Here is a 288358-nt window from a genome sequence, read left to right as displayed (position 1 = left end):
TTCAAAGGGAACAGAAAAGAAATATCCCAAAATCCTTGTTTTGAAATGTGTGTAAATTGTTTTAACATTGGGACTGAAGAAGGTTAAAGACAGTAGTGTGCAGACGAGGATGCAAACACACAGGCACACAGATGAAAATCCACCTGGATCACATATTTATGTCAACATTAATAAAAAAAGACAGGTTTTAAAGACCCAAGGCACAGGTAAACGCTTCCTGGTTACAGGAGGCAGACAGAAGATTGATTTTTCATACATTCATTCATTTTGTTTTTTTCTCTCGGGAATAACAGGGTTGCGCTTGGTGTGTGTTTTTATTCCTGTTTTATGCATGTGTGTTTGTAGATTGTGACAAACAGGGACAACAACATTGCATGCGTGAGTGTGTGTGTTATGCCCTTGTGTTTTTGCCAGTGATAACAGCAGAAATGTGGGCAGTTTACTGACATAATCAGCTAATAAACAGACTAATTATTGTGACACATCTGGAGGATAAATTGAATGGTTTGCAGATTAGTGGAGGAGAATGGCTGCCAGGAGAGGGAAGTGCATTAGCACAGCTGCCATGGATAATAACAACGCATGGTGGTTTGGGATGAGCAGTGCTGAATTAGTAATATAGAAGTGAGTCATCTCGTCAGTAACATATTGGTTTCTAGAGCGGTGAATGCTCTATTATTCATATTTTCTGATGAGGAAAGGAACAGTAAATGTTTATTTTATCAAATTGCCTTTTCTCCCTCCTTCCCACAATGTTCAGACAGCAAAGTGTGCTGCAAGTCGTACAGTACTGATTGAAATGCAGATTAGTCTAAATCCCTTTCAGACTCCACTCAGTACCAGATGTTGGGGAGGAAGTTATTCTAAGTGCTCTTTATGCGTTTCCAGAATCACTGCTGCAGAATAGAGGGGAGTCACCAGTGTCAAAGGTCATTTAGCTTCCTGAATGTGGCCTGTGTAATTAAGGAGAAAATCCAGTCTCACTGCAGTGTCACTGAAGGAGCCTTGCGGTGATAGTTCCACTGTGCGAGTGTGTGTTTGTGCGTCTATCTGTGTGTTTGTGCACATGCCATGAGGCAGCAGTGGGGGTGCCAGCCTAGTTGCCATAGCAGCCCGAGATGTGCTCTGGACCCCTGCCTGAAGAGTAAAACCACTCACACACATGTACACACGCACAAATTGAGCTTTTAAAAACACTGTAACCCGTAACAGCCGGGCATTAAATGAAACCAAAAAAAAAAAATCAAAACAGTAAAATATATCTGTAATCCTGGAATTAATCCAATTGGCTGCTGCTCACAGTGATAATGGACAGATCAGGTAAGGTCGACACAATTTATCTGATGCACTTGACCTGGATTTGTCCAGTCTCTGCTGGTGGAGAGTTAAAACCACTAAGCGTACTGTATGAATATTTTCTATTCTGGTCTAAATATAGGCAAAGAGGAGGCCCCTCACTCTTATATGTGCTCCACTGCTGCTTTGCTATGCCATCAGCCTCAAGTGGAAGTGTAGTAAAGAAAGATATAGTGCAGGCTGTAGTAATAATGTGACACGTACTGTCGCCCTGGTAGCTGCAAGATCAACATGTACTCAGTGATACTAGCATTATGCAAATAAGCCTGTTGTATTAAACACAGCTTTCAAGTAGTAAAGCATCTTTGACATCTTCGGCTTCATCTTTAAGGCTTTTAGTGTCTAAATTCATCACTCTGTGTTTGTTTTATGTGACATATTTTAGCCACATTTCAACAGAATCATGGGATTTATGGTACTGGACTCCTGACCTTTCTCTTCCTGACATCATTTTTATTACAGAAAGCCTGAAGAACTGGAGACGCGGAGTTTATAAGAGCTCAATCGAACTATTATCTGTTATCATACTCACAATGAACAGTTAAAAATAGAGCCAGAAAAAAAATTCTTTATCATTTTGCATGCTCTTCTACCTTGTTAAAACCTTGCATCTGCATAGGCCATAATGAAATTCAACCACTGACTGATTTGGTAATTTTTTTAATTTAGGTATATATGAAATAAACTGTTGAGTCATTTAGAAATTCACCCCTGTGCAGTTGTCATAAATGGCAAAATTGGCTGACCAAAACGTTTTTTTTGTACCAGGCTGGAAACATGTTTATTTCTGCTGCATTTTAACATTGGAGTCTATGGGGATTCACTCCCTTTTGGAGCCAGCCTCAAGTGGCCATTTGAGGAACTGAACTAAGTATCAATAAGTATCAAACAGGGGTTCTTATGTATAAAGTAATTTGCCTTCCTGCATCTTTACCTAACTTTTTTCATAGTTACTTTGAGTTTAATTGTCATTATCATGCACATCTTACAAGAAGAAAGAATGATTTACATATTCCTTTCTGTAGGACCTCTGTTGCCAAATTCTCATTTGTTTATCAAGGTGTTAGACATAAAACATCTAACAGAATCATGTTCCTCTTTAAATACTTTTAAGACCAAGCTCAAAAATCCCTATAGATGTTTGTTTTGTTTGTATTTTGTTTGTATTTTTTTATTTTCATCTAGCTATGTAATTTAAGTAAAGTATAGTTACTTATAGGTTTAAGAGGGAGGGTTGCGTATAAGCCCTTTGGGCTTTTTGATCTTTCCTGCATTTTCTTTTACTGATTCTTGTACTGTTATTTCCTAACGATTGTATGTTTTTTAAGTGCAAACAACAATAAATAAAATAAAATAAAACTGCAGTTAACATTTATCAGTTGGAGGTTGCTGCTTGGCCAAGACGTGTGGCAAGATGCCACTAAAGCTCAGGATTTGTCCCACATTCCTCAAAAAAAGCAGAAATGTAATCACATTAGCTTTATGGAGCACCACACCCCGTGACTACACACTGCACTGCAACTCTGCTGTGTGTTTTGGGGAGTGTGAATCAAATTGCATCATCATAGCATCAATTTGCAATCAAATTGCAATCAATTTTGACTTTTTCTAGCCCCAAATGTATTTGTTGCAAGTCCCCAAACTTTACAGAGATGCACTACTTAATCACTGTATTCTGAGTATTCTTATTAAGTTGCCTATCATAATTATTATTGCTTTGTGTGCAGATCGTATTCAGATAATTTTACCTGTAATAATGCTTTCACTGCTTTACCACTGATGTGTAGAACTCTAAATAGGAAATATTACTGTGGCAATTCTTTGAGGATGTAATAAAATATAAAAGAAGCTGGAGATTTATTTTCCTAAGGCACATTATCATCACCTGCATGTAACACTGCAAAATAGTTCAGTGTTACGCACATAAATATTGTATTATCATACTCATGAATATTCATCACAACAACAAAAAAACTTTTTTCTTTTTCTGTTTCTTGACTTCTAAGCAAGAGGCAGCTCTCTAACCTCTCAGGAGTTTTCATCTTCACATTATGCAAATACAAAAACATTTCCACTGTTTCTGAATACATTTTTGAATTCCAAAAATGACTACACATAAAGAAAGGTGTACATCCTATCCACGACCTAGATGACTGTTGTGTTGTGACTGTGTTTGTGTGTTTAATGAAGCAGTGACTGGTCACCTTCAAGCTGCCAAAAACAATCAAAGTAAAACTTTAACAAAGTACACAGTGATCTTTTTTTCATTATGTTTACTGCCTTTTTCATCTACTTGATGTCTAATGGCATAAAAACAGAAAAAAGGCCACCGCTCATGCTGCACAAACAAGCCAGCGATGTCAGAGGCTGGAAAAAGAACAAAAACACCACCAACATGTTTGTTCTCTTCAGTAAAAACCTGCGACCATTAAAGCTGATATCCTTTTGCGTCAGGGCTTAAATATGTGAAACCATACCACTGGAGAGAGGCGGAAGCTGCCAACTGTTTAATGGTCTTTACTTTACCAGCAGTTATGGCTGAGTATTACATTAATTTGACAGTGATATAGGGATGTCTAAAAATGCTTTAATGGTGCTTAGTAGGAAACCCGAGTCTCTGCAGTGATGCTCATTAGACACACACACAGTGCCAGCACCAGGTGAGTCACCAGTGGGCTTTTGCATCTGCTCCATATTCCTTTCTAAATACAGTTTCTGTCTTTCTATTTCTCCACCCATCAGTTTCTTTTCTCGGTTGCGGTCTCCTCTGGCTTCCCCAGCGCTCAGTCACCACCTACACCATCCCATCTCCTCCCTGCGTTTCAATTATTTCCTCTTCTTCGTCTCTACCCTGTTCATGCATTCCCCCCATATTTTTTTTCTGGCTTCTCCTGTACGTCTCAGATCCCCTCCTCCTTTCCCACTACTATCCTCCTTCCTCTCTGTACTTCCTCTCCTTTGTAAGGACATGACAGAAGACACCTCCAACATGAACTGTGAGGCCGACTGTGTTAATATTTCACACGCTCTTCAGAGCTGCTAATGAGAGAACCTTTATGAGTTAATGGTACAAACGAGAGAATAGATTTAACTGTCAGAGCAGTACTGTCGTCTCAGTTATTTGCTGTTCACGTTAGTGCTATCTTTTGTTTGTCTTCTGCTGCAGCTGTATTTCTGTTCTGGAAAATTGTATCATCAATCAAATTAAAGAACCCATTTTCACCTGCCACCGACAGATTTGTATGTGGATATCTTATCTGAATAATAAGAAATTAAGGTTAAAGGGGTATTCTAGCAATTTGGTATTGCACTTCCATTATGTTCAGTAGGAAATAATCAAAATTGAAGCAGCAAAGACTCAGATTGATGGATGTATTAGAGAACTCTGCTGCTTCCAAGCAGCAACCTCCGAGTGTTTTCAGTTCATCAAACAATGGTAACATTTTTGTCTTGTACGGTGTTTTGTTGGTCCAAAAGACACTCTAAGGCAGGGGTCTCAAACTCAAATTACCTGGGGGCTGCTGGAGGCAGTATCAAAATGACCAAAAAAAGACACAAAATGACCAAAAAAGACACAAAATGGCAGGAAAAAAAACTAAATTACTTAAAGAAGAAATAAAATGACCAAAAAAAGACACAGAATTACCAAAAAAAGACACAAAATAATTTAAAAAGACACAAAATTATTTAAAAAAGACACAAAATGACCAAAAAAAGGACTCAAAATGACCAAAAAAGTAATTAAAGGGACCTTCCACACACAACACGGTAAAGTGACATTCATATAAAACTCACATTAAACTTTCATATCAAGGTGGGGGCCACAAAATATCGTCACGAGGGCCGCGAGTTTGAGACCCATGCTCTAAGGGCTCAGCTGTTCATTTTGAATGCTAACCAAGCTAGCTAGCACTAGAAATAGCTTATAACATAGGTTCCTTCTGGCTCCAGATTCATCCCGCCATTCGCTGGCTGCAAAAACATGAAACTGGCAACAGTCAAAACACAACATGGTGTTAGCTAACGTGGACCAGCTCTACTCATCCATCCATGCTGAGATCTCCTCTGCTAAGGATGCCTACATGTCCCATAATGCATCTTAATAGCTTATTTGCTTAGACCCTCCTTGCCTTGTAAGTGCACGTCTTGAAAAAAACACACCTATGTGAGATAAGAGTGATGACATCATTCGGGTTGTTTTTTAGACATCAGAAAGCTCATCCAGTATTAAAGGACACATTATACATCTGACTGAATGCAGCTCCCAATGACAAGTAAAGTATATATTCAATCAGTGTGGTGATATGTTGGCACATTTCTTTCTTTTCCAGATGATTTTTTGGCAGACACAGACAGGAAACATGGAAGAGAGGGGAGTATGACATGCAACAGGTCCAGCTGTAATTCAATTGGGCCATTACAGTTTTATGCTATATGTCCTGCCCACGAGACCTTTAGGATGCCCCATTTGGCCTCTTTCTTAACCCTTAATAGGGCACTCATTGAGATACTTGCAAATTCCAAATTTCAACCCTAGAGAATATTGGAGGATATTACATACAGCCAGAATGTTTAAAAAAACATACGAAAATAATATTTTGAGAAAAAAAGTTAAGAGGTTAAAGTGGCAAATCTACAAGAAAAAAATGTGTAGATTTATGAGATTTAAAGTGGTGAAAAAGTTGTTTTTTTCCCACTTTTTTCTCGTAAATCTGCGACTGTTTTCGTGCAGATTTGCCACTTTAAATCTCATAAATCTGCAACTTTTTTTCTTGTAGATTTGCCACTTTAATCTAGTAAATTTGCAACTTTTTTCTCGAAATATTATCTGAAGTTACCAAATATAGTTATTTGCCTGATAAAGGGTTAAAGGAAAAGAAGTACTAACTAAATTACCATGTGGACTAGAAACAGCAAGCCTGGCTCAGTCCAACGGCAACAAAATCCACCTACAAACAACTCTTAAGATCACTAATTAACATTTTTTTAACTGAAGTGAAAATTCACCCTTCAACAGGAGTTCATGCCCAAAACTGGACTACTTTTTGAGTAAAAATGTCAAACTATTCCTGGCCAACAAGTTGAAAGGTCACTTAACTCTGCCTCTTCCTACCATCTCGGCACACAACTCTTTCCCTCGCACACTAAAAATATACAGCAGTATATTTTCCCTTGACCTCAGACACACCACGCTTTTTGACATTCTGCAAGCTCTGCCTACCTAATTTGCAAACTGAGATCTAATTGCTATGTGGGCATAATGGAGAAAACAAAAAAAGCTTATTTATAGTAGGTGTAAATGCTAAGGCCTGATTAAATGTTGATATTCAGATAACGTACAGAGATTCAGACACCATACGTTAATATGAATGCAGACAAAAAGACAACAGATAAATGAATACAGATACAGGCACACATACACAACTCTCTCCAGAATAAAGCATCAAACACATTTTCCTGTTGATCGTGCATCGAAACTCGCACATAAGGGGGGAATTTATTATTCCTATCTTTCTTATGGGATTTTTGTGCTAGACTGAACTGTTGAGGTATGATGAGGTCTTTTATGATGTCTCCTACAAGTAGTTTGTGTAAACAAATTTAAAATTTTAATCAAGCATACAGAAGTACAAATATTAAAAGAGTAAGGAGGAAAACAGCAACTCATTTGATTGGATTAGATGTTCAAGTGTTTGCAGGCGATGAAAGGACAGGAGGAGCAGAGAGACAGAGAGGATGAGAGACTCGTGGGAAATTAAGACATCCTGGAGGTTCGTGGACGGATTCATCCATGGGTGGAGAGCGAGTGAGCGTGGGTAGATTGACAGAGAGGTCACACAACTAACTGTGTGTGTGTTTTGTGCTTTGTGTGCGTGTTTGTGGTCTCTGAGTGGGACTTATCCGACTCTTAAGAGTCAGCAAACTAAAAGCTTTTTCTCCACACACACACACCTTAACGTCTGCATGCCTTCACTACACACAAAGTACAAATACTGTACACCGTGGCGTGCAGCACACATACAAACACACACACACAGCTGATGTTATAGTTGCTGCGGGAAGATGTTTGGTCTCTGTCCTCATTAATAAACTACAGTGCATGCATGAATGAGCTAATCTGTGTGCGTGTGTGTGTGTGTGTGTGCGTGTGTATTTGTGTAAATGAGAGTTAAAAATAAATGTCTGTGTATGTACTTAGTGTCTGTGTCTCTGTGTCCATTTGTGTGTCTTTCATTGTGTGCTAATGGATGTGTGTACCAACCATAATGATTCACACACACACACACACACACACACACAAACACATTCATGCAAGTGGATGTGAATTTGCATGTGTATGCCTGTGTGTATAAATGTACTGTATGTCTTTATGGACATGTGCAACTGTGTGCGTGCATGTCCATCTGTGTGACTCCTTGTGTGTGTGTGTGTGTGTGTGTGTGTGTGTGTGTGTGTGTGTGTGTGTGTGTGTGTGTTAAAAGTTTAAACGCCCCCTCCTGTATTTCCTGTCTCTGCAGGCATCATCTGCCTACTCAACCAATCAAGGGGAAGCATCCCACATCTTTCTTAACGAGCCAATTAAATTAGTGCTGCTGAAAGGAACGACCTCAGGGCACTAACCCCCCTCCTCCTCCTCCTCCTTCTGCTTCTCTCGTCTTCTTCTCTCTCACTTTAATTGCTATTCCCCCTCTCTCTATCATCTTCCCATCTACAGCCCCCTTGCTGTTTGTCTTTCTTCTGCTCTCTCTCTACCCTCCATCCTTTTGTCTCCTTGTTTGTTCACTCGACTCTCTCTCTGTCTGTCTCACCTGGTGTTTCTCTCCTCTCCTCTCCAGCTATCCTGCCCCTGTGTCCCTTATCCATTCTTGAGTTTAATTGGGCTCACTGACAATAGGAGACACAAAGACACACAGAGGTTTTTTTTAAAGTGCTCTTTTTTGTGATTAAAGTGAAGCAACCAGTTGGTCGCAAATTGGTGGATAGCTTTAAAGTTGCTTTAATACAATGTTAGGCACTTTATTTTGAGTATTTCCATGTTAGCCTTGACAGATGCACTGCAGCAGAATAGATGCTCATGTTATTTAGAGCAGTAGTTCTCAACCTTTTTGAGTCGCGACCCCCAATTTAACATGCATGTTGTCCGCGACCCCCACTCACTGAACACAATCTCACAGCTGAGATCACCCAAAAAAGAAACAAAATGACCTAAAAAAGGAAACAAAATGACCAAAAAAGACACAAATTCACCACAAAATGACCAAAAAAGACACAAAATGACCAGAAAAGACACAAAATGACCAAAAAAGACAAAAAATTACCAAAAAAAGAAACAAAATTACCAAAAAAATCACAAATTGACCACAAAATGATAAAAAGAAGACACAAAATGACCAAAAAACACACAAAATGACAAAAAGAACCACACAAAATGACAAAAAAAGACACAAATTGACCACAAAATGATAAAAAAAGACATAAAATGACCAAAAAAAGACACAAAATGACCAAAAAAGGAAACAAAATGACCAAAAAAGACACAAATTGACCAAAAAAAAGATACAAAATGACCAAAAAAAAGAAACAAAATGACCAAAAAAAGAAACAAAATGACCAAAAAAATCCCCGAAATGACGAAAAAAAAAAAGACATGAAATGACCAAAAAGACTAAAACACATTAACACATGAACACTTTAACACAGTGGAGACAGAGCTGACTTCCAAAATGATTTGGCGACCCCCAGAAATCATCTCGCGACCCCAATTGAGGTCCCGACCCCAAGGTTGAGAATAGCTGATTTAGAGAACAGACCACAAATAAGACAAGAATTAGCTAGCTTGTGCACCATGCGGTCCCTCTATTTCTGATTGGTGCATTGAAGTATGTGACATCACCTCTACAAACAAGTTACAATCTGATATTTTGTGCATTTCATTTTTGTAGCAAGGGAACATTTTATGTGCCACAGCAGCACGAGCTACACTGTAAAAAAAACAACCTGTTGTTTTTACGGTAAAAAAAACGGCAGCTGGTGGTTATCAGAAATTTACCGTAATAAATATGGTGCAACTTTTTTTTATATTAGGGTAAAAAGTAATTGGCACAGCTGATTTCACGTTTAAGATTGCCATTTTATTCCATATTTTACTGTATAAATAAAAAGTTTTTCAATCAAAAGAAATGCTGTTTTGACATATTACTGACAAGAAAATACTTTATAAATGCTGCATAAATGAAATATTTTACCATTAAATACAGTATATTTTTGTTAGAGATATAGTGTTTAGTACATTTAACAGTTAGAAAAAGTATTTTTACCAAAAATAAATGAAAAAATTACAGTGATGGATTGTATATATATTACAGTATATTTTGTTGCAGTGAATTTTACCGTGGAGAAATGTATAAAAAAAAACTGTAAAAAATACTGTTTTGGCTGATATACGGTGTTTCATTGTTACTGAAACGGAATTTATCATTTTACGGTCTTTTACTGTCATGGTTTAGCAGTTTTTCACCGTAAAATCTACAGTCATTTTTTACAGTGTACAAACAAGTAACAATCTGATTTTTTGTGCATTTTATTTTTGTAGCAAGGGAACATTTTATGTGCCACAGCAGCACAAGCTAGCGGTTATTTATCTTTCATTAGTTGGCTTCAAGCAGCATATTACTGAGCACACCCTGCTGTTGGTCACAAAGTTCCTTAGTTATAAAAGTAAGATGATCAATTTAATTAATCAACTTTGAGTGTGGTTTCATGTATGACATACAGTTGGGAGAAAAATACTGCCAGAGCAGCTTTAAGGCTAGCTGGCACAGACTGTTCAAGTCCCTGAAACACCATTTTCTCAAGAGATATTCTCTGATAATGGTGGTGGAGAGTGCTGTCTGTACAACAGGGCTTCAATTTGGGGTGCTATCTGGTGATTTATTTCATTTTCACACTCATCTAACTATTCAATCACCTCTTGTGCTGCTTGTTCTGGTTTCACCTTCAATATGGCACCCATCTTTAAATTATATGTATGTTATGTAGGGCTGGGCGATATGGCCCTAAAAGAATATCACGATATTTCAGGCTAATTTTGCGATAACGATATTCTTGACGATACTACCAAATACTTAAAAAGATATAGAAAATATGATTTTTTTAGTCTGTATAAATAAATAAAAATCTAAAATGTAGTGTGAAGTGCAAATCTCAACAGTTGCCAAATAAAAAAAAATGTACTCTTGACTCTAGAGTATGAGAAAATAATAAAAATAACCATTTAGGGGTTCCGGGGGCATATTTTAATGACATTTTGTAAAGGAGAATAAAGGTTCTTGTATGTTTTATTTAAGGCATCTTATTTTGACAGTCTTCTTGTAAGTTCTGTGGTGGATTCTCCTAACACACTATGCTCTTATTTTGAAAGCTGTGAAAGATGTGTTTAGCGACAGGGAGTAAGTAGCTTTTTGTGATTAAAACAACTTTAACCACTACATCAAGAAGTAGGAATGTTGCCAATATCATGATATGCATTTTTTTTTAACCATAAAAAAAATATACCGATATTATCGTGAACGATACGATATGGCACAGCCCTAATGTTATACTAAATAAGGTTTACAGAATTGTTAAGTGTCTGGAGCATGGATTTAAGCATCTTTTAGACAATTTTGCTCGATGACTATAATGCCTGATGCAAAGAGACAGAAAAGCTCCAGTTAGCAGCAACCGTGAGGGACAAATGCTTCTGTAATGAAGGAGAACAGAGGAGAATGGTGAGATTTATTCCACCCAACAGGTTGGAAACAACTCTGTAAACAATATCTCTCAGTATAAGCAGTGACGTGGAGCAGAGCATCTCAGAACAAACAAGTCTTCACATGTTGAAGCAGATGGAGCGCAGTGGAACACCAAGCCAGATAAGCTAAGTAGAAGATAATGAGAAAACAACAAACACACCATCATCACAGTCCTGGTTTCTGTTCAAGCGTGCTGATAGTCGGGTGAAGAAACTGGCATGAATAACATAAATCAGTGACTCCACCATGGCTTGTGTTAGCGGTGCATGCTGCTAGAGACGGCGTGGAATGGGCTTTCACGTCCTAGCCCTGGTAGTGTCATTAAACACCACAGTGTAGCTTTTGTAGATTTTTAAATCTCTTCTTAAAACCCACCTCTTCTCGTTGGCTTTTAACACCACGTAGGGCAGGGGTGTCAAACTCAAATACATAATGGGCCAAAATTTTAAACTTGAATAAAATTGCGGGCCAACATTGAACAAATAAACCTTTTAATATATACCAAACATGTTTTGTTTTAACATTAAATATGGAACCAGCAACGCTTATAAACATACAATATATAACTAAATAGTGCAGACATGCAAAATCAAATTTCAAATAAAAAACACATCAATGTCATTAATTTATTAAAGAAAAAAAAAAGAAAAATCGTATGCCTCTTTTCTATTTGCATCCTTCTGATTTAAATATCAAAATAAACTTTTTCAACAGGTTAATAAATTCTGCCTTTCTTTTCTCCATTTTTGGGAAGGGGTAGCTGGGAGACAGCTCTAGCTTGAGGTTGCTATGACGACTGTCACAGAGGAGCGTTTCTGGGTCCTGTCCTGATTGACGCGCCAAAACAACAGCAGGGCATTGTGGGATTTGTAGTATTAGCTGTAAATGCACCATATAATACCGGCGGGTCAGCTTTTATAGTACAATAATAATATAATAATTTGGTATTGCCTCGTGGGCCAAATAAAAGTACACTATGGGCCAAATTTGGCCTGCGGGCCAGAGTTTGACACCCCTGATGTAGAGTGTTGATTTTATGTTGATTTTATGATTTTATGATTTTATGTTTTTATTGTATTCATGCATATCTTATTGCATCTTACTGATCTATTGTTTACTACATCTCTTTGTATTGTGTTATGTATTTATTGTTTGTGCAGCACTTTGGAAACCTTGTGTTTGCTAAAATTGTGCTATATAAATAAAGTGGATTGGATAAGATTGTTGCAGACCAGTTGAAGGAAGATAACGAACGACTTCAGCAATGCCTTTTACAGTGTTTCTCTTTAGGTTTTTTTTCTGAGGATCCACTTTTTAAATACCAAAAACCATCAAGACCCAATTCGCCTTATCTCTAAATCATGAGAGGAGTGAATTTGTCCATAAATGCACGTTCATCATGACTCTTTTCACTGCCATTTCCACACCATCATATATTATATTGACTAGGTAAACCTGCCATTTTGAAGGGATACATAATTTTGATAAATCACAACTTAATAATTAAATTTAGGCAAAGTTAACAGGCTCTTATTTTTCCTCTCATCAGTAAAACAAACATATTATATATGCTGTAAGATTCAATGGCATAGCCTAGTGTAAACATCAGAATATCAACATTCAGTACTATTAAAAAAATGATTCTTTTTGAAAGTTTTTTGAAATGCTCATGACTATTACCCCAAAAGGTAGTGACCTTGTGTTTAAGTGAAGCTATTGTTATCGAACAGCTAATCAATTCAGTTCAAACACAATTAATATATAACCACATCAGGTCTATTCCACATCAAATCCAATTGAAATTGTGCAACTTCATATGGTGACCCAAATAAAACCTCCTGTGACCCAGACCCAGGTGTCAACACAATATTCAGGACAGGAAAATGGACATGATCTTTGAAACATATGCTCCCAAAATCTGCAGAAACTGAACCATGCTTTTAAGGTCATTCGTGACTAAGGAGCAATAATGACAAACTATGTTTAGCAAATTACCGGAAAACTAGTTCCCACTCTTCATGCAAGAAAACATCTGTAGTGTTTCCATGTGGCCTAGATTGCCAGTGGGAAGAAACCACACAACATCACATTTTGTCACTAGGTATTCAGATCAAATGTTGTGCTCCAGATCTAAGAGGGGCCATTATATATATTTAAACAAGACCACTTTAAAAGCCTGGAAGAGGACTCCTCCAGGCTGTGCTGCTCTCTAGACCAGCTATTCTCAACCTTGGGGTCCCGACCCCAATCGGGGTCGAGGGATGATTTCTGGGGGTCACCAAATCATTTAGGAAGTTAGCTCTGTCTCCACTGTGTTGAAGTGTTCAGGTGTTTTAGTCTTTTTGGTCGTTTAATGTCTTTTTTTGGTCATTTTGTGGGTTTTTTTTTTGTCAATTTGTGTCTTTTTTGGTCATTTTGTGTCTTTTTTGGTCATTTTGTTTGATTTTTTGGTAATTTTGTTTGATTTTTTGGTCAGTTTGTGTCTTTTTTTGGTAATTTTGTGTCTTTTTTTAGTCATTTTGTCTTTTTTGGTCATTTTGTGTCTTTTTTGGTTATTTTGTTTGATTTTTTGGTCATTTAGTGTCTGTTTTTGGTCAGTTTGTGTCCTTTTTGGGTCATTTTGGGTCATTTTGTGTCTTTTTTGGTAAATTTGTCTTTTTTTGGTCATTTTGTGTCTTTTTTGGGTCATTTTGTGTCTTTTTTTAGTCATTTTGTGTCTTTTTTTTTGGTCATTTTGTGTCTTTTTTAGTCATTTTGTGTCTTTTTTTAGTCATTTTGTGTCTTTTTGTGGTCATTTTGTTTCTTTTTTGGGTGATCTGAATTATGCGTGTGAGATTCTGTTCAGTGAGTGGGGTTCGCAGACAATATGCATGTTAAATTGGGGGTCGCGACTCAAAAAGGTTGAGAACTACTGATCTAGACTGATCTAACTGGACCAAAGTGTCTTAAACCAAGACAGCAAGCATTTCTACTTCTATTTCATAGCGTTTATAAATGATCTTATTGCCCTGACATGATGTATCACATATGATAAGGAACATGTTAACATGTCCATACTGTCTCACTGGCTTTTTGCAATGCTATGCTGCAAAAAGAAGATAAGGATATAATTATATATTGCAGCGTTTGTCACCCATTCCTCCACCAGAATAAGAATTAAAGAGGCAAGCAGTGAGCTCTGTCCAGGATTTACAGAATAGCTCTTTTCTTACAAAGATCAGAGGGAAGTTCAATATAACTTGATCAGAGTGTGACTATAATGACTCTGTTCCGAGCAGAAATATAAATAATGAATATGTGATTTGATTTAGCATGGTAATGTAGAGCTGAGGCTAACTTTGTCTGTGAGACAGAAGAAATGCAGAGAGAGTTGGAGGACGACACTGGATTGAATTTGTCTTAATTAGCATTAAACTGTGAGAGAGACACATCAGTAACATCTACAGCTGTCTGCCATAATTGGTTCACTTGGGACAATGGCTGTTCACCCACTGCTACACACACACACACACACACACACACACACACACATTAGAAAAACCATAAGTGGCTCTAAATGTTAACAGAGATGTCCTAAGGTTGAAAGCAGCAATTACTATAGCTTTCAGAGACATTCCTCTCACATACAAACACACATATGCATGTTTACTCACCAGTCATTCAGCAGCATTAGTTACCGTAGTTACAACATTATCTACAGGGAACACAACCAGAGTTCATCCCATGTGTTTACTCTGGGATAAAATCATTCTAACTCAATAAACAAAAACTGGTTTTGCATTTGACTCCACATCAGAGGCGCAACAAAACAGGAATGTGGAACAAAAAACAGACATATAGTGTACATGAATATACAAACATCAACCTGGTCTCACAGAAATCCGTGAAATAGCCACAGATTTCGCTTAACTCAAAATCCGTGGAATAGCCACGGAATCGCTCAAATTTCCGTGAAACTGACACGAATTTCGCTACAATGCAAGTTACTGACAGTCATATCCCGTGGCTATTCGTGTTCCAAGTCACGTGACTTTCAAGGTCCCGGCGGTCAGAACAAAAAACATGGCGGACAGTTCTCTCATTTTTAGTGAAAAATCAATATTTTGACTTAGTTTCTGCATAAAAATGGATTTTGATCACATTTCTAGCGAGAAATATATGTTTTATTTTCTAAATATTCACTCAGTGAATGTACATAATCACTTTGTGTGTTGGAATAGCCACGAGATATGATATATTAACTTGCATTGTAGCGAAATCCGTGTCAGTTTCACGGAAATTTGAGCGATTCCGTGGCTATTTCACGGATTTTGAGTTAAGCGAAATCCGTGGCTATTTCACGGATTTCTGTGAGACTATGTTGCAAACATAGACAAATAGGGCCAAAAGTCATATCCCATTAAATTTAGGCTGAATAACGATATAGGATATATATCCCAATATATAAAGTGAGAACAAATGTTCAGTCAAAGTCAAATATGACACGTCACAAGTAGTTTTATTGAAACCGTTTATTTAAGTGAACATAAATACTGTATAACAACAGGAGTACCTTTTTTTTTTTTTTTTTAATCAAAGCTCCATAAAGTGCACATTTAAATAAAAAAATATCTTAAATAAAAATAGCATATTTTATAGCCTTAAAATCTATGAAATAAAATAGACCAATCTTTTTGTGAAATAAATATATTTAAATGACAAAAGAATAACGAACATTACAAAATAACTAAATATGACAAACACTAGTAAGGGCAGCATTTATATATAAAAGGGGGAAAAAAAGAACTATATCGGTATATCCGATATGGTCTAATTCCATATCACATTTAAAAATATATGGATATATCACACAGCCCTAACACACAAACATGTAGTGCATACAATCGGCCATATGAAAGACTAAAATTGTCATTTCTTTTGATAATATTAAACATAAATTTGCATGAGAAAGGTGCATATTGTAAAAAGTGTGAGTATTTCCATATGTGTAGCTTCACACTTGTAGTACACTACATTCTAGAGGCAAATATTGCACTTTTTAATCCGCTACATTAAGCTGACAGCTTGAGTTACTTTATATGTTGAGATTTAACATGAAAAACATGATAAATTTAAAGTGATTAAACATTTTTATTAATCAAACTACATAACAGCAATAGTAAATATTGGTAGTAAAATGCTGTAAACATAAATGAATCAAAAATAATCATCCAACAACATATAAAACATATATATAACAATCTGAGTAATCTGCAGAATAATAATTTACTTTTGATACTTTAAGTACATTTTGGAGTCAATACTTTTGTACTTTAGCTTAAGTACCATTTTAATGCAGGACTTTTACTTGTAATGGAGTAATTTCACAGTTTAATATTAGTACTTTTACTTATTAAGACATCTAAATACAAGATCGGACGGCCAAAATGCTAAACTGGATGCCTCAGAATGGTCGCCAAAAACAATTGTGTGACCTCACGGTGGCTACGTTCACTTCTTTTATGCTATAAACACACTTTAGATATGGCCAGACGACACTTCCCACTTAAAGCTGGTATCTTTCATGTATTTTAGTCATTAAATAATTAATATATCCATGTCGCTGAGTACATCTAACACACTCTACCATCTTCCACATACTCAGCTACTGAGGAATGTGGATCAGTGTGTCATTGCTTGTTGGCCTTCATCTATCTTGGATGAATGAATTCCAGCTGCTTTACTAAAAACACTACATCTAATATAAGTTAATTTATCTTTTAATGCATCAAATTCGTTGTATCACACTTGGTTTTCTACTTTGTGGTATTGTGAACTTCTAGAAGTTCAGTATAAAATACATACAATGAAGATCTCAATCTGTTCTTTTCTCTCTTTCTCCCTCCTATGCACACACACACACACACACACACACACACACACACACACACACACACACATTCTTGTTTTTCTATCTTTGTGAGGGCCCTCATTGGAATAGTCAATTCCCTGGCAAGGTTATAATAGTTTGGGATTTTTCATTAGTTTTTTAATTTTTGTTGTCAATTTTTGTTTTCAAATTCAGTTAGTTTCAATTACTTTTTAGACTGAGTTTGCTAGTTTTAGTTTAGTTTTTATTAGTTTTAGTGTTAGTATTAGTTTTTTGTAATGGGGTATTTTTTGGGTGGGAGATTAAAAGAGGTCACAGTAAATTTTGCCTTTATTTCCTTTGTCTTGTCCATCTTGATTATGTATGAAAAAGTTGACAAAGACGAAAACGAAGGACATTTTCACTATAATTTTAGTTAGTTTTGTAACCACACAATACAGTTTCAGTTAATTATCATTATCATGTAACCTTTAACCCTTAAAACAAAGTCTGAAATATCAAAAAAACCTTTAAAGAAGTGAGGACCGGCAAAATGTCCTCACTTTGCAAAAATGTCCTCACTCTGTTGGTTAAAAATGTGTTCTGGTCCTCACTATGTAGGAAGAACAAGAACACACACACACACACACACACACACACACACACACACACAGCAAACACACCATTCCATTTCCACTGGTGAAATAATGCATATTTGATCTGAAGTCACAGAGTTATGAATTATACACAGAGCAGCCTACACAGAACTTAAAAGCTGCTCTGTACGTGTGTGTGTGTGTGTGTGTGTGTGTGTGTGTGTGTGTGTGTGAGGGAGAAGGGAGCTGAGAGCACCGTCATAAACATAAAACAAGCTAAAGTCTGACTGACAACTGAAGGACAGACTTTGTGTCCTTTCGGCTCTGCTGCTTCAGGTGAGCAATATACTGTATTAGCACAATGTCCAAATCCAGCATGCATCAATCCCTCCCACTCTACATTTACATTATAACTTCACTGTGAGCTTACTGAGGGAGGTGGAACTGCACAAATAAATCCTCATTTTATAATATTCTGTAGAAACAGAATCTAGGGTAAAATAGGGCTGGGTGATATGGACCAAAAGTCATATCCTGATATATTTAGGCTGAATATCGATATACGATATACACTACTGGTCAAAAGTTTTAGAACACACCAACTTTTCCAGAATTTAATTGAAAATTATGCAGTTTAATGTCTCAGTGTACTCTGAAATGAATGCACATTTGCAACATTTCAAATTCTTTATTGAGCATGATAGTGTTTTGAAAGTAAATAAAAGATTCAAAATCACATTTTATGTTGGACTAAAGGACTAAAAAAAAGACACAAAATGACCAAAAAAATACACTAAATGACAAAAAAAGACACCAAAAGACACAAAATGACTTAAAAAAGAAACAAAATGACTTACAAAGACATGAAAAGAATTCAAAAATGGACAAAATAGCCCAAGACTCCATAGAGTTAAGTTGTTAACCCATTTCTTGTTCCCTGAAAAAGGCCTACTTGTATAATTATGAAATGTACATTATTTTCCAGTTTTGGTTAAGCTTACCTTTTTTTATTTACCTCTGGCAGTTCACCACTTACCTTTGTACCCTTTCAAGCTGTTCATTTGACTTGAACTGCTTGAATTTCAATAAAAAACTGGAAAAATTGGGGTGTTCTAAAACTTTTGACCGGTAGTGTATATCCTGATATTTTTATCGCAAAGTGAGAGCAAATGTCAAAGTCAAAGTCAAATATGACATGTCACAAGTAGTTTTATTGAAACCGTTTATTTAAGTGAACATAAATACTGTATAACAACAGGAGTGCCTTTTAAAAAAAATCAAAGCTCCATAAAGTGCACATTTAAATAAAAAGCATCTTAAATAGAAATAGGCTATGAAATGAAATAGCCCAAACTTTTTCTAAAATAAATATATTTATATGAGAAAAGAATAACGAACATTACAAAAGAACTAAATATGACTAACCCTAGTAATGGCAGCTTTATATATAAAGAAAGAAATAAAAAATTGATCTATATCGATATGTGATATATGGTCTAATTCCATATCACATTTAAAAATATTTCAATATATTTTTTATATCGATATATCGCCCAGTCCTAGGGTACACTGTAAATAATAATCTGTTTAATTTACGGTAAAATACCGGCAGCTGTTGTTGCCAGAACTTTGCCGTAAAAAATACAGTGAGTGGGTTTTCTACTGTAAATTTAAATGCAAAAATCAGCAAAACCTGTAATTTAGAATGAATAATCCTGTTATTTTTAGGGTCATTGTGTCATTGTGACATCATGGTAATTCTCCATTAATTTTACATGGTAATGTTATATTTTTACAACAAAACTGTGTGTTTTCTACAGTTTTTGACAGTAAAAGTTAAAGTTTTGTGCTATTCTTTGATTTACAGTAATTAAAAGTGTCTACTACAGTGATACACAATTTACACCCTATTTGTGATGTCATTTGACAGTGTTTTACTGTCATTTCTACAAACACTTTTTACAGTGTAAAAGAAAGCTGAAGTTTATATGTTGTAGACATTAGGGGTTAAAATCAGAGAATTGTGTGTTGGTACTGTTCCACTGGAGCATCCACAGGGAGAAAAAACACACAACATACATCCTGTGATGCTAAAATTTTGTTCAAATCGTTGTATCATAATGGATGGAGAGCTTTATATTGAATTATAATTGTTAAAAATCGAGCAGTTATGTATTTGCCAATTACAAAAAAAAGAAAATCCAAGGGATTAAGCACTGTATTGCAAATTGAACAATAAGCTTTCCTCATTTAAAGAAAAAGCCCGGCTGTTAATCTTCTTATCACCTCACTGTTGCTTTCTGCTTCAGACGCTGCCTCTGCTGGCCCTTTACTGAAAAAGTAATAACTAGAAACAGGCTATGTGATGATGATGGACAACTCTGACGAAACATAAATTGTGCATGAGTCCGCCATGAGCAAAATGTTCTCAATAAAATCTAATGTGAGAGCAGTGAAAGCTCTTTGTACATACGGAATAAGATTTCTGCGGGACACTGATATCAATAACCATCACGATGAAACAGGGGTTCAGAATTAAGCTGGGGCAATAAAGGCAGAAGGCAATAAAGAAGATGGTAATATTTCCTTCTGGATGGGAGTGTTGGGGCAAATCCAATGAAGACAACAGCAGATAAATAACACACAGTTGGTAATTTACTATGTGTAACAGTAATATGGTAGTAGGAGTGTGCCATATCGTATCATTCCCAATAGTATCGGTATATTTTTTTTATGGTTAAAAAAAATGCATATCATGATATTGGTAACGTTCCTACTTCTTGATGTAGTGGTTAAAGTTGTTTTAATCACAAAAAGCTAGTTACTCCCTATCGCTAAACACATGCAGCTTTCAAAATAAGAGCACAGTGTGTTAAGAGAATCCACCACAGAATTTACAGGAAGACTGTCAAAATAAGATGCCTTAAATAAAACTTTATTCTCCTTTACAAAATGTCATTAAAATATGCCCCCGGAACCCCTAAATGGTTATTTTTATTATTTGCTCATACTCAAGAGTCAAGAGTACATTTTGTTTGTATTTGGCAACTGTTGAGATTTCCACTTCAAACTACATTTTTAATTATTTATACAGACTAAAAAAAATGTTTTTACTTTTTAAGCATTTCCTAATATCGTCAAGAATATCGTTATCGCAAAAATAGCCTGAAATATCGTGATATTTTTTTCGGGCCATATCGCCCAGCCCTATATGGTAGTCACTGTACTGTAGTAGTTGCTGCAGTAGATCAGCACAAGGTCGTGTTGGATCAAATGAGGGAATTCTTCTCCTTCCAGATTACAGAAAATATTTCGGGATGTGTCACCCCAATGTATTAGGTGTCAAAGTGAAGAGGGAACACTATCCCACTTATTTTTTTCGTGTCATAAGCTACAACCATTCTGGTCATCCTTGTTTGAGTTCTTCACTAAGGCCCTTAATCATCCATGTAACCTGTTCACCGTGTTGTTTGGAGCGGCTAATCCAGATAGTGTAAAAAGTAGTTATGAAGCTAAAGCTATCTCCCTTTCAACATTGTTAGCCAGAAAGCTAATTTTACAGTTTTGGAAATTGTTATGACTGTGGTCATATTATACTTAATGTTTAGCAAACTGCATTTGTATGTGTGCCCTGTGTTTTTGTTTTCCTTTTTTTGTATGCAGATTGGGGTGTGCCATAGCCACGGTGCGATTGGTGGAGAGGTTCCACATCTGGTCTGGGATTGGCTGCAGCCAGAACCACATGGTTTAAATGGAGCCAAGATGGCGGCCGCCGGTGGCAGCAGGCTCATTCCTCATCCTCCTCTTCTCCCAACCGGTTCACACCTTTTTGAGTTAACTTGTGGTTTTGGACTTAATTCCCTTGTTTTGAGCAGTAAGGGTGGGTTGCCAGGTTTTGTTTCTCGTTTTCTCTTGTTTAAGTAGGTAGGGAGGTAAGATTTTGTATCTTTTGGTTTTTCAGGTAAATTTCTTATTTTCAAGATAGAATTGTTTTGTTTGTTATTTTGGCTTTAGTCCACCCCTAAATTGAAGAATATTTGTATTTACTTAAGTTTTTCTTTGTAAATAAATATTTACCCATTCTTCAAACCAATCTTTGTTTGTGGCTACTTGGGAGATGGGGAAGATGGGGCCTTTTCATGTTGTGCTCTAGGCCCCCTAGACTGGAGCATAACAAAATCTGAAAGGGCTCCTACGTTTGAAATGTGGTTGAGAGAGCTGGGAAATGTTTTACACTTGGAGAAAATCAGGTACATCATATCTACTAAAGAGGATATCTTTTTTTTAAATATGGCAACCTTTTCTTGATATCATGTCTAAAAACTGAATTAGTGTTATTCTGTTGCTGTGCCATTTATATTATACCCTTGTTTTGTTTGTCTAATGTCAAAAACTCTGTCAAAAAAACCCAAAACATGTATTGTTCTGTGTAGCTCCACCATTTATCTCTAATTTGTATACATAATTTGTATATATTTTTCTGTTATGAAAACAATAAAAATAAATACACAAGTGAGGGAATTCATATTTCATAACTTAAACAAGCATACTAGTAGGATGATCAAAACTATTTAAGGCAGCTCAACACAGGTGTTTCATTTATGATGCTTCCTGTTGTGACAAGCAGTCTTTTCACAGCAGATATCTAGACGTGTGATAGTAGCAAAAGCAGAGGTGTTGCTAATACCGTGAATGATGGCTCTATTATATTCAAGTCATGACAGTTTGGCAGTAAGCCAGCATGCAAAATGCCAGAACCCTATTCAGCAATCATTCATTTTAATATTTACACCTGTGCTTTTCCTTCCACCTGTTATCTCTACCTGCATCTGTCAGAGGACGACTGATGGATCGCTTTGTAGTCTTGTGATTTTAATGTTTTTCACTGATGTTTTTTCTTCAGTATATGTCATTAATGCTACCTATACATCAGAAGACTTTGAAAAGATTTGGAAAATACTCCCTGAAAACTCTACACTGTAAAAAATGTCTGTAGATTTTACGGTTAAAAACTGCTAAACCATGACAGTAAAAGCATAAAATGATAAATGGGTTAATTCAGTTTCAGTAACAATTAAACACTGTAAATGTATACATCAGCCAGAACAGCATTTTTACAGGTTTTAAATTAAAACAAATCAAAACATTACTCTATTACTGTAAAATACATTGGCACCATATCTCTAACAGAAATATACTGTAATATTTAATGGTAAAATCTTTAATTTATGCGGCATTTATAAAGTATTTTCTTGTCAATTATATGTCAAATCTTTTGATGGAAAAACCTTTTATTTATACGGTAAAAAATGGAATAAATGCAATCTTAAACGTGAAATCAACAGTGTCAATATCTTTTTACCGTAATAGTAGAAAAAAGTTGCACCGTATTTATTACGGTAACGTTCTGGCAACCACAGCTGCCAGTTTTTTACCGTAAAAACAACGGGGTTTTTTTTTTACAGTGTAGGCTCACACCTGCTCACATCTAAAGACAAGTGTTGAGAGTTTCTAGTCTCACACTGAGATTTTAGACAGACTGTGAATCCTGCAGGGTCACTATTTACAAGACTACAACTAGATTCTTTTAGCATTTTTTGTCCTACCATGCAATTTTCATCCAATCATGCTCGTAAACACTGACTAAATGGAGGAGAAGCAGCTTTTGGCTCCAGCTGCTCTAGTGTGTGCAGTGGTTTGTGTTGAAAAAAAAAAAAAATTGGAGGAGAAGACGCCACAAAATGCCCCTCACAAAGATGAAAAAGACTTTCTGTTTTCCTGACATGAAAAGTTGACTATTTTACAGTGAAAATAGATTTAAGGAAGAATAAAGGAAAGGAACATTTAGACATAAATTCATGATATACATTTATGTCCAATTTAATTATAATTTATTTAATTGAATACTTATATTTATCAGCTCTATCAACTTTCATCTAGTTAATCATTAATTATTTATTACTCATTTATGTATACATTTATTTATACATATTAACTGGGTCTCCTTACTGGCCCCCAAAAATCTAAATATATGACATCACTATATTTTTATTTAGGACTGAGCATACTCAGTCCGAGGACCGGGACCTTTCCCCCGCTCATCTATTGGTTGGTGAGTGTAAGACTAGGAAAAGACTGATATGAAACAGCGAAGATGACGGGAGCACCTCCAGTCATAATCCAGTCACTGATAATAACCAAAATCATTATCCAGAAAACCATGGAAAATGTCTAGATATCAGCTCTTAAATTAAACTCTTACGAGCTATTTTTGTAGTTATCATAATATTTGTCCAAATAAATGTACCTTTCCTTGTACCAGGCATTAAAATGAACAAGAAATTGAGAAAATTAAAGGTGGTCTAATAATGTTTTTGTACCGCTTTTTAAACTGGATGACGCTTGGACTTCAGTGATGAAGTTTTAGAGAGGACATTATGCTGACACGGACAACTTGTATTGGCAATGAAAATGATTTCTTCAGGGTGTGAATCACCTAAACTGAAGGACTTGGCCTGCTGACAGGAGGACAGAGCAGAGGCCAACAGAAGAAAGGATGATCAACAGCCGCTGCAGCTGTTACCAAGCCAAGCCTGTCAAGTGTAGATGGAAGAAGTGATCATTTAAGAGGTTGGAACACTTTTTAAATGTCTTAAAAAACAGACAAACACAGAAACAAGTGACTTCAGTTCAGTTAGCAAAGGAGAATCATTCATCCGTTGAAAAAACTTATCATCTAGAACATATTTGTAGGTTTTTTAGAAAACAACAAAATGCTAATGAGATGTGGTTGTTAGTTAATAACAGTAAGCCCAACAGTAATTGTGCCAGTTTTACTAGCAGTGGACAAACTAGTAGTTGTAATCATATGGAGCAGGCTGTTTATGGCCATGTGTTACAATATTAAAATATGTTGACCCAACTGTGCTCAACATGTTTTTTTTTATAGAAAGTTTTCAGCAACTTTCTTCCAATAGTTCTCTGTACAAAATACATCCTGTGCAAATGATTTATTACTTCAGCAAAGCATGACATTTTTAATACTTAGCAATAAGCTTCAAAGTGAATAACTTTACCTTAAATATTATGTTTTCTTCTTCATATTTGCTCTGCTGCTGCCTACACACCTTTCTCCCCGCACTAAAAACATTCTGTTGCGCTTTTTGATCCAACAAATTCACCTTCAAACAACTTCTTTCTTCTTTTTGCTTCTATCCTTTTCACACACTGTATCTCTTTACAAGTTTAGTAAGTCTTCTCCTCTCCTCCCTGCACTGATTCAGCCTTCCTTCTCTCTCCCATTTCTTTGCTTCCTTAAAAATATCCTCAATCACTCCTCTGTAATTCCTCACTCAAATCAGTAAAAAATGAAACAGCGGATTACAGACACTGTGATCCTCTGTTTAATCCTCAATTTATCCCACAGGTCTCAACCGAAGGTGTCCATTAAAGGAATGCCTTCAAATGTTTTCGATTAAAAAAGGAACTAAATGCAAGCAAGCCATTTTCTGAAAATCAGGAAACTGTGAATTTGTCAGTGTGTGTGTGTGTGGGTCACTCTGTCTCACATGCTGTGTTCAAAAATGCTGCCCTGGATGAGAACATTGTTGGTAACACTTTCTATGAAGACTACACCTATAGTGCATTATGAGCGCATTCATAGTGAATTATAATGCTCATTATAATCAATCATAATGCATTATGACTGCATTCATAAACACATATAAAGCTTCATGATGCACTATATCAACAGTTATAAATATAGCTTATAATGACTTATAAATCCAAGTGTCTTATGAGTGCTCTTGACTGGTTATAAACTACAGGCTGACTGATGAGGCTTATAATACATTACAACTACTCATACCCCTCTATACACACACCTCAACAATCAATTGTTATAAGGGCTCATAGGATGCCATAAGTATAAATAAATGATCAATGTATGCTTTAAGTAAAGTGAGGTTCATATAGACGCATCTATAATGCAGCATAGCTAATCGTGATGTTTCATTGTTGGCGTTAAGTAAAGTGTAACACATTTCATTTGAAATTTGATATCAGCAGATATCTATTTTTAGGTCCTCCATCATGCTATATAAGCATTCTACTGTAAAGCCGAGCATGTTTAGCCTGTGTAATAATGTCTCATTGTTCTCTAATGCAGCTATTCTCAACCTTGGGGTCGGGACCCCAATTGGGGTCGCGAGATGATTTCTGGGGGTCGCCAAATCATTTCGGAAGTCAGCTCTGTCTCCACTGTGTTAAAGTGTTCATGTGTTAATGTGTTTTAGTCTTTTTGGTCATTTAGTGTCCTTTTTTTTGTCATTTTGTGTCTTTTTTGGTAATTTTGTGTCTTTTATTGATAATTTTTTGGTCAATTTGTATCTTTTTTGGTAATTTTGGGTTTTTTTTGGGACATTTTGTGTCTTTTTTTTTTGTCATTTTGTGTCTTTTTTTGGTAATTTTGTTTATTTTTTGGGTAATTTTGTGTCTTTTTTGGTCATTTTGTGTCTTTTTTTAATTTTTTGGTCAATTTGTGTCTTTTTTGGTAATTTTGTTTTCTTTTTTTTGACATTTTGTGTCTTTTTTGGGTCGTTTTGTGTCTTTTTTGGGTCATTTTGTGTCTTTTTTTTGCTAATTGTGTTTTCTTTTTTGGGTAATTTTGTGTCTTTTTTGGGTAATTTTGTGTCTTTTTTGGTCAATTTGTGTCTTTTCTTTGGTCATTTTGTTTCTTTTTTGGGTGATCTGGACTGTGCGTGTGAGATTGTGTTCAGTGAGCGGGGGTCACGGACAACATGCATGTTAAATTCGGGGTCGCGACTCAAAAAGGTTGAGAACTACTGCTCTAATATTACAGCTAACACCCCTGATGTTGTTGTTGTTAATCCAAATCACAGAGAGGAGTTCATTCTGGAGGTCGGCTGTACCTTTGATTACAGCCTTGAAGAGGCCTTCATAACCAAAGTGCTGAAATATCAGCAGCTGAAGCAGACTAGTTTTTATATTTGGTAGTCTGGAGCATGTGCACAAGTTGGTTGTGAGGGGCCTTCAGATGGCCTGAGGGCCCCTCTAAAGGAAGAGCTACACAGTTAGCGAGGTACCGCTCAGTATCGACTATTATTGGAAGCCGCTCAGTTTGAGGAGACGATGTTTTCTGTATCCTTGAATGCTTTTTATCTGATCTGTATCTCATCATATATGTAACTGTGTTCAGCCGCCCAGGCACCTTGGAACTGACAGACTCCTATTGTCAACTGCACTGGCAGTATTTATGTCCCTTGTGCAAGAACCCTTGTACTTTTTTTATGTGGGCAAGAATAAATATTTCAAATGTGTGTGTGTGTGTGTGTGTGTGTGAGGCGGCTTAAATCCAGTCATTTTCTCACTGTATACCCTCATCATTAACCTGACTCAAATAACTGTTTGCTGTAAAGCGACACAAAGCTACTTTTTTATACACACTGCTCCAAATAGCAGCGAGAAATAAGTGCTTGGAAAACTGCCTGATTTAAAGATACCAAAGGGATGAGAGAGGCAAAAGATGTACTGGAGCAGTCTAGAGGCAAGATGACGTGCACACTTAAAATGAATGCATGTGCACTTTCCACACAGACACTTTTATTTATAAAGTGTCACAACGTATGTGTGAATTGCTGAACATTTTCTTTGGAAGCTAAATCTTTTCAGCACATTATAGTGTCACTGGGAAATGTTAACGGTTTTCTACAGTCATGATTTAATTCAAGTGTGAGTACTGTATAAAAAAACCCTGCTGTTAGAATACATCACCAACAACAGAACACATCTGGTTTACATCCAAATAAGGTAAGACAGGCATCTACTAACATCTGTTTCATTAAGTTTCATCATATTTAGAGATTTGTTTGTCTGGGCTCAGTTTTATCTGGGTGGAGCCATTACTTGCTACTTTTTTATTTTGTTATCAAGCTTTTGGCTGTATAGATGGCAATGTCTGTCTGTTTCACCACTTTGATTCAAACTCTCTCAACCACTATTGGATGGATTGCTCTAAAGTTTAGTTTGACATTAATGGTCTACAGAGGGTGAATCTCACTGACTTTAATGGTCTGCTGACTTCTTTCTAGCACCATCATGAAGTTCACAGTTTTGGTTTTGAGTGGTTGTTGACCATGTTCTTACCCTCAAATACGACCCGCAGGAGCTTTTGCTCAATTAGTGCCCCCTACTGGTAGCCTGGGTTTACCCATGCTGCCTTGCACACTCAATTTTGTTTCGAACTGCAAGGCAGCATGGTGTCCATGGCCGATTCTTAGCTCTGCTAAGATGCAAAGCTCTCTTTGGATCTAGCTGTAGACAGTGTTCTAGATAGTTTATATTTTAAATATTATATATTATTATTATATTATTATTATTATATATTTTAAAAGAAGGGATGTTTTAGCCTTGCTTTCAACAGGATTTGGCAAAAGCCTAATCTACCAACTAGCCCCGTTAGTGGCTAAGCTAATGGGGTGTAGCGATTGGCTAAGAGCTACGTACAGGCGCTTATGATAGACATTCGTAGCGGCCAATAAACGACTCTGGATGATCGTAAACCACGCCTCCTCTATGGAAAAATGAATAGGTGGTCTCCAGACTATATCTCATTTGTGATATAACATGTCCTCATACTAAATGTAGCGGTTTTAAACACTGTTTTAAACACATGGCTAACATTGTCAAATGGTCACAGTTTGGATAGGTTTAGGCAACAAAACTAGATGGCTTAGGCTAGGGCTGGGCGATATATTGATGTAACTTAGCCTCCACCTTGGCTTTCTTAATTATTACTCATTAGAGGGCACTGCCTAGCAATTAATGTAAATATGGGTCGTAATAAGCTCCTGGTACAAGCGGCTGTTTCTTGTGGGAGGACAGTCTTGACTGAACAATAAAGTTTAAGTAAAGAAAAAAAAAGTTTGAGACAATAACTGGGACAGACCATGAACCAAAGTTTTTTTTCTTGCAGCATTAGCATGTTAGCATTGTGAGCATATCTGCAAGCTGGCATTTAGTGCAACGCTCCTCTGTGTTTAAATATAACCTAAAAGAGCTGCTGGCATGGCTGCATAAAGTATCTATAAGTCCTGTTGGCTAGCTGTAAGTTGACATCACAGCTTCTATAACAACTCCTGCAGAAGGCGTAGCACTTGTCTCTGAAAAATTAAGCGTCATGCCGACTAGAAAGATGAAAGGACAAAAAGGGTGAGGACTCGGAAAGTGGATAACAAGAGAAAAAGAGGGGGAAATAAATGAAAGAGTGAAACTAAGACAGGCGAGAACTAATCCCATTTTCCATCTTCCTCTTCCTCATTCCCTTTATCTTGACTCTCTTTGATTGTAACCTCCTCAGCCCAGCCACCAACCCGTCCTCCCTCTCCCATTTCTCCCCCTCTCTCTTGAAACTCCCCACTGCTCTCTTTTGTCTGAGGTTAAATGACCCCACTCAGTACAAAAGCACCATCAGGCGGATGAGATAACCTTTTAGTCCATCCTTTTAATCTCTCACACACACATCCGCTCTTTGTCTATGTATTTCTGACTCCCTCTCTTCTCCATCAGTCTCTCCAGTCTGTGTGTGTGTGTGTGAACGTGTGACTCAAATTTCAAAGTAACTAATAGAGGAGACTTCAATTACAAGGCACCCTGTGACATTGCTGCTCTCTCGCTCTCCAAGATAAATTAATGTTCGTGAATATTACATTAAAGGAACACTCCACCGTTTTTTCATATTAAAACATGTTATCCTCCTAAAAAATCTTCTCCACTCAGGAGTGATGATATTACTGCGCCGAGTCGAAGTACTCCCAAGTGCTATTCCGCCATACATTATAGTTATCCTTTTTACCCGCTTAGAAAAGCGCCACGTTTTATTTTGTGTCGCCATACTTGGTCGTTTTACTACTCATGTAGCTGTATTTAAATAGGGAAAACGTGGAGGAGTTTGGTCGCTTCTAACTGTCCATCTGTTTGGATCCTAATGAATGAACTGGGCTAAGCTAAGTGCTAGCCAAGTGGCGCCGCGCGCCAGGGCGATTGAGTGCACGCATTGAGACGCAAGAGGTCTGTATCAACTCGTCTTACTTGACCAAATAACATGTTTTAATATGAAAAAACGGTGGAGTGTTCCTTTAAACATGTAAGTAAAAGCTTTTTTCCTTCACCTCGTTGCCTGTGCTCTCCATCTCCTCCACAAATAGATCGTAGCTTCTGGTTTTGCAGGTGCAAGGTGCCTCGGTAAAGTGCTTGTGTCAGAAAAATATTTAAGTTATTGCGATCCTTGTTGGAGCTCATCATCTGCTAGTCTCTGGGCAGCAGTACAAGCCTGCGATCATACTGCTGGACTGTTGGTTCAGCTCCCTGGTGTGAGTAAGTGTTGTGTGTACAGTTCATCGCCCCCTCTCGCCAACAGACATACACACTCATTCATGCATCACTCTGTTCTCCTGCAACGACTCAACTCATGGTGACGTTTACAGAAATAATAAAAGGAAAGAAAGGAAGGAATGCACTATAACTATAAAACCTTACAAATGTCTGCAGCCACCTCAGTGACCCTGTGAGGCTGTAAATATCTTGACGGGTAGATGGAAAATGAACTGACTTAACACTTCTGGTCCTTGCCACAACTAGGGCAAAAATGTCAAAGTCTGGCCTGAGGGTTGTTTGATATAGAAGGCAGCGTCTCAGTACATTGGACATCTTGTCAGTTTGTCAGGCTCACCTTTCATCAGTCAAAAATACGTTTCTGAGCCTCAGCTGGAGGTAGCCAGCCGTGCTTTGAGCTGAGTGCTGATGTATTAAAGTCAAACAGAAATTACATTTAGTCATCCCTTTTTGTAGTCAAAATGTTGTGTTTTTTTATTATCAAAAGGTAAGAAATTACTTTGGAGAATATCAGATATGCACATTTTTGTATCTGCTGGATTGAGGGGCATGTCGGGGTCTGTCTTTGATTGACACCAGTGGGAAAGTTGGCATTTTCAAATGAGATCTAGTCTGGAAACCAGCCATTCATTTCTCCGTGGAGGAGGTGTGGTTTACGATCCTCCGGAGCCGTTTATTGGACGCTTAGAATGTCTATCAAAGCGTCTGTAGGTAGCTCTTAGCCAATCGTATCAGTTAAACCAGATGATGTATGTAGAGCGACAGAAATTGCTGTTTGTTGTGTGTGTGTCTGTGAGAGAGTGTTGCTGCTGCTTTGCTTCTCCAGTTCTCGCTTTCTGCAAGATTATTTATTTTCACGCTTTATTCCCCCTCATGTCATTCAGCCTCACATCCACTGATTTTATGGGCAATAAACAAGCTGCTGCGGGCCTCTCGGCGGCTCCGCTGTCCCCCGGCTCGTAGAGAGATCACCGGCGTTATGGTAGCTACCGTAATGGCAGTGATCTGGCTACGAGCCGGGGGACAGCAGAGCCACCGAGAGACCTTTCGCCTTTCAACTTTCGCTCTAAACTATTTAAAACACCATCTACAGCTAAAGAGAGCTTCGCGTCTGCTGCAGCCATGTTGGATCCGTAAGAAAATTACAAAACTACAAGCTTCCAAGTGCCGAGTAGTATGCGCCATCGTCTTGCTGTCCCTCCCCGCTCTGTGATTGGATCCCTAAAACAGGGCTAAGAAACCTCCCTGGTTGCCAGACCGTCTGGAGGTTCGAAATGAAATTCAAGCGTGCAAGGCAGTATGGGTATACCCAGGCTAGGGGTCTACGGGAATTGAATTGATTCTGGAGCCAGCCTCAAGTGGCCATTCAAGGAGCTGCAGATTTTTGCAATTCTGAATTAGCCTAAATTGTCAGCCCCACATGTTGCTGAAAACTGAAGTGACATTTGTTGGTACATTATTTCCTCAGTGCCACTGCATGGTACCGGCAACTCGACCCAACTAAACCCGCTTGGAACCGTTCTGTTTCATGCTGTGGTGCTAGGACAAACCTGGTCTCACAGAAATCCGTGAAATAGCCACAGATTTTGCTTAACTCAAAATCCGTGGAATAGCCACGGAATCGCTCAAATTTCCGTGAAACTGACACGGATTTCGCTACAATGCAAGTTAATGACAGTCATATCCCGTGGCTATTGGTTTGTTCCAAGTCACGTGACTTTCAAGGTCCCAGCGGTCAGAACAAAAAACATGGCGGACAGTTCTCTCATTTTTAGTGAAAAAATTAATATTTTGACTTTGTTTCTGCATAAAAATGGATTTTGATCACATTTCTAGCGAGAAATATATGTTTTATTTTCTAAATATTCACTCAGTGAATGTACATAATCACTTTGTGGTGAAGATCTCGCCAGAAAAATATGACTGTCATTAACTTGCATTGTAGCGAAATCCCTGTCAGTTTCACGGAAATTTGAGCGATTCCGTGGCTATTCCACGGATTTTGAGTTAAGCGAAATCCGTGGCTATTTCACAGATTTCTGTGAGACCAGGTTGGCTAGGACAGTCACACTAAGAGTCTGGTCTTCATTGACGGGGACAAGTGATTTTTTTTTTTACGCAGGTAGTTGTCTGTAATATGTCTGTGTATCTCTTTATGACAATATTGGATTTAAAGGATTATTGCATCAATATGATGAGGTCAGGTATTTAATCCAGTGAAATACACAGTCCCATCTGGTTATTTTATCTCTAAATCGTTGCTCATTTGAACTGAAAAATTGACCTATAAAACTCATAATATGTATCAATATCATTATTAAAAATTACATAAACCGTTTGATCCTAACACTCCTTGTGTGGACCCACTAAGGACCATGCAATATGTGCAAATGCAGAACATTTTATATTATTATATTATAATATATATATTATACATATTATTCTTCACTTTCATACAATACCAAGCAGTTTATGTACCATATATGTGTTTATGTAGTATTTGTGTCATTCTTAACTGAATATAATGATGTATTTAACTTTCTTTAACATTTTCACTTGTTAATCTTTTAACTTTTTAGTGTTCCTACTCCTAGATGTTAGCCAATAATGATATTATGTAGATGGGGAAACTTTTCTGGAGCATCATGAATAATGCACCTGTTAAAATAATGGAGAAACATCAGAAAGTGGATATATGCTCTGGAGATATTGATGTGATGAATTCCTTCTGTTCTGCATCATCTCATCAACACACTTAAAGACAAACAGTCATTTACAATCACATTTTTGTTCCTCATATCAGCCTTTTGTTGATCCACTTAAGACCTCGGCTCATCCGTATCGCTGCTGAAATATTGTGTACTTCAAATGTTTTTCATTTCCAGTTGGAATATTATTACTGTTTATCTCAACCCCGACTGTAATTAATCACAGGGATTACAGCAGCAGATCTGTGACCAGGAACTGGAGATTAAAGGATGAAACCTGCGTTATGAAATTTTAACTTCATCTCTGCTGCGAGGGAGTTTGTATACAGTGTGTGTGTACACACACACACACACACACACACACACACACACACGCTCACTCACAGCAGCGACGGGCTGACGAAGACCCTTGCTGTGTGCATGTTTGTGTGTGTGTGTGTGTGTGTAAACATAATAAAGGATGCTACTGGCCAGTCTTATGTAACAACCCTGTCGGCCCTGATGCTAAATCGTCGCCATGGCAACAGCGTTAGCTGCTGCACAGCTTTTCTCTCTCCGTCCCCTCTTTTTTGCCGGCCCCTCTCATTCTGCTTCATTATTCTCTGTCCTCACCTTTGTTCCTCCCCCTTGTCGTTCGTCTGTGTTAGTTTTAATTCAATATAAATGGGGTTTGATGAAATGAAATATGTGAGGGCACTCTCTCTCTCTCTCTCTCTCTCTCTCCCTCTTTTCTCCCCCTCCAGTCTACTTTCCTGACTTCCAACTGATGTCTCTCTCCTCACCCTTCCTCCCCCATGTCTCAGTCCCTCAGGTCTCTTTCATCACTCTCTCTCTCTCTCTCCCACGTCCACCCACCAGGTCTCTCTCTCTCCCTGTCTGCTCCTCACTCTCCCTATATTCCTCATCTGGCCCCATCGCTGTCAATCCATCTCTCTTTAAACAACAGCTTAATTAACGGATTAATTATAATTTTAACAGTTTCTGCCTCCTCTCCTCTCCTCTCTCTCTCTCTCCCTCCCCCCTGTCCCTGTCAATCCCTCGCTCAATCTCCCTGACTGACAATGTGATACATTTAATTAGCGGGAGATAAGACGCCAAATATTTCTCTGCCTGTTTTCCATTCTCTCTTTCTTCACTTCCATCACTTTTCCCTCTCCCTCTGTCTCACACTTCCACCCACCATCCTTTCTCGTTTTTTGTCTCGCTATTAATCTCTCAGCAGCTCTAATCTCTCCTAACACACTTTGTCATTCTTCCTTTCCATTACTAATCATGGATAGATTAATATATAAGAGATTTCCTAATTTTCTCCCTTCTCCTAATTTGCACTGCTCTTTCCCTCGCCCTCAGACCTGTCAATCTCACATCTCACTAACTGCAAGATAATTACCAGAAATGTAATTTGTCATGATATGGTCGTCTTTTTGTCCCACTCCTTTATGCCGGTGTTATGTTCAGGCATCAGGATGTCTGTCAGAGAGAGAAGCAGAGCAGTAATGAACAGCATGTCCTGTGATGTAGTACGTGTTAGTGCATGTTGGGAGGAAAACCTCAAAGAACATCTGAGAAGTACTGGCTGATTTCTTCACTTTTCCTCTCACTGCTTGCCTTTGTCCAACTTCTCACTCTCCTCAATATTCTTTTCTATTTTGCTCTTTTCAAACCTGAAAATTGCTCTTCTCGCCTCGGCTCTTTCCTTATTTATGCTCCACAGAAAAGAAGCAGAGAGCAGCCCAGGCAGGAGCAAACTATGTTTACAGTATAGTGTGAAAAGTGTAATCTCAAGGAAGAGAGCCAGTGTGTACTGTATGCTATTCTACAGACTGGGCTGAGCGAGTTTTTACAAAACTCTTAAGGCTGGGCGATATGGTCAAAATATTCGATCCAAATATAAGTCATGTTGTATCTCAGTAGGAATATATGTAATAATAAAGCATACTTTTTGTAGTTTAATAAGTACAAAGACTACATGTTAGAACTTCAAAATAAATCCTCAGTTCATACACTTCCATGATACAAAACAGTGTCTCTATAGTTCGCTCCAACCTTTACCCCACAGTGAAGCATCACAAGGTAAAGTGTGTGTGTCGTAACACAATTCGCCTGCTAATTTTCCAACGTCACGATAAAAATATATATACAAAAATTACGGGCCGGGACTCGATTAAAAAAATAATCTAATTAATTCGAGGCTTTGTAATTAATTAATCGAAATTAATCGCATTTTAATAGCATATAAATATTTGACCTGAGAACAGTGAGAAGTCATTTTTTTCACATGGATTTTTAGTATACCATTGAATATTATTGATTATTATTATTTTGAATATAATTTGGATAAATTATACGGCACTATCCTGTAAAAATCAAACAAATGATGAACTGTGAATAATACAGTAAATAACTGTAGATTTCACAGCAATTATTTACAGTGTACACTCTACACTAACATGAGTGCAGAGTGAATGAATCTCTACTCTAGATTATCTAATGATGTAAAAAAAAAAAAACTTCCATAAAAGAGGTATTAAACAACCTGTGTGACCTTTATCAGCAACCAGGGAGAGTTGCAACAGCACTGGCAAAACAACACAAAATGTTTTTTTCAGTAAACTCCCTAATTACTGTGGAGATCAACAGACATGTCTAGTTTATAGAGAAAATCATCATCTCTCTTTCTTTCATGTAGTTTGATAGCTTGACAACAAGAAAAAAGACTAAATATAAGACATTTCCTTGCTCAATATCTCAATATCTTCACCTTCTACACGTCTCTGAAGGATGCAGAAGCAATTCGAGGCTCTTCAGTTACATGCAGCTCATGTTCACTTTCTCAAAAATGTAAGCAGAGTGTGCTGGTAACACCGAGATACCACATGGAGACAACAAGTGCTGTGATTGATGAGTGTGGGCAGTTTCTGATGCCAGTAGCGGGGTTTCTGTTCCACAGTCCACATGTCCTCAAAGATTTCAATGTTCCAGACAAACAGGAGGAATAACAGTCGGATATTATGTTTCTTATTATTGATTTAAAAAACATCTACAGGCAGGCTACACAAAGAATGACATCATCAAGGTCGAACCCTTTGTTGGACTTCAACAACAGATTTTCCTGATCAGAAAATGGACAAATTAGATTAGATTAGATTTGGTGACAGTTAGCATGTTTAAAGCAGCTATTCTCAACCTTGGGGTCGGGACCCCAATTGGGGTCGGGAGATGATTTCTTGGGGTCGCCAAATCATTTGTTTTAGTCTTTTTGGTCACTTAATGTCTTTTTTTGTTCATTTTGTGTCTTTTTCGGTCATTTTGTGTCTTTTTTTGATCATTTTGTGGTCAATTTGTGTCTTTTTTTGGTCATTTTGTGTCTTTTCTGGTCATTTTGTCTCTTTTTTGATCATTTTGTGGTCAATTTGTGTCTTTTTTGGTCATTTTGTTTCCTTTTTTTGATCATTTTGTGGTCAATTTGTGTCTTTTTTGGTCATTTTGTTTCCTTTTTTTGATAATTTTGTGGTCAATTTGTGTCTTTTTTTGGTCCTTTTGTGTCTTTTTTTGTTCATTTTGTGTCTTTTTAGGTCATTTTGTGTCTTTTTTTGTCATTTTATCTCTTTTTTGATCATTTTGTGGTCAATTTGTGTCTTTTTTTGGTCATTTTGTGTCTTTTTCGTCATTTTGTCTCTTTTTTGATCATTTTGTGGTCAATTTGTGTCTTTTTTGGTCATTTTGTTTCCTATTTTTGGTCATTTTGTTTCTTTTTTGGGTGATCTGAACTGTGCGTGTGAGATTCTGTTCAGTGAGTGGGGGTCGCGGACGACATGCATGTTAAATTGGGGGTCGCGACTCAAAAAGGTTGAGAACTACTGGTTTAAAGAAGCAGGAGGAGCAGTATGTGAGGATGGGCTGGATGATGCTTCAGTATAGCAGAAGGAGAAGATGAGGGGAAACATACAGTCCTTTAAGTTTACATATTGCAGACAGAAAATCAAGGCACTTCACCCCACTGATTTATATCATCACAGAATATATCATCACCTTAAACAGCAAGCTGAAGAGTAATCTGCTATAAGAGGAAATTAATATGCTACTGTACAAAAACCCGAATTACTTAGGATATAAAATGTCAAATTAAGCAATGGAAATACAACAGTCAACATGTTAAATCCCACCCTGAGCTTTAAATCAATTCCTCCACCGGAGGCTTCTGCAGAGAGAGAGTGAATCCACCTCAGACCCCTGAGGCACATACTGTCAGCATCTGGAGACTCTGAGGTCTATTTTGTGTGTGCATCATCAATATCTCAGTAAATTTACACTCCAGCAGAGTAGCTGTGATTATAGGTAAATGTCACACATCTTACATAATGCCGGAAGCACCGAATCTCATTAACAAAGCACCGGTAACTATGGCAATGAGCATCATGGGCGACCCCCGATGTAACTTATGCTAAAAAGGCCAAGAGGTTGCTATGACAACTGCGAGGAAAACAAGAGGGAGAGAGGAAGAAAGTTGGAGCTGGTTTCTTCTTCATATGTGCACACACACACTCACAAAACACCTCAAGGCTCACACACACACAAACAAAACAATAGGCAGGAATTAATTTATGATAAAAAAAATAAAAAAAACAATTAGCATGTTAGTTTTCCACTGCCAGTCCCTTTCTATCATCATCATGGTCTGCTCCAAGTCCACCCCCCAGCACACACACACACACACACACATTCTTGTCCTTCTATCTTTGTGAGGACCCTCATTGGAACAGTGAATTCCCTTGCAAGGTTATAATAGTTTTGGATTTTTTATTAGTTTTAGTTTTAATATTGTTGTGAATTTTGTTTTCAAATTCAGTTAGTTTTAGTTAGTTTTTAGAGTGAGTTTGCTAGTTTTAGTTTAGTTTTTATCAGTTGTAGTTTTTTTGTAATGTGGTATTTGTTGGGTGGGAGATTAAAAGAGGTCACACTAAATTTTGCCTTTATTTCCTTTGTCTGATCCATCTTCATTATGTATGAAAAAAGTTGACAAAGACGAAAACGAAGGACATTTTCACTATAATTTTAGTTAGTTTTGTAACCACACAATACAGTTTCAGTTAATTATCATTATCATGTAACCTTTAACCCTTAAAACAAAGTCTGAAATCTCAAAAAAGCCTTTAAAGAAGTGAGGACCGGTCGAAATGTCCTCACTTTGCAGAAATGTCCTCACTCTGTTGGTTAAAAACGTGTTCTGGTCCTCACTGTAGGAAGTACAAGAACACACACACACACACACACACACACACACACACACACACACACACTCTTGTACTTCTATCTTTGTGAGGACCCTCATTGGAATAGTGAGTTCCCTAGCCCCTTACCCTAACCCTTAACCTAACCTTCACCATCACCACTAAATATCCAACCCTAACCCTAACATAAACCTGATTGTAACCTTTAACCCTAAAACAAAGTCTGAACTCTCAAACAGGCCTTTAAAGAAGTGAGGACCAACTAAAATGTCCTCACTTCTCAAAAATGTCCTCACTCTGTTGGTTAAGTCAAGTCAAGTCAAGTCAAAGTTTATTTATAGAGCACATTTAAAAACAACCTCAGTTGACCAAAGTGCTGTACAGTTGTTAAAATAGAATAAATCATACACAACTGGGTATAAATAAAAACAATAAAAAGAATAAAATACTAAAAACAGTAAAAACAATAGAATAAAATAGTAATAAAAACTCAATCCAAAACAGAGTTAGAGATACAAAAGACAAATAAAAGGGTAAAAAAGAAAGCCAAGGATTCTTGCCTAGCTGGGACTGAACGCCAAGGAGAATAAATAGGTTTTTAATCATGTTTTAAAGTGCTCAACAGACTTAAGGTTAATAAAAGTGGTACGGTCCTCACTATGTGGGAAGTACAAGAACACACACACACACACACACACACACACACACACAGCAAATTCAGATAGTGTTGATTAGGAATAACATCTGAACATTTTGTTCTGCTGTGAAAAAAACCCAACAGTTCTATCCTGTCATCACTTCCTGGAAACCCCTGATTTTTCTCTTTTTGTTTTTGTTTTGCTGTCTCTCTACAGTACATCACTCCATCTCTAACATCATCTTCATGTCCTCTACTGAGCGTAAATGCTCTGCAACACGTGACCTGACCTGTGCTCTCTGTTGCATCTGCGCCTCGCCGATCTATTTCTGTCCGGATGTATCACAGAGCGTGGAGGAGCCTGTGTATTCCCCGCGGCCTGTCTGCACCTAAATATCTGACAGCCTTCTGCCAACTGTGTGCGCTAATTAAAGACAAAGAAGTGAGAGAAGTGTCTCCCCTCATCTTTTACTAATAGACCGAGGTATTATATGCCGTAAGACAGATCATTTATTGCAACACCTGCCCAGTGAATGAAACCAACTAGAGTTACCTTTAGCTGCTCAAGCATGAATTCAAATACATGTGCTTCATGCACACAGCTCAAGAGAAAAATAAAACAACTTTGCTGCAGAGGAAGACATAATCCAGGCTCAGGCCAGAACCCAGCAGGGGACTCTTTGGACGACGGATGATATTAAGTTAGGAGATTTAAATCAATTAAGTTAAGTGGATTTAGAAAATGGATGGTTGGATGTAAATTAAATGATTCAGTCTTAAATAAAACAAATAGATACATGAAGAGTAGAGAGGTCATGTGAGGTTAAATAAAATTAGAGTATAATCACAATTTGACACTTTTCTCTGTGTTTTGTTTCTACTGCACGTATTTAACTGAGTGTTAACATACAGGTATATTTACTGTATACACTACCCGTCAAAAGTTTTAGAACACCCCAATTTTTTCATTTTTTATTGAAATTCAAGCAGTTCAAGTCAAATGAACAGCTTGAAAGGGTACAAAGGTAAGTGGTGAACTGCCAGAGGTAAATAAAAAAAGGTAAGCTTAACCAAAACTGAAAAATAATGTACATTTCAGAATTATACAAGTAGGCCTTTTTCAGGGAACAAGAAATGGGTTAACAACTTAACTCTATGGAGTCTTGGGCTATTTCGTCCATTTTTGAATTCTTTTCATGTCTTTGTAAGTCTTTCTGTGTCTTTTGATGTCTTTTTTTGTCATTTTGTGTCTTTTTTTTGGTCATTTTGTGTCTTTTTTTATTTTCAAAACACTATCATGCTCAATAAAGAATTTTAAATGTTGCAAATGTGCATTAATTTCAGAGTAGACTGAGACATTAAACTGCATCATTTTCAATTAAAATCTGGAAAAGTTGGTGTGTTCTAAAACTTTTGACCAGTAGTGTATATCTGAAGAACTATGCATTAAGATACAATAGATGGGTGAATAAAAGCCAGCACTAATGATTAGCTGTTATTGATTAATCTAGCGTTTATTTTTTTTTAGTAAAGCAGGAATTCCCAGTGTTTTTCCACATGCTGAAGGTGACATTTTCAAATAGTTTCCATCCAACAGTCCAAAGCTTAAAGATTGAATATACAACATAAACCAGAGGAAAGCAGCCAATACTCTGCCCTTTTATCTTGAAAATGTAGTTTCATGATTAATCAGTTATCAAAATAGTTACTTTTCTGTTGAGCGACTAATCGATAAAATGAACAACTTGTTGAAATAGTCAAGATAGATAGATAGATAGATAGATAGATAGATAGATAGATAGATAGATAGATAGATAGATAGATAGATAGATAGATAGATAGATAGATAGATAGATAGACACTCAGATGGAAATGCAGACAAGACGGTAAAGATGTGTTCAGGCCATACATGAAGCTAATTTTTGCCTGCTAAAGCCAGCAGCGATAACGTTTTTTCAAACCCAAACTGTTCCACGACTGTCTCATTGTAAATAAATACTTCCTTCACAATCAGAACGCTAAATAACTACACTACTAAATGAAACAATAGCCAGGGGGGTACAAACATTATTTAAGCTTCTAAACAACTTATTGGCGCTTTAAGATTAAATCAAACTTCCCTGCAGCGTTTTGTTGCAAGCAAATTGTAATTACTGACGGATTGATGGAGTCTGCAAAAGGAAACTGTAATATTTCAACACAATCTTGAGGAGAAACACATGCAAATCTGTCCCGTCCCTGTGCCGAGTCCAAAAAAACTGTGACTGCAATTTCTATCTCCTGAAGGACTTGCAACAGTGTTATCAGCTCTGTTATGTTTCTCTTCATTAGATTAGGACGAGGACAACATTTTGAGTCCAAATTGGAACTTAATCAAGTACAGATAGTACAGATAGAGATTCAATCAAAGTGGGAATTCCTCTGTATAGCTAATGAAAAGCAAGTCTGGATTAGAAATGTTGTACTCTTCCTGTTGGAATAAATAAACACATTTTGAGTTTTTAGTCCTGTGGGAGATAAAAATGCAACATTTCTCACAGCATTCTATGCATATGATTTAAACATATTTAGTGCAATAATGTGCATTTATGATCATGGAAGCTACATAATCACAAACAAAAATCAAACATCTTACATGAGACAGGTCAGAAAGATGAATTGATTGATTGATTGATTGATTGATTGATTGATTGATTGATTGATTGATTGATTGATTGATTGATTGATTGATTGATTGATTGATTGTCTATATTTCGAACATGCAAGCAAGTAAAAAAACAACAAAAAACAAGTTTAAATATTAATAGATGAATAAATAAAAAAATTTAAAAATTAAAAAAAAAGAGAAAACAGACACTTTCTGCAAGCTCGAAAGGGAGTAGGAAGACGTAAAAAAACTTATCGAGTCCTACCCCTTAACAGGTCTCTCTCTCTATATATATATATATATATATATGAATAATCAATATAGTCACATACAAATATTATAAACAATTATATATACTATAAACAATTTATATTACATTGTAAATACCTATACATGTATATTGTAAATTACTATATAAATATAAATATTATAAACATAAATACAATTACTATGTGTATTACAAAACTACAGTCTACATATGTCCATATGTCCATGTTACAGAGGCTTTTCTAAATTTCTGTACTTTGTGAAGATGATGTGAAGATGATGTCTTCATCAATTCATCAATTGTTTCATCTTATGACTGGTGTATATGTGCAACAATCTGCAGTCACAGACACAAAGGGAATTTCTCTTGACTTGTGATACAGGAGTGCTTTTTATTTGTTTCCTATCAATTAGACAGCCTTGAGAAAGAAACGGAGGGAGCTGAGGTGGTTTCATCCCACTGTATCAATCAATGGAACACAGGATCTGTTCCCACAGTACTGACGACGTACACAGACAACCACCCACCCACACATCAGACCGCACAAACACCAAAACACAAATGCACTTATCAAAGTGGTTGCTGCCTCGTAACCCTACAAGCAGACACACAGAAAGACGAGTGAGAACTTCTGATTCTTCGTTTGGCAAGAAAAAACAAGAGCACCTGAAGGAAAATCACAAGGGTGATAACAAAGCTGGGTTAGGTAGGTGTAAAGATTTTTTTTTAGACAGGTTTGAAATGAAGCCAAACACTGGAGCGGATTGATGGAAGTGTCATAATGAGACTGAGGACTCCAGCCCAACAAATAAACAGAAGAAGAAGAGTGTGAGACTTGTCCAAAATGTTTCCATATTCTGCCAAAGTGTATCCAAAGTTTAAAAATTGGATGGATGACTGGAAAGATAGATTTCTGCAATTCTTTCGGATATCCATGAGTGCTCTGGCAGCAACAGTACACATGAGAAAATGAGAGATAACGAGAGGGAAGGCGGCCGGACTAATGGGCTTGTTAGCGTGACATAAATGCCAGAGCTGCAAAGGAAAAACAGGCTGGTTTTTTTTCTATTTTGTAGCTTGCTAAATGATCCAAAATTCCTCCGGGGCATCAGGGGAGCCGTCTAATCTGATGTGGAGGAAACATTTAGCCCGAATTATGGCTGCTCAGAGGAGATTTTCCAACAGATTTTTACCTTTACTTGCTCTTTCCACAAGAGCCACTTAAATGTTTCATCAGTCATGTTTAATACATAATTAAAAGGTGCACTGTATTTTTTTCCCTTTGTGTGGCTTTTATTTAATCCATTTTCAATATAAAGTCAACTAAATACATTTGAAAAAAAAGCTTAAACTCTCAACTAAAATCTTAACTAAACATATAAACACCAGAAAACTTGGATGTTGTGACAACTTCAAAGACGCCTTTCTAGCTTTTTCTCACAAGCTTCCAAAAACTGATCAATAAGAAAGCACACACACACACACACGCACACACACAGATCCCTAGCTAATTATTTCTTTGAACATACAGAAGAAACACGCACACACACAGATTGGTTTGTGTGAAATCTCCAGAAATAGCTCCATTGTGCCCCAGTCAATCAGAAAACAAGCACCCAGGCACATAAACACATAACAAGTCTAAATCACACAAACACTCCTTCTCCAAAAATAAGCCCATTATGTCCTAATCAATCAGATAAACAACAAAGCTGATCAATTCTATTGATGTTGTTGTTGACAGCATCGCTCAATTAGCCGGCGCGGCTCACCAACCAGAGCTTTCCAAATTATGCTTGTGTTTTTATCACCTAAAGCCTGCTTCTCTCCCCTGAGAAGAGAGTTCTGGTGTGTTTAAATGACGCCGAGATATGAGTGAGCGTGCGTCAGACTACACAGAGGGCAGAACACTTACTGCTTTCCATGTGAGAACAAACATGTGTTTGCTGTAAAAATAAAACAACAACTCCTTCAGAGCAAAGACAACCTGCATTTGGTTTGATGCCAGCTTGTTAGCTTGTTAAGATGTGGTCAAATAAAAAACTGTAGGTGAAAACATCTGGTTTCACCAATAGTGTGTCAGGATATACAGACTTTTAGCAACATTTTTACAGTAACATTTAGGAGGTTTAGCCAAACAACTGTTGTTTTTACGGTAAAAAACTGGCAGCTGTGGTTGCCAGAACTTTACCGTAATAAAGACGGTGCAACTTTTTGTAATATTATGGTAAAATTATATCAGCACTGTTGATTTCCTGTTTAAGATTGCCATTTTATTCCAAAAATTTACCGTAAAAATAAAAAGTTTTTCCATCAAAACGCTGTTCTGCCATATAATTGACAAGAAAATACTTATGATGCATGAATGAAAGATTTTACCATTAAATATTACAGTATATTTCTGTTAGAGATATAGTGTTTAGTACATTTAACAGTGAAAAAAAGTATTTTTACAGTATATTACAGTATATTTTTGCTACAAACACCGTGCCAGTGTATTTTACAGTGGAGTAATGTTTTTTGTTTTTTTTAAAGTAAAATTAAAAAAAAAAAAGTAATGTTTTGGCTGATTACATACATTCATACATTTATGGTGTTTCATTGTTACTGAAACTGGATTAACCCATTTATTATTAATATGGTCTTTTACTGTCATGGTTTAGCAGTTTTTCACCGTAAAATCTACAGACATTTTTTACAGTGTGGGTAAAGCTGAAGTATCCTAACTCTGGACACATATCTATCTTCTCAAATATTCTTCACTGCCTATTTATAACTCCCTACATGGTCTGTGTATAAAAAACGTATTTGTCTTTTCAAATCGTAGTCACATAAGGAAAATATGCCTATTTGTTTGGTTCATTATCTAGGTTGTATAATGAAAATAAAAAAAGGAAGTCCAGAGTTGGGGATGGGGACCGCTCCTCTTCAAAATAAGAGTCGCTGGTTTTGACATGTGTTCGCTGCCTGTATGGAGCGCTTAGCTAAATAAATAATTAAACAAATAGTTAAAATAATGAACCTAAAGAATAGTGAACATATTAACGTTAGTCAAGAATGATAAAGGCTGACAGATCGTGAAATCTATTTGTGATGTACATTCAGTTATCTGATTGATCAGATATCAAAGTAAAATAAACAAAAAAAATGATATTTCTACAGACCTTTTTTAATACTTTATACCGTCTACATTATAGAGTTTTAAAGATGCTACTATAAGCTAACAAAAAATGGACAAAAGTGCATAGCAAAAGTGCAACAAAAAAACTTTAATTAACTTCATAAATGTATTAAATTGAAACAGGGAAGGCTGAAATCAGTGTTCATAAACCAACATGGTCTCACAGAAATCCGTGAAATAGCCACGGATTTGCTTAACTCAAAATCCGTGGAATAGCCACGGAATAGCTCAAATTTCCGTGAAACTGACACGGATTTCGCTACAATGCAAGTTAATGACAGTCATATCCCGTGGCTATTCCAACATACAAATTTGATTTGATTGATTATGTACATTCACTGAGTGAAGATTTAGAAAATAAAACATATATTTCTCGCTAGAAATGTGATCAAAATCCATTTTTATGCAGAAACTAAGTCAAAATATTGATTTTTCACTAAAAATGAGAGAACTGTCCGCCATGTTTTTTGTTCTGACCGCTGGGACCTTGAAAGTCACGTGACTTGGAACAAACCAATAGCCACGGGATATGACTGTCATTAACTTGCATTGTAGCGAAATCCGTGTCAGTTTCACGGAAATTTGAGCGATTCCGTGGCTATTCCACGGATTTTGAGTTAAGCGAAATCCGTGGCTATTTCACGGATTTCTGTGAGACCAGGTTTCATAAACCTAACTTAGGCTTAGGCTCCACTAATCAATACTTTTATTTTAATAATGGATCAATTGACTAAGTGTATCCATCCTAATTCTACACTTAGGAAAAAAAAACGCTCTGGGTTGCTCTTTTAACCAATCACAATTGTTGTAGGCGGTGCAAAGCCTAAGACCAAACAACAGTTCAAAATAGATGTATGTGCTGATACGCACGTCTATATCCTGTGAGTCAGACCAACAAACAGCTGGTGAACACAGCATTGTGCAGCATTTGGCAGCTTCAGAGCCATATTTTTATTCAAAACAGCCCAAAGCAGAGCTAACAGGAGACTTATGACTGTACTTACATTCCCCAGGTGGCCAGAAACACGACTCCAGATGAGTTTATGTTGCTCCGTGTCTGCTGGATGAATATAATAAGCAAAGGTTAATAAACAAGTTTGCCATTTTGAACAAGGTCTTTTTATTTAAGATTTTCACATTATACAAATTACAAACATAATACAAACAGAAACTAATCCCTAGTTGCCCCCCCCCACCCTCCCATCCACCAGACCTGTACCGCTAAATCAAAGACAGTCATTTAATGTACTTGTTGATAGGGTGAGTCACGTAAACAAAAATAATGGAGACAGAAAGAACATATGTGAGACTACAAGTAAGAGGTTAACATGTATTACAGGGTGACATTTTCTGCTTCCATTTGGTCCACAACATCCAAGAAAGGCTGCCAGGTTGCATAGAATTTCAAAACAGACCCTTGGAGAGAGTATCTTATTTTTTCTAGCTTCAGATGTTGCATAGTATCTCTAATCCAATGGGAGTATGAAGGAGGAAGAGGGTCTTTCCATCTGAACAAAATCAGTCGTCTGGCCAGTAGTGTGCAAAAGGCCACCACATTAGACTTAGAATGATTTAAATTCACAGCCTGTGGGGTGATACCAAATAGAGCAGTAAGAGGGGATGGATAGTTTGCCATTTTAACTAAAAAATATGGTAACACTTTATATTAGGGAACACATATTCAACATTAATTAGTTGCTTATTAGCATGCAAATAAGTAACATATTGGCTCTTAATTACTCATTATTAAGTAGTTATTAATGTCTTATTCTGCATGGCCTTATTATAGAACCAGTAAGCCATTAACTTTATGAGTTATGATCTTAATATGCTTTACTTTGTATGGACTTTATAAGTCTCTACATAGCGGTGAACGAAACCATGGAAACGGCAAATAGCACCTTCTCCAGACCTTTGACGTGACTGGTGGCTCCTTATGGATGATTGGATGAGGATTGGTAGATTATAATTATGATTATAAAAGTCCAAACAAAGTAAAGCATATTAAGATCGTACCTCATATACAACAACTTCCTTTCTTACTTCTAATAAGCAATAATTCTGAGGTTATTGAGGGAAAACTCTTAGTTAATGGCTTACTGGTTGTATAATAAGGCCATGCAGAATAAGGCATTAATAACTACTTAATAATGACTAATTAAGAGCCAATATGTTATTTATTTGCATGCTAATAAGCAAGTAATTAATGTTGAATATGTGTTCCCTAATATAAAGTGTTGATAAATGATATTTATATATGTCAGCCTTGTGTTTACAGCTTATTTCCACTGCAGGTTTAATATGGGGTGATACGTAAAACATTTAAAGTCGCCTCATATTTGCCAACATGTGATGTGTTTATCAAACTAAGACAAGATTTAAGTTTTACTTATAACACTCACTGTTGTTTCTCCCCATTTTGTTCTAACAAAACAGTCAAGGTTGATGTTATCAGTTGTGTGTTAAAGTAATCAATACTGCCACAGATCAAAAAGGTTTCAGTGTCTGCTGGGGAAGATAAACAGACAAAGAGAAGACGGAAACAGAAGAGAAGTTAGAAAACTACATCTAATCAGAGAAAAATACGAGCGTATGTGAATGTGTTTGTGTGTTTTATGACACATGAGTACAAAGGTCGAAGGTTCAATGATCCAAACGTGACTCGAGGTGCCAATGCACACACACACACACACACACACACACACACACACACACACACACACACACACACACACACACACACACACGTTCTTGTACTTCTATCTTTGTGAGGACCCTCATTGGAACAGTGAATTCCCTTGCAAGGTTATAATCGTTTTGGATTTTTCATTAGTTTTAGTTTTAATTTTGTTGTGAATTTTTGTTTTCAAATTAGTTTTAATTTGTTTTTAGAGTGAGTTTGCTAGTTTTAGTTTAGTTTTTATCAGTTGTAGTTTTTTGTAATGGGGTATTTGTTGGGTGGGAGATTAAAAGAGGTCACAGTAAATTTTGCCTTTATTTATAAGTTGACAAAGACGAAAACGAAGGACATTTTCATTATAATTTTAGTTAGTTTTGTAACCACACAATACAGTTTCAGTTAATTATCATTATCATGTAACCTTTAACCCTTAAAACAAAGTCTGAAATCTCAAAAAAGCCTTTAAAGAAGTGAGGACTGGCCGAAATGTCCTCACTTTGCAAAAATGTCCTCACAATGTTGGTTAAAAACGTGTTCTGGTCCTCACTATGTAGGAAGTACAAGACAACACACACAAACACACACACACACACACACACACACACACACACACACACAGAGTCCTAGTCAGTATAGGTAATCTTCTTAGCAATCACAAGGTTTGACTGTTGGAACAGAACAAAGTTCACATCATCAGCAGTAACAGAAGTGGTATTTCTACCAATGGCAGCGAGAGAGACGGGAGCAAAAGAAACCTAAAGAGACGGGAAAAAAAGAAGAAAAGATCACAGTTTTTTACTTCTGGGCTGAACCATCCACCTTTTCTCCCTGAGGAATTACTCTGTGGATTATCTCACTCCCTTCAGCAGTAAAACTTGATGTGACACACTGACACTGGCTGAATTTAAAACTTTTACGTTTCAAAGTTATGTGACTGGAATCGCAAAAACACCACCTTTGACCTCCACTCAGCTCCTGGCTACTGGAGACGATTTCACATCAGAGAGGACGTAGATATCTGCCAGTAATTTTCATCCACAACCTGAAAACTGTAAGTAAATCTATTGATATATACTAATAACTTTATATCTGATTAATCGAACAATAATCGATGATTAAATCAATCGTCAACTATTTTGATAATCGAGTAATTGGTTTGAGCAATTTTTTAAAGCCAATAAGTCCAAATTCTCTGATTTCAGCTTCTTCAATGTGAATATTTCTGGTTTCTTTGTTCTTTTATGACAATAAACTGAATATCTCTTTGGTTTGTGGACAAAACATGAGATTTGAAGACGTCCTCTTGTGGTTTGGGAAACACTGATTGATATTTTTCAACATTTTATTGACCAAACAACTAATCGATTAATCGTTTAAATAATCAACAGATTAATCGATTATGAAAATAATTGTTAGTTGCAGCCCTAATAAAGATAACACCTTGATTCTTCTACACTTACTTGTAGAATAATGTCAAACTAACAACATGATTTCCCAAAGTCTCACATTGAATGGTAAATCCTAATTTAATAGTTTTTTTTTTAAAGGAATAGTGGCTCATTTACCATCATCTTTACAATGCTGATACTACTTGAGTTGTTTAAATCTACACTAAAACATTGCTTTTTACTTAGTAGCCTCTTGCTATAGTGTATTCTTACAAATATTTGTAATTGCATGTTTAATGTATGCTGTTAAAACAACTGTTATGTGACATAAAGGCTAAGAAACCTTTACGTTTACATAGGGCTGGGCGATATGCCTCTAAAAGAATATCACAATATTGCAGGCTATTTTTGCAATAACGATATTCTAGACGATATTAGGAAATACTTGAAAAGATATAGAAAATATGATTTTTTTTTTAGTCTGTATAAATAAATAAAAATCTAAAATGTAGTTTGAAGTGCAAATCTCAACAGTTGCCAAGTACAAAAAAAATTACTCTTGACTCTTAATACTAATATAATTTTATATTTATAATAAAAAACAACCATTTAGGGGTTCCGGGGGCATATTTTAATGACATTTTGTAAATGAGAATAAAGGTTCTTGTATGTTTTATTTGAGCTATCTTATTTTGACAGTCTTCTTGTAAATGCTGTGGTGGATTCTCTTAAAACACTTTGCTCTTATTTTGAAAGCTTGACTGATCAAGAAGTAGGAACGTTGACAATATCATGATATGCATTTTTTTTAACCATAAAAAAAATATACCGATATTATCATGAACGATACGATATGGCACACCCCTACGTTTACATTTTTTTAAGCCCAGTTTTAATCTTGGTGCCTAGATGTCTTTAACCTTCACATCACTAAATGAATGCTTATTGAAGTGTTCTCTGATGGCGCCTCAGGTTTTATATCAACACGTTATTCCTGACTTCTCTCCATTTACGTCCCCCTACAGCAGGAGCAGCATGGAGGTGCTGAGTGGCCCCTGGGCTGATCTGGCTCTGCTCCTCCGACAGACCTTCAAGCAGACGGGCGGAGAGACAGACGGCTTTCTTCTTCTCTGGCTCTCTGGCCTCGTGCTTTTCCTGTCTGTCTGTCTGCTGCTGCTGCAACTGATTATGTACCTCAGCTGGAAACTCAGACAGGGTAAGCACGCCATTAACTTCACTTAGCTCATGTCCACACCACTTGTTATGTTATATTTACAGGATTACAGGATTTAAAAGGTTGTACATACATTAATAGATTTAAAAAAATGTATAAATGCAGAAAAAATTGTCAATATGTACTAGAATCTTAAACTGATTGTTTACGATCAGTTGTTTTTTTGGTCTTTTGTTTTTGAGATGATAACATGTGCTTGTGTGGGTTTTTGTTTGTTTTTGTCTTGTTTGTTTTTGTTGTTTTAAGTGTTTTGTTATAATCAAAGTTTTGTTGGTGTAGGCTACTGAAAATCCATTGAATGTGATGTCAGACCATCTTTTTTTACTTTTATTGTTCAAGTAGGGGGCAGACAAACATAAGAAATGTTTTCTTCTTGCTGCTCCTTTCTAATCATGAAGGTGTAGAGTGTGTCTCTGTACACATTTTGTTGTCCACTTTCATGAAAGGAACAAAATAAATAAATAAAAAAAATAAATAAAAAATATTTACTATGGTGCTGTGGAGCTGTAGGGAGATACAAACACTCCACCACGTAGGGCTGGGCGATATGGCCCTAAAAGAATATCACGATATTTCAGGCTATTTTTGCGATAACGATATTCTTCACGATATTACCAAATACTTAAAAAGATATAGAAAATATGATTTTTTTAGTCTGTATAAATAAATAAAAATCTAAAATGTAGTGTGAAGTGCAAATCTCAACAGTTGCCAAATACAAAAAAATTTACTCTTGACTCTAGAGCATGGGTCTCAAACTCGCGGCCCGCGGGCCAATTGCGGCCCTCGTCATGATATTTTGTGGCCCCCACCTTGATATGAAAGTTTAATGTGAGTTTTATATGAATGACACTTTACTGTGTTGTGTGTGGAAGGTCCCTTTTATTACTTTTTTTGAGTAATTTTGTCTTTTTTAATAATTTTGTTTCTTTTTTGGTAATTGTGTGTCTTTTTAAAATAATTTTGTGACTTTTTTTAGTAATTTATTTTTTTTTCTGTCATTTTGTGTATTTTTTGGGGTCATTTTGTGTATTTTTTGGGGTCATTTTGTGTATTTTTTTGGTCATTTTGTGTCTTTTTAACGTAATTTTTTAACGTAATGTAGTGTTTTTTCAGTCATTTTGTCTTTTTTTGTAATTTTGTGTCTTTTTTTGGTCATTTTGATACTGCCTCCAGCGGCCCCCAGGTAATTTGAGTTTGAGATCCCTGCTCTAGAGTATGAGAAAATAATAAAAATAACCATTTAGGGGTTCCGGGGGCATATTTTAATGACATTTTGTAAAGGAGAATAAAGGTTCTTGTATGTTTTATTTAAGGCATCTTATTTTGACAGTCTTCTTGTAAGTTCTGTGGTGGATTCTGTCAACACACTGTGCTCTTATTTTGAAAGCTGCATGTGTTTAGCGACAGGGAGTAAGTAGCTTTTTGTGATTAAAACAACTTTAACCACTACATCAAGAAGTAGGAAAGTTGCCAATATCATGATATGCATTTTTTTTAACCATAAAAAAAATATACCGATATTATCGTGAACGATACGATATGGCACACCCCTACCACCACGTTGTAAAGATTCCTGCATGCAAATGTACACAAAAGAGGATTTTTTTTTATTGCATACTATCAATCACTATCCTACCACACACCATGTCAGAGTCAAGAAAATATTCTCATTTCATACCAACATCCACAGCAAAATAAAACATGAAGTGCATCATTGTATCTGCAAACACATGCAGACAACCAACAGTGCCTTGTAGGAGTTCCATATTCAGTCTTTTGAACAATACCTGACAGCTCATGTCGCCCACAGGTAGAAAATGTCAAGAGGCCCGAAACTAAGCTACACTCTAAATAATGAAAAACTTCCACAATAGGCTCCAAGACTTTAGGATGTTAGGATGATAACAAATTTGACTATGAGGATACTGATCAAGATGATGAGTTATCCTGGCCTGGTTTGTGTGTATGAGGTTGTGAATGTGTGAAAAATACTGTAGAGTGTGTGTTAAAGAGGGTAACTGTGGGTCTCAGTGTCCTCAACGCATGAAAACATTGGATAAATTGCTTTTTCTTTCATCTGCGTGTGTGCGTGCACTGATAACAAATGATATTTTGATAGGTCAGCTTGACCTCTTTGTGCTTTGCTTTGACACTAATACAGATGCAATCAAACGAATACGCAAAGGGGGACACTTTCATCATCTGCTCCCTCTATTACAGCCCTATAAATTGCAGTTCTGTTTCTCTTTATGTCTATTGTGTGCAGCCAGGGTAAAGGGTGTGTTCATGGTGACTAAAATATTGAATTTGAGATGAGGTCATCATCACAAGGAGCTGGCAATTTGAACTTTGAGGGTGTTTCCACTACAGTCCAATACCTGGAATGAGGCGGGTCTCACTCGCCGAAACGGCCCTAATTTGAATACGAGCCGTCCGGGGCGGGCTTTTGACGGGACTTTTTTCGGCCCTGTAAAAAGCCTGGTTGCTGATTGGATGGAACGCTTGGCAGGATGTGACATAGTACTCGACGCCAATCCAATCCAATCCAATCCCCTTTATTTGTATAGCACATTTAAACAACACAAACGTCTCCAAAGTGCTGTACAAAAAATCAACAATAAAACAAACAATTCCATATACCAATCAGCAATAAATAATAAGTGTATAAATCTAAAATGATGCCATACATAAAACAATACAATCAAACAGATAAACATAGTAAAATAAAATAAAAGACGTAGTTAAAAGTAGTAAAATAAATAAAATGAATAAAAGACACAGAGGACCCAAAAAAGAGACGCCACAGCAACACACGCCATTTGTAAAAGCTGGCGAAGCAGTGTTCCAAACTTAGCGACTTTGTTGCTATATTTAGCGACTTTTCAGACCCCCTTAGCAACTATTTTTCCAAAAAGCTACTGGAGACAAATCCAGCGACTTCTTCTGGTGTTATTGGAGACTTTTGGAGACTCGTTCTTACTCTTCTTAACGAGCGGCGGGCTGCAGCTCGTTAAGAGGAGTAAGAAGAAGTCGAAGGGGCACAGTCCTCCTGCAGCAGTCTCTCCCAGCTGCAGTCACAGAGGAGGGGATGTTAACCACTTAGCGTCCAGTCTGCAAATTGCAAACAGGCTAACAGCTAGCTATAGTTAGCTCTGTAGCAGTACAGTGTGTATGTGCTAACAGGCTAACAGTTAGCTCTGTAGCAGTACAGTGTGTATGTGCTAACAGTTAGATCTGTAGCGGTGCAGTGTGTTTGTGCTAACAGGCTAACAGTTAGCTCTGTAGCAGTACAGTGTGTATGTGCTGCTGCTGCAGCAGGTGTTCACTTAGCGATCTCTGCTTGTTTACAACAAGCACCAGACACTGTGCACAGTTAGCGACGCTGTGCTTAATTAGCCATGCTGCTTTGTTTATGATCAGCTGCTGACGTTGTGCACAGTTAGCGACAGCGGCCACAGTTGCATTTCCCTTGTTTAATCCGTCGGTATGTGATCAGTGTCGAAACTAAACAATTACGTGACGGTAGAAAACCATACGTCACCTCTGGAGTCTCATAAGTCCCTCTGGGTTTTTTTTGTAATGGAGACATGCAGAGTGAGCGGTGGCCACTCTTCCCCCTAAAGGAAACACGACTTTTGTATTCTTTTGTGACCTGTTTTTGAAGATTAAATCGGGTTAGGGCTTGAATTGGTGGGCATGTATCTGTGTGTGTTTGTGTGGTGTGCATCATCTGCTGTTAATTCTGATGCCAATTATAATCAATTACAACTAATCTTAAGTTGAAGTTTGTGGTCTGTCACTGGTACTTGAAATGAAAGTAAACTTGCTAGTTAGCTTGCTATCAAGTTTTGCCGACTTCATGAGAAATATGTCTAAAGTTGCATTGAAGTTGGGTAATTGATGGGTAAACTACCACAGAATAACACATTTAATATAAACTCACTCTAATGTGGTGCTTGTCCTCCCTGCTGCATGTTTCCAGTTGATTTTTGTGAGGAGACATCCAACCATGGCCAAACCACAGGGGGAACTCTGGAGCTTGTAAAACATTAAAAGTCATTCTTTCAAGTTTGTAATAAGAAAAGGCCTATTCCCAGCAAGGGCAAGTAAACAAGATTATAATTTTAACTAAATAGTTAAAAACAATGGGTCTTAAACTAAATACCTTTACTCAAATAAATCAATTTAATGTTTCTCCATACTTCTACTCCACTACTTCTCAGAGTTAAAACATTTACTTTTCTCCACTATATTGATTTTGAAAGCTTTAGTTGCTAGTTACTGTGCAGATTTGCATCAATAAAAATATAATCAACTGACAAATGACCTGCTTTATGCTGCAATATCAATTTAGTAATGCATTCAAAAGTATAATTCAACAATATTGATAATTGTAAAATATATAATTCTGAAATAGGCCATTCTTTTACCTTTGGTACACCGAGTATATTATTATACTAGTACTAGAAAACCTGATTTAGTGTTACTTTACCGTTAACATGTGAATGTAGGACTTTTTACTCATAACAGCCTATTTTTACACTATGGTATTACTTCTTCCACCTCTGCTTGAAACTTACAATGAATTGTTATATTTAGTAATGATGAGCTACATTGGTTACATTTTGAGAGCGTTAGCTCTAGGCTAACGTTAGCATAAAATGTGATTAAAGTGGATATTTATCAATTTATCTATTAAAGTAAGTTAGAAACCTCGAGTTTTTGTGGTAGCCTTCTCGTGGGGACAATTTATTTTCAATACAGCTTAATTTATCTAACGCTACATCTTAGGAATAAGTTTAACTAGATGTTTTATTACCTGCAGTAGGTTTCATTGCACACCTGTAGCAATCACCAACTGCGCAAAGTACGCATGCGCAAACTGTACCTGACGTTTGTGAAGGCTTCCTCGGTAATTTAAACCAATTTTACCCACCAAAGTGCTGTTACATAAGTTTAAAGTTGAAATTGAGGTGGAATGTGGTTTTTGTGATCTGCACCCTGAAACTATCTCACATTTATTTTGGTCTTGTGAATTCACATACAAACTCTGGAAGGACATTTTGTATTGTATGCACACTGTTTGTTAACAGAAACATTTTCACATATTTGTCATATTTGGCTGTTTTGATTTCAAAAAGAAGGATGATGATGCATATTTTCTTATAAATGTAATTTTTCTTTTTGCCAAATACCACATACACAAATGCAAATGTTCAAGTAAAAAAACAAATTTATTTTTGTTAAAGTCAGAGTTTGAACAGTATATCTCAACTCTCTCCTGTCTACAAAACAAAAAAGCTGTGAAGAATGCCAACATTGCTAACTAAACATTTCATGTAATTTTTTAACCAACATATAATCGTGCGTCTATTTAATTTATTATAATTTTTTTTGCTTCATTCTTTTCCATTAAATTACTCTTGAATTTTTTATATAATTCATTTGTATTTAATTTTTATTTTTCTGTAACTCATTTCTTCTTCTTTGTAACTGTGCAATGTATTGCTGTTTGATGTAAAGAAAAAGAAAAAGAAAAAAGAATTGTAAAAAAAAACAGTTTTGCAGACCTTAAAGGTGACTGCTCATAAACTATGACCATCTAAATTATTAATCAATTACTCATTTAAACATCCTGAGGAGAAAAGCTGAAACATCCTCCACAACTAAAGCAGTTAATAGCATACTTCATGTTGCCTTTCACCAAATCCTGGCTAGCAAAAAATATTTTCGGCGAAGTGTTTTTATAGGACTATTAAACATGTACCCATAAGCAATGTTTACCATAGTACAGGTATGTACAGTAAACACTTTGATATACTATGGTAACATAATGCCAGGGTATTTGCACCAATGTACCATCAAAATGTTATTTTGTCTTTAAAAAAAACCCAAAGTACAGTTTGTATTTTGTTAGCCATGAATCTAGACTATGTTTCAAACATTGCTCTGAATTTCTTTTTTCCTTCCGTCCACAGTTGAGGCTGATCTGTCAGGGTTTCCACAGGACAGAAACGCCATCTCCAGGCAGCTGGACAGAAGTACATACCGGAGGAGAAGAAGTGTTGGGTGACACTCTCACACACTTCATCAATAAAATGGACACTTTTAACCTGCTGAAATAAACACAGAAGCTGTATCACAAAGTCAAGGAAGGATCCTCAAACAGCTGAATGTGAAGGATATTACGTCATCTACATCCGTCCGAGGACTGTCCTAATGTCCTAAAATCGTCCAGAGGACAGAGTCCTTCTTCTGCCCAAATTCCAAGGATGCATGTGTGTATCCTCCGGCCCCGCGTACCCATAATGCCTTGCGCACAGATATTTAAAAATGGCGAGCGCAATATGAATTTAAATATTTAAGTATTTTCAGTTTGCACTGAATATTTGTTAGCACATAACTGACAAAAGTTGTGTTCAAAGTCAAGCAAACCATATCCACAATAAAATGCCAGAATATTTATAGATATAGATAATAAATATAATCTTGATACATTTGCTAAAGTTGTTCATTTAATTGATGCCGTTATTAATTCATATTTATGTGTCAGATGATGATGTACTATGTGCCAAGTTAATATGCTGCTATGCCATTCAGAAGGTCATACATTTGTTTTTTGTATGAACAGATCGACAGTCCGCTATTATCTGTTATTGTTATTTATAAATAACTGTTATTGTACTGTAAAATAAAAAAATAAAAAATCACAGAACACATCTGCATGGTAGGTTATGCGTCGCTGATTTTACGAAACTAAGTAGAGGCCAAATTCATCCAGGATCAGTGAAATATTCAGGTTTAATCCACTTTGTGGCTTTTACTTGCTAAATCGTGGAGATTCAACCTTAAAGCATCTTCTTCCATTTCCACCAATATGTGTCAGAGTGCTGATGCCAAAGACACATCATGTCTGAACTGGTTTAGAAATTGCGGCGCTGAATTTAAGAGGACGTCCAATTACACAATGATGCACAGCTGCACACTGAAGGCTGCTCCACTACCAAGTAAGGATCCTCGACACTGGGATACAGCCTTTAATGCTTGTCTCCAGCAGGAAGGAAGAAAAGTTATTTTTATACAAAATTATTTGTCTGTTGTCCTCAAAACCCTCTAGAAAACCCTGAAATGATCAAGTCTCTAACCTTCTCTAATATTATGAAGCTATGCATTTCTTAGAGCTGAATTTATTTATTACCCTCTTGTATAAGCCTGTGAAGATGTTTGAGAAATGTTGTGTACAACTGCACACTTGCATTTAATTATTAGACTACACTTCAAAAAAGGTGTCTAAAAACCAGATAAAAACCCTAAATCTGAGGAAAATTATCTTGCTGCATGGACAGATAATTTCACTTGACAGGCTTTCTGAAATTAAGATTATTAAATCTATAAATAAGCATGTTGTACGCTTAAAATAAGAAATTAACTCTTAAAACAAGATAAATTAAAGCTGCAAGCAGCGATGAACTGGCCCGAGCAGAGTGCACTGACAATTATTTGTCAAATAAAAAAGCCTTTAGATTTAGAAGTGTTAGATAATTTATCTTGTTTTAAGAGTTAATTTCTTATTTTAAGCGTCCAACATGCTTATTTTTAGATTCAACAATCTTAATTTAAGAAATCTTGTCACTTTTTTGCAGTGTACCTGGGTGGAAAATACTAGACTCTGGTTAGTTTTATACAGTGGTGGAAGAAGTATTCAGATTCCTTACTTAAGTAAAAGTACTAATACCACACTGTGAAATTACTCCACTACAAGTAAAAGTCCTGCATTCAAAACTTACTTTAGTAAAAGTACAAAAGTATCAGCATCAAAATGTACTTAAAGTATCAAAAGTAAAAGTACTCGTTTTGCAGAATGACCCCACTCAGATTGTTAAATATATTCTCAATATATGATTTGATGATTATTATTGATGCATTTATATAAGCAGCATTTTATTTTCTCAAAGTAGGGCTCATTTTAACTATTTAATATACTTTTATGAGGTCTAATTTAGAAAATGTCACTTTAAACTTTAAACCAATCATGTTTTTCATGTTAAATCCCGATCTGAAAAGTAACTAAAGCTGCTGGCTGTATGTAGTGGAGTAAAAAGTACAACATTTGCCTCTAAATGTAGTGGAGTATAAGTATAAAGTTACATAAAATGGAAATACTCAAGTAAAGTACAAGTACCTCAAAATTTTACTTAAGTACAGTACTTGAGTAAATGTACTTAGTTACATTCCACCACTGGTTTTATAAACATTTACACGCTGGATTTAAGGATTTAGTCATTAAATAAACCAATAAATGAATAACTGATGTGACAAACAGATTTCAGAGTATAACAATCCTTTATTTAAACAGTGTTACACAGGGGAGGAGTGGCTGTGTGTGGGGAGACACAAGACATTAAGCTGCTAGATAGAAAAACCCTACCAGTGATCATTGGTTGGCTAAAGAGGGAGCTGTGAGGCAGCTGTGGTTGGTTTTCCAAAAGGTTTCTGTTGGGAGTTAAAATACAAATGGTGCTGGTATTAATTGACACGATCCCATCTGTGTTACAAAGCCTGAGATATAACTGTAAATAAGGTAGTCTAATCATCATTTGCTTATTAAAACATCCACATTATCAGCCTCATACAGAAAGAGATGTTATTATTGTTGGTTTTTCCATGTAACATTGCCCTCCATACTGTTTTTTTTATATATCTTAATAAAAGTTACTTGTAAAAGACATTCATTTGTGATCGTGTTTTTTGACTAACCTCAGATAAAATTCAGCTATATTAACATTTTGGAAAACCAGTTTTGGCAGCCACCTCAAAAGCTCCTGTGATTGGTTAAAACAGAGCCCAGACCCCCGAAAAGAGGTGCAACCTGGTGCGAAAAGTACAAAAAGAAATGGTGACAGAAATTTTGATTTGTAGTGGTGTTCCTTCAATGTCAAAAACACTGTGACAGTATTAAAATATCCAATAAATCTCACAAGAACTCCAACCTTTCAACAACTAGATCAGTTTCACAGAGAAAAGACGACAAATTATGAGAAAGTCTACAAATATTGTTGTTGTGATGTAACCGGTGCTTTTAAAGTTTTTTTTTGTGGAACAGCAAAAGTTTCCAAAGCTGCCTCGTTTGTTATTTTAAATGTTTTTCTGCTGCTTTGTCTCTTTGTAGGAGGGTCAGAGGTTAAAGCTTCCCCTCATCTGGAATGTAATTTAACTGCATAGTAGAGGTCAGACCAGTGTTTCCCAATAGAAAGCCTAGACTGTCGTTACCACCCCGTCGCTTTTATTTCTTCATTAAAAAAAAGATCAATGAGTCCAATTCAGATTGCCTGTATGTCCAGTCAGACTGGAGGGATCAGACAGATCTAGGCAGGTACAGGTGGAATGTTTTGACATCAATCTGTGGCACTTCTTTGCTTACAATCAGTTTAATTTCAAGAGAAATTTTGTTTTCCGCAGCTCACACTGAAAATCTGTGTCCACTAAATGCGTTAGACCGAGCGCCTCGTTCTAACCCATTTAATGCCACCAAATATTTACACAAAGTCACATTTTTGTGGAACATTTGGGTAAAAAGGACACTGAAAAATGAATAAAACATCACGAGATTCCATTTAGGGGGTTTCAAGAGCACTTCAAACCCTCGGATACGCTTCCCTTTAAGCTGCATTTTTACTGGTGTGTTGTAACCGTTTCTGTGTGTTCGGCAGATTCAGTGTTGTGTTTTTATCAGTTTATGTAGGCCAAAAAAAATGTATAAAATCACTTTTCAGAATAATATTTGGTTGAGGTGAAACAGTTACAACACAGCCGGCGTCAGGTCGAAGACAGTCTTATCTAGACGTACTGTATGAGCCGAGATAATCTGTTATCTACACACTCTCAAACCAATCAACACAGTAGCCTTCTATCTAGACTCGCTCAAGATACTCTTGCAAGATAAAAATGTGTGAAGACATGCTGAATTTAATCCCAGATCTTGCTGTATCTAGCAGGGTTTGTTCGCATTATCTATGAAAAAGAAGCTGGGAGTGAAATTAAGTGCTGAACTATGACGACAAACAGGCTCTGATGCAGAGTTAGCAAAACTTGTAGAAACTCCGTTATTCTGAATTTGGGACTGAACTGGTTTTCAAGTACTGCGTGTCCTCATTTGGTACCTGTGCTTGAGTTGCAGATTGTGTATTAAAGGAACACTCCACCGTTTTTTCATATTAAAACATGTTATTCGGTCAAGTAAGACGAGTTGATACAGACCTCTTGCGTCTCAATGCGTGCACTCAATCGCCCTGGCGCGCGGCGCCACTTGGCTAGCACTTAGCTTAGCCCAGTTCATTCATTAGGATCCAAACAGATGGACAGTTAGAAGCGACCAAACTCCTCCACGTTTTCCCTATTTAAATACAGCTACACGAGTAGTTAAACGACCAAGTATGGCGACACAAAATAAAACGTCCTGAGGGGAGAAGATTTTTCAGGAGTGATGATATTACTGCGCCGAGTCGAAGTGCTCCCAAGTGCTATTCCGCCATACATTATAGTTCTCCTTTTTATCCGCTTAGAAAAGCGCCACGTTTTATTTTGTGTCGCCATACTTGGTCGTTTAACTACTCGTGTAGCTGTATTTAAATAGGGAAAACGTGGAGGAGTTTGGTTGCTTCTAACTGTCCATCTGTTTGGGTCCTAATGAATGAACTGGGCTAAGCTAAGTGCTAGCCAAGTAGCTCCGCGCGCCAGGGCGATTGAGTGCACGCATTGAGACGCAAGAGGTCTGTATCAACTCGTCTTACTTACCCGAATAACATGTTTTAATATGAAAAAACGGTGGAGTGTTCCTTTAAGCCTTGTCCTAAGAATATTAAACCTCACTTCAAGATGCAAAATAACATGAGTGAAACTTGCCCCTGTTAGTTGGCACCACACAGCGCCACGTCTATCTCCCAATTACCTTTCAGTTTACCGCTCCTCTCTCCCAATCAAAAGTCTGCTCCCTTGCTTCCCTGTGGCCCAATAGGAATGGCTAGTGTCGTACAGTGGGCGGGCCCAGGGAGAGCGTTTAGCTAATGAAAAGCTGCATTACTGCTCCCATCTAATAACCTTCATTTTTATCTGTACAGAACGTCGAATACACCAGCTTTAAAGTCAGTTCATTTTCAGTCCATTTAGTAAAAATTAACTATAAAATACAGTAAAATATATCACAAGGAATCAACTCCACCAGCATCATTTGGCTTCTTCAGCTTAATTTATGTCAAACCCACTGAATTAAGATTTCTTTAATTCCCCCCGACTGTAATGTAAAAGCCTTCTCTTCTTAGTGAAAGGTGAACTGAACTGAAAATGAACTCACTCAGCCGCTAGTCAACACACAAGGAATGTGGATGAATAAGAACTATACTTACAGAAAAAAGACAGAATCATTAAAAAAAAAAAAAAAACCTGGTTGATTGTTTTTGACTGCAATATTTTAAGTTACAGCTCCCTATCTTCTGTAATTGTTAGTAATAAAAAAAAATGTGCTGGTTCTACAATTCATCTGACTGTGAATGTATTTTAAGACTGTTTGATTTGAAAAAAGTAAAAAAAAAGAAACGATCACAAAAAGACCAGGTTGTGTGTCCCTGTTTGTTTTTTTTTGCAGTCCTATTTGTTATTGTAAAAATGTTGAAATGACTGTATTATAATATGTTACCCTCTATTTACACTGTCATGAAGTGAGAGGGAGGGAGCTGTAATTTAACAAATTACTTTTTTTTTTTTAAGGAATGCACCAATACCACTTTTCCACTGTTGATACAGTACAAAACTTCAGTTTCAAATTCATTATTTCAAGACTAAAATCAAGATAAAACGCTTTCTCTCTTTGAGATCACCAGCGTCTTTTTTATCCGTGAAAAAAAAAAGAAGCAACATTTCTTTAATTTTTATGTGAGTGATTGCATTACTGGTTATTTTAGTCTCATATCTGGTGAGGATTGGTTATCAGTGCATCCCTGCAGCGTTTAAGTTTGCGATACATGACAGACTCTATCTCTCGTTTTGTACAGTTAAAAGAAAAAAAAAAAAAGCACTATTAAAAAATAAAAACACGCTACAAATGTTAAGCTAACAAAGTGGTTCTTTTTTGTTCCCTCAGAAAGAGTGAGGATGTTATTTTTCTTTTTCTTGGTTTTGGAGTGAGGGGATTTAAATGCACCACAGACATGTAAGAAAGACCGACTGGGAAGAGACCGGCGACTTCTCTCCATCTGTCTACCCCGTTCTGTTCTTCCTCTTCTCCTCTTCCTCTTCAGTCAGTCAAGGTTGGTTGTCGTAGGGTGATGGAAGTCGTTCAACGTCAACAGAGAAAACAGTCACGATGGGCCCTTCAGCTCTGGGGACAGAGAGGTGAAAGGTCAGCCTGGCTGCTGGGACGAATGGCTCAACATTTCTCTAAATCAGGGGTTGGTCAACCTGTGGCTCCAGAGCCTCATGTGGCTCTTTAGGCCGCCTGCAGGGGCTCCCAGTGGCCGAGACAAACAAATTATATATACACTACCGGTCAAAAGTTTTAGAACACCCCAATTTTTCCAGTTTTTTATTGAAATTCAAGCAGTTCAAGTCAAATGAACAGCTTGAAAGGGTACAAAGGTAAGTGGTGAACTGCCAGAGGTAAATAAAAAAAGGTAAGCTTAACCAAAACTGAAAAATAATGTACATTTCAGAATTATACAAGTAGGCCTTTTTCAGGGAACAAGAAATGGGTTAACAACTTAACTCTATGGAGTCTTGGGCTATTTTGTCCATTTTTGAATTCTTTTCATGTCTTTGTAAGTCATTTTGTGTCTTTTTTTGGTCATTTTGTGTCTTTTTTAGTCATTTTGTGTCTTTTTTTGTCATTTAGTGTCTTTTTTTAGTCATTTTGTGTCTTTTGGTGTCTTTTTTGTCATTGTGTGTCTTTTTTTGGTCATTTTGTGTCTTTTTTTAGTCATTTTGTGTCTTTTTGTGTCTTTTTTTGGTCATTTTGTGTCTTTTTTAAGTCATTTTGTGTCTTTTTTTGTCATTTTGTGTCTTTTTTTGTCATTTTGTGTCTTTTTTTGGTCATTTTGTGTCTTTTTTTAGTCCTTTAGTCCAACATAAAATGTGATTTTGAATCTTTTTTTTACTTTCAAAACACTATCATGCTCAATAAAGAATTTTAAATGTTGCAAATGTGCATTAATTTCAGAGTACACTGAGACATGAAACTGCATCATTTTCAATTAAATTCTGGAAAAGTTGGTGTGTTCTAAAACTTTTGACCAGTAGTGTATATTTTTACATTAAAAATGTAATTTATCAATGGTGTAGTAGATCAAAAACTATTTGTAATCTCCAATTGTAAAATTGTATAGCCTTTTTACAGCATATTAAAAAAGTTTTGACATTTAAGTCAACTAAAATGTGCTTCATAGCTTACAAAAGTCTCCGGTCCGTCGCTTTAACCTTTAAGTTTTGCCAATTTTGAGTTTAGTTTTGAGTTCCCCTATAGACTAGCTTTCAAAATCATATTAATAAATGCTCAATATGACTATTAATAAGGTTGGTAGGCTAATTTAGACTCATGAGGCTGTTTAATTTTCATTTTAGGCTCAATATAAGCTCCATTCTGCAATTTTTTCTCCTTTTTTTGGCCATCAGTGGCTCTTTAGTTAGTAAAGGTTGCCCCCCCCCCGCTCTAAATATTTCCTTTCAGCCACTGCCTACCTTTCCTAAATGTCATATTATTTTCTCTTTTGCATGTGTGATGGAGGCTGATGGTTTTAGCAGCTTCATGTGTGGGAGTTTTTTGTTCCATTTCATTCACTTCAGTTCTTGCCTTCAGTAAATAAACCACTATATGCCCCCCCCATTGTCAATTACGACCTCAAACATTACTTTCACGATGAATAATAATAATAATAATTAGTTACTATTATTATTATTACCTGAGTTCAGTCAATCCTCCTCCTCAGCCAGCTCAGTTTCTTTATGAACCACCACTCTGGTAACAGACATGTCAGGATGTTGCTCTTTGGCCTCCTTAATGGCCTGGGCCAGTGCCTGCAGTAACCACGGCAACCACACAGTGGCAGCACCGAGCACAGCGGGCAGAGGGGGACGTGGAGGGAGGAAAATGGTGGAGTTAAATGAAAAATTAAATAAGAAGCAGAACGAAAATGACAAGAATGCTGCTGGATTTACGATCAATGTGACTTGTGCTATTTTACTTCTGGATGTTTACTGGGGAGGTAAACTGAATGAAGTAAAATCGCTTCAGACACATCAACTGGAAAAAGATTTATTCACAATAAATCACATTTCCAACTCAAAATAAATGTAAATCCAGCAAATCAAACAAGACAAGGCAACTTAAACAAACCAGTGGACGAGGGATCATGCATAGAGATCCAGATCTGAGCAAAATAGTTTTGTTTTTTTTTCAGATATTTGACCTATTTTGAGTGCGCCACATGCATTTAAATAGACTGTGCAACTCAAGTAGACACAGCATCCAGGTCTAACAATTGAAGCCAATACACAGTGTCTTTAGTACAAAAATAAGCCTGATCGTAAAGAAGTCTATGAGAATATCACCCTACTTCTCACTTGATAATAAATCAAGTCAGTAAACATTTTCCGAATTAGTTTATTGTCTTAAAACAGGCCGAGCAGAATTGTCTTTTTACTTTTGATCCCCTACAATTTAACGAAAAAGGTATTAATAGTTAATACTAACACTGGGGAAGTCATTAGAATGTAAAGATCCTCCAATTAAAGCAATAAATTGTGTACAGAACTAACAATTGTCCATGTAAATGCACAATACTGCTCTAACCCAGATGTTCTCAGTGATGCTTTAGCCTGAAATTTTCAACATTTCAGGGACAAGAAAAAAATATCTTTTTGTCACTGTGGACATCTGACATTTAAAGACAAAAGACAGAAACTAACCAAGACAAGCAACAAAATCAGACACAGTGTGGCATGAACGAAAAGGTTAAGACACCACTTTCTAGATGGATGAATAAGTGCAGATGCAGCAGATCACAGCAGCGAATGAGTGGATTCTGACTGGGACTAAAGGCACGTGGACATCTCAATTAAGTGATTCAGAAATCAAAATGTGTGTTCAGACTGCGAACAACATGATAGACATGTCACCAGACATACAGTTGAAACCAGAAGTTTACATACACTATATAAAAAGACACATATGCTTTTTTTTCTCACTGTCTGACATGAAATCAGACAATCACTTTTCCTGTTTTAGGTCCGTTAGGATTACCAAAATTATTTCTATTTGCTAAATGCCAGAATAATGAGAGAAGAATTTTGTTAGACAATTTTTTATTAATTTCTTCAAAGTCAGAAGTTTACATACTCTACAAAATCCTTCTCTCATTATTCTGGCATTTAGCAAATAGAAATAATTTTGGTAATCCTAACGGAACTAAAACAGGAAAAGTGATTGTCTGATTTCATGTCAGACAGTGAGAAAAAAAGCATATGTGTCTTTTTATATAGTGTATGTAAACTTCTGGTTTCAACTGTAAATTCTCTTAAATGGATACTTTGTGGTTTTTGAAGTGGAGTTGTATGAGGTACTTATACATAGTTAGTGTGTTACCTTACCTTCATCTGATATTCATGTATTGAATGTCTAGAACATGTTTTCCTTCTGCCCCCGTCCACAGCAGCACATTGCTTCTCCAAAGTGGGAGCCATCTTTTTCCTTTCATTTAATATTGTTTATTATTACATATCATATAATATTATATATATTATATACTGTATTATTATTATATACCGTCTAGTCACTATAGCATTGGTGCCATCATATCATCAGTATAATTACCTTCATCTTGTCAACCATCCTACCAACTGATCTGCTTTTTTTAACTTCTTAAGTGTCCTTCTTCTGTTCTATTCTGTGTTTTTTTCTATTGTTGTTTTTATTTATGCTACCTCAGTATTTTATTTTATTCTATTGTATTTTATTTTTTATTGTACTTGAATACCGGACTGCTGTGACAACCAATTTCCCTTCGGGGATGAATCAATCAATCAATCTATCAATCTATCAATCTATCAATCTATCTATCTATCTACTCTAGCTAATACACTGACTATTAATAAGTACCTCATACAACTCCAATAAAAAAACCTGAACTATTCCTTTAATAGTTTAATAGTTCCTTTAAGCCTAAGGAACCAGAAATATTTTGCTGTCAGTAGTCTTCAGCAGCTGACTTCATCATTTCCCCTAAAAAATGTTTTTCAATTCTAAAACTAAAATGTAAACTAAAACATTTGGACCTGGACTAGTGGAACTGGTTTACATATCTGCAAAATGACACCTGCCAGCTTTGGTCAGAATAAAGCGACCCATCGACCGAGTTGCTAAAATACGAAACAAAGCGCAGGGAAACGCTGTGAGACTGGAAAACTGACCTGGTCGTGGTCGATGTCACAGTCGCCAGTAATGACGATGCGTTTCTCGATCCTCGTCTCCGATAGGCCGCCCTTTAACGTCTGCAACAAAATGCATGACAACAATGCTTTGATGCCTGTTATAATGGGTTAATTGCAAACTATTAAGGCCCCCCCGTATTAAGTGCTGAGTGGCTAATATTGTCACTACAACATGTTAAAGCACATAAGACAGAAATATATTGGCTGAAATATGTGCCCCCAGAAACTGAATTTGAATTATTTATATTTGAATTGCTTAACTTGAATAATTGCATTAAAAAACTGAATTTGAATCACATAATTTAATTTGTATTGTTCAATTTGAATCATTGCATTGAAAACTGAATGTAAAAATTGTAATTTGAAATTGAATTCCTTAGTTTGGAACTGAACATTTGGAAGTTCTCACAATTTAAATTCAGTTCGCAAAATCCAATTAAAATTTTCGGCGACGAACATTTGGGTAGTTAAGGCAGAGCAATCGAGCACAGAAAACGGAGGTGCTGATTGGCCGGAGAGGCGCTCTGTGTATCTGCGCTCGATTGCTCTTCCCTCAACTACCCGGATGTTTGTGGCAGAAAATTGAAATTGAATTTTGCGAACTGAATTTAAATTGTGAAAACTGAATGTTCAGTTCCAAACTAATACATTTAATTTAGAATTTCAATTCAGATTCAAATTATGTAATCCAAATTCAGTTTTTAATACATTTAATTCAAGTTAAGCAACTCAAATTCAAATATAAATAATTAAAATTCAGTTTCTAGTGGCACATATTTCAGCCCATAGAAATATCACAAAAAAAGAGAGGCTGGCAAGGAGTAGGGCGCCATAACCTAATACTGTATAAATATATATTATACATTGGTGCTAGTTATACCTTGGTAATGTGTGTGGTTGTGGTAGTACACAGAGATTCAGATGTGATTGTCTGAGCAGTCATCAACACTCCGGGCTCCCCATCGCCATTACCATCCAACTGGTAACAGAGGAGACAAAAGGAGATCATTAGCCCTACATTACCATTAGAGTATCCCCCATGGATGTTTGATGTTCTAAAAAAACTTTTTTACCACAAACTTTCTTAACATAATTTCCCTGAGGAATGATATTATTGGCGGCATGCACTGTCTCTAGGAAGGAAGCTTTTTGGGACATGCTCTCAGACACAACACTAATGAGCCTCAAAATAATGACAAACTCTAAATGTTCCACACAAATACAACATGAATGATGAAACACGAAAGGACAAAAAGAAACAAAAAAAGTTTCTCCCTGTGTTTCTTAAGTGTGCACCTGTGCAGCTTCGTATGTGATGGTCTTGGTTTCCGTATGTACGATGGGCACTTCTTTTGTAGCTATCTCAGTTTTCTGGGCTGCAAACGTGTCTGATATAGTCACCATTTCTGTCTTTACCACAGGTGGCTGGGGAGGGACGAGAGAGAGAAGTGAGGGGGGGAGATTAATACAAAGAGGGTTAAAACCTGAGACAGTTAAGGGAACAAAGAAACATGTCGCTATCTATGCACTAGCTTTAGAAACTCACTACCAAAGACAATAAATATATAGAGCTTTTATATAAAAGGTGCTATATACGACATTCTGATCACTGATATAGTAGCAAATAACTCCTTGCTATGTAAAGATATACTGGAGTAATCTGTGTGTGTGCTGTAATCATGCATATATAAAGACAACTTGATACAGTGTTGGAGGCGGGGCCCTGTTCATTCCTATGAAAGTTTGCGCAATAAGCATACTTCTGTGTGCAACCAAGATTCCAAAAAAGCTTGGACGCTATGTAAAACAGAAAAACATGGAATTCAGGGTGTATTTTGAACATAAAATGCACTGTTGTTGTACATTTGTCAATTGAAAATTTCATAAAGGATTAGCAAATTGTCTATTTTATTTGGGTTTTAGCCAACATCACAACTTTTTGGAATCTGGGTTGTGCACGAGAGACTTCCGCCAGTTTACCTCGAGTTTACCGCTCCGCTAACTTGAATAGGAATACAATGATGTAGTAGTGCAGCTCTTCTAAACTTTAAAAATGTTGTCAGACCGAATGAATCAAATTCTTACAGTGAAAAAGTAATTTCATGGTGGTTGTTATGTTGAAAGTAAAATAAGCTGTGGCTGGGGAGAGGGACGTCTGGAATGCCCTGCTTATCCTGCTGCCCCCGCGACCCGGCCCCCGGATAAGCGGGGAAAATGGATGGATGTTATGTGATAATATCTGCTTATTTACTCTATTCCAATGCATTTCTAAGGGAAAAGTCTTTTTGGGCCCAATGGCATAACATGATGGGAGTTGAAATTCCACCAGCTGGCCACTATGAAAATTGGCTTCAAAGCTCTTGGTTGTCATCTACATTTCTCTGTCCTTTGTTGAGGTAACTGGACTGGCTGTGTGTGCGATCCCGGACCAGACTATGATTGTCGTATATGGCACCTTTAACTATCAGTTAAATGTGAAATGTGGGTTTGTGTATAATTATAACCAATTTAAATATTTTTTGTATTGAAAGGGGAGTGATGCAGTAGTTCCACACACAGTAGATGTATAATACACAATTCATGCGAGTAAATGCAGTAAAATTCATGCAAAAAAAGAAAACAAAACCTTCTCAGCTCATGCGAGTCAACGTCACAAAATGCAGAAAACACAACAGCTACCATCAGCAATGTACAAGCAAACAGCTACAACGGCAGCACAACTACTGAAACGATCTTTTGGCGTCAACGTGCGACTCGGAGAATGACAGCACAAACATGCATAAAACATGAGCCCATACAACAAGCAAATGACTGGCGAACAAGACGGCCATTGATATGTAAACGGCATGCAAAGATGACATTCAGATGAGCGGGTGGTTGGCAATGATGATTTCCACAATACCGTTACCATGGTGACCGTGACGAGCCAATTAAAACACCAACAGAAAAGAGAAGCATCACTGCCAAACACGTGGAAGACACAGAAACACACACACACACCGAAAATATGAAACGTGGCATGCGGAGCACAAAGCAGATAAACACCTAAAAGCATCATGCATTTCCCACTTAGGCCCCATTTACTTCACAACACTGACATATGATGCAGAGGAGGAGGCAGTAACAGCAACACTATGTGGGGCAGGAATGAACTAGGCATGTTGATAATGGTGTGAAGTATGAGGAGAGATAGGAAATCAACATAAAGACTGAAATTATTTGTGAAGTGGATGGTAGCTTGACACCAACACCAACAGACCAAAACACTGATAATGAATCTTATCATTAAAATGACTCCTCAGTCTGTTTTAACTGTACTTGAAGGCTTAAAGGGAGGTTTCACAGGGCACACATGAGTGTGAGGATGTACATGGGGCTTAAATATTCACGCAAGCAGGAAGGAAACCGGCACTGTGGTAAGCAGGAAGGAAGAAAAGAAGTGGGTGTTTCTACGGTTGGTAGGAGGGATCAAAGCCCCGGGGGAAGCTCCGCACTCGGCCCAGTCAAGACTTTACCTCAGAGCAACAAATAACCTGTGGCCGGGCTTCTGCTTCGACCAGAGAGGCTTCTCCGTTCATTTTAGGCTCTTCCTCTTCCTCTGCAGGGGCGGCCGTGTCGGTGAAGCTCTCCTCCGGCAGGCTGTGACCGTTAGGAGCTTCTTCAGGAGTCATCATGGGATCATCTGTGCTCTCCTCAGCTTCTTTCAGCTCCTCTACATTCCTCATCTTCTCCGCTTCCTCTTTCCTGGGCTCCTCTTCCTCTTGATTCGTTTCCTCTACAGGTTGGCTCACTTCAGCTGGAAGGGAAGGAGCAGACATGTCCTGCTCCTTCTCCTTCTCCTCCACTTGCTGCTGCTGCTGCTGCTCTTCCTCCTCCTCCTTCTCCTCTGGTATCTGACAGATGGATACGGAGACATTTGGATGGTACTCGGCTTCTTCTTCGCTCTCGCTCTCCGATGAAATGCTCTCCTGCTTTGCCGCTTTTGCTTCCTTCTCCGCTACCACTACTACTTCCTCTTCCTTCGCTGCCACTTCCTGCTCCCTCGTTTCCTGCTCTGGAGCAGGTGGGCCAGCAGGGGAGCTGCTTGTAACAGTGACAAGTCCTGGTTTGGGTGCTATGGAAACCTCTTGGACGACAACGGTTTCTTCGATTTCAACTTCAGTTGTCTATACACACGCACACACACACACACACACACACATGTACACATTGTGCACAGACACACGCAATGAGGTGCACACACACATACACAACAAACGCATGGGGACAAAAAAAAAAAAGATAGTTGAACATAAATAAAAACGGCAATGAAAATAATACAATACACAACAAAAATCAGGAATTAAAAAAAGAAGATGAAGATGTTCAACTGTGGACAAAGAGGCACAAAGAGAGTGAGAAGAACAACTATGAAGACAAATGAATAGGCAAAGAATGAATGGGTGTGGCTGGAGCATGACATTTCATGCTGCCAGTGAAAAAAATGGAGATACGAAGGATGAAAAGCGTCATGAACGGAGAGGCTGAGTGGATTAATAGAAGAACGTTAGGACCACCTTTGCAGGTTCTTTGGTATCAGAGATCGTGTTATCAGGAGCAGCTGCTTCCGTTTGGGGCTCGCTCTCCTGCGTGACAGAGAAGTTACCATGACAATCATCAATCACACACAGCAGCAGCACTGACATCATAATTGTTAGCACTTAACGTCATCCACGGCAATACTGAGATGCTTGTTATGACAGCACAGGGGAAGGGTTGATTATGTTAGTTGGATTCTCCACCTTCCTCTCTCTCTTTCTCTGTCCCTGGTGGACTATCTTTCATGCACATTTTATTAGTTATTTATATACAGAATCATTGCAGCAGGCAGTAAAAGAGACGGGATGAAAGCATTAAAACAAGAATAAAAATAAAAAGATCCATGGAAGATGGATAAAAGAGAATATCCCATCAATAAACACAGAAGCTTATCTTAAAGATAAAAAGAGAAAAGAAGCGAGGCACTGAAGTCAGCAGTTTCTTTGAGGTGTTGATGCCCGTAGAGAACATGGAAGACCCAAAAACTATAAAAGAAGTCGACGTAGCTACTGTGACATCACACACTGGTTCGTGCACAACTGTTTGGAAGAGTTTGGCGCCAGAAGTTATTATATAGCATGGTTAGCCTTTAGAAGAGAAGCCAATGTGGAAGTGCCTTAAACATGCATTATTTCTACTGGCCAGCAGAGGGCGACTCCACTGGTTGCAAAAAGAATTTTGATTGTATAGAAGACTTTTCACTTGATTTATTACCTCAGTAAACATTTTCCTATTGAGTTAATGGTCTCAATCACTAGTTTCAAGTCCTCTTCAATCCAGAATGATGTTAATTTTGTAAACAATGCTATTGAGAGTAAAATAGTCCCTTTCAAAGTGTATGTATGAAATCATAAAATTTCATTGTAACATTTTGGTCGCCTAAAAATGTCTTGTTCAACTTGTGTATAGTTATATTAAAAGGGCACTCCAACGAGTCGAATGTTCGTGTTGACTTATGTGAGCACCTTGCTAACCAAGGTAGCTAGCTACTGTTAGCTATTAAACTAGTGTCTTCCTCTCCGTCTCCACTCTTTCATCCAAATATGGTCGCTTTCTCGTTCCAAAACCAATAATACGACAGTCAACATGTAAAGTAAAGTAAAGTAAAGGCTTATGAACTGTAGTCCACAAATCAATGGGTAATGTCATGGTTGATACATCCATTAGCTACACTTTTCAGCCCAAGAAGCTACGTCCACTTCTAAAATAACTGTTAATGGGCATACAATAAGGCATTTACTTTAGACCTTAAACTTTCTTGAGTGCCAATTTTAAAGCTTAGGTTATAGAAGTCAACCCATTATGGTTTTCCTTTGTTGTTTTGAAGCGTGATGCAAACTGCCGCTTCAATACCTGCTGCTTTCTACTGTGAGTTTTTCCTAAAGGAGCTGGTAAAAAAGAGCGATTTTTTGAAAAATGGAGCTCATTGTTACATTTGCATTCAATCCACTCACATTATTACAATCACAAAGCAAACAGAGGACGTCCCAACATCCACAGAATTCACAGCTGTTAGTTGGTTTTGATTAGATTTACCATGCCCATTATTCAGGATGAATGGTTCCTGATTCTACCATTCATCCAGCATCCACAGCAGGCATTATGGACAGCTCGCATCTCTTTAGTGCAGTTTGTGAGCACATGTGGCAAGCATCTTTAAAAAAAAACTGATGCATTAGGATGTCTGAATTTACTTTCAACATGTGAGCTGAAAGTAAAGCGACTCCTAAATGTTCAGTAGCAGCACCTCAGTGGCAGAGAGTGTAGCGGTTGGGGGGAAAAGAAGCAGAGCGCTGGCACTGCAGACAGCAGTGGAAGCAGGAGAAGGAGATGTGGTTATATCAGCATCTAGAGTCGGTTTGAGAATACTGCAGCCAGATGGAGCTGAACAAAAGCCTGCGGAGTGTCTACTGAAAAGTACAGAAGCAATCTCCTCCTCAAGGCTCTACAGCAACACACGCACAAAGAGGAAGAGAAACAAATGGGAAGACAGAGAAAAGAAATCCCAAAAAAACAGCATTAACACAGCACATAAAAGCACACAAACAGAGGAAGTATTGCATAAGTTAAATAAAGAGCAGCCATGCGTTTTATCTCTACCTCTTGTTATCGTTATATAACCCAGAAGAGAATGAATAAAGAGTTTTAGGACATCAGAAACCATTAGAGTATCACATCGTAGACAGAGCAGAATAAAACCCTCGTACTGTGGAAAATATACTTGATGTAGAATGTTGATGCGAGCCCAGCTGAAAAGAGATAAAGAATAGGAGCGGAGCAACAGTGACAGTTCTTACAGAAGAATAAAAACCCCACAGAGTCCATCAAGTGATGAGTGAGTGTTAAATAACAGGTCATGAAAACCCCCATCGTTGTGAAAGCATCAAAGCAAAAAGCCCACTTAAGAGAAAGAGAGGAGAGGACTTTTGTTTCTTTGCAACAAATTGAGTGAAAACACGTCTGACGCACTGCAATTATCTGCAAAGAGGGCATTTTAACCAAACAGTGAAATGCCTCATGTTTCCCCTCTGACACAGAAACATCCAGACATCCAGACGTACCACTTGCTGTTGCTGTTGAATACGTATCGTTGTAGCGGGAGAGGAGGTGAGACGTTTCTCCCACTGGTTGGGCTGAGGAGGAGAGGGAGGTGGCGCCTCCATAAAGGAGCGTTTTAGCTCGCTAATGCTAGCTTGGTGTTTCAGAACGTCTTCTTGGGTCTTATCATGGTCCTGATGAGGGAGTGGAGGGGGAGGGAAGAAGGGGGAGGGCGGGGAGGGGGAGGGGAGGGAGAGTAAATGAGATAAGTATGGATGGTAGGGAAAAGAGTGGTGGGATCATTTAGGATGGGTAGAGGAGATGAAGGACGAGGAAAGAAAAAGAAATAGATAGGAGGAAGAAAAGATGAATGAAAATAGAAATGGAGTAAGAAGGAGGTTTAAAGGTTAAGATGGCAGGAGGAAGTGACAGGAAATTAATAAGGAGAAGGAAAATGAGGAGGAAGGAAGGAAGGGAAGGGAAGGAGAGAGGGAAAAAAGAGGGAAAGGAGGATAAAAGGAGAGCAGGATGGGGTAGGGGAAAATTCGGTTCAACATGTCATAGGAACATTAGTCTGTCAATCAGGAGGAAGACAAGATAAATGTCATGTCTCACTGGAGCCTCGTTTAAGGGGTCTGAAATGTCAAATCTGGATTTATCATGCGTGCTTTGTACAAATCTGTGCATGCAAATTTGAATGTTTTTAATTAGGCTGCAGTGAAACATGGCCTCTCCATCTTGTTGAGGAGTTTTTCCTTCAAATCAGGCCAGGGACAGCTGTGCAGACTGCAGAACATGGAGCTGATAGTGGTGGTCAGACTAGACTGCTTTGTTTCTCCTTCACTGCATTCCTATGTGACGGTTTAGTTAGTTCTTTTTAGTTAGTATATGTTCCCTTTTCTGTCTTTTGCTCAGAAATTACAGGATACAATCAGAAACCTATTAATGTATAGAGAAAGTGGACCATTCCCCTCAAGAATCGACTAATTTGACTTCAAATTAAGCAGAATTTTCCTCTTCTTCTGCATGCCGTAAAGAAAATATGTTTCTCGTCTTTCAACTCCTCACTGTAGAATACATCACTATCAGTCCCACGGTGCAGAAAGAGACGTGTTGTTTTTTGTTTTAGTACGTTATCAAACCACGCATCACTCGGCGCTGGCAGCCAATCACCAGAAAAACATGAGGAAAGCTCCTCGTATGTGTTAGGGAGGCTGGGTTAGTGGGGTTAGACGCAGCTGCCTGGCAATAATCAAACTCTTTGATCAATTAAAGATTGGAACAAGATACAAAACATGTCACAAAACAGCATTCAACATGCACAGAGCATGCATAAAAGTCACGTTCACACACCGCTGAGCCCATTCACAAAGCAGCCATTGTGAACACTCGGCCTGGGACATTTTTGACTGTACTGCTGTGTGGCAAGATACACATCAAATAAATATTTTGCATTTCTTAGATCCAACACTGGAAACATTGTAGTTCCCTTTTGGTGCACGCACTCAGCTCAGCACTGGTATGCACGGTACAAGACATCAGTATGGGGAGTTTTCAGGGAATTTTGGTTTTATGCAAAAAAAAACTTGCACATTTTAGGACTGCTGCTGATGTAATAACTGTTAAGTGTTGCAGACCTTCTAATGAATACGTCTAAAGCTGCATTAATCTCTTTTTTGCCATATGGTGGCAGAAATTCACAAAATCAATTATCTTTCATTTTCAAACTTTTTAAAGTTGCAGCATTCCTTACATCAGTGTAACTTCCTGACCAAGTCAATATGTAAGTGCAATATGCATTTTTTCCATCAATTTACAAGGGAAAAATCTGACTCAGATCTAATATTCATAATTGCAGCTTTAAGAGACATTTGTTTTATATTTAATTTATGACACCATTCTGTGTCACATTTCTGAGCACGTGTTCGAACTGGCTGCCATGTGAAATAGGACAATTAGCACTGAAGCTATTTAATACCAAAACATTTTGAAAAAAGGAAATAGCTGAAATTGAGTGTAGGCTTGATATACAAACATCCACACACATAAACACACGCAGGCATGCAACAGAGCCTGAGAGTGCGAGAGGGCAGCAGTCTTGTACAGTTACAGTACAGTACGAAGGAAGTTGTAGTTCTGATGGCGTCAGAGTACACAGAAACATGTAGTTCTTATATTCGGCCATCAGACGACGCCAGTACCAACCTCCAACATTAAATTACTGTGCCTCACATAAATATTGTCCCCATGCACTCTCATTGGACTCTGGAAGGCAGACATACAGCAAAAAATAATAATAATTTTAAATAGAAATAAATTTAAATATAAAACAGGGTAAAATAAAGAATATATAACAAAATAAACAATATATATAAAACACAACAAAAATAAATAAATAAATAAATTAATAAATAAATATCTGGAATTAAAAAAAACATTGAATAAAATTAATTATAATTAGGGAAAAAAATCATTATTAAATAAATAAATGGAGAAAAAAAAATCAGAAGCAGGTGTGTGGTGACACGGCCAGCATGTCTCAAATTGTGATGAACACTGGAAGATGGGTACAAGCACAAATGAACAACATTCTGATATTATTTATCAACTGTACCCATGTAAATGAGCCCAAAGCAGCACCAACAGACATCTACACAAACCAACAAACCCCAATGTGCTTTCAGTGAAACCCACAAAACAATAATGAACCACAGATATGAACCACAAACCAAACTGAAACTGAAACCATGAGCCACAGCAGAGCAACTGAAAGTGAGGATTTTGTGTGAAAGTGCCCATTCAGGATCAGTTTTTACACTCAGACCCAATCTAGAAACAAAGGCTATTATTGGAGACATATCTATAACTTGATATTATCAGTTTTAAATGAAAATATTCAGATGTTTTTGTAAGTACAAATTCCAGATTGGGTCTGGAGTAGCTGAGACATTAAAAAACTGACTCTGTATCATGATGTTAGGGCCACTTCACCCTAAAGGAGACAACAAACCAAACCAACGCATGCCGAGAAAACGATTGACAGACCAAGTAAAACAATCAAACGATCAATAATTATGTGTGAACCTGAGAGAGGGCGAGCTCACTGGCTCCAAGTGACTGTTGATGGGGTAAAGTCAGGGAGAGAGTAAGGACAGGTTAGGTTCACTGCATGCGTGCTCTACCACCATTAAAACCACCTTAGCTAAGTAATATTTTATTTTTTTTAATGTCCTGAGAATTTGCTAAGCATGCTGGGTAAAGACAGACCCTACAGACCTGGGTGGGTGTAGCCTCCGCATCACCAGGGCTTAAGTCCACCTCCTTAACCTTCAATGTCGTTGTCATAGCGATGGCAGTCATGACAAAATGAGCAGGGTAGGGGCACGAAGAAAGAAAAATGTGAAATGGATGATGGGAAAAACTACTCGTTTCTTCCCCCCAGTAACCTTGGTGTCAGGGAGCACTGCTGCTCCACATAGAAGGAGTCTGAGAGGGTGAATAAAGGGAGGCAGCAGAGGCTATGGACTATTCTCACACTATATTACAAAAAGTCAAGTAGATTTCTGTCACATGACACACATAGTTAAGTTTTTTCCTAAACAACTTTTTTGGAAAACATCTTACGAGTCTACAAAACTGTGTTTAGAATGTGTCCAGAAGCAATTCTACAACAGGTAAAATGCTACCGCTACTATAGCTCACATGTAGGTTTTTAAGACACAAATGCTACTTCGTGTTCAAATAGGACGATTAAGGATCTACAGGTATTAAAGGAACACTCCACCGTTTTTTTAATATTAAAACATGTTATTCGAAATGTATGGTGGAATAGCACTTGGGAGCACTTCGACTCTTCTCCCCTCAGGAGTGATGATATTACTGCGCCGAGTCGAAGTGCTCCCAAGTGCTATTCCGCCATACATTATAGTTATCCTTTTTATCCGCTTAGAAAAGTGCCACGTTTTATTTTGTGTCGCCATACTTGGTCGTTTAACTACTCGTGTAGCTGTATTTAAATAGGGAAAACGTGGAGGAGTTTGGTCGCTTCTAACTGTCCATCTGTTTGGATCCTAATGAATGAACTGGGCTAAGCTAAGTGCTAGCCAAGTAGCTCCGCGCGCCAGGGCGATTGAGTGCACGCATTGAGACGCAAGAGGTCTGTATCAACTCGTCTTACTTGACAGAATAACATGTTTTAATATGAAAAAACGGTGGAGTGTTCCTTTAAGTGCTGAAAATGTGACTTAAGCTAGGTTCAGACCACAGGCAAATCTGATGCATTTCTCAAATCAGATCTTCAAGACATTTCTGTGACATCACTAACCTATCTGCAAGGGTTGCAGTGGTAAAACCATAGGCATTATTAACTATGCAGCTACACTGATGACGTGGTCTGGACATCTGCAACAATCACAGTCCATGTGTTTTCTTGCTGTCCAGACTTTGTAAAATGACTCTGGATACAATCTGGATACAATGTGGACATGGCGGCGCTGGTCAGAGTGACTGTAACGCTAAGGCCTCGTTCAATAAGCTGTCTGTCTTTTGATCACATATTTGTTCTGTTCCTTGACATATTTGTTGTGCCATCTGCATCCACAGCTTCATTTGACCAGGAAAACGCTAAAAGGCCACCACAAAAATGTCCTTATACTACGAACAACAGACAGGGACTGAGGAAGGAACCTTGGGGATCAGTGTAACACTGTTTACTCTTTACTTTCATTAGTAATAACATACAAACCAATAAGCTTCGACTGCTACGGGACTGAGCAGGTTACTGTATCTACCCCAGGTATCTACCTGTATGTACACTTATAACATCTAATCTACAACTAATCTTTCAGTGCCGCCCTTTCTCTGCCATAGACTATAAAAGGAGTGGATGTAGCCGCCGAATCATCACTTACTGGTTCGTGGACAGAATTGAAGCCTCAAGTTCGTCATTTTGGCCATCTTGTTTTTTTAAGTCAGAAGTGACAATATTTGGACATTATGCAGCCACGCCCTAAATCATACCCTACGTTTGTCTATTAAACTCTTAATGGGGCAATAATTTACAAAATCAACATAATACTGTATTAAAAAGGACTTGAAACAACCAATTAAGACCATAATGCCATTAGGAAAATGTTTACTGAAGTAATAATGAAGCAAGAAGTAGTGTCATTTTCTCATAGATTTCTATACAATCTGACTTTTTTTTTTTTTTTTACGCCCCCTGCTGGCCATTACAAAGAATGCAGGTTTAAGGCACTTCCACATTGGCTTCACTTTCCAGCCCCGGAGGCTACATCCACTTCTTTCATACGTTCTATGTTTTCTGCACGAATAAAGCAAAATACAGCAACTGACACTTCTGTCAAAAATAAAATTAGTTTCTCTGCTCAAGTGCTTGTTTAACTTGCTTATTGCCAATTTATATAATTATGTCACTTCATTTGATGAGTGTGACATTTATCTGCTGGAGATGTCTTTTTGAGAAAAACAACAAATAATGACACGTTTTAAAGACCGAAGCACATTAAGTGGATCAAACAACTCATAAACATCTTCTCCACATCACTTAATCACTAAACTCTTCCCTAACAGTCTCTGTACAGTATTTATACATCTTAACATATCTAATAGCTTTTCTCTATATTCACAATATAATAATATTTACTCTATTTGTTTATCCTTTATAAGCTCTCTGGGATTTAATACTTTGTTTAATCTTACTTATTCTAATCTTTGTTCTTTATTATAAACAACACAGTGGGGTTGGCAGGGTGCAGGGGTGGTAAGCCAAAAAGGAAATATCGGGTAAACAAGGTGGTGGTGGCAAGGCTGAATGTACAGACGTACAGTTTAAACATTAAAGCATGGAGGAGGTAAAGAGGAGAGGGGAGTGGGAAGGGGTTTCTGGGTGTTTTGTGTGTATTTATGCAGCAGGATCGCACATCTCTTGCGTCCAGCTGGCGCTGGTGTGGTGCCTGATGCGTGGAGGCGTGTGTGTCGGAGTGAGAGGAGAGCTCATCTGGTCCTCGGACTGATCGTTCGCCGTTTCGGTGACGAACATTGGCAAAACTGCCTTTCTCTGACTGGAGACAACGTTCTCTAGGTAACACAGGGTCAGGCCGAGGGGTGTGGCTAAAATCAGGGCTAAGACTAAGGACTGGCTCGCTGTCAGCATCACGGCCAGCAGGAAAACGACGAGCAGGGAGGGGAGGAACAGAGGGGAAGGATTCAAGAGGTAGCGATATATGGACGGGGTTAGGTTAGAGCAGGAGAGGGAACAGAGAGAGGAGAAAGATGGGAGGGAACGGAAATAAGAGTGCAGAGAAGAGAGAGAGGGGAGGGAGGACAAGGAGGAGACACATGGAGGACAGGGAAGAGATGACACTGTGGGCAAATGTGTTGGGTGACCAAGAACAGCAGGAACTAAACTAAAAGCTTTAGTGGGCAGATAAGTTGTAATAAATGCCACAAAACAAGTTAATTTTAAAGCCAAACTGTTAAGAATTTGCCGTAATCTGCGCCTAAGGAAACATTTGGGGACACTGAGAGGCAGTGTTGGTTGGAGTTTGGACACGGTGGGAATAAAAAAGCTCAGTTTCTTTGTCAATCCTGAAAAAAGCTTTTTGGGGAGACACCTGTTCCCATTCGTCCCCCAGAGGGAGAGAAAACTCAGCATGAAAGAAACATATTTAACCACACCCCTCAGAGAGAACCAGCTCCGCCAATTTGGTAATCCAGCTGTTGCTCTGCTTTCAGCCTGCAAGCCCTCCTCAACGCCCAAAACATCCAGACTGCATGTTTGAGAGCTTGTGATCGGGGAAGAGGTGGGAGGGATTTGTGCCAGGTGTTCAAGATCAGCCGACTGCTGGTCGGAGAAAAGGGAGAAGGTGTTTGAGGGAAGGGCCCAGAGCGAGTGGGAGGCGGTCGCGTCGTCGATGTGGTCGTCGTCTTCGGAAATGTCTGAGAGGCCGTGGTCGAGCTCAGAGATAGTGTCGAGGGAAGGGGGGAGGGAGGAGAGTGAGGATGATGAGGAGAAGGAGAGAGGAAACATGAAGATTGACTGATGGAGGTGGAACACACAGGAAAAGGAGGGAAAGGACACGACATAAAAAGTAAAAAGAAAAAGTACAGAGAGAAGAAAAAGTGGGTGGGAAAAGACAGGAGAATCCCGCACACACATATCCACAGAGTGTACAAGCAAGCAGTGGAGAAGTGAAATAAGTTAAACATCAAATCAAAACAACCGTTGCAATGTGCATTCAAAGTATCATATCATTTCATTTTTTTCATGAAATGATGGTAAAAATGACAGCAGGCAAGTGGTGAAATAAAAAAAAGGGAAGTGTGTGAATGAAAAAAGAGAGAGGGAAAGAGACATAACATTAGTCAGTGACACCAAAAATAGGTTAAAAAGTGAACATAGCAGGGTTGAGCACAGTGCAGAGAACAGTTGTGTGCAGAAACAGTGTCAACAGGGAGCCACCACCGGACCAGAGGTCAGTTTACAGTGCTGGGGAGTGAGCCGGGGCAGAGAGGAGGAAGGAGGAAGTGGGGAGGGACAGGAGGACGCATGCTTTCTACATATGCAAAGAAGTGGCCAGTGTCCAACCAGTGGACAGAGATCCCTGCTAAGGTTTAGGACACAGAAGACGTGGAGTCAATATCATGTCAGATCATGATCAGCTGGAAGCCGATAAAAGCTGCTCTAAAGTTAATCAATAGTTTACATTTTCTGAAACTGTTGTATGAAGTACCTGGGGGGCATGCTGACCGCCATCCACTGTATGTAATACACTGTAGGGCTGGGCGATATATATCGATATGAAAAATATATTGATATATTTTTAGATGTGATATGGAATTGGACCATATTACATATATCGATACAGTAGTATCGGTATATAGTATTTTTTTTTTCTTTCTTTATATATAAATGCTGCCCATACTAGGGTTAGTCATATTTAGTTATTTTGTAATGTTTGTTTTTCTTTTCTCATATAAATATATTTATTTCAGAAAAAGATTGGCCTATTTTATTTCATAGGCTATTTTTATTTAAGATATTTTTTTAATTAAATATGCACTTTATGGAGCTTTGATTAAAAAAAGGTACTCCTGTTGTTATACAGTATTTATGTTCATTTAATTAATTAAATAAATAAATAAATAAATAATAAGTAAATAATAAATGTGACATGTCATATTTGACTTTGACTGAAACATTTGCTCTCAATTTGCGATAAAAATATTGGGATATATATCGTATATCGATATTCAGTCTAAAATATATCGGGATATGACTTTTGGTCCATATCGCCCAGCCCTAATACACTGACTATGGATAAGTTCCTCATACAAGCCAACTTTCAATGATTCAAAGGAAACCATTAAAATGCAGATAACCGCAACATTCATCCATTAATCATTGAATGAAGAGGTGAAACGTTCTCTGGCAGTCTTGTCGGCCTGCATACCCTTACACACATATTCAGTGCTTCAGGACACAAAAATAAGGATGCCTCCTGGTTCTACAGGAGTCAAAGTTAAGTATCTAAGTTATCCTGTGAAAACAGAAAGAACATTATAATATGACCCTCATCAGCTAGGTGATTTTAGGTCTCAGTAGAAACCAAATAAAAGCACTGTGTGCCTAAAAAACTGTACTATGCATGGGCTCATTGTAGTCTCATATTAGTGCTGCATGGTTCTCCATGTGCTCATTTACCAAACCAGGAAGAATACATGATGTTAAAATGTTACAAGGACACAAATCTTGGACTTTTAGCCACTCAAAGGGCCAGTGAGCGATAAATTAAGCTAAGAGATACTTGTTAGCGCTCCTGTGGGACAATATGGCCTGCCAGTAACAATCAAAAACCCCACAAAAATAAAAACAATTGCAGTCTTACATTGTTTTTGTTCTCTCTTTTCTTCTTTTCCTTTACATATAAATGAACATATCCACACATGATGAAAACATCACACACACACACACATGCAAACACACCTTAGAGTCAGAGTGGAGCTCCAGGTGGGGCTCACGTCCGTTCTCAGATGTGGCTTCAGTTATGCTGATTGCTGGTGCTGAGGAATCACAAACAAATTGAATTGATTAAAAAACAAGCTGAACTTTCCACTTCTCTATAATTTAACAATGCCAGATTCCTCCACTGGCAGCTTCTGTGTGTACTTGATCATTTCAAGATCACTGGTTTGTTTTTCTTCAGGGACAAAAAACTCTGTCAGACTGTAGCTCATGTTGTAGTTGTTATTGCCAGGTGAACGTTTTGTTCTAGTCCAAGTAAGAAAAAAAAAAAAGAAAGAAAAAGAAATCATGTGGAGAAGTTAACCCTCTATGGTACACATTATGATGCCAGTTAGGAAGAGAATGTTTGGAGTGTTTTTTTTGTCTTAAAATAGACTAAATAAACATAATCTGAAGAAATTTTATATATGTTTTTTTTAAGTTTCTGGGGTTTGTTGCCTGTTGCCATGTGTCAATTATAAAACTAAATTGCATGAAACTATCGAAAATGAAGGTTTACTCACCTATAAGTAGACCTCACCTATTTCCAGATGGAAAAGGGCAACAAAATGATGTTTTCAGTGCTTTTTTTGTTGCACAAAAAGGCAAAGCTGTTTACTTTGGAAAAGTCTGCAAAGAAGGGTTTCAATATGGCCTCCTGGAGGTCTTGTGTCATATTAAATCATTGGTAGTGGTTCCCTATACTCTTCCCTCTTTTTAAAAGTATTGCATCACTGAAAAACATACACTGTAGAAATTTGACAGGCCAAAAATGGATATGTTGCCTGAGGGCAACACCGTACTATAGAGGGTTAATAGATTTAATTTGAGATACAAGAGCAACACATTGACAAGGATATTGTCCTGAAGTGGAACAATGTGTCCAGCAGGGGGCAATGCAAGACAGTGGAATCACCTGACACTGAAACAGCAGTGCACAGCTGCATAAAGTGGGACCCCCAAGCCGAAGCCAGAAAACCACAAAAAAACGGTGTGTACTTTTTTTTTTTTTACAAAACATGTATAGAAAATATGTATTTGATGTGAAAATGGCTCATTTAAAATATTAATCAGCAGCAATCTTCTCTGGAATTTATGAAGATATTAATCCAAGTTAAATTGTGAGTTAATTGCAACAATTATTAGATTAATCGAACAATAATCGATTATTAAATTAATCGTCAACTATTTTGATAATTGAATAATTGATTTGAGCAGTTTTTTAAAGACAATAAGTCCAAATTCTCTGATTTCATTTTCTTCAATGTGAATATTTCTGGTTTCTTTGTTCCTTTATTACTACTAATAAACTGAATATCTCTTTGGTTTGTGGACAAAACAAGATTTGAGGACGTCATCTTGTGGTTTAGGAAACACTGATTGATATTTTTCAAACAACTAATCGATTAATCGTTTAAATAATCGATAATGAAAATAATCGTTAGTTGCAGCCCTAGAAGATATTAGTCCAAGTTTGATTGTGATCACTGCCTGCCGTTGTTTGTATGTTCTGTATCCACATACTGAAACTCTTTCATTGTGAGGGTCGATTTTTCAGTTACGATACACGCAACATTCTTTCTTTTAATCTCTTTCTTTCTCTGTCTCTCAGTGTGTGACAGGAAACATATGCTGCAGCTATTTCCTGTATCTGGTCAGACACCAGCATTTCACATCCAAACACACACACACACACACACACACACACACACACACACACAAACCTTCCATGACCCCACTTCCATCTGCCCATCATTTTTCCACTCTCCTGTCCATCTTTCTATTCATTGAGTGTCTTTTAGAATGAAGCTGGAATTACTTCTTTCTGGATTTCTTTGTTAGGTGTAAGTCTAACGGTGTGTTCAGACCGGACGCTTAGCGAATATTTCGCGCGACTAGATTACATACAAAGTCAATGCAAACACGCGAATAGACGCAAATTTTTGCCGGCGGCGCGAATCGCGGGTTTCGCGCGACGCGAATGTCTCGGCGCGGATGAAACAGCGCGAATTCGCGTGAGTTCAATAAATTCAACTTTGCCGAAATATTCGCGTGACGCTGTGTCGGGACAGCCTATCAGCGTTGAGATTCTGGACGACAGTGTCCGAGATACATACATGAGAGAGAGGAGAAAAGAGGCAGGAAGGAGGAGTGGGTCGGCAGAAGGGACAGGAAAAAGGTGGAAGTACTCTGCGGTCCTCTCTCCGTGCTGAGTGCGCCTCCGGATGATGTCACTCACCCAGACACGACGGCGTGTTTTCCGACGTATCTCAGACTTCCAGAGCAGGTACAGGGACGCTATGCTTGTCATGATGTTGATGCTTGTTGATGACAGAATGAAATGGAGGCAATTATTCTTGGGCGAAAATACGCGAGTAAATTCAACAACTCGCGCGAGTAACGCAACGCGAAAATTCACTACGCGTCCGGTCTGAACACACGGTAACTCTGTGTGTGTGTGTGTGTGTGTGTGTGTGTGTGTGTGTGTGTGTGTGTGTGTGTGTGTGTGTGTGTGTGTGTGTTACCTCCATCCAGACTGCGGCTGATACGTTTGGATGAGGTGCGTTCAAAGCTGGGTGCTGGTCGGTCTATGAGGGAGCTGGCCATGCGGGTCTGGGCCTGGGTCCGCCCGCTGTAACGGAACTTGGAGCCCAGGGTGAGGAAGCGGGCCTTGGTGGGAGGTTCTGGAGCATTCAACCTACACACAAGACACGCAGATAGATAGAAAGTGAGTTTTTAAATTCTGCTCCTCTGCCTTGTTTCCCCATCTTCCTCTAACTTACAAAAGTTGTCAAGATCATGTCTATAAATCATACCCTATGTGTTTACAAACATATTTGTTTGTATGAGAATATAACAAAAATTTAGCCAACATGATACCAGACTGAACAGCAAGGTTTCCACTACTATTATAAGTAATGGGGTCAGCAATTCAGCATTCTTTAAAAGCACCTAAGGCGAATGAGCAGAAATAAAATATTAACCTTTTCCAAGGAATGAATGACTTGATATCCCCATGCCAACATTTGTTATTGTTTTGGTTTTGTTATCTTAATTAATTCATATTTTATTCATTTAGGTGTTTTTTCCCCACAATATTCTTAAGAATTAAATTAATGAATTGCCCTCTGAAAAGGCTTGCTTTCTTATGCCATTATATAACCATTATATCACTGGTCTTAAAATGACAATAATGTGGTGTATCTTTTTTTTTTCTTCTTAAAAATTACCTTCAATCCAACAGTAAAATTCCCCATGCATGTAATGTTTCTTCATACATACAGTACAGGCCAAAAGTTTGGACACACCTTCTCATTCAATGTTTTTCCTTTATTTTCATGACTATTGACATTGTAAATTCATCAAAACTATGAATGAACACATGTGGAATTATGTACTTAACAAAAAAGTGTGAAATAACTGAAAACATGTCTTATATTCTAGTAAGCAAAGGGTGGTTACTTTGAGGAATCTAAAATACAAGACATGTTTTCAGTTATTTCACACATTTTTTGTTAAGTACATAATTCCATATGTGTTCATTCATAGTTTTGATGCCTTCAGTGAGAATCTACAATGTAAATAGTCATGAAAATAAAGAAAAACGCATTGAATGAGATGGGTGTGTCCAAACTTTTGGCCTGTACTGTATATCAAACATTGAACAACTACATTCTTTACATTTCATGATGTGTAAATTATATAAATGTTATTCCTTCATTAAGCACATAGGTTTCAAAAGTGGCAGACAAAAAAAAAAACCCCAAACATGCCTGTCACAATGACAGCTAGGGGAAAAAGTTAATTTCAGACCCTGGTAACAACTATCTGAGCATGTGCAGGAGAGGCAGCAATGTTTCCAGGCAACTCTTCCCTCAACAGGATATTAAAGCTCATTCCTCTCTTCTCTTACACACCAACACAAACATGCAGACAAAGCACACACTCGCGATACCTACAAACACATCAATGATGAGCACCTGGGTCATCTTTTGTGCGCGTGTGTGTGTATTGGTGTGTATGTGTTGCCCCGGGCATCAGACTGGTTAAACAACCACGAGATACTCTCGACTTATTCTCTGCAAAGAAACTCAGCCTTTTGTTGAGCCTGATAAAGCACACCTTCCTTTATTGAACATTATCTCGCAAGCTGTTTTATATTTAATACCCTGAACTACAGACTGGATATCCCTGAAGTCAATGGCTGCTTCATAGTGTGTTTCTACCTGAAGAAACTGTGGTTCTCCACGCAGACTTTCCACAGCCTTTTGGCAGATCGATGATTCTGGAGTTTGAATCCCACCGTGCTCTCAAACTGCTCCGTCTATCGAAAAAACACATGCAACAAAAATTAAGACATCTTTAACAGAATGTTATGAGCACTGCTTCATGTTTACACTACAGAGAATCATTTCACATGCACAGGGCTGACAACATCTTAATATATACAGTACAGGCCAAAAGTTTGGACACACACCTTCTCATTCAATGCGTTTTCTTTATTTTCATGACTATTTACATTGTAGATGCATCAAAACTATGAATGAACACATATGGAATTATGTACTTAACAAAAAAAGTGTGAAATAACTGAAAACATGTCTTGTATTTTAGATTCCTCAAAGTAACCACCCTTTGCTTACTAGAATATAAGACATGTTTTCAGTTATTTCACACTTTTTTGTTAAGTACATAATTCCACATGTGTTCATTAATAGTTTTGATGAATCTACAATGTAAATAGTCATGAAAATAAAGGAAACGCATTGAATGAGAAGGTGTGTCCAAAATTTTGGTCTGTACTGTATAGTGTCCGGGTACACACCTCTCCTGGTCTGATCTTAATGTAGAAGTTGTTCCTCTTGTATGAAATCTTGAGTATTTTGGGCCAAGCGAAACGATTTATCCGGAGCCTGTCTTTATAAACCAGGAGTCCGTTGGCGCACACACCTAGCATGATGTCCACGCCCTCAGAGTCCTGGAAGAGTGAAAAGAATAAAAACCACAAAATGTCTTATTTAATCATTCATTTACTCTGTGAAACATCTTTTCATGCCTCCTGTTTGTCTAAAACAGATCTTACTGTACATCAATTGATTTTTAAAGTAGTCTGCTCGGGGTCAACAGAAACTCAGTTACCACACACACAAACACTGTCATCCAGTACAACTCTAACATGGTTAGCGGACAGAATAACTCACTGACAAAGCTTTTAAGTCCAAGGCCATGTGGTAATGGCATGGGAGGTATTGATTACATTCGTAAATTTACACAGGAAAAATCTGTTGGACTAATGGAGCATGCAATATGTTGATAATGGACAGTTTGACTGGGGCGCCCAAACATGTCACATGGCCTGGACATGCTATCTGCTGCTCATCGACCTCTATGCTCCTGGTACATACACTTTAGCACTTTAGCATTTTAGCTTGGAGACGCCAACTAAATGGATGCAGTAGGGGAAGCATTTTCCATTTGCTTCTTGTGTGCATGTTGTTGAAATTTAAAAGTTACATTACTCAACATATATTTGACTTGTTGGCTGTGACGCAGGTTGAGGACATTTTTTTCTGTGTTTTTAGTTAGGGGAAAAGCCAACAAGTGTCTGATTTAACCATAGTGTGGTGCATTTGGGCAGGTGTGAACACTGCACCCATCCTGTGGAAGAGGTCTGGGTGCAGTCCTGAACAACACAATTCTTCTGCGATTTGTTAATGAGGCGGAGTAAGGCTGGGCAATAATTCAATACAATAACTTACCGTCTGTAATTGGCACCTAATCGTGATACATTTTTTTTGGAGAAATTGTGAGAGAAACTGACATCGTCTAATTAAAAAAAACAGTTGGGCTGGGGGATATGATAATACATATCACCTAAACAATATAAAAAATGAATATTGTATAGAATTCTCTATAATGTTTGTATCGTGGAGCTTACAAAAACATGCTTGTAGTGGTTTCATATCGACAATTTATTAAGCAAATAACCAGAAAACAAATGATATATTTGAGATATATACTGTTATTGAGATATGAAATTACCTATATCATGATAGAAGATTCTGGTGATATCGCCCCGCCCTAGTGGGGAATGTGATCAGACCTCGTTCTGACCAAAATACCGGCTGTGCCTTGTAAGTTTCAACTACAGCTCTTTGTGCTGCTTTGTGTTGTGAGATGTGGTAGTAGTGAAAGCAACAGCTTGCCAGAGACCTGTATAGCAATGTTCCTCTCACAGAAATATGCACTAGGACCGTCTTCCTTTATTTAGAATACAATAGCCTTTATTGTCATTGCAAAGAGTAACAAGTACAAGTACAACAAGATAAGCCTTTAACTTTGTTGATTACGCCCCAGACACGTTTGTAGCGATGCATTATGGATCGCTTGGATTTTTCCCTTTGTGAAAAGTAAAAAAAGGATATGTTGCAAAATAACACCCTCAAGCATCTTTTGTCTCAACATGAGTAAATATGTCCTGGTGTTTGCAGGTAAAAAAAACAAACAGTATTACCTCTTACATAAAACCACATCTATTGGTTTTTTCCCCTCAGCTGTCACCCTCTTGAACACTACACAGAGGTGACCCACCTACTGTTCTGTATATGCCCACATTAATGAATGTTTTTGACTATTTATGACTATTTATTACCATCCATTCATCTACCTGCACTGCTGCTTACTGTACATATCTCTACTGTATATATTTCTATAACTGTATATATCCTATAGCATATTCAATTCATACCTGCACTATATTTATACTGTGTTCATATGTAAATACCCTGCACTTTACTACTCTGCACTTAGATGCTAAACTACATTTCGTTGTCCTAGTACTTGTACTCTGTTCAATGACAATAAAGTTGAATCTAATCTAATCTAATCTAAAAGCATCTCATCTATTACAAAAATTTAAATTGATGATCAGGTGATTCAAATGTATTACAATGGTTCAGATGTGTTGAATATTATTCTAATACACTTAGGAAAATGCATTTGTGTTTGTTCAGTGTGATTCTTGTAATATAGTATGACATATAGTATTAGATAGGGTCCCTTGCGTGCCTTTGGGTCATGAAACTTGCACAGAAGATGAATGGCAGTGGCCAGAAATAGAGCAGCCCCTTGAATTCCCGCAACTTTGGTATGCGAGAAAAAAAGATTTGTAACATTTGAAACGCTCTCTCTGCTGCTCTCATCTTTCCCCCTGGTTCTCCCTCTGTGTTGCAAACAAGTGGAGCATGCCCTTAAAGGGCACTCGCCCCTTTTTCTCTTTAAAGAATCTGTCCCCATCTCACTCCAATCTTATCTCTGCTTTGTCTTTTCTGTATGCACAATCCCACATCCTCTCTTTCTATTTCCAGACTCTCCTTCTCTCTCTCTCTCATGCATATTTCCCCCCATTTTTTTTTTTGTCCGTCTTGCACAAAAATACCCAGACGCTCATGGAAACATGCACGCACTCTGCTGATGACCCGCTATCCCAGCAAGAGAGACTGGCTGTTCCCATGGCGATGGCCTCCCTGAGTGTTTGCACAGCTGACACGCACGCACACAGATGCAGTGACACAAACATGCAGACACTCTTTCCACATCAAAGAAACTGTGCTAATCCCCTGATGTCAACAACAATGCAGAGGAGAGGAGAGGAGAGGAGAGGAGAGGAGAGGAGAGGAGAGGAGAGGAGAGGAGAGGAGAGGAGAGGAGAGGAGGATTCACTCATTTATTCATACCTTAGCATGGTGCAGATCCACCCCGTACATTGACAGCTTCTTGGCATTTTCTAGAAACTGGATGTCGGCCTGTGCTGGTGTCATTCCCCTGAAAACACAGAAAACCCCAGATTACTATAAACATTCTCACATTTGTATTACTATAGTGGCATTTAATAATTGTCCCAGACTACTTTTGACAACATGACCCTGTTCTCTCTGACCTGTGAGACTTGTGGAGTTCAAGAATCTTCTCCTCCATCTCTTTGTTCTGATTGGGCGCAAAGGTCAGCTGACTGACGTTGTCCAGAGGACGAGGCTGGTCGGGTTCATAGTCTCCAAATTCTGCCTGGAAGCCAAAAAAGGAGAAAACCGATTAATATAAACTGATCCATAAATCAGAGACACATAAGCAGGAAAAGACACACACAAACCTGTTGTATAGGGTTAGGATTATAACTTTACCGCTTCATCTGGTTGCATTTTCATCAATCAATCATCAAGTGTACTCATCAATATGTTATGGCTACAGACTCTCTCTCCACCTCCCTATACTCATATTTTAAGTGTAATTAATTTGCCAAAAAAGAGACAAAAACACCATTAACAAATTTAAAGATGAATTTAACTGATACCATAATTTCTTCTAATTTTCTATAGATTTTGAGATAACACCATCATAGTGACTCCTATAGGCCACAATAACTGTGTAGCAATAATGTGTACTGTAAATTAAAAACATTTCTCAAACACACTTTTTTAGGCTTTTATAGAGCATTTTGCCTTATATTTAATTAAAAAAATAGACAAAGACAATGTAGTTTATGTGTCTAAACTGATCAACTTAGTTTTTCAAAAATATACCCTGAATTTGATGCATTCTGTTTATGATTATATACACATCTTCCCAGATGTTTAGAATCAGGGTTGTAAACTCAATATAAACCATCTTGTAAGGTGCATACTGTAACATACTGTATTGAAGTGTGTAGATCATGGGTCTCAAACTCGCGGCCCGCGGGCCAATTGCGGCCCTTGTGACGATATTTTGTGGCCCCCACCTTGATATGAAAGTTTAATGAGAGTTTTATATGAATGGCACTTTACCGTGTTGTGTGTGTCCCTTTAATTACCTTTTTTGGTAATTTTATGTCTTTTTTAAAATAATTTTGTGTCTTTTTTGGTTAATTTTGTGTCTTTTTTAATATAATTTTGTGTCTAAGTAATGTTGTGTCTTTTTTGTCATTTTATGTCTTTGTTTTTAAAGTAATTTAGATTTCTTTTCAGTCATTTTGGTGCCTTTTTTGTAATTTTGTGTCTTTTTTTGGTCATTTTGTGTCTTCTTTTTATTATTTTTGTGTCTTTTTGTAAGTAATTTGGCTTTTTCTGTCATTTTGTGTTTTTATTTTAGTAATTTTGTGTCTTTTTGATACTGCCTCCAGCGGCCCCCAGGTAATTTGAGTTTGAGACCCCTGGTGTAGATGCTGCACTTGTAAAGGCAGTGCAAGCAAATTGGCTTTGTATTATCAGCTCTATTTATTGGCTATATGGCCAGATTCTATATCAAACATAGCACAGACCAACACTGAATATCCATACACAGAGTATTCTACCTGCAATGTGTATGAGCCCAGCAGAGCGTTAGTAACGAAAGAGCACGGCAGCCGCCCTGAAGCCACATCTTCACGGAGCTGCAGACACAACAGGTACCTACAAGAGAGAGAGAAAGGTTGAAAAAACAGGCTGGGTTTTAGTTTAAACTAATGCTACTCAAAAAAAAACTTGTTCTAAGCTGTTCTTTGAACTGAAACCGCCTCCTTTGTTCATGATAATAATAAAGCGATCGGAGCAGCCAAAGTGCCTCCTGTGAGGCCTGAGCACAGGGTCAGCTGGTGCGGATTAAATGTCCTTGTTGGTGCAGTGTTTGTTGTAGAATTTTCTTAGTATGCTGGTGCACCGGTTTGTTGGCATAACCTGATGTCTAATCCTCACTATGACATACCCAACCTCGGTTGCATAACGCGTGTTTGCTGCTAGCGAATCGCCCAGTGGTCGTGTGGATTAACGACAGTGTGAGCTGTCCCCTGTTGTAAACCTGCTGTGGAAAAACTCATTATGTGAATGGAGCTTCTGTGTGAATGACTAATTCAGACACCTCAGGGTGCTTGTAAATGTATCATCCTGGCTGCAGAAAAATGCAATTCAAAGTCACTTTGGTGGGACTTGCTGCTGACATGGAGGCTTAAAGCCCAGTCATCCAGTTACAGGGCTTCTCTTCAATGGGCAAACATATTGCCCCTGGACAATAATGTGTTTTAACAGGTTGGTATGGTTCATTATAGAGTGAAAAACACTGAAAAATCTAAAATGACAGGCATTCATTTCTAATTATGTATGGATAAAAACAAGAATACAATCTGTGCTAAACCCTGTGAGTAACAGATACACGATTCTGTCTTTCCTAAAAAATTCCACAGTGTTGGAGGAGAAACAGCAGTTACTGGAGCCACACAGTGCAGCTCAGCTGTTGGTACTCGCCTAGGTGAGTGTATGCATATTGGTGAGTGTGTGTCCTCGTTTAGCCTTTAGCTAGAAGCTGTTCGCCCCATTAGACATACACTCCAACCTAAATGCTGCGTGCTTGGAGCATGCCCGCCCGTGTTTGTGTGTGTGTGCATGCATATGTATAAATATAAATGAATTAGCAATGTGCACAACTTGTGTCTGGTTTGCATTTTATTTTGATAAAAAGATTCACACAATGTGAGGGTAAAAGCAGCTGATGTAGCTTTGGGAAAAAAAAGTTTTTGGTGCAATTTTATTTATATTTTGCCTCTGAGAGATGCACTGTGAGTCAGAATTAGTTTGTTTTGATGCAAAGAGTTGTACATTAGCAGGAGTGTAAAAACATGGAAGTAAAAGCAGTGCATACTTAATGTTAAAGTGCAATTAAAGTCCTGGTAAAGCAAAAATATACAGTACAGGCCAAAAGTTTGGACACACCCATCTCATTCAATGCGTTTTTCTTTATTTTCATGACTATTTACATTGTAGATTCTCACTAAAGGTATCAAAACTATGAATAAACACATATGGAATTATGTACTTAACAAAAAAAGTGTGAAATAACTGAAAACATGTCTTTTATTTTAGATTCCTAAAAGTAACCACCCTTTGCTTACTAGAATATAAGACATGTTTTCAGTTATTTCACACTTTTTTGTTAAGTACATAATTCCATAAAAGTGTTCATTAATAGTTTTGATGAATTTACAATGTCAATAGTCATGAAAATAAAGGAAACGCATTGAATGAGAAGGTGTGTCCAAACTTTTGGCCTGTACTGTATATGTTATCCACACACCACAGAACACACTGCCAAACTTGAATCAGAAAAAAAAGTGTAAAAAAAAATTGGTTTTAAAATATTTTAAAAATGAGCAGTATAGTGCTCAGAAATTCTGGGGGCGATGAAACCTGATATCTGATATCCAACTTCTCCAGTAACTGACTCCCCTTCTCTCTCAAAATACTCCATCCAAACAAACTACGGAGAATAAATCCCATGTCATTCACCCTACTGCTATCAGGCTGTCTAATTATTCAATAATTTACAGAAGAGCCAACAGACTAACTGAATTTCCCCTCACGGATAAATAAAGTCATTCTGATTTTGATTTGATTGATGTGTTTGTTTTTAGCTTCATAAAATGCTCCAGAATCAGCACGTATGTTAGATATAACTTCAGACATTGTAATCTTCTGTTGCTATGACCACTGACATGAGTTAGCGTTAGCTTTAGCAAACATGTAAGTAAATGTATCAACGTTAGCCACTGTTGATAAAGACAGTTTTCATACAACTCTCTGATTTAACTTTACCCAGACTTTAACATTTTGTCCTTGAAATCAATGAATAATCATGATAGATAACAGTGATCTCAAGCCAAAACTAAATAGCCCTATAATACAGGTTAAAGTAAACATTGGTATATTGCTAACGTGTGTGTTTGTGTGGCGTACCTGGTAATGTCTTCAGTGAGCAGTGAGGGGTCGGGAGGGTAGAACTTGACGTTGAATGCAAATTGCCAGTTGTTACCTGGAAAAAGAGATTATTGTTCAAAGAGATTACAGAAAACAAAAGAACATTACATACCAGTAGATTAACTGCAGTGGAATATGTACAGTTATTAGAAAGAGAAAAACAGAATATCTGCATTAAGATCAAGGTTGTCTTTGTTACTATGGGATTCCATCCACCCGTCTGCCAATCTCATCCATGTATGTGTGTGTGTGTGAGACACAGAAAGTGGGTGTGAGTGAGGGCAACTAATGCAAAACAGATTTTAGACAGTGCTAAGCCTGGTACATTATGCATGCACGCAAACACACAAATACAGCAGCAGATCTGCTATTGCATAACCTCATTCTGGCCTCATCCAATACCAAACTGTAATCTTCATCATCAGGAACAAAGGCACGCAACCTCTCCATAATATCTTCATCATCGTGTCATAATGTGGTTTCCTTTTGGGTTTCCTTTCAATCATCATTTGGATCCAATTTCCTATTCTCAATGGCACAGGAGGCCATATTGCACTGGCTGCCACCTTCTCTCTCTACACCAGGGGTCTCAAACTCAAATTACCTGGGGGCAGCTGGAGGCAGTATCAAAATGATCAAAAAAAGACACAAAATGACAAAAAAGATACAAAATAACCAAAAAAGACAAAAAATGACCCAAAAAAGACACAAAATGACTGAAAAAAGACAAAATTACAAAAAAAAAGACCAAATTACCAAAAAAGACACAAAAAGAAAGAAACAGAATATAAAAAAAAAGACACAGAATTACCAAAAAAGACACAAAATTATTATTTTTTTAAATACAAAATTACGGAAAAAAAAGACACAAAATCACAACAAAAAAAAGGAATTAACGGTACCTTCCACACACAACACGGTAAAGTGCCATTCATATAAAACTCACATTAAACTTTCATATCAAGGTGGGGGCCACAAAATATCGTCACGAGGGCCGCAATTGGCCCGCGGGCCATGAGTTTGAGACCCATGCTCTACACCCTCTCTGCATCGCTCGGCTCCACCTAACAACACACAAGCATGCACACACACACGAGGGAACACACACTCGATATACGATGGAGATCACGTCGTCTGGAAAATTCCATCCGGCAAAAGCTGACATCACATTGGGTCCATTTCCTCTTCAAAGGTCGCACACAAGTCAACGTATGCGCACGTGCACACACACGCAGCACATACACACACACACACACGCGCGCAGCACACACACACACACACAACACATACACAAACACACGTGCAGACACAGAGCCATCACAGCTGCACCCCAGAGGAGCAGGAAGTGTGCACAACAATGATGCTCTCTTACTGTAGAAGATGCAACACAACAAGTTAAATATGCATTTCCCACTTCATGCTGATGGGTTTTTATTCGTATTCTTTCTAGGGCTGCAACTAACGATTATTTTCATTATCGATTAATCTGCCGATTATTTAAACGATTAATCGATTAGTTGTTTGGTCAATAAAATGTTGAAAAATATCAATCAGTGTTTCCCAAACCACAAGATGACGTCCTCAAATCTCTTGTTTTGTCCACCGACCAAAGAGATATTCAGTTTATTGTCATAAAGGAACAAAGGAACCTGAAATATTCACATTGAAGAAGCTGAAATCAGAGAATTTGGACTTATAGTCTTTAAAAAACTGCTCAAACCAATTATTCGATTATCAAAATTGTTGACGATTATTTTAACCCATTGAAGCCTGGAAAGCGGATACGTTGTTTTGTAGTATTTGTATAAGCTCTCAAATACTTTATGAATTTCATTTCTATCTGCTACAGAGGCTGAAAAATCTATTATTTAGTAGAAGCGTTGACACTTCTGCTGAATTTCCAGAAAAACTTCAGGTTTTAGGGGCTTATTTTAAAATCGGCCAGAGGTTTTACAGGCGTTTTAGGCGTCAATGGGTTAATAATCGATTATTGTTCGATCAATCAAATGATTGTTGCTGCTCTAATTCTTTCCATAGCTTCTATTTTTGTTGCTTTAACTTGAGAAATGAAGCTCCGTTTCCTGACCTATCTGTGATAATAGATGTGTGTTGGTATATGAGATGTGTCCGGGAGCCAGATTGAGTTAGTATGTTCTGTTGGCAGCGTTAAGTGCTTTGGGAGTCTCATGTGACCGTTTCATCTTTCTACACAACCACGTGCCACCCATCAATCCGCCCCATGACGCATAGATCACACACATACTGATATATATACACATTCTGTCCCTCACTTCCCTACATCCACTACACTCTTATTGCAACATTTTATCCTTTTTATGCACAGGTTATTACCAACTACAATTTTTTGGGTGACTTGTTCCTTTAACCTCTGAACCCCACAACCTAGCAAGTTTGAAAAGCCTGTTTTCTTTAAAAACTAGAAAATAAATTCCAAAATTACTTTATTTTTCATAGCCAGAAACAGAAATAATTGTTGAATTTTCACATTTCCAACAGCCCTTGCATCAACTGTGAGTGATAAACTCTGAAAAAATAATTGAGACAAACGTAAAAAAGTAATTTCTCATCAGGGTCAGTTTATTCTCCATGTCTCATTTAAATTTACGCAAAAAATAAACTGTTTAAACTCTCCAGATGTTGTAAAAAAAGATAAAAATCTTTGCTCCTCGGCGCAACTAGGAAGCCATGAATGATTTGGCTGAGACAAACAACCTTGTCACAAAAATTCACCAAAACGCAGAGCAGAGAGAAGACGACAAGAGAGGTTATAAAAATGGAAATAGTTCAAGATGTGACGCATAATAGAAACACCTGTGGGCTTTGCATATAGATTAGATTTTACTCCAGTTTTTGAATCCAACTGTTATTCTGCAGAAACACACATTCTTGAGTTCTCCCTATTACTAGACATGATTGTGCTGTTTCCATAAAAGGTGCAGGACTTTTAAATGGGTTGAAATCAAGGTCAGAGTGAGTAAAATGTAGCAGGAGCAAAAAAAAAAAAAAAAAAGTAATGTTTAAGTAAATTGATGACTTGCATAAAACTGCAGGAATTTGACTATAAATTTTAAAACAAGCCTGCCCCTATGATGCTATACTTAAGCACAAGCAGCTGCTGTTTACTCTATCGCACAAACTGAATTTGCTACAAATGTACCGTGACAGTGCACAGACAGTATCAGCGCAGTGAAACACCCAACACCATAAAGCTTGGTTTGATTGTGGAGAGAACATGTGTGCTGCGGTTAAACATTAACAACAGCCACACGCACTGAAGAGGTCTACTGCCTGGACTAAATCCAGACTCTACAGGGAAACTCAGCGCGACCCCTTGAGTGAGAAGAAATCTTGTTCTCATTATCCGCCAAAGTGACATCTTAGAGGGGGCTCGCATGCGTGGATAAACATTTCACTGAACAGATATTTTCTTGGAGCTGCGTCACTGTGGACAGCTAAGATTTTTGGGTTCAAGTTTCATTTTTATTGGCCCTTTGTCTTATTCTGATAACTGACACTTCAGCTTCTTGGAGGAAAGTTTTCCACACTTATTTTTTAACTTTAGTGATGTCACATATTATATCAGCTCACTCATCTGCCCTCAATGCAGCTCATTATGTATTTTATTCTGATCCCATCTTAACTCTGATTTTTTTCGACACATTTTTGTATCCCATTCTTAAGCCATGATGCCACAGACACAGAGAGCAGACACACCCACACAGCTCTGGTCATAGTAAGCTGCATTGTGGGCAGGAGTCTAGACAGAACCTTCATAGTACTCTCCCCGCAAAATAAACAACACAGGGAAATCTATAGATACATACTAATTTAATTTGTTGAAAGATGCCCTCCACTTTAAAATTGAAATCAGATCCTTTCTTGTAATTTATTGTCTTTCTTGTATAATAAAGGAACTGTTCTCCTTGTTACAGTTTTGTTATTCTGCAGAATGTTCACTGTTCAATGTTAAGAAAATCCAATAAATATATATATATATATATATATATATATATATATATATATATATATATATATATATATATATATATATATATATATATACATATATACATATATACACATAATTTTTTTTCTTTTTTTCCGATAATTATAAATGTGATGTGTGTTAAATGTGATGTCTTTACCAAAAAAAAAATCTGTTAAAATTATTCTTGCTTACCAGGACATCTGTGGATGGACAAAATGTTTCAGAACAACAGCTCTTGTTTATTTTCTTTAAACTTAAGCATTCGAGAGACTCCCAGTTAGAGACATTAAATGGATAAACATCAGTTTGTTTTCTTTTTGAGATTTTATAAATACTCAATAATGTAAAATTGCATATCGTCAAAACAACTTTAACGATATTATTGTAGACGATATATATCGCCCACCTCTAACTGAACAAGTTAACGTCAACAGTGCAACAATAGAATAAAATGGGTTTTTCTTATGTTCATGTCTGACCTTGACTATGCTGACTTGTATCCGTGCAAAGTTTGTGACTAGAGACTGTTTTTAAATTCATGTCATCATTAAAGTCCTTCTTTTTCAGGTGACCATTGCAAAAGCTCTATCTAAGATCTTTGTATCACAGGGTGGTTTAAGACAGATTTAAAAGCACCGAATGTGCAGCAGCTTTGAACCTTCCAAAATGATTCAAGAACCCATAAAAAACTTTCAGTTACAAATGTTTAGGTTCCAGTCCGGTATGTAGTGACGTAGAGCGGTGACAGCCGAGTTTACGCTGATGGTAGTTTAGAGCAAATTGGTGTCAAACCTGTTATTTGTGTGATGCTATGTCTGTACACACACTGGCAGAAATGTCCAACTCACATGATAAAGCCTCTCTCTCAGACACTATAAACATTCAAACACACAGAAAAATGTACACAAATGAACACATGCAGCCAGTTGCATATGCACACTGCTCACCCATGAACCACAGTTACACAGCCACAAAAACACAGGCATGCATGTTCACCACACACACTGTGGTGCTTACACTTACAGTCTGCACACACCCAACTACCTCACATATACTAATTCTAAAATAACACTTTATGGGCCAAAATGATATGTTTTTACTAAGCCGTTCTCTTAAAAGTGTGACTGCAAGGACTTAAGTTGCGTGTTAAAGTCTGTTTTGTCTTCTACACTGTAGAAGTAGATGCAAGACAGAAACAGCAAAAGTAAGTCATGCTCTTCTTGATGAAAAGTCAGCGAAAGTTATTGGCATTCTCTTCAAAAACCGTCAAAAATATTAACATAGGACAGCAAAATATAATAAACAGGAACAGGCCAATCACAAATGCCTAAAAAAATCTAATTTGTCAACAAACGAAATGAAAAACTCCAGAAACAGCAAATTGATTAAACTAGATTCAAACAAGGTCATGTTTGTCATTGTGCTTTCAGATTGTGGGCGTCAACACAAATGGAGGATGCGGTTTTAATTGTTTCAGGGTCCATGCATGCATTCAAAAACAAAACAAAGCTTTAACCATGCTGGTTGCTTTGCACACTTGATAGCTGTCCATCAACAAAAGCTGAGATGCCCCACCCTGCCCTGCTTTTATAAATGAACAATGTCCTTACAGGCGCTGATCGCAACAAGTTGATAAAGATATTGATAAATAATGCAGCAGAGTTATCACACTTTGGTAACCTCTGTTACCACCGCTGTTGTGGTTTGGTTTCAAATGTCTCAAGCTTTTGTTGGACGTCATTGTGAGGCTGATCATTTTTCCTTTAATACGGAGATACTTGAACTCTTTTATTAAGTCAGTATTTATATTTAATGACTTTTGGCTGAGAAGCTGGAGCCCTTGTATTATTTGAAACATCTTGTTAAGGATGGATGGATGGATGGATGGATGGATGGGTGGATGGGTGGATGGATGGATGGATGGATGGATGGATGGATGGATGGGTGGATGGATGGATGGATGGATGGATGGATGGATGGATGGATGGATGGATGGATGGATGGATGAGTGAGTGGGTGGATGGATGGATGAGTGAGTGGGTGGATGGATGGGTGGATGGGTGAATGGGTGGATGGGTGGATGGGTGAATGGATGGATGGATGGATGGATGGATGGATGGATGGGTGGATGGGTGGATGGGTGAATGGGTGGATGGGTGGATGGGTGGATGGATGTATGGATGTATGGATGTATGGATGGATGGATGGATGGATGGATGGGTGGGTGGATGGGTGGATGGATGTATGGATGTATGGGTGGATGGGTGGATGGGTGGATGGTTGGATGGATGGATGGATGGATGGATGGATGGATGGATGGATGGATAGATGGGTGGATGGATGGATGGATGGATGGATGGGTGGATGGGTGGATGTATGGATGGGTGGATGAACTCGATGGATGGATGAGTGGATGGATGGATGGATGGATGGATGGGTGGGTGGGTGGATGGATGGATGGATGGTTGGATGGATGGATGGATGGATGGATGGATGGTTGGATGGATGGATGGATGGATGGATGGATGGATGGATGGATGGATGGCAAAGATGAAAACCTGAATGCAGCTTGAGTGTAATTTCAAAACAAAACTTACTGCGTATCTGTCTCTTGATTTCCTTCGTGGGATCCAACCAACACTGGAGAGAGCGAGATATAGTGAGGCAGAGCAGAGGAACGTTAACTTCTATCATGACAGTCACAAGACATTATACAGACGTCCATGTCTGGAGTTTCTACATGTGTACACTACTGACTGATTTAACATACAGTACATCCTGTGTGTGCATGTGAATACCTACCATCTGTTCATGGCTGTCCTTGTATGACAGTCCAAAGTAGTCTTTCTCCATTAGGTTAAGGTGCTCGCAAACCTTAAAGAAAAGGTACTGGCCCTTGGCACGTTTCTGCAGTGAAATAAATTCAAACACAAAGATTAGAGTTTGCACAATACTGTACATTTCAATGGGCAAAAACATATTACAAGCTACAAAAAAATGTTGTCAAGTTCAAATGTCATTTGACAAGCTTGACAGTACCTATTGAAAAAAGTTCAAAATCTCATTTTGCATGGTCTGGTGAGACACTTATAGAGTTCCTATTCAATTCCTCTATCAATGCATCTCTGTTTCTTCTGTTTCATTACATCTGTCTCATTATTCTCTTTCTCCATCTCTCCATCTGTCTCTTGGCAACACATTCCTTCATAGGCCCGATGGGGGCCTTAGCTATAAAATCCTCCTCACTAAACTATGACAATGACATTTAGCACACATCCATGCATGCGATGCACGAGCGTGCACGCACGCAAACACATGGCGGCGCCCTTTAGACAGACAGAAGGTCAGACAGCGGGTGGAAAACGGGAGAAAGATGAGAAAGAATGAAATAATTAATGTTCATTTCTTTTCAGTTAGTCAGAACACCCTCAGTCTAACACTGTGCAGACACACACACACACACACACGGTGGCATTACACAGACAGAGTTGCAGACAGGGCAGAGAGCGTGGTGAAAGTGGAAGGAAAGAGGATGAAAGAGTGCATTTTTCTTCTTGTCCTGAAAGCATCTATGGTATTTTCCTATACTTGGTCAAAGACATGCGGCACAATCATGCACTCACAGTATAACTGCATTCTGAACGCCCAAAGAATGTGACAATTTGACCTTTGAGGGTGTCTGTGTCTGTGCCAATGTGCCCCCAAGCAAGGCACTACCTAAGAACAACTGTCACAAAGAGGTGGATGTCTATCAAACAGAAATTGTCTCGTGTGTATCTTGTTTTTCAGTCTAAGGCAGTAAAAGCTCTGCTCTAATGCAACCGTGCCTAATATATGCAAACACTACTTGACTCATGTCTGAATCATAATAAGTTCTATGAAACAGTCCTTAAACCGTGTGACACTACAATCCTGCTGAAACCAATACTAATGAAATTCTTAGAAACAGCATTAAGACCATGTGACACTAAGACTCTCCTTTGAAACCCACCGAGAGGCAAAAAACGTCTGGACGAGATTTTCATTCAGGGCATTACAACTAATAAAATATGCATTAAGTTATTACCCTGGAATAAATTTGATGCGGTTAATAAATAGGACAGATGGATGATAAAAGAATTGATGTGGAGTTAGAGTAGAAAGTGGTAAACTGGTCTGTGTGTGTGTGTGTGTGTGTGTTTGTGTGGTATTGTATGTGTGTGGTATTGTGTGTGTTGGAGGCCTGCTGGGCAAAACAGAAAATTTAATCTCTGGAATGCATTGTGCATCTCTCCCTCTCTAGCGACCTAACTATGCCAGTGTGTGGACGGTGGGATAGATTGATTTGTGTGTGTGTGTGTGTGTGTGTGTGTGTGTGTGATTTGCAGGACAATAGCAGTTAGTCGCAGTATCAGCGTTTTCTGTTGCGAGACAAAGCAGCTACTGTTTAAACGGCCGTAGACACACACAGGCACGCTGTTGGGCGTTGGCAAACTGTAGATTGGGGAAGAGAGGTTTGAGCGTGGTAAAGTTGCTAGTTGAAATCCCTCAAATGCTCCCTATTCTGTTGAGGGGCCCTTGAACCAGGCACTAAACTGTTAACAGCTCCAGTGGACCTGGACTGTGGCTATTCTGGGAGTGAGTGAGTGTGGGAATGTGAGGAGGGGTACTGCTAAAAACAGCATACTGCTTGGGAAACACAAGTTATTAACCATAAATACTGTAATAATGAGAAAAAACACTCATCTTAATCAGATAATTAGCAACAGGGGGAGACATTCCTGATCAAATTATTTTAAAAACACTTATGGAATCACTTCTATTTGGGGAACTCCAATAAATCTTTTAATCCCCATTTCTATGAATGTTTACAACAGAGCTTTTGACACCAGCAATGTGATGCTGTGAGTATCTGTATGAGTGTGTTTGAGTGTGTGTAGGGGAGGTCCCGGCCACGTGCTCTTTAGGGAGTAACAGATGCAGAAAAACTAATCTGGTGGGACCCCCATAATCTGCCAGGTTTGTGTGTGTGTGTGTGTGTGTGTGTGTGTGTGTGTTGTGGTCACCAGACAAGCCCCTGTAGCGTGCTCTGCTTTGCTCTGCATTTATCCCCTAAGCCCCGCCCCGCACTATGTGAGTGGATGCTTCTGCCATAACTGCACTTTGTGTTTGTGTGTGAGTATGAGTGTGGGGGTATTTAACTTTCTGACTCAGACACTCACACACACACACACACACACAGATCTGATCCTATTAGCAATTACATCATTGACACACTCACGTGTGGCCGACTTGATTAGCAAGAGAACAAAAGACGGACAATGTGTCCGTCCTCTCTGTCAGTAGCTTGTTATATCTTTCTAAAAGACAATGACAGTCCGTTGGTCCATTGGTCAGTCAGTTGACTGACAGTTGGTTTGTTGTTCCAGACCGAAAATATAATAACTGTCTGATGAACTGTATTGATTTTGCCATTAACAAATGTAAGTGAGTGTCTAATTAGTCACTCATACACTGACATGTCCATATCAAATACAGAAAATCTGATTGTTAGAGGGACTATTTTATCTTGCACCATGACACCTTTCATGGAAAACATTAAAGTGGAGAATTACAAACATACTCCATGTTCTAACATTCTTTAATTTCATGCACATCAGCCAATAGAACAAACATTTCTCCACCTATTTTCTTATCTAAACAGATGTAAAACTCTTGTGCCTCACAGGGACAATGTTTATTTACTTTTTAATTTTTCAATAATTTTGGCTCTGTCTATGCATATGGTATAAATGTTCAACCTCAAGTTCAAACTCAACAATTATAATATGTATATTCAACTGTGTAGCCAAAATATAGACACTTGCACAAAAAAAATGTAAGACAAAAATGTCCCCAGTGAGAATCCATTAAAGAAGTCGTTTTTGATGCCATGGCCCGTACAGCATAAGATCATGCATTATATGTTATCTTTCGATCTAGAGTCCTGGCTTCAAATTGTAGTTTTTACTATTGTTCAGGCGACTGAGGCAATTTCTCGTTTCTCATGAAATAATATTCATCCATATCATTTTAAAGCTGTTTTAGGAAGGGTGCATTTAGGTTACAAGTAGGAGTTTTATTTAATCTGATCTACAAAAATAAAAAATGCTTCAAAATTAGTGCTGTTGCTAATCATCAACATACAAGATTTTAATAAGAACCCTAGTATTAAGCATCCAGAAAATATTTAAAGATTTGTGTTGTTTAGCAATGGCATTATGTAAACAAAAACATTAAAGGGCATTTAAAGGGCTCTAAAAAGTTAGAGGGCAAAAAGGTGCATGTTAGTTTGAAAGGGAGGCATCTTCCTCCTTTATGCTCCACATTGTGTGTGCGCCTCCTCTGAGTGTTGTGGAAGTCTTACCTCCACCTCGCAGGTAAAGTCGCTCCCGTCCAGGAGGGTCACGTGACACACCACCAGCTTCATCTTGTTCTTCCTCACCAGACGAAGAGGAGACTGGAAAATTGAGGTCTGGCCTTCTCCTCCTCCTCCTCCTTCTCCTACTTCTGCTTCAGCCTCAGCTTCCACCTCTCCTTCCTGCTCCTTCTTCTGCTCCTCTGCTCCCTCTTCCTCTGCTGGCACTGTAGTCTCCTCAGGACTTTTCTCAGGACTCTCTTCCACCTTCTCCTCCTTTGCAGGCTGGTAGAGTTTGCAAGGTGCCAGAAAAAAAAGGAGGAAAAGTAAGTCAAACCACAATGTCCTCTAAAAATCTGTAACGCAGGGAAGAAAATCTCAAAAAAACTGACTGTTTGTCCACAACAGGGAAGGCTGTTTTCTCCCTCTCTCCTTTTGTAATTCCCCTTCTCTTCTGAATTTGCTCTTAGAAACTGCAGGCGTTTCTTTTGGCCTGATTACTCAAAAGTTGATGTCACTGGGTGGGCCTGAGTGGCTTAATGTGATCACTGGATGGAACAGTTTATGTGTGTGCATGTGTAAGAGGGAGAAAGGCTTTGTGCGTGTGTGGGTGTGTGTCTCTCCCTCTCTTGGCTGAGCAGTAGTTTTCAACAGTCTGCATGTGCTGATGTGACTGTCAGTGTATTGTTTCACTGTTTGAGCGTTGTGAAAGAGGCTGTCTGACGCTCCAACAACATGTAATCGCTGAATATCTAGTCAATATTAAAATGAGTTACTGAATAAAGCATGTGGCTGACGGTCAAAGGAGGACATTTGTTTAGGCAAAATACTACACCAGCTTAGCGTGCACAGTGGTTTCACCTTTATGATTATGAACACATTTGCAACAGGGCATAACACGCATACTGACATTATGGGACATCAACACTACAGTTGTCAATGTGGTGTTACTAACAGCCTGATTTGAATCTAATATGTGCTAATAAATAAGAATAGTTACTTGTTTATGTCCAGTACACTTTTGTTAAATCAGAGTAAACAAAAAAAGAAGTCATGCCTTTCTACTGCTGCAGCATACTTTCACTGTCAGTGATGCTCCTCTTCTTGTTCAAAGGAATGGTTTGACATTTTGGGACATTCACTCATTTGCCTAACTTGCAGAGAGTGGCGTGAAAAGGTCAATACTACGCTCATGTTTGCTCAACCAGCAGACTCCAGGAAGTGACTGTGCTCGGCCAAGAAACAGTCCAATAAATCTGGGTCAGCTACGTCTCACTATCTGTGTGCATTTTTTAATTTTTGTAAGTAAGCACAATGAAATGAACCTAGATTTTAGCCAAGTTTAGTTTTTTATGCTTCCCGAGGGTTGCAAGCAACAATTATTTTTTATTATTGAATAATCTGCTGACTATTTTTATTTAACACAATCATAGATTGGTCCAGAAAATATTGTCTGCTTCTCAAAGTCCAAGGTGTCTTCAAATGTTTTGTCAGTTCAAAACCCATAGATATTCAGCTTAATATGATGTAAAATATGGAGATTTCATGCGTTTCTCTGTTTTATAACATTTTCTGCAACTTTTGCATGAAAAATCACCATCTATTTTAAAAATGTAGTAATTATTAGACACTGTCAACTAATTGTTGTGGCTCTACTTCCAAATGTTCCTCTCCCTCTCCCTGCCATTTAATAACTCGTATTTCTGGAGAATGAATAGTCATGCCTCAACAAAAATGAACATGATTTGTGAAGTTGCATGCAGACTAGTGGTAGACTTCCTGTCTACTTTATCTTCCATTATGTGCACTAAAGGGGAGAGATTAAAGCTTGTATGACCAATACCTCAGTGTCTGCGCTGGCGGTGGAATGAGACTCTGCTTCTTTTTCCTTGACTTCCTCTGACTTTACTGCCTCCTTCTCTTCCACTTCCTCTGCGTGACCGTTTACTTCTGGGACAGGCCCGTCCCCTTCCTGTGTCACCTCGTCAGCTGCTTCTTCTGTGGTCGGCACCTCCTTGGTCGGGGAGGTCTTAATGGGTCAGGGGGAAAAAAGAACAGACATTGTAACCAAAACAATCATTAATTATAACAATTATGATTAGAAAACAAAAGGATTGCTGCTTGATGATGTACTCATTTTACCTGGCTCTGAGACTTTTGCTTCTTAAGCCATGTTGGCAGGTATCGACCTATTCCTTTTCCTTCTTTCCCCTCTTTTTCCTTCTGCTTCTCCTTCTCCTTCTCCTCTCCCTCAGCGTTGGTTGCTTCCTGGGTTTCCTCCGGGGCCGTCTCTGATTGGTCCGGCTGAGCGGCTGACTCCTCGGCTTTCTCCTTCACCTCTGTCTCAGAGCCCGCTTCTGTTGTCATGGTGACACGTCAACCTGCAGATCGAGGGAGGAGAGCGATGGAAGAGCTTTAGATTTGCTAAAAAAATATTTTTTAAATGATATCCTTGAAGAATGATAGACTTTTGTTTTGGCTGCTGGTGTATCACGGAGAGCTGGAGAAAAATCAGACTGCCTGACTGAATTTGGCACAAATATAAATCTTTCATGGCACGCGATTTGAATTTTAGTCTGGTGTATCTTTTATAAATGAGCCACACGGTCTCATGGTTTTTCTTTCAGAATCAGAATCAGAATTACTTTAACAATAATTGTCTTTGAGAGACAGAAAAAAATCTCTCTGGAAATACAAAATTTCCTTTAGTCATGTCATGTAGGGACTACAACATAAATATTAAACATATTTGGGTTATACAAGTCATCTGATTGTGGCCCTTTGGCTCACAGCTGGCTGTTAGTACATGAGCTCATGGCTGTTTGAACCATTAGCCATTAGATTGGAGTCGTCCAAGTCTCTTTTACACAAGTACATAAAAAAACAGTTTAGGATGTCATTATGTCACATAATGAGTTTCATCTGGGTCAACAGCTGGTTAAAAGAAGTCACACACACACACACACACACACACACACTGAATGAGGGGAAATTACTCAATTCTTAAAATCTGAGTCATTGGTTTTACCCCGCAGCTGTGGTCAACAAGCTCCAAACACACACACACACACACACACACACACACACACACACACACACACACACACACACACACACACACACACACACACACACACACACACACACACACACACACACACACACACACACACACACACACACACACACACACACACACACACACACACACACACACACACACACACACACACACACACACACACACACACACTCTCACTCTTCAACCCAAATATCTTTGGCAGCACTGTCCACACACACCCTATCAATGCAACAGACATAGTTATCCAGCATGACATTAATTAGTTGATAACACTACATGACCACGACACTGGTCTCGAGGGGAAGTTGAGGTCAGAATGTCAGAACCTGCCTGCATCTACCTTACATACACAGTCTGTTTTGGTCTGTGTGTGTGTGTGTGTGTGTGTGCGTGTGTTACTACACGAGCAGCTTGAGGCTGAGGGTTAAGCATGATTCATTCATCCACTATGAAGTCATTGTTATCCACTGTCCTTTCACTTGCTCGTAATCTTTCTCTGCCTGTTTTTCTCCCACCATATCTCTCTGGCCGTCTCCCTCCAGTTCTATTATTCATAACGTTGTGCGCATTTTACTTTCTGACCATCTTACCGACTTTCTCTTCTCTGCCCTGCCACATTCAATAAGAGAGGACACACACACACACACACGGTGCAGCAGTGGTGTGTAGGGTGGGGGCGGGAGTAAAAATAGAACAGGTCTCCTTACGCATGATCGGCTAATGAGGCAGGGAGGAGAGGAGGGGGGTGGATAGAGAGGTGTGTATGTAGGTGTGTGCAAATGCCAGAGGCAGTGTAATGCTGTTTGTGTTTGTATAGATAAGGAGAAAACGCATCAATACTTGATTCCTGTTAAAATGTTCACTTTTATCAGGTCATGAATCTATTTTTCAGCCGGTGTGGCTGTTTGTCGGTCAGAAGATCATTCAGTCCATCACTTCAGTCTAGGGCTGGGCGATATATCCATTTTTAAATGTGATATGGAAATAGAGCACATCGCATATATCGAAATAGTTCAAATTTTCTTTTTTTTAAGAAAATATTAATGCTGCCCTTACTAGGGTTTGCCATATTTAGTTCTTTTGTAATGTTTGTTATTTTTTTCTCATGTAAATATATTTATTTTGGAAAAAGATTGGCCTATTTTATTTCATAGGCTATTTTTATTTAATATTATATTTTTTTATTTAAATGTGCACTTACTTTATGAAGCTTTGATTTGGAAAAAAAGGTACTCCTGTTACAGTATTTATGTTCACTTAAACGGTCTTCAATAAAACGACTTGTCATATCTGACTTTGTCGCATAAAAATGTCTTGTTCATCATTCACTTTTACTAAAAGAAACTACGGAGTCACCTGTTTAATTTTTCCGGTAGTACATTTTGCTTAAAGCCTGTGTTTCCGCTAGCAAGAATTGGCATCCCAGTTAATACCATAGTTAACATGAATTATAGATGCACCTTGCTAAGCAAGCTCAATAGCTAGTGCTAGCATTAGCTGATAACTTAGCTCCAAATATGGTCACACCTGGCTCCTACATCCACTTCTTTTATTCAATCTACGGTCCATACTGAACTATCTCAACAACTATTGGTTGGATTAACATAAAATCAGCTCAAGTCATCATTCATTCCCAAAGGATGAATCCTAATGACTTTGGTGTTCCCTTGCTTTACATCTTGTGCCACCAGCATGTCAAGACTTTCACTTAAACAATGAAGTAACTTCACATCTACACACTTTTGTATCCATGGTGCACAGCAGGATGGATTCTAATGACTCTGCTGAATTTGATCTGTGTGGTACTACCTTGGCACTGAGCAAAGTGTAGCTGTACAGTGCAGGCATGATGACACTGTTGCATAGGGTTTTAAACATGCAGGAATTTGGAAATGTTTGTTGTGTGCAGGATGCCATGTGTGCATGGGGTCCAAATAAATATTAAATCAATGGGAGCCTATTTTTGTTCCTGCATATGAGACGATGAATGTGGGTCATGCCCAATCTGCTCCTTCATACTTCCTTTAAGTAGACTCATCAAAACAGGTCTGTTACTACCTACTTACTGCAGAGCCCACTCCTCTGAGACACTGGGTTTCTCAATGGACTAGCCAGCAGCGTATCTATGTGTGTGTTTGTGTGAGTTGGCATCAGAGTGCGGCTTTTTTTGCAAGATGTTCGTCACGGCCTCTTAGGCCTGCTTTAAACCGGCCCCTCTCTCTCTACACCGGGAACCTTGTTCTACCTCTCTCACAACTTTCTAACTCACCCTCTCCTCTCTCTCTCTCTCTCTCTCGCTCTCTGTCTCTTTCCATCCTCTACTCTCCAGCCTGGGGTGCCTCTTTCTCTTTTTCACTAAATCTCTGCACTCATCCCTCTCCTCTCTCAATCCCTTTCTTCCGGGCCCCCTTTCAATCCCCCTCCAATCGTCCCCCCTCGACCCCTCCTCTGCCTCTCTTCTTCCCACAGTCCACATAAACAATTGCAGTGACATTATTACAGCCTCTCTTCATATATATACACATATGCACACAGGGAATGGTTCATGGCTATTAAATCATCTGCTAAGCATCTAATGTAAGTCAGTGTTTGGGAGCTGGCAGCCATCACTGTGCAGTATTTCTCTATGTAACTGTAACATGCTTTCAGCAGACCTGTATGAAAAGCATTGAACTATTGCCAGACGTCAAAGTATCTCTTTGTCTAGAGGCAAGTACTGTACAACTCATGTGTAATCTTTTTTACACTCAATTAGCAGCGTAAGTAACCCACTTTTCCGAGGCAAGAAAATCCTGCAGATTAATGATAAGACTAAACTCAAAACACAGCTAGTGTTGCCAATTGAATTACACGAGGTATTTCTGTGTTTATGTACATGATCTTTCTCTCCGTCTGTTCCTCTCACTTAGCATATCTGCACTCATTTCCTCATCTTATCATTATCTATAAGCTTACATATTTGCTGGCTACTTGGCACTTGAAAGCAGCTTATCAGTATTTATTTTAGTTTTTGGTTAGCATTCTTTAATCTTATTATTTGCTTAACTCAATCAGATTAGAATATGATGTTTTCTTGACACAAATTCCACCTGCTGTTGCTATTCAAAGAGCAGCTGTTGCACATGACTGTCACAGCAAAGATGAAAAATTAACTTATACAAGGATTGCCAGTGGTGGGACTCTTTATGGTTCATAAACAGCTCCTTCAAGGCTTTACTGCTGAACTACACAAACCAATCATATAAACGGTTAAAGGAACTGTAGGACACAGCTAATGGCCTTACCTATAGTTGCTTCTGATGCTCTCTTTTCCCCTGTAACTCCTTCCCTTTTGTCTCTTCTCTTCACTTCTTTTCACCTCCTGTTTCCTTTCTATTTCTTCTCACTTTCTTTGACTCTTTTTGCCTATATCTGCCTTTCCTTCACTCCCCAGCTCTTAGCAAATGCCTGCCCTACAAACCGTCATTGCCATTTTCTCTCTTTCATCCTCTCTCGCCTCTCCCTCGGAGCTCTGCGTCTGCTTCCCTCGGGACTATCGCTCCGAGAAACAAGGGCAGAAAAGGAGAGGGTGGGGGGAGAAGTGTGTGAATAAGAGGAGCAGAGTGGAGGCAAATAGAGTGCTGGAGGAAGAGAGATGGAGAGAGGTGAAAGATGGATGGGTGAAGGAGAAAGGAGAGAGACCACACCTACTGTGCATGCCCACTGTGCCAGATTACTAATGGATACAAGCATGGACAATCTACAATCCCTCAGAGAATCTCCACAATACTGAGCCATTACCTCACAGTCTTGGCCTGCGATATTTCGCAATAAAATTTTTCCAAGGAAATTAAAAAAAATACTGAATAAATAACCTATCAAACAAAGACCTTTCAGATGATAACACAAGGCAAGACCCACCCATCATATTTTTCTATTTTGCTGACTTTTATATGTACTTTTACTGACCGGATCGCTGTAACGAAACCCATTATTGCACAAACACAAACACTAAAGCTCTCCCACTTACGACTTTATTGCTGTCAGTCTGGCTTTTAGGGGTTGTCGTCATAGCAACAACAACTTCCTGACCTGTGGCTGAGAGATAAAATTTTATGGAGGGGCAGACACAGGAGAAGGAGTGCAGAAGTCAAGAAAAAGAGAGAAAAAGGAAGAAAAGAGAAGTTCACTTGCTGCCTTCAGTGGTTGTCACATGTGTACATTATTACTTTCCGATTAAGCAGATATCACAAAGATAAACATATCGGCCCAGCCTCGCTCTAAAAGGGGCAGAACGGGGGCAGAGAGGGGAGGAACAGGTTTCCATGGCAACGACATTCATGGACTACAACAATAAATCCCCATGGAGACAAGAGATTACCACAGCAAAAATACAGATTAGTGGACGAGCGTAGAAGTGACAATAGAGATTATTACCGTGCCTAAACCCATTTCAAACCGCATCAGATTTACCGCAGATATTATTACATGCTGCTGGACCTACAGGAACTGCAGCAGCTCTCATCTATGTCAATACACCACACCCACCAGAGAAGAGGGCTTGGCTTACAGCAGGCCTGTAAATGATACTTGTGATACCTGTATCTGCTGTGTGTCAGTAGTATTTGTAGCTGTTAACTTGCTCTGTGTTTTGTCGAGCTATTTCATGCAGAGCTACAATAAGTAGTAAACTCATTGAAAAGCCTTGCAACAGAAAAAGAATTGCCAAATACTTGTAAAAATGGCAGAAAATACTGTCTTCTGCCTCTCAAATAGAAAGATTTCCTGCTTTTCTGTTTTATATCAATGTCTTTGATATAAATGACTGAAGAAGCAATAAAAGCATCACCTTTGACCATGAGGAACTGAGATAGACATTTTCACTATTGCTATCCAATTAATGGATCAAACCAATAATCAATTAGTCAACAAAATAACTGGCATATTAATCAGTAATGAAAACAACTATTTGTTGCAGCCCTAATTTTTATGTTCACTGTCAAGTTTAAGGTACAAAACCATTAAACCAACCATTTAAACTTAAAATACAATAGAATCTATCAAGACAATTAAGCAAAATACAACTACAATCACTGCATGACTCAAATTGGAAAACTGGTGAACTATACACAAAACTATTTACCAAGTTAAGGGACAGCTAACAGCTTAACATCCTTCTTGTTTAAATTCTAATTAAATCCGGATGTCATTTCAAACCTCAGTCCCACCTATAAATGCTCCAATTGGCTTTGTTGCGTTTCCAAATGAGGAAACAGCCAATCATTCAACATAAACTTCTTAATCACCTACTAAAATTTGAGATGTGGGCAGTGATTTAGACGTCTGGAAGCAGGCTAACCAGCCCTGTGTGTTAATGTGGCAACAGGTGGTTCTATACCATAACATTACAATCAATGGCTTGGGTATCAGTACTAGATACCTTGAAAGTATAGACTGAAAAAAACCCTGTAGCATTGAATCTCCAGTCAAACAATACCTGCATTTGTCCCTTTTTGGGCCCACATCAAGAAAAAAAAGACTATTTGTATGGTTGTGTTGATAGCCAATCACCATAAGAATTTCTCAATGAAATGTGATGTGTGATGTGTGATTGGCCCACTTCTGTAGGAGCCTGTACAGCCTGTGGTGTAGTGAACTCGAATGTGGTGTATTTTACAGAGCTGGTAAAATTATTGAATGAAATAGAAAAAAAAAAAGGTATCAAATGAAGTACTCTCATGTAGGGCTTGGCGATATATCAATATAAAAGATATATCGATATATGTTTAAGTGTGATATGGAATAGGACAATATTGCATATATTGATATAGTTCAAATGTGCACTCTGATCCTTTATTTAAGATATTTATTTTTTATTAAAATGTGCACTTTATGGAGCTTTGATTCTTAAAAAAGGTACTCCTGTTATACAGTATTTATGTTCACGTAAATAAACGGTTTCAATAAAACTACTTGTGACATGTATTTGACTTTGACTGAACATTTGCCCTCACTTTGCGATAAAAATATCAGGATATATATCGTATATCAATATCCAGCATAAATATATTCGGGTATGATTTTTGGTCCTTATCGCCCAGCCCTACTTTCATGGCTTCTGTATCATTTCTATGGCACACAGGGTGTACAGTGTGTAGTTCTTTCAGTTTCAACCACATGTAACACAAACTGTGAAGACCCAAAAAACAACAAAAAACAATTGAAACTCACAGTTTTCAACAAACATCAGCCGTACTGCAGGGTCTACTTTTAAAACTTGATGAAATAGAGGCAAAACAACCATTTTATCCCTACAGCTGCATTGCTTGCCGACAGTATGAACACAATTAATTGCTGTTTGTTTGTGTCACACCACGGTCCACTTGATCGAACATTTCAATCGTTTTAATTGAGCTCCAAAGACTGTTTCTGGCAGTTGGCGTTCGCTGATCGCAAAAGGGTTCAACTTAACTAGATCATCGATTGGCTATCATTCAGTTGAAACTAATGAATTAGAAATCCAACCCAGCAGATCGCACTGGGACATCCCAAATGCTGAACAGTGACGCAACAAGCTAACAGCTTTCCAAACTATTCCGCCAGAGTCCAACAGCTGACGGTCACTGAGCCCCAGTTTGGTTTTGATATAACCGCACACATACACGCAATCCTAATCTGTGCTGTTCTCTTGTACGATCCGCCCATCTGTCACGCAATGACACATGCGTACACACAAACATACCAAAACACATGTAAACACATACTGAGGAAATCACTGATAAGCGCTCCGGCTGTGGCATTGTGTTGTCAATCAAAAATAAAATACACACACGCATGCGCACGTTCACGCGCACAGACTGCTGGTGTGAAAATTTTGAACATGCCTGTCCCTTTACCCTGCACTCTGACCCTCAAACTGAGGATTACACAAAGGATAATCCCTGTGTGTGTTTGTGTGTCCGTCTGTCTGCCCGCCTGTCTATCCACTCATCTCTTCATCTTCCTTTCCGTCTGTCTGCCTCTCGCCGCTACACCTGATATCATCACTTCACACATACACTGGCACTAGTGTCTCTTTGTTGCCTGCAGTTTGAGCTAAGCAAATGAAGGGTCAGCTCATGAGGCGGGCTTAAACAGCCAAAACCATGTCATTACTTCTGTTAACATATTATTACCATTAGCTCATAACTGCTATTGTCAGCTGCAAAACTATGCAGCAGTAAAACCATTGAGTTTTAACACCAGGAAGCTCTGTATTTTAAGAATCCTGGGAGGGAAAAAAAAGAAATGTATTAGCAACTACTAACATTGAATACAATCAAATGTATTTTATGAACCCTATCTCTCTTTCTCTGTGTGTGAGAATAATGGGTTAGCTCATAACGACTATTGTTAGCTGCTAAACTCCCCTATTCAACGATTAAAGCAGTCAGGCGCGAGAGCCCTGTCTGTGTGAATGTGTGTGTGTCCATGCATCGTGTGTGTGTGTTTGTGTGTGTGTGTGTGTGTGTGTGTGTGTGTGTGTGAGAGAGACAAAGAGCGAAAGTATGGGTGGGTCACACGAGTGCACGAGAGATCAGATACAGTTTGCCGTGTGTGTGTGTGTGTGTGAGAGGGAGTGAAACAGGAAAGGAGAGGAAAAAACAAGCAGAAGGGAGGAGAGAAGTAAAAAGGAAGAGAAAGAAAGACAGTGAAAGTTGTGGTGAAAACAAATGGCTCGTGGTGATCTCTCCCCGAGTTGCGGTGGGTGTGGCGTTACTATGGCAACGAACATCCCATAGAGGGTGGTAACAACAGGTGCCTCGGCAAAACAAATGACTTCATGGTCATCAAAGCTCATTACAACAACTGCCTGGAGAGGCAAGTTGATACACATGATGAAGTGAAGAACATCCTGCTTCTCTGGCACTGATAGACTGTTAGCACACTGTCAAAACAAGGGATATTTCTATTTTTAGAGCAAGCTGGATACATTTATGAACATAAAATGAATAGTGATTATTTTGTCTGCCTTATTCAGCCTAATATTACTGAAAGCGCATAACAAATAAGGAGTGGCACACAGTTACTGGCATTTAATCATCAGTTCTGCAGGTGATTGATTGATTACATTTTCCATTTGGTTCCCAATCATAAATTAAAGGGAATCTATATGCTTTTTCTCATTTGGTGTCAAATATATAATGTTATAGTGTTTTATGTTCATATTAAACATGGACAAAGTTACAAATAATGCAGAAACGTATGTAAAAAATTCATCCATGTGCAAAAACTTCAGGCTTCCGACAGTCTTGAACGCACCGTTTCCAACTGTTTTTTTCTTCTCTCAGCCAAGATACATGGAAGCTGCCGAGCTTTGGTGCCAATTTGACATAAACGGGCGCAAAATGACTCCTTTCAACATCAGAATTTTATTAATTTCGTCCGATAACACCTAGAAAGCCTAGAAGAGCCGCACAATTAAATCCTTTTATTATGCTTCATGTATGTGGAGCTCTAAGCAGAATATAGCTGGCATTAAAGCATGTAAATGTGTTCTACTAGGAACCCAAAACACATCCTGAACAGGTCTCCTTTAAGTCAAAATGTCAGGAAAAAGGAAAACCCTTTTTACAAGTTGAGTAGAGAGCTTTAATAGGCTGTGATGGATGATGGATCTACAGCTGAATCTGTAAATAGAATAAAAATGTAGCAATGTTCTGCAACGATGCAATGGTGAGACTGTACAGCACTCCAACTCACAGCTGCCTGACATTAATTTAAAAACTACTAACCTTAACCTCTAACTCTAAAATTAGACATTCCCCTTGTGGACACCATAAGATGTCCTCATTTTTAGAACATCATCCTGTTTTCTCAATTACTGCGAGGCCAAGTCGACTCTGAAGTCTGGACACATCATCATGATGTGAAATATGCTGTAGCAACCAGCTCTTCTCAACAGAACAATGACATCACCAGACAGCTTATTTAGCTGAACTCTTATCCGAGTATCAGTTAATCCCAGACCAGCGACCTCTGACCCCTGACCAGGAAACAGGATGTGTGGCAAAGGGGCAAACCCTGCTCCTGTTTCACCCCGTCTCTCCATCTTTATCTTCCATTCCCCCCCATATGTCTCTGTGTCTGTGTCTTTCTCATTAGGAACCTGTCAACGTAAAAACAGGAAGTGACTGACTGCAAAACATCCGTACACTCATGTTTTTATATCTCTCTCTGTACATTTGTGGATAAGAAAAACTCACATGAGTTCCCATACATACATGCCATACACTGTAAAATATGTCTGAAAAACTGCTAAACCATGACAGTAAAAGTCCATAAAATGATAAATGGGTTAATTCAGTTTCAGTAAAAATGAAACACCGTAGATGTATATATCAGCCAAAACAGTATTTTTTAGTTTTCTTAAAAAATGTTTTTAAATACATTACTCCACTCCGCTGTGTTTGTAGCAAAAAAAATATACTGTAATATATATACAAGACATCACTGTAATTTTTGCATTTATCTTTTGTACTTTTGTATCTTTTGTATCTTTTGTAACTGTTAAATGTACTAAACACCAGATCTCTAACAGAAATAGACTGTAATATTTAATGGTGAAATCTTTAATTTATGGGGCATTTATAAAGTATTTTCTTGTCAATTATATGGCAGAACAGTGTTTCTTTTAAAGGAACAACTTTTTTTATTCATACAATAAAAAATGTAATAAAATGGCAATCTTAAACGTGAAATCAACAGTGCTAATATCATTTTAGCGTAATATTAAAAAAAGTTATACCGTATTTATTACGGTAAAGTTCTGGCAACCACAGCTGCCGTTTTTTTACTGTAAAAACAACAGGTTTTTTTTTTTTACAGTGTACATACCACATCATGGCATACAGAGAGCCTGCCCCTTCTACTGGTTATCTAACATCTGTAACGTAATAGGTTCTCATAGTTTTGACCGGTGGGAAACACTGTAGTCTGTTGACCCCGCCTTCTGCCCCTTTAAACACATTAACTGGGTTCTTTACACAAGATGTTTTACAAACTTCACAGCTTTTTAAAGGCTTCTAATAAGAAGTTAGCTCTTCCCACCTACTCTCAACCCTCCTGCCACAGACACCCCTCTCCTCTCACTTCCTTTTCCTCCCCTCATCCCTCCCTCTTTACCCCACCTCCTCTGTGTGCGCCACTTATTCTCTTCTCAAGCCCTTCCCTGACTTTTGTGATGTCCCAATGAATGAACCAATGACTGACTTGTCGACACACGATGAATGAAGTGAATTAATGAATGGTTTAATTAATTAAATGAGAAATGAATCCATCAGTCATTACGCAGTGAATGAGTCAATTTATAGTTGTTTCTAGGGGTGTGCCATATCGTATCGTTCACGATAATATCGGTATTTTTTTTTATGGTTAAAAAAAATGCATACCATGATATTGGCAACGTTCCTACTTCTTGATGTAGTGGTTAAAGTTGTTTTAATCACAAAAAGCTACTTACTCCCTGTCGCTAAACACATGCAGCTTTCAAAATAAGAGCGCAGTGTGTTAAGAAAATCCACCACAGAATTTACAAGAAGACTGTCAAAATAAGATGCCTTAAATAAAACATACAATAACTTTTATTCTCCTTTACAAAATTTCATTAAAATATGCCCCCGGAACCCCTAAATGGTTATTTTTATTATTTGTTAATACTCAAGAGTCAAGAGTACATTTTGTTTGTATTTGGCAACTGTTGATTTCCACTTCAAACTACATTTTTAATTATTTATACAGACTAAAAAAGTATTTCCTATTATCGTCAAGAATATCGTTATCGCAAAAATACTCTGCAATATCATGATATTCTTTTAGGGCCATATCGCCCAGCCCTAGTTGTTTCTCTATTTTTTATCATTTTGCAGATCTGACTGACTCATTTTGATATTATGAACTTGTGTCAAGGACAACCACACTATAGAAGGGTTCTGACATCAAGTATCAGTATTTTTAGCACAATATTATCCATTATTCTGCTGATGTAAACCATAGCGCCAACATTTCCTCCTGTTGATCTCTACGATGTGGCCTTTAAAAGATGAAGGCTGTGCCACGTCCTGCCACTCTCTGTTCAGCCTCTCTCTGTGAGAATGTGACCCTACGCTGATTAATCTGTTTTTAACTATGTTTGGCCCCCTTCCAGAGCAACAGGCCCACGCTCTCTCTCTGTTTTTTATTCTATCACTTCTTTCAGAGCTGGTCACTTGCTGTGCAAGACAGTTTGGCCTCTCTTTATCCCTCTCTGAAGTAAAATGTTACCCTTCAACACAAGGATATTCTATTCTCCTCTAATAGACCCTCTTGTTTAGCAAAACAACATGACTACTGATCTCAACACAACAAACTATCAAACTCTATTCTATTTAACTCTTCTAAGCTTGATGGTTCATTGCAATTAAAGTAATATTAACTTGGTTTAATATGAAAAGCAATTTACATGTATTAATCGCTTTGTACAGCCAATATGTCAACGCATTGTAATGTAACATAGGCAACTGAGAGAGACTGAGTCTCAGTATTTATAACACCTGTGGACTGATTTCTATGTGAAGGACTGTGGATGGTTTCGCCTGGAAGATCCAATGGATGTGACATTTATGTGTGATCAAGTGTCCAGTTCTGTTCAGCTCTTCTACAGCTCCAACAATGTGCAACACAAGCTAACAAAATAGCAACAAAAGACCAACCACAACACAGAGCCGAAGACAAAGTCAATGTAAACATAAAATTAAGTTTTATCTAGTGAAGCCTGTCTGGCGGGGAAAAAACTAGGATCAACACCCTGGGATTGAATTTGATTTGATTTTAATTGAATTTAAGTTACCTTTGTTTGGTTTCAAGGAATCAAAACGACCCAGAGTTGGGATCTTCCATGAGGAAGAGTGCTGAGCTTGTCTTTGAACTTGCTTGCCTAGAATAATACCATCAGTGTATGTATGTATGTGCTAGCTTGCCTTATTACTTCACCAGCTAACGTGACTCATGACAGTAGAGTGTTGATTTTATGTTGATTTTATGTTGATTTTATGTTGATTTTATGATTTTTTGATTTTATTGTATTCATGCATATTTTATTTTGTGCGGGCAGTACATTTTACATTTTATTTTATTTATTTTTATCCCATTTTTAATTTATTTTATCTTATTGCATCTTACTGTTCCATTGTTTACTACATCTCTTTGTATTGTGTTATGTATTTATTGTTTGTGCAGCACTTTGGAAACCTTGTGTTTGCTAAAATTGTGCTATATAAATAAAGGGGATTGGATTGGATGACACTACCTTATGCATTATGACAGTGTTGATTTTATCCACAAATAAATGATATAACAGTATAAAACAACGGTGTATAACAAGTGATTGCTTTCTACTAGACAAAAGCAATGCTAGGCAGGGGCAGCCAACTAGTAAACTGTAATTAAGCTAAGCTAAGGCTAGCCTGGCTGCAGAACCATAGCTATGCTACATGGATCTGGCGTTAGTTGCTGATAAAGTAATTTTCAAATGGCAGGCTCAGTAGTTTCATGAATACCACTTCAATACAATAACAGTTTTTACAATCTACACTCTTTCACATTTAAGTTTTCTGACATTTAGCTGACCCTCTTACCCAGAGAAACTCCCCTCCCTCCCTCCTTCTCCCTTTTTGTCCCCTTCATCACACACGTCCTCTACATCTCCATCCCCCTTTCACTCCCCCCACCTCGCCCTGTCACCCGCCCTCCTTCCCTCACTGTCTCTGTAATAAGCTGAACATTGCATTACAGTTTCCATTCATCCGTGCCTCTCTGATCTTCTCTGCGTGAATACGAGTCCTGTGGTGCCCGCTGGCCGAGCTGCTCTGAAAGCTAGAGGCTAATACCCGCCGGTCACGGCTGAGTGCTACACTGTACAATATGTCCACCTTTAGGAATTGTTGCAATGACCCTCTGTCACTGCAATTACTGAGGAGATGAATGCTTTGTATTGTGATATGGACACCTTGATGGACTAGAAGATGAGGGTAAAAATGTGCTAATCCCCACTGTAACCAACTGGAATTCAGAAAGAAACATTTGTGATAGTTTCAAGGATAATTAAGTTTTCTCTGTAAATGCTTCTTAGCTAAAAACACAGTCAGTACTATTCATTCAAGCCGATGTGGGACAGTAGGACTATCTGTGTGTGCCTGAGTTGATGTGACGTGTTTTGCTCCTGTTGAACCGACAGGGTCAGGATGAAAACACACACATGCACACAAAAACACACACTCAGGGATGTTCCCATAGCCTTTCCGAATGGTTAAGCAATATCTCTCACTCTCTCTGTCGCTCTCACTCAGTCTCTCTCTTTCTCCTCTTGTGTCCGACTCTTACTCACTTCCTCTCTGCTTGTATCTGTGTTCCCTCCTTTCCCCTTTTGTAACTCCATCTCTAGTTTCCTATTTTTGTCTCCCTGTGTCTCTTCAACTTGCCCTTCTACCCTTCGCAAGGTGAGAGAGAGGAAAAAGTACAAATAGAGTACGGCACATGAATTTGTAGTGTTTCCTTAGACCACTGGAACACATCAAACACTTAAGAAGTCACAAGATATGAAAGATAAAAATAAAAGCAGCATGTTTCTGTTGCATGTTCCCATTTGACTGTGACAAATTAACAGCTTTAAAGTATCACTGGTCTTACTGACATTGGTTTGTTTGTTTACCAGCCTTTATGAATTCTAAACATTTGGATTGGAAAACACTACAGAGACCCAAGTGACTAAAATGACATTAAAAAAACATAACTTCAAGAAATACACAGATCTCTAAACGAATGGAGCCGCATGGCATTTTGCATGAGAAATCATGCACACACTCTAACCCAGAGTTAGTTCCAGCCACCTTTAATGAGCAGATTCTCCCACCAGAACAAGCAATTAAGGCTTCTCATTAGTGGGTTTGACAGAGCTGCCACTGTTCTACACATCCTGAGAGTCTGAGAATGAACATGGCTCTGATTATTATAGATAAACTGTACACGCGGGAGAGGGGGCCTGGCAGGAAGAACTCACCAGAGTGACAGACGTGCTCACTGGCAGATTTCACTTATAGCTTACCAAACCTAAAGGCTTTATGTAAGAAGTGGATATAGCTACGGTTATGTCACCCATTGGTTTGTAAACTACTGATTGTTTTTTAGGAACCAGAAGTGATCCTATTGCATCGAGAGGGTGGAGTTGACTGAGAACCAGAGGATACACTGCAGGTCCAGTTACACCAGCAACCTGACTGCACCTGGCTAGCTGCTAACAAAGTTAGCTTCCATGATTCAAGGTAAAGGTGCCATGGATACACATTGCTGTGCCTCAATCTTGATTTACAGGTCACCATGGTAGTGACTGTCAATCACAAGTCTGCCCTGCTATAAACTATATCTTATTTTATTGCATATTTTACTTTCAATGGGGCCATAATCTACTAAATGAACATCATGTTGTATCGAAAAAGACTTGAATATAGTGATTGAGATCATAAACTGGGGTAATAAATCAAGTGAGTAGTAGGGTCATTTTCTCATGGTCTTCTATACAATCCGACTTCTTTTTGCAACCAGTGGAGTCGCCCCCTACTGGTCTTTAGAAAGGGTTTGGGTTTAAAGCACTTCCTCATTACCTTCACTTTTCATACCTTGAGGCTACATCCATTTCTTTTAAACAGACTACGACCAAACAAAGATCAAGTCCTTGCTGCTAATGCTGTGATAAATATATAACGTTCCAATGCATATTATCTATGTTACTGTTGCTGTATATCAGGGAAGCTTCAAGCTATACAGAGGTGGGGGTTTTACACCTATATGTGCTGCTGTGCAAAATAACCTGAATACGAGTAAAGCAATACCATGTCGCATAATAGCAGCACTGAAAATAATACCTTTGTAAAGCATGTGATATTCACCTGCTGTTAAGACTCTGCAGGAAGAGTGGTGAGAGAGAAGTGAGGCAGTTGATCGGTTTTTTGGTTCACCTCTCCTGAGGTGTTGCTGATCGGATTATTTGTCTCCACCCTAAACTATTCTCTGGGAAAAACGTGTTGTAATGCCAAAGGCAATCTTTAAAAGTTGAAGAAATGAATAGAATTGAAAGACAAGTCTCTATAAAAAATGATCTGTTAGTAGGTCTCAGACTCATTCTTTCATTCATGTACTGTAGCTCGCTGGCTGTGTGTCTGGATGGATGATGACTCTGTTATGCAATTTGTTCAATTCCACAGGGCTTCCACTCAGCTCTTAGAGAGCTTTAGATGCTGCCGACTTTGTGCAGAAAGATTATAGTGTTGTCTCCATATTAAAACAAACATAGCTACAGGTTAACATGGAAAACAAAGCTTATTTATATAGAAAAATCACCTGTACTCTACCTTTAGTTTATACCCATCATTAGAATAAATGTTTGATTTGGAAGTCATTTGAGGAGAAATGTGACATGGTGATAGTTTTGTGCTCATTATTGATGTAAAACAGTTCAGTGAAATTGTTACAATAACATATTTTGAAACATTAAAAGGAATTTTTTTGCAGTTCTGAAGCCCTACATCCAACACTACAGTCTGTGACATTGACCCTGCACTGATGTCCTCCACTTCTATCTAACCTAGCTTCCTTTCCCTCAGAGGAAAAAGACAGCAAGGTCATATGCACCAGAGCTGAGTTGTGCTGATTAAGGTAATGAATGGTTGGCCTGGCCCCACACACACACATATGAAGACGGATAGAGAGAGATTTAAGGGTGATTGTTAGGAGCATAGCCCTAATATTAGTCTGCCTGTGATGTTCACAGTCACGTTGAGCTTGAGGAGTAGCAGACTGCATTAATTCTGACCGTGGCACCAAACTGACACTGATTTAATTCATCAAAATTGAATTATGTTGATGCATCAAATGGGTTTGCCAATTGCCACTGACATTTTACACGTCGTCAGCACAATCTCGGCTCAGTCCAGCGTGTCTGTCAGTTTGTCGGCCTGCCCGCCTGTGAACTAGCTGAACCCTTGCCATCTGTCACACAAAGTATGACTTCTAAGGCTCCGCCTGGGAAATAGACACACATGTTAAATCCTGTGTACACACCGTTCCGTCTGCAAATAGTGGCAAAACGTTTAAACAGAAACTGTGGTGCGGTCAAGGGCAGACCCATGAAAACTGAAAGAAAATTTCAACTTCAGCAAACTTAAAATGTACTTTCACCCATTAAAATCAACAACTTGCTGCACAAATCTCCCTCGCATGGTTTGGTTAACATCATCTTCTAGTTGCATGATCAAAGTGTAGCTTACGCAACACTTAAACTGACCATTTGAGACATTTATCAAGTAAAACAGGGTGCTGATTACATCTTGAAGATTTAAAGAAGCTTTCCTTTTCTCTGTTTCACATCTCCGTAAGTTGAATAGTATCTTTTCTGGATGTCAAACAAAATACAACTTAATAGCACATTAGTTCTGGCTCAGATAAGTTGATATGGGCAGTCCTCAACCTTTAGAATATATTTAAATAGTAACAGACTAACTGCTCACGAATAATACCATTCAACAAGTTTTATGAATCATTAATTCGGGTAGAAGCTATTAACCCTTATGTACTCCTAAAAAAAGTATAACACCCATGCTCCTCTGGGGTCAAAAAGGACCCCATGACATTAGACTGGTTTTAGGACATGTAGAAAAAATGTAATTTTTTTTCACCTTTATATATAATTTTCATATTTTTTTCATTATTATTGGTCAATTTTAGTCAAATATCGATGTTTGGATGTCAGCAGATATGGAATGTGTTGGTCATGAGTTGCCTTAAAAAGGTGGAAAAAAAGTTGGTAATATTTTTTTTCTATATGTCCTAAAACCAGTCTAATGTCATGGGGTCCTTTTTGACTTATATTATCTATAAGTGATGCAGAGGGGCACATGTGCTGAAATTTTCAAGCAATTGTATGAAAGTTAACCTATATTAATCGTATGTTGAAAATGATTTGGGGTAAAAAATAATTTAAAAAAAAGGACCCCAGGAGTACAGGAGGGTTAATATGTCCCACCTGGGATGAAAACCACCTCCTGAATTAAGTAAACCGGACTGCATTTTGGGGCAGTCTGTGGCCTAGAGGTTAGGAATCGGGCTTGTAACTGGAGAGTCGCTGGTTCGAATCCCGGTACTGATAGGTCTAGGACTGAAGGCCCTTGAGCAAGGCACCTAACCCCCCTCCACAGCTCCCCGGGCGCAGTAATGTGCTGCCCACTGCTCCTTGCATGGTGTGTTCACTTGTGTGTAGAAAAGGATGGGTTAAATGCAGAGGTTGAATTTCCCCATTGTGGGATTAATAAAGTACTCTTCTTCTTCTTCATTTCCCAGAAATCTTTGTAAACACTTTACAGAATGAAATAATATGAAACGCATTTATAACAAGTAGACTAGATTACTGTAATGGTTTATTCACTGGAATCTCCAAATCAAGCATTCAAAGGTTACAACTAATTCAAAATGCAGCTGCACGTATTCTCACTGGCACCAAGAAATATCAACACATCACACCCGTTCTTAAGTCCTTGCACTGGTTACCCGTTAGAACAAGAATTGATTTCAAAATACTGCTCCTGGTTTATAAAGCACAACACGGCCTTGCACCTCAGTACATCACAGATATGCTCATCACCTACACCCCAGCAAGAACACTTCGGTCAACAGGCAGTGGCAACTTACTCATCCCTCACACCAGATCCAAAGAAGGAGAAGCAGCTTTTAGTGTTTATGCCCCAAGAAAGTGGAACACCCTGCCTGACACAGTTAAACTTGCCACATCAGTAGCCATCTTTAAAAACAGATTAAAAACCTATCTCTTCTCTACAGCATTTGGTTGAATTGTGTGCATGCGTGGTTGTGGGAGTGGGTGCACATGTGTGAGTAAGTAAGTGTGTATGTGGTGAATATGGAATAGCTTGTCTACCTGCACTCTTCAATTAATTTGTAATCGATTTTTGTTTGATTTTCTGTGTTTTTTGTTGTTGTTGTTGTTTTAAACTGTAATTATGTGTATTGTGAAGCACATTGAGTCTGCCTTGTGCATGAAATGCGCTCTATAAATAAAGTTGAATTGAATTGAAACGAATAATTTAAAAACCATGAAACAACGTTTTCCAGTGTTGCTATTGCTGGAGGAAGCACAAGGGAAACGGACACACGACGGACAAACAACTGATAAAACGGATTAAAGTGAAATGTGGTTGTGAACACGCCTTCAAACAACATCTACTAGTTGTTAACTAAAGGTAGGAAACAGCTCAATCCGTCCCACAAGCAGCGGGGCGGATGTTTGAACTGTGTTTGAACGTAACAACTAGGTTAACATGATTAACTCACCTAACATAGCGGGGGGGTTCACCTACACCAGGAAATACAAGACGAGCTCTATTCATTTAGAAAACTGCTTCCAAACATGTCATTAATGCTGTTTGTACCTAAGCTAAGTGCTTCTGAGAAACCTTTGATGCTAACCACATAAACCAGCCGAGGCAGATCCGGCGGGACATGAGGGTAGTTAATGTGATGATAACGGGGATAATGTGAGGAAGAGAGGCGCCATGAGCAGCAGCACATCCACGGTAAGACTCCACAAACGGGTTTCAGAAGCAAGCATGACCATTGTTGGACCATTTCACTGTTCCTGGTTACTGTGGTTGTTGCTGCAGGTTGTGCACTTACATATTTACTGCAACAAAATCGACATTAGAAAACGCGAAATACACGAAAAGCATTGCCGCAGTCGCTAATGTATACATCACGTGGTTTAAAAGGTGGTTAAATTAAACGTTACCTGTTGTGTTTTTTCAACGATGCGTTTGGGGAACTTTTCCAAGCGTGGCCTCTCGCTCGGTTCTCCTCCAGAAAATAGCGTAGGTCCCACTATCTCAGCCTCCAAAAATCTCTACTACAGTCCACACGGGAAATCTGGCCGCAGCTCAAAGCAGACGTGTCTATCATTCCAAAGACCCGCCCCATACAGTGAAAACATCGTTTAGCGGCCTCTCATTGGCTAATAGGGATCAACTGTATTCAATCCTAAAATATGATTGGTCGCCCGGGCTGTCCATTCGCGTTGGAGGGACGTTCGATGCAGATGTGGCAGTGCTAGCGTGGCGAAGCAGCTCCCTCTAGAGGCTAAATGACATCACTGCAACGTGGTGTTTTTTTTTTTTTTTATTCATTCATTTATTTATTTTTTATAACAAATAATAATCACATGAAGGATTTAAGGAGGTCTTTAAACCACTGTATGGCCATAATTAAATAAAAAAAAAATATTGAATGTTTTTACAGTCTTTGGCCTCCTATTTCTCTCTGGCTACTTTATTTCACCTATTTTTAAGGTTTTCATTTATATTTTATTTACTTATATTAATTATTGATAGAAGTTGATAAGGCTCTTTTTTGTGTGTTGTCTGCTTTGATTTTGCTCACCATTTTTTCAGAAATTTAAGAAATTGGACACATTGGTGATTAATTTACAGTGTTATACAGTTCATTGCTCCAATATTAGCAGTTTAATCCCAACCTGGTGCCACCTCAGCATTTGAAAAGCACTGCAGTGCAGTAATATGAATATTTATGGTCAGTTGTCAGCAGTGATCCCATGATGAAGCTATCTTTGGTGACAGTTCTAAGTCACAGTATTTATATTTATAGATCTTAATTTCTGAGCACTTATGAAAAAAAAGTATAAAACTGTTGACATCCATGTTTAAAATTCTTGCTTAAAATATTTGATGCTGATGGAAACATTAATTGATGATTTAATTATGTTGAGTACTCAGCATAATCCTCAGATACCTCAGTTATTCTTTATCTGAACACACACAAAGGACACACTGGTCATGGCATATCATAAGGCATGGCCACTGCCACTGCACACATACACACCTCTTACATACTGCATATACCAACACCCACTCCTAGATTAGAGAAGCTCAAGTAATTGGCTTATAGCGTAAGGCAGCGTGGAGATTTGATATCCAAAGAAGAGGAGTAAACAACCACATAAGAACAACATCTATGTATAGGAGAATAAAACAAGCAAATGTAAGAGTGAGTGAAATGTACTGATTAAAAAGGTTTTGACAGAAAACGCAACAGAAAAAATCACATTGTGCAGCAGGCAGGGTGTGTTTCAGTAGACTCACCATTAGTAGAGCAGCACAGCACGGCCAGTAGAGCGAGCACACACAAACAAACACAGAGCAGAAGAAGAGAAAATCAGACATTTCTTTGAACCCTGGACACATATACATGTTTAATTTATGAGCTGCATTTGCACAGTTGCACATCTTTAGATATAGTTGTAGAGCTGCAACAATTATTAGATTAATCGAACAATAATCGAAATTAATCGTCAATTATTTTGATCATCGAATAATTGGTTTGAGCAGTTTCTTAGAGACAAAAAGTCCAAATTCTCTGATTTCAGCTTCTTCAATGTGAATATTTCTGGTTTCTTTGTTCCTTTATGACAATAAACTGAATATCTCTTTGGTTTGTGGACAAAACAAGAGATTTGAGGACGTCATCTTGTGGTTTGGGAAACACTGATTGATATTTTTCAACATTTTATTGACCAAACAACTAATCGATTAAATCATTTAAATAATCGACAGATTAATCGATAATGAAAATAATCGTTAGTTGCAGCCCTATATAGTTGCAACTCAAGGCTCATGATGAGGAATAACAATTTAATGCCACGCAAATTCTTTAAATAGATCAAATCGGTTTTGTGGACTGCTTGGTTACAGTTGCATGATCCTTACAGTACATTATGACAACACACAACAGATCTCCTCTCTGGCGTGACAGCAAACAGACTGCTATCAGTCTAATTATATTGACTTAATATCCACATGTTGTGAGAGTGAGAGGAAACACACCCACACTGGAACATTTAATCACACAAATAATACAGAGCTGAGTGAATTTAGTTCTCCTCCCTGTCCTGTTCATGACATCTTCCACCCTTCAGCCTCAGCAGTCCTTAAATTGAATTGCAGGGCGCACAAGAACAGCTCGACCTTTATCAGTCTCAGTTTGGACCTTAATTAAATCAACACAGGGTGATATCACATCATTTACAGTGAAAATGGGAGGGCATTTTCCAGAGCAAACCTGAAAACAAAGGAGGTCTTGTACCTGTAGTGTTTGTGTGACCTCACACAACCACACATGAACTCCAGAGCAGTGATTGTCTGTTTAAAGGTTTTTTTGTAGCCTGTATTTCGTGCGGATGCAGTTATACTGATACCGGTTCAGATTTCAGGCCGATACTGACTCAAATTACAGGAACGGTATTGGTGACATTACAATGGGACCTATCTAGACCGTTTAATTATGTATTATTATTATTATTATTATTATGTATAATAAGAAACAGTTCTGTTATATCCATTTATTTATTTGTTACATTTTGTTTTTTAAAGTGTAGAAAGCAATGTTTAAGTAAACCCTTATGTTGTCATATATACATAAAATAATTCCACACAATTAGGCATACAGCTTATCAATTAAACTCCTATATTGGATTGGTACTTATTATTAGTTGATACCCAAAGTTCAAGTATTGGTCATAATATCTGGAATGAAAATGTGTGATTGGTGCATCCCTTGTATTTCCTTTTTTGACGAGACTTTTTTGAGTCATTATTTTTTCTACCAATTATTTTAAAGGCCTATCATATTCAAGTCCTATTCATCTATCCTAGTCCAATATCAAGTCCTATCAAGTCCTAATATTTAACTTATATATATATATATATATATATATATATATATATATATATATATATATATATATATATATATATATATATATATATATATATTATTTGTTAATTACATTTTTTTAAATATTCAGGAACTGTATTGATTAACAGTGAAACAGTCTCTTGTTATGTGTGTGTGTGTGTGTGTGCATGCGTGTGTGTGTGTGCGTGCGCGTGTGTGTGTGTGTTTGTGTATGTTCTGAAATGCACTTTTCAATCAAAGTAAAATTATTATATATAATTAAGTGACATACACGAAGTGGTCCCTGTATATTTCTATCTTTATCCCTATCTTGACAGGGGTCATTGGCTGGAAAAAAGAGGACAGGACCTCTTTCTATTAACAAAATATAACATTTAGAACACCAAAAAGGTCACAGTGAAGACACTATGGCAGAAATATACTTCAGAGCTACCCTTATATGCTGCTATAAATCTCTAATGACATAGAGCAAAATAGAAAATGATACCTGATTGTCAGAGGTCCCATATTGTAAATAGTTCCCACACTGAGATTAAGTCCTGACTCTTTACCTAATCAGCCTGACCTTACCTACGAATCTCTTTCTCGCTGCTCTCTGCTGCGTATCTCCACGTCCTCTCCTCTTGTTTTGTCCTCACATGACACACAACAGTTGCCTTTTTTCCTTTTGGTGGACGTCTCACAGAGTCCTCGCTGTTAACCAACAGATTGTTCTAGTGTCGATAAACTAACAGGCTTCACAAACACAGCGCAGGGAGCTCCAGTAGGCTGGCTGTGTGTGTGGTTTCCCATGCAGGCATGAGATCAAGCCAGTGCAGATTCTCTGGAGGATTAGCAGCGAGCCCTTCTGAGGGGAATTACCCTGACACAGGCCATCTGGACAGCAAAACACTGCCCACTGGACCAACTATAGTCCTGCCAAGTCTGATGGAACAGTCAGATATCGCCCAGTCATTCCTCTACTCTGACCCAAGAACAGCAGAATCATTCAGCCTTGTAGTCCGGTTCAAGACACCTTCTACTCAGTGGGTACATAGTGACCAAATGCATGTTTAAAGGGACAATTCACCCCAAAATAAAAGCAGGAATTATTTCTCTTTTACCTGTAGTTACCTGTAGAGAAGACATTTTTTCAGCCAGTATCTTCAACACTTTCAACTCGCACCAAAACATTATAGACAGATACAATATGTGTTTTTGATTTTCGGGTGAACTGTTCCTTTAAATCGAGTGGGTTAAAGCAAAATGCATTGTATGTGTGATTTGCACTATTTTTGAAAAGTTGTATGTTGATTTTAGCCAAAATGTAAGTTATTTAATTTGATCCAAAAAGTAAGTTATTTAATTTTATCCAAAAAGTAAGTTATTTAATTTTAGCTAACAAGTAAGTTATTTAATTTTAGCCAAAAAGTAAGTTATTTAATTTTAAATGTAACATCTCTTCATGGAGCATACTTTCAGACGTTATGATTAAGTTATTCATGATGATTTACTATGAGTCAGAGCTTCATGATATGAGAGATTAGAGATTGTGGTCTAATATTTTAGGATTAAGATTATAAGGTTACAGTGTTCTACAGTGAGGATATAAAAAATATCATGTTTTTATGTTGTATTCTTCCTTTCTTAGCTTTCACAGTGCGTTCATGGCATTAATTTTCCTTATCATTAAAGGGAGAGTCAGCAATTCTGGATTAAGATTGTTGACATTTGATCAAAAACAAATACACCCCTCCTGTCACTGCATTTTCCAAAGCCCCGCCCCCCAAATAGAAGTGAAGGTGGGGTTTCAAAAAGTTTACTTTTAATCCGCAATTTATAGCCACATAACACCAGTATGCAGAAAAAGTACATGCACCAAATACATATAGTCATTTTAGCCCTTCAGACTCCACTACACTGGAAGAATCATTTACATTTATATTTATATTTACATTTAGTCATTTAGCAGACGCTTTTATCCAAAGCGACTTACATGAAAAAAGGGGAACAATGAAGGTCTAGTGCAATAAGAGCCGTTAGTGCAGCAATAAGTGCTAGTGACAATTCTTTAAGGAGTAGAATTGTCGTGTGGTGCTAGGAGAGAAGATGCTCTCTGAAGAGCTGAAGGTCTTCAGGAGGTTTTTAAAGGTAGAGACATATAACATATGAAATACACCGCAAACCACAAACCCCAGTTTTTATAATACAAACCACTATGAGGTTAGCAGGAGAAGACATGCTTATTGCTCATAAAAAAAAAAAACTGCTAACTAAGTGGTACTTAGTCTAATGCAATTATCGTAAATATCAGATTGCACAGTTGCATACAGTGCGTATAAATACACAGACACATGCACAAATGTAAACTAAACTAAAGACATGCACACGCTAAACACATATACAAGTGTAACATGGTAGTTTACCTGACAACCAGTTGATTATCAGATGCAACAAGATGCCTGACCGGACCCAGTATTTCCTCGTATGACTCCACTTCTCTTGCTCGCCTAATCTTCACATGTGTGGAACAAATACCAAGACACTGAACAAATACTTCACTCTCAATTCACACCTGTTTGTTTTGTGTAATGTCAAACATAAACTCCCTCCTTCTCTCTCTCCCTCTCTCCCTCTCTCTCTCTCTCTCTCTCTCTCTCCTTTGTGTGTTGTAACTCTACACTGCAGGATCAGGTGTCAGCTAAGGAGGAGAGGAGGAGAGAGAAGGAACTTATTAAAAAGAAGCAACCTGATGGACGGAAAAATATAAAGAATACAGTATATTTAGAAGTGAGGTAGGCATGGAATAGAAAGAGGAGCTTTTTGTTGGCTGCACCCATGGGTGGCACCTCTTATTACTGGCAGGAAAGGGTACAGGGTAATAAAATGATAGTTTACTCTGAAACTTGTTCTTCAATCGTCATTACACACATGCTTCAATATTATCCATTTTGTGTGGGTGTGTGTGTGTGAGAGAGAGTAAACAGTCATAGGTGTGTCTTTTCTTCAGAAAGCTTTAACAGAAAAATACACAAAAGTTTGTGTTTGTCTTGCAGGATCACATGTGTGAATAGCAACTGTCTAACACAGCAGTGTAATCTATTACCAAACATACCAAACAACACAGAAGAAAACTCTGTTTTCATCAGTATATTTGAACCTACCTTAAATGCTTAGACAATGATTGCTAGATGTCAAGCAATCAGTCATAGTTACAGTAATACATGGTAGCAAAATGCAGATCTGACTTTATATTGATATGATTATTATAGCCAATATAAGTCACAGAGCATTTGCAGGTTATTCTGTGAGTGAAAGCAACATGCATGAAAATAAACACCAAAATATTTTAAAAGTAAATAATAAAAAAGCGTAATATGAGATTAACTCCAGTTAGGCAACAACCTTTGCTGCTGAAACCTGTGTTCATTGTCTTGAACCTTTTGTACACCTGCCATACTGTCTTTAACACCTGACAGCAACCAGAGTAAGTCAGACACTTTGCAACCAGGCGGCAACCTCCGGGTCTGAGCAGGGAGGCAAACCAGGAAGTGCCTTAAGCTGCATTCTACTGAATTCCAGCAGGGGGCGCTAAGTGTGGCTGCAAAAAATTCTGTCCATTCATTTCAGTGCAAAAAAAGAAAACTTCTCACTTGATTTATTACCTCAGAATTTTTTTTAGGACAACGCTATGGTCTCAATTGCTCGTAATAAATCTCCAAGACAATTTGATGTTAATAGTGTAAATAATGGCCCCATTTAGAAGCAAATAATAGATAAATAATCGTATGATTTGGGGCGGGGCTACCTTTGATTGACAGGTCACTAACAAGGCGAGCCGTCGTCAGGAGAGAAGCAGAAAAATGCGTATCCACGGCAACGTGTCAATAAAGTTATATATAACGTTATATAGATATAAAAAAACGACGTTTAGCGGTTTGGTCTCATAACTTTGACCCTTTCACTGTATTTTCACTTAATGACGTAGTAAAAAGTAAAAATGTCTTGTCCAGCGTTTGGTTGGACTAACAGACACTCTAAGGAGTCGCTGTTCATTTTTCTGAGGTGTTAGACGATTTGTGTGTCTGTCTGTTGTCTGTCTCTGTGGACGTAAGTCACTATCTATGCGTGTGTAATTCACTATCTGTGTGTGTGCCCTCTCTGTGCATTTATAGATTAATCATGCAAGATGCTTTGCTACAATGTTCATGTGCTAATATTGTTATTAAACTATTGGTAGACTAAATACATTTACTCCATCTGCTTACACTTTCTCTGCCTTATTTAGAGTAAGATTCTATAATGACAAAAAGATATATTTTATGTGGATATGTTTGTTGCAAAATGTGTGTCTCCAATAACATCTCTGCAAGTCCTATCAAGGCAGGAGTTTGTGTTTTGAAAGTTTGTTCCAGGTCAGGTCACGGACATGATGTGCTGAGCAGAAAGATAACTGTCTTCTCTGCTCGGTGACATGACGTGTCCACGTATTGAATAAACTGACAAATCAGCGGATCGAGAGGAGGCACCTTCTCAGAAGATCAACCTACATTTTTGAGTAAACCTCAGTTAGGCTATAAAACTGTGTTCAAGAGAAAGTCGACTGGTTCAGCCTCATGGACTCACCAGCCTAATGTCACGTCAGGGACGTGTGGATTGAACCCAGAGACTCTGTAAACTGCACATTTCTTGACATATTGTAATAAAATGAAGTTAAACTGAGAACTCGGACGTCTCCTGCTCATCATTCCCCATCAAATGATTGGCGCAGAGAAATAGGTGAGGATTTTGTGTTGGAGTCAGATAATTTAATTTGAAAGGTTTCCTCAAGAGTCAAGGCGATACATTAAGCTCTGTCTCCCTCTGGTGACAGAAATTATGCAAGAAACTGCACTCAGTCTGACAATTCCGCCACTCATAAGTAACCCGTACTTTGCATTATACTCTATTTTGATATTGGCCACTTGGAATTCAAGGAATGTGCAAAACTCCACAAATGTTCTCAATGTTAGTACATTTAAAGCAGCTCTTGAGGAAGATACAGATACAGACCCGCTGCATCAAGTTAGCAGAAGGTGTTTCTTTTTTCAAAATAAAAGTTGTAATAGCAGTATCAAAGTCTTAATTTGTAATAAGTAATGTCTGAACGGTAAGGTATAGATCCTCAAATATCAGAATCAGAATCAGAATCAGAATCAGAATCACTTTTATTGTCACTGTACCTGGGTACAATGAGATTAATAAACACCATCAAGTCAGTGCGAGAGACAATGTCTCAGAAATAATAATAATAATAATATACAAATAATATACAAACAGACATAAGGTGCACACTTTGAATTGCAGTAGTGAAAAAAATAAATATGGTCCATATACATGTGAGATATTGCACAAATACACACTTAGGACACTTAAATAACTAATGGCTGTAAATATTATCTATACTATGTATACTACTGATACTACTACTACTACTTCTACTATTACTAATAATAATAATAATAATAGTAATTATTATGATGATGATGATGATGATGATGACTTTATTATTATTATTATTATTATTATTGTTGTTGTTGTTGTTGTAGCAAACATTTCAAGGCAATCTTTCGCATTTAAGTAGATGTGGTCACTTGTATTAGACTCAACAGTTAGCTAATCAATCATGACTTTATCTACTTTTTTTGGCCATTGGTGATTTAAAAAAAAAATTATCTTGGAGAAGTTGTTGAACAATGCTTACCATGAAACACATAGCTCATTCATTTCGTTTTTCAAAAGAAAAAAACAGAAAGATAGATAGGAAGTCGATACCCTTATTCTGAAGGAACACGACCGGAAGTCTCAGATACCGTTAAAGTGGTTCACAGCTGAGGAGCAATGGAGGAGTACCAGGCAGAGGAGGAGGTGGGTTACTACTGGAAACTAGTTATTACATGTATTATACCACCTAGAAACAACACTCAGACATAACCAATTAAAATATAATTCATGCTTTCTTAAGGTTGTAATGCCACACGTGGTAAATGTTAGCTTTAGAAGAGGAGCAGCCATGTTGAGCGGCTAGCTAACACTCAGCTGTTGTTTCTCTCCAACAGACTGCGTTCGTCGTTGAAGAAGTGAGCAAAATCATAAAAGAGGTAAACAAACACTACATTGATTCATGTATTTCAGTTGATACACAAAGTTTATCTACACTGTAGCGCCTCATTGTAACCGTTAACTTGGACTCGTTATGTTTAGCTACCTGTTGGTTGCTAAGGACACTAAGGGTTGTTGCTAGGCAGCGTGCATACAATGTAGCCTACTGGTAGAGTTTATTCCATCCAACACATCAGTTATTATAAATATGAAGATTTTTTTCAGATCAATTTATGCAGCATTTAGCTGGTTAAGTTGTATTATATGATGCATTCACTGCCCTACAAAGTCTAACTGCAGTAACTACGAAAAAGGTAAAACTGCTACAACCTTCTACATGTATTGATGATGTAATTCTTATGCTCAAAAATCATGATTTATTTGACCTTTGACCCCAAAAATGTAGTTACTGCACTCTGGTTTTGCCGAAAAAGGTTCTAATAGTAATGACAAACAGAGTGCAGTAACTATAATGTTGTTGTCTTCTTTATGCTTTTATATTTTGTTTTCAGCAGGGCCGGTTCTAGCCCATTGGCTGCCCTAGGCGATATTGAGATTTTGCGCCCCCCTCCCCGAACCACATCCATTCCATGTATTCATTCTGATATAGGTACACTATGTTATATGTATTATGCTGTACACTAATATTTGATACATGAACTACAAGCAAGGTAATGGTCTCAGAACATTTTTATTTTTAGAAACTTTGGAACTTTACCAACAACAACTGAATTGAAAATACGAAATAAATAAATAAATAAATAAGAAAACACAGATCTTCATCAAATTAAGAATGGCAAAGACTGAAAATAAATAAAATGTAGACATACAAATGCAATAAAAATAAACATAAAAATGAAATTTAAATGTACATTTATATTTGATACATGAACTACATACAGGCAATATAATGGTCTCAACATTTTAATTTTTAGAAACTTTGACGAGTGACGACACCCATGCACGTATCATATTTTATATAATATAATATTACATTTTCATTCGAAATATGGGTTGGGGCATGTTCATTTAATTCAATGAGGGTTTTATTGCCCATGCTTTTTTAAAAATGTTTTGTTAATCAATGTTGTTAAAACAAAGATGTATGCTTAAGGGCGCCACAAGGGGGCGCCCCCTGCCAATTTGGCGCCCTAGGCAGCCGCCTTGGTGGCCTGTAGGAATAACCGGCCCTGCTAGGCAGCGTCCATACAATGTACTGGTAGAGTTTATTCCATCCAACAGATCAGTTATTATAAATATGAAGATTTTTTTTCAGATCAATTTATGCAGCATTTAGCTGGTTAAGTTGTATTATATGATGCGTTCACTGCCCTACAAAGTCTAACTGCAGTAACTACGAAAAAGGTAAAACTGCTACAACCTTCTACATGTATTGATGATGTAATTCTTATGCTCAAAAATCATGATGATTTATTTGACCTTTGACCCCAAAAATGAAGTTACTGCACTCTGGTTTTGCTGAAAAAGGTTCTAATAGTAATGACAAACAGAGTGCAGTAACTATAATGTTGTTGTCTTCTTTATGCTTTTATATTTTGTTTTCAGTGAATAAACATTTTCAAATTGATTTTGTTATAAATTTATTTAAAAGTGTTTAACAACTCTATTCAAAGATGTGTGTATTTTAGATTTAATATTATAAAGAAATGTTATATTTTAGTCTTAATATATTTTCATCTCACTTTTTTACTTCGTCACTATCTAGATAATAATTTCCCTTTCAAATAAACTTATAATTTTTATTATTTTTATGTTTAAATTAGTATATATATCAAAAGCAGACTGTGGTAAGTGCAATTACTGCTTGGTTTTCAGTTGGATTTTGTGGTTTTTATATAATTATTTCTCTGAAATAAAGCAACATTTAAATCTAACTTTGTCACAAGATAAAACAGACATCAAGGGGTTCATTTTTAGTTATAACTTAATTTTGACCAAAAATTTAGTTACTGCAGTTAGACTTTGTAGGACAGTATACAATGTAGTCGTAGAGTTTATTCCATCCAACAGATTATTATAACGATTTTTTCAGATCAATGTATGCAGCATTTAGCTGGTTGAGTTGTATTATATGATGCGTACAGTATTGACTCAAAAGCCACATGGAGGACTTTGCTGTTGTAACGGAAGAAAAGCATTCACTCAAGGTTCATCTTAATTTGCAGTGTAAATTAAAATGATTAAAATCACCATTAGCCATAAATAACAATTCAAAAAGCTTCAAACAAGTTTTATAATTTAAAAATGTCCCACGTTAAACAAAATGTAATCCTTGACAATTTTGCTATGATTTTTTTTAAACTTTTTTTTCTTGGCTGATTATAGTCACTCTGTACTTTGATTTCGGGCTGGGCGATATGTCGATATAAAAGATATATCGATATTTTTAAAAATATTATATGGAATTAGACCATATCGCATATATCGATATGGTTTTTTTTTTCTTTCTTTATATATATAAATGCTGCCCTTACTAGGGTTTGTCATATTTAGTTCTTTTGTAATGTTTGTTATTCTTTTCTCATATAAATATATTTATTTCAGAAAAAGATTGGCCTTTTTTACTTCATAAGCTATTTTTATTTAAGATATTTTTTTATTTAAATGTGCACTTTATGGAGCTTTGATTAAAAAAGGTACTCCTGTTGTTATACAGTATTTATGTTCACTTAAATAAACAGTTTGCTCTCACTTTGTGATAAAAATATTGGGATATATATCGTATATTGATATTCAGCCTTAATATATCGGGATATGACTTTTGGTCCATATCGCCCAGCCCTACTTTGATTATGTAATACCAATTACATGTCAATCATTATTATATATAATTATATAGCTGTATTATTGTATCGTCTATTAAAAAATATAACACTGTGTGTGTTGATCAGTTCTTATTAATTAAACTCCACTGTGTTTAAACTGTGTTCTGCAGTCAGTAGAAGCAGCCATAGGAGGAAATGCCTACCAGCACAGCAGAGTGAACCAATGGACCACCACTGTAGTGGAGCAGTGCCTCAGTCAACTCAGCAAGCTGGGGAAGCCTTTCAAATATATCGGTACATGTGCTGCTGCGGTAAAAACTATATTATTCTGATGGTTCTTGGGCTGAGAAGTTAAAAGACAGCTGTGTGTTTTCCCACAGTGACCTGTGTCATCATGCAGAAGAACGGAGCCGGTCTGCAAACAGCCAGCACATGCTTCTGGGACAACTCTACCGATGGTAAAATACAGTAGACATGTTGTTAATGTGATCTTCTGGTAACACTTATTCAACATTAATTAGTTGCTTATTAGCATGCAAATAAGGAACATATTGGCTCTTAATTAGTCATTATTAAGTAGTTATTAATGCCTTATTCTGCATGGCCTTATTATACAACCAGTAAGACATTAACTAAGAGTTTTCCCTTATGATCTCAATATGCTTTACTTTGTATGGGCTTCATAAGTCTCTACATAACGTCACTGGTAGACTAACATTGGTGCAAAGTGACCCACTTCGTAGAGTAATGATTGACATTACAAACTACCAATCCTCATCCAAAAGGAGCCACCAGTCACGTCAAAGGTCTGGAGAAGGTGCTACTTGCCGTTTCCATGGTTTCATTCACCGTTATGTAGAGACTTATAAAGTCCATACAAAGTAAAACATATTAAAATCATAACTCATATACAACAACTTCCTTACTTACTGCTAATTAGCAATAATTCTGAGGTTATTGAGGGAAAACTCTTAGCTTACTGGTTGTATAATAAGGCCATGCAGAATAAGGCATTAATAACTACTTAATAATGACTAATTAAGAGTCAATGTTACTAATTTGCATGCTAATAAGCAACTAATTAATGTTGAATATGTGTTCCCTAATATAAAGTGTTACCAATGTTCTTTTTTTGTTCTCTTAGACACAACTAATCAATTTGCTCTTGAGCTTTTAAGTGATCCACTTTCATAATGTACCTTGTTGAATTTAAATGTTACAGAATTGTTCTTGTGTTCCTCCTAACAGGAAGCTGTGTGGTGAGATGGGAGAACAAGTCCATGTACTGTATCGTCATTGTTTTTGGGCTGGCCATCTGAGCCAACGACCATGTTTGAAATGTACAGGATATTGTGGATTTTTCTGAACAAGTATGTTATAATTGGTCATGTTGGCCATATTTAAATAAACAGCTATGGGTTTTTTATATTAAGTGCAATTGATTAAAACAATATTAACTTGTATATACTTTGCTTTATTTACATGTGACATGACAGAATGCAAAATGTACAGCTTTTTATCTCTTGAAGCAACAAAAATTGCAACAACCATCAACACATCAGGACCCACAACAATCTCATTTAACCACCAAGCTACATTCACACTGCAAGAATCAAAAATGTACATTGGTGTCAACACATTAACACTTTTCAGATTGCAGCTCGTTTAGAGGAAATGTAAAGACAAGGCACCATCTTGATTAGAATACATGATATACTATTTTGTAAAGAAAGGAAACACATTTGTTTTGGCTGTTATAAGTCCAGTTCTATAAAACAAAGTAAAGAGCAGCAAGTCTCACATTGTAAGCAATAATAAGGAAAGTTACAAACGAAAAAATAATTACTTAAAATGTGTTCTACATAAGGCAAAAATATATTTGGCCAGTTGTATGATTGCAGTTTGTTCAGGGAAAGTAATGTGTAGCGCCATAAATCAGTAGTCCATTTACAAGTCGTGTAAAATCCTTACAATTCATCAAAAGCCATTCGTCCATGTAGTCATATAGTACAGTATCAAATGCCACGTTTCAGCAAAATAAATTAAACAAGTGCAATTACAAAGCTACTTTCCAAGGGAAGAATTGGCAAAAGAAGTGGTAAGAGTGAAGTGGTATCTAAGGCGCTCTTTGTATTTTTAATAACATGTCTGAGAAAAATGAGAATTTGTGAATACTCAACACCGATTTGGCACTTCCCAGTTAATCACTAACACATAAGCTTCCTTAAACTTCTACCACCAGTAAAATACTCAGCTTGGTCAGATATATGCATCTTCATTTTCCTCAGACTGTCAGCGAGCACAATGGAATGGCAAAAATAATACAGTGCATAAGAGAGAAAAAAGTGGTTCAACACAAAGCATTAAAAATAACATCCTTTTTACACAAACAAAAAAAATCCCAATTAATATTAGCACTTCTCCCGATCATTTCTTACTATCAGGTTGTGTAGAAATGCTGGTTCTGAGGGAAAGAGTTTACAAACAGGTAAAAACTTTGACCATTGTACATCTGAGTTAGTTTTCAATGAGACTGAAAGCATGAACACTGAAGACAAAAGTTTGAGCGGCCACATGCCCCAACTTTCAGTAAAAGTACAGTACATTCAGAAGTGTGGGAACTTTTTTAAAAATATAGTTATGTACACTTGCAGTTCATCATTTCATATTACCAATGCAAGTACTCCTTATTTACACATACACATGAAGCTTTGTTGTTTTGTATTCTCATAGATTCCAACAGGGGACACGAAGCAGGAACAAGTGAGTCAGATCTGCTCAGTCGCTGTCGGTCTCATCCTGGTACTTGGCGGTGGCTTTGATAGCGCGTCCGTTTTGTAAAGGCATGTCCTCGTAATCACTCCTTCACAAAGACAGAAACATCAGCTGGTTAATGACGGTTCACACTGGAAGGAGTAACTAACTATTCACAGGGAAGCTTTGGTACTTTTCAACCAGGACTATTTTCTGGGTCTAGTTTTGCTTTGGGCTTAAACGTAATCCTTCAGTGCAATATGCAACTTTAGGCTACGTTTACATGAGGATGGTCTGAACAGAAGACCCAAAAGTGGCGTCGCGTCTTCACTTTTTATTCCACGCTTAGACGAGCGTTTTCAGGAGGAAATCTGCGTGCTGCTTGAATGCATGCCAGCATCACTTAAAGCCATAAGAGCATCTTTGGGCATGTGGAAGTTTTCACGCCACGCATTTCCATCAGCTACTCCTTCCACAAAGTTCTCCTCCATCACTAGATCTCCCAGGTCTCGTTCACAGCCGTCTGGCTCGCCTCCCACCAATTGCTGCATCCAGAATGTGATGGAGGTAATTCCAGATCCTTCTCTGTTCACTAATACTATCTGTACATATCCTGTACATTTGGTGGAAAGACTCCTGTAAGTTTATTAGAGCTGCCAGAGCAGCTTGAAGGTCCCACGCATGGAAATAATCCCACGTTTGTTTATTTCCCTCTACTGGAGCATGTATGTGACGTTAACGCGTACGTGAGCAGAGTTTTGTGTCTTGGCAGTATAGACGGACATGCTACGGCGGAGCGGATTACAGTTTTACATCCTGGAAGGAGGTTTCAGATTTTTACGTTTTTAAGCTCCAAAAACGCTGTCATCGTCTAAACGAAAGGCACTTCCCATAAAATATTTTGTCGTTTTTACCCGCAAGCTTCCTCGTGTAAACGGGGCCTTAATGTACACTGAAATCGACTAAAATTGCTTGTTTTTGCCACAATTAGGCTCAGATTTTCTGTCTGACAACATTATGAAAAGAAACCTATTGGGCATGAGTCATGATTTTCAAATGTTCAAATAGTCATTAAATCATAAGTAATAAAAATTGAATAATTTATGGGACTATTCTCATCTTTTTAGCACGTTCCAACTGACATTAACGCTAAACATACTTAGAAACACAGCCTCTGATTGGTCGACTGACTCAACCTAAGGCTTCATGGACAACTAACAGCAACAGTGTAAAAGAGGCTAATGATTGTTTTCAACATAAACATTAATCCTTATAAGAGAATAAATTCAGACGGATTAATCATTTTAAATTAATTTTACAAAATTATTATTCCTTTTACAGACATGAAAAGTGGGAAAATAAGGTCCAGGTTGAAAAATAGCCCTTGAAGTAAAAAAATGCTTACCCGTATATTACTTCATCATCTGAGTCATTTAGCATGGAGAAAGCAGGGTTATCCTTCAACTGGGAATCTGTGAAATTTATCAAAACCAGTTTGGTTAAAACATTCATTTATCATCTTCATCATCTACTGAATAAAAAAAACAAAAACTGCTGTTTTACTGACCATAAAGTGCATTTTTGGAGGGGGAATACACAAATGCCAGTGTGTACAAATAAAAGTTGAGCAGACCATAGAATGATAAAAATTCAGCTGGTAAGTTTGGAGTTAAGGAATCATTTCTCACTATTTAAGACATCAATACAGAATCTCATTAGAAAAAGAGAGAGGAGATAAAAATGTGTACATAATAGTTTACAGTCAAAGAAATGAGAGGAATCGCTGAAGGTTGAAAAACAGAAGAGAAAGTGAAAATAGTTTAAGTTCCTGTCTTTCTTTCATTTCTCAGGTTATACACATATTTAAAAAAAGTTTACATGTGGCATTATTATATATGAAGCTGATAACTTGTAATGTAAATACCTGTAATAAAGTTATAATAAAAAACATGGCATATCAAAATCAAATATGATTTGAAAGGATATAGTTTTGGTAATGAGTTGACAGTTCAGCCACAAAATTGTCCTGGAGAGCCTTGGCACCAAACCTCAGGTACAGGATGACCATGCTGCAGGAGAAACAGCAGCAACAAACACAAGGTTGAATTAACTGTGAAGAACCTTATCAAAGAATTACAAAAAAAATTGAATAATGTTCTTTTAGGTTTTGTTTAACACACCTTATGACAAGGACCACAAACGTCAGCGCTGTCAGAAACCTGAGCCGGAGATCTAGAGGTTGAAAACACAAAGCACTTTAATGTCATTACAGTAAAAGCAGCTGACTTGAATTAATGATTTAATGTGACAATGAGGCTCCAAAGCCTGTTTTGCCATTAAGTGTAGCAATAGCATATTCAGAAATATAGTACATTTCATAAATCCAGGTAGCCTATAGGTAGGTAGACACTAGCTATAGGCACACTAGCGTCCACGCTAGCTGCTATATGTTTAGCATTGAGGTGATACTGTGCTGCGGTGATATGTGAATTCCTTGTTGCCTAGCAACACAACCATGCTCTTATGGACGCTTCCATCCGTTGGTTTTTAGTAACTAAATGTCCCATCATCCACGGGGCCAACCAAAGGTCTCATCAGCTTCTTCCTTCATGTTCACTGTGGTTTGTTGTTGTCTCAACTCATCAACACTAGTTGGTGCTCCAGTATAATCGGTCCCCCTGAAACTCATCCAGTGAGAAACGTTCCGCGGTGCAAAAATAAGTGCGATTAAAATGCGTCGATTTTTTGAACGCATTAATTTTTGTTTAATTAATTAATCTTAATTAACGCGTTAAAGTCCCGGCCCTAGTTTAAACATGTTATTAGTAGTGACATTTCGAAGTGTTGTAAGTGTTTTATATTGCTTTTGTGTTGGAACTGGAATCAATAAGATGTGTGAATCATTGGGGAGTTTGTGGCTGCTATAATGCAGCTGACCACTAGATGTCCCTGGTAGGGTCTGTCTGTCTTTGAGGCTTTGAAGCTTCAAATCTTTGTTTCGATACAATCAGGAGGTCGTTCATTTCCAGCTGCCATAAGACTGTACAACACCAGCACAACCTGAATGTGTTGTAGTTTTTCTTTCTTTCTCTTCTGCACATTTTTGCATATAATTTGCACTCTGCACACTCCTCACTTAATTTGCACTAAGTTGTATATAGTATATTGTATATTGTTAAATGTCTTTTTCTTAGATTGTTATTTTTTATATTTATCTTAAATTTTGTGTGAAATTTGTGTGGTCGGCTGTAACAAAGAAATTTCCCCACTGTTGGATTAATAAAGTCAATCTAATCTAATCTAATCTCAGGCTCCGTTTACACGAGGACGGTCTCAACAGAAGACACAAAAGTGGTGTCACGTCTTCACTTTTTATTCCTCGTTTAGACGAGCATTTTCGGGAGGAAATCTGCTGCATACGGTGACGCAAAAGTGTGTGAAATTGGATTGTATGCAGCCAGGCAGCATCACTTAAAGCCATAAGAGCATCTTTGGGCATGCAGAAGTTTTCACGCCACACATTTTCATCAGCTACTCCTTCCACAAAGTTCTCCACCATCACTAGATCTCCCAGGCCGTCTGGCTCCTCCCACCAATTGCTGCATCCAGAATGTGATGGAGGTAATTCCAGATCCTTCTCTGTTCACTAATACTATCTGTACATATCCTGTACATTTGGTGGAAAGACTCCTGTAAGTTTATTAGAGCTGCCAGAGCAGCTTGAAGGTCCGACGCATGGAAATAATCCCACATGTTTGTTTATTTTCCTGTACTGGAGCATGTATGTGACGTAAACACATACGTGACGTGAGCAGATCAGATCAGAGTTTTGTGTCTTGTCAGTGTAGACGACGTATTTTAGCGTATTTAAGTTTTCCACTTTGGAAGATGGTTTCAGATTTTTGCGTCTTTAAGCCCCCAAAACGCCGTCACCGTCTAAACGAAAGGCACTTCTGATAAAATATTTTGTCGTTTTTACCCGCGAGCGTCCTCGTGTAAACGGGGCCTAAGAAGGCTCAAAAGCTTCACAAGGCTTCATCCGCCCATCTCTAATTTAACGTAATGTAATGAATCTAGTCCAGAGAGGTGTGTGTGGTACCTGAGTAGGGCATGTTCTTGAGTTCAGAACAAGCTCTGACCACCAGGAAGACCAGGTACAGGATGTAGAGGGCAACGACTATCAGGAAGAACACTTTCATGCCCTGGAGAAAAAAAAAAAGCATGGGGTTTTATTAAACTGTGGTGAAAACAAATGAAACAACACTTTAGCATGAAACATACTATTAAACATAACAGTCTCACCTGAAAGTTCCCTATGTCCACTTTATACTGATAGGTAGGGTCTTGGAGTTCATTAACCCTGCAGATTTAGAAAGAGAGATTTTTTTCAGTCCTGTTGCAGTTCACAGTGTGAATGAGGCTCCTCGTGGCCAGCGGGGCCAGACTTACGTTTGCCAAATGCCCAGTGTAACAGCCGAGAGCCACAGAAGACCCACAATGATCAGCTTCGGCAGGTAGAACGTCAGACATTTCCTCTCACCCTGTGGAGACGACAGGAAATACATGAAATAATGCTTTCCTCTCAAAATGAGAGGAAAGCATTAAGGAATAGTAGAGGAATGAATCAGCGTATCGGACCCACGATATGATTTTATCCCGATACGATTAGAGCTGCAACAATTAATCGATTAATCGAACAATAATCGATTATTAAATTAAACGTCAACTATTTTGATAATCGAATAATTGGTTTGAGCAGACAGCTCTTAAGAGCTTTTTTCACCTTCTTCAATGTGAATATTTCTGTTTTCTCTGTTCCTTAATAACAATAAACTGAATATGTCTTTGGTTTGTGGATAAGGGATTTGAGGACGTCATCTTGTGGTTTGGGAAACACTGATTGATATTTTTCAACATTTTATTGACCAAACAACTAATCGATTAATCGTTTAAATAATCGACAGATTAATCGATAATGAAAATAATCGTTAGTTGCAGCCCTAGATACGATATTATTGCGATTTTAAGTATTTTTGCAATATGGTGAGTATTGTGATACAATATATTGAGATTTAACTTTTTAACTGCATTTTGTGTCCACAAAATGAAATTCAATCAAGAATTGCTTTGTCCAATGAGAGAAAATTCTCAGTCTATTCATCTCACTTCAGTCTTTTATTTCTCCACAATGAGAGTCAAACCCACAGACTGACCAACAAAGTATTCAGTCAGACTGAACTGAACGAATATCAAACATGTATGGACGACAACAACTGCAGCATTTTATCAAACTTTCAGAAACTTTAAGCTTCACTGCTCTGAAGTTTTTTGAATGAAATATAAAAATAGCCGAACTTTACAGCATTATTTCAACAACTTCCGGACACCATATCCTGATGCAAATATATATTCCCTATTTATTCCCTGGATCTTCTAGTTTCATGTGATATCAGTATATTACTAGTATATTACTACTATTACTACATTACTAGTATCTCCAGTATATTCCTTAAAGTGAGTCTGCTAAAAAAAAAAAAAAGTCGAAAATGCTGATGCTAAATAAACGCTAAATATCGATACTTGTCAGCCATGAACCGATATAATATTGCCTCAATACCGTGATACGATGCTGTGGCGTGCTGGACCCACCTGAACCCTGATGCCGTGATAAACACAGAGCCAGAAGAGCAGCAGGGCGCACAGGAACAGAGCCTGGAAGAAAGCGTCTAACGTTCCTGGAAACCAGCTGTTGACCAGGAACGACAGCGGGAAGAACGGATCTGAACAGCAAAAGCAAGAAAACACAATAAACAACACAGCTGACCTGAGAGATGGACACGTTTATAACATAGATGCAGCTGTAACTGTATCAATGTGCCAGATTGTGTCTTATGGGCTGGGTTTACACCAAAAGATGTCCCCAGTCCCAGACTAAAAACTGAAAGTCTTTAGTAAATCTAGGAGTTTTACTGGAGTCACAGCGCTCCCGTCATCTCCATCGTTAAGTTTAAGGTAATAATCTGCTCTGTTTCATATCAGTCTTTTCCTAGTCTTGGGTTTGCGACTTCCACAGGAAAAAGGAACATCACAATAATGCTAGTAAGCTCAGTACTAAATAAAAAAATATAGTGATGTCATATATTTAGATTTTTGGAGGCGCTGTTTCTTAGTAAAGAGAACAGTAAGGAGACCCAGTTAAGATGTATAAATAAATGTATACATAAACAAGTAATAAATAATCAATGATTAATGTATGATTGACTAAATGAAAGTTGATAGAGCTGATGATATAATTATTCAACTAAACACATTATAATTAAATAGGACATAAATGTATATCATGAATTCATTTCTAAATGTTAATTTCCTTTATTCTTCCTTATATCTATTTTTACTGTTAAATAGTCAACTTTTCATGTCAGAAAAAACAGAAACCCTTTTTCAGCTTTGTGAGGGGCATTCTGTGGCATTTTGTGTTTCCAACACAAACCACTGCACACACTAGAGCAGCTGGAGCCAAAAAAAGTTTTTACTAAGAACATGATGGGGGGAAAAATGCTAAAATAATCTAGTTATAGTCTTGTAAATAGTGACCCTGCAGGATTCACACTCTGTCTAAAATCTCAGTGTGAGACTAGAAACTCTCAACACTTGTCTTTAGATGTGAGCAGGCGTGAGCTGATAGTTTTCCAGGAGTCTTTTCCAAATCTTGTCTTCTGGTGTATATGTAGCATTAGGGTGTAATATGCCTCCTTGAACTCACCGTTGTAGAGCAGCAGCAGAGGCAGCAGGATAGACATCCACTTCTGTTCGATGCCCCAGTCCCTCATGGAAAACTTCCTCAGAGAGTGAGCAAACATACACTGGGACATGCAGAGAAACTAATGTTAGTCATGCATTTGATAAATATTTATCATAAGTACTGCATTGATTGATTGATTGATTTTATTTGACCATTCTTGATATAAAAAAATATGAAACAGCAACCTGTGTCATACGTAATATAAATAGATAAAAAATAGTCAGGGATGACACAATAAAGCCCTAAGGCTTATTTCCATTGTGGTCCCTATAAGGCAGGAGACAGGGGAAAGTAGCAGCATATCTTACATAAATCAAACAAGTATCATTCTTTCATACATCATCATCAGCTCAATCATTCATAAGCCACATAAAAACATAAATTACAGTTTCAAATATACACGACAGATACAGATTGGCAACATTCTAAGATTGGTGTTTAAAACTGCGTATGCTTCTGATTGATTTAAGTGGGCCAGGTAGTGGACCTGTTCCAAAGAATAGTTCCAGCATAAAGAAAGGACTTTTTACCAATGTTTGTCTTAACTCTAGGTGGTACAAAATCTGTTAAGCTTCCCCTAGTGGAATAGCGGTGAACTTAATTTACTCTATTTATGCACTTATGTGATATTAAAGCAGAAGAGGGAGGTTACTTACAACTCATTTCCCTGACCATTTTAACAGAAGTTTAAAACTATACTTTAATTGAAAACTAGTCAAAAAGTAAGAAAACAAAAATATTGCGTATATAAAAAGAGCTATATAAAATCATGTTTTTCATCAATCCAACTGTATTTAAATGCTGGTGAAAGATGTGGCACATTGCATTTATCATGAAAAAGTCACATTATCCTACAAAACATGACAAAAGCTCAGGAAATAAAAGTTAAAAAAAACATTTATAGAAAGCAATTTTCAAAAATAAATCCTATAGGAAAAGTGCCTTTTATTAACATTCCTAGCTAACGGATGTTACACATGAAGCTATATTTTACCAGAAAAACAGTTCAGTGCAAGTTATGTCCAGATGTAATTTGAATGTGTACATTAATAAAAGAGTAATAATTTCAATAGTTTTTCTGGTGCCAAATAGTGTAGAAACTTTGCAGAACGAGCAGGATGAAAAACAGCTTCTTTCCCTCAGCTGTCAGAACTCTCAACACTCACACAGGATGAATTAATTAAAATGTGCAATAAAACGGACATGTGCAATACAACTGATATGTGCAAAACATTCAATCTACCTCATCTATAAATTATAGCATTTGCAGTAGTCATTTATCTATTTTTATACTTTATTACATCACATGTCCTTGTTCTTGTTTTGTCCTTGTTTAGCTCAGTATTTTTAAATGTTTTTACTCATGTTGTTTTGTGTTATGATTGTCACAACAATGCAACTTATGCAGTGGCACTTTCAATATTGTTGTATAGTGAGCTGTATAATGACAATAAAGGCTATTTGATTTGATTTGATTTGTATAAACTTTAACAGACTAGTCCACTAACCATGCACCGCCCAGAATATTAAGATCTAAAACATTAATCTGTTTTCTCTGTTTTCTTACCGTCACCATAAAAGTCAACACCACGAAGACAAAGCGGAACCAGATCTCCACTTGTGAGAAGGTGGGGTTGTAGGTTTTCCACTGTGGAGGACAAAAGGAAATAAAAAAAAAGAGTTAATTAAAATAAAAAGTTTCCTACTGACCTATCAGCTCAAGCTATATTGAAGAAAATAAATAAATACAAAGATTGTTTCATGAGCTGAAAGAAAAACACTGCCAGGATTTTATCACTCACCACAAACTTGACCTTGATCTCATAAGTGATATTTTCGAGGCCCTTGAAGCTGACTATCACCTGGTACTGGGTGTAGTTCAGATAGCCCAGATGGAGCACAATGATCTCATCACATTTCTGTAAAGAGATGAGAAACGCTGAGTCACCAGCCTGCATCAATAAGCTGATCTGAGGATGTTACTGTCTGTCTGACACGTTCATTTAATTACATTCTTTACTCAGAAACACCAATTCATATCAAAAATGTAATTTCAATCTCAAGATGATAAGGGAGAAAGATCTGTCTTGTACACTGGATGAAAAAACATGGGAGAATACAGAAGAGAAGCCAGAGGCTAACAAATTAGCATATTCACCAAAAGGTATTCATTAAAACAACAGTCAACAGACTGAAAATCATTATTTAGGCATTAATTGGATCTTTCAAACACTTCACAACATTTGTCAGTAAGAAAATAAACCAAGGGCTTGAAACTCCATGCCAGATATTTTTTTTTTTTGATCATATTCGGCCAAGTAAAACCGGAGATAATATCAAATTTATTTAGTATTAAAATATAGAACTAGAGATTATCCTCATTTTACCTCTTATATGTAATATTTGCAACCTGTGCTCATATTGCAACATTAAAAATTCTGTGTATTGAAATATCATTTTCAAGATCAGATTTTAAGTTTTCCTTTGTTTCTTTTGGGTTCAACATTTTTATCAAGTAAGTCAAAGTTAAAAATTAATTATCAGGACATATAGGTGAGGTAACACTGAAAAAACTGACACCAATATGGCATGGTGAAGATTTTTAACCGATTTTTTAAAGGACATAATAGCCGAGGGTTAATTAATAATGATATATGTTGGAAGTGTGGGGCAGAAAGTGGCACATTTATCCACCATGCATTATGAGAATGCTCTAAGATCCTTACCTTGTGGGAAAAAATGATAGATTATATGAATCCCTTCATTTGCACTACATACTGCACTATATATATATATATATATATATATATATATATATATATATATATATATATATATATATATACTTGCACTACTGTACAGTTAGCTCTGTATTGTTTTATATAATTCATTCCTGTATATACTTCATTTTTTATATAAATCATTCCTGTATATATTGCACTATGATTCACTTAATTACCGTTTAAGCACTTCTGGTTAGATGCTATCTGCATTCGTTGCTTTGTACTTGTGACATGTGCAATGACAAAGTCGAATCTAATCTAATCTAATCTAATCTAATCTAATGAGCAAATCATTAAATTGTGAACTTCCCAGGTCACCAAGACTATGTCTCATTGGAGACAGGACTATGGTACCCCTGTTGGACAAATACAGTTTTAGACTATTAAAAACTGGTCTAATAACATGTGCACAGACTTTTCTGAGGTGTTGGAGGGAACCCCATGAGATTGAATTGTGAAAATGATATGATAAAAGAAAAACTGTTGTGAAAATGATGAGTTTTGTTAGACATATGTGTTAATTTGCCTGCTCGCCTTCACACCTGCCTGTCTCATGTTTAGTTAATTTATATTCAGATTTTGTATTTTATTAATTTATTTTATTTCTTATTTTATTTTAATTATTATTTATTTACTATTTTTTTTATGACCTCCATCCTGTCTGTTTTGTCCGATGTTCCTTTGTCTGTTGTAATAATGAAAATATAATATAAACTTTGAATAAAAAAAAAAAAAATGTAATTTTATAAAGTCACAGTGCCGTTCTTGTTGCTGCTGCCTGACTAAGGTTTTTTATACTGTATATTCATATTTATTCTGCACTGGAATTCTACTCCTTCTTTAGACACTTTATATTTTAGTGTATTTTTATATTTTATTGCTCGAAGTATGCCTAGGTTGTTCTTTTTATTTAATTGTGTTGTCATTGTCTCTGTGTGTAATGCTGCTGCTACACTGCAATTTCCCAGCCTGTCTGTCTGTCTGTCTGTCTGTCTGTCTGTCTGTCTGTCTGTCTGTCTGTCTATCTATCTATCTATCTATCTATCTATCTATCTATCTATCTATCCATCTATCTATCCATCCATCCATCCATCCATCCATCCATCCATCCATCCATCCATCCATCCATCCATCAATCCACCCACCCATCTATCTACCTACCTACCTACCTACCTACCTACCAAGCTATCTATCTATCTATCTATCTATCTATCTATCTATCTATCTATCTATCTATCTATCTATCTATCTATCTATCTATCTATCTAAATGATTAATGAGTTAGTGTGAGAGAAAGAAGGTGTCTGAGGTTCACTGATTGACACTTACAGCCCCACAGTGCAGTGTTCTGGACTTCTGGTGCATGTTGTTGATGTGCTTGACGCTGGCGTCCTGCCTCACTCCCTTCAGCTTCACGTTGAGCTCGAAAGGCTGCTTGAAGTCTCCCACTGACACACACAGCAACAAAACATGCACGTTGTTATTCATTTAGGACAACTTTGCAAAAAAGAATAAAGCTGGTAAACATTATGTGCAGCTCTTTGTCTTACTGTTGCTGTGTTCAGCCTGCACCACACAGGTGAGCCACAGCTGCTGGTTGTAGGTGGTGAGGGGAGGAGACACTAGACTGAAGGGCCCAGTCTGAAAACATACAATCAATTACATTATTAATAACTAATCATTATAAGGGCCACTCATTAATGGGTGATTCTCATAAGGCCAGTCTAAGTTATGTCTGTGAAGATTATAAGGACATACTTTATTAAAGTAAATATATATGAATAAATGAGGCATAAGGCCATAATGAGGCACAATTCATTGCTTTTTGCTAAAATAATATTTTCTATATTTTTTAACATATTTTTGATTCACAAATAAATTACCGTAATGTGTCCAGATAAAAATTTCATGGTTTCCCCACACTTTATAAAAATAAACATTTGTTTAAAAATGTATAATTTAACAGAATATAATCAAACATAATGGTTTTTAGCAATGTATAAAGAACAAAATCTGAATGAAAATTGATGAGAAAAAATGGTTAAATGTTACGGTAATGATAGAATTGTTTACATTATAAATATATTTATATTTTAATAAAATACATTTTGGTGATACACGCTATCCTTGAACATATTTAAGTGTTTGCCAAAGAATAAAACCCCAAAGAAAGTTGTTTTTTATTTCTATTTAAAAATGTGTTACGGTAATGAATTTTGTTGCTCACAGTGTCTTTAAAAACGGCATAAAATACATTACAATTTTTCAAATAGATTATAAATTCATATTAAACAGTGACTATAGATTATATACGTTATAAAGGGTCAAAGAAAATATGTATTTAATGCTCTTGGATTTTTGCTATGAGCTGCACCATGTTCATGAGAATCACCCTAATGAAAGTAATCCAAACAAACAAGTGATTTCAGTAAGAACGCTTAGCTTGGATCATCACAAAACCCAATGATTTCTCCTGGGATAGGGTTGGAATCACAGCATAGAGAACAATGTCATACTTATAAAATATTAAAATTACAATTGTATAAAATAAAAATCTGTGTCTACAAACTTCTGAAATGGCAAAACACTTTGTTATGAGTTCATTACCCACAATAAGAAATGGCTTTACTTTTACAGATTTTCTAGAAAATAAGATGAGATAACGCATATATACACGTATAATACACAATATTTCATGCAAAAATTGCAGTAAATGTTTTCATCCTCTTTCCTCATTCCTGTTTTTATCTGATTAAACTAATTCAAGTGAATATCTTTGTGTTTTGAACTTGTGCTATGTTGGTTTAAGTCTGTTGTTATTAAGTAAAAAGTCATGAATGTGCAGCATTTTTGCAGAAGTTAAGTGACTGCATTCATTACATGCATATAGGGGTGTGCCATATCGTATCGTTCACGATAATATCGTTTTGTTTTTTTATGGTTAAAAAAATGCATATCATGATATTGGCAACGTTCCTACTTCTTGATGTAGTGGTGAAAGTTGTTTTAATCACAAAAAACTACTTATTCCTTGTCGCTAAACACATGCAGCTTTCAAAATAAGAGCACAGTGTGTTGACAGAATCCACCACAGAACTTACAAGAAGACTGTCAAAATAAGATGCCTTAAATAAAACATACAAGAACCTTTATTCTCCTTTACAAAATGTCATTAAAATATGCCCCCGGAACCCCTAAATGGTTATTTTGATTATTTTCTCATACTCAAGTCATAGTCAAGAGTAAATTTTTTTGTATTTGGCAACTGTTGAGACTTGCACTTCACACTACATTTCAGATTTTTATTTATTTATACAGACTAAAAAAATCATATTTTCTATATCTTTTTAAGTATTTGGTAATATCGTCAAGAATATCGTTATCGCAAAAATAGCCTGAAATATCGTGATATTCTTTTAGGGCCATATCGCCCAGCCCTACATGCTTATCAAGTAACAGTCATGTGTTTAATCTTACCTTTACTGAGAGGTTTTTGAGAAGGATCTGGTCACCGTTGTGCTCCTGCTCAGCAATAATCTTCGGACCTATATGAATCAAGAAGACACATATTCAGTGGGTGACCTGCTATCTGTTTCAGAAGTGACAACACCAGGACAGAATAAAAGTCATTTGGAAATAAAAAAGAAAACAAACATCATTCTTCCACTGATTGTCTAGGGAGCAGCTCCAGACCTGATATGCTGCCAGGTTTGAGACTTACTATTCTGGTTCCTGGCTTTTAGAGAGACTGACTCATGTTAACAAATATTTATTTAACTTTACATGCTGTGGAAATAAAACGTTGGGATTTTCAGGACTATATTATCAGAGCATTATATTTTGTAAGTATGAGTTACTTAGCGATAATTATGGTCATTTTCCTCATAAATATGAGCTATAGTAGTCAACATTACGGGACACTAAGACCTCAACTGCTACAGTCCTGCTTTTTTTAATTATTATTATTATTTACCACCAATTAATTCTTGTAATTATGGTGGTGTTTTCTCATAAATAGGTCAAAATTGTAAGACATAGAGAAACCATCTCACAAGTCTGACTGTGGTTGAAATTAAGGCAAAGACTGAATACAAATGACAGATTTTTAGTGATTAGGAATGCAACACATTCATATTGGCATGAAATATTTGATTTCTTTTCATTGATTTTGGGGATTCAACGAGACACAGATCTTCTTTTAATAATTCTGGGAACATCTGAAGGGCTAAAGAAGCTAAATAGTGCACAACAGCACCTTCTGGCCTATGGCCTTATAAACAGCAGAAAAACTGAGAGGTCCCTCATTTAAGCATTGATTTTACTGATTTGACAGACACGTCACATTTGAGAGAATTCGGTTTATTATGAAAGACAAGTTGAGGGATTTTGATAAAATCTGACATCCTTTGGTTTCTCATCTCAAAAGAGAATCTGATTGATTGACGCACTGTCGCCCCTTTTTTTCTCTCTTTTTTTCTTGTCCTGTCCTTTTTGTTTCATCTGCTCTGTTGATGCTTGTTTACTTGCTATTCATTTTTGTCATTAGTCTTTTTTGTCAGGGATTAGTTTTTGTCACCTTCTGTACAAAACAAAGGAAACATAACTGTCGACTGTTAATTTCTCTGTTAAGTGACTGGTTTCCCAATAAACATATTGGAAACAGGAATGTAACGCATCGAATCACAACGAAGGTAATTTAGTGTGAAATGTTTGGGCTACTTGATGTTTAAAATCAGGACTGTGTCATCAGAGTGTGACCAGCAGGTGACTCACTCTCTGTGATAAAATGACTCCTGAGCAGCAGCTGTGCAGAATGTTTATGAACCTGTGAAGTACCTGCGATCCCGATGAAGACTGTGAGTCCAAAGCAGATCAGGAAACACACAAAGACCAGGACAAAGTGTCTTTTGGACAGAGTGTAGAGCCGCATGGGGGCCAACCTGTCACAGGGACACATTCACTGTTAACACACACACACACAAGATAAAAAATAAACTAAAACTAAAACAAGCTAACCACTGGAGCAGCGAGCAGACAGAGAGAGAGAAAGGACCCGACAGGAGGAGAGTTTGCTGTCTGTCTGTGTTGGGCAGAATAAAAATAAATCTCCATCCATAATGCTGCTGAGGTTCACATATGTCAACACGGCTAGCTCCCATGCTAGCTCGGCTAGCAGTAACAGATGGTAGTTAAACAGCTCCACAGTGGCTCTAGCACTGCCCCCTCACACATTAAAACACAGGCGACTCATCCCAGACCGAACCGCTGATTAAATATTACACTTACCGCTCCATTTCTGTCGTTTCGCGTCTCCGTGGAGAGAAAAAACGTTAAAGTTTAACAGCTGCTCCACATCCGGGTTAGCATCAGTCTGCGACAACTGGACGGCAACGTCATCAGGTGGGAGGGGCCTGATGACTGCATCACGTGATCAGGCCCCTCACACCGATGACGTTGCCTTCCAGTTCCAGAGGGGAGCCAATAGGAGCGGGACTTAGTCCTGTTTAATGTTTTTATGCATTTAAATATTTTTATTTCTGTTTATTTCGCAAAAAAAGAGTGCGGGTTGAGGTCACCTTATTAAACAAATATATTATTAATATTTTTATTTATTTATTTTTTACTTTTTCTTTTACTACATTTCTCTCCCAAACTTCTTCTATTCAGTAGTCATAATAATGATACAAAACATGAGTGATAAAATTAATAACAATAAAAGAATAAAAAGAGGGCAAAGGGAACATTGAATAGAGGTTTTTAATGCATTTTTCGCCTGATGGCTTTCTGATTTGTAGTAAACTGGTGAATATTGGATTTTCTTTCAGACTATTTGCATAAAACTTACCAAAATAAAAAACACCAAGACATAACTTCTATCCAGACCATTTATAACTAATTTAAAAGAGAGAGAGAGAAAAAAGGAAAAGTTTGTCTCACATAACTTGTCAACATTAACCCAGAAGTTTTTTTAACTTACATTTATTATCAAAAGAAAGAAAGATGTGGATGATAAATAAAGACATAAAATTAGTTCATAGCTTTATAAAATCTTGACACAGTTATAGACGACTGTGAGTGGTTTCAATAGCCCAGGGGTCGGGAACCTTTACTAACTAAAGAGCCACTGAAAAAATGCCACAAACCTTATTTTCAGCCTTAAAATGAAAATAAAACAGCCTACTAAGTCTAAATTAGCCTATTAACATTACTAACAGCAATGAGCATTTATTAATATGATTTTGTCAGAACTAGACTTGAAATTGGCAAAGTTTAGAGTTTAAGGCGCCGGGCCATAGACTTTAGGCCTACACCAATGATAAATGAACATTTAATGTAAATAACATTTTTAAAAAACCTGCACTGGACTGAAATGCACAACTCATTACATATTATGTTCTCCATTTCCCTGCCACTTTAACATGTTTGCACTACTAGTTTTTTTAGATTGGTCTTGGTTGTTTGTTTGTATTTTTATTTAATACTATTTTTTTTATCTTTATCTTCCATTTTATTATTCTATTTTTATTATCGTATCTGTTTTACTCCGTACTTGTGCTGCTGCAACACTTGAATGTCTTCCATGGGAGATCAATAAAGGAATATTTTGTCTTATCTTAACGGAATAACGGTTTCATTGTGTATAATGTTGTTGTCACAGCAACAGGGAGACACTGCAGATGGCCACATGTGGCTCCGGAGCCTCAGGTTGCCCCCCCCTGCACTAGCCTATAATATCACAATATCAGATTAAGATGATTGATTATAAGAATTACATAACAGACAACACTTAAGACATAATAATAATAATAATAAGTTATAATAATACAGTCTTGAAGCGGTCTAATGGCTGAACGTTCACATGCGTAACACCAACACGTCACACGTCAGCTTTTAATTTATAATGAGCTAAAATAAATAAATAAATAAAAAAATCTAATGAGCTATGTAAGCGATTTTAGTTCATTTCCTTACATGTGAACGTCAACATTTACATTTTAAATCAGGCACACTGATGTTTCAGCACCATTGAATGAGCTGCAGCATAAATGGTTAAATAACAAGACAACACTTGTTGCCTTTGACAGGAATAAAGAGGCCTCTACCTGCTTGGAGCCTATATACTAAGAATATGTGTCAAATGCATAGAATTATGCTAAAATTATACTATTTTTTCCAATTTACAGATTTTTCTTGAATTAATCTATTGTGGAGCTGTTCAAATGTAGCAATAATAATACTAACATAAAGGTAAAAGAACACATCTACCATAATAACACAACATGATATGTGACAACCAGCCCTGCTTCAAGGTGCAGATGATGAGTTATAATTCACAGCATTGAACGCAGAAATATACCAATATATCCGATTGAGATGATTGATTATAAGAATTACATAATAGACAACACTTAAGACATAATAATAATAATAATAATAATAAGTAATTATAATAAAGTCTTGAGACTGTCTAATGGCTGAACGTCCTCTACGTTCACATGCGTAACACCAACACGTCACACGTCAGCTTTTAATTCCTAATGAGCTAAAATAAATAAATAAATAAAAAATCTAATGAGCTATGTAAGCGATTTTAGTTCATTTCCTTTCATGTGATCGTCAACATTTACATTTTAAATCAGGCACACTGATGTTTCAGCACCATTGAATGAGCTGCAGCATAAATGGTTAAATAACAAGACAACACTTGTTGCCTTTGACAGGAATAAAGAGGCCTCTACCTGCTTGGATATGCTAAAATTATACTATTTTTTCCAATTTACAGATTTTTCTTGAATTAATCTATAGTGGAGCTGTTCAAATGTAGCAATAATAATACTAACATAAAGGTAAAAGAACACATCTACCATAATAACACAACATGATGAGATGATGAGTTATAATTCACAGCATTGGATGCAGAAATATACCATAACGCAGCCAGAAATGGCTCCAGAGACAAACAGGGACCCACCTGTAAAAGCGATCATCCCTGTAAGGGGTCAGGTCCTCCTTCAGCTCGGTGTAGGCCTCCTGGATCTTCCTGCAGAAGTATTTCAGCTCGCTGTACAGAGGGTTCTCCAAGCCGGAGGAGTAGTCGGTGTCCATGATGTTTCAGAGAGCAGCAGAGAGTCTGACGGCTGAAAATGGCGATGAGAGAAACGAGCCGCAGCCTGCAGAGAGACACAATGATCCGCCTGTGTCGCCGCGGCGTTTCATTGAAAATGCAGCCGAAGCTGTTTTGTTTGTGTTGGTTCAAAGGAAGAAAAAAAAAAAGCTGTAAAAAAAAAATGAAGAGGGGGCGGAAACACATAGGCAGCACACAGGAGGAGGTCACGTGACCAGAGTTCAGCACCACGGACAGAGACAGAGAGAGACAGACAGACAGATAGACAGATAGACACCAGTAGGTGCTTCAGTGTAATGTAAAATAAAATAATGTATACTAATGAATCACCAAACACTGACTTATCTAATTATATACAGGATCATCTCAATAAATTAGAATATGATGAAAAGTTCATTTCCAGTAGTTCAAGTCAACCAAGTCTTGAGTCATATAGATGCAAAAAGAATGGTAAAAGGTAATTTTAGTGATTTTTAGTGAATATTTTTAGTTATTAAATGCATACTGTTTCCATATAAAGTGTTTTTTCAGGATAATCTCACCTGTAGTAATTAGGGCATTTCAAATGTGATCTACTACAGCAATCAGAATGGTAAAAGGTCATTTTAGTGAATTTTTGTGAATATTTTCAGTTATTAAATGCATACTGTTTCCATATAAAGTGTTTTTTCAGGATAATCTCACCTGTAGTAGGGCATTGTTAATATGATCTACTACAGCAATCAGAATGGTAAAAGGTAATTGTAGTGATTTTTAGTGAACATTTTTCATGACTAAATTCATACTGAAACATGTAATTGGCAGACGGTCCCAATCGAATGTCTAACCAATGTCCAATAACAAACCAACTTTACCTCGGTAGAATTTTCAGAGTCCAACATTTCCATATTAACTCTATGGAGTATTTGACTATTTTGTCCATTTTTGAATCATTTTCATTCTGCCTGTATACACCACTTAAAAATGTTTAATGTTTTTCAGCACAACCTCACCTATATGACCTGATAATAATTGATTTTTTTATTCTGACTTACTGGATCAACGTTTAGAACCAAAGAAACAAAGAAAAACCAACATAAATGTGATCTTTTGATTGTGTGTGATCCTGTCATACAACTCTGGTTTTTATTCTAGTGGGACTCTATTTTATTTGTGTCTTGTGTGTTTAGTATAACAATTTAGGTCAAATATGTGTGTTTTTTAGTCATTTTGTGTCTTTTTTGGTCAATTTGTCCAATAAACAATAAACAATAAACAGCAACAGCGTCGCTGGTTCGAATCCAGCTCTGTGGAGTTTGCATGTTTTCCCAGTGTCAGCGTGGGTTCTCTCCAGGTTCTCCGGGTTCTTCCCACAGTCCAAAAACATGCTCATTGGTAAGGTAAATTACCTGTAGATGTGTATGAGAGTGTGTCTGTCCTGTACCCGTCTCTCAATGTCAGCTGATCGTCTCCAAGGTTATAATAGTTTTGGATTTTTCATTAGTTATAGTTTTAATTTCGTTGTCAATTTTTGTTTTCAAGTTCAGTTAGTTCAATGCATTTTTAAAGTGAGTTTGCTAGTTTTAGTTTAGTTTTTATTAGTTTTAGTTTTTTGTAATGGGGTATTTGTTGGGTGCCAGATTCAAAGAGGTCACAATAAATGTTTCCTTTATTTCCTTTGTCTGATCCATCTCAGCCCCAATAAGTTTATTAAGTCATAAAACCAGATAGATGAAATAGATTTCATATCAACCAAAAAGGTTTACGTATGAAAAAAGTTGACAAAGACGAAAACTAAGGACAATTTCACTATAATTTAGTTTTGTAACTTCACAATACAGTTTGTTAGTTATCGTTTTTAACCCTATAAAGCCAAGTGTATCATATTAGATACAGTAATTTTTGAGACCTCTACATCATCAAAAACCTGATGTATAAATGTGTTGAAGATAAACAAACTGAGCAACAAATTGCACAAAAATACCAGATGTAGCAAAAATGATATGCAGGTTCCACGAATGGATCAGTCATTGCTGCATTATACCTGCAGATGTATGATGTTGTGTTATATGGAAAAAATATGTATTTTGCATGGTTGAGGAAAAAGGAAAAGTCAAAGTCTTAATAGGTTAAAAATGTTAGGGTTTATATGTTTTTATTAGTTCGAAAAAAACAAACTGTGAGCAACAAAATGCACAAAAAGACCTGATGTATCAAATATGATACAAATTAGAATTCATATATGCAATTCATTTATTTCTTAAAATTCGTCAGCAGGTTAATAAGCACTCAAAAATTGAATTTTCTGGCAATTATTTCATGGTTCAGGCTTTATAGGGTTAAAAAAACTCTCATTTTTATTTTTATTTCAGTTAATGAAAGTGTTTTTTCAATTCTAGTTTTCGTTACTTCGTTAACTATAATAATGATGGTAGTTTCCATTACTGGGCCTTATTATTAGAAGCAGTTCCACCTGTGCTTCTCCTGCAGTGAGTCAGTCAGTCAGAATGTTTGCTGTATGAGACAATAGAGCCACCTTGTGTAAACTCGGTCTAGCTGGTTAGGGTTTGTACCGTGCAAACTCCACATACATTCAGTAAAAGAGACGCTGCATTCTTCGGAAACAATGACGTTTTATTCAAAAGATGCGTGACATATACAATTATAAAATAATTTACATGGCATGCCTTACTATCCATTCACTATAAACGTTCAGTCACCAAATCAGACTCAGATTCTTTTCAAGTGTCTTTTTAAGTCTACATCTACAAATACAAAGCACATACCTTTTCTAAAAGAAAAGCCAGATCCTACAATATCTACAACAGGTCATCTCAGAAAAAAATCAGTTTAAAGTGAATCCTTAACCTAAGTCCAGAGGCGATTCCCAACATGAACTCAGTGGCTTACACTTGTGAACTTATGTGACGATGTGTGTGTGTAAGTGTGTATGTGTAAGAAGCCATGACCACACACGTTTAAAGATAATAGAATTAACACTGATGGTATTGGTAGACTGCACAGTTGAATACAGACACACCTTGACTTGACAGTTACACTCTACATAACTAGTCTACCGACTACACTAAACTGGGCACTTACTCATTCACATCTTTTCCATCCAATGCAAACTTCACAAAACAAAGAAAATTTGCCCCAAAACCCGACATCCCCGACCCCCAACCCCGTCTTCCCATCTCACAATTTGGGCTACACTTGTAACAAATTCTCATCAACACAAAGAAATGTTCAGAAAACTCCACAATATACAGTATGTATAGATACTATATCTCCTTCAGGAAATAATCTCATAAATAAAATGTACAGACCAGCAACTGAGGTGCTGAACTAAAAAAAAAAAAAAAAAAAGTATAAAACTGTGGTCAAAAGTGATGATTTTTTTTTTCTCCCCCCTAAGAAAATATTGCACAACTAACACAAAAAATATGGATATTTTCTTTATGACATGCTCATGTTCTTTTCATTTTTTAGGATCAGGAGAGACTTTTTTTTTTAATAATTCTTTTTCAATCCTCACCCCTACAATCACCCTCTGACAGACATGCATGTTGTTGTGAAAGATCACGCTAAAGAATTTAATAATCTCATTAATTCAGTCCAAAGTGATAGATTTCTTTTTATATCAAGAATCAACACTTCCCATTTTTTTTTTTCCAACTAGAAATTTTAGCAAATGCTTATTTTGGCAAAGTTTAAAAGGTGACCCCTTATCATATCTACCTAATATTACTGCCCTTTTTTAATGATTTTGGTATAGAAGCCCATTTTCCACCAATGTGATAAATTAAGTTATTTTATTGAGAAGCTTTCTCAGAATTATGACTTCGTATCTCAAAAATAATGACGCAGCATTTCAAAATAATGACTTCAGAGTCTGAAAATAATGAGAAACCTTTTTTAAAATAATATTTTGGATCTCACAAAAATGGATTTTTATATCTGAAAGTATAATAAGTGACTCAAAAATAATGACTCAGTATCTTCTAAGCAAGCATTTCATTATTTTTGAAAGTTTCACATTTTTAGATACTAATTCATCATTTCAAGAAAGTTTCTCAAACTTTTGTGATACATAAATTTGAGATACTAAATCAACATTTGAAAATGCCTTTCATTCACGGTTTGTACAGCTTAAGAGTTCAAATACTTTTTAAGCACTTTCAAGGTATTTAAACCAAAAAAGTCCAAACTCTCGAAGCCTTCGTCATCTAATTTGTATCTATAAGTGCAACTTGGAAGAACTGTGGAGGAAAAACAGCAGAAGTTTGGGTTTACATGAGTGATTGTGTCAATAAGATAAGATTATGCTGAGAATTAAGCATTTTTCAAGGGTTATATTTAAATTTAAGCATATCCATTTGGTTAAAACTAAGCTCATCTTGAGATACTAAGTCATTATTTTGAAAAAAATCTTCATTATAACTTGCAACACCTTTTTATTTTTCATCTTGTTTTTTTCCTTCTTCTGGCAGAAATGGGCTTCCATATTGTAGCTACCATGTTAAACAGATAAAAGCTATCTATTTATATTTGCCTAATAATTATTTTTTCCTGCTACCCCCGCTCCTATCAGCTGGCCCTGCTCTGTCGTTAGTTCAACACAAAAACACAAGCGTGAAAAAAAAAAAAAAGACAGCTTTTCAGATTTCAGTGTCAGCTTCTGAATCAACAGATTTCAAATAGCTTCATCCTTCATTGGAGTTCTGACTTCAAATATTCAGTGACAATGATTTCAGCTTAACTGTTAACTTTTTTTCGTGGTTGTAGCTGTTGAGTGGAACAGTACTACCTGAAGTTACACTTACAACACAGTGGAGACAAAGTCCCCCGAGTCTCTTTACAACATTTACATATGACTGATATGTATTTACATGACTTCTGAAAAGAGTATGAAATGGCATAGGTGAAATATACAAAAATATTTCCTGTACCTTGTTTACATGTTTAGCGTGGTCTTAAAGAGCAGGGATAGCCCCTCCCCCCCCTCCCCCCAAACTACACACTCACTTCACAGAAGTGACAGCAGGTGACGGGTCACTTCCTGCCAGAGGTTCAACGTTCGCTCCTGGCCGTGGCCGCTTGTTCCTCGCCCGTGTCACCATATGTGGATATTTCACTAAGTACAGGATATATCAGTCAAAGCTATTCAGTACGCCTCCCACCTGAATGACTCCACAGCAATATTCATATTCAGCCACCAGTTCTCCCAAATAAAGCAGGTAAGTTGAAAACCATGTTGAAGATTGTATATCACAAACAATGACAATAATGTTAAAATTCATATCTGAATAGATAAACAACAAAATGTACATATAAATTAATCCGTGTAGCAGAGTAACATTTCTTCTTCCTTCAAAGTCCCAGAAAAAACTATGTGGAAAAGACTGCAGTCATCGATACTTAACTCCTCGACCTTCCCAAGTTTTGAACAGTGACACACCTTTTGACTACTTTAGTGTAAAGTGTGACCTCTTAGTAGTGCTCCTAAATGATGCATATATCTAAGCCTCAATTCCAGCCAAGATAGTTTTGAGATAGTAACAAAAAGGAATGGCAGAGAGCGAAAACAAAAAGACCCTCCTACCCTCCACCAAGTCATTTCATAAAGTCCTAAAAGCAAAAGCAGTATAATAAAGTGGTAACTGTTTCACTGAAGTTTGTACAGCAATGGATTTCAGTGCCCAGTAGTACCTGTGCGCTCTGGGGAAAAAACAACTGTGATCTCCAGAGTGTGGGTTTTCAAGTATTACTGCTGCTTCTTTTGAAAACTGCACCTCGGCAATTCCTCTCTCGGTTAACCGCTCGGTTATCACGTCTACAAGCTTCTTCTAGCTAAAGCAGCATTTATTTGCATGATGATTACCAAAGCTCAGCTCTTTGGCCCTACATGCATCACAAGGTGCCGCCGTCTGCCCAACGGAGCAGATCTGAGGGCAGCCTTGGCTAATGCAGCCAATGCTTATTGCACCAACTCTAGTGGCAGCATTGTGTAGTGCAGCATGATTGTATCTCTCTCTATGACCAGGGCTGATCTGAAGTCTTCTCTCCAAAATCAAAGTTTATTAATCTCAAATGAAACAACTGTGCCCCTTCAACAGATTGCATTTAAACCCCAGATATAACTCAGGGGAAGTAGGGAGGGACATCTCATTTGAGGCGTTGGGTAACGTTGGCTAACGCCACAGCAAAGGCCTGCACAGCAGAGAACGGGTACTGGAAGTCCAGGATGTAGGCGTTGCCGTCAATCCTGCCAAACTGCATCACCTGTGGGGAAAAAAAGACAAAAAGTTCATATATATACTGTATTAAATAAAGACAAAAAAAGTGTCTGCTCAAAGTTCTGTTTGCATTTTTTTCTATATTATTCAGAAGATTCTGTCTTGTTTTCTTGTACTTGAAAGATAGAAAGTTCATTGTACTCAAGAATAAAGATATCTACAGTCATGGAACAAATTATTAGACCACTCCTTTTCTTCAATTTCTTGTTCATTTTAATGCATGCACTGTAAGCATGTGGTTAATTATATTTGAATATATAATATAGGCTAGGGTTGCACAATAAAGTGAAACTGTATTGAAATTTCAACATTAATTAGAGCGATATCCAAATCGCAGGAGACACTTATTTGGCATTTAATAAAGGCAAAATGTCTGAATCAAGTATTGTGGTGATGCAGAGATGCCCCGGCCTATAGACTTAACAAAATATATTTCCTTGGCACCAGGATCATTTTAACATATTTTCAATGAAGATGATAATGATGCAAAAATCATAATGCCCTCCTATATCATGAATCATATTACAGTTGCAATACCAGTCAGGATAATTTAATAATTCACACTGTAGGAAGGATGGAGGAAAGATTTTAGTTCGGTACTATGTTTAAAACTATATCTGTGTGCAGAGTGTATCAACAGCTCTCTCACCTGTCTGCCTTCCAGTTCAATCTGAAAGTTCTTGGCAGACTCCTGTGTGACGCGTCCACCAAAGTCCAGCTGGTAGACCTGCGTGGCTTCGTTCCACAGCGGCTGCTTGTTGGCCATGACGTAGACGAAGCCCTGGCTGCCCAGCCCTCTGTCCTCCTTCTCGTTGGCCTTTCGACACTTTATCTCATCCAGTTCACTAGCAGCCCTCAGGTTCCTCTTGGTCTTCCAGCCCTTCTTACCACTCTGGCACTGATTGAGCAGCTCATCCCCACTGATGAACAGCTCTGGCTCGCTTTCTGAGCTGTCCTGGAACTCGCTGTTGGCAGTGGCCTTACTCAGTTTCTTGGCCTTCAGCTGCTGCTCTTTCTGTCCCTTCAGCTTCTTCTTGTCCCTTCCTCCCAGCCGCGGACTGGAGATGAGAGAGTTGAAATCGCCCAAAGCTCTGCCCTCCTTTTTCGATTTGCTCCCTTCGGCCAACGGCGGCACGTTAGCCTCCTCGGCGCGCCCGTCCGCCCGCTTGCGGTTCTTCTTGCTGAACTTCTCGGAGCGCTGGGGGACGGGGCTCTCAGTCAAGGAGAGCACCTCCTGAAAACCCTCCCCGGCCTCTGCCATGGCCTCCTGTAGTCCTCCATGGCTCTGCAGCTCTGCTGGTGGTGGCGGAGGGGGTGGAGGAGGAGGAGGAGGAGGCGACAGAGTGTTTTTGTCTACTGCCATGTGGGAGGCTTTGGGTGGTAGTGGCACTGCAGGACTGGGCATAGGGGGGCAAGAATTATATGTACCCCAAGGTGTATGAAGGGCAATGGGGGGGATGGGGAGGCCGGCACAAGCACTTCCTCCTGGATACATGGGTGGGAGAGGACAGCAGGCCAGGTTTGCCAGGTTTGCAGGGTAACCAGGCGGTAAGACAAGGGTTGCATCCTGCTGTGAGAAGGGCACTGGTGCCACCATCTCCTTTGGAGAGGAGCAGGGGCGTGGGGACCCTGGGATGGGCTGGAGCTGAGCTCCAGAATACGCAGCTGCTGCAGGATACTGGAGAGATATCTGGTAGCCTGCAGCTGCTGCAGCTGCTTGAAAAGATGCAGCACTAGGGCTGGTGGGGGACTTTGGAGAAAGGACAAAAGGCAGCCTGGACACATCCAAGTGCTGAGCTGGGCTAAGAATAAGTGGCGGTGGTTTATGGGGTCTGGGGGGGCCAGGGGGATTCAGGGTTGCTGTCTGTTCCTGAGGAACCCACACCTCCTCCGTGGCAGCTGGGTCCCACTGGTATGGAGGAGGGCGTTTAACAACCAGTCCTGATGCGTCATTTCCTCCTAGTGCCAGATGCCTCAGTGACTGGTTCAGTGTTTCATCCTCGGTAAACGCTGAATTAACATAATCAGCCCGATCTCTGTTACTTCCTCCACCTGCATTCCCCGATCCCTCCAGAGAGCTCAGCAGGCTGTAAGAGGACTGGGAGGCCAGAGGAGTAGCGCTGTTGGAGTGAACAATAACTGTGCTGTGTGGTGCCCCATTCCCTGGAGGGAAATCCTGTCTGATAATAGTTCCTCCTGCTATTCCATTAGTGCTCCCAGGGGCAGTACTTCCAACACTGGACCCACTGCTACACTGACTGCAGGTGTATAAGGCTGTTGGCACCCTCTGCTGGAACGAGGCTGCTAGTGCACTACTGTTTTTAGCCTTCGGAGGCAGTGGTCTGGGCGGCTCCAGCATCTGGGAGACTTTGAGAGCGGCCTCTCGGCTGTTCCTCCTGAGAGTGGCGTGGATCAGACTGCTGTCGAGCCTCTGTCCGGGGTTCCTGCCAACGGCACCGTTCTGATTGGCTGGGTCAGGGTATGGGGGCGGGTCTCCGCTGGGTATGGAATAGCGAGGTGCGGTGAGCCTGTTGAGCGTGGCGGAGGTGTAGGGCAGCTGGATCTTCTTGTCAGTGGAGGAGGAGGATGAGGAGGAGGTAACCCTGAGAGTGGCGGAGCTGCCAGGTCCCTGGAGCGTGTAGACATTCTGATTGCAGACAAGGCGCGTTCGAGGACGACATACTTCCTCCACATTCCCACTGCTGTCAAATGTTGTTATCCTCTCATATCCCAGTGGGGTGGGGTACTGCGCTTGTTGCTGACCTGAAGGATAAAGTGAGGCCTCTCCCTTCTTCAGACAAAGGTCCCCAGGGGGAGGAGTCCCACCGGTGCCCCCTCCTGATCCAGATGCAGGATTGGAGGCCGCCGCTGTGGCTGCAGCTGCTGCAGCAGCAGCCACAGCGGCGGCCACTGTCCCGGGGTAGGGGGGCGGGGGGTTCATCTTACTGAGCTCCAGAGGGGCGCTGAACACCACCGTATCACCCTCAGCCAGCTGTGGAGTGGACCGAGTGGTCTTGATTTTCAGTAGGTGCTCGTGTTCTCCGCCCACTGCTCTCTCAACCACTAACTCATTAGATGAATGAGGGATCTGGATCTGCAGCGCCCCCGTCTGGAGCTGGTGCACAGATGCACCTGAAGGCTGTCCTGATGACATAGAGGGGACTGGGATTTGAATCTGGAGCTGCTGCTGGAGTTGATGGTGGTGTTGCTGCTGCTGCTGCTGTTGTTGTTGTTGTTGCATCTGATGCTGCTGCTGCGTTTGCTGCTGCTGATGCATTTGTTGATGCAGCTGCTGCTGTATTTGTTGATGCTGCTGTTGTAGGTGTTGCTGTTGTTGTATGTGCTGCTGGAGCTGATGTTGATGCTGCTGCTGCATGTGTTGGAGCTGCTGCTGAATGTGCTGTTGCTGAAGTTGCTGCTGCTGCTGTAAGTGTTGGTGCTGGAGCATCTGCTGCTGCTGCTGTTGGAGCTGCTGCTGCTGCTGAAGCTGTTGGTGGTGGTGCTGAATTTGTTGATGGTGTTGCAGTTGTAGTTGTTGTTGCTGCTGTTGTTGTTGGTGCTGTTGTTGTTGTTGTTGGTGCTGCTGTTGGTGCTGCTGCTGTTGTTGTTGTTGTTGTTGGTGCTGTTGTTGCTGCTGCTGTTGTTGTTGGTGCTGCTGTTGCTGTTGATGGTGCTGCTGCTGTTGTTGATGGTGGCTTTGTTGTTGTTGTTGTTGCTGCTGCTGCTGTTGTGAAGGATGATGAGAAGGTGGAGGTCCCACCATCAGGCGACTCATTTCTAGTCCCCCAAAGATGACCTGTCCAGGACTGGAGTACCTGGTGGGGACTGTGTACTGGGCGGTCAGGATGGTGTCCTGGCTTTGGTCTGAGCCAGCAGCAGCGGCCCCAGCGGGAGTTGCTGTGGGATTGGTTAGGACATCCAGCTGAACATTTTGATTGGCTAAGAGTGACTGGACCAGGCCGATGCTTTGGGCGGGGGACATGGCCTGGGCGGGACTGTGGATGGGGGCGATGGGGATGTTGACAGTGCAGGGCGGGTTGTCATCAGTGGCGCCAGCAGGTCCTGTGACAGGCAGGTCGTCTTCATCTTCACTGAAGACGTTGGGACTGAAGACGGGCAGGTTGATGTAGTCCATGGAGATTTTACGAACCTCAGGCAGGTAGATGGTCATCTGTCTGGGCTGCAGATGGAGGAGGCTTGTCTTATAGATGACTGGAGGGAGGAGTAAGAAAGAAAGATAGAGAAATGGCATTTATTCATCATTTATTTATTTATCTATCAGCTCAGTGCTAAATGGAAAAGTTGATTATTGGTTACCTGCGCCAAGATTAGTTGGCAAGAATGTGGCGAGCCCCACAATCTTGAACTTTGTTCCCCAAATATTGGATGTGACCTGAGCAAGGTAATTTTGCTGCAAGACAGGAACAAAGAAAATCACATTACAGTGGAAACTACTTATAGTGACTACATCTGTATGGGTTAAATTGACTACTATAAGCAAATGATTATTATAACAGATTTATTTTTTCTTTATCCCTATGCAGATCACAATCTCATTGACAGTCTGTTTATCAAATTAATAAAACATCATTAAATGGATATCATTGCAAATCACTTGCTAATGGCCAATTATTATTATTTTATTTATTTAACCAGGACATATCCCATTTAGATTAAGAACCTCTTTTTCAAGGGAGCCTTGGCCAAGAGGCAGCAAACACAAAATACAGTTACATATTTACATAAGACACAATCCTTCAATGCGTTGCAAGAAACAAGTGCATATTGTGGAATTGGCCTCAATAACTCTCAGTTTGGATTTAAAAGTGCTCAAAGAAATTAAGTCCATTAGTTTCCAGTCTTTCTGTAGCATATTCCAGCATAAGGTGCAGAGTAAACAAATGCCCTTTTACCTAACTCTGTGTGAGCAGAAGGGACAGAAAGCAACAACTGATCTTGTGAAGGATGAGAATAAGATCCAGCATTTCTCACAGTAATTAAGGTGCAAATGTACGAAGGCAGCAGTCCCAATATTGCCATATAAATGAAAGAATACCAATGACTCTGAGCCCTTGGAGTGGCCAGAGCAGGCCATCCTACCCCAGAGTATAATTCACAATGGTGAGTGGACATCTTACAGTACTTCGAGAATAAAAACCGAATTTTAGCCTCAACTTCTTCACAAGGTTTTCTATATGAGGCTTGAAGGTGAGTGAGTCATCAACTAATTATTTATTATTTATTATTATTATTATTTTTAGACAACGACGCAAGTTATATGCACAGGCTAATACTTTGATTCGTAAATTCCAGGTGGCTTATAATGATGCTTTGCGATTACTGTTAAATAAGCCAAGATGGCACAGTGCAAGCCAGCTATTTGTTAGCCTGGGTGTGCCCACTTGTGAAGCACTTTTACGTAATCTGATGTATAAATTTATGAGTCGCTTTGTACTGTCTGAAAATAGTGTGATCGTTGCTCTTACTAATCCTCAGGTTAGCTCCACCCGGCTCTCCTCAGTATATTGGAGACACTGGCGTAACAGTTTATTTGGGTCGGTCTGAAGATCATCTTTTTGTATTTTTTGGTTTCTGTCATATTTTTGTCTGCTGTGTTATTTATTTATTTGTATTGTTCCTGTTTTTAATATCTGTCTCCTATGGACCCTGAGTCTTGAATAAAATTTGATTGATTGAATTAAGACTCTTAAGTATTTATACATATGTACCACCTCTATTTCGCTGCCCTAAAGAGTGGACACTGGGGGAACCATTTGAGGCAATTTTTTACTGTTGGAAAACAACATAAGCTTTGTTTTATCAGCATTGAGAACTTCTACTCTTTTCCCTGCAGGGGGCACTATGTGAGTGGGAAATGCTCAATCCGTTAATGAGGCCAGCTTTGATACATTTCTACAGGTGGAATGAGAAAGCTTATCATAAAAAAAAAACACAGAGATAGTAATCCATAGGTAGCAGAAGTATAGCAGCAAATAATCTGACTGTTACCTGAGTGATGTCATCTAGAGGAAACTCTCTCCGTGTTAGACTGGGTGACCCGATGGAGGGTTTCCGTATGGGTAAACGTGGGGACCTGGAGATCTCTTGTGTCGCGCGGGAAAGTTTAGGGGATTTTCTGGGATCAATGTTGATCCTGTTGGTAAAGGGACAAACTAAGTCTCTACAGAGAAGGTAGCAAATAAAAGAAAGAAGGTTTAGGCATGCAGTGAACTAAAAAACAAAACAAGTGTAGAACATTTGATTCAGGGTTAATAAAGGAATGAAGATTGAGATTGCAATAACTACTGGGATGCCACAGTAATTAAGAACGGAAAAAAGAGTAAACTGCTGTTGCACTGTATTTGGCAGAAATGTTGAATGAATTAATTAAAGTGATAAAAAACATATTTCTGTTTCTCATACTCTACTGAATGTGTCCTTTGGTTCACTGCTGAACTGAGTAACATGTAGGAAAATAAATGGAGAAAAAAACAAACTGAAATTGGTAAAAAAAAATATTTCTGTATTCAAACTGAGTATTTACCCAATATGTAACCTTAATCAAACCTTGATTTGATTTTTTTGATATTGTGTGAAGAACCTTTTCCAAATTAAAACAAGCAATTTTCAGGATTTTTCAAGGTTTGTCGTGCACCTCACAGTTGTAGTAAATGACATATTCAAATACAGTGAACACTTCATCACATTAAACAAGATGTTATTGAGCTATGAACAACCACAATTATTATTTGTGACATACGGGTGAAAAATGAAAACAAGTGTCATGTTTCATGTCACCGGTTTTTAAGTAGACTTGGAAACCCATATAAGCTAAATTTCATGCAGTGTTATTTCAAATCTAAGACTTTTTCGAACCGTTTTTTCACAGATTGCCAGCACTATTAGGTCCTCTGTAAATAACCTTTTGTAGATATTACATGGACCACTGGCTGCTGATTGGTCAAAGAATCAAGTATGGCACAATAATAATTACAAATAAAACATGAAATATTGTCATGCAACAGCACACACAGGTGGGCTGTCTGGTTACCTGGGCAGTTTGGGGGATTTGCTCCCCCTGGATATCTTTGGAGACTTCTTGCCGACCCAGTCATCACTCAGCTCGATGTCACTGGAGTCGGAGCAGTTACAGCTGTCGATCATGGCGGATATCAGGCTGTTGCCGTATATCTCATCTGAGCAGAGTAAACGAGACAGAAGATAGAAAGGATGCAGTCAAATTTGAGTTAAGAAATTGTGTCGATCTCGGAATAAACTAAACGATGCAGCAAATTTCTACCGCCTTGTTGATAAAAATCACATTTTGATTCTGGCTAAAATGTTCATAATCTTGCCGTTTCAAACTGTAATACTGTGTGAATTAAATCAGGGGGCAAAGAAAAGTGTACAAGTATGAAATGCTCTACAACATAGCAATCATTACAATAGAGTTTGGTAACACTTTATATTAGGGAGCACATAATCAACATTAATTAGTTGCTTATTAGCAGCAAATAAGTAACACGTTGGCTGTTAATTAGTAATTATTAAGTAGTTATTAATGGCTTATTCTGCATGGCCTTATTATACAACCAGTAAGACATTAACTAAGAGTTTTCCCTCAATAACCTCAGAATTATTGCTTATTATTATAAGGCCATGTAGAATAAGGCATTAATAACTACTTAAAGACTAATTAAGAGCCAATATGTTACGTATTTGCATGCTAATAAGCCACTCATAATGTTGAATATGTGTTCCCTAATATAAAGTGTTACCTAAAGTTTGCATTGCAGGAAATCTTTAACAACCTAGAGACAAACACCTTTATATATATTTTTACAAAATATGATGCATGTTCCACGATTTCTACAAATAAACATTTCGACCCAAATCATTGTTTCAGTAGTTTAAATTCTTCTCTTTTTCCTCATTTATATGGAATCTGTGAACCCTCTGCTGCTCCAGTTTAGGTCAAGCTAATTTATTTGATGGACATTAAAGTGTGAATGGGCTGGAACCATTTCATGGCTGGCTTCATTTATCACAGTGTGGGGAGGGCGCGGGTTGATTTATGAGGAACCCAGGGGCCATCAGAGCCCCCATTAAGCAGCTTTTAATTAACATGGGCCCAGTCTGCCCTATGTGACTAAAACATACTCGCTCTCAACAAACTCAAATAACTGGAAAAGTACTGGAGGAGCAGGATAATGTGTCTGGGAGGAAAACATTTAGCAGTTCTGTTTGAATCTTTTCAAACAGAAAAAATATGTATGTTATGATGGATTGGTAATTTTAAAAAACAAAGAAAACATTTTGGTCATTTAACAGCTTCTAAATGCAGTTCAGTTTTTCAGACGGCAGTAACAGCTCACTGAATATATATATACATATACTAATATATACTTCACTGTTGTTATACTTCAACTATTCTGCCCTACAAAGCCTAACTGCAGTAACATAAATTTTGGCCAATATTGAGTTATAACTAAAAATTAACTCCTTGATGTCTGTTTTATCTTGTGTCAAAGTTTTAGATTTCAATTTTGCAGAGAAATGATGATGTAAAAATGTCAGTAACTACAAAATCCAACTGAAAACCAAAGCAGAGCGCAGTAAGTTCACTTACCACGGTCTGATTTGGATAAATATACAAATTTAAACATAAAACCAAAGCAGACTGTCTGCTTTGACTGTGATACAGCCTTGTATTTCTTATTTGATAGGGAAATTATTATCTAGATAGTGATGAAGTAAAAAAGTGAGATAAAATTATATTGAATAGAAATGTACAGAACTTTTAAATACATTTCTAACAAAATCAATTTGAAAATGTTTATTCACTGAAAACAAAATATAAAAGCTGAAAGAAAACAACATTGTAGTTACTGCACTGTGTTTCTGCATTACTATTAGAACCTTTTACAGCAAAACCAGAGTGCAGTAACTACATTTTTGGGGTCAAAGGTCAAATAAATAGTCATGATTTTTTTAGCATAAATATTACATCATCAATACATGAAGAAATAAGTGTCATATAACTTACCTACCTATAACCCATTTGCCTGGCCAGTTAAAATACATTAAAAAACAACTTTAAAGCAGTTTTTCTCAGTTTTACTCTTTGCGTAGTTACTGCAGTTAGACTTTGTATTGAACTACAAAATATGTCATCAATTCTTTTTCACTATACAAAAGACATTTTTCCTCTGGAAGTCTGCAGGTAAGTATAGAAACTAGGGTTGTCAAAAGTATCGATACTCAAAAAAGTATCGATACTAAAACGTTGTATCCGGATACAATACTCATTTTCAAAAGTATCGAGTATCTGAAGCTTGTTATCATAGTTACAGTTTTTTTTTGCACAACTGTTTTTTATTATAAATATTTAACCTGTGGCTCTGTTCATTTTTACATGTTGCATTCTTCTTGTTAATAAAAATATTTCTGTTAAATTTTAGGGTCTTTGTTTTTATCCTTGTGGTATCGAAAATGGTATCGAGTATCGAATATTTTCCTGAGTATCGGTATTGAGTTGAAAATTGTAGTATCGTGACAACCCTAATAGAAACAGACAGTACAAGAAAGAAGAAAAAAAGAATGTATGGGTCAGTTTTACCTGTTTTCCCATCTGTCTTGGGGTCCATGATGACAAACTCTGGACGCAGCTTACTGATTCTCCGTCCTTTGAGGATAGGCACCAGACCTCCGAGGTACTCCAGGTACAGAGTGTAGCAGGGCCCTCCCACCTCAGGGTTGTCCTCCGTACGCTTCATGGTGCAGTGCAGACGCTCGTTTCCAGCTGTTGGGTAGCTCACAAAATCACGCATGTTGTTGGGATCAGGGATGGGGGGCTGAAAGAGAGAAAGTTAGGTTTAGTGGAGTTCAAAAACGGTGTTTGTTACGCTGAGCTACACTTTACCAGGGCTTATTTCTCTCAGAATGGGACATGTATGACAGCAATAGGTGAGTCCATGACAACTCAGTTTATGTCATGAATTAAATTAATATGAATTGACTCTCACTGAAAGTAATTTTACAGCCAGTGAAAATTACAAGAAATGACCTATTTTCAAATAAATAATTTAAAGATTAAAATGGTTATATAACCTCTTCACATTTTTAATACATTTGCAATTACTTGGGAAAATAAACAGTCGAATTAAAACTTTTTCAGCTCTGCAGTTGTGGCACTACATTTTTCATGCAAGGCCAAATAACTTCTAGATGTGATGGAACTATATAAATACTAAACAGAATCAAAATGAAGGCGCAAATAGTGGAGATAACATTTTTTTTTTTTTAATTAAAGATTTTTCGTTCTAGTAAAAAAAATTTAATTATCTAACACATTCAGCAACAACTGTTTAATTTTTTTTTTTTTACAACAATCTGCAACAAATTTTCCTTTGGGTTTCTTCGATGTTGAGCACAATTTTTTAATCCAATGCAGTGAAAAACAGGCGACTGGTGAGACTCAGAAAACACATACAAAAAAGGATTTGGAGCAGAGCTATCGGATTTTGCAGTGTTACATGAATTTAATACCAATTTTGACATTTTTTTTTTTTCTCCAATGAAAATCTAATGACATGAGACTTTGGTGAGTTGGCATGGAATGACCTCTATGCATCAAGTATATTTCCATGAAGCTCTGAAAATCATGATTTGAACGGACCTCCCACCCTCCCACTCTGTTACCTTGATGGTGGGAACAAAAGCAGTAGTGACGTAAGAACAAAGGCGGGAAGGCATGGTGAGCTTGGCAACGTCTTTTTCCTCCTTCACTGCTGTGGCGATGCCCTGCTGGCAGAGAAGCTGCAGGCTGGCAACACGGTGCTCCACTCGCACCACGTAGAGGGCCGGGCCGCATGCCAAGAACAGACGGGAGTCCCGGTGACCCCAACACAGCGTAGTGATGGGACGCTGCCGGGTGCACACATACATGGGGAGAAGATGGTTTCGTCACATTTATTACATCCTGCACTGATAGAAGTAATTATCAAATATTTTTATTAAAGCATTTTCTATAAACATTTTATATTAGTAACTTTACTTTGTTAGTTCATGTTAGTCTATTTCTTTACTTATAATTAACCCATTTAGGCCTAAAACGCCTGGAAAAAATGCCTGTAAAACCTCTGGGCGATTTTAAAAAAAGCCCCTAAACCCTGAAGTTTTTCTGGATATTCAACAGAAGTGTCTACGCTTCCTACTAATAGATTTTTCAGCCTCTGTCTGTTGTGTCATCACTGTCTTTGTCTAGCTGCACTATATGTTATTTAAAACACACACACTGTAACTACTGAAACAAATTCCAATATGTTTTTTTTTTTTACATAAATGGCAATAAAAGTACCTTGAACCTTGAACCTTGAGATAGAAATGAAATTCAAAAAGTATTTGAGAGCTTATACCCGTTATATCTGAGCTCCCTCTGCGATAGTTGTCTTCCCACATGTATTCTGATGCATTTCATTGGCCAAGAGACCGAAAATAGGTGGAAAAAAACTACAAATACTACAAAACGACGTATCCGCTTTCCCTGCTTTAATGGTAGAATAATGCAACAGTGCCCCGGTTTTAATGGTAGAAATGCGGTAATGCTTTCCTGGCTTAAATGGGTTAATGTATTTTTGCTATTTTTTTCCCCAGGTAGTTACATTTTTGGTCTTAAATATAAATTAAAATAAAGTCCAATCATTGAATAAGGTAAATTAAAAAAAATAAAACTCAGTACTGAGACTCAGGCTACTCATTAACCAGGTTTAGGTTGATCACCTGTGCTGGTGTGTCCAGTGTGTAGATATGGTCGCCCCGAACGTTGTAGAACTTAACAATGGCGTTTCTGGTGGGGGGAGGACAGGAGGGGTCAGGGGAGAGGACGGTCCTCTCCATCCCCGCCACTGCAAGGAGGTCCCCCTGCGAACACCACTGGACCACCACATCTAGAAGAAAAGCCACAGGAGATAGATCACTGGTTATTTAACGTGTATATATAAACAGGTGAGTGAGTGACAGAGGCGTGCATCACATCCACACACCTTTGAGAGCGGTGCGGATGAGGGTGGGAGAGAGGTCGTCGTAGTTGTTCATCAGGCTGATGTCTCCGGAGGTGAAGCTGACTGTCAGCAGGGGTTTCTGGCTGTGCACTGGGAAGACACAGAGAACAACACAAACATCTTAAAACAGGCCCTGTGACAGCATGACAATGAGCTGTATATTTTCTATTAAGGGAGGAGGACTTAAGTAAAAAAGTGAAATAAAATGATATTAGTACATGTAAATATTAAGTGATATTAAGATGATATTGAATACAACATTACTTTATAATATGAAGTCTTAAATATGCAAGACTTTGAATAGAAATGTTAAGAACTTTTAAATACATTTCTAACAAAATCAATTTGAAAAGGTTTATTCACTGAAAACAAAATATAAAAGCTGAAAGAAAACAACATTGTAGTTACTGCACTGTGTTTCTGCATTACTCTTAGAACCTTTTACAGCAAAACCAGAGTGCAGTAACTACATTTTTGGGGTCAAAGTGTAGAGTAAATAATGTGGTGAGAGTTAAGCTAGTATCTCTTTATGAGGGTCTCTAGAGGGACTATGTAGCTATTTGTATGACAAAGTGTGATTAAATAATGTAACCCTGAGTGATCTATATGATGTTATATGTATAATCAATATGCTGCAGAGATTTAACTGAAAGGTGGAGAAGTACTGGAAGAGAGGAGAAGTAGAATAAGGCCTAGATAAGAATGTTAAGTTTGTGCCAGAAAAACACCTGTGATCTTTCACCAGAGATGTTCATTAGAGTGCTGGTAAGAATAAGAGAGAAGCAAGAATAAGAATAAGAAGCAAGGTTGCCCAGCTGGGCAAGAAGCAGCATTAGCTAGGACTAAATAAGAAAGACTCTCAGTAAGAAATGAAAGATAGAAAAAGCTGTGTATAACAGACAGAGATGAGTGAGAAGTAAGAATATGGAAAAACTCTGTGGGAACTAACGGATCATTTTAAATCATAGTAAATAAAGCATAGAAAGGCCCTATGAGAACCAATGCGGGATTTTAAATCATGGTAATAGTTTCAACCCCTAAACATATTGATGTCTCTCTGCCAGGGGATGAGGTAATGCCACCTGCACCTAGGGGGGCGGATTTGGAGCAGCCCCTAGGAGGAGAAATCTAAAGAATTAACAAATTTTATTGGAGGAAAGGTCATAATAAATATTAATGATGGGATGGACAGATGTGTGTGATTTCTCTATAATAACTCATGTAAGTGTCATTCGAGTTAGAGAGCTTATGGACTGCACCTTGTGTGTATTATATTTGTTCTCTCCACTTTTTATCGATAATAAAGTGTGTCACAAGATCTTGGACTCCTGCTTGAAGATTTTTGAGACTTGTTAGAGAGTTTTTTTGGAGCTGTTTTCCAACGGGGCTTTTGATTTATTGTTAAAGATAAGAGAAGTAATTTTTTCCAATTGGACTCCTTTAAAAACTAATTTATGAGCTATTTGACCTACAACTTGGACCAATAAATGACACGACAAAAGGTCAAATAAATAGTCATATAACTTTCCTACCTATAACCCATTTGTCTGGCCAGTTAAAAAACGTAAAAAACACCAACTTTAAAGCAGTTTTTCTCAGTTTTACTCTTTGCGTAGTTACTGCAGTTAGACTTTGTAGTGCGGTATTGAACTACAAAATATGTCATCAATTCTTTTTCACGATACAAAAGACATTTTTCCTCTGGTAGTCTGCAGGTAAGTATAGAAACTAGGGTTGTCAAAAGTATCGATACTCAAAAAAGTATCGATACTAAAACGTTTATCCGGATACAATACTCATTTTCAAAAGTATCGAGATCAACACAAACATCTTAAAACAGGCCCTGTGACAGCATGACAATGAGCTGTATATTTTCTATTAAGGGAGGAGGACTGGTGCTAAGAGAATAAACACCTTTAGGGAATGTTCATTCTTAGGGAAGGCATTCTGATGAATGCATGTTTGCTATTTTGATATCTACTTGTACAAAAAAGGCACTGATTACTTCCTGAAGCTCCCAGAATATGATAGTGGTTAAATATAGTAAATTGCATTAATGTTTTTCTTGGGGTTTAAGTTTAAATTGCAAAACATAGAGAGTAGGTAACATTAGTTCTTCCAGCCACGATCTAGCCTGCATGGAATAAAGGAAGGGCTGAATCGATTAGTCAATGAATCGATGAGTCAAAAGACAGAAAATCAGTCAGCAGCCATTTTAATAATGGATTCTTTTCTCAAGCAAAATTGCCAAACATGGCCCAGTTCCAGTTTCTCGATCGTGAGGATTTGCTCCTGTTCTTTGTCTTTAGTGATAGAGCATCTACACAAAACGAGCAATATGATGGCATCACCTCTGGGTTTATAAACGGTGATGGGTTTATTCCTGACATTTAACAGAGGATGAGATGATTAATATGCATTTTCAGAGTGGACCATAAAAAACTGCTGGCGAGCTTATTTGTGAGGTTGTGTGTGTTTACTGTGGAGGTAGTTAGGGGCTGTTATGAGAGGTGCAAGGACAGTTCCACATCCTTGGCAGCTCTTATTTATTTTCAGTGAGTTTCCACTGTGTCCTATTCATGAGAATACACTATTTCACCAACACACGTTCTCACTGCTGCATTAATAGCTGCAAACAAGTGGCATTCTCAGTCAAACTGCTATAAATAAAACACTTTCAGACAGCCACCCATACATTTTCCATTAAAACATCCTTGAGCCTGTCCGCTCACATACCCTGCAGTGACCCAAATACTAACAAATGAAATATCCACCTCTGCGTTTGACTTTCAGTAAAACAGTTACTCCTTCCCATTAGTAATCAGTTCACAATGGGTTTTGCATTAAATGAGATATATGATGCTGCTGTAAATGCAGTGTGTTGTGCAGTGCAGTGATAATGGGTCATCATCATATATCATGATAGAGAGATCTGGCAGGCGGAGGAAGAGGCGGCCGGGTGTCTCAGTCAGGTTGTCGACTTGAGAGATAATTTCTATCGGGGCCAATCAATTACTATTGACTGGTTTAATTAGTGAGTTAGAGCATAATCAGTGTTCCAGCTAAGGCAAGCACTTTTTCAGCTTTACCACTTGGCCCACGGTGAAGGGAGGGAAAAAAATAGTAGAGCAGGAGGAGGACAGACCCTCACCAATACAGCCTTAGCAACTGGGACTAATTAAGCTCAAGAGAAAAAGGAGGCAAAAAGACAAAACAGGAACCAATAAAAATGAGGCCGTTACATGGGCTGGTGTACACAGGGAGAGCAGCGAGAGGCTGGACAAGCACATGTGTGTGATTGCACACATCTTAGATACACACCATACATCTATGTATTGACATCAGAGGGTGACCTCACCAGTACAGCTGCAAGATTTGGAAAAAATATCTAATTGTGATTATTTTTGACCGATAATGCAATTGCGATATGATTTAAGAGACTAGAGGGAACAATAATTTTATTTTTGCATCATTCTCATTAAGAAAAAAAAAAAATATAATATATATAGGTAAGGCAAGACAAGGCAAGTTTATTTATATACCACATTTCAGCCACAAGGCAGTTTGAAGTGCTTTACAAAAGACATCAAAAGCATCATGACTAAGGACAGGAAAACAAATTTTAAAAAAGGACATTTAAATTTCAATTAACACAAAACCCTAAAAATCAAAGGGAGAAAAACCCAGAAAAAGAGCAAAAACAGAAGGTAAAATATAATAAGTGATATATATATATATATATATATAAATAAATAAAGAGTAAACGTTACAGTGCTTATATATATCATATTTATCTAAATATTATAAAATAAATTAAAAAAATATTAAAATTATGGTGTGAAAATGGTGACATTTTTTGTGCACGTCCAAACAAAGATTATTTTTAATAATTCTGTAGAATACGATTTGCAGGTCGGGACATCTTTCAGCACCGCAATACTTATTTCAGATGATAGAAATAATGAAAAATTGCTGACGAGAATAAGGAGTATCGGTAAAACCCTAACAATATGCATCTATCTCTAGGTGGAAGTGTTTCAGAGTTTAGTCCTATTTTTCTTCTTCTCTCTCTTCTCTTTTGAGAAAAAAAGACTTAATTCTTATGATAGCTTGCTGTGTAACCATCACACTAAAGTATGAGGGCCATATCGCTGACATTGCAGGTAAACATGTCTTAGGGGAGTCTTGTCAGCTTTGGTTAAACTGGTGATGTTTTGGTTCCACTACTGTACAAACAGCTAGTCTTGCACTTCCCTTTAGAGGTTTTCAATTTGGAGGCTGCAATTGTCCCATTGAGTATACGGTGTGTCACACACGTAGAGGGTAGTGACGCACAACCTTACACTGTGACATCTGCTGCTGTTATGACAACAGCTACTGCAGCATTAAAAAGCAAACAGGAGGTCCAGTGGCAACGTCAGCGCAATGTCAGGAGAGCTCCGTTTCACCCAGCTCCTCCTCCACCTTCTGCCCTTCATCTTTCACCGCAGCCCCCACCTCCTCCACCACCACCACCTATTTGGTCACACTCTTTTGTTTTAATGCGTCACGCCCCTCCCGTCTTCACAACTGGCAGAGAAGTGGAAAATAGTTTAATAGTCCCCTTTTCACTTCTGAAACTTCATTAAATGGCTTTAACTGCCTGTGAGATCAGCATCACAGATGACTTATCCTTCTAACTAGAAGCTTCAAGTAATACCTTTTAAGACTGAGGGATAAATCAATACAGCACTGTGTCCTGGTATTTTGTGTTTTAATATACAGATGCCAATATAAATATGTTATTATATAAACTATTCACATTAGAAAATAACTTTTGGGTCCAACTAGGTGTTGCAGAGTATTTTTTTACAACTTGCATTGTTGGACATAATATACTCAAACGAACTGCTTAAAGCAGGTGCTACTGTGTAAGAAGTAAACAGGTAAAAACAATTAGGAACACTCACTTCTCTCATGACTCAACCCATGATGTGCCTGCAGCACAGCTGAGGACCCAGATTTTGACCCTACAGGCTGCCCTAACTATGCCAAACTGGGCAATTTGGTACAAAGCAGTGGAAAAAAGTAATACATCGCTATATATGTTATCACAATATTCAGCATATCGCAAATATCCTATTGTGTGTGATGTGATAGTATCGTATCACAAGGCCTCCCCTAATACCTCTTTTACTTTATCCCAAAAGTATACTCAAGCCAAAACAAATTTTAAAAAATCCTCAGGCAAAATGGCATGATATAAATAAACACAGCAACACTGCATAAAAGGTTGCTCTGGGTACAAAAACAAAATCCAAACATAGAGTGCACAGTCTGTGACAACTTGCCATAATTATCACACTACTGCATGAGGCTGGTCACAAAAGTAGTTCCATGACATTGACAACATTTTAAAAAAGAAACTTGGAGGTGTGACTGCTCCTTGATCTGCCACGGCATTTATTAGATGAATAAACGTGAGGCTGCAGCGAGTATACAGGATCCAGATCAGACTATACTACCCCATGTGCTGCTTAACAGGGCAAAGCAGGTAGCTCCAGACAACAACAGTGTAGACCACACAGAAGCATGCAGCTGAACATGTTTTGTGATCTGACCCATTACTTTTCATGATTAGATATCTTATTTGCACCTCATTCATGTATAAAATGACCGTTATGTTAGGCCAGAGGTGTCAAACTCTGGCCCGCGGGCCAAATTTGGCCCGCAGTATAATTATATTTGGCCCGCGAGGAAATACCAAATGACAACCAGAGCTGGCCCGCCGGTATTATACAGCGCAAACAAAACTACAAATCCCAGAATGCTCTGCTCGTGTTTTGGCTTGAACACAGTAGATCAATATGCAGAAAACTGAGCAACAATTAAAGTTGTCTTTATGCACTTTTTCTTGCTATAGTCCAACGCATGGGCTTGAATGGTTGCACATTCATTGAAGGATATATATTATTAGTCATTTGGTTTATTATTGTTATTTTTATTCTCACATTCATATTTAGCCTGTGGAATAAGATTACTGTTAAATTGAAATTTAAAGAAGGCCGCATATAAAATAAAGGGACATACGATTTTTATTTAAATTTTATTTAAGAAATGAATGCCATTGATGTGTTTGTTTGTTTTATTTGATATTAAATTTTGCATGTTTGTAATATTAAGTTATATCAAGCTTTGCTTGTTCCATTTCGTTTGAACTTGTTTAGGTCAATTTTTTCAATAAATATCAATGTTGGCCACGACTTTGTCCAAGTTTTACATTTTGGCCCACTGTGTATTTGAGTTTGACACCCCTGTGTTAGGCTAATGACATGACAGAAAACCCAGGCACAGTTTATGTTCACCTGTTCACCCATTTTCAAGTCTAAAATATTAATGAGCAGACCAGGGGGACTGAGGCTACTTAATGACAATATAGTGCAGACCAACCAGCAATAACTTGTCTCCCTACTCGGTGCCCCCAGTTGGAAATCTTTGCCCTTCCCCTTGGACTAAGAGCATGAGGAGTAATTGATGGAACAGTAAAAGATGGAGCTAAAAGGTGGGAGGAGTTTGAAGCCAACAGATGGTCCTACATCTGCTTTCTTCGGCACGGAGGTACCTACCCTATAAAACAGCTGGACTACTCTACCCCTGCTATACACTAAATCTATATCACGACCCCTGCTTTACACTAAATCTATATCGCTCTCCACTTGTACAGCAGATTATACGCTTACATCATGTCCATCTACACTGGACACTTCAGTCCCATTTGTCAGTCATGCGTGATGAAGCCATGCAGAGCCATTTGTTCAAATAAAACCCAGAGCAGCTCACCTTGTGGTGGGGAGTAGTCGTCAGAGTCTGTGTCACTCTCACTGCTGTCCTCCACCAGGAAACTGGGATAGTTCCAGGACATGCTGACGATGCCATCCGACTCATGCAGCAGAATGTGGGCCAGCATGCGCCCATGGCAGTCCATCACTATCACCTGTCCATCTGCAGTACCAAACAGCACCTAGGGAGAAAAAGTAAAGGGTTATTTGGCAGAAGAAAAAAATTACAACCATTTTTTTAAAAAAAGTGCTCCAGTCAGGATTCTTTGGGCCCAAGACAGATTGTTGGAGGAAATATTGGCCGTTACTGATCACTGATCCAGGGCTTTATTTGAAGCCTTGTTTTTTTTTATCATGTAGCAAAATGTGTACATAGGTATACAATGCAGGATTTTCCTTGAAAAAAAGTCAAAGTTAAATATTGTGTTTATTAACAGTAAGCGACAATTTCTGCATTGCATGCCTTTAACTACTCTTAACAACACTGCATATTAAGTATTAAAAAATAATAAGATGAGATGAAAGAGTGCCATCTAGTGCAAGTCTATTCAAGAGAGGGCAGATATTTCTATGGCTGATATTTCACACACTCACTTGAACAATCTAGATTGAAAAATATAGTATTGTCCCTTTCACATTTAACTTGGACACAAAGACAGAAAGACAAGGGCACAAAGAGAGGCACAATGATAAATAGACAAGGAGATGACAGACAAAGAGCAAAGAAAGCCAAGAAAAATGTATATCGCAAAGAAAACAACTTGCAGAAACAGACAGAAAGGAGATGAAGGTGATAAACAAAGACACAGACACATACACAGACTGAAAGTTCAATGATGTCCAACCTGAGTTGACAATTTAACAGCATGGAAGCAAAAACGCAGAGAAACAAAACCACAACAATTCAAGACAGAGGACAGTGGCTGTCACTCACAGATGATCTCCCTCAGGGCCTGTCTCTGCTTTTTGAATGACAAGTCCACATACTAAAAGTGGCAAATGACAACCTAAAACTTCCATGTCTATTAGAATTCAAAGGTTGGCATAGTGCTAGGTTGAACCTTTGTACCTGCCACGATGCTAGGATTTGATGTGTGTGTGTGCATTCGTGTTACCTGCTGGTCATCAGGAGTCCAGATCCCACAGGTAATCTGGCTCTCCAGGTTGATCTCGGAGGACCAGTGTCTCTGCCCGCTGACTGATCCCACCAGCACAAAGCCATCCCGGTAGGATATAAGAGCCTGGGTGCCATCGTGGGACCAGGTGAAGTCACTCACCTACAGGTGGGACCAGACACATTAGATCAGGATAAAATGATGATAAAGACATGCTAAGTTGATTATTGAAAATAAAATGTATTACCTTATCCAACAAATACAACCTTTTTATACAACTAAAACTACAACCTGACAGATATATCTGTTGACTGATATTGTTGGCCGATATTGGCTTATTAAAGACATTTAAGTAGTGGTGTGTATGCTGTGCGATATGTTTAAAGAATTACTATATCGACCACCATATTTGCAGTGACCAGATTGCTACTCAAAAAAGATGCCACTAGTATGATGAGATCCCGTTTATATTTTTTTTACGTGCACAAATGACATGTCCAGTTTCCGTATATCAATTAACTGAGTTTATTGTAACATTTCCAAACAAAGGTATACTTCCTTCTTAAACAAATAAAGTTATATTTCCAACTTATACATCACATTTTTGCAGTCAAAAAACTGTGTGCCTCTCGGGCATCTCACAACAATCAGTCATACACCGGTGTCTTATATTAACTCATGACATCAGAACTCATAATGAGCGCTCTTCTCCACCCAGTGGTAGGAGGCGCAAACAAACAAACAAACAAATAAACAATCAAAGCAAAATGGCTCTTACAATATTGGTTATCCTCCAATCAGCATCGGTCCCAAAAACGCATATCAGTTGGCTCTACATAAAAATGCTCTGATGTCATTTGAAAGGCAACTTTTTAATTAAAAACTGAAACATTATTTGATATAAGATAAAGAAAAGATTAATTGACAGTTATTTTGATAATGGGATTGACTTCTGGTGAAAAAGAGCAGAGCCACTATTTAAAACTGTTAGTTATTAAATCATAAAAAATAGCAGAAAAAAAAGCTGAAAGCAGCATGGCTAATTAGGCACAGAGTCTCTGCTGATCATAAACATAGTGATTGTGAATTAACCGGCATCGCTAACTGTGCACAGAGTGTCCGGTGCTTGTTGTAAACAAACAGAGATCGCTAAGTGAACACCTCCTGCAGCAGCAGTACATACAAACTGTACTGATACAAAGCTAACTGTAGCTAACTGTAGCTAACTGCCGCTAACGGCGGCTCTTCTTAACAAGCCGGCCTCCGGCTCGTTAGCGGCTCCTTAAGAAGAGTAAGAAGGAGTCGCTGGATTTGTCTCCAGTCGCTTTCTTAAAAAATAGTCGCTAAGGGGGTCTGAAAAGTCACTTAATTTACCAACAAAGTGGTGTGGTGGTGTTATTATCGATTATTCGAATATTAATTGATGAGTACCCCACGGTTATCAAATAGTACTTTTGCCTGAAATGCACCTCCCTAGTTTTTACTGAGAGAGGCTATTGTTTAAACTGTCATCTATTAACTATATTGATCACAAAAGATAGGATCTCATCAGACTCAGTTAATGACAGTGATTGATGGATCAGGCCTACCCCTTGCCGGTTGCCTGGCAGTTTTTATTAAAATCAGCACGTGCAACGAAGGGGAGTTCTTTTTTCATTTGGGAATGTGCCATAATAAAGTATTATCTTTACTCTCCATACAGGTTCATATGTGTATTTCCCTCCTTTTTCTGTTTAAATGTTTGTTGTTGCCGGTATTATTGTTCTATATTGTGCTTCTTCTTGCTATAAATACACCCTATTAAATTTTCATGATAATACTTTTATCTCTATACGTGCTTTTTATATAATGTGTCATTCCAACAAGTAGAATAAAAACGCTTTTGATTACTGATTTACGCCACGTCCCTTTTGTGTGTCATGTATTTTACCTGGGCTCCACGGTCATTGACCAGCTCCACGGACCAGCGGCCCTCATACTGGATCCAAACAAAGATCCCTCCATCTGTATCACAGGTCGCCAGTTTTTGGAAGGGCTCATTCCACCGCACCAAGACCACCTTAAAAGCATAAGACAAAAAAAAGATTAAAATCTTGTCCTGTGTTCCTTAGACAGCCAGTTTTTCAACCAATTCAGGATTGGGTTGTGTATAGTAAGGCAGGCAAAGAGTAAAGCAGCTTTACCTCCTTAACTACAACAGATAATATGAGATGATAAACAGCACAGAGCCTTGTCAGAGTGCCCTTGATCAAAACTCTGAACTCTTGCCTGCACACTCATGAGTCTCTCTAAATTGGGGCGTCAGCTGAAAATCCAGAAAGTAAAATCCAAGTTCCCACATTTCATGGAGCTAAATTTAGCATCGAACCAGATGAAAATGTATCACAAAGTGGGTTAACCTCATTTTGAAAAAGTTGCAAAGGAGCTGCTAATATCCTGAATATTACAGACAAAGAGATTCATGCACAGGTTATGTTTCTATTTTATGGAAAGCATTTAGTTTCTCTAAATATGAATTTCATAATTAAAGTTAAATCTGATCTATGACAGAAAGTGGACAGTTTGAAATGCAAATAAAGTGCACTGATATATGAAGGTCAGTAGATATGCAGATGGACAATCATTAGCCAAAGGAAGAAGATGTTGATCACTGACAGACAGCAGTGGAGATCAAAGTGTTGATCAGTGACCAGTGTCACCGTTGATCAGTGTCACCCATCTCAAAGGCACATTATACACATTCTAATCTCCATCCAGCCCCCTCCTCTCCCTGTGTGTCTATCTGTCTGGTCTTCTGTAGCGTGACTCAGCCTATTCCCAGAGGAATAATCCTAAGCAGGGAGCAGCTCCGCTCTCACTGAGTGAAGCACGTGGGCTGTACACGCTCAAACACACAACACAGGGCAGGTTTTAGTGGGGCTTACGCTCTCTGAGTGCAAGTCCAACAGATCAGTGGCTGCGAGTTGGATAAGCCAACCTGTCTTGCTCTTTTCCCCCCCTCTAAAAAGCACCATCCCCCTACTCACCCCTGCAACAAACACACAGTCAAGGTCCAGTCAAACAGGTGTTATCAACTAAATGCTTACACAACAAATTTATATTTCTGATATTACCAAAAAGTTACCAAAAAGTAAGGAAAACCAACGTAAACAAACAGCTTTATTCTCAGTCAACATCAATATTGCATTGCTTAAGCTTCAGAGAAAATAAATTAATGAGTGAGGCCATTTTTTTTTAAAGTAGTGTCAACTAAAGCTTCCTATCCAGCCTGTATAATATTAAGAATTTCATAAAATGTTGCAATAAACATCACAGTCCTCTAGGGGTGGGAGATATGGCCAAAAAGCAAACAGCAAAACATGCAAACCAAAACAACTGAATACTGTATTAATATTTGTTGCTTTAAAGCTATTCAATTGCTGTTACATTCAGAGCCAGAACCAGACAACACAGCATATTTTAGTTACCATACAAATGTTGTGGAGAAATACAAGACAACAATCAGGGTAATGAGTGGGGGAAATAAAACAACCCCTCTGCACCAGGCTGGAGTTGGTCTCATAACGGCTAGTTTGTGGGGAAAGAAATCACAGGTAGCCTTGGTCCAGGTCCTGTGGTAACACCATAATAAAATTTTGAAGTGGTAAAATAAAGGGTTCCCCAACAGTTCCCTATGAGTCACCTTATTGTGCCTAGTTAAATATGTCTGAGGTGATAATAGCAAGGGTTATCCCAGGTGAACTTAAAATGATGTCTCTCACACAAACATGTTTATATGACTACACCATGTTCAGCCCTCCAGGGTAGTGAGTGAACAGGAGGATTCATTGCTCTCCTGGCCCTGCTCCCTCAGCAGTGGTGTCCTGTGAGGCAGATCTACAGTGTTTTCCCTCCAACTCCCAGTGGGATATTTCCTAATTTTGCTCTATAGGTGTGTCTCAGGTGGCAAACCTCAGTTAAGGGGACACAATGAGACCTGGCCTGCCCCTGAGGTCTCTGTCATTCTGACTGAGTTGACCAAATTCACAGACCATTACAAAAGGCCTGCCATCTGTCCTTCAGCAACAGCAGTGACCTGATGCAGCAGTGCTCAGTGGGCGCAAAGCTGACAAGCTTCCACTGTAGTATTGTCATAGATAACAAATTTCCATGCTCAAGTATCTCACTGGAGGAATGGAAATCCGTCTTGTTACTCTGCTCGTGCACTGTCTGCAACCTCTGGTGAGCAAAATGGATTTTCCGGATGGTATTATACAACCTAATTGAGCTCCAGTGTAGACATGAAGCTTTAGATTATGTAGAAGCTCGAGTTTGCATAATACTAACATCATTCATACACTGTACAATAACTAACAAAGAAGGGCCAAAATAAAAACAAAAAAAAGAAGAAATTAGCATAAGGTTTACACGTGCATTATCTTGCATGTGTGCACACTCATATGCAGCCTCAGAGGTGAGAATAATCTGTGTGTGTGTGTGTGTGTGTGTGTGTGTGTGTGTGTGTGTGTGTGTGTGTGTGTGTGTGTGTGTGTGTGTGTGTGTGTAAATTTAGCTCAGCATGGAGATTAGTGTGAGCTGGTCAGGCATCCCGCGACGGGGACAGCTGAGCACCTCGCTGTGACGCAGCGATCTGGGAGATCAGACGTCACATGGAGACAGACAGGATAAGAGTGAGAAGCCACCGGACAGCGAGGGGCCGGAGGGATCACGGGCAGAAAAGGCACATGCACAATGCAAACACATGCCGACTTGAAAATCCCCATTGATTATCATGCATTGCACAGTCAAAGACAAGTACAGACACAAACAATCAGTCTTTTCTCACTATGAAACTGTAAAATAAGGCCCTACGCCTCAAACTATGGCGCTCTATGCGACCTTAGTTTTGGCGGGAGTTGAGGAGTAAGCCAAGAGATGTACTATAAAGAGTGATAAAGTCTACCTAGGGAGGAGGTTGGGTAAAAAAATGCAGCACGACTGAAAAATCCTAAAGCCACGTGCTTAGAAGCTGGACAAAAGCCAATAACTAATAATAGAAGAAGAGACTACATGTTTCCAATTGCTTTAACTCTGCCCTTTTGCCCGTGCACAGCCATTGACAACTTCTCCTTGGGAAGTTGGCTCCATCTTCACTCCTGCAGTGCCTTGCTGTTGTCATTGCAGCTCTGGCCTCTTGCTGGGATTTGGAGACTGGGAGCGGAGCTGACCCAAGCAACTTAACTGAGAAGACCAAATCAAATCAAAGGACAGCTTTGGGTTGCATTGGAGTCAGCAGAAGTGAAAGGACACTGTGACAGTGCAGTGTCACAGTGGTGCGGTCGTGAGCACACATGGGTCCATGGCAACACTGATCCCTGGCACGCAGGACCTTTATTTCTTTTGCAACAGGGTTATGAATGAGCAGGCTAAACTTGTAGTATAGGATCTTAAGTTTTCACATTTTGCTCACATCTTTACATGCACATATTAACATTACACACTGCAAACCGAAGAGCACTTACTTTAACCCATTGAGGCCTAAAACGCCTGTGAAACCTCTGGGCAATTTTAAAATAAGCCCCTAAAACCTGAAGTTTTTCTGGAAATTCAACAGAAGTGTCAACGCTTCTACTAAATAATAGATTTTTCAGCCTCTGTAGCAGATAGAAATGAAATTCAAAAGTATTTGAGAGCTTATACAAATACTACAAAACAACATATCCGCTTTCCAGGCTTCAATGGGTTAAGCAAAGCAAGTGTTTATATCCTTAAATAGAATTACAAAATAACATCTATAAAGAAAAAATGTAGCTCAGTTCAGTTTTTATTCTCCCTCATGGGAAATTTGGAATGCAGCATAGTAATAACGAACGGATTAAAAAAGACGCATTAAAACATTCTGAAGTTAAAAAAAATAAGATAGAAAAATAACATGAAATAGCTTTTATAAAAATGTTACCGGCTGTATGTGAAGCGGCTGGGACTTCTCAACTAATGAGAGAAGAATCATTGGAAAGTCAAAACCACCTGATGGACATAATATCGGATACAGTGCAAGCGAGAAAGAGAGACTCTCCCTCCTCTTTCCCTTCCACCCTCTCTCTGATTCTGGGTCTGACATGATATTAAATCAGCCGCAAAACTCAATTAAAGAGAAGCGCTGCGCTGTGCTGATAAACGCAAGGAAGCTCGAATGGACCAAGTAGAACCGGAGTGATATGCAGCGTGACAAAAAAAGGGCAAGAAGACTGGACCTTAGGGGGACGTGGAATCTGAAATGTTTACGAGTAGAGCAAGCATGATAAAACCTCAATCGATATCAATATCTGATAATGGCATTTACATTGGTTATTATTGGGTGTGATGCAAGGCTCAAGGGAAGTAGCTGCGGGCTATCTGTGTACTGTGGGTGTGAGCAAGGTCGACACACTGACTTGTTTTATGCAGTTAAATGCTTGAAAATCTTGTAATTCCTTATGTGATGAATGCAGATCATTTGGGTAGATTTCCTCCCTGCAGTACTGGTCTTTGACAGTTGAGTGCATGGCTGATACGGTATCGATTCAATGTACAAGAGATTGACAAAATTATATTTATATGCAGTTTACTGTATGTCCCTGTACACTGCTCACATGGTAGTCACTAATGCTGCGAGGATGTTACAGACACTAAATTAGCTCTTTATATGGAATTTATAGAAACTGAAGTATGTTTTCCCAGGCTGCTCCAAAGAAGTAATGCAATAGGACATTTTGCATCATGAGTCATGACGTGCATAAATATATCTGTAGCATCACACGCTACAGAATACTAACTTGTCTTAAGTTTGTCATGTTGTACTGAATAGTACTTAAATTCCATTTCTTAGGTGTGTTTCTGGACTGTGTTCATTTATCAAAAATAAGAAAAAGGTTGAACTAAATCAAACTGATGAGTGGAGAACTAAGTCAGCTTGTGCTAGGCAAATACTGAACCAGATGAAAGCAGTACACAAAAAGATACCATAAAAAATCTGGTTTTTAATCTGGTTTTCTGTTTTTAAAAACAGCTGTTTGCTGTGTATCTTGGAATAAAGTAGTTTTAAAGTCCTGCAAATAGCAACTGTAAAACAAAGTGAACCCAAGTGTGGAAATGTGTCCTTCTAATCCCAGACTACAAACGCCGCTCATAACAAAAAGGACCTGCACCGTACAAGCCCCGCTGTCCCTTTTGGAAAATCTCTAGCGAGCCGACAAGTACACCTGGCTCCGAGGAAGCAGCGGAGCCCGAGTGTTATGCAACATGTCCTCTCCAAGGATGGATTAGCACACTAAAGCCATTACCGCTAAGCACATTTGGTGAGACCATTTTAATGCAGTGAATGGGTCATGTACCCTTCAATCGCAAGCAAGGCTTCTTATGTCAAGAGGCGAGAAGAAAGTGTTTTAAAGGAAGACATGCAAAGGCAGGACAGTGACCAACACAGGGGAGCAGATCATGAGAGAAGGGAGAGCTGTGGTGCAGAGAAAGGAACTAATGAGACAATGTAAGACCAAGGAACACAGAGAAGTGTTTAGACACAGGTTGGATGGACGCTGAGTTGAGTGACATTACGGAAAACACTGGAAATACAGCCCAGCCCATTAAAAGTGATGACTTTACTCCAACTTTCCTCTGCTTGTATAGTAGGGAAAATGATGCTGCATTCTGCCCGTCCTGCAATCTTTTATTATGACCCCCATTAAGTCGGAACAGACGAGTTAGTTGCACTGCAACACAGAAGTCATCTAGCATCTTCTTCCTCCTCCTCTTAAAAGAACTCTGTAGTTCCCAGATCAGTGCTGGTTCTTGCACAGACCATCTACCAGAGATATAAACTGATTTATTTATGAGGATTCGCCAGGAAACAACTTTTAACGCATGAAAACGTCACACAGCACAAGTGAAAATGAAAGGCTGAGGAGGAAAACATAGTCGTGGGGTTCCTCTAAGAGAGTAAATCATTCCCTCTGATCTGTCATGATAAGCAGTATTAGTAGAAGACTGTACAGACACCATGAAGTTTAAAAGTTCTTCAAAGGACAACACAGCGCAAAGAAGCTGCACTTTTAGCTGAACCTAGGTGGTGAAGTGGTAAACATGAGCTGGTGCCCTGGGGTCACCGGTCTCTTTTGGATTAGGGCCTTAGACACTTTCTGTCTCAGCGAAGAGCCTGGATATGCCCCCAAAGGGAAAATCAGCAGGTGGGACTCCATCCTTTGGGCAACGATCCACCCACTAAACTCATGGGAATGGAAGCGAGGTGTGTGTGAATGCATGTTGTATATGCACCATGAGAGAACAAGTGTTTCCTCAGTCACACAAAACTTCTCATACATCACTAAAAACGGGGCAGATTCAGTCACAGCAATTTATAAACACAATGACATTGTGCTGAGGACTTTAAAAGGATGCATATTTTTAGCAAGTGACAACATCCCCCCTTGAGATTGTCTCTTAATGTTCTACTTTCTCTCACAAAGAAAAAACTGAGCTGCACTGTACTTTCTACTTGCAAGCAACTACGTCTTAGTGAAGCAAAGATGCACCTAGGGGCCAATCATGTTGAAGCCATAAGGAACTTTTAATCTTCATTATAAACACCATTATATTAAGATTTTTTTTCTTATGAATATTGAAATAATGAGTCAAAGTAAGAAACACCGACAACACATAAATCTACAATAGAACATTAATGGAGCAGAGGATATTTTCACAAAAAATAAAAGTACTTCCTCCACATAGTAAAGCATGTATGTACCGTAAGACAAATAGCACAGCTAGCAGTTGACGGGATTCTGACAGACAATTTGCCCAAACTCTGTGTTGCGGCCAACATTTCCTTGTCAACATGCTGACAGTCATTGTCAAGCCTGTCTCGGATGTTCAGCTCTCCTGGAGAATGAATGGACTCCTAGTGACTATCTGCTCAGTCTGTTCAGCATCTGAGTGCACTGTAATGGAATAAAAAAGCACTGGATTGTCAAAAGAGGCGTTGATCTATTCTGATGCACGTCCCAGAGGGATTAAGCTGCAGCATCAGAAGTATAGTCACATAGAAAGACGTGAAACTTATTGCTTTCATCTATTTTCAAATTTTATTTTAAATGTGGAGTGCAACTGACACGCCTGCTGCTCGAGGTCAGTGGCTCTGTTTACACAATGATATAAAAATAGCATCAGGACATTCGAGGCCAAATTTCCTTTCAATACAACTTTTTTTTATTAATTTTTTTATTCTATTTGTCTGGTCGATTTATTTTTAGTCTTAAAATAACTGTTACTCAAACAGCCATAATGTGAAAAAGTCTATTTCAGAACATAATACTGCTAGAGTCAGTCCAGTCCACAATCACAATCAATCACACTGGCTGACAACAAAAATGCTATGTTAAGTAAATCCATGTCAAGGCTAGTATATATATATCCTTTATTTAACCAGGTAAAAGTCTCGTTGAGACTAAAAAGAATCTCTTTTCCAAGAGAGATCTGGCCAAGAAAGCAGCATAAAAAGAGACAAATTACAACATTTAAACACAGTTATCATAAGAATTAAATATGAATAGAGCCATCACAACAACACTGAAGAAGCCTCAGTAGGGACTTATAAGGAGCAGTCACACCGACCAGGGGAAATTATTTCTTTGTCCTTCAGAATCGATTTAAATGCACCTATTGTGATCAACTCAGACAATTTCAATTCCTTTTGCAAATTGTTCCATGATAAAGGGGCGGCGTAACTAAAAGCTTTCTGACCAAACTCAGTTCTCACTCTTGGCACCAGCATCTGTACAGTATTGAGAGGGTAGACCATGTTTAGTTTTGTTTCCACACATGTATGCACACAGGTAAGAGGGAAGAAGCCCAAGAATAGATTTATAGATAAAAACTAACCAGTGAGACTGGTTCGTTGAGTGCTTAAACGATTAGTTGATCAACAGAAAACTAATCAGCAACTATGTCGATAACTGATAACTCGCTTGAGTGGATTTTTCCACTCAAGCGAGTAAAAATGTGAAACATTCTCTAGTTCCAGCATCTCCAATTTGCTGCTTTTATCCTTTTTTTCATCATTGCAAACTAAATATTTGTGGGGACTGGACTGCTGGTCGGATAAAAAAAAAAAAATATGAGGATGCCACATAGTGAACGTTTTGATGGGTACAAATGGGATTGGATATATAAGAGCACTTAAACCACACTTGACACTGATCAATAAGCAGACAAATAGACCAGCATATCAAATATTTAAGTAAAAGAATTAATAGTCGACACAATGTTTAATTTTAAAAGCGAACATATCATGAAAAACATACTTTTTAAGTGCTTGTGTACATATACTTGGTATCTGGAGTTGTCTACCAACCCACAAACTGTGAAATAAGACACCAGTCAGTTTGTTGTGGTGTTCGGAAAATATACAATCCACCAAGCCATTTGGATTAGACTCCCCCACTATGTCACATGCAGGCTCTTTAAAAATACACTGCGCCTACATTGGAGAATCTCCACCCACAGCTTTAGAACTACCTTTAAAAAGTTGCACCAAATTTTTCTCGCAAACCAATCGGAGCTGACTGGACATCTGAAGGGGGGCTTACAGAGGCAGGCGCAAACAAATTTATACTCTGGGATAAAGAATTTAACATTTTGTTTTATGTCATTGTGTACTGCTAAGTTGATATGTCAATAACTATAGTATGCTGAAATGACTGTGTATTATGGGTCTGAGTATTTCTGCTAAGCAACCAAGCTCCATGAAAAACACAAAGCATTGAATACAAAGTAGTTTTTTCCTGACACCCACAGTGAAAAGATGGCTGTGGGAGACGGAACAAAAGGAACATGGCACCACACACCTTGCACCCTTTGAAGCTGTTACCTTGTAATTATCTCTCAGCCTGGCTGAAGGGGAATTAAACACAGAGGAGGACAAACCCTCATCAGAGATGCACTACAGGCCTTGAACTGGCAAAACCTTTTCATTATCTGAAGAAGATCATGAGAGCTTTCAGGATAGGTGCTAGAGCAGGACAGCAGCTGAGCTTCACCACAACTCACGATGCTTTTAACCAAAGTATCTTGTAGTGCCACGAGTGCAAACCTTTATCACAGGGCGACTCAAGTGTAACTCAAACTCGTTATCCAGGGAGAGGCAGTGCAACACTCTGCAGGAATAAAGTCTATACCCGCCTGCCCTCTTCTTAACAGATGTCTGACAGCTTAAAATCCGCCCCGTACTTTACTACATTGCCTGTATTGGTCCGAGTCCAAAAGACACATCCTTTCAGACATTAGAATGATCACAGGACACTCTGGTCTATACATCAACAGGAATAATGGCCAAACTTAAGGATGCTGGCATGAGTATTGATCTTGGCAGGACTTGACTCCTAAAGGATGAGTTCATGTTGCATTTTTTTCCTGTGTAGTCATTCATAACCTGACTTGAGCTAATTTACGTGAAAGGACACTCGTCACAGACGACAACAAGTGTTCAATGACAATGCTGACGTTTAAAGGACAGGACTGTCAGGGGACGTGGCAGCTGAGCGTGCAGCTTTTGAAGACAAGGAAAGGTTACGCAAATGCATTGACATAGCTCTTTAAAAACTAAATGTTAAAAATGAAATAATGTCAGTTTGAGGAGAGTTTTTGCGTGTTCTAAAATATATTTGAATACCTAGACAGGACTTTTGATATTGGAGTGTGTACTGCAAACAGCAATCTCTCCTCTCCTCATCAGAGCTGGGATGGAAAATGACGTGGGTGAGTGAACAGATCTGTCATAACTTGACAAAATTCATTAGGCAGTGTGATTTCCATCACTGTCAGAAACCCCAAATTATGCATAGGGCGGACGAGTGATGGATTTCACATTTCCCAAAGCATTTATTTATTGCTTAATATCAAATCTGGAAGTGTGTGTGAGTGGAACTGGAGAGGATATTACTACTGCCATTACTAGTGCTGGGATGAAGTCAGAAGGCAGTGGGGAAATGTGCATTTTTCTCCCAGTTGGATGTGTGTTAAATTTATGAAAAGCATCTTGGTATATGCAGAAAATGACACAAATATTTACATAAACAGCATTACAGTAAGTCAGAGGCACAAGGCGGCTGTGGCTCAGTTGGTCGCCTACTGATCGGGAGGTTGGTGGTTCGATCCCTGAACGTGGCAGCCTACATGTCGAAGTAAGATACTGAACCCCAAATTGCTCCCGATGCTGCGTTCATCGATGTGAGAATTAATTCCCAATGGTGGCAGGTGGCACCAGTATGAATGTGTGTGTGAATGGGTGAATGAGCGTAGTGTGTAGTGTAAAGCACTTTGGATAAAAGCGCTATGTAAGTGCACTCCATTTAACATTTAAAAGGCCTAAAAGCAATAAAGTTCCGAGATTAAATGAAGAGGAGCTGTTCAAAGGGTTTTAATTTTGATGGAAAGATGTTCCATCAAACACCAATATCACACAACTTCCATCACAGTACCAATGATAACTATAAACATAAATGCACATGTGAAGCAAGTTGGTAAATAACTGTTATAGCATGTAGGTTTAACCTCCTCATCACTGCATGCATCAAAACAATAAAAAGGACAAATTTCAGTACTTGGACCACATTCAAGTGGGCAGAGTTAAACGACATTTCTGCTGCGCTTCAGTCACTCTCTGTAGGGATTCATCCACTCTCCCCTCAGCTGCCTTATGGAATGCTGACACAGCACCTTGCTCCATCTGACCACCAGCTACACCCACGAAAAGGAGAAAATGCAACCTGTGTGCAATCTCTACTCGTGCCAGCACTGCTATGTACAGACGGGAATATTCATGTACATGGCGGGCAATAGGCTTCGACATTACTCAACTGATCTTTCCAATGACAAAATAAATGGCCTCAGTGCACTCGTGGTGGGAAACTTTGGAGGATATAACCACAGTGAGATAAAGAGCCAGAGGGTGGAGTGTTAGGACTATGATCTACCGCAGGGGTGGCAAACCGTGAGCCACTGAGGGTATGAAGGTCTTGCTTCCAACTAGGGCTGGGCGATATATCGATATAAAAGATATATCGATATATTTTTAAATGGGATATGGATTCAGCCTATGCCTTTTCGGTCCAAATGTCAATTATCAATTTTCTTCCTCTGTTTACTTGTTTACTTTGATCAATGTTTTTTTCTGGTTTGTTACTTCTCTTTTAATGACCTGTATTGACTGAAATAAACAGAAAAAAAATAATTACACCATATCGCATATATCAATATAGTTCATAGTTCAGTATTTTTTGTCTTTTATATATAAATGATGCATCTTACTAGGGTTTGTCATATTTAGTTATTTTGTAATGTTTGTTATTCTTTTCTCATATAAATATATTTATTTCAGAACAAGATTGGCCTATTTCATTTCAGGCTATGTTCATTTAAGATATTTTTTTTATTTAAATGTGCACTTTATGGATTTTTTAAAAGTACTCCTGTTGTTATACAGTATTTATGTCCACTTAAATAAACGAGTTTAATAAAACTACTTGTGACATGACATATGTGACTTTGACTAAACATTTGCTCTCACTTTACCATAAAAATTTTGGGATATATATCGTATATCGATATTCAGCCTAAATATATCGGGATATGACTTTTGGTCCATATCGCCCAGCCCTACTTCACACTACAGGAGTTGATTTCAGTGAATCTTCCCTCATTCTAGTTAACCCCCTGAACTCCACCATCCAACTCTGTGCTCCTCAGCACAACTGTAAATCCATCACTGACTTAAGTCATGTGGCAACATTTCAGTGACACTTAATAATTTCCAATATTGATAACATTTGTGGGAAAAATATTTTTTGCCAAATAAATTATCAGAGTCCAACGTTTTTTTTTTCTATTTTAACTATTGATGGCATTATAACTCTGTCACACAGCGCAAAAGACATTTTCCAGTTCTCTCTCCCTCTTGCCGTGATTGTGTTGTTTCCATAGGAGGTGCAGGACTTGTGAGGAGCAAAAAAAAAAAAAAAAAAAACACCCTGAAACCACCTGCTGGAGAAAGACTTGAAACTCTCAGTGTGTCATGTTACAGGGTCGAACACCCTTCAACGACAATGAACCATCTTTGTGCAAGACAAGATACAAGCTGCCAAACACCTGCCCTATGTCAGAGACTAGCAGCTTCAAGGACATTGTTCTACACCTGACCATGCAGCTGGGAAAAGGAAAAAGTGACAGAAAATCTGCTATGGCTATACTCTTCAATTATATTTCTGTGTGAACCCAGTATGCCACTCTCAATAAAAGGATAATAGTTTGCATTTGTCATTTGCATTCCTCTGCCGGGGTGAATAGGATGAAGGAGGTTTGAGCAACCTATCTAAGCTATCAACTTATGAATTAATGTAGAAAAACTGACATTGTATTTCTTCACAGTATAGAAAACAATTTCAATAAGAAGGAGGTAGATGTGTAAAGTAACTGATTATAAATTATCTATCATTGGATTGTTGAGTAGCATTTAAATAGAGCAAGATTGCTACATCAATTGGCTGATATGGGTCATCATAGACATATTGGTATCTATCGATATTGGTGTATAGGTTCTGAGATGAAAATGTTTTTTTAACAGAACATATAATGCAGAAAATTTTGCTTAAGGTGATTTAGAGATGGTGTCATCATCACATTGTTTGCCCAGAAAAAAAAAATATTAACTTCCCTCTGTCAGCTTAGGATTGCTGAAACAAAACAGTGACTGGGCAGAAAAGTGTGGCTTTACTTCTCAAATGATGGTGATGTAATCATATATGTACTACATTGCATGCACAAAATATAAGTTAAAATGTTCATTAATAAAGTTATTTATTACCTGAACCCTTGTATAGTCATGTTAATGCAAAATCGATGCACAACCCACACAATAAAAAGGCAACAAACAAGTGCAAGTATTTATATTAAAGTAAATATCGTTATTGCTACTTTTACAATTATTTTTTAATCAACTTTTGTATTTTTTTTTCTCCTTCCCCTATCCTTTACGACACAAATATTAGTATTATTAATTGAATAGAAATAGCCTGATGTGTATTTTTCCTATGAAAATCCTCTTACCTCGCTGTTGTGTCCTCTGAGGTTGAAGTTGACTCTCTGCGGGGTGGGTCGGTCACGTCTGCAGTGGCTGGACGTGAACGTGACCCCGACGACTCCTCGACCGTTCCCGGTAGCGAGCCAGCCCTCTTCGTAGTATCGCTTCCTGCAGACCGGCTTCTCCTTCTCGCTCTTGGGCACCCGGCCCTTCCAGGACAGGCACAGGATGTTGGAGTCGCTGCAGAGGACCGGGCCATGTTCCACGGCGGCGAACATCCCTGCAGCTCTCTACACCCCCTTGGTTGAAAATAAAAATACCCAGGGGGAGGTTGGGGGTCCTTCGGAGGGTCAGTACCGTTATGATCGCCTCTCCTCCGCTGAGGTTACTGGTTCGGTGTCGGGTGTGAGACAGCGACAACGGTGCATAGTCCTTGCGCTTTCCCTCGGCTATCCCGGTGATTTGCAATACTGATTAAAAGGTGATCAGTAAACACTTCCCAAAAAAGTACAAATGAGGTCACAAAACTGTGGTTTAGCGATGCTGGATTGAAGATATCATATATAGCCGGATGGCCTGCATACACAACAAAAGGCACTCATTCAAGTCATTGTGATGTGTTTGATCAGCTGCCTTGTTGATGAGGTTTCAGTGACAAGGCAACAGATGAGAGTACTGGTAAATTATTTAGAAATCCACTGTGGCAGATTTCAGACTCCTGTCAGCTGATGATCAAAAACAAACATCCACACACACACACAAAAAGCTTTATCTTGTAAACTCATCAACAGGCATCCGTTCCACTCAACGCGTCCCAGTGCTTCCAGTTGATGCAAGTAACGATCTGTCCAGTTCAGTGTGTCATTTCAGGGCTCCGTGTCCTCCTCATACGACCCCGGCCGTGTGTGAGAGGAGGAGCAGGGACTCCATCAGCTGTCAGCCCGCAGGAGAGCCGCTTCTCCCGGGAACGTCATCACGTCAGCCAGTCTGCCTTATCGACCCGCCTCGGGGATCCCATGGAGGACTGCTGATATAAAAACAATAATGCCATATCAGATATCATAATCACCCAGCCACCTATAAACAACAGTGTGTTATTAAAATGACGGGCTGAATCGTTAATGAAGCGGCCGCAGCACTCACCTGCCGTTAATTTAAATATTAATGCGCCAGCCTAAAATTACCCCATCACTTTAATTCGAGGTCTATCCTGCTCGGCGGAAGGATATTTAACTAATTTCTGAATAATTTAGAATTTTAGCTCCCGTTTTATTAGGCTGGCTACCAAAGCATCTGAATAAAAATGACACCCAACGGATAATATAATCGTGATTTGTATTAAAAATCTGTTGTCATAATGAGAAAATAGTCCCTCCACCTCAACTAATCATACAGGTGATGGTCCCTCATTTCACATGCAGTAAAAGGAAAATATGAACGGTTAATGTAATAAAGACCCGGTGATACTAACGGTCTAAGTGACACTCAGATCTTACTGGAGCCAAAATACACAAACAGCATCAGTGCTAGCTGCCTGCTAGCTGCAGCTAGCTACACCCCAGAGCTGTGTGGATCACAACAGCACGGATTAATGCCCTGCTTTAATGTCTCCTCTTTGAGCAGTAGCGTCAGCCTAAGCTAGCAGAGGTGCTGGGGAAAGCAGCTAGCTTATCCGCCGCTAACAGGCTACGGCTAGCCATTAGCCCACTGTTTACTCTGGGCAATTTGAAAAAATATCTATTAGCACGAAGCTACTTATAACACACATAGGGCCGTGGATAGCTGGATAAAGTGTGACAATAATATCGGAGCTGTCGTCAACAAAGCCGGAGAAACATGGATGTCCAGTGTGGCTCTTACCTCTGCTGCTCCTGTTGTCTGCTGCTGCTGTTCTTCCTCCGGGCTCTACTCTCACTCTCACTGCTCTCGCTCTTCTTCTTCTTCTTCTTCTTCTTCTTCTTCTTCTTCTTCTTATTTTAATTGGCGGCTGGCATCCAGCTTATAGGTGCATTGCCGCCACCTACCGGATTGGAGTGTGGATCATTAGATTAGCAGGAAATAAAAGAAAACAACAAACAAAACAAAAAGAACAAAAAAAAAAAAAAAAAGCACAACTGTAAATCGATTACTGACTTAAGTCATGCGGCAACATTTCAGTGACACTTAATAATTTCCAATATTGATACCATTTGTGGGAAAAATATTTTTTGCCAAATAAATTATTAGAGAAGTCCAGCATTTTTTTTTTCTATTTTAACTATTGATGGCATTATAACTCTGTCACACAGCGCAAAAGACATTTTCCAGTTCTCTCTCCCTCTTGCCGTGATTGTGTTGTTTCCATAGGAGGTGCAGGACTTGTGAGGAGCAAAAAAAAAAAAAAAAAAAAAAAAAAAAAACACCCTGAAACCACCTGCTGGAGAAAGACTTGAAACTCTCAGTGTGCCATGTTACAGGGTCGAACACCCTTCAACGACAATGAACCATCTTTGTGCAAGACAAGATACTAGCTGCCAAACACCTGCCCTATGTCAGAGACTAGCAGCTTCAAAAAAAAAAAACCTAAATCCTCTCCATTAGCCCTGTTTCCCTCAGATATTTCCGTACATGTTTACTGACATTGTCTGATCTTTGCAATCAATTTCCTAATGTAAAACTGACTTTCTCCCTTTGCATGAATGCTTTAAATCTCTCCTCTCCCTCTCATATTCCTTACACTCCATCATAACATGCTCTACTGCAGGGATTCCCAAAGTGTGGTGCGTGGACCCCTGGGTGTGCGTGAGCTGCTGCTAGGGGGTGCACGAGATGAAAAATGTAATGGCGTTCTGATAATGCCACAATTACATTTTTTTCCCCCCACACAATAAAGACGTGTTATTAATTAATTAATAAATACAGGTCATTTATTGTTCATTTTTGCATCTATTTTGGTCATTTTTGCATCTATTTTTTGGTTGTTTGGTAATTTTTACATGTATTTTTGGTCAATTTGTGTCTATTTTGATAATTTTGTGTCATCTTTGGTCATTTTTGCATCTATTTTTGGTTGTTTTTGATCTTATAATGAAGCGTAGAAGAAGTTATCTTCTTGTTCTTGTATCATTTTTCCAGCCTGTGTTATGATGACGGGGTTGTGTTCACTCCACGCTCATTTAAATTTGCTACAATATTTGTTCAACGCAGCTCAAAATATTATAACATTTTCCCAACTGATCTGCTTTCTGCCTCTGATCCTGAGCCTGTCATCGTCCTCCGCCTTTAATATGGCTATAAAAACTCTTATTGCATTTTTTTTTTTTTTAAGGTGTGGGGGATTGGGGGTGCGTCAACCCGGTTGGGACATAGAAGGGGGTACACGGCTAAAAAAGTTTGGGAACCGCTGGATTAGCAGGAAATAAAAGAAAACAACAAACAAAACAAAAAGAACAAAACAAAACAAAAAAAAAAAACCTTAATCCTCTCCATTAGCCCTGTTTCCCTCAGATATTTCCGTACATGTTTACTGACATTGTCTGATCTTTGCAATAAATTTCCTAATGTAAAACTGACTTTCTCCCTTTGCATGAATGCTTTTAAATCTCTCCTCTCCCTCTCATATTCCTTACACTCCATCATAACATGCTCTACTGTTTCAGGTTGATTACAGTTTCTACAGTTGCCTGTGGGATGTTTCCCTATTATACTTAGTGTGCTATTGAGTACTGCTCTCTCTCTCTGTGTGCTGCTGCTGAACACTGGCAGGCCCGACACCACGCTCACGTGACAGACACGTGATGCAGGCCAATTAGAAAACAGTAGTGTTTTTATTTCATCTGATCACCAGTGAATATCAAACTACATGTTTATCACTGTCAAACTATATACCCAGGGGGCAAAACCCATATTTGGAAAACTGACACGGAATGTTGTAAAAGGTTTCACACCAGAAATGATATCTAGGACCTTCAAGGATCACAACCTGGGTGGACAACCCGGTCAACTAGCTACTGGAAAGCTACAGGGGGCCAAAATCCCCCTTTTGGGGACATTTTCCTGGCGAAATTTTGTAAATGCAAATATTTAGGTACTACAAAGGCATAAATAGTCCTACAACTTTAAAATTTGGCAGAGAGTATCCTGACACATAGGGGAAAGCAGGAAAAAAAGATGCTGGGGTTTACTGCAACTCTAGTTTAAGATATCACCCTCAACATGCCAAAAAAGACAAAAAAAAGTACTGTTCGCCTGACAAATGCTCATGAAAATTCATATTTTTCAACACTTTATGTTGAGTATCTATACCTAACATATATATAGAAAACTTCCCTAATTCATAAGCTTCCATTTGAGTCCAAGATGGCCTTTCTACTAGCTACTGGAAAGCCATAGGGTGGGTCCAAACAATGCAACCCCTATACGCAATAGCATATATAGTATATTATAGTAAACATGGTCCGCCCTTAAAATGTAGAAACATATTGGCATCTATCGATATTGGTGTATAGGTTCTGAGATGAAAATGTTTTTTTAACAGAACATATAATGCAGAAAATTATGCTTAAGGTGATTTAGAAATGGTGTCATCATCACATTGTTTGCCCAGAAAAAAAATAATTAACTTCCCTCTGTCAGCTTAGGATTGCTGAAACAAAACAGTGAATGGGCAGAAAAGCGTGGCACTACTTCTCAAATGATGGTGATGTAATCAAATATGTACTACATTGCATGCACAAAATATAAGTTCAAATGTTCATTAATAAAGTTATTTATTACCTGAACCCTTGTATAGTCATGTTAATGCAAAATCGATGCACAATCCACACAATAAAAGGCCACAAACAAGTGCAAGTATTTATATTAAAGTAAATATTGTTATTGCTACTTTTACAATTATCTTTTAATCAACTTTTGTATTTTTTTTCTCCTTCCCCTATCCTTTACGACACAAATATTAGTATTATTAATTGAATAGAAATAGCCTGATGTGTATTTTTCCTATGAAAATCCTCTTACCTCGCTGTTGTGTCCTCTGAGGTTGAAGTTGACTCTCTGCGGGGTGGGTCGGTCCCGTCTGCAGTGGCTGGACGTTTATCAGTGTCAAACTATAGCATATATAGTATATTATAGTAAACATGGTCCGCCCTTAAAATGTAGAAAAATGTGTTTTTCAATCATTACTGAAGCATTGGATTATCACCAGTGGTGGAATGTAAATAAGTTCATTTACTGAAGTACTATTTTTAATTTTGAGGTACTTTTACTTTACTTTAGTATTTTAATTTATGTAACTTTGTACTTCTACTTCACTACATATTGAGGCAAATATTGTCTTTTTCATATGGCAAGGGGAAAAAACATTCTACATAAAACATTACAACTGTCCAAACAGAAAGGCGGTTGGGGTTTACCGTCTCTGAGGAATTATTACATCTCAGCACAGATGAGAGCGTTACTCTGCTGGTGCAATCCCACTTACAAAGCACAATGGAAAGATATTGAATGCAGTGTGATACCTGATTTTCATATAAAAGCTGCATTACTGGACAAAAACTTACAACAATGCATAGATAGAATAGAGAATCCGTGGGTAAAATCTTCTCTCAAGGTTTGGAGATCACTAATTCGAAAACACAAATTGGTTGAAGATATTAAAAATTTAAGTTGGTGTGCATATGATTTAGATTTCACACCAAATAAACTTGATAATAGATTTAAGGTTTGGATTAAAAAAGGCATTACATCTCTATGTAGCATTTCACAGAAGGAGGCTATTGTAAGTTTTCAAACTCTAATGGAAAAATATTCACTAGGAAAACAAGATTTCCATAGATACCTTCAATTACGGCACTATTACAATTTTAAGATTAAAAAACAAGGATACAAGAGAAGCCGGGAAGCCCTTTGTCCAACTATTTATTTATGCATATAAATCAAACATTAAAAGAGGGGTTATTTCCCGATTATATAAGAGTCTGCAAAATTTAGAAATTTCCTCAACAAAATATATACAGGACAAATGGGAACGGGAAGGTGGCCTAACAATAATGGACAATGAATGGGAAGACATCTGTGTAACTCAATGGAAAATTACAAAATAAGAAAAAAAAGAAGTAATTTTGCTGGAAGAATGTAACTCGATATTTTATCACTCCACTCATGAAGGTGCACCAAAGTAATGGTAATTCCCAGTGCTGGTGGAACTGTGGACATTTCAAACCTTCTTGTAGATGTCTCAAAAACAAGATGATTTGCTGTCAAAGCCCCACTACACAATAATTGCACATGTAAAACTCAATCTAACTTTTTTCCCCCATGCAATTAATGCAGCAATCAAAGAAATATACACTAAAATATTATTTAAATATTATATTTTTCATATAAATATTACAAAAAAGAAAAGAAACAGCAGGTGTCTTGAAAAAAACCCATAGGCCAACGATATTTAGTAATAATAATAATACCTTTATTTATATAGCACTTTAAAAACAGCATTCACAAAGTACTTTGACAGAACAAGCATGGATGAAACACACTTTTGCAGAGGCAAGTTAACAAACATTAACAATATTGATCAGACAAATTGAATAACATTAAAAGTCTCATAACTCACCAGTCTTTGTAATTCTTTATTTTCAAATGAACTGATTTATTAACTAAATTAACCTGGCACAAGGATGGACACTTGCCTACAGGAGGGTCCAGGGGATCTGGATCTGGATCTGTTTTGTTTTTATGATAACAAATAGACACCTCTTTTCATTTTTATTACAGAAAAATTATCTCAGTGTGAATCAATTAATTTTAACTCCCTACCAAGTATCACAAGCATCACTGCAGCTGGTTAAAAATAAGGCACCTGGTGTAATGCTTTAGTAAGTTTAACTTCAAACAACACTTTTGAAGGGGTGATGAGGAAAGTGTTGCCTCAGTTATTTCACCAGCACCTTCCTCTACACGCACAGCATGACAGCAGGGGAAACTGGTGAAATATCACTCAGACTGTGAATAATCATTTGTTAAGTCATGAGTAATGTATAGGTAGGAACATGGAACATTTTGTGTTTTAAGGTTTTATTTAACATTGTAGTGTTCTTGCTGAACCACTATATCAACAAAAAAAATCTAGCACCGACCATTTCCTCATGTCATCTCGTGTTGCAGAAACCAAAGGATGTTGACAGGTGTATGACATTTGATTTGGAAGATCTGAGTGCCCTTGCCTGTGATTTGATTTGATTTGATTTGATTTGGCTTGAGAGATTGATGTTTTTTTTATATGTGGATCTGAAGAGAAGTAACATTGGCACATCATTTGTCATTGATGTATCTGAAACTTTCTTTGAGGGAAAAAATGTCTTCAAATCTTCAAGTACCAAAGATTAATATGAAGTACACGATGTATATGGCTCATCAAAGAAAAAATACAACCATCCTATCCAATGCATTTGACATTATATCTGGTGCAATTACACCACCAGGGAGAGCCAGTGCACCATAATAAACTTTACTAGTGAAAACCTGAACTGGTGCCAGAACTGCTTTGAAAAAAGCTTTCCATGGACCACCCCTTTTTTAAAAGCATGCAACTGGGTCAAGTTTTTATTAATTTGAAATTATTTTTATTTCCCTTGTTCATTACCAAAGTCCCAAAGTTAATGACTAAACAAATGTAACAGTGGACAAATTACAAATTTTAGTGCATGCATGTTAAAGAAACTTCTGTATTAAATAAATTACAGTTTTCTTTTTTTTAGAAAGTTGTTCAGACATTTATATGTACAGAAAGTATGCAGAAAAAGTAATTAACATGGAAAATATGTACAGTGAATTGGATGCTCTACTAAAAAAAAATATGATTTATGTTCAGGATACAGAATTCTTATTTATCAAACCAATTACTTTTTATGTTCAGGTTATTCAATTAGCCTACTGTTTTTAAACCTAACATGACTTGTTAATGTTGTTGTTCACTCAAATTTTATCAAAAGATGCAAGAGAATATGCTGAAAGCAGTCAGTTAAACAAACAGCATTCCATGTCCAAAAGGAACTAAAGCAAAGAAACTCCCACAGTCCAAAGACATGCAGCTTAGGTTTAATTGGTGACTATAAATTGCCCGTAGTATGAACAAATGGTTATCTGTCTCTATGTGCCAGCCCTATGATAGTCGAGCGACCTGTTCAGGGTGTACCCCGCCTCTTGCCCATGTCAGCTGGGATCGGCTATGCATCCTGTACTAAGAGAATCTTTGGGCTGACTGGCGTTGTAATAAACTTAAGATAAGATTCTTTATGGACATTGCATGTTGAACACAGCAAAATTTGGTTTGGAAGCAATCCACTCCACTTAACAGCACATATGTATTAAATATATTTTTCAAAATCTAGTCAAAGTCAAGTACTGTACACACATGGCCCATGAATTATTGTTTTTTTTAAACATACATTAATGTAACTTTAACACTTATTGCCCTTACTGTATTAGCAACAGCAGTAATGCACTTGGGGCCTATGTGCTAGTTGTTCTGTAGAGAGAGAGGGTCATGGGTTCTGATGGCACCACATATAAGTACCTGTTTAATGCTGTTTTTTCTTTGTACATTTTGTATTTTTGGCTGATTTTGTTTGACTTATTTTTGACCATTTATAGTATTATGTAACACTTTGGAGGCAAGCATAAAGTTTTTTTTTATTATTGTAGTTATTATACAGAGATAAACACCATGTGTCATAAAAACCTTGAATTCCCTTCTTTATAAATGGCTGCCAACACTTTTCTGTCACACAGCCTGTAGGTGAGCAAACGTCAGTGTGAGTCCAACATTCAAAGACTTATAGATCCATTGAAGAGCACCTGCTCAGAAACCTGTGAACTTCCTGTTCACTATAAAGACATACACTGATACTTAGAGGCAAAAATACAGCTTTGGGAGGAACCAGACTCTCTGTGGGGCCCTTCCTCCTAAGGGCTGCTCCAGGCCACGGAGCGGCATCCTTTGTCTGCCATCATCCTTTGTCTGCCACCATCCTTCATCTGTGACCATCCTTCGTCTTCGTCCATCCTTCAGTGGTTTCATGGTCATCAGTCCATTCCTCCTGCGGTCTGTGGGACCTCCAGCTGCTCCTGGCCAAGGGGTGTCCACCTTCATCTGAGTCCATCCTTCGTCTGCATCCATCCTTCGTCTGCGTCCATCCTTCGTCTGCGTCCATTGACGCCCTGTGGCCAGGAGCAGCTGGCTGGTGGTCCCACAGCCCTCAGGAGGAAGGGACTGATCACCTTGAGGACCACGATGCGTCCTTCCTTGGCCTGCGTCCATCCTTCGTCTGCATTCATTCTTTCTTCATGTCCATTGACGGCTGACATCTAGCTGTTCCTGGCTACGGGCCATCCATCTTTCGCCTGCGTCCATTGTGCGCCTGCGTCCATCCTTCGTCTGTGTACATTGATGCTCTGTGGCAAGGAGCAGCAGGCTGGAGGTCTCACAGCCCTCAGGAGGAAGGGACTGATCACCATGAAGACCATAGTGCGTCTATCCTTGGCCTGCGTCCATCCTTCGTCTGTATCCATTGACGCCCTGTGGCCAGGAGAAGCTGGCTGGAGGTCCCACAGCCCTCAGGAGGAAGGGACTGATGACCATTGAGGCCACGGTGCGTCTGTTCTTCGCCTGCATCCATCCTTTGTCTTCGTCCATGCTTAAGTAATCTTCATGGTCATCAGTCCCTTCCTCCTTAGGACTGTGGGACCTCCAGCTAAAACTTGCAACGGGGGGTCAACCTTTGCATGCGTCCATCCTTAGTCTGTGTCCATCCTTAAATAATCTTCATGGTCATCAGTCCCTTCCTCCTGCGGTCTGTGGGACCTCCAGCTGCTCCTGGCCAAGGGGTGTCAACCTTCATCTGAGTCCATCCTTCGTCTGCATCCATCCTTCGTCTGCGTCCATCCTTTGTCTGCGTCCATTGACGCCCTGTGGCCAGGAGCAGCTGGCTGGTGGTCCCACAGCCCTCAGGAGGAAGGGACTGATCACCTTGAGGACCACGATGCGTCCTTCCTTGGCCTGCGTCCATCCTTCGTCTGCATTCATTCTTTCTTCATGTCCATTGACGGCTGACATCTAGCTGTTCCTGGCTACAGGCCATCCATCTTTCGCCTGCGTCCATTGTGCGCCTGCGTCCATCCTTCGTCTGTGTACATTGATGCTCTGTGGCAAGGAGCAGCAGGCTGGAGGTCTCACAGCCCTCAGGAGGAAGGGACTGATCACCATGAAGACCATAGTGCGTCTATCCTTGGCCTGCGTCCATCCTTCGTCTGTATCCATTGACGCCCTGTGGCCAGGAGAAGCTGGCTGGAGGTCCCACAGCCCTCAGGAGGAAGGGACTGATGACCATTGAGGCCACGGTGCGTCTGTTCTTCGCCTGCATCCATCCTTTGTCTTCGTCCATGCTTAAGTAATCTTCATGGTCATCAGTCCCTTCCTCCTTAGGACTGTGGGACCTCCAGCTAAAACTTGCCACGGGGGGTCAACCTTTGCATGCGTCCATCCTTAGTCTGTGTCCATCCTTAAATAATCTTCATGGTCATCAGTCCCTTCCTCCTGCGGTCTGTGGGACCTCCAGCTGCTCCTGGCCAAGGGGTGTCAACCTTCATCTGAGTCCATCCTTCGTCTGCATCCATCCTTCGTCTGCGTCCATCCTTCGTCTGCGTCCATCCTTCGTCTGCGTCCATTGACGCCCTGTGGCCAGGAGCAGCTGGCTGGTGGTCCCACAGCCCTCAGGAGGAAGGGACTGATCACCTTGAGGACCACGATGCGTCCTTCCTTGGCCTGCGTCCATCCTTCGTCTGCATTCATTCTTTCTTCATGTCCATTGACGGCTGACATCTAGCTGTTCCTGGCTACAGGCCATCCATCTTTCGCCTGCGTCCATTGTGCGCCTGCGTCCATCCTTCGTCTGTGTACATTGATGCTCTGTGGCAAGGAGCAGCAGGCTGGAGGTCTCACAGCCCTCAGGAGGAAGGGACTGATCACCACGAAGACCATAGTGCGTCTATCCTTGGCCTGCGTCCATCCTTCGTCTGTATCCATTGACGCCCTGTGGCCAGGAGAAGCTGGCTGGAGGTCCCACAGCCCTCAGGAGGAAGGGACTAATGACCATTGAGGCCATGGTGCGTCTGTTCTGGTCCATCCTTAGTCTGTGTCCATCCTTAAATAATCTTCATGGTCATCAGTCCCTCTTCCTCCTGAGGGCTGTGGAACCTACAGCTGCTCCTGGCCACGGGGAGTAAACCTTCGCCTGCATACATCCTTTATCTGCGTCCATCCTTCATCTGCTTCCATCCTTCAGCTGCGTCTACTGATACCCTGTGGCCAGGAGCAGCTGGCAGGATATTCCGAAGCCCCAAGAATGAAGGGATGAATAATCATGTAGGCCATGGGCCGTCCATCTTTCGCCTGCTCCCATTTTATCCATCCTTCATCTGATTCATTGACGCCCTGTGGCCAGGAGCAGTAGGCTGGAGGTCTCACAGCCCTCAGGAGGAAGGGACTGATCACCATGAAGGCCACGGTGCGTCCACCCTTGGCCTGCGTCCATCCTCCGTCTGCATCCATTCTTTCTTCCTGTCCATGAACTTTCCCCTCCACATCACCCTGCAAATAAAACCCTGAACTCTACTAAACCCTGCCTCCTGTGTTGTGCGCTCGAGCCTCTCCCCGCTAGCCCTAACACTTTGTCTTCATCCATCCTTCAGTGGTCTTCATGGTCATCAGTCCCTTCCTCGTGAGGGCTGTGGGACCTTCAGCCAACTGCTCCTGGCCACGGGGCGTCAATCCTTCTTATGCATCCATCCTTCAGTCGTCTTCATGATTATCAGTCCCTTCCTCCTGAGGGTTGTGGAGTCTTCAGCTGCTCCTGGCCACGGGGCGTAAACCTTCGCCTGCGTCAATCCTTTATCTGCGTCTAAACTTCATCTGCGTCCACTGATGCCCGTTGGCCAGGAGCAGCTGGCTGGTGGTCCCAAAGCCCCCAGGAGGAAGGGATGGATAGCCATGAAGGCCATAGGCGGTCCATCTTTCGCCTTCGTCAATCCTTCATCGGTGTCCCTCCTTCATTTGCGTCCACTGATGTCCTGTGGCCAGGAGCAGCTCGCTGGAGGTCCCACAGCCCTCAGGAGGAAGGGACTGATCACCATGAAGGCCATCCTTGGCCTGCGTCCATCCTTCGTCTGCATCCATTCTTGGTCTGCATCCATTCTTGGTCTGCATCCATTCTTTCTTCCTGTCCATTGACACCCTGTGAACAGAAGCAGCTTGCTGGAGGTCCCACAGCGCTCAGGAGGAAGGGTGATGACCATTAAGGCCACGGTGCGTCCATCCTTTGCCTGCATCCATCCTTTGTGTTACGGCTCCACCCGTACCCTCCTCCTCTGCCCCTTCACACCCCTCTGTTCCGGCCTCATCCACTCCCAGCACCTCAGCTCGCTCCCAGCGGGCACTCCACAGACACAGCTGCAACAGGTTGGGTTGACGAGGTGAATGAGCTCACAGCCGGATCACTGCACACCTGCTGCCACTCTCCAATCAACCCCTCTGCCTACAAGACTCCAGCTCTCCTGCCAGTCATCGCCAGATCTTCCCTGATTGTTACCTGGCAAGTACCTAGAAGAGATGCAGACTCCCTGCGAAGTGTTTGTTGCTGTTGCCTTTTTGCCTTTTGGCTTTTTGACCTTTTTTGCCTCCTTGCCTTGCTCCAACTCATATTCAACCTCTCTTCCCACAGATCTCCCCTCTCCAGCAGGGATCCGGCTTGCCTGCCCGTCAACCAGCCCAGTCACCTCACCTGCTCTTCAACTCCAGCTCACCTCCGGCTCCCCTCCAGCTCACCTCCAGCTCCCCTCCAGCTCACCCAGCCTTTCCCCTCCACATCACCCTGCAAATAAAACCCTGAACTCTACTAAACCCTGCCTCCTGTGTTGTGCACTTGAGCCTCTCCCCGCTAGCCCTAACACTTTGTCTTCATCCACCCTTAAGTCGTCTTCATGGTCATCAGTCCCTTCCTCGTGAGGGCTGTGGGACCTTCAGCCAACTGCTCCTGGCCACGGGGCGTCAATCCTTCTTATGCATCCATCCTTCAGTCGTCTTCATGGTCATCAGTCCCTTCCTCCTGAGAGTTGTGGAGTCTTCAGCTGCTCCTGGCCACGGGGCGTAAACCTTCGCCTGCGTCAATCCTTTATCTGCGTCTAAACTTCATCTGCGTCCACTGATGCCCGTTGGCCAGGAGCAGCTGGCTGGTGGTCCCAAAGCCCCCAGGAGGAAGGGATGGATAGCCATGAAGGCCATAGGCGGTCCATCTTTCGCCTGCGTCAATCCTTCATCGGTGTCCATCCTTCATTTGCGTCCACTGATGTCCTGTGGCCAGGAGCAGCTCACTGGAGGTCCCACAGCCCTCAGGAGGAAGGGACTGATCACCTTGAAGGCCATCCTTGGCCTGCGTCCATCCTTGGTCTGCATCCATTCTTGGTCTGCATCCATTCTTTCTTCCTGTCCATTGACACCTTGTGAACAGAAGCAGCTTGCTGGAGGTCCCACAGCGCTCAGGAGGAAGGGTGATGACCATTAAGGCCGCGGTGCGTCCATCCTTCGCCTGCATCCATCCTTTGTGTTACGGCTCCACCCATACCCTCCTCCTCTGCCCCTTCACACCCCTTTGTTCCGGCCTCATCCACTCCCAGCACCTCAGCTCGCTCCCAGCGGGCACTCCACAGACACAGCTGCAACAGGTTGGGTTGACGAGGTGAATGAGCTCACAGCCGGATCACTGCACACGTGCTGCCACTCTCCAAGCAATCCCTCTGCCGACAAGACTCCAGCTCTCCTGCCAGTCATCGCCAGATCTTCCCTGATTGTTACCTGGCAAGTACCTAGAAGAGACGCAGACTCCCTGCAAAGTGTTTGTTGCTGTTGCCTTTTTGCCTTTTGGCTTTTTCACCTTTTTTGCCTCCTTGCCTTGCTCCAACTCATATTCAACCTCTCTTCCCACAGATCTCCCCTCTCCAGCAGTGATCCAACTTGGCTGCCCGTCAACCAGCCCAGTCACCTCACCTGCTCTTCACCTCCAGCTCACCTCCGGCTCCCCTCCAGCTCACCTCCAGCTCCCCTCCAGCTCACCCAGCCTTTCCCCTCCACATCACCCTGCAAATAAAACCCTGAACTCTACTAAACCCTGCCTCCTGTGTTGTGCGCTCGAGCCTCTCCCCGCTAGCCCTAACACTTTGTCTTCATCCATCCTTCAGTGGTCTTCATGGTCATCAGTCCCTTCCTCGTGAGGGCTGTGGGACCTTCAGCCAACTGCTCCTGGCCACGGGGCGTCAATCCTTCTTATGCATCCATCCTTCAGTCGTCTTCATGATTATCAGTCCCTTCCTCCTGAGGGCTGTGGGACCTCCAGCCAGCCGCTGCTGGCCACAGGGTGTCAATGGACAGGAAGAAAGAATGGATGCAGACGAAGGATGGACGCACCGTGGCCTTCATGGTGATCAGTCCCTTCCTCCTGAGAGCTGTGAGACATCCAGCCAGCTGCTCCTGGCCACAGTGCGTCAATGGACAGAGACAAAGGATGGACGCAGGCGAAGGATAGATGCACTGTGGCCTTCATGGTAATCAGTCCCTTCCTCCTGAGGGCTGTTGGACCTCCAGCCTGCTGCTCCTGGCCACGGGGCGTCAATGGACACAGACGAAGAATGGATGCACATGCAGAATGGGTGCAGGCGAAAGATGGACGGCCCGTGGCCTTCATGGTCATCCATCCATTCCTCCTGGGGGCTTTGTTACCTTTAGCCAGCTGCTTCTGGCCACAGGGCATCAGTGGATGCAGATGAAGGATGGACGCAGACAAAGGATGGACGCAGACAAAGGATGGACGCAGACAAAGGATGGACGCAGACGAAGGATGGACGCAGACGAAGGATGAACGCAGACGAAGGATGGACACAGACGAAGGATGGACACAGACGAAGGATGGACACATACGAAGGTTGACGCTCTGTTGCAAGGAGCAGCTGGAGATCCCACAGCCTTCAGAGGTAAGGGACTAATGACCATGAAGACTACTGAAGGATGGACGCAGACGAAGGATGGACGCGGACGAAGGATGGACGCGGACGAACGATGGACGCGGACAAAGGATGGACGCGGACGAAGGATGGACGCGGACGAAGGATGGACGCGGACGAAGGATGGACGCGGACGAAGGATGGACGCGGACGAAGGATGGACGCAGATAAAGTATGGACGCAGGCGAAGGTTTACGCCCGGTGGCAAGGAACAGCTGGAGGTTCCACAGCCCTCAGGAGAAAGGGACTGATGACCATGAAGATTACTTAAAGATGGACACAGATGAAGGATGGACGCACACGAAGGTTGACGCACCATGGCAAGAAGCAGCTGGAGGTCCCACAGCCTTCAGAGGGAAGGGACTGATTACCATCCTTCGTCTTTCTGTTAGTGTTTAACTCACTTTTTAACTCTTCCTTTGACCTCTTCTTGGATCAGAGTCTCGATAATGGCTTGCTGTGACAGGAAGTAGTTGTCAGGCAGCTCTGGCAGCAGCAACTAGTTCTTGTGTTTTCTTTGCCGGCCATTGACTGAGCAGGAATCCCCCTGCTGGGCGATGATCGGCTCAACCTGGTCTTTTGGTGACAACGAGCTCAATCTTTGCTGCTTATATATTATTTATTATGCTTCAGGGCGGCTGCTGTAAGAAATGAAGACTACTTAAGGATGGACACAGATGAAGGATGGACGCATAGGAAGGTTGACGCCCCGTGGCAAGGAGCAGCTGGAGGTCACACAGCCTTCAGAGGGAAGGGACTGATGACCATGAAGGCCATGGTGCGTCCATCCTTGGCCTGCGTCCATCCTTCTTCTGTGTCCAGTCTTTCTTTCTGTCCATGGACGCCCTGTGGCCAGGAACAGCTGGCTGGAGGTCCCACAGCCCTCACGAGAAAGGGACTGATGACCACCACCTACAGAAAAAATGTCAGACTTACCTTCTCTCCTGGAGCGTCCCCTTCCCTGTCCTTCCCCTTGTCCTACACCTGAACATACAGCCAAAACACTCACATTAAGTACATTGCTTTCAAACTGTCTTCTGGACCTAAGTGAAGGTGGTTGTTGTCTTACCTGTCTCTCGTAGATAAGGATGTAGGCAGATTTCCGACGCTGCTCACACACGGCTGCGCCTGTTGTTTCAGTGACCTCTGAGTCATTGTAAGTCAGCCAGTGGTCAGCTGGCTCATCCGGACAGTCGTCTGGGTGGATGCCATCACAGATGTAGTGTCCTAACAGGAAAGAGATTGTTGTTGACACTTTAGGATGCAGTGGAGATGATGCAGGTTTGTCACAATCATCATCAAAAAATGTTTTCACAATGTATACAAAACATAAAGTCTGCAGTAACAAGGGTTAGGCCATAAATAACAGCCTGATCACACCAGTTACTGACGACTACAGAAGTTCCCATTAAGCCTTCAGTGAGTGATTATCTTACCTGATGTTCCACTGGTGCCGAGATGGCTGACTGAACTGACCAGACTGTAGCAGCCACCACCCTGAGAAGGATTATAGTTTATAAATGTTAGCTTCACACAAAAACAAAAAATCAACAGCACACATTTACTTTGATATCAACCTGATGCTTGTGTTTGTTAGTTTGTTCTTACCAGTTTGGAGGACACCACCAGGTCCCTGTCCAGCATGACGGGGTCATGCACCTTCACCATCTGGTAGTTTGAGGTGAAGCGGAAGCGCTTCAGGTGCAAGATGAGCACTCTATAGAAGAAGATTAAAGACAGATGGTTGAAAATCACCACTATGTTTTTTTCTATTTGACATTTTGTTACACTGATAAGAAATTCAAAGATCTATGGAGGATAGTAAAACCCAGTCTGAGAACCACTCAGGTGTTCATTTATAATGGATATGATGTCACTCACCTTGGCAGGGTCTCAAAGGCCAACCTCTGTCCAGATATTTTCCCTCCACATTCACATCTGTACTCAAGCTCCATCTCCTATAGAACAGATACAACAGGCTGTGTGTTATAAACTAGTGAAGTACTAAGAACAAACATACAAACAGAGCCTGTGTGTGTGTGTATGTGTGTGTCTTCTGTTAATGATAATGAGACTGAACAAGGACAGGTGGACCTTACCTTCAGGTACTCCTGGAGCATGTCGTCCACAGTTCCTCCAGGAACCAGATCCAGGGAAAGGTTAGTGAACACCTCCTGTCTTTTTGACTCGACCCCGCACCTGCACATTAAAGGAACAACACATGTAAGAATACTGCCGAAGAGATCCAGAGAAGGCCTCCTGCTGGACCAGACCAGGGGCTTTTCTAGACCAGGTTATTTGGACGACAATGTTTTTCTCTATGGGCTTACCTCTTGCATGTCCTGGTGTTTTCCAGCTTGAACACCAGGTGATTTTCTACAGGGCAGGTGTATCTTCTATTGTTGAAGGCTGCAATGTCCTGCAGCACAGGGGACAGACTCCTCATCTGGTCCAGGACCGTGGTCAAGAATTCATGAGCATCCTGAACACAAAGAAACACAACAAAGAGGAGTTTATAAACAGAGGAGAAACTATCATAAGGAGGTGAAATAATGGAACATCAAACTAGATGACTCACTTTTTGCTGACCGTCTCTAAACTCAGGTGCCTGGACTGAGACTACCTCCTTAAAAGAGCACATGAGGCGTCTTTTGCTGTCAGTGGAGGCGCGGGCATCTCTGATTGCCATGAAGCTTCTGCAGAGTGTGAAAGAGAAGAGTTAGATCTCTTATTCTATGTTGTTCTTCAGGTTGTTGCAAAAAATCTGATGGTTACTTACGTGTGTGTGTGTGTGTGTGTGTATGTGTGCTGTACCTTAATAGTCGAGCCTCAGGGACTGAATTCCAAACTTCCTCCTGTCGGCTGATGTCCCTGACGAAGTTCTCAAGTGTCAGGAGACTCTGCAGGCTGGAATTCATATAGCAGCTCATCCCAATGTTTGGAAACCTGACACACAAACACAACAGGTCAAAACACATCAACATCATCACTTTTTTACTCACCAATCACAAACTGGAGCTCATTTTTCACCATTCATGTCTTGAGACTTAAGTTCTAGTGCAGATGTACTCACCCAAAGCTGCTTCTCTTATCACCATCACTGAAATGGACAACACTTTTTGGGTTGCTATCGAAAAAAACACAAACACAGGGTCAATAAACATGACGACAAAATAACTGAAACATTTCACAGAATGTGTTTAACCCGCATGTTGGACTGCAACATTTGAGTCATCTGTTCAAAATATCCTTAAAAGCTGAACTTGAACTTGAGTGTATCATCAATGATGAAGAGTGTTTAACTCACTTTTTAACTCTTTCTTTGACCTCTTCTTGGATCAGAGCCTCGATAATGGCTTGCTCTGCCAGGAAGCAGTCGTCATGTATCTCTGGCAGCAGCAACTGGTTCTTGTGTTTTCTTGGCTGGCCATTGACTGAGCAGGAATCTCCCTGCTGGGCGATGAACGGCTCCACCTGGTCTTTTGATGACAACGAGCTCAACTTCTGCTGCTTAATGGTTTCTTTTGGTGTTTCAGGACGGCTGCTGTAAGAAACACAGTTTGTTGATTTATTATTGTGACATAGTACAAGTGACAGAAAGACAAAATGCTGCAAAACACTGGTTGTTATATGTTTCCATGTGACAAATATTCAAATAAATATATATTACAAACAAGTCACAATGACCATGTGAAATCGCCTATTCAATATAGGTCCAATTTGTGTCTTTCACATAATATGATTAAAGTCATACAGATCTGATCTAATGAAAAAATGACTAAATCTTCCTTTATTGATATTGTTTTGGAGTGAAGGTAACTTTGAACTTACCTGTTAAATTGTTCCTCAGGCAGCACTTCTATGACTTCCGGTTCGGGAAACTTCGCCGACAACAAGTTCTCATCCAATATTTCCAGCTCTGTGACAGACTGCACGTCTATGTCCTGACAAGGAAGGGAGCTCTGCTTTATCTCCTCGTTTGTCTCTTCTGGTGTTTTTCTGTAGCTGGAGGGAAGAAGAGAAACATGTTTAATGTTTGTTGTGATCATGTTGCAGGTTTACTTATTTATATCTTTATATATATGGCCCATTTCAGAATTGCGGGTACATTTGAAGTTTAGAAAAATTAAGAATTTTATTTTATTTTTTTCCATAAAACCTTTTTAATTCCCATAGAGAATACTTTAAATTTAACACTTCCAGCATTTGCCAAGCTTAAACATGTAAGATTTAAAATATTTAATCTGAAAATCATCGTAATAACAGTAAAATCAGTCAACTCTGTTGCAGACAGATTAGGGTAAATATGTATAGTACTCAAATGTGATACATTTTAAAAGCATGTCTTTCCTAAGAGAACTTTTGTCTTTACATCAGCTAATTCAACTTTAAATTTTCTAAGATAAAGATTATTTTTTCAGGAGTAAAAACATTGACACATTTAATTGGAAAGTTGCCAAGATAGTTTGGATTTTCTCTAAATATTGCTCCAAAAATGAATGAAACGCTTTGAAATTTCATGTATAGTGAGAATGTTAGTTATGACACAGCTTCTGGTTAGTTTGTCAACAATAAAACATTTTTAATAAGAATTTTTTAAAATAAAACTGTGAGAAACAGAGTTGACGGCTATGTGAACAGAGTTGACATGAATAACCTTATTCCAAAAACCAAAAACAGTAACTCTGTTATCATTAAAATTTTGAAACATAACAGAGTTGACGATAACAGAGTTGACATTTTCCACCATTTTGTGCTTTAACTCCACATGCTAGCTTAAAACCAGATACCACATGGCATGAATAAAACCATCATTTAATGAATTTTAATCATGTAATTGTTTTTGAAAAAATGACTGACAGATTCACTAGAATATCCTAGTAACAGATTTGACATTTAATTAATCTACTGTTGGTGTATTCTCAACATTTTGTACAAATTAATGAGAGAGAAAGTTTAACATTCCATAGTTCCCTCCAAATCTTCTCTGCAAGAGGAAGTGACATCACAGGCTGCAGGTCACATGTTTTTATTTGAATGCTGTAGGTTTTATTTATATGGTTTTATAACAGCGATAACAGAGTTGACCAGATTATAGGGACAGATAAAAAATATATATTTTTAATGTTGAAATCCCATGTATTACAGAAAATAAATACTCTGTGCAACTGTAAGTATAAGTATTTATAGAATTAGCACAAAAAAACTGCTAATTTTAATGAATTATTTTATGTTAATTCAACATGAACATGTGAATCACAAGCTGAAGACAGCCAATAATTGGTGGGTAGGAATCATTTAATGAATATTTTACATATAAATTGTGCCTAAAATACACACCAAACATTATTATTGGGGAACATTCAATAAAATTAGCAATATTATTTAAAACAGATCCAGTAAATACTTTTTTAGGGGGAAATAATCAAAGGTTTTTCTGGGAGACGCGAAATGTACCCGCAATTCTGAAATCACCCATATATATATATATATATATATATACACTACTGGTCAAAAGTTTTAGAACACACCAACTTTTCCAGAATTTAATTGAAAATGATGCAGTTTAATGTCTCAGTGTACTCTGAAATTAATGCACATTTGCAACATTTAAAATTCTTTATTGAGCATGATAGTGTTTTGAAAGTAAAAAAAAAGATTCAAAATCACATTTTATGTTTGACTAAAGGACTAAAAAAAGACAGAAAATGACCAAAAAAAGACACAAAATGACACAAAATGACCAAAAAAAGACACAAAATGACAAAAAAGACACAAAATGACTTACAAAGACATGAAAAGAATTCAAAAATGGACAAAATAGCCCAAGACTCCATAGAGTTAAGTTGTTAACCCATTTCTTGTTCCCTGAAAAAGGCCTACTTGTATAACTCTGAAATGTACATTATTTTCCAGTTTTGGTTAAGCTTACCTTTTTTTATTTACCTCTGGCAGTTCACCACTTACCTTTGTACCCTTTCAAGCTGTTCATTTGACTTGAACTGCTTGAATTTCAATAAAAAACTGGAAAAATTGGGGTGTTCTAAAACTTTTGACCAATAGTGTATATATATAAATTTTAAGCTACGGTGTTGTTATTTAAAAATTATTATTATTGTTTAAAAGTGTCATTACCTCCTCTGAAAAGTCTTCTGGTGTTCGGGGGCAGCAGCACATGGAGAAACTCGTGTTCTTTTCTGTTGGAGGAAAAATAAACGTTCACGGTTGAATAATGCAAATAAATAGTAACTGTATCATTTTTTCCCCAATTGGTCTAGATTAGTAACTGTGATTAATGTTGAGCTGTGGCTTTTTCTGTGAAACATACCTTGCAACATTTAAACAGCCGACGCAACCAACAGGTCTTCTTGGCTGACTCATTTGATTTTGTAGATTGATCGGTTAAGTTGGTGTCACTGGTGTTGGAGAGAAACATGGTTAGTTATTTCATATTAAATGTAATGTTTAAGTTAGACACGAATTTAAATAATTGTTAATGTAGCGGAACAGTGTTTTTTTTGTCATTAATTATCAAAAATCATTCACTAAACTAAACAAGTAAAGTAAAACATGAAAAACACACAAATATATTCAGGATAAAAGTTCTTACCTGTCTTTACTTCTGACAGCCTCTCTGGGTTCAGTTTTCTTCTTCTGTAGATCGAAATGATAAACAATAATAAGTAAACTATGGCAATCATATTTTTTGTGGTTACATACAACTAAAACGTCTCAGTATGAATGTCGAAATAAAGAAAAAATAAGTTGAATATTGACAGAAACGTGGGAAAAAAACAATATGCCTTTATAGCTGCTGTGAGCTTACAGAAAATATCTCCAAGTCATTTAACTGAGGACAGTTTCTCAGTTCACAAGGTCACATAAATAATAAAGAATCTACTGAAAAATGTGTTGATCATCTGTCTTACATACCTTAAGTCCAAGAGCACGTAGTACAAACATCTTGAATGCAATTTTGATCAGTTTTCTAACTCTGGGTCAAACTAAACTTCTTGACTGTTCGGGTTGATAAACTGATATGAACTCTGTCTGTAACATTGTCACATATATAATAGAACTGTTCTAGAATGCTTATGTCATAGTCTCCATTCCGTCCTAATTTGCATATAGAATGTTTTGTTCAAAATATGTACGTAATATACAGTACAAGCCAAAGGTTTGGACACACCCACCTCATTCAATGCATTTTTCTTTATTTTCATGACTACTGACATTGTAAATTCATCAAAACTATTAATGAACACATGTGGAATTATGTACTTAACAAAAAAGTGTGAAATAACTGAAAACATGTCTTATATTCTAGTAAGCAAAGGGTGGTTACTTTGAGGAATCTAAAATACAAGACATGTTTTCAGTTATTTCACACTTTTTTTGTTAAGTACATAATTCCATATGTGTTCATTCATAGTTTTGATGCCTTCAGTGAGAATCTACAATGTAAATAGTCATGAAAATAAAGAAAAACGCATTGAATGAGAAGGTGTGTCCAAACTTTTGGCCTGTACTGTATTTATATATTTTATACATGCATACAGTGTATACTAATTGTGTATGTACACAGTATAAACTATAAATCCCCAAGTAGCTAGCTGTAAGCATTACTACCATTTACTAAAGTAAAATAACATCACATAGGCTATACATACCTCATTCAAATGTTATTTAATATCAAACTGTCACTTTGAAAAATATTATTCTTGTTTGCCATCTAACCCATGGGTCTGATGAGAAGATGATATCGGCTCCTTCTCTGTGTGTCCAGTAGGCTACAAGATGCGTTTAGCCTAGCTTAGCACAAATTGTAAGCTAGTAGCAGGTTGAAACTGCTAGCTTAATTTCACCAAAAGTGAAAAAATACCTTACAACTGCTCCATAGTTGCCTCCATCTTGTTTCTTACCTAACTTACCTAACATGTATGAATAAATAACAAATAATATTGTTGTTTAGCAGCACTTTTGGAGCTAATGTGTTCACTTTTTTAACAAACCACTAAACCTAACTACTTAGCGCATTATGTGTGTGTGTTTTTTAATTCCTATGTAACTAGGCTAGCTGCCTTTTACATTTAAGTATGAGCTTCATTGTGTAAATTAAAAGCACTTATTTATAATACATTATATATATTATCCTTACCAAGTGTTACATTTTTTGAAGTACAAGTCTTGAAAATGTTATATTGCTATCCATAAATACGCACACATCTAGAAACTGTAAAATAACCAAAAAAACACACACAATTCAAGCACTTTACGTCCTTTTAATCTTACAACTAGTCTATCAACGGATACGGATTAGAATGGATTAGAATTGTACCTGTTGGTACAGTTAAAATGAGTTAATTTGATTATATTCTTGATAGAGAACCCAGCATGCATGGATGCTAAAATATTTAATTTGATCAAAAATAAATAACTATATAAAAAATAAAAAGGTAAATAAAGAATTCAATCATTCATATTCAACTTAGTTTAAGTTTTTTTTTTTTTTTTTATATTTAACGCTATCTGTCGTTTAAATAAATGTCCAATGCCAACATTTATTCTGGTGTCTGAGCTGAAAAATCAAACTGGGCTGAAACAATTTAAACAGTTTTATTGCACATTTATTTATTTACAGAACATTTTGACATGTCACAGGTGTCAAAAATTAAATAACTGAATTCCATCTAGCTACTTCAGTTTCAGGGTCCTTTTATTGCTCAGTGTCTCATCACCATGGTTTACTGGGACGCTTGAAAAGAACAGAGGGGCCACAGGGGCTGATTGGAGGTCTGAAATGTTAAATTCACTCTGTCAAAGTCAATCAAATAAAGCCTGGCTGATAACAACCAGTTTTTCTCTGAACGTGGAGAACAATTTGCTATGCTCCAGAATCTTCAGTATTTCAGTGTTGACTGTGATAGGTAATTCAATATTTTTTTTAATGATTTAATGTTTTTTTCTTTCTCTGCAGCTCTCTCTGATGACGTAACTGGGGAAAAACATTTTTGTTGTTTTATTCTGTGTTCAAATAACTTTAATTTATTCATTAGTTTGTTCATTCAATAAAACATGTTAAACCATGTCAGTATTTCACAGCCTTTGTTTCAAATTCCCACAACAAAAGTGAGGACTGGACACCCAAAACCAGACATTTCCTATTCTATGTTGTAGCGAGTTTGATCAATGCATTGCAAGTTTTGTGCTCTGATGAATATTAAGAAATAAAGTACTGAAATAGTTGTATCAAACAACATGTGTAAATTATATAAACGGTTACAAAAACACATATTTGGGTGTGATTAAACATAAAGAAAACATAGATGTAACAAACCTTTATTCATTTGTTAGTATTTTGTATTTTGGTGTAATCATCCTTCCAACTGTTCTGGGGTACGAAACCTTTAAACTGTTAGAATTGATGGTGTAAATAAACCTTTAAACTGTTAGAATTGATGGTGTACGAAACCTTTAAACTGTTAGAATTGATGGTATAAAAATCTTTAAACTGTTAGAATTGATGGTGTAAATAAACCTTTAAACTGTTAGAATTGATGGTGTAAATAAACCTTAAAACTGTTAGAATTGATGGTGTACAAAACCTTTAAACTGTTAGAATTGATGATTTACTAAACCTTTAACCTGTTAGAATTGATGGTGTAAATAAACTGTCAAACTGTTAGAATTGATGGTGTAGATAAACCTTTAAACTGTTAGAATTGATGGTGTACCTTTCAACTGTTAGAATTGATGGTGTACAAAACCTTTAAACTGTTAGAATTGATGGTGTAAATAAACCTTTAAACTGTTAGAATTGATGGTGTAAAAACCTTTAAACTGTTAGAATTGATGGTGTAAATAAATCTTTAAACTGTTAGAATTAATGGTGTAAAAACCTTAAAACTGTTAGAATTGATGGTGTAAATAAACCTTTAAACTGTTAGAATTAATGGTGTAAAAACCTTTAACCTGTTAGAATTGATGGTTTACTAAACCTTTAACTGTTAGAATTGATGGTGTAAATAAACTGTCAAACTGTTAGAACTGATAGTGTAAATAAACCTTCAAAACCTGTTAACTAAAGAATTTCCCTCCAGAAATATTGATGAAGCTATAAGTCTCCATCAATATTTCTGGAGGGAAATTCTTTAGCTAGAAGCTTCATGCTTCGTCAATAATTAAATCTTAGTATTTTTATTCGGGTGTAGTAAAATTTCAAAATTGTAAATTGTATTACAAGTCTAACTTATTTCAAAAAGTGGTGCTTGGGTGAGATGCTGATTTCATTGCAGTTCTGCAGCCGTCCAGTAGGGGTCGCTGTTTTTAGATACAAGGGGTAAGAACTGCAGGTCTGAATCTGTAGTCTCCTGCAGTTCTACATCCATCCAGTAGGGGCACTGACAAGAGGTCCAGAACTACAAGTCTAAATCTGCAGGTCCAGGAGGCTGCAGATCAAGAGACAAAGTTAGTGCTCATAAATCTAGAGTCTTTTTAAAACACTTGCCCTCAGCTCTCCTTTACATCTCCAAACTATGTATTCAGAATCAAGGTTATCATAGTTAATGAAAACTAACGAAATCACGAAAACTAGAATTGAAAAAAACATTTTCGTTAACTGAAATGAAAAATAAAAACATGTTTTTAAAAAAACCTTTAACTAACTGAAACTGTATTGTGTGGTTACAATACTAACTAAAACAAACTTTTAAACATTATAGTGAAATTGTCCTTAGTTTTCGTCTTTGTCAACTTTTTTTCATACGTACACCTTTTTGGTTGATATGGAATATTTTTCATCTATCTGGTTTTATGACTTAATAAACTTATTGGGGCTGAGATGGATCAGACAACGGAAATAAAGGGAACATTTATTGTGACTTTTTAAAAATCTCGAACCCAGCAAATACCCAATTACAAAAAAACTAAAACTAACACCAAAACTAATTAAAACTAAACTAAAGCTAAGCATTTTCTAAAAACAAACAAAAAAAAAAACAACAACTAGCAAACTCACTCTAAAAACTAACTAAAAGCAGTGGTGGAATGTAACTAAGTACATTTACTCAAGTACTGTACTTAAGTACAATTTTGAGATATTTGTACTTTACTTGAGTATTTCCATTTTATGTTACTTTATACTTCTACTTCACTACATTTTGAGGCAAATATTGTACTTTTTACTCCACTACATTTAGCTGCCAGTTTTAGTTACTTTTCAGTTCAAGATTTAACATAAAAACATAATTAATATGAAATGTTTGCTAACATGTTTTAAATTGAACATCATAAGAGTATATTAAGTAGTAAAAATGAGCCCTACCATGGGAAAATTAAAGCGGTCCGTACATAAATGCATCAAAAATAATAATCCAGCAATATATTTTTAGAATATATGAAACAATCTGAGTGGGTCAATTCTGCATAATGAGTACTTTTACTTTCGATGCTTTAAGTACATTTTGATGCTGATACTTCTGTACTTTTACTTCAGTAAGTTTTGAATGCAGGACTTTTACTTGTAGTGGAGTAATTTCACAGTGTTGTATTAGTACTTTTACTTAAGTAAGGGATCTGAATACTTTTTCCACCACTGACTAAAAGTAACTGAATTTGAAAACAAAAAAATCACAGCGAAATTAAAACTAAAACTAATGAAAAATCCAAAACTATGATACCTTGTTTAGAATAAAGAGGCCTTCACTGACTCGGTTCACACACACACACACACACACCTGCTGCTCACACACCTCGTCCTGTCCAATCAAAATACCCAATTACAAAAAAACTAAAACTAACACTAAAACGAATTAAAACTAAACTAAAGCTAAGCATTTTCTAAAAAAAAACAAAACAAAAAAAACAACAACTAGCAAACTCACTCTAAAAACTAACTAAAATAGAATAGAATAGGTCTTTATTTGTCATTGTCACATGTACAACTAAATTCAAAGTGCTCTCCAGTAAGTGCAACATTTAAGAGTCTCTAAAAATATATATATAAAAAGAAAAAAAAAATGTACAATTCAAAATACCCAGTTTAGACAAACACATAAACACACCCAGACATACATGCATAGTCGCACAGGAAAAACAACAACAACAACAACAAACAAACAGCATGAACACACAGTCGAGACAACAGTAAAAGTAACTGAATTTGAAAACAAAAAATCACAACAAAATTAAAACTAAACTAAAACTAATGAAAAATCCAAAACTATGATACCTTGTTTAGAATAAAGAGGCCTTCACTGACTCGCTTCACACACACACACACACACACACACACCTGCTGCTCACACACCTCGTCCTGTCCAATTGCCGCTCCTGACATGACGCGTCACGGCTGAGGCCAAACCGACCGGGCTTCATTCCTGCAGTCTCATCAGTAGAGTCGCATGGCGTGGCGCAATCCAGCTCCAACCCAACAACACCACAGCTGAATACCAGTTGTGGCTCCAAACATAGCAGCATTACGCATGCATGGCCCTTTGTTCCTGCTCTCAGTCGACTTCATCACTGTAGGATGGTGCTGCGGCTCCACGGCACCCAACATTAACGGACAAAGTTTGATAGGACAGCAGAGCACAACAGGTAAGAAGCTGTTTAATCCTGCATGAAACCAAAGTTGAGCTGGTGGCTGATAATGTCGGAAATTATTAAAGTATGTGTATGTTGTGGTCTGATAAAAATGGACCAGGGACTAATGATAATAAGTGAGACAAACGAAAGGTAAATTCGGTAAAAAAGGTAAAAACAACGTTTTAACATTGATTTTTTATTTATTTTTATTGTTATTTTGTGGTGGAAAAATCCCCAAATACATAGATTTGTGATTTATTCTAAAAAATAAATTAAAAAAATACATATTATATATGGTTTGCCATTTGTTCCATGAATTTCCCTCTAATACCTGTATAAAGTGTAATTTTAATAATATTTTAACTTTGAGACTGAACAGTTGCAGCTTATCTAAAACATTGCTATAAAACGATGTTTTTTTTTATTATTTTTTTTTTTTTACTGAATTTAATAGTCAGTTTCTTAGCTTTATTTAAAAAAAAAATAATTTATCCATTCGGTGTCAATTTAATACAGAATTGTTTAGAGGCCTGTTCTAATCAGACACAAATGCTATTATATCACAAGATCAAGTAGTTCCTGAAGTTTGGAAACCTTTTAGTCTATAATATGAACTTATCAAATGCCTTCGAAATGATGTCACCGCCTCATTTTACATGTTGGAAATGTGTATGTTAATATATTTTTGTTCAAGCTGAAGATTTAAGGTATCCGTGTATCTACTGAGTCTGATGCTCCAGTTAGAGTAAAAGTCAAACTGAATGTCTGTAAAAAGACGTCAGACGGATCACAAGTCAAAAGAACTTGTTTGGTGAGGAGCAACACCTTTTGACTGTTCTCTGGAGAACCTGTTGGACCAGTGCTGGGTGGGTGAAGGAAGAAGGAGATGGCTTTTTAAACTGGCATGCCAGCTTCAGTGAGACACTGGGTGTGTTTAAACTAACGTCTTCTAGTTGGATCTTGTATGTTAATCTGTGACCCTTTTTACAAACAAGTCCTCTAATCCAGCTATTCTCAACCTTGGGGTCGGGACCCCAATTGGGGTCGCGAGATGATTTCTGGGGGTCGCCAAATCATTTTGGAAGTCAGCTCTGTCTCCACTGTGTTAAAGTGTCAATGTGTTTTAGTCTTAATGTCTTTTTTTGGTCAATTTGTGTCTTTTTTGGTCATTTTGTGTCTTTTTTTGATAATTTTGTGGTCAATTTGTGTCTTTTTTGGTCATTTTGTCTCTTTTTTTGGTCATTTTGTTTCCTTTTTTTGGTCATTTTGTGTCTTTTCTGGTCATTTTGTGTCTTTTTTGGTCATTTTGTGTCTTTTTTTGGTCATTTTGTGTCTTTTTTGATCATTCTGTGGTCAATTTGTGTCTTATTTGGTCATTTTGTTTCTTTTTTGGATGATCTTAACTGTGCTTGTGAGATTCTGTTCAGTGAGCGAGGGTCGCGGACAACATTCATGTTAAATTGGGGGTCGTGACTCAAAAAGGTTGAGAACTACTGCTCTAATCTAAACCATATGACCACATGTTGCCTGTTCCTGCCCTCTGATACGACCTACAGGAGGAAATTAGTGCCCATATTGGAGGCAGAAGATCAACATGCCCTCATACATTCTTCATGCTTAACACATTTAAATAAATGCACTTAACTGCAAGAAGTGAGGTAGTTACATTGATCATGTAAAATGTGATGCACAGAAATTAAGTTACATTACTAATGAATGTATTATACCAGTGATTCTCAACCTTTTTTCAGTGATGTACCCCCTGTGAAATATATTTTCAGCCAAGTACCCCCTAACCAGGGCAAAGCATTTTTGGTTGAAAAAACAAAAGGCTTTAAAACAGAGCGCTGTGTCATCAGTGTCTGATTTATTAAACTGTGGAACTGAAACACATACAAAATTCAAACATTTGAAAAAAACAAAACAATTTCAAACATTTTAAATGTTTTTAATACATGACTAAATTTATTGCAAATATATTCCTCATCACTAAAAGGTAGTGATTCAAACTAATGTAGTAAAAACAGTGACCTTATAACCATTTAAAACTATAACTGCTACGCTTCAACCACGACTCCATCTTTGAGTTTTCAAGTGATTGACGGGTGATGCCAGGTGGCATATGACAGGTTGGGTCCAACCATCCTGGTATGGGGGAGACTCTGGGTTTTTAGCCGCAGGGGTACGTGTACCCCCATTTGAGAACCACTGTATTATAGAACTGAATATGGCACTGCTGTTCAGCCTTGCAACCAGTTTTTCCCAGTGTCCACTGACAATATAGAAGCTAAAAAGCCCACAATGTTTGTCTGTAAAACTCTTGACAGAACACCTGACTCTTTCTATAAGGAATTTCAGAAGCATGAAGTTTTTATATTTGTAAAACTTTCTTCGAGCCGGGAAAAGTGATATGAAAAAATGACATAGAAAAATACAACAAAGAAGTTACACACTGGACACGAATGGATGTATCTTGGTGTTTGATCTAAGCGGGCCGTGTAGATCTTTATACTATATATACAGTATATGGGCTGTAATAAGCTGCTGTACAAACGAATGATGGGGACTTATTTGGACAGAGGACAATCTCCTTTTTACTTTTTGTTTATCAAGCCATCTATGGTGAAAAAGTAAGTCCCAAATATATATATATAGTATAAAGAGCAACACGGTCCGCTTGCGGTGCGCAGGATCAAACACCCAGAGATTTTCGCCATTCACCGGGAACAATCTCCTTTTTACTCTTTGCTACTCAAGCCATCTTTGGTGAAAAAGTTAAATTCCATGTGTTGTGAATCTAAAGATTTGTTGTTGTTTGTCCTTTCAGGTCAGCCATCTTTACTGATGTGTGTTAGAAGAGGAAAGAGAACCAGACAGAGAAAATCTTCCTTATATTCGTAACCGTCACTTGTCCTCCAGCCCAACCATGAGGGACAGACTGAGCAACCTGCAGGAAATGTCCAAAAATGGACACGTGGAGCAGATGGAGTACGCAGAGTCCACTGTCTCCGAAACCTTCAGCAACGTGGACCTGGAGGAGGAGTTGTCCCATGAGGCGGTGGTGTTTGACAACAGCCCTGCTCTGGAGGGAGTCTTCACCCAGTCGCAGGACATCCACAGAGAGGTCCAGCTCATCCGCCTGGAGGTCAAAAGGCTTCGAGAGCAGAACTCTCGCATGCTCCAGGGCGTCACCACCATGAGCACCATCAAAAGGGACTCCAACGCTATAGGGGCTGATATAAAGTCTCGGGCTGAGGGTGTGCTGGCACGCCTGCAGGACATGGAGGGCACGGCCCACAAGCTAGAAGAAGAACATGGCGCCAATTCTGCAGTCACGCGCATAGCCAGAACGCAGTACGCTTCCCTCAGCAACACTTTCCGCGACGCCATGTTTGACTATAACGAGGCCGAGATGAGCCATCGGGGGAACTGTAAAGCTCAGATCCAGAGGCAGATGGAGATAGTGGGACGGGAGGTGACGGGGGAGGAGGTGGAGGAGATGATCGAGAAAGGCCAGTGGAACATCTTTAACGACAACATCATGGCCGAAGGCAAAACGGCTCGGTCGGCTCTGTCGCAGATCGAGAAACGCCACCAGGAGCTGATCGACCTGGAGACCCGGATCCAAGGCATCCATGAGATCTTCCTGGACATTGCCATGCTGGTGGAGGAGCAGGGCCCCATGCTCAACGAAATCCAAACCAACGTGCAGAAAACAGACGAGGGCATACAGGAAGCCCTGGTCAAACTGGGCAGAGCCAAGCGTCACCACGGCAACAACCCCTTTAAAAAGATGTTCTGCAGCTGTTTCCCATGTGTTGACTAATGACTCTAATGTACACAGATGATGGAGGGAAATTATGTAATGTGCTGTCCAGATGAAGAGAAGTGCAACAGTTTACCTTCAAAGTCAAAAATAGATACTTTTTCCTTTACCTGTAGTGCTAGTTATCAATCCAGGAGTTTCAGAATGTACCACCTGGTACTCAAGATAATCTAAAGTACATGAACTACTTCTGACAAGCACACTGCAAAAAAGGTGTGTCTAAAAACAAGATAAAAACACTAAATCTGAGGGAAATGATCTTGCTGCATGGACAGATAATTTCACTTGACAAGATTTCTTAAATTGATTGTTAAATCTAGAAATAAGCATCTTGAACACTAAAAATAAGAAATTAACTCTTAAAACAAGATAAATGATCTAAACTTCTGAATCTACAGGGATTTTTTTAATCCAGTGCACTCTGCTCGGGCCAGTTCATCGCTGCTTGCAGCTTTAATTTATCTTTATTTAAGAGTTAATTTCTTATTTTAAGCGTACAACATGCTTTATCCGAGATTAACCAATTGAGGCCTAAAACGCCTGTAAAAACTGCCTGTAAAACATGCCTGTAAAACCTCTGGGCGATTTTGAAAGAAACCCCTAAAACCTGAAGTTTTTCTGGAAATTCAACAGAAGTGTCAACTCTTCTACTAAATAATAGATTTTTCAGCCTCTGTAGCAGATAGAAATGAAATTCAAAAAGTATTTGAGAGCTTATACAAATACTACAAAACGACGTATCCGCTTTCCAGGCTTCAATGGGTTAATAATCTTAGTGTTTTTATCTTGTTTTTAGACGCCCCTTTTTTGCAGTGTACTGTGGATTATTTTGAGTGAAGGGTAATAATTTCTGAGAAGAGATATCACTGTTGACTGTTTTAGATGTATTTTTTTGGCAAAGTGCCATCTGGTTGCAAGGTCGACATCTCTTAAGATATCTCCAACTTATATCGAGACACACAAAAAACAATCTAGTTTGATATATAGCACTACAGTTAAGAGGTAAAATCTGATTTTTTTTTATTTTTAGGTGAACCCTTTAAGGACCTTAAACATCTTCTGTATGTTTATTAGTACAAGTCTTTATCAACACTGCACTGCAAAAAAGTTGTGTCTAAAAACAAGATAAAAACACTAAATCTGAGGGAAATGATCTTGCTACATGGACGGATAATTTCACTTGACAAGATTTCTTAAAGTAAGATTATTAAATCTAGAAAGAAGCATGTTGTACGCTTAAAATAAGAAATTAACTCTTTAAAAAAAGATAAATTAAAGCTGCAAGCAGTGATGAACTGGCCCGAGCAGAGTTACCTGTAAATTATTTGTTTCTTACCAAGATAAAAAAAAAACCTTTAGATTTAGAAGTGTTGGATAATTTATCTTGTTTCAAGAGTTTTTTTTATTATTTTAAGAAATCTTGTCAAGTGAAATTATCTGTCCATGCAGCAAGATCTTTTTCTTCAGATTTAGTGTTTTTATCTTGTTTTTGGACACCTTTTTTTGCAGTGTGTAGAGCTATTGCATGACAACACTTTTCCAGGAAGTAAAACAGACAAAGTTAGTTTTAACCTTTTTTCCTAAACCTTTGTTGTACTTCCTCGTGTCTACAGTTAGAGAGAACAATGCTTGGGTAAAATGTTTTAAAACTGTATTAATCTATTGTTGTCTGTCGTGTTTGTATGAGAGGTTTGAGACAGGTATCTCAGATCAGAAATAGTTCCACCATGACTGAGGAGTGATGCAGCCTTTAGGTAAATGGTATCTGGAAATATTGTTTCTGTTTTTATTGCCTGCTGATTTTCCACATCAGAGGGATTTACCAACTTACACAATGCAATGACTGTCAGAGACATTTTCATGAAAACTGCAGAAAATTATTTAAAATACGGTATACATGTTTGTGTTTGTGATGCAGTCAACTGCCCTAATAATAATAATGATAAAAAGATTGAAAGAATTGTTAATTTTATGAAATTGTTGCCTTGATAAAGTCATTCAGGTTGAATAATTTGTCACTACATACCAGTGCACTTGTACAAATGGTGATGAACAGCTGAAAGAAATTGTAAAGTTTAGTGGTTCTTGATGAATAGAAAACATTTTCTGAATTATTCTATATTAAATTCTATATTGACCACTTGTCTTGTACTTACTATTTCTTCTGAGGAGACCAGAAACTGAGGAGCAGCAGCAGTTTTAATAGGATTTATTGTCATTATAGTCTTAATGTTCAATTGATGTACCATAATCTGTCACTTTTTACTGATATTTTATGACTATATGTGTGATAATACTTTTCTTCTGTGGTGTCATGTATATTACATAAATAGTTATAATAAAATCTGCATGAGTCTGGCTTTATTCTTGTCAGAGTGTGGAATTCACATCAACATATGACCATAAACATCTGTTGAGATGTATTTGTTAAACATTAACACATTTCTTTTGGCAAAACAGGTTTAATGCAATGGTTTTTGGCCTATTATGCTTCTATAATGTCTTGACTATTGGATGGATAAACATACACAATACACATTTATTTTTCATTTTACTAAGCTTTGTCTATTTGTATGTGTAGATTTCTCCTAAATTCACCAAAAATTTGCATTAGATAATGCCTCATTTGCATATTTTAACAGTTTCAGAAAATGTGTAATATAAAAAAACATTTGTCCTAATATAAGTATTTTACTGGGGAAGTTTCATGGTGATATACACTACCGGTCAAAAGTTTTAGAACAACCCAATTTTTCCAGTTTTTTATTGAAATTCAAGCAGTTCAAGTCAAATGAACAGCTTGAAAGGGTACAAAGGTAAGTGGTGAACTGCCAGAGGTAAATAAAAAAAGGTAAGCTTAACCAAAACTGAAAAATAATGTACATTTCAGAATTATACAAGTAGGCCTTTTTCAGGGAACAAGAAATGGGTTAACAACTTAACTCTATGGAGTTTTGGGCTATTTTGTCCATTTTTGAATTCTTTTCATGTCTTTGTAAGTAATTTTGTGTCTTTTCAGTCATTTTGTGTCTTTTTTTGGTCATTTTGTGTCTTTTTGTGTCTTTTTTTAGTCCTTTAGTCCAACATAAAATGTGATTTTGAATCTTTTTTTTAACTTTCAAAACACTATCATGCTCAATAAAGAATTTTAAATGTTGCAAATGTGCATTAATTTCAGAGTACACTGAGACATTAAACTGCATCATTTTCAACTAAATCCTGGAAAAGTTGGTGTGTTCTAAAACTTTTGACCAGTAGTGTTTATTAATTACATTTTTAACCAATTTACCGATTCTCTCTTAACTTTTAAAAGGCAGTTTTCTCAAAATGTGTGTTGAGAGAAATCTCTTCACTCCAGCAGCCCTTACATTCACCAGACTTTACAGTTTCATTCACATTTATAATCTGAAGGTTTTTACAGAGAGTGTTTGATCATATATGATAAATAGCCTGGTTTATAGAACATTTTATACCTAAAAACATGATGTTCGCTCTCCAGCGCAAAAGGCCAACTATTCGAATCAGACTGCCTGTTGGAGGTCCTGTGGGAATACTTCAGCAAATCACTTTCATATTTTCTGGGGCTGTCCCTCTGTGGCTCCATTTTGGAGAGAGATTCTTGGGGTCCTGGAGACTGTTTTTAAAAAGAAAATGCTTCTAAACTTCAAAGTCATGTACCTATGTGATCTGGACGGACTTGACTATGCTAAGCGGGACAAATACCTTTTGAGAGTGTTGTTAGTGGGGGGAAAAAAAGGCTCTGACCAGGAAATGGCTCAAGAAAGACAAACCGACAATAAATGATTGGATTGATGTAATTTACAATATATATGTTATGGAAAGAATTACATTTAAATTAAGAAACCAAACTGATGTTTTTGAAGAGAACTGGTCAAAATGGCTCAGCTATGTGTTAACTGTAAGACCTGATTTCATATAGATCGCAAAGATAAGATCAAACCCTCTATTAAGATTATTATTATTATTATTATTTTTTAATTACTTTGCTATTTTCAAGCAGCATCCTTATATTTTTATGTATGATGTGCTTATGTCGACTGCTGTTTTACTTAATGCACAATCCTCCCCTTGTTATGTTATGTTTATGTTTATGTTATGTTGTATGTTCTTGTGCCCACTGGCACTTACGTGTATGTTACTAAGAAAAAACGAACAAAAAGTAAATTAAAAAAAAAAAAAAACATGATGAAAATGTATTTTTTTTTATGGCCGTTGATGTTATTTTCAGATTGATGGAGTGATAAAAATGTCCCCGTGTAAAACCCTTTGACTTTAATATGTCAACTAAATAAAACAAGAATTTTGAACCTGTCTTTAATAAAATAATACCTTGTCTGCATATTTAAACCTAACTTTTTAGAAAACCTGTAATACAAAAGAGTCTCACTGTACAAGAATGTTACAGGAATGCTGTTTTACCTAGTCGACTCTACTTCTATGTGTGAAAAGAAAACTAAAAAATGCATCTTCCTTGAAGGAAGTAGTGTGTTGTTGCAGTGGGAAGGCCTGTGTGTGTCACCTGGTCAGGGGCGGCAGTCACACACATGCTGAACACAAAGCAGACAGACAACTTCCTTCAACAGAATATAAAGATGTGTTTCAAAGAGCCTCGGACAAAATAAACCGGACATTTTGAAGGGATTTACTTGATTTCTGCTTCTGTGGGAACTCGTCACAAGAGGTAAAAGACACTTTTGAGTTGATCTTTGAATGATTTTTCACAACTTTCTTGGGTGATATGTGAAGCAGAGGCACCTGGAGACAAGTGGATGATTGGATTTAATTAGTGCAGACAGATATAGGGCCCAGCTAGAAGAATAAGTTTCATTATTTTATCATAAATTGTGACAGCTTTTAAAAAGTACCATGATTTTTTGTCAGTGAGGAAAGTATGAGGAAATTGTTTTTATGTATGAGACTGTATGAAAGAATCATTGGTAGAGATTTAGACACAATTTTTTAAAGTTTGTGCAGCATGTTGTTGGCAAAATCAATGTAACTTAATTAATTAACTTACTTAATTAATGTATACCATGCAACACTATCTAGACTAGAGGAAATATCTGGTTTTTCAGTATGATTGTGTCTTCCTTGTTCCTGGTTGGAAAAAACCCTTTAAGCTGTGACTGCTTTTGTTCTTGTTCACAGAAAACAAAGATAAACTGGCCGGTCATTGTTGAACTTCTATAATAGAGACGTGAGCTTTGGGTGGCTGATGGATTTTCCCTGATTAAATAACTATAAACCTGTACATGCTGTCTCACCAATAGTTTTATTAAGTATTTAAATAGTATTTTAAGTAATTGCCATTACTCTTTCATATATATTTAAACATATCTACAAATTAGATTAGATTCGACTTTATTAATCCCACAGCGGGGGAATTTCTTTGTTTCAGCCGACCACAAAAATTGCACACAAAATGATTTCCCATTTAGATAAAGATAAAAAACAAACAATCTAATAGAAAAAGACATTTTACAATACACTATATACAACTTAGTGCAAATTGTGAAGAGAAAAGGTGTACAAAGCAAATTAAAACATACAAACAAACAATATACAAGAAATAATGGGAGAGGAGGCACCATGTTTACAGCACACAAACATCACATTCATTCTTTAGATCAGTGGTTATCAACCTTTTTTCAGTGATGTGAAATATTTTTTTAGCCAAGTACCCCCTAACCAGGGCAAAGCATTTTTGGTTGGGAAAAAAAAAAAAGACTTTAAAACAGAGTGCTATGCCATCAGTGTCTGATTTATTCAACTTTGGAACTGATAAACGCATACAAAATTCAAACATTTGAAAAAACAACAACATTTCAAACATTTTAAATGTTAATAATCCATGACTAAATTTATTGCAAATATTTCTCATCACTAAAATGTAGTGATTCAAACTAATGTAGTAAAAACAGTGAGCATATAACCATTTATGGTGATGCCAGGTGGCATAGGACAGGTTGGGTCGAACCATCCTGGTATGGGGGACACTACGGGTTTTTAGGAGAATTAAATTGAATAGCCTACTGAATATAAAATTCATTTTATGAACTTATACTTATATTTTCTTAAAAGATTAATTAAATAATTATTTTTAAAGGATTTTTGCATGGATGCTACTTTTTAAATGTATATTTTAAAATCTCACGTACCCCCTGGAGTGCCTTCACGTACCTCCATTTGAGAACCACTGCTTTAGATCAGTAGTTCTCAACCTTTTTGAGTCGCGACCCCCAATTTAACATGCATGTTGTCCGCGACCCTCGCTCACTGAACAGAATCTCACATGCACAGTTCAGATCACCCAAAAAAGAAACAAAAATGACCAAAAAAGTAAATAAATTACCAAAAAAGACACAAAATGACCAAAAAAAGACACAAATTGAATTTAAAAAAGACCAAAAATGACCAAAAAAAGGAAAAAAAAAAACCAAAAAAGAAATAAAATTACCAAAAAAGACACAAAATGACCAAAAAGGAAACAAAATGACCAAGAAAGACACAAATTGACCACAAAATGACAAAAACAAGACACAAAATTACCAGAAAAGACACAAAATGACCAGAAAAGACACAAAATGACAAAAAAAAACCCCCACAAAATGACCAAAAAAAGACATTAAGTGACCAAAAGACGAAAACACATTAACACATTAACACTTTTAACACAGTGGAGACAGAGCTGACTTCCAAAATGATTTGGCGACCCCCAGAAATCATCCCCGATTGGGGTCCCGACCCCAAGGTTGAGAACAGCTGCTTTAGATGACAATGGCAGAAAAATTGTGTCTTCATGGCTCAATGACAAATGCCAAATTGTTGAATCTATTTATTCTAATGCAGCTTTAAAGAAAATGTCAATTCCTCCAGACTGTGACCCATTTTCTTCACCTGTCACTTAAAGCATTCATACTCTTAATTATTAACTATTAAGACAAAATCTTTTTTTTGTTTTATTTTTTTTTACTGTAAATGTGGGTTTTTAACACAGGGTTATATGGGGATGACTTGCTTTTGGAGCTTGAGTAGAACTCAAGTGGTAACATCCAGGCCTGAAAAGTGAAGCCAGTGTGGAAGTGCCTTAAACCTGCATTCTGTCTAATGGCCAGCAGGGGGCGACTCCTCTCACTCTCACTCACTTTATTACCCCATTAAACATTTTCCTAATGAGTTTATGGTCTCAATCAATAGTTTCAAGTCTAATTCAATACAACATGATGTTCATTTTGTAAACTATGGTCCATTTACCACTTAAATGGACAATAAAGCAGGGTAGGCTTCAAAACAGTAGTCTTCTAAGTGGTTACTTCCACCTCTTTTATACATAGTCTAGACGGATTTCAGAAAAAAGGCCTACTATAATAGGTGAGGAGCATTTATGGGTACAAGTCAGGAACCAACCTATTTTACATATCTCAAGGGTGCTGAGTCCAAAAAAAATGGTTCCCAAGCGAAATTTTGAGTTTTTGACCTTCTAATTTGTATCAAATGGCCACCAAATTGCCCATCCTGCAGTCATTGGACCATTTCCCCTTAGTTTTTTTGTAAGTAGGCAATCAAAGATAAGGAAATTAAGTCTGGATCTATAGTCTAGGGTCAGAGCAAGAATATAGTGGAGGCTCAGTGTCTTTTTTATGCATATATATATATGGAAATTACCAACTGTAACATTTACAAGTGATATTGATTGAATATTTATGTCGGCCTTAAAAAAATGACATAAATAATGCTTAATTTCACCTTAAAAGTTGGTATTTTGCATATATATATATATAAATATATATATACACATAAAAAAGACACTGAGCCTCCACTATATCCTTGCTCTGACCCTAGACTATAGATCCAGAAACTTAATTTCCTCATCTTTGATTGCCTACTTACAAAAAAACTAAGGGGAAATGGTCCAATGACCAACGGCCGCCATTTTGATATGCAAATGAGAAGGAAAAAAACTCAATATTTCGCTTGGGAACCATTTTTTTTTGGACTCAGCACCCTTGAAATAAGTAAAGTAGGCCGGTTCCTGACTTGTACCCATAAATGCTCCTCACTTTCACTTTTTGGACAATTCCGTGTAGACTAACAGTGTTTGCACTCTTACATTATAATTTTCATCGATTTGACAACCTGGTCTCACAGAAATCCGTGAAATAGCCACGGATTTCATTTAACTCAAAATCCGTGGAATAGCCACGGAATCGCTCAAATTTCCGTGAAACTGACACGGATTTCGCTACAATGCAAGTTAATGACAGTCATATCCCGTGGCTATTGGTTTGTTCCAAGTCACGTGACTTTCAAGGTCCCAGCGGTCAGAACAAAAAACATGGCGGACAGTTCTCTCATTTTTAGTGAAAAATCAATATTTTGACTTAGTTTCTGCATAAAAATGGATTTTGATCACATTTCTAGCCAGAAATATATGTTTTATTTTCTAAATATTCACTCAGTGAATGTACATAATCACTTTGTATGTTGGAATAGCCACGGGATATGACTGTCATTAACTTGCATTGTAGCGAAATCCGTGTCAGTTTCACGGAAATTTGAGCGAATCCGTGACTATTCCACGGATTTTGAGTTAAGCGAAATCCGTGGCTATTTCACGGATTTCTGTGAGATCATGTTGCTATCTGATGATCTGACAGTATGTCTTTGTACTACAGGCAGAATGCGGGACAGGCTGGAGAGGCTGCAGGACATCAGTGAGGAGCAGGAGGAGTGCGAGTCAGAGTTCTATGGACAAGAGTATGATGTGGACAAGGTGACTCTGTCTCAGCAGGCGGTGATTTTCGAGAACACCTCACCTATTGACAACCTTCTGAAGGAGGCCCACGCCATACGCAAAGAGATCTCCTTGCTCCAGTTAGAGGTGGAGCGTCTGCGCATACAAAACGAGCGATTCGCCACCTCCGTGGGGCGTCTCACTCTACTCAAGAAGGACTCTGACTCCATCGCCAGGGGGATCCAGCAGCGTGGTCAGGCTCTGTATGTCCGCCTGCAGGCTCTGGGTGAGAAGAGCAGCCAGCTGGAGGAGGAAGACGGTCCCAACTCCGCCGTTAGCCGCATCGCCCGAACACAGCACGACACGCTGGCCCGGGCCTTCCAAGCCGCCATGAGCGACTACAGCGAGGCGGAGGAGATGCAGAGGAGCACGTGTCGGGGGAGGATCCAGAGGCAGGCGTCCATATTGGGCTCTGAGATCACTGATGAACAGCTGGATGAGATGGTGGAAAAAGGTGGCGAGGGATGGGCGGAGCTGTCCCACAGCCTGCAGACCGACGGTGCGCGCTCGTCCAGGTGGGCCATGTGTGAGATCAAAGGTCGGCACAAGGAGCTGGTGGAGCTGGAGTCCAGGCTGAGGGAGATCCATGAACTGTTCCTGGACATGGCCATGCTGGTGGAGGAGCAGGGCTCCATGATTAATAACATTGAACGGAACGTGCACGGCACTGAGGAGTACATCGAAAAAATCAACGTTCACATCAAGAAGGCCCTAGAGTACAAGAAGAAGAATCCTCTTCGCTGGTGTTGTCCCTGTCTACCCTGCTGGAGACACAATCAGACTTTTTAAGGCTGAAATTGACTTTATGTAATTTTATGGATGATTGAGAAATGAATTTTTTAAAATTTACCTGTGTAAAAGCGAATAAATGTTATGCAAAGTATTTAATTCATAGTAAATATAATCGTTACAAGCACCCCCATTAGCACAATTTGGAGTTATCAGTTGACTTGAAGTTGATCTATAATAAAAATAAAAGTTTTGTTATTTGATTGGTCAGAAAATGTATCTTATTAAGAATTTGTATGTGCATGAGAGAAGTTTACATTTGATTTAAAAGGATGCTAAATTTAAATTGAAACAGTTAATGCTGTTATAATACATTAAAATCAGTTTGTTGGTATATTTTATGTATACTATATATATATATATATATATATATATATATATATATATATATATATATATATAATCAGAAGTTACAGAATGACTAACATAAAGCAGAATTCAATGTTTAAGATCAGGCGTACAGTGACACCTAGTGGCAACTCCATAACATTACAATCTGACACAGACTTAATAACATAACATAATGCCTGACCCAAGAAATAATGACCAGAAAATGCTAAATAATTAAATTTTTTTTTTTTGAAAAAGGACACTTTATTTGCCCGTTTTAACAAAATGTTTTCTTTAATGATTACCATTTATGTTTTTTGTTTGTATCATATTTTATGCAATGGGCTTTACATGCAAAATAGGATGTAAAAAAACTAATCTTGTTCTAACTGTAACATTAGTTATGCATTTTAGCTTTTCAAACAGCTTTTTCAATCTGTTTTCTTTCTTTTATTTTGTTTTGCCAAGTGGGTACCGACAAAACCGTTCCTGTCCTTGTTGAGGCAGAAGTGGCCAAAGTGAGGAGTTTCTCTTCAGTGCTTGCACATTTGTCATTCTTTTCAGGTTGGGACATCTTGGACGTAGTACCTTTAGCCATCTAAAATACGTTACATATAGTGGATTTACCAATTTTGAGTCTTAATTTATGTTTTAAACATCGCACTTCAATCTGTAATTTGTGTAATTGATTAATGAAAAAATAAAGTGATAAATGAAAGTGTACTATGCACTATGATGCATATTGCACCAAGAAAAAAAAAGTACAATGACAATCAAGAGATTTAACCAAAACTGCCTGTTGTATCAAATGTGATTCAACCATTTTTTACGTATTTGTACTATAAAGTCAAATGGAAAATTGAAGTAATTTGAAGTTGTTTCAACTGAGTTGGTGCTCATTTTGAAATATAAGTCAATATTTTAATGTAAATCTCACTATAAAATTGCCAAAATATCAAATTGTTCTGCTTGACACCTGAAACTGGGAGTTAATCAGGTGACGTCATCTTGTATTGCACCACGTGATACCTTTATTTGCTTGTAGAGCACCAGGGGGCAGCAGACAAGTAGAGGGTTGTAGACAACAGAGTATACATAATCAAAAATCAAAATTACTATATTCATCCCCAAGGGGAAATTCAGTGTATAGTATATATCAAACTTTTTACCACATGATGTCAGAGGCCTCTAAAATGTAAAAAAAAAAAAAAAAAAGATTCATATGACATTATAATGATGGAGTAGAGACAGAGACAGTATCATTGAGTAATGTTAATTAGTTACATTTTACATCTGATAACCGGTGTAATGTAAATATATAACAATAAAGAGACTATGACTGTTATTTTTATGATGACAATGCATGAAATGATGATGCATCAAAGGAAAACGTGTCTGTTTATGATGAACCTACAGAGAAATATCAGCTGAATATGCTGCCCCCATGTGGCCAAAATTGGTTATTGCAGGTTTAAGCTTTGTTACTGACATAAACAGTTTGGTGTCATATCTCCATCAACATTATATTGATATATTATAACTAAGACCAGAGTATGTTTAATAGTTATTGTTATGATTTTTATTTTCAAGGGTAAACAGACGTACATTATACCAGACTACAGCTCTACTTCTAATGTTTTATTTTGATATATTATTTTGTAACATTGTCGTGTTATAAAAACACACAGCATTGTATGTTTTTATAACACAGCAGTTAATGTTATCCATATATCATTGATTTTGTAGTTATGGTGAGTTACTATAACCCTGATTTATAAAATCCAACCCCAAAGCTAAACAAAATATTTAAATAACATTTTAGCCATCAGCCTAAAAGAGCTGCTCATTTTAACTGTAGGAAGATTAACACATATTTAAAGTCTAATTTTTCATTATTTGAATCTAGGGATCAACTTTTATTTCTCACTTCAGCTGACTTTAGGGAATATGAATATATGTGCATTAATGCATATAGTCTGCAATTAATTCTGCAAACTCCAGTCAGAAAAATGTCTTAACCCTTTGATGCTCAACATGTATAACTAAGCTTTTATATTATATATCTTTGCAATAAATGTTTCATAACCCTTTTTTTTATCACTACGCTTCTAATGCGAAAGGTCATTTTTGACCCATGTTGTGCATTAGAAGTTGTTAATATGTTGTCACCAATTTAAAACCTGACAAAGAAGACACAAATATTAACTTTCCTATTTTATTAAATTGGTGTTTTTCCAATGGAAATGATTATTCGGTGGCTCTAATAAGTCTCAAATGTTAAAATATATGATTTTCCAATGTAATCTGGTGGTTCTAACAACTCTTTAAAGTTAAACCTTTAAAATAAGACAAACATAGTTACACATATACTCAAATTGTTAATTTAGTGAATCACTTTTTGTATCGTTACGCTTCTAATGCACAAGGTCATGTTTGACCCATGTGTGTAAAACTGATGTAATAATACAAAAACTATTTTTCTTCATAAAGTATTTAAGAAAAAAAAGGATATAATGATCTGTTGTAATAAAAATAAAGTTATTCAAACACACAGCCAGCATGAAATAACATGGGACATTAATGTGGGTCATTTTGGACCCATTAGAAGGTGTTTATACACTGTAAAAAGTGTTTGTAGAAATTACAGTAAAATCCTGTCAAATTGCATGAGAAATACGGCCTAAAATAAAAAAATTGCATATCACCATAATAGACACTTTTAATTACTGTCACAGAATAGAACAAAACTTTTGAAAAACACACAGTTTTACTGTAAAAATATTTTTTATAAATCATGTAAAATGAATGGAGAAATACCATATTGTCTCAAGGACACAATTACCTTTAAATAAAGGGACTACTCAGTCTAAATTACAGTTTTTGCTGATATTTACATTTAAATTTACAGTAGAAAACCCACTCACTGTAATTTTTACGGTAAAATTCTGGCAACCACAGCTGCCGGTATTTTACCGTAAATTTAACAGATTATTTTTGACAGTGTATGTTGTCCATGAAAGGGTTAAATAATAATAAGCATTATTCGATGGATAATTGGTTCATAGAAAGTCTGAAGCTGCAGCCTGTCACAAACTCACACGACATTAGTTTATGTGTGAACTGCTGATAAGAAGTGTTCAGTCTAAAAAAAGCCACATAGAGCCACATTCTGACCATCATCAGTGATATCAGGATATAGTGTGCAGTGAGGTGGGCAGAGCACACACACACACACACACACACACACACACACACACGTTCTTTTACTTCTATCTTTGTGAGGGCCCTCATTGGAACAGTGAATTCCCTTGCAAGGTTATAATCGTTTTGGATTTTTCATTAGTTTTAGTTTTAATTCGTTTTTAGAGTGAGTTTGCTAGTTTTAGTTTAGTTTTAATTACTTTTAGTTTTTTGTAATGGCGTATTTGTTGGGTGGGAGATTAAAAGAGGTCACAGTAAATTTTGCCTTTATTTATAAGTTGACAAAGATGAAAACGAAGGACATTTTCACTATAATTTTAGTTAGTTTTGTAACCACACAATACAGTTTCAGTTAATTATCATTATCATGTAACCTTTAACCCTTAAAACAAAGTCTGAAATCTCAAAAAAGCCTTTAAAGAAGTGAGGACCGGCCGAAATGTCCTCACTTTGCAAAAATGTCCTCACTCTGTTGGTTAAAAACGTGTTCTGGTCCTCACTATGTCGGAAGAACAAGAACACACACACACACACACACACACACACACACACACACTATCTAATCTCCAGTCTGCAGCTGAAACATCCTGGATGCTCGCAGTCAATAACCACAGGACAAGAACAAGTAAGTAAGTCTTCTTATTTTATGCTTATAGGGAATTATGTGTGCCAAAAATGTTTGTTTTTTCAAGATTTGTCTGCAACAAAACTAAATCTAAATTCACACTGGAAGAACTACACAGTTCCCACTGCCTGAAAAAGCTAAGGAATTAAAGACAATTCCCAACAGGACACTCACACAAGGTACAGATCCATTAAAACAAACAGGTTCAAGAACTGTTTTAATCCAACTACAGTACAAAGAATTAATCAACACAAAAATGTTGTTTTCTGATCGTGGCTGTGCAATAACTAACAGTATGTCAGTATGAATGCTGCTTTTATTTATAATAGTTATAAAATATAGTTATAATAGTTATAAAAAAAAATTTTTTAAACTATTTTATATATTTCTGTGCTTTTAGTTATTTTTATTGAATTTGCACAGAGCATCTTTTCTAATTTCATTGTACTGGTGACAGTGACAAATAAAGACCTATCTAGCACTTTGAGATTACTTAATGAAAAGTGCTTTACAAATAAAATGTATTATTATTATTATTATTATTATTATTATTATTATTATTATTATTATTATTATTATCTTACATACATATACACTACAGGTCAAAAGTTTTAGAACACACCAACTTTTCCAGAATTTAATTGAAAATGATGCAGTTTAATGTCTCAGTGTACTCTGAAATTAATGCACATTTAAAATTCTTTATTGAGCATGATAGTGTTTTGAAAGTAAAAAAAAAAATTCAAAATCACATTTTATGTTGGACTAAAGGACTAAAAAAAAAAGACACAAAATGACAAAAAAGACACCTAAAGACACAAAATGACTAAAAAAAGACACAAAATGACAAAAAAAGACACAAAATGACTTACAAAGACATGAAAAGAATTCAAAAATGGACAAAATAGCCCAAGACTCCATAGAGTTAAGTTGTTAACCCATTTCTTGTTCCCTGAAAAAGGCCTACTTGTATAATTCTGAAATGTACATTATTTTTCAGTTTTGGTTAAGCTTACCTTTATTTATTTACCTCTGGCAGTTCACCACTTACCTTTGTACCCTTTCAAGCTGTTCATTTGACTTGAACTGCTTGAATTTCAATAAAAAATGGAAAAATTGGGGTGTTCTAAAACTTTTGACCGGTAGTGTATATTTGCTATTTCTTCTTTAATTTGCTCTGTTGTGTTCAATGTGTGCCTCTATGGTGAAGAACTATGAATTGATTTCTTCCACCATTCCTATTTATTGTCATTTGTTTCACTTTTGCTGAGGTAAAGCTGTTATATGGATATCAAATTCTTGCCATGTTTGTTTGTATTGCAGCTGTGGTAATGCTGTGGTACACACTAAACAAATATAACAATAACAAATATAACAACAACGATATCTTCACATTGATCTACTGTAAAAGAAAACAATCTGTTGTTACTGCATGCCACATTTACATATTTTGTTGCATGTTGCATCTAATTAATTGAATTGTTCCTCTGAGCGTTTTTGTGGTTAATGATTGAAAACATTGAGTCCCAAATGAATATTTCCTGAGTGCTCCTCTGACTGGCTGTAGCAGCAGCGTAGCTCCCCTACAGAGGCCCCCTGCAGCAAGTTGGTTGGTTTTGATAAGAGGCTGAAGGTGGTGAGGTCATCCCCACTCCTTATCTCTGCAGACATTTAAAGGGCTGGGGCCTTTAACATGAGTTTAAACACGTGCATTTTCACCAACTTCCTCTTTTCACTGTTTATATCTAAGAGGGGACTGGATGTCAGGCCGGGCTCAAGTCAGGACTCAGGTGCAGAGCAGGTGAACTTAAAAGTTTCTTTATTCAAAGAATGCAGCAGGGTAAGTCCTCACAGAGTGAAAGAAAAGTCGCTCCAAAGGAGGAAAAACACAACGTATCTCCTATCTCCTATCTTTAATTTTTGTTTTTGTTTTATCAGCTTTTTGTCCTCAAAATAGCCTCACTTAAACCATCCAGTGCAACTCTAATTACTCAACATATTCACAAGAGTCTAACCCAAACACACAGTGAGAATTTATTATTTGGTGAGTGAAAGGGAGGCAGAAAGGCAGAAGGGCAAGAGAGAATATAAAAGAGCATCAAGGCCATCCAGAGAGGACAGGGTTAATCTACTCAGACAGTGGGAGTGAAGAGGCTGAGAGGAAGAGGAAGAGGAGGAGGAGGAAGAGCAGCATAATCTGATGTCCCGCCTGCTGCTAACTCCAGCCAGCAACGGTCTGGACTGGGGAGGATGTTGCTCAGGATAGCTTCCCTAAATGGATTACAGGACAGCACCCGTCAGTGAAAGGGCACCTGGACACACACACACACACACACACACACACACACACACACACACACACACACACACACACACACACAGGGATTAGTCAGAAGTTTTCACCCCCTGCAAGGAGATTAGAGACATTAGCAGCTGAGAGAAACAGGAGGTGTTGAAGCAGCTCTGCCTCCTGACATTTCTCTGCCTTTTCTCTGAATATTTGAATTCTTTCTGCCCTTTGACCTTCACTGGCTGCAAGCTAAATGATCCCCCTTTCTTCCAGATATCTGCTTCACTGAGGACTAGAGCTACATCAGGATGGAGTCAAAGGAAGAGTGTGGGGCCCAGGAGTCAAAGGAGGAGTGTGGGGCCCAGGCTCCAGACAACAGCCAGCCCAATCCTTTTTCTGTGGACACGTCTGGCTTCGAGGTGACGGCCGACCGGCTGGAGCAGCTGATGAAGAGCATGGAGGTGCTGCTGTCGGACGTGGAGCAGCTGCGGGGCCACTGCAGCCACCAGGCCACGGAGCTGATGCGAGCGGCGTCGGACATGAGGCAGCAGCAGGAGGAGCTGAAGGAGGGCTACGCCGAGCTGGCCAGAGAGATGCAGGAGATCATGGACACTGTGGACGACCTGTTCAACACCAAGACCGCCTTCGAAACCAAAGAGAAGCAGGCACAGAAACTGAACCGGCAGCTCTGAGGGCAGAACGGGACTGACAGACTTTGTTTATCGTGGAGGAGAAAAGCGACTGTGGGGGCGTGAGGTTTTGGATTTGGGCGGATGGGGTTAAAGAGGGGTTTGCTGCTGAGGTTTGCTTTAATGACATTATAGAACATTTCTGTTGTGCAAATTGTACTTTTTAGGTCTATATCTGACAACCACATCGTCTAAAAACAGCTTATAGCAACATGATCTCACAGAAATCCGTGAAATAGCCACGGATTTTGAGTTAAGCGGAATCGCTCAAATTTCCGTGAAACTGACACGGATTTCGCTACAATGCAAGTTAATGACAGTCATATCCCGTGGCTATTCCAACATACAACGTGATTATGTACATTCACTGAGTGAATATTTAGACAATAAAACATATATTTCTTGCTAGAAATGTGATCAAAATCCATTTTTATGCAGAAACTAAGTCAAAATATTGATTTTTCACAAAAAATGAGAGAACTGTCCGCCATGTTTTTTGTTCTGACCGCTGGAACCTTGAAAGTCACGTGACTTGGAACAAACCAATAGCCACGGGATATGACTGTCATTAACTTGCATTGTAGCGAAATCCGTGTCAGTTTCACGGAAATTTGAGCGATTCCGTGGCTATTCCACGGATTTCTGTGAGACCAGGTTGGCTTATAGAATGCACAATCCTTCATCACTACACTTAGTTCAGTGACTATATTACAATCCATTTAACTATAACCATAAAAATAACCATAAACAACATGACAACAACTGTTCATTCTCTTGTAGGTTTAAAATAACTTTAACAGTCTGAGCTTAATAAGGCTACAATTATCTTGAAGAGGTTCATTAGGCCTACTGATATACTTTTTTTTACACTGTTTCTCTATACAAGGCCAATATAGTAAAATAGTTTCTTGTACCTGACAAGTTTCGGCTTCTTCTGATGAAGGCTACAGAGGCAAGGTAGCCGAAACTTGTCAGGTACAAGAAACTATTTTACTATATTGGCCTTGTATCGAGAAACAGTGTAAAAAAGGCTACAATTAGTTGCTTTGCTCTCTTACCATGTGCTGCGGCACTTTTTTTTCTAGTTTATTTTGGTTTTTGGGGGGATTTTTGTGAAATGTTATTAAATTAAATGTATTATTATTATTAATTATTTTTTAAATTATTATTTAAAATCTAAATATGTATCTTAAAACTGAATTGCACAATAAAAATCGAATGAATTTGACACATTAAATTGTGATGGTGATCCATGTAATAGCCACTTCTGTTGTTTTGTTGCTGTCTTTATATTTAACTTTTCTCATACATACATATATTGCCATATCGCAAACATCTTTAAAAATAAAGGGAAAAAAATACCAAAGGTAAAATATTTTCTTGGTAAATTGTTGAAATTGGTCCAAACCAGAGAGCTGGGGGTCAGTGGGAGACAGCCATGTTACTGGATATGTAGTTTTTTTTTTTACCTTCAGTGAGGAATAGGAACCACAGTTTGAGATAAAGTAATAAAGTGAGTTAGCATTTTAGTTTTTTTTTTTTGGTAAGCTGCCTGAAATAAGGTCTGTGGATAACACAAGCTCTTCAGATGTTGTTCTATAACACAAAATATGTCGGTAAATAACACACTTTTGGACTTTCATCACCAGTCAGGAAGCTATTGGCTCACATTCTGTCAGCATTTCACAATAGCTGCTAATATCAATGACCATGTTATGTTTCCAATTAATGAAGTGGTGTGAAACTAGAGTCTAACTTCTCATCTTTTAAAACCGTATAGTGTTTTAACCGTGTACGTTAGCCTCGGGTTTATCAGCCGTGAATTAGCCGTGAGCTATCTTTGTCACAAGTCGGACACTTCCATCTCCTCGCTGTAGAATAATAAAAGAATAAAAGAATACTTAATAATAACAATAATAACAATACTGCTCCTTGCATGGTGTGTTCAGTTGTGTGTAAAAAAGGATGGATTAAATGCAGAGGTTGAATTTCCCCATTGTGGGATTAATAATCTAATCTTCTTCTTCTTAAAACAAAAGGTGCTGCAGTTTTCGGGGGAAATTTGATGTTTCTGGGAAAGCCTTATTCATCAAAGCCAAATAAATATCACCGTTGTCAACAAACCCAGGAACCTACTTCATCCTCCACACTAACATACAATACAGTGAAAATAAAAACTTTTTAAGGCTTAAAGATCGTTGTCTGAGTGTCGCCCAAGCATCAGAGTTACTTTATTATTGTATTTAGACATGTAAATCTACATGTACATAAACTAAATTTCACACGTAGATTGTTAAACATGTATAAATCAATTATAACTACACTGGTGGGGGCGATCTTACTGGAAATGACCGTGAAAACACCAGAAAGTGTGTCATTACTGAACGGAGTCCGACTGGTGAAATAGCTACTTTACGTGTCCAAACAAAGGCAGTTGCTAACAAATGGCTAAATGAGGAAACACAGGCAGCTTTCTGTATTGCTTTATGTATATCTTTCCAGTAATGTTGTATGTTTGGACATTCCCAGAACACATGGTAATGAGCTGCAGCCTGACATCCACAGTTCCACCAGCACTGGGAATTACCATTACTTCAATCAAAATTACTTTATTTATCCCTGAGGGGAAATTCAGTACTATTCAGTACCATTACTTTGGTGCACCTTCATGGGTGGAGTGATAAAATATCGAGTTACATTCTTCCAGCAACATTCCTTCCATGCATGGGATTTTTAATTTTCCATTGAGATACAAATATGTCCTCCCATTCATTGTCCATTATTGTTAGACCGCCTTCCCGTTTATTTTATCTTATTTTCTTTTGAGTAATGGAAAAATGAGGACAATGCTATCTTCCAGGTGGGCCTACAAACATAAATCATCCCTGTAGGCTCTATAGGTAAACTACTACTGCTACACAGTTTCATATAGATGCAATTATACAAGACGAGTGATGACAAGATAATATAGACAATTGTCAAAAAATGATTTACTTCTGCTTTCATCAATGTTCTTTTCCTGCCCACCCAGGAACAAACACACACGTATCACAGCTATTATTTCCCACCACGTGCTCCTCTGGTTCCACAGCTCAAACTAGATGTTATAAATGTTGCTGTGGGCAGCCTGACGGCTCCTCCAGCAGGAATGTTGCTCTTCACTGATGACTGTTTCTGGTATATCTTCTATATTCTCTCCCCATCCAGGCTCCACTGTGGTTTCTCACCAAAATAAACCTAAATTGAGCCTTTGGGTGATGTTTATCTCCCACGAGCTCCTGCTGTGAATCACTGGTCTATATTTAGTGGTTATGGGACGTGTGAAAGGGACAATCAGTGGACAGCAACCTGGAAAAAAAATAAATCAATTGACTGGTCACTTCAAGATCTTTTTTTTTTTTACCCTCAATCTGATTTTAGTGTGTTTCATATGTAATGGTTATTATTGCTTTCACTTTTGCAATGTATAATATACAGTATGTAACCATTAAATTATGTGCTCCAAAAAGATTCCCTTCCTCTCATCCTGTGTTCCAACATACAATTATTTGTGAAATGTTGCACAAAAGTATTTTTTTCTTCAACTCTTGAGCATCGCTTTAAATACCATCACACTTTTCCACTCTTTCCTCCTCAGTCCTGATCATAACTAGCAAATATAAATTCATTTTCAGAATTTTAGCCCTTAAAAAGCCAGACTGTTTTATTATGTCTCTTGGCAATATTGATATTTATATTTTTGTGCAATGGCACATGATAAATCTATCTATAAAATATTACAAATTAACATTATTTTCCACTTTTGCTGAGTTCAGTCCTGACCATAACTACCAATAAATTGCTAATTTTCAGAATTTTAACCCTTGAAACTGCAGTTTATTCACATAATGCCACTGTTGTTGCTGTTTAAAAAATAAAATAAAAATAATAATAATAATAATAATAACAAACCATTCAATGCTATATATATATATATATGTATATATATATATTGAGCATTGAATGGTTTTCTGTATATTAAATGCTAGGGGGGATTATTTTCACAGTCTTGGATCAAGTCAATGAAAGTCAATGATTAACAGTTCTGCAATAACACAAGTTGAAACCAAGAAAATCTTATATATTTCTCCATAGGGTAAACATAAGAAAATAGTTAAAAACAACAATTTTGAAACCAGAATTCTGATTAAAAGCCCGATATAACAGAATGCACGATCTCATGCTGTTATGGCCATGGGATCAGAAAATATGTTTTTAATGGGTTTCAATGGAACATTTTGTCCTCAAGTGTCTGAGTGCCTGTATTTATTATAGAGAAGCTCAGATTTAGCTTTCAACATTGGGGGGAAAAAAACTCCCTCTTGTCAAGAAGTATGTTATATGAATCAAAACAGCCAAAATGAGAACAATGAAATTGACAAAAAAAAAAGTCCCTGTAAAGATTGCACAGTAAAACATATGGCTGCCAATAAAACGTTTGATTTAAAACGATAACATAAGTACTTTCACAGCCTGAGGGGCTTCATTTTAACGACATCTGTTCCAAATAGAAGAAATCACAGCTCTCATTCAAAGTTAAAAAAAGAAGTCACGTTGTTTTTACGTGGGGAAAAACATTTTTTTTCCCCTGTATGATTGAAATCTGACACTTGAGGGGCTGTGGTGTTGGTGAGAGAGGAGATAGAAAGCCGGGCGTCAGTGCCTACCTTCACTACTGAGGTGCACATCCCTCTGGACTGCTGCTCCACCGGCTGGAAACCACCTCAAGAAGGTAAGACAGAACTGGATACTATCATCTTATTACCTGTTTAATCTGATCTGTGCAGCTGAAACAATTTGTTCATGCATGCATTAAATATTGGCAAAGAAATCAGCATGATATCAAGAAATATCTGATTTAATGCACTTTTCATTCATAATAAATATTAGATTGCATATAAAATATAGTCATTTTGTTTCTCCTCATCAGAAGTTCTGCAGTAGCTTCTGCTGAAAATGGACACCTTGCAAGTCCTGCTTGTCCTTCAGCTTCTGGCTGTACCTGCCTCCACCGTGAGTCCAACATTTTACCATATAAATATTAAATATTGTTCCATTTGAATGTCAGTGTCAGTGCTTTGGTGCTTTTGAAACGGCAAAGAACACTTAGAACAGTATGTACAAACCTCAACATAAAAAGCAGGATATGTACTTTCTGACACATGTGGCGGTGTTGATGCTGTTTATATTCCCAGAGGGTGTTTATGCAACGTGTAGGTTTGTGGCCAAATGTTCCAGCTTCTATTTTAGTGTGCCTAGCATGCTCTTAGTGTGTGTTAGTGGTTGGTGGTGGGTTATGATATGGTGTGTGAGAGCACTATGTGTTCCAGAGGCTGAGAGAGGAGGAGTTTTATATTTTGGGTTGTTTTTTTTTCAGATGGTGAGGCCAATCCATGACTACTGGGGAGAGTTTGGAGCCTACGGAGCCTGCAGCCGCACCTGTGGCACAGGAGTGGCCATGAGGAGCAGGAAATGTATCACAGCGAGGTAGGACACAGGACGGGATGACTGTCTGTAAAGGTTTTATGATGAGGTTAGAGAAAGTAGCATACAATTTATGCTTTGAATCTTCTTTCTTCTCTTGCTCTCCTTTAACTCCCATCATGTATATGTGGTGAATATGGAATAGCTTGTCTACCTGCACTCTTCAATTAATTTGTAATTTATTTTCATTTGTTTTTCTGTGTTTTTGTTGTTTTTTTGTTTTTTTTAACTGTAATTCTGTGTATACATTGTGAAGCACAAGAGTCTGCCTTGTGCATGAAATGCGCTCTATAAATAAAGTTGAATTGTTTTTTTAATTCCAGTTACCACCAAGATCATAATTATAAGATCATTTATAAAGGTTTTTTTTTTTTTTTTTTAAAGCAATGAAACTATTTATTTTATTGTTTTTTCGTGTTTTATTTATTTTATTGTCCTTGTTCTGTTTGTTTATGAACAGCACTTTGTTGCAGCTGTGGTTGTTTTAAAGTGCTTTGCAAATAAAGTTGAGTTGAGTTGAGTTGAGTTATACACATCTTCTAAAAAATAAAGCAGAATGCATTTAACAACAACGAGAAATATCTTGCTTGCAAGTAAAAAAACAATTTTTCCCTTTCTCCAACAGGACAGATGGAGGGCATAACTGTTTAGGATCCTCTAAGTCTTACCGGACCTGTAACACACAGGTAATATCTGAATTTAATTTAATTTAATTTAATTTAATTTAATTAAAAAACATTTTTTACATTGACCAATGTGTCTGGGAGAGACGGGTGGTGTTTTTTCATTTTATTTTTTATTTTAAATATTATATATTATTCTTAATTTTGTTATATTTGATATGTTATTAAGTATTTTATTTTATTTCTGTCAAATACAGTTTAAAAACAAGCTTTTTGTTGTAGACTTTGTGTTTTTATTTAAATAAATATTTGATCACAAAAGAAAAAAAAACATCTACCCACTACCCGCACTAATATATTGTAAAATATGCCAATAATCCAACATTTTGTGTCACTGCAGGCATGTCCAGCTGGATCCAAGGACTTCAGGGAGGAGCAGTGCTCCCAGTTTGACAGAGCAGACTTTCAGTCCAAACGCCAGTCATGGGTTCCTTATTATGGAGGTATAGGACCTGATATGTACTGAAATAATATACTTTTTTATACCCTTTTTATTGGTTTTTGTCATTTTTATAAGCACCAAAAACAATTCAGACAACAAAGCACAAAACAAAAGAAGTCCCACCCCAAACTAACAGTGAGTGTTGTGCTATATATTTCTATTTATACATAAAATAGGTAAGTAAATAAAAAGACGACAGGAGACAGGTAAATGAAGATACATGAAATAAATGAAAGGACAGACAGTCCTCGTCTTCCAGGGACAAATTAAGAGTTCTAGCTTCTGTAAAAAGCAATGCAATGGTTCCCAGATCCTCCAGAACTGAGTCAACTTCTCCAGAGGAATAAATAACATACTTTTAAATAATTATTGGTGTTGCACCAGATAGAACACACTGGCTCATAGAAGTCAAAGCACTAAAAGTTAATACAGATACTATTTAACCCTTGTGTGGTGTTCGGGTCTGTGGGACCCGTTTTCATTTTTTATTAAAAGAAAAATGATACAATTAATTAATTTTTCAAACTGAGACTCACTGACTTTGGCTCATTTTCTGTGAAGAACATATATCAGAATACATATTTAATGACCACACACCATACACCCCCCCTACACATTTCTATTACATATAAGATGTCCGGGTCCACTGGACCCGGGGCTAATAGAAGTGTGGAAATTGATGTTCAGTCTGTCTTGACTGATATGTTTACTCTGTGTTCATGTGTTCAGCTTGTGTTGTGCATCATCTGTTCAGTATTTTAACATAAAAGTATTTGATTGTGAGGCATTAAAAGCCACAAAATGCAACGGGTCCATCAGACCCACAAACACTGGCTGAGTACCAACAATATGAACATCACCCCTGATTTAATCTATTGGCCTATTTGTTCTGTAGCCTCCAATCCCTGTGAGCTGAACTGCGTCCCGAGAGGAGAGAACTTCGTGTACCGACACAGACCAGCCGTGGTGGACGGGACAACATGCTATGTGGGCCGAACTGACATCTGTGTGGACGGCGTCTGCAGGGTGGGAGCACCACGGGACCCACAATATAATATGTTTTTATTCTAGTGCTCCGCTGTCATAGGGACAGATACAAAAAATCTTTCCTGCCACATGCCATCACACTGTACAATAAGAAATAGTCTGGTTCATTACATACTGTCTATGCACTTTATGTGTTTTTTATGCACACTGTTCATTGCACCTTATTTGTTTCATAGCACCAACATTTTTATACTGTATATTCATATTTATTCTGCACTGGAATTCTATTCTACTCCTTCTTTAGACACTTTATATTTTATTGTATTTTTATTGTATTTTTATATTTTATTGCTTGAAGTATGCCTAGGTTGTTCTTTTTACTTAATTGTGTTGTCATTGTCTCTGTGTGTAATGCTGCTGCTACACTGTAATTTCCCAGCTTGGGATAAATAAAGTCTATCTATCTATCTATCTATCTATCTATCTATCTATCTATCTATCTATCTATCTATCTATCTATCTATCTATCTATCTATCTATCTATCTATCTATCTATCTATCTATCTATCTATCTATCTATCTATCTATCTATCTATCTATCTATCTATCTATCTATCTATCTATCTATTCTCTCTTCCAGTTACTGGTCCAAGGAGAATTCATGGGCCTGGATGAGGAAGACCCTAATTCTGTACGCTCCCCTTCTTCCGCCATTGTGGTTCCTCCACGCCCCACGACACCCACATACATGTACCAAACCGGAGTGTATGGCCAGTGTTCTGCTCCTTGTAATGAAGGCATGCAGTATCGCAGCGTGGAGTGCTGGCTCCAGGACCCGGTGAACCCCCGTGTGGTGGAGGAGTCTCACTGCATCAACGAGCGCCTGCACAGGCCTCAGAGCCAGCAGGCCTGCAACATGCACCCCTGTCCCGCAGAGTACAGCGTCTCCAGCTTCAGCGTGGTCAGTATCCTGCAGACAGACAGACAGACAGACAGACAGACAGACAGACAGACAGACAGGAAATCACATATTGTTTATGGTAAAGGACTTGGAAAGTCACAAAAACATACTAATGGTATATTTATCCTTTTATCCTTTAATTGGAAATGATGCAGTTTAATGTCTCAGTGTACTCTGAAATTAATGCACATTTGCAACATTTAAAATTCTTTATTGAGCATGATAGTGTTTTGAAAGTAAAAAAAAAAGATTCAAAATCACATTTTATGTTGGACTAAAGGACTAAAAAAAGACACAAAATGACTAAAAAAAGACACAAAATGACTAAAAAAAGACACAAAGTGACCAAAAAAAGACACAAAAAGACACAAAATGACTAAAAAGACACAAAATGACTTCCAAAGACATGAAAAGAATTCAAAAATGGACAAAATAGCCCAAGACTCCATAGAGTTAAGTTGTTAACCCATTTCTTGTTCCCTGAAAAAGGCCTACTTGTATAATTCTGAAATGTACATTATTTTTCAGTTTTGGTTAAGCTTACCTTTTTTTATTTACCTCTGGCAGTTCACCACTTACCTTTGGACCCTTTCAAGCTGTTCATTTGACTTGAACTGCTTGAATTTCAATAAAAAACTGGAAAAATTGGGGTGTTCTAAAACTTTTGACCGGTAGTGTATATATGAATGTTTATTTTGTTGTGGGTCTTCCTCGACTTGAATATCTTTTCCCATATGATGCTCAGTGCTCTGTGACCTGCGGAGAGGGCCAGCAGACCAGGGAGGTGACCTGCATCGGGCCAGGAGGTCAACGTCTGGGGGACCATGAATGTGCTGGACTGACGAGACCGGCTGCTGTCCAGACCTGCCGCAGACCTGCCTGTCACCCACACCTCATCAGCTGGCACGTGACCGACTACGGACTGGTAGGTGAAACAGAGCAAAAACTCCTGGGCTAGGTCAGGGTCGGCAACCTTTAGGGGCAAAAGAGTCACTGTTGACCAAAAATAGGGAAAATGTGGGAATGGAGCCGCAAACCAATCAGAGGTTATTATAGTTAACGGAGACTAACGAAATAACAAAAACTAGAATTGAAAAAACATTTTTGTTAACTGAAATAAAAAAAAAAAAAAAAAAAAACAACTAACTGAAACTGTATTGTGTGGTTACAAAACTAACTAAAATTACAGTGAAAATGTCCTTAGTTTTCGTCTTTGTCAACTTTTCATACATAAACCTTTTTGGTTGATATGAAATCTATTTAATTTATCTGGTTTTATGACTTAATAAACGTATTGGGGCTGAGATGGATCACACAAAGGAAATAAAGGCAAAATTTATTGTGACTTTTTTTTTTAAAATCTGGCACCTAACAAATACCCCATTACAAAAAAAAACTAAAACTAACACTAAAACTAATAAAAACTAAACTAAAACTAAGCATTTTCCAAAAAATAAAAACTAGCAAACTCACTCTAAAAACAAATTAAAACTAACTGAATTTAAAAACAAAAAATCACAATGAAATTAAAACTAATGAAATATCCAAAACTATTATAATCTTGCTTACAATGACTATAAAACAGCCTACTAAGTCTAAACTAGCCTACCAGCTTTACCAATAGGTCATAATGATAATAATTTATTAATATGAGTTTTGTCAGAAAGAAGTGAGAACCAAAAGTGAGTGCAAATGAGAGACTTGACACTTTCTTCTTTTTCTGCTATTCGTATTTTAGTTCACATCAATATCTAATATCTATCTTAATTTTTTAATTTAATTTAATTTAATTTTTATTTAATTTGCCATTTCTTAACTCCCACTGTCTTTAGTTGAATGATGTATGATATGTGCCTCTTTTGTGTGTGTGTATGAGGACTCTATACTGCAAACAAAACCTACCACTGGTTACAAATAAAGTAACTTGAACTTGAACATTCTTACAGTCGAAGAATATAAATTGCTTTGGGTCTACACCAATGTTTAATAAAAATGAAAATGTAAACAAATATTTTTTTTTTTTCAAAAATATTTTTATTGTCAATTTTCAGAGTGACAAATAACATACATACACAAATAATAAAGATAATAATAAAAGGCAAATAAATAAAAATTAGACACAGACTATGACATATCAAAACAAAGTATACACAATATAATGTCAGTGTCGAATGTCCACTTAAGTGTATCAAATGTCACAATAGGTACATTTCAAGAACATACGATAATAATAATAGTAATCATAATAAATATAATAGAAATATAGGTGAATAAATAAATGAGACAAAAAACTAATATTTTTATAAAGATTTTATTTCGTGTAAGTGTTTTGGTCCCAGCCACAGATGAGCTGAGGAGCCTCATGTGTCTCTGGAGCCACAGGTTGACCCACCCTGGGCTAGGTGGACATTATTAACCCTGTCCTGTCTGGTCCTGCAGTGCACCAGGAGCTGCGGCGGCGGCGTGAGGGAGAGGAGGGTGGGCTGCTTTGATGCAGATTTGAACCCGTACCCAGAGGCTCGCTGTGGATCGGCTGGAAGACCCCTCTCTGTGGAGACATGCAACCCACAGCCATGCCCCAGAGCACAACGTGAGCCAAGTCTGAACCAGTCAAAAACTCTTTGGGTTTTATGTTCTGTACTTGTTTGTATTTAACCGGTTTACTTTGTTCTTTTAGTGGTCCCAAGTGTACAGGACCCGAGGGGACATGAGAGCTCCATGAGAGGGTTTATGCCCTATGTTGCAGAAACACCTTCAGGTATGTAGAACAGAAGTATTATACTCATTCTGTATGTGATTTAACAGTCAATGATTTTATGTGTCGCCAAAGCAGCAATAAAGAAGATGTAGAAAGAATGTTTTTAATGAATGTGCAGCCAGTTATTAGAGTGCAGGTAATACTTAGATTATTTCTGAGTGAATGATCCTCAGGCAGTAAAGTAAATGTTCTTTTGTTGCTGTCTAGACCAGGGATGGGCAACTTAAATGCTGGACCAGGCCACAATTTTTCATCAACACTACCACAGGGCCACATAGGACCGTGCACTTAACCAGATATGATGAAACTGCAATTTTAAATATGTTTAAAGTGCAGTAACTTAACATATTTCCTAATAAAGGAATGTTTAACTGTATAAATAGGAATACAAAAGGTTTGAAGCAAATAAAAAATAACCACTGACTGTGATTTCTTTTTTCAGTGCAAGAACAGCAGACCAACATTAATACAAGAAGTAATTTTGTGCATTTTTACACTGCACTTTTAAGATTTCATGCTCAAATGCATGTAGTTGTACTGAGGACCACTTCAAGTCAGGGTGTGGGCCGTATGCGGCCCCCGGGTCTCCAGTTGCCCATCCTTGGTCTAGACCATGATGGCACTGCTTTCTCCTTTCTCATCCACACACACAAAGCCCAAAATGTTTCTTTTACCATCTTATCCCTCACTGTGATATTTCCATTTCTATAAAAACACCCAGCCAAATTTAGCCATTCCCAAATTGAATCCCAAACCCTCGTAAAGGATGAATGTTGTCTCAGGGTTTATGGTATGTACTGTATGCTTGTTTGACCATGTCTGCGTCTGTGTTTACTTGCTGTAGGTTCCAGGCCAGATACAAGTGTTGCATACAACCCCTACGTTTCTTCTTCTGCTGCTGCTGCTGCTGCTTCTCTCTGTGCCCAGTCGTCCTACGGCTGCTGTCCTGACGGCCAAACAGTGGCCACCGGCCCCCAGCACCAAGGCTGCTCCAGAGACGACTGTGTCCGCAGCAGGTAACACTGCTCCCTGGATCCAACTCCTATCACCAATAAAAATCTACATCAATATAAAGTGTGTCCAACATGAAAAAAACTCTTTTCCTCAGGTTTGGCTGCTGTTTGGATGGGGTGACTCCAGCTCAAGGATTTGGGAGGGCTGGATGTCCTGCATACGAGACAACTGTGGTAAGAATCAGTTTTCCATCTTGTTTCAATAGCCGTGTTTCCACTAGGGGGAAAGTGTACACCGGGAAAGTCTCAGGCCACACCCTCTCAAAAGTCCGCTCACTCTGCGTGTTTCGACTACAAGTTAGCCCCCAGAGGGTTTTAGAGACTCCGGAGGTGACGTATGGTTTTTGCCGTTGCAAATTGTGCACAACATCAGCAGCTGAAAGCAGCATGGCTAATTATGCACAGAGTCTCAGCTGATCATAAACATAGTGATTGTGAATTAACAGCATCGCTAACTGTGCACAGTGTCCGGTGCTTGTTGTAAACAAACAGAGATCGCTAATTGAACACCTCCTGCAGCAGCAGCAGCACATACACACTGTACTGCTACAGAGCTAACTGTAGCTAACTGCCGCTAACGGCGGCTCTTCTTAACAATCGCTTTCTTGAAAAATAGTCGCTAAGGGGGTCTGAAAAGTTGCTAAATTTAGCAACAAAGTCGCTAAGTTATCTACACTGCTTTGCCGGCTTTTACAAATGGCGCGTGTTGTTGTCGTGTAGAGTACTACGTCACATCCTGCTTAGCGACCTATCCAATCAGTAACCAGGCTGTTTTCAGGGGACAAAAAAGACCCTGCTCTTCGACGGGGACTAAAAAAGTCCCGACAAAGCCGGCTCCGGACTGCTCGTATTCAAATTAGGAGAGTTTCGGCGAGTGAGACCCGCCTCATTCCGGGTATTGTCCGGTAGTGGAAACAGCCCTAATGTGTTCTTAAAGGTATACAGGGTTTTATTTAAAAAAATGTATAGCCTCAGACAAAAACAATGCCTCTCAATCATCACTTATGACCAACGGTGGAAAGTAACTAATACATTTACTCAAGTACTGTACTAAAGTATAATTTTGAGGTACTTGTACTTTATTTGAGTATTTTCATTTTATTTAGCTTTTTACTTCTACTTCACGACATTTAGACGCAAATATTGTACTTTTTACTCCACTACATTTAGCTGACAGCTTTAGTTACTTTTCAGGTCAAAATTTAACATAAAACATGATCAGTTTATAGTGATTTGACTTCTTTTTAAATTAAGCTTCATAACAGTATATTAGATTAAAACGAGGCCCGTGTTAACTAATTTACAGCACCGCTTACATTAATGCATCAAAATAAACAATCAAATTATATATTTGGAATATATAAAACAATATGATATGGGTCATTCTGCATAAACCCCGCTGTATGCTTGTATATCCTCTTTTCTTTTTCTTTTTTTCTTTTTGTTTTTTTTGGGACATTTCTAGGTGTCATCTTTTGGGCATGAAGCTTTGAAAATGGCGGATACATCGCAGAATAAAACACAAACATAGTGAGGTGAAATTCCAAGCGGACAAAACTGGTTACAAAACCAGAATAAATACAGAGTTTTCTTTCACTTTGGTTAAGCTGTGAGGAGAGCCCAAATTTGAATGAAATTCCTGCATTATATGCCTTTAAATAGTGGAGCCCTTTTAAAGGGACACTTTAAAGGGAGTCTTTTTTGGCTCTGGGAATAATGTGATGACATCAGTGAGGTCATAGTGATGTCACCAGGGTTATCTTAGCTTAGGACAGATTTAAAACAGAAAGCCCGAGTTACAAATCAACGGTGTGGATTTAGAAATGAGGGCATTCACCAGGCAGAGAGGGTCTAATGGAACATGCTATTTATTTGTCTAGTTGCATTATGGGAATTGTAGGATTCAGGGATTTTTAAGCTTGAGCCATATTAGCGACTTAAAAGGTCAGGTTGCCTCCCGCTGCAGTTTTTTGGGGTTATTTTTGGCCCTAATGCCTTCATCCATGTGCTAAATATAGTGTCTGTATAGGAAGATTCACTATCTCTTTCTTTCTGTCCATCTTCTGCAGCAACTTAATGCTGCCCCTGTCTCTCCATCCACTGGTAATGTGTGCTCCATGCCTCGTGATGAGGGCCCCTGTGATACTTGGATGGTCCGCTACTTCTATAACTCAGCCACCAGCAAATGCACCGAGTTCTGGTATGGAAGCTGCCAGGGCAACGCTAATAACTTTATGACCATGGAGGCCTGCCGGAGACAGTGCGGGGGTTTGGAGTCCCCAGCAGCATCTGGCAGAGGGAGCCCAAGGAGAGGATCATCTGGGGGACCTTTAAGGGCCAGAGCATAACCATGCTCACCACTAACGCCTCTAAAATCAGGAGATAATCAGAGCGCCTTCTCCAGGATGCTAATCACATGTTATTTGTACACACATAGTGTTGAATTTAATTTAAACATCAGAACATACATTAAAAAAAAACTCTAGGTAGATACATAACTGATAAGATCCCACATTGTGTGGTCTTTGGTATTTGTTTGTGGTGAACAGTATATTCATGAATGTATTTTGCCTCATACATAGGAACTAAAATAAAGGATTGTCAATGTTATTACCAAATCAATAAATACATTTTCAGCTATCTGGTAACCTTGGAAAAATAATTGGTGTGGTTTATCTTTGTCTCCATCAGCTCCTTTTGCTAAAAATGCATTTTACATTATTTTGACAATATTTTTATACAACAATTAAACTATACAAAATAAAACGCAGTGGTGTGATGTAGTTAAATACAGTTTAGGGTAATATTTCCTTGCAGATTCTCATTTTCTATTACTTTATGTTTCTGCTTTATAGTTTTATTCTATTGCATTTCAGAGGCAAATATTATGCTAATTATGATCAGTTTACAATATATGTGGCATTGTTATGGCACGGCAGCATTGGCCAGCTATAATATTAGAATATGTTGCAATATAACACTATCAGGAGCCAATACAGTACACAAGGAGTTATTTTACTTTTAATTATAACTAATGTGTAACTTGTTTCTCTAATAATAAAGAAGGTGAAGAAGATTTTTTATACAGGACATTTGCTTCAAAGAGAACAGTTTGTACTTTATGGGATTTATTTTTACCTAAGTGAAAGGTTATAAATACTATTCCAATACACAAAAAATGTTTCTATGCACATTAGAAATAAGACTTCCAATATACACAGTAAAACATGTCTGTAAATTTTACAGTGAAAAACTGCTAAACCATGACAGTAAAAGACCGTAAAATGATAAATGGGTTAATCCCGTTTCACTCACAATGAAATACAGTAAATGTATATATCATCCAAAACAGTATTTATTTACTTTTTACAGTTTTTTTCCTAAAAATACATTACTCCACTGTAAAATACACTGGCAATATACTGTAATATACATATAAGCCATCACTGGAATTTTTGCATTAATTTTTTACTACTAAACACCATAACTAACAAAAATATACTGTAATATTTAAGGGTAAAATCCTTAATTTATGCAGCATTTATAAAGTATTTTATTGTCAATTATATGGCAAAACAGCGTTTCTTTTGATGGAAAATCTTTTTTTAAACGGTAAAATATGGAATAAAATGACAATCTTAAACGTGAAATCAACAGTGCTAGTATAATTTTACCATAATATTAGAAAAAGTTGCACCGTATTTATTACGGTAAAGTTCTGGCAATAGCTGCCGTTTTCTTGTCTTACAGTGTGTGTTACATATGATTCAAGGTCAGCCTTTTATTTTGAAACAAAATCTTTATTTTGAAGGCCACTCACTTTAGAACCGGAAACCCCCAATTGTCATTTCCGCCGTATCTTCTTCCGCTAACAGCTAACTAGCTATCGTTGCACCGCACCGGGACCTGAAAAGCAATCAACACCAACTTGTTTGCAGTTTTGCATTCTCAAAAAAACCAGACACTGTCTGCAGTCAGCACAAACATGGTAAGAGAGTTTTAGTTTTACGTTTTAAGGGATAAAAACACGGAAAATTGGCTGTATTAGCTCATGTTAATCCATCAAAGCTAAGCTAACAAGCTAACGAGGCTAACGGTTACTACTCTGTCAAACAGGGATTTTCTCCTTTTTTCTTCTCTTATAAACGTCTAACGTTAGTTTTTTATATTAACGCCTAGTTGATTAATCACCGTCTGTTATCCTAAATGTGATTAAAGTAACTGATCTGTTTTACAACCAGTTTTATCTCCTGTTTGATGACATCTAAACCTGAATCTATCAGAGTAAAACACGTCGATCATTCAGGCCATGCATGAGGTGTCATATAATAAGATGGCATTACTGTGTGTATTTAATATTATTAATCATATTTACAGTCGCACACTATTTTGCTTGTCCAACCGACCAAGAGACCTGAGGGCCGCACATACGCTGACTATGAGTCAGTGAATGAATGTATGGAAGGTGAGTCTGTTTTAATCAATTTATCTAACAAATCACCATGCTCTACTGACTTTACTTTGGCTTTGTTGAACTTAGTCTAAATCCAAATGCAACATGACATCATTTTTTTTATTTGTCGCTCATTAAATAGTGTTTCAGATTATTTACAGTGTACAATCTGAGCAAGGCAACGTGAAAGCCATTGAATGCCTACAGTATATATATTTTCCACATTTATTCTGTAATTTCTACGATATTGAATTGTAAGTTGACTGCTCAATGCCATGTTGAACCACACAACATGCACAACAAACTGGAGTTGAACCAGTGGTCGACCGATACAGGTTTTTTAAGGCCACTGCCGATACCAATTATTTTGACATCAGTCTTAACCGATCCCTGATATGTGCTGCAGATCTTTTTGGGCTGTTTCTTGAAGCTGATATTGCCTTTTCTCCCTCCATTTACATGATAAAAATGACACAATGATACCAAATGTTACTCAAGTCTCAATTTAAACAAAAAAAGAAACATTTATTAACAAAACAAACAAAACAGTTGGATAGCAAACAGTGTGTATGTTGTTATAGGCCTTGAGGTGGTGGCCCCTCAGATGAGTCCACATATTTGATGTGTTTTTCCGGTATTACCACCGATGCTCACCAGTGAATGGCAGATGTTGCACCGAGCCTTGCCTGGTGTTGGCTCAGTGAAATGGGCTAATAGATCGGCGAACGCATTGGCCGATGCTGATACAAGTAAAAATGCAAATATCTGCCGGATACATCGGCCGGCCGATGTATCGGTCAATCTCTAAGTTGAACCACTAATATTTTATTTAGAGTTTTATTCCTTCTATTAGTCCTTTATTTATCTTGTCTCTCTCCCTTTTAGGTGCAATTTGTAGTGTTTTGTTATTTACTTGACAGGCTTTCAAGTTAACCGTTAAATTGTTTTGAAAGCTGCTATATACTTTAAATTAATTGTATCCATTGTAACCATTTTAGGAAGTTTTTGGAGACCGTTTCGCTTCCATTCAGCATGTTTGCATCTCTCTTTCAGGTGTTTGCAAAATGTATGAAGAGCATCTTAAGAGGATGAATCCAAACAGTCCCTCCATCACTTATGACATTAGCCAGTTGTTTGACTTTATTGACGACTTGGCAGATCTGAGCTGTCTTGTGTAAGTACGATTCTGATGGTGATTGCATATCAATTAGAATGAGAATCAACTTTCTGTTGAATGCGTCTATCACTTCCAATAAAAATATGAATGACTTTCTTTCTACAGGTACAGAGCAGACACTCAAACGTACCAACCCTACAACAAAGACTGGATCAAGGAGAAGATATATGTCCTGCTGCGGCGTCAGGCTCAGCAGGCAGGAAAGTAAAGGCATCGGTGAGGAGTTGTCCTGCTACACACACTTGGAAGGAGTTTATGCTGCACTGTATTTCCACAGCATCTTGAAGATCTGTGTTTACGGACAACATTGTCAATTTGACAAGGGAAGGGTTTACATATTTTGCGCTACATGGGGAAAGGAAGGGGTTTAAAAACTAGGGGAAAGTGAAAAAATTGGGGCTTTATATAGAAATGGAGTCATGCTCTGCCGCATACATGTTTGTAATTTGTTACACTAAGATCAGAGTGGGGCTGCAAGGACTAACTTATTGATGGAGAGGGATCCATGTTTGGAGAAGTGCCCCACAGGCGCGATACTTGTTTTTTTTTTTGTCAAATTTTTAGTAGTGTGCTTTTAGTTTCTTTAAAAGTTATGTGATTTTTTTTTTTATACACATTTACTGGGCAGTTGGATGTGAGCATGCTGTGGATTATGAATGCAGGTGATTTATTTTTTTGAATGAGTTAAATGTCTGACCCGTTAATGTAACTGAACCAAGAAGACCTATTTTCCATCAACTGTTATTACTGTTGTTACTCTGTTGTACCATCATTATGTACAATGTTGTTCGTGTAAATGTTTTGTTTTGCAAAGCATCCCGTTTCAACTATCCCAGTTTATGTATTATTTGATTTAAACAAAAATAAACTATTGTTTTCTGACTGGTCTCAACTCTTGAGTATATAAGCAGGAGAAATATGGCTTCCTGCTTGTTCAGAGTTTGGATCTTTATTTAGATCCATGTGTGTGTCCTACTGATTGATAACTTTGATGCATAGTGTCTGGATGGTGGTTTATATTAAAGTTAAAAGTCAGACAGATGTTTGTGGTGGACAGATGTTGGATGTTGTAGGTCGTTTTTCTGCCGCTCACCATATAAACTGAATTACTGGGGATTTCCACCGGGCGCGTAATGGCAGCATAGCGAGCCAGCCGTATACACGCGAGAACCCGTGATAAACTGTATAAAGTACACAACAACAAACAGCTTACTTTGTTTCTCCGACGTGGAGGTTCTGTTGATCTGACCATCTATTCTTATATAAAAAAATGTGTGTCATAATGATTATATGCTGTTCCACTTCAACAATCAGTCTCTCGTCGTCCGTGTCTCGATCCTCTTAGACCAGGGGTGTCAAACTCAAATACACAATGGGCCAAAATGTAAAACTTGAATAAAATCGCGGGCCAACATTGAACAAATAAGCCTTTTAATATATACCAAACATGTTTTGCTTTAACATCAAATATGGAACCAGCAACGCTTATAAACATACAATATATAACTAAATAGTGCAGACATGCAAAATCAAATTTCAAATAAAAAACACATCAATGTCATTAATTTACAATAATAATAATATAATTTGGTGTTGCCTCGCGGGCCAAATGAAATTACACTGCGGGCCAAATTTGGCCCGCGAGCCAGAGTTTGACACCCCTGTCTTAGACCCTTTGAGTGATCATAACATAATGTTGATGTGAAGTAGTTTTAGGCTGCATAAACTGCGTATTGTATTTTATTTTGAAAGGGGGCGGAAGGGTATTACGTTGATTCTGTGTCGGGTTTCCTGTCTGGTGCGATCTGCTTTGTTGAGCTTGACGCGGTTTAGCAACGGCTCGCGGAGAAAATAGAAATGCTACGGATTGAAAGCGCTGAAGAGCGGAACGCCGCTGCTGGGACGTTACGCGGCGCGCCCGGTGGAAATCCTCTCATTGGTTAGAGTGGCAGCGATCAGCAACGGCGACCGCGGCGCAGCCGTTCCGTGGCCGTTACGCTCCCGATGGAAATCACGCTTTAGTGTTACTGTCTCTTTAAATGTGGCGGGCTGCCCCTGCTGTTGCTGGGCTGGAAACCCCGTACTGACTCTGAAGGGACCCAAGATGGCGGAATACTCACGGGGGGGCAGTTAGCAGTTATCTGAGCCAGACGTCGGGAATGAATGGCAAATAGCTCTATAATGTAAAGCGTAACCTCGAAGTAATTACACGACTGCAGTTTGTTGGTTTGCATATATTTTTGTGATGCATGAGAAGCAGTGAGGAGAGAGACTCTCTCCGCGGCCCCGAGCCAGAACAAACATGGCGGAAGACTTGGGGAAGAACTAGCCGCTAACGCTAGCTAGCTAGCTGTCGTTTTATTCACACACGTTAGAAACACTGGGCCGGGAGAAACACGGTGTCCGCGCTCCGCAGCGGTGAGATAATGTTATCGGTGCACGGCTCTGGTGTTTTCTCTTCAAAGGGTGTTTAACATGAATATGTGGAGCGGAGGCAGTTAGCTGCAGCTAGCTGTTAGCTCGGTGGGTTTTCAGGCTGTAAGCGGACAAACTGTTCTCCAGCAGCAGGAGGACGGGTGACTGGTGACTGGTGGTGGTGGCTGGTTGTGTTGTTGTTTCAGGGCCACACACCGACACAGTGAGGGTTATTATCAGTACTCATCCCCAGACTGTGAGCTAGTTCTCCGGGATGTCTGTCAGCGCTTGTTTAGTCTATTAACAGCTCGCTAATGTCAGTGTCCTCCACTGTAGATCAGCTGCTGCTATGGTCTGTCTGTCCCTGTAAACCTGCAGAGATAAGTTCACAGGCAGCTCGCTAAAATATTCACCTTTAGTCCTAGTAACTGTTGAATCCACTGGTCCCGCTCCAGTCTCCTTTTTAAAGCAGCCTGATTGACTCTAGTGAGGTTACATTGAACAAGTGATCAGGTGAAAAAGAGTGGATTGAAGTTGTGGCGTCACTAGGTGAAGCAGGCTCCCTGTAAAAGCCCAGAAGGTCCGCCGGGAGGAGGAGGGGGGAACAGCTACCTGCCAGGATGACGGACACTCGCCGAAGAGTCAAAGTCTACACCCTGAATGAGGACCGACAGTGGGACGACCGTGGGACCGGGCACGTCTCCTCCGGCTATGTGGAGCGGTTCAAAGCCACGTCTCTACTGGTGCGGGCGGAGAGTGATGGTAAGGGATACATAGGCACATTTAATAATCACTTGCAGTGTATTGAACGCCTTTTTATAGTTGCTCAATAATTTCTATATGTAAACATTACCTTTCACACAGTTATTGTTATCATGCATGTTACCCTCACTTATCTGTACCTTAACCGACCCTTATGGGCCACATTTGTTTTTCCCCTGACAGGTTCCCTCCTGCTGGAGTCCAAAATCAATCCAAATACAGCCTACCAGAAACAGCAGGTCAGTACATACATGGCACGGTGCAGTATGTAGAATATGTATTTTCCTTTTCTGTGCACTGATTGTAAATTGTTTTTCTTTCTGGATAGGATACATTGATAGTATGGTCAGAGGCTGAAAATTATGATCTAGCACTCAGCTTCCAGGAGAAAGCTGGCTGTGACGAAATCTGGGAGAAAATATGCCAGGTAGCTGCATTTATTCTTTTGTGTGGGTGTGTGTTTGTCTGTTCCATCTGTTGCCTTTGATATCAAGTGTGTTTGGGTGTTCCTGGTGATAGTTTGTGTAACCAGTCACTTTCTTTGTCATTGTTAAAGGTTCAGGGAAAGGATCCGTCAGTGGACATTACGCAGGATGTGGTGGACGAGTCTGAGGAGGAACGCTTTGACGACATGTCGTCGCCAGGTCTGGAGTTGCCTCCATGTGAATTGAACCGCTTGGAGGACCTGGCTGAGCTGGTGGCCTCCTCACTTCCTTCACCACTACGGCGCGAGAAACTGGCGCTGGCTGTGGAGAACGAGGGCTACATTCGCAAGCTGCTGGAACTGTTCCGTGTGTGTGAGGATTTGGAGAACAGAGAGGGACTGCACCACCTGTATGAAATCATAAAAGGCATCTTCCTGCTCAATCGTACTGCACTCTTTGAGGTGATGTTCTCTGAGGAGTGCATCATGGACGTCATTGGTTGTCTGGAGTTTGATCCAGCGCTCTCGCAGCCACGGCGGCATCGGGAGTTTTTAACTAAGACAGCCCGTTTTAAGGAGGTGATCCCCATCTCTGATCCAGAACTACGGCAGAAAATACACCAGACATATCGGGTGCAGTATATTCAGGACATGGTGCTGCCCACGCCTTCTGTTTTTGAGGAAAACATGCTGTCCACCCTGCACTCCTTCATCTTCTTCAACAAGGTGGAGATTGTGGGCATGCTACAGGTGAGACAGGCAGACATGCATTATAAGGTTTGCAAGTGAAGGGAATCCCTTAGTAAGATGTGTATCCAGCACAGTTTTAAAGTGCTCACATTGCAAAAGTAAATAATGCAGCTATACTGTAATAATACTGTACAAGCTTTACACAGAGAAAATCCTGCCGTAACATCAAAGGGCACACATAAGAGAATATTTTTTAAAAATAGTGTTTATGCCGTGAGGACTGGAGTTTCAGTAATTGTAGGATTGTACAATGGTTTTATTTTTGGCTGATTGTGCTTTACCCAGTCTGAGTTTGTCTGCTAGTCTTTTATGGTCATGTGACCTTTGTGTTTTTGTACTGTGTCAACTCAGCAGTGTTTATGTATGGCTGTCTCCATAGAGATGGAGAAGTGTTGTGTAAATCAGTTATGCTGCGCTAGAGGAAAACTGAAACTGACACGTTGTTGACTCTGGTACACCGTGCTATGTGAAGTTCTCAAGTCAAACACCATGGATATGGACTTTTTTTCTTCTCCACTTATGAGAAAGTCATTGTCACGCGAACACACATTATTTTATTAATTTAAACTTGCATTTGATTTAATGAATTGTAGATATAATGAATGTAACTGACTTGTTAGTATAAAAATCCTATGTACGTATATAACCAATCCCTCGAAAATCCTCCAAAAAAAGTCAAGTGTCAGCTTTGAAGATATTTTAAATAAAACAGATGTTATTAGTTCTCAATAACAGTGAATAAATTATGTTTTTGATTTCTGGTTGTAAGTTCAATTTAAAGCAGTTTTTACAATGACGGGTTACACTACAACCTCAAATCAGTAGGTGTTAATACGTGGATATTGTTTTTGTTTCCTGGTTGTTCATATCTGATCATACTATTCTAGATCAAAGGTGTTAATTTTGGCTCATTGTGCAGCTTGTGTCCAACAGATTTGTTCAATTGACCCTAGATAAATGTGAGGTTCAAGGGGTAATTGTTGACCCTGTATGTGATTCTCACCCCTCTCATCTCCTCTTCCTTTTTAATGTCAGGACGATGAGAAGTTCCTAACAGACCTCTTTGCACAGCTAACAGATGAGGCTACAGACGACGACAAAAGACACGAACTGGTACGCCAGACCGTTATCAGAGATTACTCATCAAATTCTCTTCTAATTTTCTCCTTGTCCCTTGTTTTCATAGAGCCCTGGTTTGTTTCTTCCTTACAGGTGAACTTCCTAAAAGAATTCTGTGCATTCTCGCAAACGTTACAACCTCAAAACAGAGACGCCTTCTTCAAGACGTTGTCGAACATGGGCATTCTACCTGCACTAGAGGTCATCCTGGTGAGTCATTTCAATCAGAATTAAGTTCCTTCAGCATACAAGAAATCTGGCTCTTGGTGTTCATAGTTTTGGTAGTCAGATTACCTTTTTCCAGTGTTTCGTCTTGGATTTTTTCAGCACTGTGGGGAAGGGTTAGGTTAGGTTAGGGGAGTCAGGTTGTCAGGGATCAGTAAAGTTTCTGTTGCAGCTGTTAACACAGGTTAGACCAAGAGCCACTGCTGGACCTTCCATTGTGATCAGCAGCGCTAGGGTTTGTGCTGGCTGACTTAATTGATACTTTTTGGAGCTTTCATACACTCTCCTCCCTGCGAAATAGACTCGGTGCACTTGTAGCTGCTAATTCTTTTCTCATTTATGGTCTGACAAAAAAGTAAATTCATCAAGTTTAGTCTCCCATATTGCTACTTTCCACACTACTGTAGTTAATGCAGCTGGCAAGGCTTTTGTCCTGGTTTGTCGCTCTGCCTGCGTAGACAATGCTGTACTCATGCTGTCGTGTGTTGGGTTGTCGTTATTTTGCGAGTGATTGCCGTCCACTCAGTCCAACAGCAGCTCATCATCAAAGTGGAGAGAGTGTGGACGACCATTTGGTGTTCAGTAGACAGCTCAGCAGTCATGTAGCTGCAAATTCATGACATTTCATAAAATTCTGAAGCAGCGGTGTGAATGTATGTCATGGAAATGCTGCCTTTTTTACATTAGGATCAAAGAATGAGCTGAATTGTGTGACATGCTTCTCGAAAAAATATGAAGAAAAATAGAAACAAGTCAGTAAAGAGTCAGTAAAGTATCAGTGAAGAGACTTAAGTTGGCAGTATGTTGTTACAGTTGTGCATCTATTCCATACAGTGCTATTTGGTTACCAGGGAGTGTTCACACAACAAGAACATCTTGTTGAAATTAAATGTGGTATTAAATTACATTGTGTTGTGGCTAAGGAGCCAGTTTAATGATTTGTATGTTTTGGTCCGTTTCGATGTAAATGACATTTAAAAAGTGCTCGTCTCTAGTTTAAAGGTGTTTTATCTTTTACACCACGACACATCATTATTTATAAGCACGAGTTTGTACTACAGTAAAACAGACCAAATTATAGGTTCTGGGTCTGTATATTGTTAAACCCTAGCTGCATGCATATTTGGAAAACACAAAAATAACGAAACAATCAAGGTGGCTGCTGCATCTTTAGACAAAGGGTAGAAAAGAGCATCTACTGGTTTTGAGTTGTATTACTGCTGATATTGCTGTTGTATTATGGCTGAATTTGGATATTGCAAGAACTCTTAAGTTTGCAGTTGCAAAAATTGAGATGTATAGGCTGCAGTATGTGTAGAGGTTGTATATGTGTGGAGTTCTTAACATGAAAAGGAGATGCACTTATTTTGTAGCACTTTTCCATTCAAGTAGGATCTAATAATTGGCGTAGCAATCTCATCACAATTCAACAGAATTCACTGGACAGATATGTCAAACGGTGAACACAAACAGGGCTGACCGCTGATTGACCGCTGATTCATTTGTGACTCAAATAGCTGAGTTTGGGACATCTAATATGAACAACAATATATTTAAACACCCAAACACGGCATCTGTCAAGAAATGCATCTTTTCCTCAGAAACTTGCTATCTGTCAGGTTCAGCTGAACATTTCTTGTTTTGACATTTTCATTCCTGTTTTTATTTTATTTTATTTTTGAAGTCAGTTGGAGCAGTTGCTTTGCTTTTATTACCACAAAAGAGGACCGTATCCTGCATCTAGGCAGCCTCTGAGAATGCAATTGATTATGTTCTTGTTTTTGTACCCTACATTACAACCCACTGTCCTGTTTGACTCAATTTTTAGATTAAAATAACACAACAAATAAACACTTAAGTACATAAAGGAGATTAAAACATCAAACGGTAGGTTGATCACCAACATTTACACATATGTTGACATGTGATATTTGTTATGTGCACCTTTACACATATAAACACTTGTGATAGAAATACCTGCTTCTTCCCTGTTTGTTGGTGAATTTAAATGCTTTTGGGTCCTTTTTTGGTCACTTTTGTTTGCGTTTTGTTTGTAAGATAATGTTCGACTTTATAGTCAACTGACAAATATAATTGTGTTCATGAAACAGGGGATGGATGACGTTCAGGTGCGTGGGGCGGCCACGGATATCTTCTCTTATCTGGTGGAGTACAACCCCTCCATGGTACGAGAGTTCGTCATGCAGGAGTCTCAGCAGAATGATGATGTGAGTATAAGAGCAAAGTCAGCCAGAGGTGAATATAAATGAGTTTCGTGGTACAAATGACTATTTATTGGCCTTCCAGGACATCCTCCTGATCAACCTGATCATAGAACACATGATCTGTGACACAGACCCAGAGCTGGGTGGAGCGGTGCAGCTGATGGGACTGCTACGGACTCTGGTGGACCCTGAGAACATGCTGGCTACTGCAAATGTGAGTTTGCGAGCTCTCCTTAAACACATCAGTGTGTCTTAATGATTTGACAGTAAACCTGAGTACTTGATACCTAAATCAAGCTTATTTTTTGGGAAGTGGAGGCATTGTTCACTCAATTCAGTTCATTGGAACTGGATTAAGCAATAACACCTTTATGGCAATTTAATTAAATTATAAAAGACGGAATCGTGAAGACACAAGGTTCACCATTCTGCAGCACTGCAATAACCATTTTTACAAGGAGCAAAGGGAGGTGGTGTTAATATGTAAATATTCAAGTGCCAGAGTAGTTTCTTTAAGTGTTAAAGACAAAAAAAATTGGATCCATATGTAGATATTGGCTACTTATCTAAAATAAATATATTTACCGAATAACTGGACTAATCAAGTAACAGACTGGGCCAGAGCTATGCTCCACAACTGTTATTATGGGTAGGATACCAAAATAGTTGACTTATAAATAATAATTAAGTTATTTATATATCACCTTTTTAAAAACAGCAGTTTACAAAGTGCTCGGACAGAGAGCAGTTAATCACACAGAGAATGATGCCATAAGGCTAACACCAATTCTTATATTAAAAGAAAAACAACAAGAGACAGAGGAGGAACAATCACAAGACATTCTCAGATACACAGAAAGTAAAAGGTAAAAAAAGTAAAAAGTGAAGAAGTAAAAAGGAGTGGTGAGATAGACAGCATTACATAAAGTCTGTAAAAGTGGGTTTTAATAAGTGATTTAAAAGAAGTTACTTGATTTGAAGTAGATATCAAAGTAGAGTTAATGTGACTGTGCATATGCCATATTTTTTTGACGTTATTATGTGTACTTGTATGTCAGATCAAGTTATTATGGACCTGTTGGTCCGTTGTAGGTCAGGTCAGGGTTGAGTGGGAGAAAACCAGAGTCTAGCCTGACTCTCTCTCAAAGTCCTACTACTTTCTTTTTCAGAAAACAGAAAAGACAGAGTTCCTGAGCTTCTTCTACAAGCACTGTATGCACGTCCTCTCAGCTCCACTACTGGCCAACACCACCGAGGAAAAACCCAGCAAAGGTATTGAATACCTGCGAGGTGTGTGTGTGTATACACGTGTGTCGGTTTTGTGAATAAAAAATATGAGATTAATGCACAAGTATTTTCAGGTTGCTTACTACCTTTTTGTTCTTCTGTTAGATGATTTTCAAACATCCCAGTTGCTGGCCCTGATTCTGGAGCTGCTGACGTTCTGTGTGGAGCACCACACCTACCACATAAAGAACTACATCATCAACAAGGACATCCTCAGGAGGGTCCTGGTGCTCACTGCCTCTCAGCACGCCTTCCTGGCACTATGTGAGTCACATAGAACCACTTCTATTTCTGTACCTGTCAACTTGGACACGTTTTGGTGCCATTAAACTTTTCAAAGCAAACTTTAAATGGGAAGTAATTAGTTTAATCTTTATCTCTGTGTGCCCAGGTGCCCTGCGATTCATGCGGAGGATCATCGGCCTGAAGGATGAATTCTACAATCGCTACATCATGAGAAACTTTCTCTTCGAGCCCGTCATCAAGGCCTTCCTCAACAACGGCTCACGCTACAACCTCATGAACTCGGCCATCATCGAGATGTTTGAGTGTGTCCGTTCGGTGAGTGTTTTTTTCTATTTTTGTCCAAATTGTGTAACATTTAGCGCTGATATTGTGACCATTTTTCCCCTCATTTTTAACAAATGAATTATGAGCCAGCCAGTCATTGGATACATCTCAGAAGTTCACATTATATTTGATTTTTTGTTTTAACATTAATAACATAACAAGAACAGGTGGTGTAGAATCCTACTATGGGCTTATCTAAAAAAAATAACCTAAAAGACATGTGAAAACTTGTGCTACTGCATTTTATGGATTTATTTTAACTTTTTTTGGTGTGTTCTCCCTTCTCTTTATCTCCCCTGCTCATTTTTCTCCTTCTGCTCTGCCTCTGTCCTAAAACTCTAAACTTCTCTTCTTCCATACTGTCTCCTTCACTTCTCCCTACTACTGTGTCTCTACACTCTTCACTCTCTCTCCTCCCATTGCCCCTAGGAGGATGTGAAGTCTCTCACAGCTCATATAGTAGAAAACTACTGGAAAGCTCTGGAGGATGTCGACTACGTCCAAACATTTAAGGGCCTAAAGCTGCGGTATGAACAGCAGCGAGAGAGGCAAGACAACCCCAAACTGGATAGGTGAGAATATGCAGGTTTTACGACTATTACTACTATTACTACTGCTGCTACACCTATTACACCTTCACTAATGATTTAATGAGAGAGGCAATCCTTTCTCTGTGAAGGTGTCTCCTAATAAATGGAAAGAACAAAGTCAGTGTGATGTTCCAGTCAGATTACTCACATTAATAAGCTGTTATTATGATCGATGTATTGTTTCTTCCGTGCGTTATTAAGATGTTGGCTGTTCTATTTGTATCATCTTTTGAAATGTTGCTTGTGCACCTGTTGTGCAACATGTTTCACAGTTAAACACAGTGAGTGCTGTGACCGCTGGAGGTTTTTCAGTGTCCCACTGACTCATCTATGACTGAAGTACACAGTCAAGAGCCGTCTCTTAAACTCAGAATACTTGCCAACAACAACAACAACAGGTGTTTCCTTATTTTGCCTCGGGGCCGGAACAACTGTGGCCAGAGGCATTATGTTTTCCAGTTGTCTTGCTGTTCAGTTCTCCTAAACGGCATAAAAATCTCAGGAGATCTTGATGAGAATTTTTCCAAATTTGACGTCTACTTGGACTCTAGATTCAACTAATTTGATTTTTGTGGTCAAAGATCAAGGTCACTGTGTCCTCAAGACAATTCAAGAATTCAAGACAATTATTCAATCATAATTGGAAATGATGTACAATTATAATACCAACAGCTGCATCATGTCCTACTTCTGTTCGATGCCGGTACATTAGCTACACAGCTATTCTCAACCTTGGGGTCGGGACCCCAATTGGGGTCGCGAGATAATTTCTGGGGGTTGCCAAATCATTTTGGAAGTCAGTGTATTAAAGTGTTCATGTGTTAATGTGTTTTAGTCTTTTTGGTCATTTAATGTCTTTTTTTTTTTGTGGTTATTTTGTGTCTTTTTTTGATCATTTTGTGGTCAATTTGTGTCTTTTTTGGTCATTTTGTTTCCTTTTCTTGGTAATTTTGTGTCTTTTTTTAGTCATTTTGTGTCTTTTTGGTATTTTTGTGTCTTTTCTGGTCATTTTGTGTCTCTTTTGGTCATTTTGTATCTTTTTTTTATCATTTTGTGGTCAATTTGTGTCTTTTGGTCATTTTGTTTCCTTTTTTGGTCATTTTGTTTCTTTTTTGGGTGATCTGAACTGTGCGTGTGAGATTCTGTTCAGTGAGCGGAGGTCGCGGACAACATGCATGTTAAATTGTCGTCGCGACTCAAAAAGGTTGAGAACTACTGCATTAGATAATAGTGAGATGAGGCTGAATGAATGGTTTGTGACTGAATGGTACATGGAATCATTTTCGACTAAACCTGTAAATGATCTAATACACGAGAATATCATAAAGAGACCAAGGGAAAAAATTGCATTTCACTAAATACTAAATTTTTGGAGTAAATTGTGCCAAACAGACTGGTAATGCATTGTTACAGGTGAATGCAATTAATTTTTACTCATCAGTATTAGTCATATTTGCTTCCTAAAACGAGGGACATGCTTACAGAGTTAACAGTCGCTCACATTGGGTGCAGAAGGCTCTACAAGGGGAACGCCGGTTTAACAAACACTGTTTATGTATGAATGTATGTGTATTTTGGTTTTTGATGACCAAGCGTTCTTGCTGTCTCCTCTCCAGCATGCGCTCCATCCTGAGGAACCACCGCTTCCGTCGTGACGCGCGGACACTGGAGGACGAAGAGGAGATGTGGTTCAACACGGACGAGGACGACCTGGAGGACGGCGAGGCGGTGGTCCCTCCCTCTGACAAGATGAAGACTGAGGAAGACCTCATGGAGCCTATAAGCAAGTTCATGGAGAGAAAGAAATGTACGTATGAAGTCCATTGATTTCCACCCTTACTCAATATTTTGTGTGAAACTGGTGGGACAGAATCACATGTTGCTGTTATTTATTACAGGACAGAATCTTTGTTGTGATAACGGAGCTTAGTGGCTGATTGACCTGTAAAAACATCTTTACTATTTCACGAGGCTGCACCTTTATGATGGTTATATACTTGTAAGATAGAAGAGAGGGGCTGAAGAGGGAAAAAGTTCACAGAGCTTTAAGTACCGGCCCCAAGTGGTCATAATAAATGTTCAGTGCATATGGTCGTTAGGACTGTGTGTCTTTACTGCCCTCACAACTCTATTCCATTCCCCGATGCAACACGATGCGTTACATCCTCAATTCTTTTCTATTAAAACACATGGTTACTTTTTTTTATCAATAAATACGACTGGTCTGATAAATGTGGGCTCACTTTTTATTATTTAAAGTGCTTTACAAAATGTAGAGCCGACTTTTAGATCCAAGTTGTAACTTCTAACAACTTCCTACTGCTCTAAGGACATTCCTCATAACCAAAATAAATAGTATAGACCTAGCCTAATCCCCACATTATCTGTCTGATTATGGATTATGGACCTTCACTGCATCGATGCAGAATCATCCACATCTGGATTGCGATGCATCGATTATACAATTATTTTCAACACCCCTAATGGTCGTCATATTTTTCTGTTTCGGTGTTCATATTTACCTGAAAGGTGCATGCATTTGTCCATGTGCTTAAAAACATCCGAGTATTATGCTCAGACACACTGGTTGCAGGTGTTAACTTGATTCAACATGCGGTTGGTTAGATCTGATCAGAATGGTTGGAAATCGTGCTGGATGTTTTTCTAGAACTCCAGTCACACAATACGTTGCTTTAGTGAAAGGGAAAGGTGTCGTCGTTGTGCTTGAAGAAAAATGATTTTGTTCGCCCCCCCTCCAGTGAAAGACACAGACGACAAAGAAGTTCTGGGGAAGTCGAGCCTATCAGGCAGGCAGAACCCCAGCTTCAAGCTCTCCTTCTCTGGCTCCACTAAAACCAGCCTGTCCAGCCCTCCTTCGTCTGCCTCATTGAACCCAGGATCTCCAGGTTCTCCAGGCTCAGGGGCCCGGAGCTCATCCTCCACCACAGCCGTCACCACAAAGGTAACTGACTGCATGTTACTGGGCTTTAAAGTTCACTTGTGCTCTGGGAAGACTTGTCTTTAATGCTTGAGGGGCAACATTTCAGAAAAAAGCCAAGAAATATTCTACAGTCTGTTCTTGTATCTTGTAAACACTACTGAACTGAAAAGAAGAACGCGGTGAAAATTGAGCTTAAACTATGATTCTTCACACTTTTACTGTTAAATTTCACACAACTCCCACCATCCTTGTTGTGCATTACAAAGAATGGTCATCAACACCAGTGTGCAGTTGGACTGTACAGAGTGTATAGACAGGAGGACACATGAACAAATCCATGTGATTCTTAACAATTTGACAACAAGAACCACATGCACAAAGCTGATGGAGACAAATGAAAAAAACAAAAATGACCAAACAAATGGCAAACCGAGAAGACATTACATTGAGTTTTGTCACATATTATCACCACTTCATATCCTTTTTTTTATCCTTTACAATGAAAAAACAACTACAAAAACATGCATAGAAGAACATGAAGTCAGTTTAAAGAAACAAGTGAATGAAAAATTAAATGATGCACAACAGAAGAGAAACAACTATAAGAAGTTGCAAATTTAGACACAATTTGGGACGGTTTGTTGAGCACTATTAGGACATTTTTCTCTGGATTGATAGATTTCTGCAGTGGAGTGATGGGAGAGGTAGAATTGTGAAGAGACATGGAAAAACTCTTTTATAGTTGCCCAACTGCTACATTTGTAGGTAGTATAGCCAACAAATGCAAACCAAACTCCGCCAAATGCATTTTAGTGTTATCTAGACTAAATAATATGAATAAAGGAGCAGTGTGTTTAGTGGCATCTGTCTCGCTCTCGCTGTCCTAGTGCATCAGTGAAGTCCAGTGGCCTTCATGTTAGCGTATAATGTGAAAGGCCCTCTATGTTTAATGTGAACTGCCCCTCTGTGACAGAGTGAACTCTGTTTGAGTCACAATCACAACTACAAGCCACAACTTTGGGGGAAAATCTTCCCTCTCTCAACAAGGAATCTATTAAAATATCTTGGTGAATAAACATGAAACATACATTTGAAATAGAAAAATATTTAATAAAAATGTTCTCCAGAGTACTATTAAGCCCTCTACATGAATGTGTAAAGGTTCACAGTACTAAGAATAACAAAATGTGCAATGTACAGAGCAAATAAAAATAATCCTAACAAAAATAGAAATCACTTACTCTCAAGCTTCTTTCGGTCACACTAGTTCCTCTTTCCTTTTTGTAAACATCTTTTTTCTCACACTCACTTCTCTTTTTCTGAGCTGCTTGGTTTTTGACTGTGAATAGCCTTTGCAACACTTATAATATATTATATTTCTGTTTTCTTGACTATCTGATACCAAATACAATGTGATCTTTGGATTGTTGACGATTGTTGATTGTTGACTAAATTATCTGTTCATTTTCTGTTTTTTTTTTTTTATTTTATTTTTTTGCTTGAACAGAAACTGGTGACAGATATTGCTGTACTTACGACAAGATCCATGATTATGATCGTTGATCCTTTACTCAGGAAATTAGCGAGCATTAAATAATCAATCATGACTGATGATATAAATTGATTGCTGTGGGCATAAATGGAAAGAGTCTGGAAGCTTATGGCTTATAAAACTTTTAAAGAGGTTGACATTTAGTCATAAAAAGCTGTAGGAACCTTGAATTATAAATATTATTAGACAGATCCCCCTGAATCCTCCACATTGGACCTTAAACTTGATTTGTACTGTGGTGTGCTTTTATGAAATTTTGTACTTGAATGGGTGATGTGTGAAGTACAGTTATTGCTGTAGGCTATTTTATATTTTTCTATCCTTGAAATGTTTTTCTTTATTGTTTTACTATTTATTCTGTTTGTTTTGAGACATGTCTATGGTGAAACCAAAGAGGAATTTCCACTCAGTGGATAATAAAGTTTTCGTATTCGTAAAGTATGAGACTAATTGGTCAGGATGACTACCGTACTTTCCGCACTATAAGGCGCACCGGAGTATAAGCCGCAGCAGCTAAATTGAATGATGTGTACATATATAAGCCGCACTGGACTATAAGCCGCAGGTGTTTTAATGTTTAATTACCATATGTAAGGGTTGGTGCACAGAGGGGATTGTGGGGAAAGAGATGGCTGCTTGAGGAAGCTTCTTTTACAGCCAGATTGACTGTCTTTAACTTAAAAGCTGCATCATATGCATTTCTACGTTTGTTTTCCATAATGACGGTTTGTGCATGAAAACTTCCTTTGCACAAACTATCTCGCTCTCGTAATGTCGGTCTGTCTCTCGTTCTGTCTCTCGGTTTCACTTTTACTTTTGCGCGCTACCTGTTTCACTCTTTTCCGGCGCCCTGCCAGATTGGCTCGGGGTCCTTCGTCTGCCACTGATTACGTCACACAAAACGCTACGGCACGGCGACTCCGACAAACTAAGTAGCTTTCGACACAAATACACAAAGACAAGTGAAAAATAGCTTAAAAGTATATGAAGGACCCCGAGCCGATCTGGTACCTTCACCTGCCTCCAGCTTTTCCTGCTGGAGCCCGCCGCTCCTCGCAGACCGGTCATAGAGCCCATAGAGTTAAAGTTGGTGGACTGTAACCTGTAAAATCCATAGATTTAGGAGGTAGCCTAGTGGCTAAATCCATAGATTAGCCGCACTGTTATATAAGCCGCAGAATCGAAAAATGGGGAAAAAGGCGCGGCTTATAGTCCGAAAATTACGGTATATGTTTGATGTGTCTCTTGTGTCTCCTCCAGGGCGGGTTAGTGGGACTGGTGGACTATCCAGATGATGATGACGAAGACGAGGATGAGGAGGAGGAGGACGGGGAGAGTAAAGAGGACCCTCTGCCACCTTCCAAGAAGTCCAAACTGAGTTCCTAAAGAAGCTTCTCTGTCTCAGCTCGTCTCTGCTCGGACACTTTCAGCGCTTAGACTTTACACGGGAATGATCAAACTTGTAAACAAATTAAATGAATGAGAGCCACCCGTCTGCGTCAGCGGGTGGCCAACAGAGGAGCGGACTGCCAACGGATACCAAGCCTCCTCGGACTAGCCCACTTCATACAAGTGCCAATCAGGAAACCAGGAGTTGACAGAACCGTCTGAAAGGTGCAGCAGACGTTGGGGGAGAAACGGTCCCAGACAGTAGAGACAGGACGGAGTTTGGTTCTTAACAACTGGAGGAAAAGACCACATTCAGAAACACATGTACACAGACTGAAACCCCGGAGAGCTCGGAGGCTCCGACCATAACCCACTGCCCCCCCGCCCCCCACTCAGGGAAGGACATCACAGCGGCTCAGACGGGTCGGCCAATCCAGACCCAGAACCACCACTCACCACTCACCCCCCTCCCCCCTCCCCCTCCTCAGAACTCACCTTCCTCCTTGTTTCTTTCTTTTTCTCCTCTGCTATTTCTCCTTTCTTTGTCTGTTGCTTTTTGTCCTTATTTTTTTGAGTTAGTATATAGGACCAGACGGAGGCAGCATGTGGCAAAGAGATGTCCTTGTTGTCGTTTGATGATGTCATCCGTGTCGTCGTTCTTTCTCTGAAGAGAAAAAAAAAAGCCAGCAGTTTCTTCATTATTTTCTTTTTGTTCTCTATTTGTCTCTCAATCTTTCTCCTGTTTTTTGTAAATGACAACAAAAAAGACCTGCCTTTAAATGTTCAGGACGTTTTCAGTCACACTTGAACAGGTTTTTAAAGACCTCAGTAGGTGAGCTAGTTTTACCCTTTTTGCCCTTTGAAACTGCAGATTTTTTGGAGAATTTGTAATCCCGTCTTGATTAAAGATTGAGTGGAATTCTAGATGTGATGAATTTTGTCATATCTTTTCCTTTTTTTCCTTTTACATGAGTGTACACTTAGTTGTTCAGAATATTTGGGACCATTAAAATGATCTTTGCTGTAAGATGTCCTACTACCCTTTGTCCTAATAACTCAGTGTTTCCTTGCTGCATCATGCTGTTATTGATCACTCTGGGTTTCTTGGCAACACAATAATTTGACCCTATAGTTGCTGGGTTCAACATGGTTCCACAATTATCAGGCCACTCTACTCCCCTCTATGAAGATTAAAGTGAAAACAGGCACAGAAGCTCGGCAATGTACTGCTGTGGGTGAGAGCAGTTTAAGTGTACAAATATTAAAAATACTTCCAGAGCTTGAGTTTTTCTCATCTAACCCGACAGATTCCATGGTTAAAAACTTACATTTTACCTCACAGAACACAGGTTCTACTTGTCTGCTGCTGCCTCATTTGGTTGGTTAGTTAGTTTGTGTTATTGTGAGACTTTTGTGTTTTAAAGTCGCACAGTAACAAAGTTCTCGGCAGCAGTAGACCAGTAACTCCTGTGCTGTGCAAGGTAGTTACTGTTTCTGTAAAGGAAGTCCGGTGGCTTTAAAGGAAAGTTAAAATAGGCTGTCTGACAGCAAAGTAAAGCACCAAATATATTGTAAATATAGCGTAATCTTCTGTCCACATCAGCACATTGCTTATCTTCTCTAACAGTTGACCTCATAAAACCCAACTTCAAAAAACCATTAACTTCTCCGTTAAAGACCTTTACCCCCACCCTAAATCTTTGAAATCTGTGTAATGTACAAAGTCGGTTATTCCCCATAACAAATTCATGTTGTGAAACCATGTAGACAACAAAATATATGGTCATGTTTTCTTGCACTGGGACAAACATGATTTGACTGAAGGATTTATTTATTTCTTGGAGTTCTTGCAGGAATCAAAGCAATGCTGTTATATGGTGAGAATCAGATCTACATTTAGTTCATTCTTCTGGCTGGACCTCAGGTGCTGATGTCTGTATTCTCCACCAGGTGGCGCCATCAGTCCATAAAAGAATGATCAGGCTGTTACCTCACTGTCCTCATGGATCATGTTCTCTGTACTGTAACTAACAGTAAATATGTTGTGATGGTGTCACAGCTTGGCTTAAAGCTGTCTCAGAATATTTAGTGAGGATTTGATCTATTGCCTATAGCAAAGCTTCAGTGATATACTCACAGCACTATTATATGGCAACTATTTCTACACTTTATGAAAGATGGCAGACTGATCCTCTTTGCTTGTCACTTTTATTATAAAAGGCGTTCAAAAAGGTCACTGCATCACCAAACACTCCAGTAATGTTCTGACTATTTATCCAAAACTTTACTTTTTTCCCCCTATTAGTCAAACAGAAACTTCACATCCTGGAGGAAAAACAAAACTGTTAAAGCGAAACACTAAACTTAAAAATGAGCTCAATATTTAGATGACCGACAAGTTTCTACATTTGTGTATGATTAATTTTACCGTCATGTTTTACTGACCAACTTTTTAAAAATTCTCTTATTTCTATTACAAGAAAGAAAGACATAAGTTGGATAAAATAGACAAACATTGGAATAATAAACACAAAAATAAGAGACAGAAGGAAAAATAAACAAATGAAGACAAAGCAGCTCTATTAGCATCACATCAGTTCATTCAGCTAACACTCGTCTGTTCATGCTCCAGGAAATTGTAGAAAACATTGCATTTTTTCAGAAGTTTGTTTTCTTGTGAGGGCTAGTGTTGTTTTGGGCATAATTACAGATATTCACTTTAAGAAAACACACATTCTCTTTCAGTATTATAACTGAAAGCCGCAGCAGACCGGTAGACCTAAAAATGTGCTTTTTTTACAACGAGTGAAAATAGTTTATGAAAGATGTCAGCACCTCCCTGCTCATGTGGTCTCCTCAGTGGGAGTTTGAGTACGACTCAAAAACAAACAGCATCGAGGCCACCAAGGAGTCACTGTGTTGTCCCTCCAAGTGCATTGTGGCCTTCAAACATTGCTTATTAATTAAATAAGCCAACAGAAGAGGATCAGTCGGTGCTCAGCGTGCAGCGAGAGCCGCCTATTAAGGCTCCATTCACATGAAAGCCATCAACAGACAACGGCGGCTCTTCAGGAGCAGCCCTCCCTGCCAGCCTCCGTTTGCTCCTCAGCAGGAGTGTTGCAGAGTGTGTGTGTGATCTCCCTCTCTGCCACTGGAGAGGCCAGCATGCTGCCGGTGCCAGCCACTGCTGCACCAGAATGCCAAGGCGCTCACCCGGCTCTGCCCGCCTGTATGTCTGCCAGACTGAAGAGTCCCCCATCGGTGACTCTGCTGTCCAGCGTCCTGCTGGGCCAATGAAAAGCCTCTTTGACAGCTCTCTTGATTGGCTCGGCTCCCTCGGCATCCAGGCTGCCAGTTATCAACTGTCTCTGGATTGATCACATCACTAGAAATCTATGCACATTTATCTTTTATTTATTTCTCCAGGAATCGTTGAGGGCAACTCCTCATTTACAATGATGTCTAGAGCAGCTATTCTCAACCTTTTTGAGTCGCGACCCCAAATTTCACATGCGTGTTGTCCGCGAGCCCCACTCACTGAACAGAATCTCACACGCACAGTTCAGATCACCCTAAAAAGAAACAAAATGACCAAAAAAGTAAACAAAATGACCAAAAAAGACACAAAATGACCAGGAAAGACACAAAATGACCAAAAAAGACACAAAATGACCAAAAAAAGGACACAAATTGACCAAAAAAAGACAAATTGACCAAAAAAGACACAAAATGACCAAAAAAAGGACACAAAATGACCAAAAAAAGGACACAAAATGACCAAAAAAGACACAAAATGACCAGGAAAGACACAAAATGACCAAAAAAGGACACAAATTGACCAAAAAAAGACACAAAATGACCAAAAAAAGATACAAAATGACCAAAAAAAGACACAAAATGACCAGGAAAGACACAAAATGACCAAAAAAAGACACAAAATGAAAAAAAAAAAAAAAGACACAAATTGATTAAAAAAAACACACACACACAAAATGACCAAAAAAAAAACCACATTAACACATGAACACTTTAACACAGTGGAGACAGAGCTGACTTCCAAAATGATTTGGCGACCCCCAGAAATCATCTCGCGACCCCAATTGGGGTCCCGACCCCAAGGTTGAGAACAGCTGGTCTAGAGTGCAGAGAAAACACGTGCAAAAACATTAAAACAGTTCCAGTGAAAGGCAGAGTTATTGGTTATCATACACTGTAAAAAAAAAATCTGTTTCATTTACGGTAAAATACCGGCAGCTGTGGTTGCCAGAACTTCACCGTAAGAAATACAGTGAGCGTATGTAAATGTAAATATCAGCAAAAAAACTGTAATTTATACTGAATAATCCCATTACTTTCAGGATAATTGTGTCATCATGGTATTTCTCCATTCATTTTACATGAAAATTGTTTATTTTTACAGCACAACTGTGTGTTTTCTACAGTTTATGACAGTAGAATTTATGCTATTCTTTGATTTACAGTAATTAAAAGTATCTACTACGGTGATGTAATGTTCAATTTTACGACCTATTTCTGATGCAATTTGACAGTGTTTTACTGTCATTTCTACAAACATTTTTTACAGTGTAGTTTTAAACTGGCCCAGAGTTTTAATTGTGTTGAGTTTGAGTGAATGTTGTCAGATGTTCCAGGTAGATGCAGCAGAAAAACTGAAAGCAGTTCATTCGGCATATGAAGATGCACCGAAAACAATATTGTTATTGGGGATAAGTTGTATACATTTTTTCATATGACACAACCATAATTACATATTGCAAGCAAGGTTGAAACTAGAAATTATCCCTCTGCCATCCTCCCCTGCACTGTTGACTTAACTCAAACACACCTCCAAATATTTCAGACACTACCCTGACAACACTGTGTGGTTTAAAGCAGTAGGAACTTGTTTAAAGTGTTTCCAGGAAGGACCGATTTTATGTTGCATAACAAACACTAAGCTGGATTTTACTGCAATGTAAATAGCTTGATTTTTATTGAATAATATTTATACTTTAGAGGCTCATATTTTACTTTAGGGACAACTTTTACCAAGCTCAAAGTCTACTGACAGGGTTCCTTCAGCTGCTGGAAATCCACGAAAACACTTGGATTTTAATGTGGTGTATTCAAAGTATAAAAAACGTGGTTGAAACTGCTTAATGTAGGTTATATAATATGGTATAATAGAACCAAGGACTTGAAACGAGTATTGAGATTGATAATGACATACACTACCAGTCAAAAGTTTTAGAACACCCCAATTTTTCCAGTTTTTTATTGAAATTCAAGCAGTTCAAGTCAAATGAACAGCTTGAAAGGGTCCAAAGGTAAGTGGTGAACTGCCAGAGGTAAATAAAAAAAGGTAAGGTTAACCAAAACTGAAAAATAATGTACATTTCAGAATTATACAAGTAGGCCTTTTTCAGGGAACAAGAAATGGGTTAACAACTTAACTCTATGGAGTCTTGGGCTATTTGTCCATTTTTGAATTCTTTTCATGTCTTTG

The 288358-nt window shown here is 38.3% G+C and overlaps 10 protein-coding genes across 28 annotated transcripts; 6 read left to right on the top strand and 4 right to left on the bottom strand.

Moving 5' to 3' along the window:
* Positions 1-61143: 61143 nt before the first annotated feature.
* Positions 61144-126815, bottom strand: epb41l2 (erythrocyte membrane protein band 4.1 like 2). 14 transcript variants are annotated; one of them, XM_059356012.1, is made up of 25 exons: positions 126667-126815; positions 106883-107121; positions 106584-106769; positions 104750-105025; positions 101167-101271; positions 100962-101004; positions 94335-94410; positions 91925-92021; positions 90536-90660; positions 90333-90420; positions 87422-87574; positions 86823-86920; positions 85122-85294; positions 82579-82655; positions 76848-76898; positions 76656-76688; positions 73595-73765; positions 72781-72978; positions 71012-71080; positions 69971-70621; positions 67752-67880; positions 67336-67434; positions 66435-66515; positions 63929-64043; positions 61144-62355 (listed from the first exon to the last, which is right to left on the bottom strand). In XM_059356012.1, exons 2-24 carry the CDS (start codon positions 107105-107107, stop codon positions 63939-63941), a joined length of 3309 nt encoding a protein of 1102 aa, XP_059211995.1. In that variant the 5' UTR covers positions 107108-107121; positions 126667-126815; the 3' UTR covers positions 61144-62355; positions 63929-63938. The 14 variants fall into 14 exon arrangements, with proteins under 14 accessions (XP_059211995.1, XP_059211996.1, XP_059212000.1 ...); XM_059356013.1 differs by lacking the exon at positions 126667-126815 and adding an exon at positions 111107-111317; XM_059356017.1 differs by lacking the exon at positions 63929-64043.
* An 8668-nt stretch (positions 126816-135483) lies between these two features.
* On the top strand, positions 135484-140010 carry dynlt1b (dynein light chain Tctex-type 1b). Its single transcript, XM_059356033.1, has 5 exons — positions 135484-135527; positions 135719-135760; positions 138718-138841; positions 138928-139005; positions 139796-140010. The coding sequence occupies exons 1-5, from the start codon at positions 135501-135503 to the stop codon at positions 139864-139866; spliced, it is 342 nt and encodes a 113-aa protein (XP_059212016.1). The 5' UTR covers positions 135484-135500; the 3' UTR covers positions 139867-140010.
* Positions 140011-140154: 144 nt separating this feature from the next.
* Positions 140155-159166, bottom strand: tmem181 (transmembrane protein 181). Of its 2 annotated transcripts, none has more exons than XM_059356029.1 (17): positions 158859-159166; positions 155723-155826; positions 154364-154431; positions 152437-152527; positions 152216-152334; positions 149906-150022; positions 149671-149751; positions 148065-148164; positions 146951-147081; positions 145751-145842; positions 145604-145661; positions 145401-145503; positions 143482-143533; positions 143288-143370; positions 142869-142958; positions 142707-142773; positions 140155-141410 (listed from the first exon to the last, which is right to left on the bottom strand). In XM_059356029.1, the coding sequence occupies exons 1-17, from the start codon at positions 158990-158992 to the stop codon at positions 141326-141328; spliced, it is 1575 nt and encodes a 524-aa protein (XP_059212012.1). In that variant the 5' UTR covers positions 158993-159166; the 3' UTR covers positions 140155-141325. The 2 variants fall into 2 exon arrangements, with proteins under 2 accessions (XP_059212012.1, XP_059212013.1); XM_059356030.1 differs by lacking the exon at positions 158859-159166 and adding an exon at positions 156173-156301.
* A 2437-nt stretch (positions 159167-161603) lies between these two features.
* On the bottom strand, positions 161604-202304 carry tulp4a (TUB like protein 4a). The gene is made up of 14 exons (XM_059356011.1): positions 202230-202304; positions 200396-201396; positions 187215-187343; positions 185285-185446; positions 184171-184351; positions 177334-177441; positions 177071-177237; positions 175991-176215; positions 174909-175143; positions 172341-172485; positions 171299-171443; positions 169607-169700; positions 165939-169501; positions 161604-165275 (listed from the first exon to the last, which is right to left on the bottom strand). Exons 2-14 carry the CDS (start codon positions 200645-200647, stop codon positions 165159-165161), a joined length of 5523 nt encoding a protein of 1840 aa, XP_059211994.1. The 5' UTR covers positions 200648-201396; positions 202230-202304; the 3' UTR covers positions 161604-165158.
* Positions 202305-216251: 13947 nt separating this feature from the next.
* On the bottom strand, positions 216252-222599 carry LOC131991453 (ubiquitin carboxyl-terminal hydrolase 37-like). Its single transcript, XM_059356907.1, has 14 exons — positions 221785-222599; positions 221592-221653; positions 219288-219461; positions 218764-219000; positions 218530-218583; positions 218271-218402; positions 218035-218152; positions 217787-217938; positions 217556-217655; positions 217338-217414; positions 217065-217173; positions 216893-216953; positions 216526-216683; positions 216252-216440 (listed from the first exon to the last, which is right to left on the bottom strand). Exons 1-14 carry the CDS (start codon positions 221890-221892, stop codon positions 216435-216437), a joined length of 1548 nt encoding a protein of 515 aa, XP_059212890.1. The 5' UTR covers positions 221893-222599; the 3' UTR covers positions 216252-216434.
* A 5364-nt stretch (positions 222600-227963) lies between these two features.
* LOC131990853 (syntaxin-11-like) lies at positions 227964-231936 on the top strand. The gene is made up of 2 exons (XM_059356032.1): positions 227964-228053; positions 230869-231936. Exon 2 carries the CDS (start codon positions 230968-230970, stop codon positions 231865-231867), a length of 900 nt encoding a protein of 299 aa, XP_059212015.1. The 5' UTR covers positions 227964-228053; positions 230869-230967; the 3' UTR covers positions 231868-231936.
* A 4467-nt stretch (positions 231937-236403) lies between these two features.
* Positions 236404-241674, top strand: LOC131990852 (syntaxin-11-like). The gene is made up of 2 exons (XM_059356031.1): positions 236404-236569; positions 240564-241674. Exon 2 carries the CDS (start codon positions 240569-240571, stop codon positions 241469-241471), a length of 903 nt encoding a protein of 300 aa, XP_059212014.1. The 5' UTR covers positions 236404-236569; positions 240564-240568; the 3' UTR covers positions 241472-241674.
* A 12271-nt stretch (positions 241675-253945) lies between these two features.
* Positions 253946-263321, top strand: paplnb (papilin b, proteoglycan-like sulfated glycoprotein). Its single transcript, XM_059356906.1, has 11 exons — positions 253946-254132; positions 254755-254815; positions 255153-255255; positions 256150-256310; positions 256669-257202; positions 257948-258127; positions 259642-259792; positions 259880-259960; positions 260796-260976; positions 261069-261147; positions 263043-263321. Exons 1-11 carry the CDS (start codon positions 254023-254025, stop codon positions 263319-263321), a joined length of 1920 nt encoding a protein of 639 aa, XP_059212889.1. The 5' UTR covers positions 253946-254022.
* A 1479-nt stretch (positions 263322-264800) lies between these two features.
* erh (ERH mRNA splicing and mitosis factor) lies at positions 264801-267485 on the top strand. The gene is made up of 4 exons (XM_059356312.1): positions 264801-264961; positions 265351-265438; positions 266480-266600; positions 266709-267485. The coding sequence occupies exons 1-4, from the start codon at positions 264959-264961 to the stop codon at positions 266809-266811; spliced, it is 315 nt and encodes a 104-aa protein (XP_059212295.1). The 5' UTR covers positions 264801-264958; the 3' UTR covers positions 266812-267485.
* A 1203-nt stretch (positions 267486-268688) lies between these two features.
* Positions 268689-283879, top strand: smek1 (SMEK homolog 1, suppressor of mek1 (Dictyostelium)). Of its 5 annotated transcripts, none has more exons than XM_059356280.1 (15): positions 268689-269780; positions 269964-270019; positions 270109-270207; positions 270337-270954; positions 271990-272067; positions 272167-272283; positions 274410-274526; positions 274606-274737; positions 275693-275813; positions 275916-276074; positions 276202-276371; positions 276810-276952; positions 278587-278777; positions 279730-279932; positions 282724-283879. In XM_059356280.1, exons 1-15 carry the CDS (start codon positions 269639-269641, stop codon positions 282847-282849), a joined length of 2472 nt encoding a protein of 823 aa, XP_059212263.1. In that variant the 5' UTR covers positions 268689-269638; the 3' UTR covers positions 282850-283879. The 5 variants fall into 5 exon arrangements, with proteins under 5 accessions (XP_059212263.1, XP_059212261.1, XP_059212260.1 ...); XM_059356278.1 differs by having other exon boundaries at positions 275672-275813; positions 276813-276952; XM_059356277.1 differs by having other exon boundaries at positions 275672-275813.
* The last annotated feature ends 4479 nt before the right edge of the window (positions 283880-288358 follow it).

This window comes from Centropristis striata, chromosome 18 (assembly GCF_030273125.1).
Source record: "Centropristis striata isolate RG_2023a ecotype Rhode Island chromosome 18, C.striata_1.0, whole genome shotgun sequence".
Taxonomy (NCBI): Eukaryota; Metazoa; Chordata; class Actinopteri; order Perciformes; family Serranidae; genus Centropristis; species Centropristis striata.
Note: the sequence above shows the minus strand (reverse complement) of the source record. Positions and strands in the feature narration are given on the sequence as shown.

What these genes read in the sequence shown, in the direction of transcription:
- smek1 (XM_059356277.1), top strand. Translation starts at nt 269,639, where the DNA reads ATGACGGACACTCGCCGAAGAGTCAAAGTCTACACCCTGAATGAGGAC. An exon ending in ACGACAAAAGACACGAACTG is followed by an intron (nt 272,068 to 272,166) that starts GTACGCCAGACC and finishes TCTTCCTTACAG; the next exon opens with GTGAACTTCCTAAAAGAATT. An exon ending in AGGTATTGAATACCTGCGAG is followed by an intron (nt 275,814 to 275,915) that starts GTGTGTGTGTGT and finishes TTCTTCTGTTAG; the next exon opens with ATGATTTTCAAACATCCCAG.
- erh (XM_059356312.1), top strand. An exon ending in AGTGAATGAATGTATGGAAG is followed by an intron (nt 265,439 to 266,479) that starts GTGAGTCTGTTT and finishes TCTCTCTTTCAG; the next exon opens with GTGTTTGCAAAATGTATGAA. An exon ending in GCAGATCTGAGCTGTCTTGT is followed by an intron (nt 266,601 to 266,708) that starts GTAAGTACGATT and finishes TTCTTTCTACAG; the next exon opens with GTACAGAGCAGACACTCAAA.
- paplnb (XM_059356906.1), top strand. Translation starts at nt 254,023, where the DNA reads ATGGTGAGGCCAATCCATGACTACTGGGGAGAGTTTGGAGCCTACGGA. An exon ending in CACGGGACCCACAATATAAT is followed by an intron (nt 256,311 to 256,668) that starts ATGTTTTTATTC and finishes TGCTGCTACACT; the next exon opens with GTAATTTCCCAGCTTGGGAT. An exon ending in TGTTGCAGAAACACCTTCAG is followed by an intron (nt 259,961 to 260,795) that starts GTATGTAGAACA and finishes GTCTGTGTTTAC; the next exon opens with TTGCTGTAGGTTCCAGGCCA.
- LOC131990852 (XM_059356031.1), top strand. Translation starts at nt 240,569, where the DNA reads ATGCGGGACAGGCTGGAGAGGCTGCAGGACATCAGTGAGGAGCAGGAG.
- tmem181 (XM_059356029.1), bottom strand. Translation starts at nt 158,992, where the DNA reads ATGGACACCGACTACTCCTCCGGCTTGGAGAACCCTCTGTACAGCGAG. An exon ending in TCTGCTGCTGCTCTACAACG is followed by an intron (nt 147,082 to 148,064) that starts GTGAGTTCAAGG and finishes TTTGCTGTTCAG; the next exon opens with ATCCGTTCTTCCCGCTGTCG. An exon ending in TTTGTGGTCCTTGTCATAAG is followed by an intron (nt 143,371 to 143,481) that starts GTGTGTTAAACA and finishes TTTCTCCTGCAG; the next exon opens with CATGGTCATCCTGTACCTGA.
- LOC131991453 (XM_059356907.1), bottom strand. Translation starts at nt 221,892, where the DNA reads ATGTTTCTCTCCAACACCAGTGACACCAACTTAACCGATCAATCTACA. An exon ending in CAGAAGACTTTTCAGAGGAG is followed by an intron (nt 219,462 to 221,591) that starts GTAATGACACTT and finishes TCTTCCCTCCAG; the next exon opens with CTACAGAAAAACACCAGAAG. An exon ending in GCCTTTGAGACCCTGCCAAG is followed by an intron (nt 217,174 to 217,337) that starts GTGAGTGACATC and finishes CTTCTTCTATAG; the next exon opens with AGTGCTCATCTTGCACCTGA.
- tulp4a (XM_059356011.1), bottom strand. Translation starts at nt 200,647, where the DNA reads ATGTTCGCCGCCGTGGAACATGGCCCGGTCCTCTGCAGCGACTCCAAC. An exon ending in CGACTACTCCCCACCACAAG is followed by an intron (nt 177,442 to 184,170) that starts GTGAGCTGCTCT and finishes GTGTCTTCCCAG; the next exon opens with TGCACAGCCAGAAACCCCTG. An exon ending in TTGAACTGGAAGGCAGACAG is followed by an intron (nt 165,276 to 165,938) that starts GTGAGAGAGCTG and finishes TTTTCCCCACAG; the next exon opens with GTGATGCAGTTTGGCAGGAT.
- dynlt1b (XM_059356033.1), top strand. Translation starts at nt 135,501, where the DNA reads ATGGAGGAGTACCAGGCAGAGGAGGAG. An exon ending in GAAGCCTTTCAAATATATCG is followed by an intron (nt 138,842 to 138,927) that starts GTACATGTGCTG and finishes GTTTTCCCACAG; the next exon opens with TGACCTGTGTCATCATGCAG. An exon ending in CTGGGACAACTCTACCGATG is followed by an intron (nt 139,006 to 139,795) that starts GTAAAATACAGT and finishes TCCTCCTAACAG; the next exon opens with GAAGCTGTGTGGTGAGATGG.
- epb41l2 (XM_059356012.1), bottom strand. Translation starts at nt 107,107, where the DNA reads ATGACAACAGAAGCGGGCTCTGAGACAGAGGTGAAGGAGAAAGCCGAG. An exon ending in ATACCAAAGAACCTGCAAAG is followed by an intron (nt 70,622 to 71,011) that starts GTGGTCCTAACG and finishes GCGTGTGTATAG; the next exon opens with ACAACTGAAGTTGAAATCGA. An exon ending in TCACATACGAAGCTGCACAG is followed by an intron (nt 67,435 to 67,751) that starts GTGCACACTTAA and finishes CTCTGTTACCAG; the next exon opens with TTGGATGGTAATGGCGATGG.
- LOC131990853 (XM_059356032.1), top strand. Translation starts at nt 230,968, where the DNA reads ATGAGGGACAGACTGAGCAACCTGCAGGAAATGTCCAAAAATGGACAC.